The 288,358-nt window shown below is 38.1% G+C and overlaps 8 protein-coding genes across 11 annotated transcripts in view; 6 read left to right on the top strand and 2 right to left on the bottom strand.

Annotated features, from left to right (window-relative positions):
• Positions 1–6,087, top strand: part of LOC117995782 (probable cytochrome P450 305a1) — an 8,756-nt gene extending 2,669 nt beyond the window's left edge. The window contains exons 2-8 of the mRNA XM_034983777.2: positions 1–216; positions 347–565; positions 1,498–1,679; positions 3,010–3,106; positions 4,139–4,316; positions 4,609–4,868; positions 5,266–6,087. The exon at positions 1–216 is cut by the window's left edge and continues 39 nt beyond it. Coding sequence (XP_034839668.1) covers positions 1–216; positions 347–565; positions 1,498–1,679; positions 3,010–3,106; positions 4,139–4,316; positions 4,609–4,868; positions 5,266–5,441 — 1,328 coding nt within the window. The 3' untranslated portion in view covers positions 5,442–6,087. The remainder of the gene's footprint in view (positions 217–346; positions 566–1,497; positions 1,680–3,009; positions 3,107–4,138; positions 4,317–4,608; positions 4,869–5,265) is intronic.
• A 9,924-nt stretch (positions 6,088–16,011) lies between these two features.
• LOC117995472 (probable cytochrome P450 305a1) lies at positions 16,012–30,133 on the top strand. The gene is made up of 8 exons (XM_034983482.2): positions 16,012–16,186; positions 22,536–22,790; positions 23,146–23,364; positions 24,026–24,207; positions 24,931–25,030; positions 26,340–26,517; positions 27,990–28,249; positions 29,894–30,133. Exons 1-8 carry the CDS (start codon positions 16,099–16,101, stop codon positions 30,070–30,072), a joined length of 1,461 nt encoding a protein of 486 aa, XP_034839373.1. The 5' UTR covers positions 16,012–16,098; the 3' UTR covers positions 30,073–30,133.
• A 20,015-nt stretch (positions 30,134–50,148) lies between these two features.
• On the top strand, positions 50,149–82,807 carry LOC117995476 (sodium-dependent noradrenaline transporter-like). The gene is made up of 9 exons (XM_069508699.1): positions 50,149–50,257; positions 50,961–51,075; positions 51,745–51,870; positions 55,124–55,447; positions 58,997–59,116; positions 64,249–64,443; positions 80,478–80,621; positions 81,076–81,204; positions 82,166–82,807. Exons 1-9 carry the CDS (start codon positions 50,214–50,216, stop codon positions 82,328–82,330), a joined length of 1,362 nt encoding a protein of 453 aa, XP_069364800.1. The 5' UTR covers positions 50,149–50,213; the 3' UTR covers positions 82,331–82,807.
• Positions 82,808–92,550: 9,743 nt separating this feature from the next.
• LOC117995477 (gamma-aminobutyric acid receptor subunit beta-like) lies at positions 92,551–163,019 on the top strand. The gene is made up of 11 exons (XM_069508685.1): positions 92,551–92,681; positions 136,596–136,696; positions 139,816–139,883; positions 145,532–145,648; positions 147,078–147,187; positions 147,833–147,915; positions 149,863–150,000; positions 150,192–150,476; positions 150,793–150,980; positions 151,052–151,396; positions 151,577–163,019. Exons 1-11 carry the CDS (start codon positions 92,575–92,577, stop codon positions 151,739–151,741), a joined length of 1,707 nt encoding a protein of 568 aa, XP_069364786.1. The 5' UTR covers positions 92,551–92,574; the 3' UTR covers positions 151,742–163,019.
• Positions 163,020–169,437: 6,418 nt separating this feature from the next.
• Positions 169,438–189,725, bottom strand: Aplip1 (JNK-interacting protein Aplip1). The gene is made up of 8 exons (XM_034983433.2): positions 189,563–189,725; positions 188,564–188,787; positions 185,419–185,673; positions 182,150–182,350; positions 181,548–181,665; positions 180,396–180,558; positions 179,705–179,886; positions 169,438–178,905 (listed from the first exon to the last, which is right to left on the bottom strand). The coding sequence occupies exons 1-8, from the start codon at positions 189,643–189,645 to the stop codon at positions 178,833–178,835; spliced, it is 1,299 nt and encodes a 432-aa protein (XP_034839324.1). The 5' UTR covers positions 189,646–189,725; the 3' UTR covers positions 169,438–178,832.
• An 11,431-nt stretch (positions 189,726–201,156) lies between these two features.
• Positions 201,157–214,949, top strand: Trhn (tryptophan hydroxylase). Its single transcript, XM_034983899.2, has 10 exons — positions 201,157–201,520; positions 203,289–203,442; positions 203,833–203,998; positions 204,899–204,949; positions 207,103–207,220; positions 209,203–209,366; positions 210,140–210,266; positions 210,817–211,049; positions 211,645–211,861; positions 212,476–214,949. The coding sequence occupies exons 1-10, from the start codon at positions 201,254–201,256 to the stop codon at positions 212,563–212,565; spliced, it is 1,587 nt and encodes a 528-aa protein (XP_034839790.1). The 5' UTR covers positions 201,157–201,253; the 3' UTR covers positions 212,566–214,949.
• A 9,115-nt stretch (positions 214,950–224,064) lies between these two features.
• Positions 224,065–241,249, top strand: LOC117995884 (UDP-N-acetylglucosamine--peptide N-acetylglucosaminyltransferase 110 kDa subunit-like). The gene is made up of 8 exons (XM_069508639.1): positions 224,065–224,922; positions 232,509–232,903; positions 234,114–235,345; positions 235,424–235,715; positions 236,294–236,474; positions 237,430–237,534; positions 239,949–240,137; positions 241,080–241,249. Exons 1-7 carry the CDS (start codon positions 224,807–224,809, stop codon positions 240,100–240,102), a joined length of 2,475 nt encoding a protein of 824 aa, XP_069364740.1. The 5' UTR covers positions 224,065–224,806; the 3' UTR covers positions 240,103–240,137; positions 241,080–241,249.
• Positions 241,250–253,334: 12,085 nt separating this feature from the next.
• Rdl (Resistant to dieldrin) lies at positions 253,335–288,142 on the bottom strand. 4 transcript variants are annotated; one of them, XM_034983900.2, is made up of 10 exons: positions 287,984–288,142; positions 274,418–274,518; positions 270,129–270,196; positions 263,922–264,148; positions 262,506–262,588; positions 260,757–260,894; positions 260,108–260,392; positions 259,438–259,616; positions 258,876–259,007; positions 253,335–257,573 (listed from the first exon to the last, which is right to left on the bottom strand). In XM_034983900.2, the coding sequence occupies exons 1-10, from the start codon at positions 288,058–288,060 to the stop codon at positions 257,412–257,414; spliced, it is 1,452 nt and encodes a 483-aa protein (XP_034839791.2). In that variant the 5' UTR covers positions 288,061–288,142; the 3' UTR covers positions 253,335–257,411. The 4 variants fall into 4 exon arrangements, with proteins under 4 accessions (XP_034839791.2, XP_034839792.2, XP_069364791.1 ...); XM_034983901.2 differs by lacking the exon at positions 270,129–270,196 and adding an exon at positions 269,812–269,879; XM_069508690.1 differs by lacking the exon at positions 258,876–259,007.
• Between the last annotated feature and the right edge of the window lie 216 nt (positions 288,143–288,358).

The raw sequence follows: 288,358 nt of genomic DNA, 5'->3' as shown, positions 1-288,358 counted from the left end.
TAAATAGAAGGATGAAGCAACATGGCTCTCAATGGAAGGTGCTGTCAGATATGGCGAAGGAATTCTCTACGAATATCCTCGGCTTGAAACTTGGCAACCAATTGGTTGTAGTTGTCTACGGAGAGAAGAACATTCGTCAAGTAACAACCGATAAGGAGTTTGATGCTCGACCAGACAGCTTTTTTTTGAGGTTACGGACTTTTGGAAAACGTGCTGGTAAAAACTATTTAGATTAATCTTGGTTTCTTCAGACCTGTTCAATCCCTTGGATCCCAATGGTTATGTAACGTATAATCTCAAAAAATATTAGGTAGGTATACTATTGAAAATCTTCACGTTATTACAGGTATAACATTTGTGGATGGTCCGCTATGGCGAGAACATAGACCTTTCACAGTAAAGCACCTGCGGAACCAAGGATTTGGAAAACAGTTAATGGAGCAGCACATTCAGGCACAACTGAGCAATGTATTGGATGTTTTGGAAAAGAGCAATGGCGATTCCATCAGCATTAGAACGCCTATGTCAATTGCCCTGATCAACATCATATGGAAGTATGTAGCAGGTATAAAATAATGTCTGGCTGTCTGTCTGTTCGTTTTTAAAGCTTTCGCGAATTATTCATCCGACTGAGTTGAAACTTCTTGTACAACAACTTCTTGAACAACAGTACAGTGTTGTTGTGTTGTACGTAGGAGAACTAGAGTAACCGGCATAGCTTAACGGGTTGCGAAGCTGAAGTGGCAATGGGCAGGGCACATAGTTCGTACAACCGATAGACGTTGGGGTCCCAAGATGCTGCAATGGCGACCTCGCACCGGAAGACGCAGCGTTGGAAGACCCCCACTAGGTGGACGGACGACATCAGACGAGTCGCAGGGAGCCGCTGGATCCAGGCGGCGCAAGACCGTGGCGTGTGGATGTCCCTACAAGAGACCTATGTCCAGCAGTGGACGTCTATTGGTTGATGATGATGATGATGATGATGACTGTTGTTGTTGGACTTTCATTGGGACCATGCAGGGCGTGCCGAGCGAAACAAAATGTATACAAAATCAATAAATAAGAACAATATCTAGCAATCAGTCAAGTGGTGAATAGGCGTGAGTCGCATAACATCTGCCCATGATCTGCCAGCACTTCGTGATGAGCCCGCTTCCATCATTAGACTGCATCATCACTTATCACCAGGTGAGATTGCAGTCAAGGGCTAATTTGTATCTGAATAAAAAATAAATGAATATAAAACTACGCTTAGACCACGACCAGTGCAAAGAAGAAGATAATATAGGTAGATACAAGTCCCGCAAGTTGCTATCCCGCTGGAACCATGTCTCATGAACATCGAAATGACGTCATTTTGACGTCATTTGACGTATATTATAGTAACAATATACTATCAGCTCGAAACTTCAGTCTAGTGCTGACGTCACTAAAATGGCGGCCACGCGCATTAGCAATTTGCGGGACTTGTAGAAAGTTTTGTAATGTTTGCAGGTGAACACATAAAGGAAAATAAGTTGAGACAATTTCTGCGGTTCTCCAGTGCCAGGTCTAAAGCGTTCACTTTAGCAGGAGGTTACCTAGACCAATGGCCGTGGTTGAGGTACATCTTTCCAAATTGGACGGGCTATAACATTATAAAGACTATGAACAAGGAGATATTGGACATTATTCAGGTATCAATCAAACATTCAATCGTCCACGTTCATCGTATGCGTCCACTGCTGGACATAGGTATACCTTCCCGTCCTCCGCCTTCCTCATCCACCCACTTCTCACTATCTTCTTAAGGCCCTGGATGTCGTCCTACACTAACCGCTTGCCGGTACGCGTTCTCCACTCCAGTTTAGTATAACATTTTACATCTCACCAACGTTGCTAGAATTCGAGAGTCGAAACAAAATAACGTCAAAGTAAAATGGACCTAAAGAGCCTGGAATTGGAGTCAAAAATTGAATGCCACTGATTTTAATTTCGCAACGTTTCCGCTTTTCCGCGTTGGCTGTAGATGTGTAGACAAATTTGAGCTTTAAAACAAGGCACTTAAGATCCAGTTTACTATAACGCGGAAGTGTTTCGACACTCGAATACAATCAACGTTGGTGAGACATAAAATCGCGTACAGAACACGCCTTTCCCAGCGGCCATTGCTTTTGCGATAGATAAGGCCTGCCCACTGCCACTTTGGCGGGCTAATTTGTTAAAATATGTCTGTCACTTTGGTTCTACTACGGATTTCCGCTTTACAGATTTTTCCCTCAAAGAGACCAACATAGTCCGCTCCTACATGAAATAAGTAAAGTGTATCAATTTGAAACATTTCATGTATGTAGGAATTATAAAAAACATCACTGCTGTATTTATTTTCCAGAATTATTATTATTATTATAAAGGCTTAATAATAATAATAAGCCTTTATTATTATTTCCTTATCTTTAAATACAGGTTTTCTTATAAAGAACTACCTAGTTATTTATTCTACATTTTTTCTTACATTTACCTACTTGTATTTATGTTCAGTTAATACAAAATAAAATTATAAATAAAATTGTTAGTTTTATATTAGGATCTAGTAAAATTGTCTGTAAAATTGTTAGTTTACAAAAGCTTTAACCTAGTATATATTAATATATATTGCTTATTACATATTATAGGTACTCTATTTATTTATTTTAAGTTTTCACTGTTAGTCCAGATAAGGATCCTATTTGGGTATAAGGTCTCCCCCCGGTTATAATTTATGTATTTTTCATTAATTAAGTCTTGTAAAGTCCATTAGGTATATAAAGTAGGTAAATTCTTTTCACATTATTATTTTTTCTTTCTTGTTTACATAAATATCATAGCCTCTTAGGCAAGTATATTCCATATTGTTCAATCATGTACGTAAATAAATTCTGTTTTAAGGTCATACTCCTCCACGGTGACCGGCCGTCTTGGAGGAGGAATCCGTCTTCCAGAATTCTACTACTAATTCATTACTATTTTACTATACTTCCTATTTAGCATGCTATATGGAGACATCACAGCAACACCGTAGAAGGCAATGACTATATTTACTCATTCTTAAAAGAAATGTACGCCACTGAAGACACGTATACGGGTAAGTTTATATCTGTAATTAAGTATATAAAATTCAAAGTCCTGACTGACTGACTGACTGACACGCAGCCTAAACCGCTAATCTCAGAGACATAAAATGGGTGTGTTCTTTGTAAAGAGTAGGTATCCACTAAGAAAGGATTTTACAAAATTCTACCCCTGAGTGGGTTAAATGGGGGTTTGAAATTTATATAGTCCACGCGTCTAAGTCGCGAACATAAGCTATATTATAACACTGGACAGCAAATAAACCGGGCCACCCGCTACCTTGGAACTCTGATTCGATTTTCTCAATAAGTATAAAACTTACAACTATCAAAATTATACTTACAGAAAGTGCGTTTCATAATAATTCAAATGAATGGAAACTCTTTGGGATTAATCAATTAATTAAATGTTTATTAAGTTTTTACAAAGAAGAGTCGGTTTTCAGCCGTGAATAATCGTTAGTAATGATGACACGAAAAAAAAATTAGAGCCAGAAATAAAGAAAAATTAAAAAAAAAAACAATTTTTGACAGTATTCAGTATTGCCTCCCCTTGCTCGGATAAGTGCCAGAATCCTCGTAGTCATCGACCTCACGAGCATGACGATGAAATCTTGAGGAACTGCGTTCCACTCCTCTTCTATTGCAATTCGCAGCTCTGGAAACCTTGTTGAAGTATGCAGGTATCCGGGCTCGAACCCGACGTTTCAGCTCATCAGGGAGGGGCGAAGGGGGGGGGGACAGTGCTGTGCTTTCCTGTCTGGTGGTGGTGCTGCAATAAATGCCATTTATTGCAGCACCACCTTGGGATCCCCTTGTCTAGCAGTTCTTGTGAATGCGTCTCGCGCATTACCAATTTTCATCTACATAATCCGTTGAGGTATGTCGGTTACTCTGGTTATGCTACAGATCTTCTCATTTCTGAAATTCTCTCCATCACCTGCTGAGTAAACTTTCTTATGAGACCCATAGTTAAGGTTAGCTAGCGTTAGCTAAACGCCATCTGTGCATAGATCATATGACTATAAGTATGAATGTGATTTCAGAGGATCAACTAAAAGGCGTATGCATAGACATCCTGATCGCAGCGTCTAACACGGGGAGCAGTGCTTTGGACTTCGCTTTCATCTTACTCTTACGTCACCCAGACGTGCAAAATAAAGTTTATGAGGAGATTAATCGAGTTTTGGGCGTTGATAAACCAAGTTGGGCGGACAATGGAAGGTATACCTATTATTGTAGAGCCAACGAGAGATTTCGTTTTTGACGTATGTATACTAGTATAGTCTCTAAAAAATGACTCATCACGCGCCGTTTTAGCTCTATGGGTCAACTGTTATATCAAAAGTACGGTTCACCTTTGAACCATAATAGCTATCTGCATGCAAAACCGCCCGACACGGCCAGTAGTTTGAGTTGTGCGTTGATAGATCAGCCAGTCAGTCACCTTTTCCTTTCATATATTATCTTACTAGGCTGAATACAAAGCTAATCATCAATTAATGCAATGTTTTAGACTCATCTATACATCTGCCTTCCTCTCCGAAGTCCATAGACTCTGTACAATAGCACCCTTTCTTGGCGGAAGAAGGGCATTGACTGACTTTGAAATGGACGGGTACTTAATACCTAAAGGAACAACTATTCTTGTATCGTTGGCAGATTTGCATAAAGACGAGACTCTTTGGGACGAACCGCATACCTTCAAGCCTGAGAGATTTATTGACGAAAATGGAGCACTAAAGATTCCGGCGAATCTTTATCCATTTGGTATAGGTACCTATGTGAAACTTTTTTTTAAATATTTTTAGGGCTACGTACCTCAATAGGAAAAAGGAACCTTTATAGAATCACTCTGTTGTTGAGCTGTGCGTTGATAGATCAGTCAGTCAGTCAGTCACCTTTTTCTTTTATATATTTAGATTTTTTTTGCATATTTTTTTTAGATTTATCGTGTAAAATGTCAAAAAATAAGACTGTAGTTGTAGTACCAAACCATCGGTAAGCGAGTCCGATTGACCGACCTGACCGTTTTTTTTTTGAATAATTGCAGCTCCAGAAGAACTACAATGCGTTGCATTTGTTGTTTCGCCTCTTGAATCATCAAAAAAATCGTACCAAAATAGCGTCGAAATATTTTATGATATACCTTACTTATCTTAATGTTTTACAGGTCGCAGACGCTGCCCAGGCGAGCCTTTAGGCAGATCCTTCATATTTATAATGCTCGTGGGAATCCTCCAGAAATACAGGATCCAATGCAACGGGCCTCCACCGTCAGCGGAATCAGTCGTAGGCCTACTCGCAGAACCGGTGCAATTCACCGCACAATTTGTGAAGAGATTGTAAAAGGCAAGATGAGAGGCACCGCGCAAATGTCGCCAGATGTGTAGGGTGGCTACCCTACACATCTGGGGACAAGCTGTTTACATGATTTTTAACACGTTTTGTATGGCATGGCCACGCACGTGTACCGAGTGGCGTCCGATCGCGACTCTTGCATGGGCATAGTTAAGGACCCGGAGAATGACATCGACTACTGAAAAGTACCCTGAAAATCAAAAGTATCAAACTTCAAAACTTTAATCGGTTAATCTCAGAGACTATTAGTGCTAGAAATCTGTAATTTGGCATGGGTATAAACATTAATCACGCCGACAAAGTGTTGAAATAAAATTTTGGATAAATATTTTTTTTAGGGTAGCTCCCCTACATGTAAAGTGGGGATGATTTTTTTTCTCGTCTATCCCATAGTGTGGGGTATCGTTGAATAGGTCTTTTAAAACTACTGTGGGTGTGGAAACATCATTTTTCGATTTCTAGATTCGTTTGTAAAATATGATGTTTTGAAGTGCTAATTTTTATTAGAGTCAAGTATTTGTTAGGTACTCTATAGAGTAGAGTGACAAATACATTTGCCAGCCGTCCTCTGTAAATAAAATATTTGACTGCAAAAGTATTTTACTTTTATTTGTTTCGCGATCCGATTCCAGCACGGCAGTGTGCATTGAAAACTTTCTAATGGCCGATATTGTGACCGAATAAATACTGCGAAAAATACCAAGTTTACTTTTTAAAATAAAATTGGAACACCTTTTATACTATTTACCTACTATATCTTATAATAAATAAATAAGCAACTTATTTTCTCTTTTTTTTAAATGAAAATCTATAGTATAAAAATGAATCACTAAAATATGTGTTGGTCATCGCAAATCTCAAGAACAGCTGAACCGATTTCGCTAATTCTTTTTTTATAATATTCCCTGAAGTACCTACAACTACCTACCTGGGGGGGCAAATCAGATTTCTTATAAGCACCTTAGTCAAATAAATGAACATAAATTAAAATATAATTTATATAAATTATTTAATTACACAATGGGGCCGATTCTCTAGTACACAATCTCTAAACTAAACTAAATTAATAGGTCTAAATCTAGTGCTCTCCTTTTCCGCAAGCAACATTATGAAAGGGATAGCAATAGATTTAGACGTGCCATTTTAGTTTAGTTTAGAGATTGTGTACAACGGAATTAGCCACAATAGCTATTTTAAAAGTAACTTTCGAGGGTCTTCAGCAAAACGGTTTATGACGTGTTCCGTGAAAGAATCGCCTATAGCGTTAACAAATTTTCTATGTAGGTACACTGAGCAAACCAAGCCCATATTATTTTAATCTATCTTCAATTATACTTAGTCGATCTTAGCCAGGGCCGACTTAAGCCTATTCGGCGCCGGGGTGCGAAAGTTAGTCTGCGCCCCACCCCCCATTAAAAGTATCTAACAATTACCAGCACAATAGTACGCGACATGTCGAGCTGGCAGTTGGGTTATGTGGCGGGGGGACGCCCCGCACATCCGCACGTCACGGGCGCTATTCCGTACCGGGCTAGCGTGGGGGCTATGCGGGTATGCGCGGCGTCCCCACCCCGATTGCCATCTCGACCTGTCGCGTACAATACCTATAAGCGCGAGCGAAGCGAGCACGAAATTATTTACTATTTAAATAGAAAAATGACGGAAAATAACTAAAATCTAGGTATTCAAAACCTTAGAAAGCGCGAGCCAAGCGAGCGCGAAATTTTTCACGATATTGCCCATGGGAGGCATATATTTGTTTCCTTTTCGGCACCGCCCGAAATAAAATCTAGGCACTCATAAATCGATAAAGTGTGAGCGCAGCGAGTGCGAAATTTTTGATATATTTACAAACTTTGTAAAAATATTGTTTTACAAATGACAAAAAGTTCTTTTTCTTAACTTTTAGCGACAGAAGTAGATAGCTAGTAGGGACGTAAACAAAGTCCAGGGGGGGGGGCAGCTCCCCCCCCCCTGCCCCCCCGGGTACACCCATGCCCTAGTCTCTGGGAAACCAATGATCTAAGCAAAGTTTATGCTCCTTGGTTCCCCGAGACCCATGCATAGTGCCTAGTTTGGATGAATGGGACGAAAATGTGTACAGCTTGATGAGGCAGTCTGCAGTCCAATGCGTCGCTGGTTTTCAGGCATGACCCCTAGCGATATCACGGCCTGTATAGTGATAATACAGTGTTTAGAGCCTCAATAGCTCAACCGGTATAGGAGTGGACTGAAAACCGAAAGGTCGACGGTTCAAATCCCGCCCGTTGCACTATTGTCGTACCTACTCCTAGCACAAGCCTGACGCTTAATCGGAGAGGAAAGGGGAGTATTAGTCATTGATTATGGCTAATATTCTTTGAAAAAAAAAAAAAAAAAATTATAAATGCGAAACTTTGTCTGTCTGTCCGTCTGCCTGTCTGCTAGCCTTTCACGGCCCATCCGTTCAACCGATTTTGAAGAAATTTGGTAGAGCGCTATCTTGCATCATGGGGAAGGCCTTAGGCTACTTTTTATCCCGAAAAAACCTAAATCCACGCGGACAAAGTCGCGGGCGTCAGCTAGTAAATTATATAGCGGGCTAAACGTTGATTTGCATAGATCATGCTTCCCGCTTTTAAGTATGTTCCACCCGCGGATGGAATAAGTATACCCACCGAACGTAGTAGGGCCCTTGTAGGTATTTCCACACCCCGCGGTCTTGTGCCTCCTGAATGCCTTTTTGCAAATTTCATGTCGTCAGTCCACCTAGCCAACGCCTGCCAACGCCGCGCTTTCCGGTGCGAGGTCGCCATTTCAGCGCCTTGGGACCACAATTTAGATGACCTCCCTGGCGCAGTTGTAAGCGCTGTGGTCTTATTAGTGGGAGGTCCCGGGTTCGACTCCTGGCAGGGATTTGGAATTTTATAATTTCTAAATTTCTGGTCTGGTCTGGTGGGAGGCCTCGGCCGTTGCTAGTTACCACCCTACCGGCAAAGCCGTGCCGCCAAGCGATTTAGCGTTCCGGTATGATGCCGTGTAGAAAACAAAGGTGTATGGGTTTAATAAAAACTGCCATACTCCTTCCAGGTCAGCCCGCTCCCACTTTAGACTGCATCGTCACTTACCATCAGGTGAGATTGCAGTCAAGGGCTAACTTGTATCTGAATAAAAAAAAACAATGTCGACTGGTACTGCAAACTATGCGCTCCGCCCATTGCCGCTTCAATTTTGCAACATAATATCGCAAACCTTGTATGGAGAACGTAACCGAGAAGCGAAATCGCAATTTTTACACTTTATAATTTTACCCAAAAAACTTGATGACGCAAATGCTGTAGGTTTAGACTTTAATTTTCATGCATATATCAGATAAATTACGTCGATAATATAAATAGATAAGGAAAGTAATTACCGCCGTGACGGTGAGTAAGTTTTTTTTTCAAGACCAACGACCTTAAAAGTAAGACCAATACCAGCTTTATATAACTTTATATATTATGTCGAAGAATATAATGCATACGAACGTACGACGTCATAATGCCCATCAAAATGATTTGAATAGAACTTAAGAGTAGCCCTATTGTGACACTTACTGTTAGAGCGAGATAGCTAAATGCATTTAAGCTCTTGTTAGAACGTGACAAAATGATTATGTTTTGTCCTTATCACCGTGGCCACTTTTTTTTGTTTGTCAAAATGTATTTGTACGTGAGTATTTGGCAAACAACGTGAAGTGTAGAAGGAATGACATTTCACAAGTAAGAAAATCTGCTTGAGCGATAGGGAATGAGGGGGCCACGCTAGTTGCAAATCTGACATATATCTGTGTCCTCTGGACACATTCGTTGTAAAGAGGCTGACTGTATACTATCTCTATGGGGTCACATATGTACGCATTGACTGCTAAAAAAACAAGAAAAACGACATGGCAGACATTGGAAGTGTCCACGTAAAATTAAACAATTCTCTGATATATATTAACTTGCTACGAGTATATATCCAGGTCCAGCCGTTTTTTAAATGCAATGGCAATGTAAAACAATAAGCAGCCGAATGAGCAAACATGGTTCTCAATGGAAGGTGCTCTCGGAAATGGCAAAGGAATACTCAACAAAAGTCCTTGGCTTGAAACTTGGTAGCGAGCTGGTTGTAGTTGTGTACGGAGAGAAGAGAGTTATAACCACGGAGAAGGTATTTGACGCTCGACCAGACAGTTTCTTCTTGAGACTGAGGAGTTTTGGGAAGTGGACAGGTGAGCTGCAGCTACCTATCCTATAAATCTTTTACAGGGTCATGTGCCACTTTAGCGAATTTTATCACAAACTTTAGGACACGCAGTACGCTCGACTGAAGTTGCCGGCGCATGTGGGTTTACCTGTTTACTTTTCACCTGGCACTGTATGTGAAAGGTGCGAGGCACTATGATTTTCACCGAAATCAAGCGCACGAAAAGGGAAGTACAGTCGTTTGAGAAAAATCTACTAAATGTATGTTTGCAAAGTAAAGTTATTGTTTGTCTACCAATCCGCACATGGCCAGCGTGGTAGACTATGGCCAAACCCTTCTCACTCTGAGAGAAGACCCGCGCTCTGTAGTGAGCCGGGTTGATCATGATGATGAATGTTATTTATTTATACATAAATTTGTCATTTTAGTTTTAAAATAGAAATATTTTGAGACTCATAAATTTCTAATCAATATTAATTTTTTAATGATATCAACCTAGATTTTGACAAGACAAACCGATATAATACTTAGTTTCGAGCATGCAATATCAAATAATGTATTAATCACCCTCCTAAGTTTGTATGAAGACAGCACCGAGCAGGGCCCTCTTAAGGGAGTACATCTTCTATCAAATCAAGTATTCATATTAAGCAAGACCGTGGCGTGTGGACTGTGGAAGTCCCTACAAACCCCGGCTGGGAATCGACCTCCCACAAACAAGACCACTGCGCCAGGGAGGTCGTCAAGTGTCGTTTAGTTGTCGTCGCATGTTGGCGGCTGTCGTTGACGCACTGGCGGCTGACGTCGTCAGTACACTGTCGGCCTATCGGTGTCGGCTATTGTTGCGCCGTGCGCGGGTACGGCAGCACTTACAGTACTAGCTAGCACTTTTATAAGTTACGCTGATGTTTATGCAGAAACCTTGTTTTTGAATGGCGCGAAAATATCTCAGCATATCAAAACGTACAGGTAGTTAAATGACTGGTGGCGATCGACTAAGCCGCCTCGATTCATTTTACACAAAAAAATAATTGTTCCTAAGGTGCTAGGCGAGAAAATGGATCTACTGCTTATTGCATGGACTTTTGGGACTCCAACTCGTCATACAATGCCATATCGCGGGCTTGGTGTGAACTCTTTGAACCTCTCTGAACCAATTTTAGCGGAGCCAGAGCTTAATCTTTTTCAGGTGCATTGTCAGCACTGTGATGACCGCTGAAAGCTTTGCAAAGTAGTTCAATAGTTTTACCATAGATGGCGCTGTAAATAGGTTCTGTCCTAGTTCTTTTCTTTTACTGAAGATGGCATTCGTGATATTATATTTTAAACTTGAATGAGAATGAAAATATATATAAACATGATGAATGAAACTAGATTCTGCTCCCGGCTATCTAAGGCGAACCAGAATCTCATGAAATAGCAATTTGCGAGACTTTAATATTCTCTGATTTTGTAAATGTGATTCTCTGATTTTGTAAATGTACTTATTAAATTATATTATGTCTCAGATCATTATTACTTCAAATAAAAATCTTTTTTAAACCTTTCTTCCTCTTAATAATTGACATGGCAAATAAAGTTGACGTTGAAAACAAATGGACTAAGAGCCAGCGCATGCCGGACCTTCGCTATATTATAATTTGTAAAAGCTGATAATTTATCTACGTATTGTCCCCAACACAGGGAGGAACGATCAGCGACTATGAAATTTGGATTGTGGTGGATTTGGGAAATAACAGATAGTTAAAGGTGTAAAAAATCTTACGTCAAAGTACTATAAAATCTAAATTTTTATCGTTTTTTTCGGAATAGTATTTGAAATCACGTAATGCATTAGCAGACTCTTAATGTCGTGGAAACCCCCTGCCAGATGCCCGTAAAGTTTAACCCTCTAACAAATAAACCTGGAATAGCGGTGGAATAGTTATACTCTGTTTTGTCTTTTTCCTTCAAATTTCAAATTACTGATGACAGAGAAAGACAAAACAGAGTATAACTATTCCACCGCTATTCCAGGTTTATTTGTTAGAGGGTAAAAGTTTTTATAACAGGTAGGTATTATTCCGAAGATATGTATGTATGTATGTATGTATGTATGTATATACTTTATTGCACCACAGAAACACAAATGACAGGTTACAAAAAGAAATCTTAATAAGTAGGTACAAAAAGGCGGTCTTATCGCTAAATAGCGATCTCTTCCAGACAACCTTAACGCTAGGGAAAAAACGAACAAATGGACAATGGGAGGTGGTGTAAAATAAACCTAAATACCAATAGCTAAATAAACTAAACCATATAATAAGAATATAAAATACATATTGTTAATACACTAATACATACAAATAAAGTATAATAGACATACATAAGACTACATAGATATATATACACATATAGATTATATCAATAAAAATTATATATTATAAATAAATTAGACTTTATACTTTTCCATAAGATTTTTTCCATGATCCACACGTCATAGTGGCTGATCGTTCCTCTCTGTGTTAGTGACAATACGCAGAGTAGGTAACTTTCAGCTTTTATAAAATAACAAAGGTCTGGCACGCGCTGGCTTTCTCTCTAAAAGGAGAATTAACTTCATTCCATACCTTAGCTCTCTTCCTATCATATTTATTAAGCACTAGCTGACACGCCCCGGCTTCGCTCGGGTGGAGTTTAGAAAATTGAGGGGGGAGGTTGAATTAAATTTTTCTCTCCGTGAGAACCATCCTCGTACTTCAAGGAATATTATTATAAAAAGAATGAGCGAAATCGGTCCAGCGGTTCTCGAGATTTGCGATGAGCAACACATTCATTTTTATATTATGGACAAGCCTGACTTTATTATTTCAATTATGTACAATTTTATATTTTATATTATTATAGTTTAAGAGACGGAGGTTTTTTAACGCGAAATCTCGTTTTACTCATCATCATCAACTCATCACCGGCTCACTACTGAGCCCAGGTCTCTTGGCCATAGTCAACCACGCTGGCCAAGTGTGGATTGGCAGACTACATACCTACACATTTGAGAACATTATGGAGAACTCTCAGGCGAGCAAGTTTACTCACGTTGTTTCCTTTACCGTTAAAGTAATAGATACTTACTTAATTGCTTAAACCGCTCATAACTCCGAAAAGTTAGAGTAATGGTCTAGCGGATGTGGTATTTGCGGAAGTCCATGAGATACAAGGAACCAAAAGCTAAATTCGCCAAAATCCGCTGAAACAGACGAATCCATATGGCGCAACATGCAGCGTGCAATATGCATCGCCCGCCCCCCACTGCTAAACTTGCAGGAAAAGCTAGCCAACAAGTTGAATTCTCTGTGACCTTCAAACACTTGTTTCGGAAATCCAACCCAAGATCTCCCGCTTATAAGAGCATGGGCTCACTACTCCGCCTGAAGTCTTTAAACACTTGTTGGGCGAGTATGTTTGTCCACCGTCTCTTACACTATAAGCTTTCACCTCTGTAAACATAAAGGTCTCCCACCTTTCACTTGTAGTACAACTGAAGTAGTTGATATTGTTACAGTTTACTCATACATTCCACTAGCTTAAGTCCGCGACTTCGTCTGCGTGGACTACACAAATTTCAAACCCCCTATTTCACAGACAAATCTAATACCTACTAAGCGTACTGAAATATTTTTATCTTACGAAAAACCGGCCAAGTGCGAGTCAGACTCGCGCACTGAGGGTTCCATACTACAATCGTATTTTATCGACATTTTGCATGATAAATCAAAAGCTAAACTAAATTAAAAATAAACAAAAATCTGTTTTAGAATGTACAAGTAAAGCCCTTTCATATGATATCCCACTTGGTATAGTAATCTTACTTCGAAAGTTGAAAATAGCAATATTTGTTCATGAACACATTTTAATTTTTTTCTTGTGATGTAACCACAAATTCACGGTATTTAGATTTTCCCCGCATGTCTGCTATAAGACCTATCTTCCTGCGAAACATGATTCTAGGTCAACGGGAAGTACCCTGTAGGTTTCTTGACAGACAGAGAGACAGATAGACAACTAACTAATAAGGGGTTTCGTTTTTCCTTTCGAGGTACGAAACCCTAAAAATTATAATAATTTTAATGAAATTTCCTTCTTTGCCAGTTAATATAGGAGGATGCCTCTGAAGGCATGATAAAAATCTCTTACTTAATAAATAAGCTATTCCAATTTGCAAGAGAGATATTAAAAAATGCTTGGACTACTGAATTAAAAATTGAAGTAGGCTAATGCAATCTCACCCTGTTAGTAATGCAGTCTAAAAGGAAAGGTCTTAAAGGAAGCCAGTAGGAGAGGCCGAGGCGGGCGGGGCGCGGAGGTAGCGCCTAGCGAATCGTTATTCGTCATTCGTCACTCTCAGCAGAGATAATATATTATTATCTCTGCTCTCAGATAAATTATTTTCTGCTTATCTAAATTTAACTTTAGAATAAGCAATTCAAAAATTATTACAAAACGCATATATTTGGTTTATCTACTATAGAAATAAAATTGAAAATCTATAGATTATATTATGTTCGGTAAGGCCATAAACTATCACGCGCTCAAAATAGTATTTAGCGCCATCTACCTTTCAATTTTGTAGTCTACTATCTGTCTAAAATATGATATTATTTTATTTATTTATCTATACCAATATTATGAAGAGGTAATGTTTGAAGTTTCTTGTATAATCTCTGGAACTACTGAAACGATTTTGAAAATTCTTTGATTAATTTCTTAAAATAGTGTCTGGGGGCACGGCAGTGCCCCCGCCAAGACGAGCCAAAATAAAGGACGGGGCACTAACATACCTTTTCTCGAAGCGTTTCGTCGTATTTTCGAGCAGTCATAGCTTCGGTCTGGATGACGCTAGAAAGCTGAAATTTTCAGGATAAGGTGTCCTCAGCAAATTTATTAAAAATACTAAGTATCATTTATTTAACTTTTTATAGTTTCAGATTCATTGATACCTGAAATATGCTGTTTTCGTGACTCACTGATGATCATCATAATTCATAGTCAAAAATGTTAGGGTACTTCTAGAAGTCCTAGAAGGCTGAAATTTGGTATGTAGGATAAGAATTGCATATAACCAACAGGAAAACCTATGGGTAGGACTCCGTGTACCACTTTACTTTAGTCTCTGGCTGTGCTGCATTCTCTTGCCAAAGTTTGTCTGCCACATTTGATCAGATTAGCGGTAAAACTCAAAACAAATTAATCATTGTTTAGTTAACATTCTTTTCTCCTTTTTGAAAATCGCCTATGTCATCTGCCAAAAAGGGATAGCATTGCAATATTTAACTAAACGGGGACTAAGTAAATGCTTGGTGAAGTTCCATGATTTAAAGTTACGTTTAGACTTATGTACTGTAATATGACATTCATCATCATGATCAACCCATCGCCAGTCAGCGAGAAGGGTTTTGGCCATAGTCTACCACGCTGGCCATGGGCGGATTGGTAGGCTTCACACACCTTTGAGAACATTATGGAGAACTCTCAGGCATGCCGGTTTCCTCACGATGTTTTCCTTCACCGTTAAAGCAAGTGATATTTAATTACTTAAAACGCACATAACTCTGAAAAGTTAGAGGTGCGTGCCCGGGATCGAACCCCCGACCTCCGATTACAAGGCGGACGTCCAAACCACACCATTGACATTCATACCTAGTGTGATTTATATATAACTAGTTGATGCCCGCGGCTTCTTTCGCTTGGATATATATTTCTTAGGTAGGTAAGTTGCGGTAAGCCACAAAATTAGACTCATATCATTTTAAAATAACATATATGTAATTAGTTTCTAAATATAAATATGTTCTACACTATTCTATTCTACTCTCTTTACAACATCTCGCACTGCCAATCGGCACTGGTAGAGATCTCTCATTGAGATAAGTGTCTCCCTTTTCACTTTTACTCTCTTTTTCTCTTTACTGTAAATGTTTTTGGAACAAATAAAAATAATAATGCTAAAAAAATTTTTTTTACGGTAGTTAATGTTGTACTTATTTGTCAAACAGTACTACGGCAAAACATCTTTTCTACTTTTTAGAATGCTCTATTGAAATATTGGGGCTTTAGGGAACTTACTCTCATTTTATTGTTTTTAAACAATTGTAATGTTCAAATGGGTTCAAATTGCCTGAAACAAATGATTATTTATTTATTTATTTACATTCACTAAACAATGGAATGCTCTGTTTAGTGACCCCTACCGTCACAGAGCATTCCAGTGATGATTCCTTGAAATCAGAACAGTTGCCGGATCGCGTGACGACACATGTGACACCTTGTCCGATGGGCTTTACTTACGTATTGGGAACATAAAAAGAATGTGTGGTTAATACACCATCGACAGTGTCGTGCCGATCGTCGCGCTTACTGCATTGTGCGCACGATTCTTATATCACACCGCAACACGGTCATGTTCCCGATTATAATTGCCGTGATTGTGCTTCTTGTCACTGGCTGCATCATCCGATCCGTCACTAAGCCGAAGAACTTCCCACCAGGTATATTTCCTAGATCTCTTTTCAACTCATGCACTCCTACTACATTTATCTATTATTTACCAATTAATAATTTCTTATTGCATAACTTTTTGAAACGAGTTATTTAACTGTTTTACATCAACTATTTTGAATGGCACTGTGTCACTTAATGAGCGGTTTAGAGATGAGTACATTTATAAATAGTCGCATAATGTCTTATGTCCGCTTCTGTCAATGGATGCCAATTAGGTGTGTTATATGGATACTATTGAACGCTATATACTTGTTCAATTCCATGTAGGTAGACTATATGTTGCGCGCGATATTTCACGTGCTGAATGTAAGATGTGTTATCATGAAAACATACTTAACGTAGCTGGTGAAAGATATACTTAACAGATATACTTAAATCATATTAAAATCTTTTCAGTTGTTTAAAAGTTACTAGCTTATGCTCGCGACTTTGTCCGCGTGTACTATATAAATTTCAAACCCCTATTCCACCCTCTTAGGGGTAGAATTTTCTAAAATACTTTCTTAGCAGATGCCTACGTCATAATAGCTATCTGCATGACAAATTTCAGCCTGATCCGTCCAGTCGTTAGAGCTGTGCGTTGATTGATCAGTCAGTCAGTCAATCCTTTTATATATTTAAAGATAAGCAAACGTACGATAAACGCAGATTGCAATCGTCAAAAACAATGTAGAGAAGTCAGAAGACATACCTAGACAAGTATTGGATGAATTAGATTGTAAAATTGCCTCGCCACTATAGAGTTCTAAAAATCCTTTTGATTCTTGATAAGCTTCTGTCATAGGAAAACCTTATTTACTTAAGTTTTTTCTTATGTTTAAGTCAGCAACTTATAGTTTATGGTTTATGAGATATTTATTGAGTAGTTAAATTAACTTTCGACTCATATGCAAATTTTTAATTGCACCATGCGCGCAAAGTTTTAATTATGCAACTGGAATGGTGCAGCGGGTATGCCAGATTAGTTGCGAAGTTGTACAGTCAGTTTGACATTTGAAAATGTGAGTTGGTCGTTAGGTATTTAATGCAGGCATTGCTGTTTCCATTTGATTATTTTGGTGTGACTGGGTGTTACTACAGTACAGGGCGTGTTACGTCCTTTCAGCAAAGTGTAGTTACCGAATTGGGCTGTCGGTTTCATTTATTACAGGACTAGCTGATGCCCGCGACTTCGTCCGGGTGGAATTAGGTTTCTTTAAAAATCCCGTGGGAACTAACTCTTTGATTTTCCGGGATAAAAAGTAGCCTATATCACTCTCCAGGCTTTATCTATACCCATGCAAAAAATCACGTCAATCCGATGCACCGTTGCGACGTGATTGAAGGACTAACCAACAAACCAACAAACATACTTTCGTATTTATAATAAGGGTACTGATTATATAAGTTGTGTCGTATATCTTCGTCAAATATTATGTTTTGTTCTTGGCTTTTGAGTTTCAGTGTCTTTCTTCTTGACCTGTTATTGGGTTGTCTAAGTCGCCCAACGGAAAACTTTTTTCATAAATAAAAATCTATAAAAATGCAAAAGTGTCTGTTGTGCTATCCTTTCTTTCACGGCCCCTCCGTTCAAACGATTTTGACGTTTGGCATTGAGATCTGCTTGCAATCCGGGGAAGGACATAGGCTACTTTTGGTCCCGGAAAATCAGTTTACACAGTAAAATAATTTCTTGCGATATTGTTTGCACACAACTCATTTTCAAACCTAATTTCTCCGGGCAAATGTATTAAACGGTATCTTTTGACATCAACTGTGTTGTGTTCATAGAGCTTCTCAAAAGGAGATGCTGTGTGTGATCTTAGTCGCTCCACGGTTGCATACATACATCGCTCGCCTTTGTGTTCGACACCTCTCGTAACAACTTGTACATGATCGAGCTCTTTCGGAGAATGTATCCACTAGGGAACAGTGAGAAGCGCTACAGGTTTGCAAACGTAGAGCTACTTTTGTTGGCAAGCTCGTATTTAACCTTTTGGGTATAAAACTCTTTCAGTAGAGAAAGCCAGAGAGCGCTCAGAGCGAAATCAAAGCAGTAGTTCACACCAAAATGGATCCTCATCTTGTATCAAACTTGAGTTCGATCGTATGGCGAGTGATTATTGCAGCCATTTATGTGACGGTTTTATATAATAGCTCAACGGATAAAGCATAGCTCAACGGATTGCGAAGCTAAAGGGGCAATGGGTAGGGCATATAGTTCGTAAAACCGATAGACGTTGGGGTCTCAAGGTATACCTAGTTCGTAAAACCGATAGACGTTGGGGTCTCAAGGTGCTGGAATGGCAACCTTGCACCGGAAGACGCAGCGTTGGAAGACCCCCCACTAGGTGGACGGACGACATCAGACGAGTCGCATGGAGCCGCTGGATTCAGGCGGCGCAAGTGGCGACCGTGGCGTGTGGAAGTCCCTACAAGAGACCTATGTCCAGCTGTGGACCTCTATCGGTTGATGATGAAGTTGTTGAAGACGGCCCCTTTAATGATTGAGACTCTGAATTGCACCAGAAGTGCATATTACCGGTTTCATCTAGTTCGCCTATTTGTGAGATCGTTTCCAATTTCACGAGCAGCACCTGTATGCTTAGTATAAGATTTTACGTCTCACTAAACGTTGCTAGAACTCGAGAGTCGAAACACAACCTACCATCAATGTAAAAAAAAAGATTCCGATGAATTGAAAACCTCCTCCTTTTATGAAGTCGGTTAAAAAAGACCTAAAGAGCCTAGAATTGAAGTCAAAAATATGCCACTGATAATAATTTTGCAACGTTTCCGCTTGGAGCGCTGGCTGTAGATGTCTAGACAAACTTGAGCTTTAAAAAACGGTATTTAAGATCCAGTTTACTATAACGCGGAAGGTTTTTGCCACTCGAATACTATCAACGTTGGTGAGACATAAAATCTCGTACTAAGCGTGCTGAATGTGTACATTTTCCGACTATGGACAATGGACATCATTCAATTGCGGGCTCCACATTAATTGGATGCCCGGCTAGTGTTAGGTAACAATACAAATATTTCCTTTGTTGCCATGTTTGTTTCAAATTGAAAATATTATAGGAACAATATGTTTTTCAAGCGAAATACACAGAGAAAGAATAAAAATCATTGTTATGATAAACTATCTATGTATTTCAAATTGGGTTATACTAGCTTATCTCCTCGACTTCGTCCGCGTGGACTACACAAATTTCAGTACCCTATTTTGCCCCCTTAGTGGTTGAGTTTTCTAAAATATATTCTTAGCGGACGTCTATGTTTCCAGTGCGTGAGCCTGACTCGTACTTGGCCGGATTTTTATATTTTTAATGCCATTTCATTGTGTGTTTCGCACGGCGGCTTTATTTGTGCTCGTGCCTTTGAATTCCTCGCTGCGCTCAGGATTCAAATTTAATGTTACTTGCATTTGACGCTAGGTAGGCTATGAAATGACTAGGTTTCTTTGATTTCACGTCACCCCTAATCTAGGATATGCAATGATAAGTGCTAGTGCCTAGCAGGTTTTTTTATTTTATTCAGATACAAGTTAGCCCTTGACTGCAATCTCACCTGGTGGTAAGTGACGATGCAGTCTAAGGTGGGAGCGGGCTGACCTGGGAGGAGTATGGCATTTTTATTAAACCCATACACCTTTGGTTTCTACACGGCATCGTACCGGAACGCTAAATCGCCTGGCAGCACAGCTTTGCCGTTAGGGTGGTACTTCCTAATTCCACGAGGAAATAATAATACTATTTTGCCGCTAACCTAATATTTGACAAATGTTGATTCAGTATCAAACCGAGACTTTTGGTACTCTAGTTAACTGACAATAGTAAAATCCACAGATCTAATAGATTATTTATAGATATGCAACTAGCGTAGCCATCCTGTAGTCCCTCTCGCTCTAGCAGAGGTACTATTACTTATGAAACCCACCATTGCACAATAACTTCAAAAAGAAAAATTGTATCCAATTTAAAAAAAACGAAATATAGGTACCTACTTGAGTCAACATAACCTCACTTCACGTTGTTTGTCAAGATCTCGCGTACAAAATATGTACATCTTGAAAATCAAAAAATTGGGCACGGTGATAAGAACAAAAAACCGGCCAAGTGCGAATCAGACTCGCGCACGGAACCCCGTAGTATAATCGTATTTTATTGACATTTTGCACGATAAATCAAAAACTACTTACTAGATCTCGTTCAAACCAATTTTCGGTAGAAGTTTGCATGGTAATGTACATCATATTTATTTTTTGTTTTATCATTCTCTTATTTTCGAAGTTACAGGGGGGGGGGGACGACGACACACACATTTTACCACTTTGGAAGTGTCTCTCGCGCAAACTATTCTGTTTAGAAAAAATCAAATTAGAAACGTCAATATCATTTCTGAAGACCTAGCCATAGATACCCCACCCCACACGTATGGGTTTGATAAAAAAAAATTGAGATTCAGTTCTAAGTATGGGGAACCCCAAAATTTATTGTTTTTTTTCTATTTTTGTGTAAAAATCTTAAAGCGGTTCACAGAATACATCTACTTACCAAGTTTCAACAGTATAATAGATAGTTTCGCAAAAAAGTGGCTGTGACATACATCCAGACAGACAGACAGACATGACGAATCTATAAGGGTTCCGTTTTTTGCCTTTTGGCTACGGAACCCTAAAAAATGATCATTCGTCAAGTTCTAATAAAAACTTAAATGCTTTTAGCTATCTCGCTCTAACAGTAAGAGTCATAATAGGGCTACTTCTACAGGTATTTATTCTGAGGTAAAATCTAATAAACAAGTCTGACTCGACCTCTCGGGTTTCAGTCCTCTCTTTACGAACTGAATACCCATTGGAATCAAAGTCAAAACTACCTTAGAGTCTTGCACACAATGCTTTGGTCGAGATCTACATCAATGGTCGAAGTAGTATTGCTACTCTACTTGTATTGGTCCCGTCCACGTGCATGTCTACTCAGATTTTCTATCTCTATATATAAAACCGGTCAAGTGCGTGGCGGGCCACGCACAGTGTAGGGTTCCGTAGTCACAATCCTCGAAAAACAGATATACCTAACTCCTTAACCTGTGAACTTTACATAGCCCTGATAGTTTACCTTTAAAATTGATTATATATACTACGGCTGTGAATTTTTTCACGTTCCTATATACTACCATTTGGCTGATCGAAGGGAGGGGGGGGGGAGGGGCACTTGACTCTAATAAAAATTAGCACTTTAAAACATCATACAACGAACAATCAATCAAAATACAACAAACGAATCTAGAAATCGAAAAATGATGTTCCCACACCCACATTATTTTTAAAAGACCTATTCAACGATACCCCACACTATGGGATAGACGAGAAAAAAAATTCATCCCCACTTTACATGTAGGGGAGCTACCCTAAAAAAAATATGCATCAAAATTTTATTTCACCACTTTGCCGGCGTGATTAGTATTTATACCCATGTAAATTACAGATTTCTAGCACTAATAGTCTCTGGGCTTAACCGAGGACGGACGGATGGACAGACAGACAGACAGACGGACGGACATGGCGAAAATATAAGGGTTCCTTGTTTATCGCAATATTGTTGCTGATCGCAAATCTCGAGAACAGCTGAACCGATTTCGCTAATTCTTTTTTCATAATATTCCTTGAAGTACGAGGAAGGTTCTTACGGAAAGAAAAATTTAATTCAACCTCCCCCTCAATTTTCTAAACTCCACCCGAGCGAAGCCGGGGCAGGTCCGCTAGTTGATGATAAAATTTATTTTGAAGTGAAATTTCAGCCTACCTGACTGTTCTCCATAATGTTCTCAAAGGTTTTTTTATTCAGACACAAGTTAGCACTTGACTGCCATCTCACCTGGTAAGTGATGATGCAATCTAAGTTTTTAAGGGTCCTAATCACGAAATCCAATCCGCACATATGGCCAGCGTGATAGACCATGGCCAAAACCTTTCTCACTCTGAGAGAGAGGTGAGCCGGCGATGGCTTAATCATGATGAATCACGAAAACACTTTATTTCATTTTATTTATCCATTTACATTTACATACAACTTTATATATTCTATGCCACTGACGTTTAGGTAATATTTAAAAGGCGGTCACTGAAAATCAGCGTTGTGGCTTCTGGTACCTCAGATGTTTGCTCTTGAGGTTTGTGTCTGAGAGGCCCGACGTCTCAACACAAGCTGAGTGGCCTACCTGTTCGAGGTGTTGCACTGCTGTACAGAACGATATTGCCTACACCATGTACCACCTATATACCTCGAATAAACATTATTCTATTCTATTCTATTCTAAAAGGCAAATGACTGGTTTTTTTTATTGTTACAGGTCCAAAATGGTATCCTCTATTCGGATGCAGTACAATAGTACAGAAATATACAAAAGTATACGGATCTCAATGGAAGGGTCTATCGCAGTTGGCCAAGGAGTATTCCACACAAGTTCTTGGCATAAAGTTGGGTTTAGAGCCAATAGTGGTCGTTTTTGGACAGAACAATATAAGGAGAGTCTTCATGGAGAAGGAGTTTGAAGGAAGGCCGAACAGTTTTTTTATTCGGTTAAGATGTCTTGGCAAAAGAATGGGTAAGAATTTTTTTGATGACAAGATTGATCTTACTAATAGCCACCATCATCATGATCAACCCATCACTGACACATTACTGAGCACAGTATGTGTATACAGCTGAGTTATGTAACTCGAAAAGTTAGAGGTGCGTGCCCGGGATCTAATCACCGACCTCCGATTAGATTCGTACGCGTGGAATTAGATTTTTATAAATCCCGTGGGAACTTCTTGATTTTTCGGGATAAAAAGTAGCCTATGTCACTCTCCAGGTCTTTATCTATACCCATGCAAAAATCACGTCAATCCGTTGCATTGTTGCGCCGTGATTTCACACTTTCGCATTTGTAATAAGGGTATACTGATTGTTTCTAGGCATCACTTTTGCCGATGGGGAGCTATGGAAGGAACACAGGCAGTTCACAGTGAAACACTTAAAAAACGTGGGCTTCGGAAAAACGGCGATGGAAGTGGAAATAAAGAAAGAGTTGCGGAGCATACTGGATTACATAAACAGACATAAAAGCAAACCTATCAACCCCAAGACGATATTGGCTATGTCAGTTATGAATATACTATGGAAGTTTACCGCAGGTACGTATGGAATTTTGATTTTTAGGCTTCCGGCCGTACCCAAAGGGTTAAAAGGAGACCCTATTATTAAGACTCCGCTGTCTGTCTGTCCGTCTGTCACCAGGGTGTATCTCATGAACCGTGATAGTTAAGTAGTTGAAATTATTATAGATGATGTATCTATTTCTGCTGCCGCTATAACGACAAATACTAAAAAACCGGCCAATTGCCAAGGCAACGCGCATTGTAGGGTAATTCCGTAGTCGTGAGTGAACTGAGTCCCTATGAAAAAGGACCCCGGATGGGTTCGAAACTAGTCGGGCTAACGTTCGACTAAACACGTGAGTAAAGCCAGTGTGTGATATATGTACCTAAGACTATATGATGCCTGCAAGTTCGTCCGCGTGGATTTAGGTTTTTAAAAATCCCGTAGGAACTGTTTGATTTTTCAGGATAAAAAGTAGCCTAAGTCCTTCCCCGGGATGCAAACTATATCTGTACCAAATTTCGTCAAAATCGGTTGAACGGATGGGCCGTGAAAGGCTAGCAGACAGACAGACAGACACAATTTCGCATAATTGTATGTAATATTAGTATGGATTAGTATGGATTTTATGTGTGGCACAATTTAAGAAATAAACATCTTTCTTTCTTCTTACTAAATACGAATTATTTTTTACAGGCGAGCGAATAAAGGAGGACCGCTTGAACTTTCTCTTAGATCTACTGAGCGCGCGATCGAGAGCGTTCTCGATGGCCGGTGGCTGGCTGAACCAGTGGCCATGGATCAGATTCCTTCTGCCGGAACTAAGCGGGTTCACGCTAATAAAGGAAATGAATAAGCAAATATCCGATATTATTGAGGTAGCAAGCATGCCTCTCTTATCGAGAGTAACATTTTTGTTCCGTTTGCCGTGAAAACCCTGGCGCCATGGAGCCTTAGTGCTAAAAAAAATTTACGAGACATTTCACAGCGATTAATAGCTTCATTTGGTGATAGAAAGGCTGACTCATTGTTTGCGCAACGGATCAGTCTGGCTGTCCAGCGCGGAAGTGCAGCCAGTATTCTTGGCACCATTCCATGATTTGTATAGTACCCTACTCGTTTCTCGTTCATCGTCGGTGGTCGGACCACTGCCTATCCTGTGTACAATAGTGCACTGTGGTGAATATTGTGGTGAATATTGTGGTGAATTATTAATATTCACCACAGAGTATGTACATGGGATGTTCGCGGATCTAGTCTACCTATAGTAATTAGATAAGGCTAACTTTAAGTTTGATTGTAAACTAGCTTATGCTCGCGACTTCGTCCGCGTAGACTAGACAAATTTCAAACCCCTATTTTACCCCCTTAGGGATTGAATTTTCAGAAATCCTTTCTTAGCGAATGCCTACGTCATAATAGCTATCTGCATGCAAAATTTCAGCCCGATCCGTCCAGTAGTTTGAGCTGTGCTTTGATAGATCAGTCAGTCAGTCACCTTTTCCTTTTATATATTTAGATAAGATAAGATAAGATAAGATAAGATAAGATAAGATAAAAATATAATTATTCAGCAAAAAGTTTTATTGAAATGATTAAAGGAAACAATAGCGAGGCACAAAAGTAAAACAATAAACGGAGATGACTTCATGTACAGCTTTTTGGACGAGATGAATGGGAAAACCAAAGAGAGCTTTACGGGTATTTATTCATTTTATTTAAATATTTTTATTTCTTAACTAGCTGACCCGGCGAACTTCGTACCGCCTAACAGTCGATTCTTTATTTTTTTTAAAACTTACAATTTTTCAAATTTTTCTATCCATAAGAACCATCCTCGTACTTCAAGGAATATTATAAAAAAGAATTAGCGAAATAGCTGTTCTCGAGCGATTCATTTTTATATATAGAGATAATAATATGATAAAGAATAAAAAAATAAAGTACGTATGTTATCAAGTTTTTATAATTGTATTACTTTTTGATAAGTAGTGATACCGACTTCCCACGGTGCGTGGACGCGGACCAGCCCGCACCGAATCACCATAGGAGGAGTACCTATCATCCGTGGTAGAGCAGCCACGTCGTCATCGTCATCCAAGCCTTGTGTGCGGTATGGATGTCCGTGGCTGTCGACCGTGCGTGACGATCCGCAGAATCATGCACCGTGGGAAGCCAGTTTAATATTTTAATCCATGCGTCGCGCGTCGTCGTGTCAATAGGCACTGAGCATATTTTGCTAAGCAACCCCCGACACAAAATCTAACTAAGTGATTAGTTTACTTACTTTATGCCTTATTTAGTTTTTTAGTTTCATGCACTAATCTATCTAACATGGCCTATGACTAGCAGTGGTTTGATGATAGCGTACTAAATGATTTAGCTGTCTAAATCACGTTTTTTAACCCATATGCTATTTGTTTCATTACTTAGCGGTCCCCCGATATGATCCAAAGGGTGCCAACAAGGCCCTGTCACTAATCCTCCGATATCCGTCCGTGTATTGTATCTCGTGACCCGTAATAATAATCATCATGATCAACCCATCGCCGGTTCACTACAGAGCACGGGCGCCTCTCAGAGTGAGAAGGGTTTTGGCCATAGTCTACCACGCTGACCATGTGCGGATTGGTAGACTTCACACACCTTTGAAAACATAATGGAGAACTCTCAGGCATGCAGGTTTCCTCACGATGTTTTCCTTCACTGTTAAAGCAAGTGATATTTAAGTAATTAAAACGCACATAACTCTGAAAAGTTAGAGGTGCGTGCCCTGAATCGACACCCGACCTGTGATTAGAAGGCGGACGTTCTAACTACTTGGCTATCATAGCTTGCAGACCCATAATTATAGAGAGTTGAATTTTTAACAGAATGCGTATTTCTATTGCCGCTATAAAAATAAATAATAAAAAAATGACCGACATGAAAAATAAAAAAATTATTAAAAATTATTTCTTGTACGATGATACGGAACTCGACCGATTTTTGAACATTTTCCTTTTTGCAGAAGAACAGTTGAAGATCATCTGCCTTGATATCCTTATAGCTGGATCTCAAACAACTAGCAATGTTCTAGAATTTGCTATTTTAACAGTACTAAGAAATAAAGTTGTACAGGAAAAGATTTTCGAGGAAATAAGCAACGTGCTGGGACATGAACCACCTTCTTGGGCGGACAGTTCTAGGTAATAATTTAATTTTACTTTTAGGGTTCCTTAACAAAACAAGAAATCCATGATATGATGAAACTTCACCCAGTCCGTCTGTTTGTCACAGCAGTTCTATCTTGATTATGAATTCCAGTGTAAAAGTATAATATGAGGCGTATAGTCAAATTTTAGAGTCGCAGGCATAATCTAGTGTTTTAATAAAATAAAATAAACCGGCCAATTGCGAGTCAGGCTCGCGCACCGAAGGTTCCGTAGTACAGTCATACTTTATCGTCATTTTGTACGATAAATCAAAAACTATTATTCATAAAAATAAATAAAAATCTGTTTTAGAATGTACAGATAAAGCCCTTTCATAGGTATTATAATCCACTTGGTGTAGAAATATTACTTTGAAAGTTGAAAATAGCAATATTTGTTCATGAGCAAACACATTTAATTCTTTTTGTGTGATATACCTACAAATACACGGTTTTCTGATTTTCCCCTAATGTCTGCTCTAAGACCTACCTGATTGCCAAATTCCATGATTCTATGTCAACGGGAAGTACCCTGTCGGTTTCTTGACAGACAGACAACAAAGTGATCCTATAAGGGTGTCGTTTTTTGTTTTGGGGTACGGAACCCTAAAAAACAAATTTGCTACATAGTTATAGCACTTTAATACATTAATGAGCACTATAATTACCAACATTTACTAATATTTATTATTCAACGTTAAAACTCGTTCAGTTTTTATTAATTTTCGCCTATTTTATTAAAAACCGATTCCATTCGAAAGTCTATTCAAAAGTTTTAAATGGCCTTTTAGAATTCGCTCTATAAACGAATATTGAACGATATTGAATTGAAATATTAATAAAATCTATCAAAAAGAAACTCAGATTTTTCATAGAGTGGTAGGTATTGGTAGAATATTGATTTCGAATAAAACGCTATAAGTTGATAGTTTGTTTTCAAGCAAAAGCATTTGCTCTTCATATTTTTATACTAGACCGATGCCCGCTATTTTGTCTACGTTTATTTAGGTTTTTGAATATCCTATGTATCCGACCATGAAGAGTGAATAGAATGAAGTAAGAACAGACAGACCGGCACACATTTAAATTTATAATATTTCTTGTTGATGCGCCTGACTTCCCTTATTTAACTCCACTAGGGCTGAAATTTCCAAAAACCCTTTCTTAGTGATCCCCTACGTCAAGAAAGGAACCTAGACCTAGACATTAAATATCAGCGGCTTAGGCTGGGCGTTGATAATTCAGTCAGTCAGTCAAGAAAAGTATTAGAAGATGATGGAAGATGAGGACGTATCTTTGCATTAGCAGTCTAATCGCCGCACTGAGTCGTTAATCGTTACTTAAGATTGAGTTAAAACGAGACAGATTTATGTGAGAGACATAGCTCTGTCTCGTTTAACTCAATCTTAAGTAACGATTAAGCGACTCTGAGTACGACTATAAGTCTCAAACTTTTCTTATTTTAAGGTTAGTCTACACAATGGCGTTTCTTCTAGAAGTACAAAGGTACTTCACAATAGTACCCCTCGCTGGACCGAGAAGGGTCCTAGAAGATGTCAACATGGATGGCTATTTTATACCCAAAGACACAACCATCCTTAGTGCAGTCGGAGACTTGCATTTTGACCCGGATATTTGGGAGCACCCGGACAAGTTCATCCCGGAAAGGTTTATTGACGAACGGGGGAACATAAAGAATACTGAGCAAATGTATCCATTTGGAATAGGTGAGTTACTCATAAGTTAATACCCAAAGACACAACCATACTTAGTGCAGTCGGGGACTTGCATTTTGACCCGGATATTTGGGAGCACCCGGACAAGTTCATCCCGGAAAGGTTTATTGACGAACGGGGGAACATAAAGAATACTGAGCAAATGTATCCATTTGGAATAGGTGAGTTACTCATAAGTTAATACCCAAAGACACAACCATACTTAGTGCAGTCGGGGACTTGCATTTTGACCCGGATATTTGGGAGCACCCGGACAAGTTCATCCCGGAAAGATTTATTGACGAACGGGGGAACATAAAGAATACTGAGCATATGTATACATTTGGAATAGGTGAGTTACTCATAAGTTAATACCCAAAGACACAACCATACTTAGTGCAGTCGGAGACTTGCATTTTGACCCGGATATTTGGGAGCACCCGGACAAGTTCATCCCGGAAAGGTTTATTGACGAACGGGGGAACATAAAGAATACTGAGCAAATGTATCCATTTGGAATAGGTGAGTTACTCATAAGTTAATACCCAAAGACACAACCATCCTTAGTGCAGTCGGAGACTTGCATTTTGACCCGGATATTTGGGAGCACCCGGACAAGTTCATCCTGGAAAGGTTTATTGACGAACGGGGGAACATAAAGAATACTTAGCATACATAATATGCTATCCGTTTCGAATAGGTGAGTTACTAATAAGTCCCTACTCAACGGTGGGTACCTACTAAAAAAGTTTTCACATCAATAAAATATAGGTGCTTGTCTCAAATTTGGCTTAAATTTTGGTCTCGCCTGGACACCCGTCCAAAATTTAAGTTTGCGGTATCTAGCTATAAGTAGATATCTATAGAACGTACTTTGACTTTGCTCAGACTTACGATTGAATTAAAACAAGACAGATTTATGTGAGAGATATAGCTCTGTCTCGTTTTAACTCTGTCTTAAGTCTAAGCTAAGTCAGAGTGCGCTCTATACATTTCTATAGATCTCACCCCCCATGTCTCTGTTCTGTACAGAGTTATCTGTAAGAGTTAAGTTCGTTTTATTTAGCGCTACACATTGTGCTGTCCACCAAATCATAGGATTTGGGATGATTATCTGAGCTAATGCGATTAATATAAGTAATTTATTGTTATTATATTAGCGATAAGGTGCATAAGCGAATTACAATAAATATTTGAATGCATTGTGACTAGGTACCTACTGTAAATCATGTGACGAATATCTTAATCTATGTATTACAGAAGAAAAAACTAATTACAGACCGTAGATTTATAAACTTAGATTTTGTGTATATAATGCGTACAAAATGAGATCTCACTCGCCATTTTAACTTTATGTATCAACTGTCATGTCAAAAGTACGATTTTAATCCTTATTTTAAAGCTAAACCGTACTTTTGACATGACAGTTGACACAATAGAAGAGTTAAAATGGCGAATGAGTGTGAGCGTGGAAAGTCCCCTGTTAACAAGTTTTATTAAATTTTTTAACGCACACAACTCTGAAAAGTTAGAGGCCCAGAGTTGAACCTTGAACCCCGAAAATAGCAGGCCAACATCTTAGCCACTAGGCTATTACCCTCATCAAAAATAATAAAAAAAACCATAATAATTAGATATACTGAATTTTGTTTACAGGTCGCAGGCGATGCCCTGGCGACTCCCTAGCGAAGTCGTTTATATTCATAGTGTTTGTGGGGATTATGCAGTCGTATCGCATAGAGTGCAGCAATGGCGTGCTGCCCTCTGAGGAGCCTCTAATCGGCTTAATATCCAGCGCAAGGCCTTACAACGCTGAGTTTGTGGCTAGACAATAGCGCTGGTGCTCTTGTACTAGTTTCATTGTAGGCAAATAAATACAAATAAACAAATAGATAAGCGTTTTATTCATTATCATCATGACAAACCCCTCGCCAGCTTACTAGGTACAGGTCTCCTCCAGAGTGAGAAGGGTTTTGGCCATAGTCTACCACGCTGGCCATGTGCGGATTGGTAGACTTCACACACCTTTGAGAACATTATAGAGAACTCTTAGGCCTGCAGGTTTCCTCACGATGTTTTCCTTCACCGTTAGAGCAAGTGATATTTAATTTACTTAAAACACTCATAACTCCGAAAAGTTAGAAGAGCTTGCCCGGGATCGAACCTCCGACCTCCGATTAGGAGGCGAATGTTTTATCCACTAGGCGATCACAGCGGCACACACGCGGACGAAGTATCATCTAGTAAAATATTAAATACCTACCTAAATAAATTATGTGAATTGATACATCTGTGATAAAAACTAGTCTTCTCAGGTTTTCGCTAAAATCAGGTATTGCGGCCCCTTAAGGGGACGCAGTACGCTCGACTGAAATTGCCGGCGCACGTGGGTAACCGGTTTGCTTCTCACCTAAAATTGTATGAGAAAGGTGAGAGGCACGATTATTTTCACCGAAATCAAGCGCGCGAATAGGGTTTGGGAAAAGTGTTTTTGAGAAAAAACTGATTCAACTAATAAATAAATAAACTAAATGTTAAATTATTTCTGAATTTTCATATTCGTAATCTTTTTTATTTACGGCCAAAGTTGTCACAAATTTAGTGTTAATTTAGTGTAAATAGGCATATTTCGTAGCTTGTAACTTTAAAATCAGTTTTTTTCAATGTTTTTATAATATATCTATGAACCTAGATAATGACAAGACAAATCTATTTAAAATTTAGTTTTGAGCATGCAATATCAAAATAATGTAGTATAAGTCCCGCAAATTGCTATTGCGCTGGAACCATGTCTCATTAACATCGAAATGACGTCATTTTAGCGTCATTTTACGTATATTTAAGTAAAAGTATAATATCAGCTCGAAACTTTAGTCTAGTGATGACGTCACTACAATGGCGGCCACGCGCATTAGCAATTTGCTGGACTTATAATCACCTTCCTATACGTTTGTATGAACTAAGCACTGAGCAGTGCCCTCTTAAGGCCCCTTAAGGTCAGAGATACATTGCAGTCAATTTGCTAATGGCTTCACTTCACTACGGTAGGCTTTGCGCTAAACGGCTTTCTCTGAAACATTTTACAGGTATTAAGTGCTAGGTATTTCAATTTTATGCGTATTTATTTTCTTTTAGGCTGTTGCTGTGTTCATTGTGAACTTCTCAAATCAACGTGCGTTCGGAACCCACGTTGAAAAATTATTACCATGCAGGTTTCTTCACGTAGGATTTTCCTTCGTAGTCTTCTACTAGGTAGACTGGTTTAGTCTAAGCCTACTCATTTCTATTTTGAACTAGCTGATCCCCGTGGCTTCGCCCGCGTGGATTTAGGTTTTAAAAATCCCGTGGGATCTCCACGATTTAGGAATGCAATTCCTTACAGTATCAGTGCTGAAGAGTTGGGTCCTCGAGTCCTTAAAATCTTTACTTGGTAAGTACCTCCAACATCAATTTATAACCGACAGTTTCTAAATCCCATCAGTCTTGCTGGTCAGGTCCCCTGCATCATCAGGATTGAGGAGTTGGAATCTAATTTTTTTATAGGACAATGTCACAAAGTTACTCTATCGATTGAAAAAAAATTTACGCAAATCGGTTCAGAAATCTCCGAGATTTCAGTGTATATAAGTCTACCAATCCGCACTTGGCCAGCGTTGTAGATTATGACCAAATCCCTTCTCATTCTGATTGGAGACCCGTGCTCTGTAGTGAGCCGGCGATGGGTTGATCATGATGATGGTAGAAAAACACAACTCCTCCTTTTTGAAAGTCGGTTAAATAAGTAGCCTATGTTACTCCTTGGTTAATCGTTTACTTGTCTGTGAAAGTCCCGTCAAAATAGGTTCAGTCAAGTCATTCCGAAGATTAGCCCGTTTAAACAGACAGACAGACAGACAGACAATTTTTTTAAAAACATGTGATTCTGTCATGGTACAGTTTAAATAACCATATGAGCTTAATATGAGGTAGTTATGATGCTGAGTGGGAGACCTACATTTGGTCACACGTACTCGTATATATATATAGTATATTTTTTTTTTACTTATCAGTTTAATTATGTAGATTGACTTAATTAGCTTTTAAGGTTTATTGTAGTATTGTGATCAAATAAAAGTTTTCTTTCTTTCTTTATTTCTAAATTACAGACATACACGTCAATTTTATTTATTAGTAGGTATAGATATAGTTATAGAAGCGCCCAAGACGAATCTCATTAAAAACTCGGTGCTGGAAAAAGCATCAGGTGCGCGCTGACCTTTAACTAGAGATAACTTTGACTTCGTATGTAATTAAACTTCAACCCAACATCAGCTGTGGTTTAGCAAATGAGAATTTATAATAAGAGACTAGCTGATGCCCGCGACTTAGTCCGCGTGGAATTAGGTTTTTTAAAAATGCCGTGGGAACTCTTTGATTTTCCGGGATAAAAAGTAGCATATGTCACTCTCTATGGTCTTTATCTATACCCATGTAAAAAATATTGTTCTGAGTTAAAAATCATGTCAGTAGTATTGACATGGTATTGACAGCTTAATCTAGTGCTGATAGACTTGAACCATAGCTTGAACATTCACTTGTAATGAGCATTCGTGCGAATGTTACATCACAGACAAATATGAGAACAATTTAGCGAGCATTCTATCGAGCGTTCTGGCGAGCATTCTAGCGAGCAGATTTGCTTGGAGCATTTTGCCGAGCCTAGCTTCTGTCATCGTTCCGCGCCCCGCCGCTCTGCGTCGTCCCTCCCCGCACCCCTGTTGATCTCCAGTGTGACAGTGTAAAGTCATCTGACATCTTCATGAAGAATTAACGAGCATTCAATAGAGCGTTCGCTAGAATTCTCAAGATGTTCGTAGCAATATTTGGGTCTCGGCTCGTTGTTCAGTTGGACAATAAGCTCGGAACCATCTCGGAACAATGAGAGTCTTTCATAGTTCCGTGTGCTGAGCTAATGTTGAGAAAAAAATCCAGACATTCATAGATTTGTCAGACATTTATATAGACCGACAGGAGTAAATCTCGCGACCATTGCTGTCAAACGTCACATGTAACAGCGTCTAGAGAGATAGCAATAGCCACAAAGCGAAATAAAGAAGAAGAAGGGAGACAACAGATGAACTGTCGCATTGCTACTGCTGTCGCGTTGCTGTCGCTACTGCAACGTCTTACGTAATCAATCACCCCGCAGGTTGACCTGAGATTGGATTGACGTTAGTGCGTTAGTGATTATATACTCTTTGGTTGACGTTACACGTTGTCATATTATTATATACTCTTTGGTTGTCATCACCGCAATCAAAGTAAACTAATCCGAAAAAAAATTGAAATTCAATGGAAATTCATTAATAATCATAATTAAAATATTTGCATTGTATTATCAAGAAAAGTTTCGTGTTACATCGTTGATTATTGTCTAAATCTGTAAGTATTTAACTGTACATTTAAAATCTGAACTATAAAAGATCAACTCATCGACTTAGGTTCAAATTCAAACTATTTAGTCTGCAGAAATATTTAGGAGCTGGAGACGGTTATCTCGAGGGAATAATTAATTTAAAAAAACCCGGCCAAGTGCGAATCAGGCTCGCGCAACGAGGGTCCCGTACTACATTCGTATATTTTTGTCATTTATTTTGCACAATAAATCAAACATTATTATGCATAAAAATAAATAAAAATCAGTTTTAGAATGTACAGGTGAAAAACCCTTTCATATTATGATACTTGGTATAGAAATCTTACTATAAAAATTGAAAATAATAATTATTTGTTTTAAACACATTTAATTTTTTTTTGTGATGTGACCACAAATTCACGGTTTTCAGATTTTTCCCCCTAAAGTTGTCATAAGACCTACCTACCTGCCATATTTCATGATTCTAGGTCAACGGGAAGTACCATGTAGGTTTCTTGACAGACCGACAGACAGACAACAAAGTGAGGGTATAAGGGTTCCGTTTTTCCTTTTGAGGTATTACCTTACCTTAAAAAAGTAAAAATGGCCAAGTGTGAGTCGGACTCGCACACGAAAGGTTCCTTACCATCGCACAAGAAATAAAATTTTTATTTCATGGCGGCCATTTTAATTTTTCTGTTATTTATTGTTATAGCGGCAATACAAATACACATTCTGTGATAATTTCAACTCTATCTCGGTTCACAAGGCTTAGTAATAGGGTCCCGTTGGCACTCTTTGGGCACGGATCTCTAAAAACCTAAATCCACGTAGACGACGTCGCGGGCAGCGAGTTTTTAAGCTTATTATTCGTCCTCATCATGATCGCCAGTTCACTGCAGAGCACGGGTCTCCTCTCAGAGTGAGAAGGGTGGCCATGTGCGGATTGGTAGACTTCACACACTTTCGAGAACTTTATGGAGAAATCTCAGGCATGCAGGTTTCCTCACGATGTTTTCTTTCATCGTTAAAGCAAGTGATGTTTAAAACTCAAGCCCGGGATCGAACCCCCCCACCTGCGATTAGAAGGCGGACGTCCTAACCACTGGGCTATCACAGCTTATTATTACCTTTAAGCAATTGCTAATTTTATACTGCAATTTCAAAATTAATCAGAAGTTCCGGTTACCGAGGAAATCTCATTGGAGAATAAGACTTTAAAATCCGAAGGAAACTTGAAATACCTATCTGGAATCTAGGTGGAAAAACAGCACGATGAAAAGTTTGGTCCGATGGCTAAGCAATTTAATATATTATATTGAGTGTTTTTAATCAGACAGCAATGAAGTTCCAATTTCTATACCGTTTGTACGTACCTTAAATACATATTATCTAATTAGTGTGTAAACATAGTCTTAAATAGTTTTCACTAAAATGGCAACACGCACTGTTCAAAGACCAAAGTCTTATCCGATAGACGTCCACAGCTAGACATAGGTCTTTTGTAGGGACTTCCACATGCTACGCTCTTGCGCCGCCTGAATCCAGCGGTTCCCTGCGACTCTTCTGTGGTCGTCCGTCCACCTAGTGGGGTGTCGTCCAACACTGCGCCTTCCGGTGCGAGGTTCCAACACTATAATCATAACTATAATGTTATTATAGTGAAATATCACTGTCGTCTTTATCCAGTTCTATACTTTATAATTCTGAATTCTGCGATGGAAACCATTAAAATTCTGACTGTGAATTACAATATCTATTTTACTAAGAATACTTACCTTTTTTTTAGAATACACAAGTAAAATAAAAGAAATACAAAAATGAGGCATAGATTTATCGATTTTCCCGCAAGAAACACGTCTTCCTCTATTAGTGACAAAACGGTAAGTATGACATCAGAGTACAATAGAATAGAATACTAGAGGAGGATAAAGCAGAGTAAAGCAAGTTAGAGCAGGATAGAGTTGGGTAAAGCAGGGATAGGTAGAATACAGCAAGATAGAGTTGGGTAGAGCAGGGTAGAGAAGGATAGCAGGGTAAATCCGTGATGAGTAGAGCAGGATGACGGTGTATGGTAGGTGTATGGTATAGGTGCAGGGTAGACAGATTTTAACATAAATAATTTGAGTTGAGAGCAGGCTAAAGCAGTGTAGAACAGGATACAGGAGGCTAGATCACAGTAAAACAGAGTAGAGTAGTGTAAAGCAAGTTAGAGCAGGGTAAATCAGGGAAGTGTAAGATAGGGTAGGATACATCTATCAAAAGCTCATAAAAGCTTCCATACATCTTCTAAATATATAAAAGGATTGACTGATCTATCAACGCACAGCTCAAACTGCTGGACGGATCGGGCTGAAATTTAGCTATTATGACGTAGGCATCCGTTAAGAAAGGATTTTTGAAAATTCAACCCCTAAGGTGGTGAAATTTTGAAATTTGTGTAGTCCACGCGGACGAACGAAGTCGCGCATAAGCTCATATCAAGCCTCAATAGCTCAACCGGTAAAGGAGTGGACTGAAAACCGAAAGGTCGACGGTTCAAACCCCGCCAGTTGCACTATTGTTGTACCTACTCCTAGCACAAGCCTGACGCAGTTGGAGAGGAAAGGGGAATATTATAGTCATTTGACATGGCTAATATTATTTTAAAAAAAGCTAGTAAAAGATAAGAGAGGATCAATGATGAATTCACTTATTTTTCAGGAATCAAGCTTCGGAGATCACTTTAGATGGAAAAGTATAAAGCAATTCTTATACATATCTCACGCCTTCGCTTCCACGACTTTCAGTTTTGATTTGTTTTCCAAATTGCTGGTTGTTCATGGTAAGTATTACCTTTGAAGATCTCCCTGGTACAATGGTGTGCGCTGTGGTCGTTGTGACACTTCTCGGGTTCGATTCCTGATAAGGGCAATGAAGAAGTTTTAGGGCAACGTTCGATAAAATTTTCATAGATGGCGCTAAATAACCCCACCACTAATGATGAAAAATAATACCTGTATCTATAATATGATCTATGCTTTAATGTTTAGGTCATGTCAATCAATGACATAGATGAAGAGTGAGAGCTAGCGTGCACTGCAATTTTCCTTACGTTTTTTCCCCACAAAATGTGTGAACTATAATATAAATAATTAATTAATTTCGCATCCGATTGAAATTAAAAAAATTAAAGCATAGATCATAGATATATGTATTATTTTTCATCTTTAGTGATGGGGTTATTTAGCGCCATCAATGAAAATTTTAACGAACGTTGCCCTGAAACTTCCTCATTAGGGATTTACCTATAATTTTTACATTGTCTTTAGTATGTTTTCGGTAGAGGTTTCGGTTGTGCTGAATGAACCCTAGCTGTAAAGATCTGTGCCAATAGGCTTATAATCTTCTAGATGATGTACCTACGCGATTTCCGCGTGGATTTATGTTTGTTAAAAATCCCTTGGGTCGTAGGAACTCTGATTTTTCGGGCTAAAAAGTAGCCTCTTTCCATCTCCGGGTTTTTCATGTTATATTATATCCAGACTAGCGTATACGAGGCATGTGCAACTACGCTTAAAAATATCTTCGCGTTATTGCCTTTCTAATGAAACCGGTTTTGGGACACAACAACTAGATAGTATAGGTAGAAACATTTTTTGTTTTTATATCTGTATTAAATATTAATCTTTTTATATATTTAGATTAACTCCAGTATATTATTTCAGCTCACTTATTCGAGTATATAATGTACGCTACAGTCATAGGTGTAAGCTATATGTTCATGGACTTATTTATTAAACAATACACGCGTCGGTTGGATACATGCAAAGCATTGAACCCGCTGATGAAAGGGGTTTCGTTTGGGATCCTTTTACAGACTGCGGTATGGACTTTGCTGGTGAGTTTTTTTTTTAATATTTTTTACTTTAGCTCCGTTCTGTCGAATTTATCCTGTCATTCACAGATGTTTGTAAAGACTGTTAAGCTCGTGGACGTCACTCTTGTTGGTCCTGGCAGAATACCAGCGCTCAGGTTTTATTTATTTTTAAAACCTGCAGCATTTATGCTGAGCTGGGGCCATTTCATCCTGTGCCAAGTGGGTGCAAGAACTCATTTTAAATTAAATTAACTTAAAAAAATAACTACTAACTACTACCTACTAACCATTAATTTTAAGTTTGTTTGTACCTTAGGCCTAAGATGAATAAACTAGTTTTCTTTCTTTCTTTCAAAATCAGATACAAGTTAGCCCTTGACTGCCATCTCAACTGGTGGTAAGGCATGATGCAGATGCAAAACCTAAATCCACGCGAACGGAGTCGCGGGCATCATCTAGTTCGCGATAAAATTACAACGTCATCTAAATTACAACCTAATTGGTCTATTGAGTGTCTCCACTCCACCCCGCTCCACTTTAATAGAAACGCACTTTTATGTTTAAACTTTTAAAGAACTGATTTGGATGAAGTTTGATCCTATTCAGGATTTTAGACTATAATAATATGTAGGTATTATGCTAATAGCTACAACCCGTCGGAAATATCTGCGCACCTCGCTGGAATGCGCCTCTCCTCTTGCTTCCTCGCAACTCGCCCATTTTCGCCTATCCAGTACCATTGCCAACGCAAGCGCGTTGCAAGACGTCACTAAGCCAGGTTCTCAAATATTTCCAACGGGTTGTAAATCCTTCTCATTCTGGGAGGAGACCCGAGCTCGAAAGTGTGGTGAGTTGACGATGAGTTGATGATGATGATGAATTGATTGTGCAATGGAATACAACAATTAAAACAACGTCTCATCTTAGGCCCCGTCATCACTTTCCATCAGGTGTGATTATGGTCAAGCGTTTGCCTATAATGAATAAAAAAACCGACCAAGTGCGAGTCACGCTCGCGCACCGAGGATTCCGTGCTACAGTCGTATTTTTTCGACATTTTGCACGATAATTCAAAACTATGATACATAAAAATAAATAAAAATCTGTTTCAGAATGTACAGGTGAAGCCCTTTTACCCGCTTGATATAGTTATCTTACTTGGAAAATTGAAAATACTAATAATTATTAGTTCATGTCCATAATTTTTTTTTGTGTGATGTAACCCTAAATTCCCGGTTTTCAGATTTTTCCCCTTATGTCTGCTACAAGACCTATCTACCTGCCAAATTTCATGATTCGAGGTCAACGGGAAGTACCCTGTAGGTTTCTCGACAAACAGACAGACAACAAAGTGATCCTATAAGGTTTCCGTTTTTCCTTTTGAGGTACGGAACCCTAAAAAGAATAAATATAATCAAGAATGCGCAAAAATTAAAATTTTTAAATACCTTAATAAAGACTACTCCACGGAGATGACCTTTTAATTCTTTCAACAGTACATTTTGTATTCAAAGTGAAATGTTATAATTAACGGAATGAAATGAAAAATACTTTTTTGAATAAAATGAAATAACTTTTATCTCATTTACGACAGCTTGTGCCATACTACGTTAGGTCTCAGGAATCCACTTAAAGAAATAATTCGAGAGAGCGGCGGCCGAACGGCTCGGACCACGGCTTAGTTGAGTTAGGTTGATTGGACTTGATTATATAGTTCGTGATAAGTCAAGATGGCAATCGGGGTATGAGGCGGGGGGACATCGGCCGCTGGGTTAGCGCGGAGGCTGGGAGGGCTCGCGGGGCGTCCCCACCCCGGTTGCCATCTCAACATATCGCGTGTACTATACGCCCGGCCGGGCCCCAAGACCGTGGCGACTGGCGTCAGTCCACGTCCGAGTGACGTTAGAAATCGGGGAACTCGTCTTCGCCGGCGAAGACGCTGTGCACAGGTTATTGATATGTATGCCCTACAAGATAGAGTGGATTGTTGGTAATGATTTGATCTTCAGGGTCGTTAATGACGTGCTTAGGGCGTCTTTTATCTTTTATTTGGGATAGAGACAGTGCGATCATTGAGTACTCTTGAGTAGTTCATACGCTCCTGAGATATGGCGCGAGTCCACGTTTGAGGGGTGATAGAAGTCGGGGAGCTCGTCTTCGCCGGCGACGACGCTGTGTACAGGTTGATACCCTACAGGCCTACATGATAGAGTGCATTGTCAGTAATGATTTGATCTTTAGGGTCGTTAAGGACGTGCTTAGGGCGTCATTTTTTGGGGAAATAGACACAGTGCGATTACAGAGAAAGCTCTTGATTAGTTCATACGCTCTTGAGACTATGGCACGAGTCCACGTCTTGAGGGGTGGTAGAATTCGGGGACCTAGTCTTCGTCGGTGACGACGCTTTGTACAAGTCGTTAATGTGTATTGCCCCACAAGATAGGGTGCATTGTTGGTCATGATTTGATCGATGAGGTCGTTAAGAACGTGCTTAGGTTTTACTTAAATACTAGCTGATGCCCGCGACTGCGATGAAATTAGGTTTTTTAAAAATCCCGTGGGAACTCTTTGGTTTTCCGGGATAAAAAGTAGCCTATGTCACTCTCAAGCTCTTTATCCATACCCATGCAAAAAATGACGTCAATCCGGTGCACCGTTGCAACGTGTTTGAAAGACAAACCAACAAACCAATAAACCAACAAACAAACACACTTTCGCATTTATAATAAGGGTACTGACTAACGACCAACACGTATTGTGTCATCAATCCGCTCCCGCCGCCGCTCCCGCCGCCGCTCCCGCCGCCGCTCCCGCCGCCGCTATCATTAAGACCACGGTTTATTCAGGAACGTGGATCTGATATAAATTGCAATTTTCAAATGAGAATTTTTCAAACGGACCGTTGCAAAGCCCTTTGACGTCTGCGTTTGATGATGCAAAAAATGTGTAGAGCGAAAGATTTGTATCTAAAGAACTGGGCAGATACGAAGCGCAATGGTAAAGACGGGCGAGACATTAGGTGAGGCAGGACATCGCACAGAAATTCTGTGACGGAATACGTATAGTATATTATGTGGCCTATGTGGGGCTAGCACAAGCGATGTGATTTGCATCGTTGATAACATTACGACGATCGAAAATTGCTGTAATTGGCAATTTTTATAGTACTTTTTGACAGTGTATTTTAAATAATTTTTAAATATATTCTAATAGCTGCTACACTTACCGTCACTCGATGAGTTTCGCTAAATCTGCACTGGCTTTAAGGATCGCGTTGCTAACGCAAGTCGCTGCCGTTACGCGTCTTGTTTGTCCAAGCCTTGCCATTCGTTTGTAAAGCTTCAACCAAGGCCAAGTTCAGGTGCACGGGTTTTATCACAAGGAGATCATCCTTCATGATTCAACCTTAAGGCCTTTTCACACGTACACGATTTACGCACGGTTCACGGACGTCCAGCACCAGTGGTCGCAGTATTATCGAGGTGCTAGATTGAAGAAATCGTTGTTTATTATTAACTAGCTGATGCCCGCAACTACGTCTGCGTGGATTTAGGGTTTTATAAATCCCGTGGGAACTCTTTGATTTTCCGGGATACAAAGTAGCTTATGTTACTCTCCGTCCTTTCAACTATCTTTACGCCAAAAATCAAGTCGGTTAGTTGCTTAGTTAGGGCGTGAAAAAAGGGCAAACATACAAACAAACAAACACACTTTTGCATTTATAATATTAGTATAGATTATCATTTATCTCATAAAGTGGTAGGTCGCACATCTAAATACTAAGTGTCAAAATCAATAGGTACATCAACGTCAATTTCGTTAGACATTCTGCGGCATTCCTCGCGCTCGCCGTGATGTATCTGTATAGTCCATAAAAACCAACCAAGTGAGAGTCAGACTCGCGAGGGTTCCGTACTCAGGTATTATTTTCGGAATTTTGCACGATAAATCAAAAACTATCAATATAAAAATAAAAATAAATGAAAATCTGTTTAAGAATGTAGGTACAGGTCATACGATACCCCCCTTTTATAATATACTAGCTGATGCCCACGACTTCGCCTGCGTGGAATTAGGTTTTTCAAAAATCCCGTGGGAACTCTTTGATTTTCCGGGATAAAAAGTAGCCTATGTCCTTTTCCGAGATATAAGCTAACTCTGTACCAAATTTCATAAAAATCGGTTGAACGATTGGGATTTGAAAAGCTAGCAGACAGACACACTTTCGCATTTATAATATTAAGTATGGGATGATGGCCCACTAAGTATACTAGTTATCTTACTTTTTTACGCATTATAAAAATAGTTGCCGTGTCGAAATCATGTTTGTAAGGGATGAGGACGCGTGAATCGTGATACGCGACCACGGCACTTCCGCCTTGGCTTGGGAAACCTGTACCAATAGCTCCTACATTAGTTTACACGGTACGGTGACCGCGCCGTGATCGTGTGCATGTGAAAAGGGCCTTAGCTACAGGAGGTAAACCGAAAGGCTTCAATTTTATTTGGTTGGTCAAGTTCATTCGTTCGCTCTTCCATTTACTAAATTGACATTGACATTCAAATAGTATTCAGCGTACCTATTTTGAAACATGTAAAGCTTTGCCTCGTGCTTCCTACTTTTCTGTTCATAAAATCTTTTATTTTATTTTATTTTATTCGTTTATTTGCAATCAACAGCGATACATACAATATAATTTTACATAATAACAGACTGAAAATAAGGCCAAATAGGATTAAAATTTTGTATTACAGATTACTTAAGTAGTTATTAATTATAAATTTATAACAGTACGTTTGAAGAAACCAAATAATTTAAACAAGCTTTACAATATAATAATGAAAATATAAAAGCCAATTAACTAGTAAAAATATCTAGTAGGTGATTCACAACATATGCATGTGTGTGTGTATGTGTGAGTGTATTTTTGTCTGTGTGTGCGTGTGTGGGTGTATGTTTGTGTGTGGGAGAGAGAGAATACGTGAGAGAGTATGCGTGAGTGCAACTTACAACTGTAGTACGGAACCCTCAATGCGCGAGTCTGACTTGCACTTGTTTGCACTTAGTTATAGTATTTTTATTTGTTATTTAAGAGCTAGCGCGGACCACGGTAAATTTCCGAGACCCCTTAGGAGGTGGATTTCCAAAAATCCTTTTTATGCGAATGTCTACTTCACAATATAGCTATCTGAATGCCAAATTATAGCCCGATCCGTTCAGTAGTTTGAGCTGTGCGTTGATAGATCATTCAATCAGTCAGTCAGCTTTTCGTTTTATATAAAATATTTAGATTATCATGTCGCATTGTGATGCACTGGTGTGAAACGGCCCTAACAAATGTATCCAATTAGCTGGGTAAAGTTTGGCAGAACCACCAGATAACGGCTTTTCATACCGTGCTACCGCGCTGTAATCACTGGAAATGTTCTCCACAAACACATCCGTTACGATAATGGAAACGTGAAACGTTTTTTTAGAAAATACGTCACCACTCACCCACGCTCGCCCGCACTGGGTTAACGCGGGGGCTGTACGGGTGTGCGATGCGTCCCTACCCCGATTGACATCTCAGCCTGTCGCGTCTACTATACAATCACGTCAAAATAATTTTGAGCGGTAAAATGACATACGCATTGCATTTGACGATTTCAACCTCTGTGGCGAAATGGTAGACTCTGTGATCTTACACTTAGGGCCCGGGTTAGATTCTCGACAGGGGCAATTTGAGAAATTATACTTTGACGACCTCCCTGGCGCAGTGGTAAGCGCTGTGGTCTTATTAGTGGGAGGTCCCGGGTTCGATTCCTGGCAGAGACTTGGAATTTTATAATTTCTGAATTTCTGGTCTGGTCTGGTGGGAGGCTTCGGCCGTGGCTAGTTACCACCCTAGCAGCGAAGCAGTGCTGCCAAGCGGTTTAGCGTTCCGGTACGATGCCGTGTAGAAACCAAAGGGGCATGGGTTTATTAAAAACTGCCATACCCCTTCCAGGTTTGCTCGCTTTCTAGACTGCATCGTCACTTACCACCAGGCGAAAGAGCAGTCAAGGGCTTACTTATCGTCAAATAAATATTCTACCTACTTTTGACCAGTGACATTGGAAACACTCACTTTATGTAAGTATCTATCTACCTACTGGCCTAAGAGCCAGCACGTGTCTGAGCTTCCTTATTTTATAAAAGTTTCTGAGTTTCTCTGCATATTGGCCCCAACAGTGGGAGGAACGTTTGTTTGGATCATGGTGGCTTTGGGAGATAACAGGTAATAACGGTGTACAAAATCATACGTCAAAGTATAAAGTCTAATCAGTATACCCGTATTATAAAAGCGAAAGTGTGTTTGTTTGTTGGTTTATTGGTTTGTCCTTCAATCACGTCGCAACGGTGCAACGGATTGACGTGATTTTTTGCATGGGTATTGATAGAGACCTAGATAGTGACGTAGGCTACTTTTTATCCCGGAAATTCAAAGATTTCCCATGGGATTTTTAAAAAACCTAATTTCACGCGGACAAAGTCGCGGGAATCAGCTAGTTTTTTTTAATATTTTCTTCAGAATAGTATTAGAATTCACGTCATGCATTGCCAGACACTTAGTATATTGGCAACCCCCAGCCAGACACCTTTAAAGTTTAATAAATTATTAACGTTGGGTGTCTGGCGGGGGTTCCCACTACACTAAGTGTCTGGCAATGCGTGACGTGATTTCTAATCTCTACATAGTATAAAATAAAGTCGCTTCCCGCGTCTGTATGTATGTATGTATGAACGCGTAGATCTCTTGAACTACGCAACGGATTTTAATGCGGTTTTCACCAATAGATAGAGTGATTCAAGAGGAAGGTTTATAGGTAAAGTTTAATTCTTAGAGATCCCTAGGAAAATTGAAATAATGTGAAATAGGTCGGAAAAAATCCTCTCATTTGAGAGTTTCCGAGGCGTGCGCTGCATAAATGGTCAAAGTTACACGAAAACAATGTATGGTGAAATTGTTTCCTTATAAAGTTGTACATAAAAGTCCGCGATAGCATACATATATCTTTGAAGGGTGGCTCACAATACTCGATTTCATGATTTTCAAATGTGATCTGAAACAAAGCCTTACTTTCGAGGGTGTTTTTACTGACATACTATTAATTATTTTCAAAATAAAATAGTTAATCATTTGTAATATTCAATTTAGACCAAAATTGCCCTTTACATCATTTAATTTAGAATAATGTCTTACGAGATATCATAGAATCAAAATAATATGAAATATCGTAAGATTAAAACTAACGCGCAACAAAACGAGACGGAGGACGGTGCCGCGTTGCCTATAATCTCCTCACTGACACCACACGAGTAGATATCTGACATAACATTAGGATCTACGTTGCACCCCATGCAAAGTCGGGGCGGGTCGCTAGTACCTACTATTCCGAAGAAAATATATAAAATTAGACGTATATATATACGACTTTATACTTTGACGTAAGATTTTTTACACCTTTATTACCTGTTATCTCCCAAAGTCACCATGATCCAAACAAACATCCAAACAAACGTTCCTCCCAGTGTTCGGGAAAATACGCAGCGAAACTTTTAGCTTTTATAAAATAAGGAAGGCCTGGCACGCGCTGGCTCTCTCTCTATATGTGTGCTATCGGTCAAACGTTTCTATTCGATTGAATGTTACACGTGTTTTACATTTTAAAAGCCCTGGTACACATTGGTCCAAGGCACTCGACCAAAGCACTCGGCGAACGTGTACGGGGCAACTTGGTGTATACATTTATCACGTGCGGCTATCATTCCTAATTTGCATTCATGCACGTAATATGTGCGAAGGTATGAAAGTACCTACAGTAGAACATGACAGTTTGAGATGACAATGACGGGGGGTCGGGACGCCCCGCACACCCACATAGGCCCCGCACTAACCCGCAGCGGGATAGCGCAGGTGAGTTACAATCAAAATTCCAATCAAGAAACAGATAATTTTGTACCTTTAAATTAAGATTATAATTAGTGCAAAAAGTTGAGAATTAAAAACCAGCTATTGAAATAAACCAGTGTATTTATTCATCTATATTATAACGAGGCAAAGTTTGTAAGTTTGTTTGTAAGAAGTAATCTCTGGAACTATTAAACCGATTTTGAAAATTCTTTCACACAGTTCATGTTCTGACTGACATAGGCTATATGTTTTTTAATTAGTGATCCCTACGTAAGTTGCGGTTAGACGGGGCGCGGGCGCGTGGGTACGGCGGATGGGTCAAGTGGCATGGGCACCTTGCTGCGCGGTGGTGCGGGCCGTGGAGGCGCGGGCAGCGGCGGCGCGGGCGCCTTTCTGCGTGGCGGTGCGGGTGGTAGCGGCGCGGGTGGCTTGCTGCGCGGTGGTGCAGGCCGTGGAGGCGCGGGCGGCGGCGGCGCGGGTGCCTTTCTGCGTGGTGGCAGCGGCGTGGGTGGCAGAGGCGCGAGCGCCTTGCTGCGCGGCGGTGCGGGCCGTGGAGGCGCGGGCCGTGGAGGCGCGGGCGGCGGCGGCGCGGGCTTCTTACTGTGCGGGGCTGTAGGCAGCAGCGCGGGCACAGGCTGGGACGCGCGCGACGTCGGTGGTGGCGCGCTGCACAGTGACGACAGCACCAGGCTTCGCACCAACGCAGCGCGGCTCTTCGCTTCCGTGCGGTCCACGCCGTCCGCGACAGCCACGGCGCCCAGCACGCCGGCCAGCAGGAACTGCGAGTCTGCGGCTGCGGACTGATTGTGCGGCTGCCCCGTGGCACTCTTGGCGGTGGCGCGGTGGCGTGGCAGACGCTTCAGCCGCTGGTGCGCCGTGCTGGCCAGCTGTAGCTGCTGCAGCTGCACCTGCATTAGCTGCTGCAGCTGCACCTGCCGCAGCTGCAGTTGTGATGGCGTGCCGCGCCGCACGCCCTTTGGCTGCGGCAAATGCTCCGCGATGGGGTCCATCAATGCGTCGCGCGCCGACGGCGACCGCGATGAGATGTCGCCGCTCGTGCTGCACACACAAGCAACCCATATCCCATACACATCACATAACTTTCTTTCTATCAATAATCTACCAAAAGTAAAATATAATAAAAATGTATTAAATATTACGAAGAAGCTGGATTCAACACCCAATGGTATCACAGCCAAAAAAGATACATGCTAACAGGCACTCTTTTATAGATCTACGGACATTCAGTCTAGCTTTTTAACCGACTTCAAAAAAAGCAGGAGGTTCTCAATTCGTCGGAATCTTTTTTTATTTTATTTTTTTATGTTTTATGTATGTTCCCCGATTACTCGAAGACGCCTGGACCAATTTTGAAAATTCTTTTTTTGTTTGAAAGGGTATACTTCAAGGTTGGTCTCATTTAAATTTGGTGAAGATCTGATGAACATTTTCGAAGATAGATAATGGAACTCCTCAACGGATAAGAGTAAATTGCTCGCGACCATTGTAATAATAAACAGTAGATTTTTAACCAGGCATAGCATATTTTAATACCTGGGGCCACTAAAAATAATAAAAAATTTTTTTTTAGAAAATAAATAAAAACCGACTTTAATACCTAGCCACAAACACTAAAAATTAAAAAAATAATTTAATTTATTACCGATTTTATTATGTAACAAGAGTTAATATAGTTCCATGATAATAATTTTTGGGGTCGGTGCCAATGAGGTGCCATTGTGGAGTCTCATAAAAATATGAAGTCTAGACTAAACTCAAAGCAGCAAGACTCAGCTAAAGCCTATTGGCACCGGCACCAAGAAGTATTATCATGGAACTATATTATTATTATTATTTATTTATTATTTAATTAGAACGGCCATAAAGCCAATTACACTAATTAAACTACGAGTACAAACTAACATAAACATACTTACAAAAATTGTTAAAATTATAAATTTTAAAAAGCAAAATTATAAATTTTCACAAAAGTGCAAGATCTGACCCATGAGGTCAGCCCATTTGTCACTTACATTATTAACTCTTGCTACATAATAAATTCGGTAATAAATTAAATTCTTTTTTAATTTTTAGTGTTTGTGGCTAGGTATTGAAGTCGGTTTTGATTTTTCTTGTAAAAAAAATTAATTTATTAAAAGACTAGAAAAAATATACTTTAGTATTTTTAATTCGGTGGGGTGACTAATAGATTAAACTGTAACGCTACTTGCGTTACAGTTTAATCTATTTATCAGCCTAGTGTAGTTATTAAACTATACGAGCAACGATGAAATCGATAAACGCGGTCGATACGAACTCATGCATTACTAAAAATATGACAGCGTGGGTATGCGTGGGTATGTTATGCATGGCATAATATTGTATATCAAATATTTGAAAAGAGCAACCGCCGAGTTTCTTGCTGGTTCTTTTCGGTAGGAAAGGCATTGCGAACCAGTGGTAGATGCATCCGACGATTCGAAAGTACTTGTGAAAGTTTACTTGAATAAAAAATATTTATTATTAATTATTATTATGCAACTGCACGACTCCATGCCGGACTGTCCTGAACAATACGTAGAAATTATACGCCAAGTACTCCTGTATAAGTTAGCCGAGAAAATTGGCCAAGTGTGTTGGGCTAACGTGTACAAGGGCCATAACACGGTATAGCTATAGAACACCGCATTTGAAAACAGAAATCTTCGTACTAAGCCCGTGAAATTTCTGAAAAGCCGGCAACGCATTGGCGGTTTCTAGTGGAAATGAAAAGTTTTGCACTGTAGCCAGTTACAAAAAGGATGGATGTTACTGCGTTGAGCAATACACCTAGGAGTGCAGGTAGAGTATGGTCACGTATAGTACGCGAAAGGTCGAGATGGTAATCGGGGTAGGGACGCCCCGCACACCCCCCGCCCTAACCCAGTGCGGAATAGAGCTTGTGAAGTGCGGGTGTACGGGACGTCCTCCTGCCTCATACCTTGATTGCCACCTTGACCTGTCGCATACTATACGGCGATCAACAGTAATCTAGGCTACTTTCGCAGCGCAGAGTTGTTATTCCTTTTATCAATTTTTTTGTGATGTAACCACAAATTTACGGTTTTCGTATTTTTCCCTTAGACCATGCTATCAGACATACCTACTTACCTACCAAACATGATTCTAGATCAACGGAAAGTACCTACAGGTTTCTTGACAGACAGACAGACAGCCAAACAGACAGGTAGACAACGAAGTAGTCCTATAAGGTTTTCTTTTTTTCTTTTGAGGTACGTAACCCAAAAAATACACTAGATACAACATGGCGTTATTCAAGGCGCGGACCAACAAGGCCGGCAAAGCATCGGCAGTTCCTATGGTGCTGCAAATGTTCATGGGCGGCGGTAATCACTTAACATCAAGTGACCCGCCTGCTCGTTTGCTCGCTATCTCTATTTTTAAAAAAGACAATATTTTATTTGACCCATTGATCAAATCTAATTGAAGGGAAAGCTGCGTATAATGTCTCCCTTCGTGAATAGTTGAATTTTGTGATTGAGTGTAACTGCGAACATCTTTTTTGGGTTTTCTGTTTTGTCGGAAGTTTTACGAGACGCGGAATGCATTTATTTTTTGACGGATGTAGGTGCTGCAGTTATTCTTTCTCACAAACTATCTATACATAGTATATAAAAAAAAAGAAACGGCCCGAATCCATTTTACTTTCTTATAATCTATAATATAAAAACCGGCCGGTGCGAATCAGACCCGTGCACTGAGGGTTCCGTAGTACAATCGTATTTTATCGATATTTTGCACGATAAATCAAAAACTACTTACTAGATCTCGTTCAAACCAATTTTCGATGGAAGTTTGCATGGTAATGTACATCATATATTTTTTTAGTTTTATCATTACACACACACATTATACCACTTTGGAAGTGTCTCTCGCGCAAACTATTCTGTTTAGAAAAAAATGATATTAGAAACATCAATATCATTTTTGAAGATCTATCAATAAATACCCCACACATATGGGTTTGATAAAATTTTTTTTTGAGTTGCAGTTCTAAGTATGGGGATTGGGGAATCTCAAAATTTATTGTTTTTTTCTATTTTTGTGTAAAAATCTTAATGCGGTTTACAGAATACATCTACTTACCAAGTTTCAATAGTATAGCTCTTATAGTTTCGGAGAAAAGTGGCTGTGACATACGGACAGACAGACGGACAGACATGACGAATCTATAAGGGTTCCGTTTTTTGCCATTTGGCTACGGAACCCTAAAAATGAATCACTAAATGTGCTGGTCATCGCAAATCTCGAGAACAGCTGAACCGATTTCGCTAATTATTTTTTTATAATATTCCTTGAAGTACGAGGATGGTTCTTACGGAGAGAAAAATTTAAAAAATTTGAATCGACTGTTAGGCGGAACGAAGTTCGCCAGGGCAGCTAGTTACCAATAAAATATTTATTTAATAGCCTCAATAGCTGAACGGTTAAAGGTGCGGACTGAAATTCGAAAGGTCGCCGGTTGAAATCCCACCCGTTGCACTATTGTAGTACCTACTCCTAGCACAAGCTTCACGCTTAATTGGAGAGGAAAGGGGAATGTTAGTCAAGGGCCATGGCTAATATTCTTTAAAAAAACTGTTTCAGCATGCAAGTTATCTCGCAGATACGGTGAGATATTTCATGGCCAGCGTAAGCTGGTTCCCTGCTTGGACCAAGTGCTACAAGATCTCGAACGCGACGTGCGTGTCTTCAGAGGAATTGATATTGAATTGTCGCAATGCGATGGTGACTGATTTCAGCAGTACGTCGGCTCATCTCAGTTACATGTGAGTTTTTTAGATACAGTAGGTACAGTACACGGCAGAAAGTAATGTACATCGACCTTTAGAAGGAGATAGTAGATTTGTAGAGCACTGTCGTTGAGACCGACAAAACGTCATATAGGTATGAGTGACAGAGAAAACGCTCTACAAAGCCAGGCATATTCCACCTTAATACGTCCTAAATGCTTCAAACTAGCCAACTTTGCCATTCAATGATACTTTGTCCAAAAAGCAATTTATAAGCAAATTTTCTTTGTTTTTTTTTTTTTGATAAACTAACATTTGTTCATGTACAAATAAAGTATCAATCATTCAAATATCATGTAATTAATTAATTAAAGTAACAAGTAAACCAAAATTTGTTCGATTTTGATGGCGGGCAAAGTAATCCGGACTTGTAGCCAAAATTGCCCACATCGAAAAGAGAAATAATCGCTAGGTAAAATTGCCCACTCATTTTATCACTAAATACTACAATCAAAAGTTTGAAACCCAGGCCATGACAGCCTTAAATTATAGTCCTGGTATTTTCCACGTATTTTTAATACTAATAGTGATATTTGGATGAAAAATCGATGTGGGCAATGTTTTTGATTTATCGTGTAAAATGTTTAAAAAATACGAATGCAGTACGGAACACTCGGTGCGCGAGTCTGAATCGCACTTGGCCGGTTTTTATTTCTTAGTTCCGTTTCCTTTTTCGTAGGAAACAATTTTCCAGCTACGATAGAAACAGCCTGTCGATGAGGCTGTTCGTTACCGTGATCGTATGGATATGTAACTTCTTTGTCGCTACCATTACAGACACTGCGCTTTTAAAGGTTGGTGCCACAGACATCTGAGTAAATCATCATCATCATCATCAACCAATAGACGTCCACTGCTGGACATAGGTCTCTTGTAGGGACTGAGTATATAAAGTGATAGAAATGTAGAGGGTATTGCTGGACATCACCACCCATATTATAAACTAGTGGATGCCCACTGCTTCACCCGCCTGGATTTAGGTTTTTTAAAATCCCGATTTTCCAGGACAAAAAGTAGCCTATACATAGAAACCCGTCCGCGGAATGCAAGGTTGCAGTACCAAATTTCGTGAAAACGTTTAAACGCTTTGATTCTTTCATAACCCCGTTGGATCACCACGATTTAGGAATGCAATTCCTTACAGCATCAGGTCAGGGATGAGGAGTTGGATCCTTGAGTTCAAAAAGTCTTTACTTGGTAGGTACTTCCAATATCAATAATTTATAACCAACAGTTTCTAAATCCCATCAGTTTTGATGGTCAGGTCCTGCACAGCATCAGGATTGAGGAGTTGAAATCCAAATTTTTTATGGGATTATGTCGCAAATTTTCTCTATCGATAAAAAAAAAATTACGCAAATCGGTTCAGAAATCTCGGAGATTTCGGAGTATATAGGTAGAAAAATACAGCTCCTCCTTTTTTGAAAGTCTTATAAAGTCTATATGACTTTTATTTTTTACAGCTTTTCAAATTCTCATTTCTATTCGGATTGTTCTCAACCACATTCATATTAATATTTATAATGTTGTCAACAAAATACACCACAAAAGCTTTCTATGATATCATGAATATAAAGGATGGATTTAATGTGAGTATGTTTTTAACTAATTTAAAATTTACAAGGAACCACGAGTTTAATAATTCGCTATAATCCGCCAAAACAGACAAAATATCTGTACCTATGGCACAACGAGACATGGTCGCTAACTATGGGCCTCATAAAAAAGCTCAGAATAACTCAGCGGGCGATGGAAAGTTTCTCACGTGATCAAATAAGAAATGAGGAGATCCGTAGGAGAACTAAAGTAACCGACATAGCTCAACGTTTGCGAAGCTGAAGTGGAAATGGGCAGATAGACGTTGGGGTCCCAAGGTGCTGGAATGGCGACCTCATACCGGAAGACGCAGTGTTGGAAAACCTCCCACTAGGTAGACGGACGATATCAGAGGAGTCGCAGGAAGAATTCAGGCGACGCAAGACCGTGGCATTTATAATAAGGGTACTGATTTATAATAAGGGTTTACTAAGCATTTACTTACGCTCTAATAAACATTATTTTTTGCACCACCATTTATTTATTAAAAAAAAAAACGGAAATAAGTTGTATCTTTTTCCTTTTTGATCCATCACAAACATGCGAAGCTGTTTTATAAAATAAACCGCCATGAGCCGCGGCCTGTCATAAGTATTAACGGTAATGGAATTGAAAAGGGAAAACCAGGAAGTCCTATTCGTAGAGATCAAAGAGTAAGCACATGAGCGTCCTTGTAGAATAAGTGCACAGACATTGATATATTAAACGCAAGATATACACATTCACATGGAAAAGTATTTCAATAATATCAGTCGAGTGCTAGTTGGACTAGCGCACGAAGGGTTCTTGTACCATCGTTTAAGTCCCGCAAATTGCTAATGCGCGTGACCGCCATTTAAGTGACTCTGACTGAAGTTTCGAGCTGGTATATTTTTATTTCGGGTGACGTCATAATGACGTCATTTCGGTGCTAATGAGACATGGTTCCAGCGCAGTAGCAATTTGCGGGACTTACCTATACAAGAAATAAGACTTTTTTTAATTTACGTGGCAGCTTTTTTGAAATTTTTATTATTTGTTGTTATACATATTACATAGCAAGACACATTCTGTGAAATTTTCTATTCTCAACCTATTACGGTTCATGAGACACAGCCCGCTGACAGACAGACAGACGCATGGATGGACAGTGGAGGCTTAGTAAAACAATATAATATACACATTCACATTTCAATTCTCAACCTATTACGGTTCATGAGACACAGCCCGCTGACAGACAGATAGACGCATGGATAGACAGTGGAGGCTTAGTGACAAGGTCCCGTTGGCACCCTTTGGGTATGGAACCCTAAAACTGAAAATGTACTGAATATTATGCATGCTTTTACTGGAAGATAATACTTGCCGTGTTTAGCTAGTTTTAGTTTCGTAATCACAGCACTGGTTTTTCACACACTCAGATTTTTAAGTCATTGACAAATTGAAAAAAGTCAACTCTCAAAAAAGTGTGTCCGGTTATCACCCCAACTAAAAAATAATGCACAATCACTAGACCGCGACTTCGTCCGCGTGGATTTACGTTTTTAAAATCCCGTGGAAACATTTTGATTTTCCGGGATAAAAAGTAGCCTATATCCTTCCCCGGGATGCAATCTATCTCCGTAGCAAATTCGTCATAATCGGTTGAATGGATGGGCCGTGAAATACAGACAGACAGACACACTTTCGCATTTATAATATTAGTGTGGATTATTTTTGTAATATTTCTACAACATTTCCTCCGTTTCTTTGGTTTTCTATACCAATGTGAACAGTGCAGACTTTTCAAGATTTCTTGGAATTTTGCATTTTCTGATCTTTTCATAACCTAGGAAAAATTTTAATCACATTTTCTTCGTCTTTGAAGTAGTGCGGTGTTATGGCATCATAACAAGGTTGCTTTCAATTATTTGAATAAACTGAATTCACAAATGATGTTTTTTGTAAAACTAAAATTCTATAGTAGATAATTATTTTAAATTGAAAATGTTAGGTACTACTTATTGATACAGTAACATTGTAATTGTTAACTAATTACATTAGTATTATAAATATATAAATAGGTCTAATCTAAATCTATCTAATCTAAATCAGCCTGTGCTGTCCCACGTCTGAGCAAAGGCCTCCCTCCGATCCTTCCACAATTTTCTATTTCGTGCCTCTTCAGGCCACGTAACTGTAAATTTACAGTTATAAATAGGTATTAATTATAAATGTGAAAGTGTGTCTGTCCATCTGTCTGTCTGTCTGTCTGTCTGCCTGCCTGTCTGTCTGTCTGCTAGTTTTTCATGGCCCATCCATTCAACCGAGTTTGACGAAATTTGGTAGAGGGATAGCTTACATCCCGGGAAGGACATACTAGTAGACATAGGCTACTTTTTATACCGAAAAATCAGAGTTCCCACGGGATTCTTAAAAACTTCAATCCACGCGGGTGAAGCCGCGGGCATCATCTAGTATTTTAATATTTGAAACTAATATCATAAGGTCGCCTGGTAATTTTTTTCCGAGTATACCAACTACCTACTTGAAATTTTGAGTTGCATAACATTCTTAGGCCCACTTGCATGACCACATTATAAAAATACTAGCTGACGCCCGCGACTTCGTCTGCGTCGATTTAGGTATTTAACAATCCCGTGGGAACTCTTTGGTTTTCCAGGATAAAAAGCCTATGTCACTCTACAGGTCTTTGACTATACCCATGCAAAAAATCACGTCAATCCTTTGCTCCGTTGCGACGTGATTGAAGGACAAACCAACATACCAACAAACCAATAAACAAACACTTTCGCATTTATAATTTTGGGTAGGTGCTTCCGGGATAAAAAGTAGCCTATGTCACTCTCCAGGTCTTTGACTATACCCATGCAAAAAATCATCAAACTAACAAAACAACAAATCAATAAACCAACAAACAAACAAACAAACACACTTTCGCATTTATAATATGGGTACCTACTGATTGGAATCCCGTTTAGCCGAAGTAGTTTAACCGTAACCGTAACGCGTTACGATTGCAGTAAAACTACTGCTACTATCCCGCAAATTGCTATTGCGCTGGAACTTGGCTGGAACCATATCTCATTAACATCGAAATGACGTCATTTTGACGTCATTTGACGTATATTTAAGTAAAAATATACCATCAGCTCGAAACTTCAGTCTAGTGCTGACGTCACTAAAATGGCGGCCACGCGCATTAGCAATTTGCAGGACTTATACAAGTAAAGCTGGAGTGAGTTTAATGTATTTTCTCTTTTACAGTGTAAATCCGTCAATCTAGTAACAGATCCGTTTGGAGTGGGCCTGATAGGTGCTTACGACTTTGGAAACCTGTCTCCATATCTCATGGTGGACAATGCAGTTATAGTTTTCACCATAGTATTTATAGCAACTGCCTTCGCCCGATCGCTTATAGTACGAGCACTGTATATGAATATTAACAGCTGTGTGAACTTGAAGTTGATTGAGACGCCCCACTACCTTTTGTTCGCAATTTTGCCTTTAAGCACTGAATTCATGGACGCGCACAGACTATTTGCATTATATATTTATTTACACCTCATGTTTGGACTAGTTTCATGTCTCGTGAGTATTATGATTGTATTATTAACTAGCTGCCCTGGTGAACTACGTTCCGCCTAACAGTCGATTCAAATTTTTTAAATTTTTCTCTCCGTAAGAACCATCCTCGTACTTCAAGGAATATTATAAAAAAAGAATAAGCGAAATCGGTTGAGCTGTTCTCGAGATTTGCGATTACCAACATTAGTGATTTATTTTTATATTATAGAAGACTTTGGAAACCTTTCTCCATATCTCATGGTGGACAATGCAGTTATAGTTTTCACCATAGTATTTATAGCAACTGCCTTCGCCCGATCGCTTATAGTACGAGCACTGTATATGAATATTAATAGCTGTGTGAACTTGAAGTTGATTGCAAGACGCCCCACTACCTTTTATTCGCAATTTTGCCTTTAAGCACGGAATTCACGGACGCGCACAGACTATTTGCTTTATATATTTATGATTGTATTATTAATATATATAGCTGCTGGAGCTGATTCACTCACTCACTCATTGATCACATCTCCTGAAAGAATTTGTATGAAAAATCTTTTTTTCATCGATGATGGTTTCGTATAGAAAGGGGAATGCCCGGTGGCCATAGTAAATTTGGCCCTTAGGTGTCTACACATGAAACTATATGGAATCAACAGTACAGCAATAAATTGGTAAAAATATGGATTTTAAAAAAGAGAGGGTTTCAATGTTACAAATTATTTTTATTATTTTTCATAGGATCGATTTTCAAATTGTACAAACGCTTAGTAAGGTTTTGCCAATTGATAAATGGTTTTAAATACATATATCCTACATAAGTATCTTAAAAAATTTGAAAATAAATATTTTATCATTTTTTTACAATAAGAATAAATTATGCTGGGCACTTTTGGGTCAAATCTCGGCATTCGCTTTTATCTGTCTGCTTACTACCTTTTCACAGCCGATACGTTTAAGCGATTTTGACGAAATTTCGTAGATACTTACAGAGAAAGCTTGCATTCCAGAGACGAACATTGACTGTTTTTCATCCCGGAAAATCAAAGAATTTCTATGGGTTTTGCAAAGAACTTAAATCGACGCAAACCGAAATCGTGGGCATCACCTAGTTATAAAGAGAAATATAAATACAAAAGTTTATTTACTTACTGAAGTAGTTAGTACTATAAAAGTGCACTTGAATGTTGAATAGCCGGACCGTAACTAGTTTTTATACTAATATTATAAATGCAAAAGCGTGTCTATCTATCTATCGGTCTGTATGTCTATCTGCTAGCTTTTCACGGCTCAACAGTTTAACTGATTTTGATGTACGTACAGAGTTAGCTTACATCCCAGGGAAGAACATTGGCTACTTTTTATCCCGAAAAATTAAAGAGTTCCCACGGGATTTTCAAAACCTGAATCCAGGCAGACAAAGTCGCGGGCATCATCTAGTAGGTATATAATAAGGCTTATTTTGACTGACAGACTGTGATCTATCAACGCACTTTTAGGTAGGTAAGTTTCTTTTATAACGTAAGAAACCACCAAGAATGGATTTTCGAAAATGCTACGTATAAGGGGGTAAAATCGGGGATGGAAATCTGTATGAAATAGATGAAACTTGATATTTGAGCTTTCGGGCAAGAATGAAGTCTTTCAGGATTTTTGGAAATTCCGTTTTCAAAAACGCGAGCGAAGCCGGGTCGGATAGTAAATGCATAAATAAAGTAGTCTGAATTAAAGCTTTATACAGAAATTCTACGTCAGTATTCCACAAATAAACCATCAATAGATGCCTGCCATACTTGCCTGCATACAAGAGGGTTACTTAATAGCCCGAGAGTAAGCCGCTGTATTTATATAGAATTGAATAGAATAGAAATATTTTTATTCAAATAAACTTTTACAAGCTTCTGACGAACTCCCTGCCGTAGTGCTTTCAAATCAAATCAAATCATAAATTTTATTGCCTTTAAGTTGCTGAGTGCTGCCATAAATTATATGAGAAACACAGATAAATATTAATAATACAGATAAAGAACAAATAATAACAATTAAGTAGACCTAGGTCTAGGTCTAGGACTAGGCCTGACTTGTTAGTCATCACCTGACAAGACTTGCCTCATTTATTGTTAAATAAAGTTAATTAACTTACCAGCCCAGCCAGGAGATGCTTACCAGTCAGTGACATTTACATATACTTAGATGAACTTAGGTTTAAACATGAAAAAAGAAAATAATAATAATCTATAGGTAGTATATAATTATATAGACTTTGATTTTCAGCGCTGTGTGAAAACACAAACTTTTTTTCTACACTGCGCTCAGTGTTGAGCGCTGTGCTCTTATAAGAGGGAGGTTCCGAGTTCGATTCCCGGTAGGGACTATTTGGGAATTGATGTTTTCTAAATGGTCTCTAGTCTGATCTGGTGGAAAGCTACGGCCATGGCTAGTTACCACCTACCGGTAAAGTTGTGTCGCTAAGCAATTTAGCGTTCCGATACGATGCCGCGTAGTAGGTAACTGACCAGGGGTATGGGCTTTAATGAAACTGCCATATCCCTTCCAGTCCAGGTTAGCCCGCTATGGCTTCATCTTAGACTGCATCTTCACTTAGCATCAGGTGAGATTACAGTGAAGGAATTAAAACCAAACAAAACCCGGCCAAGTGCGAGTCAGACTCGCGCACCGCACGATTCCGTACAACAATCTGTTTTAGAGTGAACAGGTATAGCCCTTTCGTATGATACCTACCTCATTTGGTATATTAATCTTACTTTGAAAGTTGAAAATACTAATTATTTGTTCATGAACACATCTTTTTTTTGTGTTGTAACCACAAATTCACGGTTTTCAGATTTTTCCCCGAATGTCAGCTATAAGACCTACCTACCTGCCAAATTTCATGATTCTAGGTCAACGGGAAGTACCCTGTAGGTTTCTTGACAGACCGACAGACAGACAACAAAGTGATCCTATAAGGGTTCCGTTTTGCCTTTTGAGGTACGGAACCCTAAAAAGTAATACTTTATTTTTAATTTGCATGGTGGCCATCGGGAAATTTTTATTATTTGTCGTTATAGCGACAATAGAATACCTACATACTCTGTGAAAATTTCAACTCACTAAGTACCTAATTTAAACAGACAGAAAGATAATACAGACAGACGGACAAACGGCTGATGGAAGGACGGACAAGGAAGGTTTGGTAATATGGTAACGTGGCTAATATTCTTTTCAACATCATCATGATCAACCCATCGTTGGCTCACTACAGAGCACAGATCTCAGAGTGAAAAGGGTTTTGGCCATAGTCTACCACGCCAGCCATGTGCGGATTGGTAGACTTTACACAACTTTGAGAACATTATGGAGAACTTTCAGGCATGCAGGTTTCCTCAAGATGTTTTCCTTCAACGTTACAGCAAGTGATATTTAATTACATAAAACGCACATAACTCCTAAAAGTTAGAGGTGCGTGCCCGGGATCGAACTCCCGACCTCCCGAATAGGAGGCGGACGTCGTAGCCTAGGCTATCACAGCTAATATTCGTTAAGTTATATAATATTTAACATTTGTTCCAGGCCATGTTCACATCCAGCATCTCTAGATTACTACACAGTGAATTTCGTCGCGTGAAAAACATTTATATCGTCGGACTGCTGTGTTTCGTGGGATTCACTTTATCCCTACCTCTAAGCATCGTGAGTAAATGTATACACTATACATATATTTCGATAACTGCAAAAGTGTCGCTACGTGGCATAAACAGATGGCAAAATGGGGGTTCGTTCCCGGGCACGCACCTCTAACTTTTCGGAGCTATGTGCGTTTTAAGTAATTAAAATATCACTTGCTTTAATGGTGAAGGAAAACATCGTGAGGAAATCTGCAAGCCTGAGAGTTCTCCATAATGTTCTCAAAGGTGTGTGAAGTCTACCAATCTGCACATGGCCAGCGTGGTAGACTATGGCCAAAACCCTTCTCTTTGAGAGGAGACCCGTGCCCTGTAGTGAACCGGCGATGGGCTGATCATGATGAATTAAATAGTTATAGCGGTGTGTCTGTATGTATACAGGTTACGTTAGTATAGGGTTGAGAATGATCAGGAATGCGCCGTGCATGGAAAGAAAAGGTAACATAAACACCAGTATATAAATAAGGTAGTAGCCTGTACACGTATTTTCACGATTTTCTCTCGTCCGCGTGTTACACAAAGTTCGGCCTCGCCGCCCCGTACAAAGCGGAGAAATTTCCGCTGTCATCTGAATACTTTATATAGAGCATGCTGTCTTATTTATGCTCTTTTCCAAATGCTTTTTGCTTATATTTTAGGGTCCGTACTCGAATGGGAACTCGAAGTACTCGAGTCCGTACTCAAAGCTGTGGTAGCCTAGTGGTTTTTTAAAATTTATTAATAAAAATATGTATTAAAAATATAAAAATAAATAATTTTAGGACGTCCTCCGTCTAATCGGAGGTCTAGGGTTCGATCCTGGGCACGCACTTTAACGGTGAAGGAAAACATCGTGAGGAAACCTGCATGTTCTCCATAATGTTCTAACCTGCATGCCTAAGAGTTCTCCATTACGTTCTCAAAGGTGTGTGAAGTCTACAAATCTGCACATGGACAGGAATACTATGGCCAAAACCCTTCTCTCTTAGAGGAGACCCGTGCTTTGTAGAGAGCCGGCGATGGGTTGATTATGATGCTCCATCAAATCGAGGCATTCGCACGCGGCAGTAAATAGCAGCCTCGATTCATCATACGGCAATGTGAGTGCGCGCACGTGTGGTAATTTTGGCTTACAATTCTTGTTGATAAATCGAGACGGCTATTTGACCGTTGATGCGTTTCGATCCTAAAACTGGGCCGCCTGTGTAAGCCTCTCAACGACCTCTGCCAGAGTTCACAACAGTTAGGGAGCTTTTAACAAAACGTCGAGGCTTCACTTACACTGGCGCAGGTTGTGACAGGCGCGTCAATCTCGCGACCATTGCTGACAAACGTCCGGCTAGAAAAAGACAGCAATAGCCGCACAGCAAAATAAGAAGAAGAAGAAGAGAGACAGCAAATGAACTGTCGCATTGCTACTGCTCTCGCTACTGCAACGTTTTACGTAATCACCCCGCCGTGCTCTGTAGATAGCCAGCGATAGGTTGATAATGATGATGATGATGAATTGCCCGTGTAAGTGCACCTTAAATGAGGGCTAAACATTCTCGTGTAGTGGATATTTTGTTTGTTTTAACGGATGTAATATTTTATGAGTTTACGTTATGATTTTAATATACCAAAGCGAATGAATGTCGGTTTTACTGCAATAAATAAAATATTGGCCTGCATTTTGGTCAGTAGGTACATTTTAATCATGGAACTTTTGAATAATACCCAATGGAATTGAATCAATTAATACCGCTGTAATATGAAAGTTTTTATGGTTCCGTACCCGGACGGACGTACCGGAAACTTTTCAATGGAAATCGGTAGGATGGGAGGCGGTTTATTTTAGGTGATTCTTTGCTTATTTTTGCATCGAATATTTTAAACTAGCGACTTCGTCCGCGTGGAATAAGGTTTTTTAAAAACCCCGTGGGAACTCTTTTATTTTCCGGGATAAAAAGAAGCCTATGTCACTCTCCAGGTCTTTATCTAAACCCAAGCAAAAATCACGTCAATCCGTTGCATCGTTGCGACGTGACTGAAGGACAAACCAACAAACCACACTTTCGCATTTATAATAAGGGTACTGATTGAATTAGTCTTTATTTAACGGTTTTATTTAGTTCTAATCAATAAAACCTAATACAGACTACTACTAACATTTTATACATTTGTGCCGGACAGACAAACAAACAAAAGAGAGTTAATAAAAACGTGCTAAAATACCTAAATCGGTTAACAGTTATTAAGACGTGATGCGCTTATATAACGAACAGCATTTCATTTTCATTTACATATAGAAGACTACCCAAACGGGACCCTATTAGTAAGCCTACGCTGACTGTCTGTCCGCCCATTTGTCTGTCCCTCTGTGACCGGAACCGTAATAGGTAGATAGTTGAAATTTTAACACATAGATATACACAATATGTTGTTTGTACAATATAACAACAAATAACATAAATTTCAAAATGGCCGCCTTCATTAAAAACAAAAAAGTGTTAATTCTTGTACGATGGAAACGAAGCCCTTCGTGTGTGAGTCCGATTCGCACTTGACCGATTTTTCAACAATGAACTCAATGATGCTTTGTGAATTGTTACAACTTACAAGTCTCGAGTCGCTTACGTGAGCCATACTTACTTATAGACAGAGATCCAGCACGTGCCAGACCTTCGTTATTTTATAAAAGCTGAAAGTTTCTCTGCGTTTCGTCCCCAACACACCGAGGAACGATCAGCGACTATGCTTTTTAGTTCATGGCGGCTTTGGGAGATAACAGGTAACAAAGATGTATAAAATCTTACGTCAAAGTATAAAGTCTAATTTTTTATATTTTCTTCGGAATACTTGTATTACTTAGAAATTACTTCATCTCTATGATTGCAAGACGTGTCGTGATTGTCATTATAAGGGCAGGGGGTTGCCACGACACTATCTGGCATATAGCAATGCATGACGTAATTTCTAATACTATTCCGAGGAAAATATAATAAAATGCTAAAGACTTTATATTTTGACGTAAGAGTTTATACGTCATTGTTACATGTTATCTCCCAAAGCCACTATGATACTGACTTCATAGTTGCTGATTCTTCCACTCTATGTTGGGAACAAAACGCAAATAAACTTTCAGCTTTTATAAAATAACGAAGGTCTGGCCCTGGCTGGCTTTTAGTCCATTACAATCGAAGTTCTAGTTTCAAGGTCAGCTTTTGACCTACATCTAGATTTCACAAGCTTGCAGTGCTACAATATTTGTAGTTAGACTTATAAAAGACCACGTGTACCTACCTACTAGGCTATCATCATGATCAACTCATTACCGGCACACTACGAGCACGGCTCTTCTCTCAGAATGAGAAGGGCTATGACCATATAGTCTACCACGCTAGCTAATAGAAATAGAAATAGAAATAGTTTTATTTGCTAGAATGTGGTACAATTTGGTCTTAAATCTATTTTGAGCCCTTGACATTCAACCAATAACTAAGTGTGGATTGAAAGACTTCACACCCCTTTGAGAACATTATAAAGAACTCTCAGGCGTGCAAGTTTCCTCACGCTGTTTTCCTGAGCACTTACACTAAAAAGCTTACAAAATATATAAGTATTAAAAAAGCCGACTTCCAAAACCTCTACAAAGTAAAAAATAACTTTTGTTTCTACACGTGACCTATGTATGTATGAAGTCGGGCGAGCATAATAACAAAAACTAGAAATCAAAGCGTGAAGCTTCTGGACTTCAACATACATACACGTGTAGAAACAAAAGTTATTTTTTACTTTGTAGTGATTTTGGAAGTCGGTTTTTTTAATCCAATAGAATAGGTAACCTAGAAATAATGTAATTCCAGCATTGGACTGGAATAGACGGCGTCGTTCGTCTACATTATTCGAGTAACCTATTGGCCGTTGCTTGATTAGATTGCTCACTGGTTTCAGTGCACTGTATCTATTGGACAAAGAGCCAGCGCTTGACAGACTTTTGTTATTTAATAAAAACTAAAAGATTCTCCGAGTATTGTAACAATAACTAACTAAATACCTACTAGGTACTCATTTGATTATTAAAAACGGCAGCTTTGTTCAATAGTGGGCGAATGGAACTGTTCTTGTAAAGGTGAGCGTGCATGACGTTTTCCCTAGTCCATTTTTCTGTTAAGTTCTTACTATATTTCGATATACCTACGTCATAGAATTTTTATTATTAATTCGGAACAATGCTGCTAATTAATAAGATGCTGCTGCTAAAATTTATAATTTTTAAAGTTACCTAGACCATATCACTGAGCTCATAATAGCTATCTGTACGCCAAATTTCAGCCAGATCCGTTCAGTAGTTTGAGCTGTGCGTTAATAGATCAGTCAGTTAGTCAGTCAGTCAGTGAGTCAGTCACCTTTTCCTTTTATATATTTAGATAATGGACAGGGGTCACGAACCTCAGCAAAGAAAGAGGAAGAGAAGAGAACATTAATGATCTTTAAAAATATGCCTTAAATTTTTCTGTTAAAATATAATAAAAAACCGCAATGCACGTTCATCCTTGGAGTAAATAATATTTTTGTTTTTCAGTTGCACTAATTAATTGAGGTACTTTTACTACCATTAGTTTTTAAATTAAATCTACGAATTCTCGCGTGTAAAAGTAAAATATATTTTTTACAATATTTCCATAGGTTTACCTAACATCGTTGCCATCGGGGGTTCGATCCCGGGCACACACGTCTAACTTTTCGGAGTTATTCGCGTTTTAGGAAATTAAATATCACTTACTTTAACTATAAAAAAAACATCGTGTAGAAACCTGCATGCCTGAGAGTTCTTCATAATGATCTCAAAGGTGTGTGGAGTCTGCCAATCCACACTTGGCCAGCGTGGTGGACAATGGCCGAACCCTTCTCATGCTGAGAAGAGATTCATGCTCTGTATTTTTTTTTGTTTTTTTAAAAAGAATATTAGCCAATAATGACTAATATTCCCCTTTCCCCTCCAAATAAGCGTTAAGCTTGTGCTAGAAGTAGGTACGACAGTAGTGCAACGGGTGGGGTTTGAACCGGTGACCTTCAACCGGTGACTCGGATTTGAGTCCGGTACTGTAACCGTTGAGCTATTGAGGCTCTGTATTGAGCAAGCAATGATGATGATGATGATGATGAATTTGTTTGCAGTTCACAATAAAAAGAAGATCGGGAATTTTATATGGATTGAATGTGTGTACCCTGTATCTCGGAGGTTTCAAGGTAGCCATTGTGATGTGGATTTATGGAGTTCAGAGGTTCGCGACGGACATACAGTTCTGGCTTGGCTTCAAGCCCACAAAATTCTGGATGTTTCTTTGGGTGATGCTGCCGGTTTTTATTTTGGTAAGTAACTTTTATGACTTTTTATACATTACTAGATGATGCCCGCGACTTAGTCTTCGTGGATTTAGATTTTTTAAAAGTCCTGTGTGAACTCTTCAATTTTCCGGGATAAAAGTAGCCTATGTCCGTCCCCGGAATGTAATATAAGTCTGTACCAAATTTCATCAAAATTACTCACACTCCGCTCCACTTTGCTCCGCTCCGCTATATTATGAAGCAGTTCATTGCTTCACGTGTGGCGTTCGTGCACGGACACGGCACGGTGAAACATGAACTGCTTTATGTAAAATATTCGTGATGTTTTGAAACCATGCCTCGTCCGCGCCTCGTACGTGGCACGGCTCGTGCCCGCCACGCACTGACATAAAACATCTCTAAAACCTGTCCCTTATTCTCACAATATTACACTCGCAAAATATAAATGTCAATGCTACTTTATAATGTTGGCTGTTTATGCTTCATGGTTTAAAATCCAATCAAATTATTACAATTACACTTTTAATAAATTTTTACGGATACAAATTCTGTAATGTTTAACATTTCATGTGAAGAGTACACTTCGTTATTTCAAGTATTTTCAAAAACGAGTTCCATAAAAATAAAACGATGAATAGTTTTCAGAATGGCTTTGAAAAACATAATAATCCTTTTGTACTGGACTAAGAGCCAGCGCCTGCCGGACCTTCGTTATTTTATAAAAGCTGAAAGTTTCTCTGCGTATTGTCCACAACACAGGGAAGAACGATCAGCGACTATGAAGTTTGAATCATGGTAGCTTTGAGAGATACCAGGTAATAAAGGCGTAAAAATCTTACGTCAAAGTATAAAGTCAATTTTTTTTTAATTTTCTTCGGAAATCACGACACTCAATATCGTGGCAACCGCCTCCCAGACACCCTTAAAGTTAAATAAATTGTTTTTAAGGGCGTCTGGCAGGGGGTTGCCACTACACAAATTTCAAACCCCTATTTTACCTTAGGGGTTGAATTTTCAAAAACCCTTTCTTAGCGGATGCCTACGTCATAATAGTTATCTGCATACCAAATTCAGCCCGATCCGTCCCGTTTGAGCTGTGCGTTGATAGATCAGTCAGTCAGTCAATCCTTTTATGTAATTAGACGAAGGTCTGGCACGCGCTGGCTCTCTCTTTATACGAGATATTTTTTATTCGTACAAAGCCATTTCAAATGCTGTTATATTCAGTAAGTAGGTACTACAAATTTTTTATCCCGTGCATTCGAACCTCTACGGAAAAATTATTATGTTTTGCATTTCCTCATGACAATCGATGCATATTAAACTTGAACTTTATAATGAGAGGAGAATAGCCCTCCACCGAGTCTAGTATTTTGTTATGATGTAAATAGTAAGTGCCTTCAAAGGTCAAAACTCTTTAGAAGCTTGATAATTGAATTCGCTTGCACTGCATGGCACGGTTGTACGCATATCTGAGTGTTTGTGTGGCGTGTTTATAGATAAAGGTCACAAGTTTTTTTTTATTATAAAGTACTGACAACAGTACTTTACTATTATTACAGTCTAGCCTATGAGAGAGGCTAATAAGTTTATTGTCGAAGGTTGCCCGGAAGATATCGCTTTAGCGGTAAGGCCGCTTTTGCATGCTACAGCTATTAGATTAAGATCCTTGTATGTTTTTTCATTGTTTACTTTGTGTTGTGTGCAATAACGTATAAATAAATAAAAATAGAAATTATATTAACCTAAACTTATAATCTTACTTATACCTAAGAATTGGTCCATTGACTTATCTTACTCGTAGTTTATGGCTAAACAGTAATTATTGTAAGACACTTAGTTCTTGTGCTCTTTTAATTGCACTAGCACTATATGCTTTCACTTTGTTCTTGTGTTCTTTAAATGCACTAGCACTACACTTTTACAAGTGCGACTGATTTTTGATGCAATCATCATCATCATGATCAACCCATATTCGGCTCACTACAGAGCACAGGTTAAATCTCAAAGTGAGAAGGGTTTTGGCCATAGTCTACCACGCTGGCCATGTGCGGATTGGTAGACTTCACACATCTTTGGGAACATTATGGAGAACTCTCAGGTATGCAGGTTGCCTCACGATGTTTTCCTTCACCGTTAAAGCAAGTGATATATAATTATTGTTTAAAACGCAGCGTAGTCCACGCGGATTTTCAAATTGAATTAATATGGCGTGCTAAAGAACAGGTCTAAGGTCTATTTATCCACTGTAAGCAGCGTAATGTTCGCTCACAATCAGCGGCTGACAATACGTTGTGTGCGAACATAGCCTTAGTTCTGCAGTGGACTGCAATAACCTGCAGATGATGATAATGATAGAAAATTTAGCTGGGCGAGCTACGAAGCACTGCGTAGCAAGATGCTACGTGGGCGTAATGGCAGCGTAGGTAATAGCGATCTTTACTAGTTACGTCTTTAATGCACATTTAAATGAACATTTCAATGTCAAATGTAAGCATCATCATTATTTACAGCCCGTTACAATCCTTGTGGACTAAGAGCCAGTGCATGCCAGACCTTCGTTATTTTATAAAAGCTGAATGTTTATCTGCGTGTTCTCTCCAACACAAGGAGGAGCGGTCAATGACTATGAAGTTTACTAAGCTTTAGGAGATAACAAGTAATCTACTAATATTATAAATGTGAAAGTGTGGATGTTTGGATGTTTAGATGTTTGGATGTTTGTTACTCAATCACGCAAAAACGGCTGAACGGATTTGGATGAAATTTAGAATTGAGATAGATTATACCCTGGATTAAGACATAGGCTACTTTTTATCCCGGAAAATCAAAGAGTTCCCGCGGGATTTTTAAAAACCTAATTCCACGCGGACGAAGTCGCGGGCATCACCTAGGAAAGGAATAAAGGTGTAAAAATCTTACGTCACAGTATAACGTCTAATATTTTTATATTTCTTTGAAAGAGTATTAGAAATCACGTCGTGCATTGACAGACACTTAGTATCGTGGCAACCCTCTGTCAGATACCCTTACACCCCCTTAAGATTTTTTTTATAAAATAACGAAGGTCTGGCACGCGCTGGCTCTCTCCCTATAAGGCCTAATGCTTCTCCATTGGTACGCCATTTACATCTGTTCTCGGATAGTTACACATCCATTGATATCGGAACCAAGGGTTGCATCCGATCCATTACCGCTACCTCGTGTCGTGTTAGGTAGCCTTCTCGATATCCACGTGTCTTGAAGGTAGTCGGCCGACACTTTTACAAGAATCTTCCTATATCGACGTGCAATCGACTTGAACTGATCCGATAAAGCTTATTTACTGCTAATCTTTGGAGTTAACGCAGACGACATATTTTTTAAGAGTGATTTTTCACGACTGTTCTGAGACGGTGAAATGTGAGTTGACTGTTTTTCCCGAAAAAATAAAGAGTTCCCAAGGGATTTTTGAAAATCTTAATCTATGCGGATTAAGCCGTGAGGATCAGCTAGTATTGCAGCTACAGGGTGTAACCAGAACGCTAGCAAACTTAGCGTTATTACTATACCTACTACCTAAACACAATCTATTACCAATAACCATTTGCCTCATTTTGTTGTTTTAGTTTAGTGATTTAATATTGTTATTTTTCAAACCCGCAATGTATAGAGTGCAAAACTCGGGTCAATGCCCCACTTAGGGCGCAGCATTGACTCCGAGTGACTTACTAATGTAACGTTCGTTGACCTCTGGCGTCAGTCAGATGTTTTATTTGCAATTTTTCGTAAACTTTTACAAAATAATAGGATTTTTTTATTTATTTTTTCGCGATTTTTTTATCCTATCATAGCAGTAATCATCAGTCCTATCAATTGTCTTCTTTTTTGCCAGCGTTCTGGTTACACCCTATATATATTAAAAGACACGGCCCTTAAGCTCTTTTACAAGGTTCGTATCGTATTCCCTAGTGAGAGAAAGGCATCGAAGCAATAAAGGCGCGTTTCACGAAAATGGCTACAGAATATGCTTGCATCTCCCGTTACAATCGATGAAGATGAACTTGAACCTGGCTTAGTCACTGAGCAACACGTGCGAAAGAAGTAACAGTACGCGGCAGAAAATCGACCTTTAGAATGACATTTCGGCTTTGTAGAGCGTTGTCTCTGTCACTCGTACCTATGTGACGTTATGTCAATGTCAACAACAGTGCTCTACAAAACCGCTACCTTTTTTTAAAGGTCGATCTTATTTATTGTCATTGTCATAGACGTCCACTGCTTGACAAAGGTCTCTTATAGGGACTTTTACACACCCCCGTCTTATGCCTCTTATATTCATCAGCATCTTATAACTCTTAATGTCAACCGCTACATATTCGAGTGCTAGTGAGAGTAGGTACGAGGTTGCATTTAAGTCTCTTGGGCACTCAAAGTCTATCAGGCACTCTGGTGTCTTTGGTCACTGTGCAAGTCAAGTCTCTTATTTTTTGTCATTGTCATAGACGTCCACTGCTTGACAAAGGTCTTTTATAGGGACTTTTACACACCCCCGTCTTATGCCTCTTATATTCATCAGCATCTTATAACTCTTAATGTCAACCGCTACATATTCGAGTGCTAGTGAGAGTTGGTACGAGGTTGCATTTAAGTCTCTTGGGCACTCAAAGTCTATCAGGCACTCTGGTGTCTTTGGTCACTGTGCAAGTCAAGTCTCTTATTTTTTGTTATTGTCATAGACGTCCACTGCTTGACAAAGGTCTCTTATAGGGACTTATACGCACCCCGGTCTTATGCCTCTTATATCCAGCAGCATCTTATAACTCTTAATGTCAACCGCTACATACTCGAGTGCTAGTGAGAGTAGGTAGTAGGTACGAGTTTGCATTTAAGTCTCTTGGGCACTCAAAGTCTATCAGGCACTCTGGTGTCTTTGGTCACTGTGCAAGTCAAGTCTCTTATTTTTTGTCATTGTCATAGACGTCCACTGCTTGTCAAAGGTCTTTTATAGGGACTTTTACACACCCCCGTCTTATGCCTCTTATATTCATCAGCATCTTATAACTCTTAATGTCAACCGCTACATATTCGAGTGCTAGTGAGAGTAGGTACGAGGTTGCATTTAAGTCTCTTGGGCACTCAAAGTCTATCAGGCACTCTGGTGTCTTTGGTCACTGTGCAAGTCAAGTCTCTTATTTTTTGTCATTGTCATAGACGTCCACTGCTTGACAAAGGTCTTTTATAGGGACTTTTACACACCCCCGTCTTATGCCTCTTATATTCATCAGCATCTTATAACTCTTAATGTCAACCGCTACATATTCGAGTGCTAGTGAGAGTAGGTACGAGGTTGCATTTAAGTCTCTTGGGCAGTCAAAGTCTCTCTGGTGTCCTTGGTCACTGTGCAAGTCAAGTCTCTTATTTTTTGTCATTGTCATAGACGTCCACTGCTTGACAAAGGTCTCTTATAGGGACTTATACACATCCCGGTCTTATGCCTCTTATATCCAGCAGCATCTTATAACTCTTAATGTCAACCGCTACATATTCGAGTGCTAGTGAGAGTTGGTACGAGGTTGCATTTAAGTCTCTTGGGCACTCAAAGTCTATCAGGCACTCTGGTGTCTTTGGTCACTGTGCAAGTCAAGTCTCTTATTTTTTGTCATTGTCATAGACGTCCACTGCTTGACAAAGGTCTTTTATAGGGACTTTTACACACCCCCGTCTTATGCCTCTTATATTCATCAGCATCTTATAACTCTTAATGTCAACCGCTACATATTCGAGTGCTAGTGAGAGTAGGTACGAGGTTGCATTTAAGTCTCTTGGGCACTCAAAGTCTATCAGGCACTCTGGTGTCTTTGGTCACTGTGCAAGTCAAGTCTCTTATTTATTGTCATTGTCATAGACGTCCACTGCTCGACAAAGGTCTCTTATAGGGACTTTTACACACCCTAATCATAAGATCACAGAGGCACAAGCCTCTTATATCCAGCAGTATCTTATAACTCTTCGACCGCTACATATTCGAGTGCTATAGTGAGAGTAGGTACGAAATTTGCATTTAAGTCTCTTGGGCACTCAAAGTCTATCGGACACTCTGATTCTTTAGTGATTGAGGAACACGTACGAAAAGACTTTTCACGTATTTTTCATATGCTACCTTTGCAATTTCTAGATCGCTGTACGAAAGCAAAGCTGACGATTATGTATGACTAGCTGGTGCTCACGTCTTCGTCCGCGTGGATTATCTCTATGGACTATGAGAGATCTCTACCAGTGACCCTTGGCAGTGCGAGAGGTTATAGACTTTCCAGGTCTTTAAATATACCCATGCAACAAATCACGTCAATCCGTTGCTCCGTCGCCCCGAGACGTGATTTTTTTAAATTCAGATAAAAGTTAGCCCTTGACTGCAATCTCACCTGGTGGTAAGTGATGATGCAGTCTAAGATGATAGCGGGCTAACCTGGAAGGGGTATGGCAGTTTTTATTAAACCCATACCCCTTTGGTTTCTACACGGCATCGTACCGGAACGCTAAATCGCTTGGCGGCACGGTAGGGTGGTAACTAGCCACGGCCGAAGCCTCCAGACTAGACCAGAAATTTAGAAATTATTAAAATTCAAACCCCCGCCGGGAATCGAACCCGGGACCTCCCACTAATAAGACCACAGCGCTTACCACTGCGCCAGGGAGGTCGTCAAATATTGATTGAAGGGTAAACCAATAAACCAGCAAACACTTTCGCATTCATAATACGGGTATGTAGTGATTATGTTTCTAATAGACATGCCTGATTTCGTACCATTATCCGATCGATTGACTACCTACTAACAAGTTCAAGGAAAAGTTTACTCTGCATGATACATCTTATTACAACAAAGCTATTATGTATTCTGAAACTTAGGCATTAAGCTCCATTCCGCTCCATTAAGACCTTGACCGATTAACGACTACTGTTACCAATAATTATTGAGTAGATGGTAGAGTAATCATCATCATAAACTGATAGATGTCCACTGCTGAATATAGGTTTCTTGTACGGACTTTCACACGCCACGACCTTGCGACGCGCCGCCTGAATCCAGCGGTTCCCTGCGACTCGTCTGATGTTGTCCGTCCACCTAGTGCTGTCTTCCAATGCTGTGCTTTCCAGAACGAGGTTGCCATTCCAGTACCTTAGGACCCCAACTTCTATAGGTTTTCCGAACTATGTGATGTGATTACCACTTCAGCTTAGCAATCCCTTGAGCTATGTCGGTTACTCTAGTTCTTCTACAGATCTCCTCATTTCTGATTCTCAAAGCCACCATGACCCAAACAAACAAACGTTCATCCCAGTGTTGGGGACAATACGCAGAGAAACTTTCAGCTTTTATATAATAACTAGATTATGCTCGCGACTTCGTCCGCGTGGACTTCACAAATTTCAAACCCCTATTTCACCCCCTTAGGGGTTGAATTTTCAAAAATCCTTTCTTAGCGGATGCCTACGTCATAATAGCTATCTGCATGCCAAATTTCAGCCCGATACGTCCAGTAGTTGGAGCTGTACGTTGATAGATCAGTCAGTCAGTCAGTCAGTCAGTCACCTTTTCCTTTTATATATTTAGATGATGGTCTGGCCCGCGCTTGCTCTTAGTCCATTAACACTTCGCAGAATGTGTTACCTACGTATATAATACGCGACAGGTTGAGGTTGCAAGCAGGGTGGGGACGCCCCGCACACCCGCACAGCCCCCGCGCTAACCCAGTGCAGGGTAACGCGGGTGATTTTCGGGTGTGCGTGGCGTCCCACCGCCTCATACCCCGGTTGCCATCTAGACTGGTCGCGTACTATATTATATACTACTAGCAAGCTACTAGCTTACACCCTCGACTACGTCCGCGTGGACTACACAAACTTCAAACTCTTATTTGATCCTCTTAGGCGTTGAATTTTCAAAAATCCTTTCTTAGCGGATGCCTACGTCATAATAGCTATCTGCATGCCAAATTTTAGCCCGATCCGTCCAGTAGTTTGACCGTGCATTGATAGATTAGTCAGTCAGTCACCTTTTCCTTATTTAGATTAGACTAGATTACGCCCGCGACTTCGTCCGCGTGGACTACACAAATTTTGAACCCTTATTTCATCCCCTTAGGCATTGAATTTTCAAAAATCCTTTCTTAGTGGATGCCTACATCATAATAGTAGTTTGAGCTGTGCATTGATACATCAGTCAGTCACCTTGTCCTTTTATAGAATAGAATAGAATATGTTTTATTCAAGTAAACTTTTTACAAGCGCTTATGAGTCGTCAGGTAGTTTTAATTTACCACTGGTTGGGAATGCCGTTCCCACCGAGAAGAACCAGCAAGAAATTCGGCGGTTGCTCTGTTTAATTTTTCAATTTACAATGTTATTATACCATTGCAACCCCGTACATTGCTGGAGCGAGTCAAGGTCACAAGTAAAAGTAACACACTCGCTCTCGCCTGTCATGCTGTGAGGGGGAAAGGGAGCGAGCGCTAACCGCAATTCCATTTTCAACTTTCCCGTGTGTGAAGCTTGCACCCGTAGTTTCCAGGAATGTTCAATGTTTACAATTCCGATTTCCCAGAAATCACGGATATGCTTTACGTGCTCACAAAATCAAGTTCACGTACAGTAGGGATCGATGCAAACTACGAGCATACAAATAGATACCTATAGTACGCGACAGGTCGAGGTAGCAACTGACTGACTGACTGACTGATCTATCAACGCACAGCTCAATTTACTGGACGGATCGGGCTGAAATTTGGCATGCATATAGTTATTATGATGTAGGCAAAATAACTGTCACCTTTGTATGGCCTCTTCCAGCGTACTTATACAACGTTAATTTTAGTATAAGCAAAACCTGAAAGTAGTTTGTTCAGAATCAGTAACAGAATCGATTGCAATCATTTTTACAACGGGTTATATTTTTACCAAAAAGTACTTTAAAATCCTGCAAGTTTGGACACCTAGTTGAGCGACTGCATGCACCAGCTGATTCGAGCCGTGCAAGTTTCAAACGCTCTTTCGACGCTAGCCGTCCCGTTCCCTTACAGCCGCCCTCTTGGGGTGCCCATGTTTTGCGAGGACAATGACTCAACACAACAAGCTTATAACTTCGTAAATTTTCATTAAATATTTTTGAAATCTGTACCCTTATTATAAATGCGAAAGTGTGTTTGTTTGTTGGTTTGTTGGTTCCCACGGGATATTTAAAAAACCTAATCCCACGCGGACAAAGACGCGGGCATCAGCTAGTTTTGTGTATGTATTCTTTAGGTAAAAATAAACAACACGTGTTTCGGTTTTTGCTTATACTAAAACTAACGTTGTATAGTCAACGTCAGTAGTTGTGTTGTCAAGAAACAAGCTGCATATGACGCTTTGGATGGCTTTTATTATTACCTATCGGAAAAGCGCTGACCTGGATCGGTAGTAGGTATCAGGTAACGTTTGAAGGCATCAGGTCAAGCCGGGAGTTTTTACTGTAAATTAATCATCGGAAACCAGTGGAAACTTCGTTATGGGGGGAATTAAAATACAAACAAAAATTAGAAGGAGCGGGCTTATCGCTACGTAGATATGGCTTAACATACTTCGCGTAGAGTGAGGTGGGTCAGTATATTTATGTCCATAACATGATGCAGTCTAGACTAACTAGGTCAACCAGGTCAGTGTCACGGTGGATTTGATAGATATATGTTCAGCCCCAAGCTTCAAGGCATGGACGTGTACAAGTTCTGTCGTGAGGCTACGAAAAACGCCTTTCAGTATGGTTTATACGAAGTTTCGGCGCTCTATTCTCGCCAGCGCTGTTAGCCAACGCTGGCTTGGCTTGAAAAACCGGCCAAGTGCGAGTCAGGCTCGCGCAACGAGGGTTCCGTACTACAATCGTATTTTTTCGACATTTTGCACGATCATTCAAAAACTATGATGCATAAAAATAAATAAAAATCTGTTTTAGAATGCACAGATGAAGACCTTTCATATGATACCCCACTTGATATAGTTATCTTTCTTCGAAAATTGAAAATGCTAATTATTAGTTCATGACCACAATTTAATTTTTTTTGTGTGATTTAACCACATATTCACGGTTTTCAGATTTTTCCCCGAATGTCTGCTATAAGACCTACCTACCTGCCAAATTTCATGATTCTAGGTCAACGACAAGTACCCTGTGGGTTTCTTGACAGACCGACAGACAGACAGACAGACAACAAAGTGATCCTATAAGGGTTCCGTTTTTCCTTTTGAGGTACGGAACCCTAAAAAAACAGTGCGGTATCCAACAAATGTGTTTTTACCATTATACAGTCGAAAGTACGTACCAGGTTAGCATAGACGCTGAGAGGTTGAGAGACTAAATTAGAGCAGGAAACAGTTTTGTTCCCGTTGAATAAACCTTTCATACAAAATTATTCACTAGAGTGCTTGCTCTTAAAACTCTATTACAGAAAAATGCGTTTCAAGTTAAAACATTTATTTAAAGTAGTGTACTTAACTAATGATACCGTTACTTATTTATTTACCTGAATTATATTATAAATATTTGGACGTGCGCCCCTTCCACACCCTGATTGCCATCTCGACCTGACGCGTACCTACTATAGATAGGCCACGGGGTGATTCGCTGACTCCGTGATCTAAATATATAAAAGGAAAAGGTGACTGACTGACTGACTGACTGACTGACTGATCTATCAACGCACAGCTCAAACTACTGGACCGATTGGGCTGAAATTTGGCATGCAGATAGCTATTATGACGTAGGCATCCGCTAAGAAAGGATTTTTGCAAATTCAACCCCTAAGGGGGTGAAATAGGGGTTTAAAGTTTGTGTGGTCCACGCGTACGAAGTCGCGAGCATAAGCTAGTCATCACTAAAATGTTAAGCCATCAACTCATTTGACATTAGTTGGTTCTACGTTGGTGCTTCACTGAGCGATATGAAAGGTATTTCGTAGCAAACCTTCAATGGATTAAAGATAAAACGTCAAATGAGCTTGGAAGCTTTTACTCAATTATAATCACTAAGTGAGCAAATTACCCCAGTGGTAATACAACTCATCATCATCATCATCATCAACCGATAGACGTCCACACTCCACGGCTGGACATAAGTCTCTTGTAGGAACCTCCATACGCCACGGTCTTGCACCGCCTGAATCCAGCGGCTCCCTGCGACTCGTCTGATGTCGTCCGTCCACCTAGCTGGGGTCTTCCAACGCTGCGTCTTCCGGTGCAATGTCGCCATTCCAGCACCTTGATACCACAATGTCTATCGGTTTTCAGAACTATGCCCTTGCCCATTGCCACTTCAGCTTCGCAACTTGTTGCTATGTTACAACCATTGATGTTGAATTTGGAATTGAAGAGGCGGGTATTATATTATTCTAGGGTTACAACTCTCAACTATAATATTATTCAGAAACTATGTTGTATAAGCCTTTGCCGGTAAAGTGCTGACTACTTAACTATGGCCCACACACCATGTCAATAGAATAGAATAGAATAGAGAATAGAATGTTTTTTTATTCATGTAAACTTTTTAAAAGTGCTTATGAATAGTCAGGTTTAATTTACCACTGGTTCGGAATGCCGTTCCTACCGAGAAGAACCAGCAAGAAACTCGGCGGTTGCTCTTTTTAATTTTTCAATTTACAATGTTATTATACCGTACTATACAAGCCATTGCAGCCCCGTGCATTGCTGGAGCGAGTCAAATCCAAGCTTGTCAGAGGAATTATATTCCAAATCAAACAATTGAGAGAACGCTACACGAATCTATAGATATAAGATTCTTGCAAACTCGTGTAATGCCATTTGCATTTCCCGAGGAGAGATATGAATATTTATTTCACTTTGTCCTGCAGCCTAAGAGCCTCTACAGATTGCAGACTTATGTTCGGCTCATAGATTAATTGGTTACAAAGATGTATAATGGATTAGAATTTTGATGATCGGTGAGGGAGTGTGTCAGTGACAAAATTGAGGAACTGTGACTTAACATAGTTCTTAAGGTGACGCAGGACGCTCGACCGAAATTGGCAGCGCACGTGGGTAACATGTTTGCTTTTCATTTGACATTGTATGAGAAAGGTGAGAGGCACGATGATTTTCCCAGAAATCAAGCTTGCGAAAAGGGTTTAGGGAAAGTATTTTTGAGAAAAAACTACTGAATTTATGTTTGTAAAGTAAAGTTATTTCAACTAATGAATAAATAAACTATGTCTAATGATATTTTTTTTTTAGAATTTTCATATCCCTAATCTTATTTATTTACGCCCAAAGTTGTCATAAATTTAGTGTTAAAATAGGAATCTTTTGAGGCTCGTAACTTTTAAATCAATATTTTTTTCAATGTTTCATATATCAATAAACCTAGATAAAGACGAGATAAATCGATATAATTCTTAGTTTTGTGCGTACAATATCGAATATTGTTGTATTTTCCCTCCTACGTTTGTATGAAGAAAGCACTGAAGTGAGTTCCCTTAAACCACGGGTTCAAATTGAATAAAAAATAAATTTCAGTCTTTAATAATAATAAAATAACAAAGTTACAGGGGGTCGAAAACGCCCTGAATGGCTTCGAGAAAATGATGGTATGGTTGTGATAGACAGACAGACAGACTTATCAGTTAATAAATAAAAATGTGGGGTTAAATACATAAAATAGGAGCGGACTGAAAACCGAAAGGTCGACGGTTCAAACCCCGCCCGTTGCACTATTGTCGTACCGACTCTTAGCACAAGCTTTTCACTTAGTATGAGGGGAAAGGGGAATATTAGTCAAAAAAAACCGGCCAAGTGCGAGTCAAGCTCGCGCAATGAGGGTTCCGTACTACAGTTGTATTTTTTCGTCATTTTGCACGATAATTCAAAAACTATGATGCATAAAAATAAATAAAAATCTGTTTTAGAATGTACAAGTGAAGACCTTTCATATGATACCCCACTTGATATAGTCACTCACTTCGAAAGTTGAAAATACTAATTATTAGTTCATGACCACAACTTAATTTTTTTGTGTGATCTAACCCTAAATTCACGGTTTTCAGATTTTTCCCCAAATGTCAGCTATAAGATCTACCTACCTGCCAAATTTCATGATTCTAGGTCAACGGGAAGTACCCTGTAGGTTTCTTGACAGACAGACGGACAGACAGACAGACAGACAGACAGACAGACAACAAAGTGATTCTATAGGGGTTCCGCTTTCCCTTTTGAGGTACGGAACCTAAAAATCGACATGACTAGAGAGAGATCAGGCGCTAGTGTTGGTAAACCCAGTAATAGGTAGTTCAAGATCGAGTCACGAACATCCACACTCTCTCTGATAATATTGCAGAGTTTTGAGTGCATTCATATTGTTTTGGGTGAACATCCCATGTTATGAGTGCTCTCATATTAGCAAACAGTCGCACTCGTGTCGGCTGTTTACGGTAACAACTTGAAAATAAGTTGAGTGGAGTCTCATACGTTGTTAAAATATAATTTTTCTTCGTGGTATAATCAGAAGGGAAGAGATCCGTAGGAGAATCAGAGTAACCAAAATTATCAGACCTGGCCACGTTTGGTACCCTTCGTAGCTTTAGTTTTAGGTTTACAAAAAAAAATTCACATGATTGTAGGAGAGAGATCGCAGGCACTAGTGTCGATAGACCCAGTATACGTAGTTCAAGATCAATCCACGAGCGTCCACACTCTCTCGGGTAATATTGAAGAGTTTTGAGTGCACTCGTGGCCGTGAACATCCCATGTTATGAGTGCACTCATATTAGCAAACAGTCACACTCGTGTCGGCTGTTTGCGGTAATGGCTTGAAAATAAGTTGAGTGGATTCTCATACGTTCGTTCAATTTTATAATTGGTAAAATTTAATTTTTCTTCAGGATTAAATCAGAAAGGAAGAGATCTGTAGGAAAATCGCGTTTAGAACCCTTCGTAGCTTTAGTTTCAAGTTTGCGTTATTATACAATGAACCAATAGCTTAATTTGCTATAATCCGCTGAAACAGATCAAATCTGTATGGTGCAACATGCAGCATGCAGCATGCGACATGCACCGCCCGCCCTCCCACTGCTAAAACCAGCCATCAGGCAAGCAATACGCACCACCACCACGCAGCACCACACAAATCCCAAATCATACTCGACACAAATGTTCCGCCCCGATACCGGAGCATCCTCAGGAGATGTAGACCTTACAGTCCACAGACAACATTAGGCATAGAAACATAAGTTGACAACAGGGGAATTTGTTAAGGAACATAGAATTTGTAGATTGTAAGGGTATTTTTTTACAAATTCGGGATTTTTAAAAACCTTAATCCACGCGGGCGAAGTCGCGGGCAGTAGCTAGTGTTACAATAATTGTTGTTCGTGGATTATATTAGAATAGCCGATGCCCGCGACTGCGTTCGCGTGGATTTACATTTTTCAAAATCCCGCGCGAACTCTTTGATTTTCCGGGATAAAAAGTAGCCTTTGTGTTAATCCAGGGTATAATCTATCTTCATTTTAAATTTCATCCAAATCCGTTCAGCCGTTGTTGCGTGATTGAGTAACGAACATCGAAACATCCAAACATCTACACTTTCACATTTTTATAATATTATTAGGATTAGGATTAGGATATTAGGATTAGGTTTAGAGTCAAAATCTGTTAATATAACAAGAAAATTGAAGGAAACACGATTATTAGGACGTCGTAAAGCTGCCTGTAATAACCAGTGTTAAGTGTTTACACTACAAATAGCCGGGACTTATATTTATCTTTATAAACCAAGCGTAAATTAATTTAACGTACATAGGTGATGTCGTTTCAAACGATTTTGACTGTGTCTGTTTACCTATTTAATGATACTGTAAAGAAATAAAAATAAATGTAAACTTTGCTAATGTTATTTTCTTTGTCTATTTATTCCAAGAAAATAGTAAGTATGTACCCTGTCAATATCATAAGGGCCCCATTATCTTAATGTGTCTAGGACCTCCAAAAAATTAAAGACAGCCCTGACGACATCAAATGCGTCGCAGGTTGCCGCTGCATTTAGGCGGCGCAAGATCGAGGCGTGTGGAAGTCCCTACAAGAGACCTATGTCCAGCAGTAGACGTCTGTCAGTTGATAATGATGATGATGAATCCTTCTATATAATCGTATTAGATGATGCCCGCGACGCTTGGATTTAGTTTTTTTTAATCTTTTGATTTTCCGGGATAAAAAGTGGCCTGACCCAGGATGCCTCTGTAATCTGTACCAAATAGGTGACGCCCGCGTCTTCGCCTCGTGGATTTAGGTTTTTAATCATCCCATGGGAACTTCTTGATTATCCGGGACAAAAAGTAGCCTATGTCCCCGGGATGTAAGCAATGTATCGAATTTAGTCAAAATCGGTTAAACGCGGGACAGAAAAGGAGAAAAAGTCTGCCCTATTTATTCCAGTTATTGTCAATGGAAGTTATAGGATAATATTAAAAAATCGGTAGTTCCACAATTTTAACTTTTTCAATCAATTAGCCTGTTTGCGTCCACTGCTGGACATAGATCATCCCAAGAGCGCACCACCATACACGATTCTCCGCCTTCCTCATCCACCCACTTCCCACTAAGTCCAGTCAGTTCAGTCCAATGAGTTGGAAGCCGCCCTACACTGCGCTTGCTGATACGCAGTCTCATTTTCTTATTTAAAGTACATGGAATTAGTGGCATACACCCGCCGTTAAAACGTAGCAGATAGACAAACTCATGCATTTATAATATTAAGTACAGAATATGGATATAGATAAAAGTATTATAGTAGGTATGTAAAAAAGGTGTTAGTCTGCGGCTCAAGGGCGAGCGGGAGCGTCTTGTAGGACGGCTAGCGTGTAAAACAAACTCTTAATATTTAGAAGAAAATGAAAAAAAGACGCGCGGATGCGTCCTAATCGAGAGCGGGTGCCGAGCGGCATTGAGAGTATGGCGTCGCGCCCGCTGGCCGCCCCGCAGGACGCATCCGCTCCCAATTGGGCCGCAGACTAAAGGTATAAAATATTTATGTTTTCAGGTGGTGTTAATATACAAAGCTATAGAGATAACGTATACAGAGGACCCCAAGAACCAGATCACAGCTTTTGTGTGGACGCTCATTACAGTTTCAATTGTGTTAATTTTTCACGCTAAAATTATTGCTAAATTCATATTGCAAAATGTTAGTATTATTAGACTAAGTTCATACATCACTTTCATCCAAAATGGCTGCCAAACAGATCAGCCGTTTTGAAGCCGCCATCTTTTATTGAAATGCTACCTACCAAGTAGTTGGTGCTATAGAAAAAAGTTCTAAGTATATTTTACTGTCTACGATAAGAAAACTTTGCTGACTCTTAAAAAATAGGAATTCCGCGCATATTTATTTTTAATTCAACCGAGCGTACAGCGCAGGCCACATTGGGAGCGAAGCGAAACGAAACTAAGTTCGTTTCACTCGCTTACTAAGGAAAAATAGCTGGCTTAGTTTAGCTCTGTAGTTCGCGGTGGTAACAAAAGTGTGAAAAGACGTGGATATCGACATGAGCGAAGCGAAACGAACTTAGTCTCTTTTTGCTTCGCACCCAGTGTGGTGTGCGCTTCAGGGTTCCGCACTATTTTTTATGCTTTTTCAGAATTTAGCTGGAGTATTTAAGAGTGATCCCAAATATGGTCCTCCGGATTTGGATGATCGCAAGATGAGAAGAAATTTCAATGAATTATATCATAGTAGGCAGTGTAAACACGAATGTCTGATCTTAGATGTGAGTACCATTATTATGAAATTTTTGTGAGCGCAACGTGACGCGGTGGGTCAAATACAGGTAATATAAGTGTACATATAGAAGCTGTGACGTCGGGGGGTTCGATCCCGGGCACAAACCTCTAGCTTTCGGAGTTATGTGCGTTTTAAGTAATTAAATATCAATTTCTTTAACGGTGAACGGTGAAGAAAAACATCGTGGGGAAACCTGCATGCCTGAGACTTATCGATAATGTTCTCAAAGATGTGTGAAGTTTACCAATCCGCACATGGCCGCACGGGCGTAATGTCATACATTCCATTATGGAATGTATGACATCACGCCCGCATCTCGGCACGAGAGCGGGTGCCAAGTGGTATGGAATTTCCATACCATTCGGCACCCGCTCTCGATTAGGACACGTCCACGCGTCTTCCTTACAATTTCTTGTACTTGAAAGTTTGTTCTACACGCCGCCGCTGGCCGCTCCGCAAGACGCACCCGCTCGCACCTGGGCCGGAGGCGAGTGGCTATTATTTAAAGGTCCTTGCGAAATAATCTTTCTGTACCTGGAAGGTAGTATTAGGTATTCTGTGGTTGTTATCACAGAATACTAGGTATTCAAGTAGAATAGATTCAACCAGGCGGTGCGTACGACAATTCGTTTGCATAGCTAAGTTAAACGACCTGTGAAATGTGTGACATAAAGTGACATTAAAGTAGGTCAATGCATTACACTGCTACTCGTTTTTATATAAACCGACATGGGGCCTTCCCCATACACATAAACTTTAAATAAATAAGTTAGATTTCTTATTTGGGATATAAGTCCCACAAATTGCTATTGCGCTGGAACCATGTCTCATTAACATCGAAATGACGTCATTTTGACGTCAAAGTCCAAAACCATCAAATTGGTTAACTATATTAGATGTAGATACCTACTTACTTATAGTAGGTGTACCTACTTTTTATGTTCCAGAGCAGCTACGATTGTAACCACTTGCCTCTAGTATTAATTAAGGATAAAGATCATTTGGCACCCGAACTCTCTTCACCTTCTTCGTTGACTAATATATACGATGCGGGCCCGTCGAAGAAACGAACTTCTAGTGTCATAGATGCATCCATTTTACACATGAATTAAGCTCAATGCACACTTGCAGAATGGAGTAGATCCGAGACGCAACGTTTTTAGGGGTCCACACATCGATATAAATGACAAGATATGCCCAAGAGAATAAAAAATTTCACGTTTTTGGAGCCAAATAAATCAGCGCCACCTCTTAGGTACTAATGAACGACCCGTTTGAAATCCAGACGTCACAGTGGTACTTTAGCATTGGTGCTAAAGTACCACTGAATTAGTGCCATTTTGTTTGTTCAATAGCCCTGTCCATACGGAGTAATATATAAGTCAATGGTTCCACGAGTCCAACGTGTTTGTTGTGAGCTTATTGGGTGTGAAACTACTGAGCCTTCATTTGAGTCACCCCGTGTTTTGTTTTCACTATAAAAATATTAGTAAACATTGCTGAGTTTAAGTTTTTATACAAAAAAACACACTGTGGAACTGAGAACTTTCTCCATTTTTAAAGTCATTTAAAAATACATAGTTCCCGTACCTCAGGTCTACTCTACTCCGTATGTATGCGTTGCATCTTAGATTATGTTATGTTTGGTTTTCATTCAACTACAATAAACCGTTTTTTAAGTTTTTGGTTTATTTTATTTGTTGGCTGTAACACACGAGTAGATATATAGACCAGAGGGGAAGCTTCATACTAGCGGCTGGCTGTAGGTTCACTCACTCATAGCGCAGCTCACGCACACCACGACGTGTCACGGACGCTCCGTTTGCCGCCGTTTGCCATCGAACTGGGCGCAAACGGAGCGTCCGTGCCACGTCGTGGTGTGCGTGAGCTAGTGTGAAGCTTCCCCTCTGGTATATAATATCTACTCGTGTGGCTGTAAGTACACAAAGACTACGGACTAAGAGCTAATATCATTTATAGAGTCTTGGACTGTAGTGATAAAATTATGTGATTTTTAGTATGGTGGTAGTTTATGGGGCTACAATTCATTATTAAAGAGAATAATTTTTAAAAAATCATGTTTTTTATTTATTTTTAACATATATAAAAACATGATTTTTTAATATATGTTTTTATAATGGTGCCTCAGTTTAAGCGATGATACCCTAGCGGTAAAACCTCGGTCTTTTATTCGACCGGTCGTGGATTCGATTCCAGGCATGCATCTTTATCTAACTTTTCTCAGTTATATGCTTGTTAAGGAACTAATTAATAAATATCATGCAGAAACATGCATGAAAGTTCTCCATAATGTTCTCAAAGTTATGCGAAATCTGCCAATCTACATATTTTGTTAAGTGTGGTGGACTATGGCATAAACCCTTTTCATTCTGAGAGGAGGACCTGTGCTCAGTAGTGGGCTGGTGATAGTTTGAGATTACGATTACATGAAATGACTACCGCTTGGGGATCGAACCCGGTACCTCCCATTTGTAAGACACTTGGGCTCACCACTGCGCCAGGGATGTGTACAAAAACTCGTAATTACTTTGTTTATCTAATTATAAATCCAGTTTCTTGCATGCGGGCCATCCATTATTAGGACCGTGGGGACTGAGTAATCTAAATATATAAAAGGAAAAGGTGACTGACTGACCTATCAACGTACAGCTCAAACTACTGGACGGATCGGGCTAAAATTTGGCATGCAGATAGCTATTATGACGTAGGCATCTGCTAAGAAAAGATTTTTGAAAATTCAATCCCTAAGGGTGTTCACCCGCAAAAGTCCCACAAATTGCTAATGCAATTCTAGTGACGTCAGCACTAGACTGAAGTTTCGAGCTGATGGTAATAAAAATACACATTCTGTGAAAATTACAAGTCTCTACCTATTAGGGTTCACGAGATACAGTCCACTGACATACAAACGGACGGACGAAAGAACATGAAATTTTCACAGAATGTGTATTTTTATGGCTGCTATAACAATAAATACTAAAAATTACAAAATGACCGCCATGAAAATTAAAAAATAAATAAAAAGTGTTATTTCTTGTACGATGGTACGGAACCCTTCGTGTGCAAGCCCGACTCGCACTTGACTGATTTTATATTGCCTTTTGACCTCATTGAAAAATAATCTTCAACGATTTTGCATTAAACTCGTTTTTACATTGATTCCGATTTAATTCTTTGGCAATAGCATTCGTTAGAATTTTCTACCTTGTCTCTTTGTTGTGTAATTTTTTCTTGATTTTATGATTTTTTCTGTAATTTTTTTATACCAATAGATAGCTAACAAAACGTAGAAGTTTTTAAAATAATCCGCAGGATAAGTGTCATAGTAATTTTTACAGAAAATATGCAAGTTATTCAAAGAATTAAATTTAAAAATCGAAAACTTGTACAGTTTTTGGGCTGTAATTTTAAAATGCTTGAAGATTTTTCTTGTTTTATAACTGTTTATTATTAACAAGGATATGTACAACCAAGAAATTAAAAAAAAAATCTGATGAAATACATTGTTCCTTTTTTTTATTAATTTTTAAAGTGGCAAACACCCAAGAAAAAAAAAAATTTTTTTTTACAAAAAAAATAAAAACCGACTGCAATACACAAACACTAAAAATTGAAAAATAATTTAATTTATTACCGAATATATTATGTATACAAGAGTTGATATAGTTCCATAATAATATTTTTTGGTGCCGGTGTCAATTAGCTTCGGCTGCGCGAATCGTCTAGACTTCGAATTATTATGAGACTCCACAATGGCACCTCATTGGCACCGACCCCAAAAAATATTATTATGGAACTATATCAACTCTTGTATACATAATATATTCGGTAATAAATTAAATTATTTTTCAATTTTTAGTGTTTGTGTATCGAAGTCGGTTTTTATTTTTTTTGTAAAAACAATTTATTTCACAATTTTTAGTGGCCCCATGGTATAAAAATATGCTTTGCCTGGTTAAAAATCTACTGTTTACTAAGCTATTACACTGATCGCGAGCAATTTACTCTTATCCGTTGAGGAGTTCCATTATCAATCTTCGAAGATGTTCATCAGATCTTCACCAAATTTAAATGGGACCAACTTTGAAGTATACCCTTTCAAACAAAAAAGAATTTTCAAAATCGGTCCAGGCGTCTTCGAGTAATCGGGGAACATACATAAAAAATAAAAAAAATAAAAAAAGATTCCGACGAATTGAGAACCTCCTCCTTTTTTTGAAGTCGGTTAAAAAATGAATAACTCGAAAACGATACCTACACTTTTGCATAAGCACTTTAGGGGTCGTTTGATAGCTAATGTCCTGTACTATAACCCCTTAACGGGATCGTGTCCTATTTTCCTGTAACCCTGTATAAGTTAATGCTGCAGCCCTACGTTCCACGAGGCAATAAAACGACTCTATCATCCTTTAAAGGCAGCTAACCTTAACCTTTTAAGTTAAGAGGCTATTTAAACTACGTTTGTAGGATTCCGTACCTCAAAAGCAAAAAAACCCTTAAAGGATCACTTCGTTGTCTCTCTGTCCGCCTGTTCGTCTGTCCAACCGTTGTGTCTAACAAGAAAACCTAATCGGTACTTCCCGTTGACTTAGAATCATGAAATTTGTCAGGTAGATAGGTCTTACAGCACAAATAAAGGAAAAAATCCCAAAATCGTAAATTTGTGCTTACATCACAAAAAAAAGTGTTCACGCAAAGGCATCGCCAAGGTCTGCACCCGTACGTAGTTGAAATTCCCCGGATACGTACGAAGCGATATGCCTCCTCATTTCTAATTCGATCCGCTTAGATTTAGAACACCCTTCCAGCATCAGTTTTACCCTACAATTAGAATATGGGTACCTTCAAGTCAAGAGTGAATAGGCACCTTCTAGGCAAGTGCGCTCCATCTTAGGGTGCATCATCACTTGCCACCAGGTCTGATTGCAGCCAAGTGCTACTGTATAAATTTCTCGGGATGCAAGCTATCTCTATACCAAATTTCGTCAAAACCTGTTGAACGAATGGACCGTGAAAGGCTAGCAGATAGGCAGACACACTTTCACATAATATTAGTATGGATATAGATAGTATGGATGATGGCAGGGAACCCTTCGTGTGCGAGTCCGACTCGCACTTTTGACTGATTAAAAAATTAAGACAAGTCTGTAAGGGAATTAATAGGTAAAGTAAAGGTAGGAATATGGTCTTGACAAGCTTTGTGGTAGAAAATGCAAGCGTTGTACTTGAACTTGAGTAATTTTTTAATAGGAGAATAAAGCGCTTAGGAGCATAAAGAAATCAATTATCTTGTCTTACCTTTGTGAATAAAGTAACTATCTTTTTTACGACCTTCCTAACCTATATATATTGTTGTTATATTTTTATAACTCTATAAAAATATACATATATTTTTATAGTGTTTTACCTACACTTAAAGGCAACTTCTAAATACATATCAGAAATTGCAGACTGGCAGGAAATGAACCCGCGTCGCAACGGTGCAACGGATTATTTGCATGGGTATAGATAAAGACCTGGAGAGTGATATAGACTACTTTTTATCCCGGAAAATCAAAGAGTTCCCACGGGATTTTTAAAAAACCTTATTCCACGTGGACAATGACATCAGCTGGTATTATAATAATGCTATGATATCCTACCCATCGTTGAGTAAATAAGTGCGCATCAGGCTTAATGCGTGTTCCTTTATGCTTTATGTCATGTATTGTTTCCTTCTTGAATGCACTAAAGTATCACGTATATAGATTGCTAGGGCATGGTATACTCCAATGGAAAATCACGGTGTATTATGTACGCTACTAAACCTAAAAGTTTCTTTTCTTTTGCAGTATTTTTTCACCCCATAATACTTTGCAGTACACGTGTTGGGAATCTAATATCGCTAGATGGTATTTTTTTTAAAGAATATTAGCCACATGTCAAAATGACTAATATTCCCCTTTCCTCTCAAACTAAGCGTCAAGCTTGTGCTAGAAGTAGGTACGACAATAGTGCAACGGGCGGGGTTTGAACCGTCGACCTTTCGGTTTTCAGTCCACTCCTTTACCGGTTGAGCTATTAAGGGTCAAATTTTTGATAGTGTATACACGACGCAGTGGTCTTATTAGTGGGAGGTCCGGGGTTCGATTCCCGGCAGGGGTTTGAAATTTTTTTATTTCTAAACTTCTTGTCTTGTCTGGTGGGACGCTTCGGCCGTGGCTAGTTACCACCCTACTGGCAAAGCTATGCCGCCGTGATTTAGCGTCCCGGTATGATACCGTGTAGAAACCAAAGGCTTACTAAAAAACTTTCATACCGCTTCCAGGTTATTATTATTATTATTATATTATCCAAAACCACCTTATTAACCATTGAAAGAGCGCAGCGCGCTGTACTTAAAGTAATGACTTTCAAAAAATATAGTTACCCAACACACTTATTATATTCTGAACTAGAGGTGCTTACAGTACGTAAATTATTTATCAAACATGCGATTATTACACAACACCATTCAACCAGTTTCTAGAACAAAACGTAGAATAGATATAGTATACAAAATCCCTCAACTTAAAACAATCTTTGCTCAGAAATTCATAAATTATCTCGGTCCTAAACTAAGTATACAATGCAATATTTTTTTTTTTTTTTTTTTCCTACCATAAAGCACCATTATAAAATGGCAGCTTTATTACTACTACCATCTAGCCTATGGGCTAATAAGTATTATTATTCTAGCTTAAACTTCTACTTATGATTAATTTTTAAATCTAATTTACAGTCCAATAACTGTCCTTAGTTTATTCTAACACGTACTTACAGTTCACTATGTTCTTGTGACCTAGAAAACAATGCAATATGCAGAAAGATAATGCTAAAAGATTTTACAAGTAATAAACTTAAAACGCAATTAATAAAATATCTCAATGCTCTAAATTATAACGAAACTGAGGATCTTCTGATTAAAATAATATGATTGAAACAAACTAGCTAATATAAACAACAAATAATACACATACACACACACACACACACGCACCGCACAAACACACACACATACACACCTTAACACACGCACACACGCACTCGCATACATGCAAACCACTATCACTTGTAATAGACACCGGTATAACATGTCCAACCTTAGCGCACAAAATTAGAAGTTAAATTAAGTTTTTAGAAATGGAGAAGGCAACCCACTGTAATACAGTGTTTACTAGTGCAGGGGTTGCCCATTCATACGTCTACTAGACCTAGGTCTACTTAATTATTACTTGTTTTTTTTATATCTGTATTTTATATGTAATTTAATATGTAATAATATGTAATAGATTGAATAATAATAAATTGAATTAAATTATTATCAGAGTAGCCCTTCGCGATGGCATTGAATAAAGGCTCCGATACCAGGGTGGAACATTAACCACCTGAATGACGCAATGCGGTAAGCGGCACACAAACAAGCGACAAAAGATATCAGTACCTCAGTACCCTTATTATAAATGCGAAAGTTTGTTTGTTTGTTGGTTTATTGGTTTTTTGGTTTGTCCTTCAATGACGGCGCAACGGTGCAACGGATTGACGTGATTTTTTGCATGGGTATAGAATAGATAAAGACCTGGAGAGTGACATATGCTACTTTTTATTCCGGAAAATCAAAGAGTTCCCACGGGATTTTTGACAAATCTAATTCCACGCGAACGAAGTCGCGGGCATCAGTTAGTTATTGTTATAGTATATTAATAATCTCGTTAGTTACCCTCCTATCAATAGCTTCCTCCAATTTAGGAGTACGTGGAGCATTGCGTCCGTATAGACTCTCAAACTTGGTCTCTTGAGGTTTAATCGACTTGATACTTAGCTGTTGCGCTCTGACCGGTCCAGCACGCCGAACTTTAGACGCAAACACAAGGTACTTTAATGAATTAATGAATGAATTACTAATAATACACTTTAATGAATGTAATTTTTTTTTGAATTTTTTTTTATTAAAAAGAATTTTAGCCATGTTATCCATACTTCCATACTAATATTATAAATGCGAAAGTATGTCTGTCTGTCTGTCCGTCTGTCTGTCTGCTAGCCTTTCACGGCCCATCCGTTTAACCGATTTTGACGAAATTTGGTACAGAGGTAGCTTGCATCCCGGAAGGAAAGGACGGAAGGATATAGGCTACTTTTTATCCCGGAAAATCAATGAGTTCCTCTATAATGGTTGGATTGGGTATAAAATTATTATTTTACATTTGATGTATAATTTGATTTAAACTCGAACTCAAATTACTTATTCAGAATAGGTAAAATGTTACGCTTACTGATGGTTGAAATTATTAATTTGTGTGATGACATAGTGGTGATAATTAATACGTACTTCAGACTAAAGCTACGAGGGTTCCAAATGTGCCCAGGTCTGAGGCCCACAGCAAACTAAGCCGGATATTCTTTTTATTATCACCAATTTACAAAATCACTTAAACTTATTAGAACTAACACAAAGCTGTTAAGCAACTTATTCTAAAGCTTTCTTATCATTCAAATAATCCTTTACATTGTAATAGGATTTTTCGATAAGTTTACGTTTTATGAAAACTTTGAACCTGTTGAGAGACATCGCCAATATGTCTTCTGGAAGCTTATTATAACAACGTATAGAATGAATTTAGCCTAGAGCCGGGCATTACAAGTTTATTTTTATTTCTTGATACCTAAAAGCCAATAATTGGGAATTGAATTGAATTGAACATTGTGACAGTCACTTCTTTTTTATATTTGTTTTTATGGACAACAATCAATTTTCAAAAATATATCGATTATGCACTGTCCTAATTTTGATTAAAAACAGATGAGGGTATGTTAATAACACTTACTTAGCTGTTTCTACCTGGCAACGCGTAGAGGGGAAAATAGGCAACCCTTATTTTTCAACTCCTTAGGGTATATTCCCTCAGCCTCGACTCGAAGCTCGACTTTCATAAATAACTAATCAGGAAAATTGATCGAAAACATTTTTTTTATTGTTTAATATTATCCGCACGTGATTTAGCTAGGCAACCTATTCATCATCATCATCATCACTAACCCATAGACGTCCACTGCTGTAGGTCTCCTGTAGGGACTTCCACACGCCACGGTCTTGCGCCGCCTGAATCCAGAGGCTCTCAGCAACTCGTCTGATGTCGTCCGTCCACCTAGTGGGGGGGGGGGTCTTCCAACACTTCGTCTTCCGGTGCGAGGTCGCCATTCCAGCACCCATATTCAGCCTATTCGCGATATATCAATCTATACATTAACCTACCAATAGCTGATGCCCGCGACTTTATCCACGTGAAACTGTGTTTTTGGGAAATCCCGTGGGAACTCTTTGGTTTTCCGGGATAAAAAGTAGCCTATGTCACTCTCCAGGTCTTTATCTATACCCATGCAAAATATCACGTAAATCCGTTGCATCGTTGCGGCGTGATTGAAGGACAAACCAATAAACCAACAAACAAACACCCTTTTGAGTCAATAATAAGGCTACTGATATATTTTCTATCGAGATTAAATAACAGATGAGGGTAGATATTCCTGTGTGCAATAAAGTTTTCTATCTATCTATCTAATTTCGCGACGCTTACGTATATCGACCGGTGAAGATCAGGCACATTATCGGGCTCCATTATGCATTACAAGTAGGGGCCGCGGGCTACAGGAGCGGTACCAGGAACGCCCATCACAACCGAATAATTAATGCTACAGCGGCATCAGCCTGCAATTTGAATGACTTCGCCTAAACTCCGTACACTTGTTTTTGTGTTTGTGTGGCCTGACCACTGACCCTCTATCTTCTCTAGATGCCTATTTTTTGGGTTCCGTACCTCAAAAGACTGGTCCGGGACGTCGAGCGGATTTTTTTCGGGGGTTGCCTGAAAAACAGAGCTCAGGTAGTGTACCCACATACACTACTACAGCATTACGCTGAGGCAATTCCCCTTTTTTGGGACAGTTTTGCGCCACAGACACGCATTCGTGTTTATGCCAGACAAGATTAGTTTTTACTGTGTTATTAATTTATGTGTTTTGTTTAACTGTAAACTGTGCGCTATGGTCCCAAATAAAAGATTATTATTATTATTATTATTATTATTAAAAGGAAAAAAAGGAATCCTTATATACTGTTTCGTTGTCGGGTCGTGACACCGGCTCTGTCTGAAATCCTCCCTGTGTTGGAGACAATACGCAGATAAACTTTCAGCTTTATAAGATAACGAAGATCTGGCTCTCGCTGGTTCTCTCTTTGTAGTAGAGTAGCGGGTTTTTTTACATATTAGCGGTTTTAACGATCCATGGAGTCTCGACGCAAGGTATCATTCTGCAAATCTCGTGAGTTACGGTAATGTATTTTGTATGAATGACATGTCAACTGCTGTGGCGAAATCTTTGAACTCGTTCAAAGCGTAGAAACTAAGCTTCAAGCTTATTTCACACTACGGGATATAATTGTGTGAATATACGGGGTGTATTCACGCAATAACTACTAAATTGATTTGGCTGAAAATTTTAAATGGACATCGTCATCATCATCAACTATAGAAGTCCACTGCTGGACTCTTTGTGAATTTTGATTCCATTTTTTCTTAGTGTAAAAAGTAAAAATGACTTCTCACTCGCTGTTTTAACTTTTTTAGTCAAGTTTCATGTCAAAAGTACCATTTTAGTCATTATTTTAAAGGTGAACAGTATTTTTGACATGACAGTTAACCCATAGAGTTAAAATGGCACGTGAGAAGTCATATTGTACGGACTAATTACCCCACTAACGGCGCTGTCACCTAACAGCTAAGTTGGTGGCATTGTAACTACACCACATTAAAGCAAGAGTGAGGAAACTCTCGGTTTTGTTCCTGAATCTTCATCTGTCAAATATTAGGCTAGGAGTGACGTAGAATTAAGGATGTAGGAAGTAATAATTATTTCGGTATTAGTACTTATTATTTCTGTTCGTGAAATCAAAGAGACCTAGTTAGTCGTTTCATAGCCTACCTAGCGTCACATGGAGGTAACATTTGACGCCTGCCAGGCAGGTGAAGCCCCGACGCTTTGTTACAAGTTTCCTAACTGTCGTGAACTGTGACCAGAACCCCTCGTATGGTATCGGTGTTAATAAAACATGAGCGGTGGCGAAAAGTCGCAGTGAAGATGAAGAGTTTAGTGTTTGTCGCTCGATAAGAGTTGAGAATCTGAGCGTCAGCGGAGGAAGGAATGGCCGGGCTGCGGTCGATAGGTTCAGACGCAAGCGCGAGTTTCATGCTGATACCGACGGCTTTGAGAATACGTTAGTCTCGCAAGCGGCTCAATCGCGGCCGCCTGCGTCCGCATGGGCGCCGCTCGCAACATGCACGTCAAGCGTCCGCGCGCGGTCCGTAACGTAGCGCTCGTGATCGCGCTCGCTTTGGCCTGGTTGCCTCACGCTGACCACGCTGCGTGAGTACTATTACAATAATATCTCTTAAAATGCCTTGTTTTTAAGTCAAAACTGTACTTTTTTACGCGCTGTTTCAACTTGGAAACGGAGTTTAAAACTTTTTAAACTTCGATAATCGTGCGACCGCATGGGAGTCATGACGTGGGACGAGTGTTATATTGTATTGTATAACTGATGTACAGTGTTGCGGGAATTTTTAATCGCTAATCGGTATTTCTAAACTCGTACTAGGAGGTTTCGTGATTTCTTTCGCGTAAAAAAATTGCTGTTTAAGTATTAAAAAGTTTACATTGAGGTTGTTAGCTTCATATCATTTAAAAAATAATTGTTATTATTGTAAAAAAAAACTTAAATATTTAGTAAGTATATTTACGAAATTTAATACTCAGCTATTTCATACAATATTTATTTCTTTTTCAAAATGGATTTTCGACGGATGACGGATGAACAAATGCAGGCAAAAACGGGTAAACTAGTGTGTTATTCTTATTATGCGTTTATAGTATTTTTCTCCCTTGAAGAGCATATTGTAATGATTTAAAAAAAAATCTCATCCCATTTTTGGGCTATGACGTACGATTCTACTGTTCTTAAAAACGTTAAGAATAGATCAATGATCCCCGAATATGGCAGCGCCATCGCTACGGCGAACGAAAATGTAATATTTTAAACGCTTCAGCTTTTGTTTTGTATGTGGTTTCATAATTTTATTTAAACTGGAGTGCAAAGTTTAAAATATCATTGACTTGATAATAGGATTATTTTCGTTCACCGTGAAAATATGTTTCGCCATTTCGTTCGCATAATTTTCCAGGAAGCCATACGTGGCATACCGTAGTTTTCACAGATGAGAATTCTCTAATATGTGGTAGTTTTCGTAGTGTCTAAAATAATTCACAACCGCTTGTACAGATTTCGGAGGTAAAATTAATTTATTTCAATGGAATTATACGATCTCAATGTAAATGCCAATTTGGTATGAGGCCCAGTATGTGAAGAGGTCATAATAATAATAATAAGATATTATTTTTTGTTGTTTGTTTTTTTTATTTTTTTTTTCTGTAAATATTGAAATGAGATATTTGAATAAGATTTATAAATAAGATATACGAGTAAGAGCATCTAATAAGAGTTATTAGATGCCTCGCTGCGGTGGTCTCGATGAGGTTTAAGATTAATTAATTTAATTTATTTTAGTTTTAATTTAATGTTGTTTTTTTAGACTTAAGTTTATTTAATAGAATAATTATTGTAAAAAATGTGTTCATGATATTAAATAATTAATTCAGTAATAAGATATCGAAGTAAAAAACAGTGTTAAATTTTTTTTAAATTCTAGTGGAATCACCGATTCTAAGAAAGATCCATACTCATATAGCCCGTACAAAATGACTCCTCACGCGCTATTTTTACTCTGTGGGTCAACTGCGTCAAAAGTACGCTTCACCTTTATAATAAAGACTAAAATCGTACTTTTGACATGAAATTTGACACAAAAACTTAAAATGGCACATGAGGAGTGTACGCGTATTTTACGCGTTGTATTTGAATACTAGTATATAATATTAGGTAGTATAGATACATTTTCTAAGTTACACACTGAAATCACAATATAATATTATGATGAGGAAATAATACTCGCTGAGAGATTAAATCTGACAGTTGGTATGGTAGGTAGTTGTTCTGTCTGGAGGCATAATAAACCGGAATTGAATTGCTCGTAGCCATCTCGTAGCACAGATGATGTTATCACATTGCTATGATGCTCATCCATTCTAATATTATAAATGCGAAAGTGTTCTGTCTGTCTCCTAGCTTTTCACATAAAGTCTGACTGATTTTAACAAAATTTGGTACAGAGTTAGCTTACATCCCGGAGAAGGACATAGGCCTCTTTTTGTCGGGATTACGGGATTTAAAAAATCTCATCATCTAGTATCATAATATTTCGAACATAGGTACTTTTTCTGGCCTTTTCCCGAGTAACTTTAAACATGCCTGCTGCCTTTAGTTCAATAAGGTTTGTATGTCAATAACGATAAATAGTCTTTGTTAAACCAAACATTAATCTTTTCCATATTTCCCTGCCGGGAATCGAACTCGCAATCTCCCGCTGATAAGACCACAGCCGCTCACCACTGCGCCAGGGAGGTCGTCAAAAACCACTACCCATATTAAAATGCGAAAGTGTGTTTGTTTGTTGGTTTGTTAGTTTATTGGTTTGTTGGTTTGTTTGTTTGTTTGTTGGTTTGTTGTCCTTCAATCACGTCGCAACGGATCGACGTGATTTTTGGCATAGCTATAGTTTAAGACCAGGATAGTGACATGGGCTACTTTTTATCCCGGAAAATCAAAGAGTTGCCACGGGATTTTTAAAAAACCTAATTACACGCGGATGAAGTTGCGGGCATCAACTAGTAATATATATTTATTTAGACACAAGTTAGAGCCTCTAGAGTTAAAATAGAGCATCGATAGCTCAACGGTTAAAGAAGCGGACTGAAAACCGAAAGGTCGCCGGTTCAAATCCCACCCGTTGCACTATTGTCGTACCTACTCCTAGCACAAGCTTTACGCTTAATTGGAGGGGAAAGGGGAATATTAGTCAGCAATTAACTTGGCTAATATTCTTTAAAAAAAAGTTAGCCCTTGACTGCAATCTCACCTGGTAAGTGGTGATAGTCTTAAGATGGAAGCGGGCTCATTCGGAAGGGGTATGGCAGTTTTTATTAAACCCATACCCCTCTGGTTTCTACACGGCATCGTACCGGAACGTTAAACGCTTGGCGGCACGGCTTTCCCGGTAGGGTGACGGCCAAAACCTTCTATCAGACCAGACCAAAGCAAATTTTAGTAATTCATCATCATCATCATCATCATCATCATCATCAGCCTGTGGACGTCCACTGTTGGACATAGGCCTTCCCTAAAGAGCGCCACCACAACCGGTCCGCAGCCTTCCTTTTAGAAATTATAAATTCCAAACTTTCCCTGCCGGGAATCGAACTCACGACCTCCCACTGATAAGACCACAGCGCTCACCACTGTGCCAGGGAGGTCGTCAAAAACCACTACCTACCCACGTTTTCGTTGGCACGACACATTGTAGACATTGTGGCTAATTCCGTTGTACACAATCTCTAAACTGAACTAAAATGATACGTCTAAATCTATTGCTATCCCTTTCATAATATTGCTTGCAGAAAAGGATAGCACTAGATGTAGACCTGTTAATTTAGTTTAGGTTTAGAGATTGTGTGAAAGCGAATCGGCCCCACTGTTTGTTGGATTAGCTTTTAAGGAATGTTTTTTTTGTAAATGTTTGTGTTTATCGTGCGTTGGATCAACCAATAAATGATTTTCTATTCTATTCTATATTGAAAATGCGAAAGTGTGTTTGTTTGTTGGTTTGTTTGTTTGTTGGTTTGTCCTTCAATCGCCTCGCAACGGAGCTACGGATCGACTTGAATTTTTGCATAGCTGTAGTTTAAGACCAGGAAAGTAACATGGGCTACTTTTTATTCCGGAAAATCGAAGAACTCCCACGGGATTTTTAAAAACCTAAATCCGTATTCGTACGCGTACGAAGTCGCGGGCATTAGTTAGTAAATATATACAATCAACATACCAGAAACCTTCAAAGCTAGTAAAAGCGTCATAATTATCTTCTGCTTGCGGTATACAGAAATCCTTTGTTGGTTTGAGTTGCGCTACTCTTTTATGACATGGCTCGTTGGGCTCGTTGCTCCCGAAAGAGTTCTCAAATTTGCCATTGCATGAATATAAAATTATAAAAAACCAGCCAAGTGCGAGTCAGGCTCGCGCAACGAGGGTTCCGTACTACAGTCTTATTTTTTAGACATTTTGCACGATAGTTCAAAAACTATGATGCATAAAAATAAATAAAAATCCGTTTTAAAATGCACAGGTGTGGACTTTTTATACGATACCCACTTGATATAGTTATCTTACTTCGAAATTTGAAAATACTAATTATTAGTTCATGACCAGTTTTTTTTTTGTGTGATGTAACCACAAATTCACGTTTTTCAGATTTTTCCCCAAATGTCTGCTACAAGACCTACCTACCTTCCTAATTTCTAGGTCATTGATTCTAGGTCAACGGGAAGTACCCTGTAGGGTTCTTGACAGACCGACAGACAGACAGACAGACAGACAACAAAGTGATCCTATAAGGGTTCCGTTTTTTCTTTTGACGTACGGATCCCTAAAAATGTATAGTCTATAAAAAAATACTCCTCACGTGCCATTGACATGACAGTGTTGGGAAGGTGGAGAACAGATGGGTTAGATGTGGGGGGATCTGGGGGTAGATGAGTAGGGAGGTGGTAGGAGATGGTGGAAGGTAGGGGCAGAGTTGGGGTAGATGTGGGGGGAGAAGGGGGGATGGGGCAGATGAGAGAGAGGACGGGGGGAATGAGGAGAGGTAAGGGAAGTGGGGGAGGTGGGGGAGATGGGGTAGACAAGAGGGGAGGTGGGGGAGATGGGGTTAGGGAGAGTGGGGAGATGGGGATAGGGAGGTGGGGGAGATGGGATAGGGAGGTGGGTAGAGATGGTAGATATAGGGGAATAGTGGAAAAATACCACAAAATCTTTGTTTTAATTATGTTAAGTATGTTACGCAATAGGACATAAGTAAGGCACATTAATATATTTTATGCTCTACCATAACCTGACTATAGATTTTGGAAAACATAGTACGTATTTATTACATGTACCAAAAGTAAGGCGCCATTACCAATAATAACCAGTAAACTTCATACTTCCACTACATCCACCCTATCTCCCTCATTTGCCGTCTACCTTCAGCTAACTCCCTCCACCTCCTTATCTCCCCCCCGCCACCTCATATCTCTCCGCCTCCCCCCTCCTCTACCTTTACCTCCCTCTCGTCTACCCCAACTCCCCCACCTCCACTGACCTCTCCCGAACGAAAAATCTACCTCTCTAATTAAAAATTACCACCTTTAAGGGGATATTTTCCAAACTATCTTACACAGGTTTTTATTGTTTAAAACATTAACATAGTGGTAGGTATAATATTATCTTGTATGATGGTGCGGAACCATTCATGTGCGAGTACGACTCGCACTTGAACGGATTTTATTCAGCGATATTTGAATACGGATAAGGTATTTTGAAATCCACTCTATAGTCACTCATCATTTATTCAGGAATACTCATCGGAATATCGTAGTATCAATTCGTAGTATCGCTATTGATACACAGATACATACACATCGTTGTTGTATGACTGTTATTCAAGCGGATGTTCGCATATAAATAAGGAATTATGAAATCCACTTAATAATCTAAATATAATAGGAAAAGGCGACTGACTGACTGACTGGCTGCCTGACTGATCTATCAACGCACAGCTCAAACTACTGGACGGACCGGACTGAAATTTGGCATACAGATAGCTATTATTATGTAGATCCACTAAGAAAGGATTTTTGAAAATTCAACCCCTAAGGGGGTGAAATAAGGGTTTAGTCCATGCGGATTAAGTCGCGAGCATTATGCTAGTCACTGTTTATAAATTCAACCGGACAACATTCGAAGGACGAGGCGAAGTCGAGTACTCAGAAAGTGATTTTAAAAGAACGTGGTGCTAGCCGAGTCCTTTTAAACTAAACAAGACTGTTAATTGCTACGAGTATTTCGGCGAAGACTTTTTGTCTCACTTGTGAGGAAACAATTTAATTCGAGAAAATAGTTATAGTACCCGACAGGTCGAGATGTCCATCGGAGAGGGAACGCCCCGCACACCCGCACATCCCCCGCGCTAAACCGGTGCGGGTGAGCACGGGTGACATGAAGGTGTGCGGATTGTCCCCCCACCTCATTCCCCGATTGCCATCTTGATCTGTCGCGAACTATACATTATTGTACAAGCCGGAAATAAAGTACTTTACAAACGAGTTATATTCGCAGGACGAGGCGACCCTAAGTACTTGGAAAGTGATTTTAAAAGAACGAGGTGCCAGCCGAGTCCTTTTAAATTAAACAAGGCTGTTAATTGCTACGAGTATTTCGGCTGAGACTTTTTCTCTAACTTGCGAGGAAACAATTGAATTCAAGAAAATAGAAAGAAAAAAAATACAGGCCATTGATCATAATGAATCTTTTGAAACACGCGCAACTTTTTGAAATGAACACTTTTGTCGAGTTGATGGGTAACTTTATTGGCGTGGCAGCTTCTTTGGTTTTCCGCGATAAAAACCTACTAGGCTTTTCACTATAGGTACCTACTCATGCAAAAAATAAATGGTTCCATCCACGTTGGTAACCAATATTTCGTAAAAAGCTACGAAATAAGATTTATACTTCGTATTTTTGGAACTGGTTAATAATCAACAATATTATATTAAGGTTCGTAACGGAATAAAGATTAAAATAACGTCGTTTCGTAGTAACCAGTTACAAAAGTCATTAATCTTATTTTCTGTTACAAACCCGCATAAAATAATATGTAACAGGTAAGGTACCCAGATGAAATTTTCTAAGCAGAAGAATAATATGACCAGTTACGAAAAGACGAAGTATACATCTTATTTCGTAGCTGGTTACGAAACATTGGTTACAAACGTGGACGGAACCGTGCGTCAACCCGTAGCTCTGTCGCAGCGTGATACTAACAAACCTACAATATAACAAATCATCATCATCATCATCAACCAATAGACGTCCACTGCTGGACATAGGACTTCCAGATGATCCAGCGGCTCCCTGCGACTCGTCTGATGTCGTCCGTCCACCTAGTGGGGGGTCTTCCAACGCTGCGTCTTCCGGTGCGAGGTCGCCATTCCAGCACCTTAGGACCCCAACGTCTATATAAGTAATACACCTGCATTTATAATAATATAGGTAGCGATGTACTGAAGTGATTCAACCGGAAAGAATCTCGTAATAAAAATAGCTACTTTTATTTATTCAGTTACACACTAAGGAAATATTCTATGAATGTAGCATTTAAATCATAATATTGTAGTGGGAAGCGGGTGAATGTTGGGGGTGTAGATAGGGGGTTGACAAACCTTGCAGTCAAGCATTTCGAGGCGATCTAGACTTCAAGTTGGAATCCCGAACTTTAGTCATATTTCGCCAGTTTGGTTTCGAGTGGGAGATAACATAAATATGCGGATTTAATTTGGCAACATTGAAATATAGGTACAGAAACAGTTCCGAATCAATGACGACTACATCATGGGCTTTCCCACTCAAGCCAGTAATGAGAAAACAGACAAAAATGACAATAAACATTAAATAATAATTCTATTATATTGTACTAGCTTATGCCCGCGACTTCGTCCGCGTGGACTACACAAATTTTAACTATGAGAATTTAACATATGAGTTTAATAAATTATGTTATACTGCTAATTGCAAAAATATTAACTACAAAACTTCTTTATAGACACTTCAAAACTGACAGAGTTTCATACAAACTTCAAACCCCTATTTTACCCCTTTAGGGGTTGAATTTTGAAAAATCCTTTCTTAGCGGACGCCTACGTTATAATAGCTATCTGCATGCCGAATTTCAGCCTGATCCGTCCAGTAGTTTGAGCTGTGCGTTGATAGATCAGTCAGTCAGTCAGTCAGTCAGTCACCTTTTTCTTTTATATATATAGATTATTATAAAAAATGAATTGTACCTATGTGTTATTACGAGGTTTATACGGGAGTTAGCGCACACGTGTCACAAGAGCGTTTGCTACAAAAAAGTATTGTACTACAGTGAAGCAGCAATGTAGGACCAACCAATGTCGAATGAGCTCGGTGGCTATCATTCAGTGTTATACACTGAGTTAGCAAATTACCTCGCTGATCAGAGTAATTTAGACATATTACCGAATTACCAAATTACTTACTTGGCATCTAACCCACGACCACGGAGAAAAGATTTCTCTAGTCCGTGCCCACGACCAAGTACATATATTTAAGGCAGTATAAGTACCATTGACTAAGTAAACTTAACAATGAATTTATTGGCAATTGTGTACGTTTTTATATTAAGATCCCTGAAGACACTGAGGATGTCTCGCAAATACTTAGTTCAAAGTTTTTATGAAACGTTAACTTATTGGAAAATCCTATTATACTTAATATAAAGGCAGAGGTAAAGAACTACTTAAATGACAAGAAAGCTGGGGAACAAGTTGTTCAGCTTGGATGGTTCTTGGAAGTTTTAAGTGATATTGTGAAAAGGTGACATTAAAAAGTATTATCTGACTGACTTTTGTCGGTTTCTTCCCACTATACCAGGATGCGTTTAAAATACACTGAGATATGTTTTTGTTGACATTATTGTTATTATCTATATACATATATAAAATTCAAAGTCCTGACTGACTGACATATATATCAACGCATAGCCTAAACCGCTGGTCCTAAAGACATGAAATTTGGAGGGTATATTCTTTGTAAAGAGTAGGTATCCACTAAGAAAGGATTTTTCGAAATTCCACCCCTAAGTGGGTTAAATGGGGGATGGAAATCGTATGAAAGTCCGTCATTTTTCAAGTTATTTGAATGAAAATTGGTATTTGGGTTTTCGGTTACAAATGAAGAAATACGTGTTTCAGGATTTTTGGATTCGCCCATAAGGGTGTTGTCATTAATTATTGATATTATTAACTTGAAATTTGGAAAGTAGGTTTTTTCTTGAGGTGTCAGCTAAGAAAAAAAACGCCATTTGTTTCCTGTAGGCCACGCGGGCGAAGCCGCGAGCAGAAACTAGTCACTTATAAAAGGGTAATTATTTTGTCGGCGCAGCGACTACTAACATCTCCCCTCTCACCCTGTCCCTTGTCAGCAGGTCTGATTGCTGCCCAGCGCTAGTCTATAAATTAAAAAAAAAACTTTACACGGCACGTCACCGTGCCGTGACCGTATCCATGTGAAAAGGGCCTAAGGGTTATATTATGCTCGATGTCTACCGTATAATATAAAGGCCGTGCATCGTACAAAACATTTTACATCTATGTGTGATTATATAAGCCGTGACCTTGCGTCAGCTCCCGTGATAAATGACGGTATGACGTCACTGGTATCCGAAGGTATAGAATAGCTCATCAGAACAAAATGGAAACACGCGGGCTGACTGGAGAGTACGAGAGAAAATGTTAATTTTATTTATTTAATCTGCTAGTGTGAACGAGACAGAGCGTTAGTCTACTCACACAGCATGGCTGCCTAGTACATAGGTACTTCGAAAAAAAGTACTTGACCAAAAAAAGGTCGGCTAAGTGCAAGTCGGACTCGCGCACTAAGGGTTCCGTACCATCTAAATATATAAAAGGAAAAGGTGACTGACTGACTGACTGGCTGATCTATCAACACACAGCTCAAACTTCTGGACGGATCGGGCTGAAATTTGGTATGCAGATAACTGTTATGACGTAGGCATCCGCTAAGAAAAAAATAAATAAAAAATAATAATCTTAGAATAACACCACAATAGTTAAGGTCATATCAATATCAATGAGTCAGTCATATCAATCATAAATTATTAAATATAAACATTTTATCCGCCTCTTTAAAATTAAAAAAAGTCACTTAATGGGTGTTGTTATTATCACAACTTACTCCGTTATTCCATTTCTATTTCAAAGAGCATCACGGGGGATTTAATCGCATGCCATTTAAACCGTACGAGTGTTGAGTCTCATGTCACGCTGTGTTTAGTGATTAGTCTTCAGTCGAGCGACTCTATTCAGAGGTGCGAGGAAGCGGGTCGATACTGGTACTGATTCTGAGCACATCCAAATTTTAGAGTATTCGCATCCTCTTCTTACTTATGTAATATGAAAAGGACAGACGCAGTTTGACAATTTAATTTTTAGATGGTACAACCCGTGATTTTAGCGCACAGTCACGAGCCTATACTGTTTAAATTTGTAGCGTGCACTAAAATTTAGAGTCTTTAAATGTAAAGTTCATGTTCTGTTCCTTTTTAGCATTGTTAAAAAGAAAAGGATGCAGATACTCTAAATTTAGTTTCGAGAAAGACAACGGAATCGGTGTCAATGTTAGCGCCCGCCTGCTGCAGACCTAAATGCGGGGATCATACGTCGTTACCATGCAGTCAGTAAGTACCCTTATTATAAATGTGAAAATGTGTATGTTTGTTGGTTTGCTGGTTTGTTGGTTTGTCCTTCAATCCCGTCGCAACGGTGCATTTTGGCATTGGCATTTGAACGTGAACAAGAACTGTACTCTACCGCATAGTAGAGCAAGATCTCTTGATGTAAGATCTCTTGGAAGTACCACCAGACCTTACTTATTTTCTAAGAAACAATATAATCTCTATTTAGAGATAAGCATTTCCAATGTAACTTACAACCGTAGCAGAGTCGCTTAATCGTTACTTAAGTTTAGTTAAAACGAGACAGAGCCATCTATATCTCTCACATAAATCTGTCTCGATTTAACTCAATCTTAAGTAACGATTAGCGCGACTCTGAGTACGGCTGTTAATTCATTACTACTATGTATTTACAATTTTGGTACATGAAAAATAAAAATAAATAAATGAAACGCACGTTTAAATGCCAATATAACAAAAAACCGGCCAAGGGCGAGTCAGACTCGCTCACTGAGGGTTCCGTACTACAATCGTATTTTATTGACGTTTTACACGATATATCAAAAACTGTTATGCCTAAAATTAGATAAAAATCTGTTTTAGAATGTACAAGTAAAGGCCTTTCATTATAATACCCCACTTGGTATAGTAATCTTACTTTGAAAGTTGAAAATAGCAATATTTGTTCATTTTATTTATTTTTATTTATTTTTATTTTGTTTATTTGAAAGTAATCAACAGCGTAAATACATAATTATTATTTAAATTTAAATCTAGGTATAACAGAAGGCCAAAAGAGATTACTTAAAATTATAATTAAACTATTTTAACAGAATAGAGTTAGAATAAATGTAGGTATATACAATAATAAAATAAAATTACAACAGTGTGTGTATGATTGTATGTGTGTGTGTATGCGTGTGTGAGTGTGTGCTTATGAGTATGTGTGAGCGTGTGTGCATGTGTGTGTGTGTGTAAATGGGAGTGTATGATTGCATGCATATTTAGATGTTAGCTACTTTTTTTTTTTGTTTTACGATGATAGTTTCTTAATTCCTTTTTAAATTTATTGTTTGATAGGTAAAATAAGTCAAACTCAGCGAACTGATTGTTATAAGTACGTACCAAGCGTGGAATTATAGAATTTCGCGCATAATTTGAGTTAGATTTGGGAACATTTAGAAGGCGCGTGTGACGCGTTCTTAAAGGTTGAGCATTAAATGAAAAGGCTGAGAGTAAGCTAGGACAATCGATTGAGCCGGTTAAAATTGCTTGCAGTAACAACATATCACATTGTTCCCTTCTATGTTCCAGTGAGCCGATACCGTAGTGAGTACACATGAACACATTTTAATTTTTTTCTTGTGATGTAACCACAAATTCAGGGCTTTTAGATTTTTTCCCTCGTGTCTGCTATAAGACCTACCTTCCTGCCAAATTTCATGATTCTAGGTCAACAGGAAGTACCCTGTCGGTTTCTTGACAGACAGAAAACAAAGTGATCCTATAAAGGGTTCCGTTTTTCCTTTTGAGGAACGGAAGTCTAAAAATACAGTACAGTAGATATTAAGCTCTTTCAGATACCTACACAGGTTTTATACCACTTTTGCACTAACCTCGGCTTTTAAGTTGACCACAGTGAAAAATGTGAAAACCTTTTCCGATTACACTGAGCGAAATATTGCTGGTGCGAGCAATATCGTACCGTTAAAATTCAAATTTTTTAGTTATGCATACTCGGAAATGTTTTTCCTCGATTTACACCAATTTAGCCTGTTAACTGATATCGACTGGATTCGGTGTAGTAGCTTTTTTAAGGTGCCATATTTGAAACTATTCTTTTTGTGTACGCTGTGTATTCTAAAACAGATTTTTAATCATTTTTATGCATCATACTTTTTTAATTATCGTGCAAAATGTCGAAAAAATACGACTGTAGTACGGAACCCTCGTTGCGCGAGCCTGACTCGCACTTGGCCGGTTTGCTGCGTGATTTGAAGGATCAACAAATAAACACACTTTTGCATTTATATTATTAGTAGGGATGGATAAAAATATACCAAACTAACACAGCCTTTAATCGAACCCGGAATCTCTCATTATAGGACAAGTGTTGTCCACCATGCAATGGTCGCAAAAAATTGAATTTAAAAAAATATTTTTCATTTTAGAACACTATCTCGGGAATATTTTTCGGATAAATTTTGCAAACTGCCGTATAAAGGGGCATCAACTATCTTTTACAACGACGGGCAAAAAGGCGATACTTTTGGCTAGTGGTATTAAAGCTATTTTTTAATCAAAAGCACATAACCGAGCCATGTATGGGACCCGCTGAGAGAAAAGTAGTCCACGCTCAACGACTTTTTTAGGGTTCGCTGCCTCAAAAGGAGAAAAGGAACCCTTATAGGATCACTTTGTTGTTTGACACACTGTCTGTCCGTCGTGTCTGTCAAAAAAAACCAGCTAGATCCAGGATAGCCCGCTTTCATCTTTGACTGTATAATCACTTACCGCTGAGATTGCAGTAAAGGACTAATTGTACAAGAATTAAAAAAATATATAAAAAAAACGGCCAAGTGCGAGTCAGGCTCGCGCAATGAGGGTTCCGTACTACAGTCATATTTTTTCGACATTTTGCACGATAATTCAAAAACTATGATGCATAAAAATAAATTAAAATCTGTTTTAGAATGTACAGGTGAAGACCTTTCATACGATACCCCACTTGATATAGTCACTCACTTCGAAAGTTGAAAATACTAATTATTAGTTCATGACCACAATTTTTTTTTATGTGATCTAACCCTAAATTCACGGTTTTCAGATTTTTACCCAAATGTCAGCTATAAGATCTACCTACCTGCCAAATTTTATGATTCTAGGTCAAAGGGAAGTACCCTGTAGGTTTCTTGACAGACAGACAGACAGACAGACACACAGACAACAAAGTGATCCTATAAGGGTTCCGTTTTTCCTTTTGAGGTACGGAACCCTAAAAACATGAGAAACGTGGCGACCTCATGATAGATGATCAAGTCCCAGGAAGCTCTTAAAGGAAGAAAAAAAGAAAGAAAAATATTTATTTCTTACTAGCGACCCGCCCCGGCTTCGCATGGGTGCAATGTAGATATTCCGTCATTTTGTTTAAATATCGTCAAATTTCATCAAATTAACATAAACCAATAATTAAACTATACCTATAAACCTTCTTCTTGAATCACTCTTTCTATTGGTGAAAATTGCATTAAAATCCGTTGCGTACTTTAAAAGATCTACGCGTTCATACATACATACAGCGGGAAGCGACTTTGTAGAGAAGTTGTGCCACACATCACATCCTATATCTAAGAGTTGGATTATGTACATTATGGAAGAGAAGCTGATATATTAATGCATAAATAATCAAGTGACTCTATCGATTATTCATTATAATCCAACTCAGTGAGTGTATCAGATTCGCGCATCGAGGATCCCGTTTCTTAGACGGATTCGTTAATTATGTATTAATTATTACTTGTTAATTTGTAGCGCTATCTAGATCACTTTATTTTTTAGTTTTGTGGTCGAATATTTATATACCTGTGAAAAAAGCTGTGATAGCCTAGTCCGCCTTCTAAGCGCAGGTCGGGGGTTCGAACCCGGGCACGCACCTCTAACTTTTCGGAGTTATGTGCGTTTTAATTATCTATTTCTATTTTATTATCACTTGCTTTAACGGTAAAGGAAAACATCGTGAGGAAACCTGCATACCTGAGAGTTCTCCATAATTTTCTCAAAGGTGTGTGAAGTCTACCAATCCGCTCATGGCCAGCGTTGTAGACTATGGCCAAACCCCTTCTTACTCTGAGAGGCGTCCCGTGCTCTGTAGTAAGCCGGCGATGGAATGGTCATGATGATGATGATGATTTATATACCAATATTTTTAATACTTCGTCAGCGTGGACCACACAAATTTCACCCGTTTTTATCCTTTCCTAGCGGATGTACCTACACTTCATAATAACTATCAGCTTTTAGGAATGAGCAAGTAGGCATCTTCTGGGTAAACGCGTCCCATCTTAGGCCTCATCATCACTTTCCATCAGGTGTGATTGTGGTCAAGTGTTTGCCTATAATTAAAAAAAAATCGCCTCATTCACTCCTATAGGCATCAAAAAGGCTTCATGAAAGCGAATAAATGAAATGAAATATCCCCCGCCGAGCCAATGCACCATCGCTGCTTTGATTTCACCTTTTTGCATTGATTCCATCCCTCTTTCATCCCAACATTTCAATAAAATATTTTACGTTCAATGTCAAAGTCAAAATATTTTATCCAAAATCGTAAACAATAGTACACGTTTTGAATGTCAATATTGTATGTGTATTGGCATTTTTTATATTAACTACTGGCTGCACCGGCGAACTTCGAACCGCCTAACAGTCGATTCTTTTTCAGGATTTTTTTAAATTTTTCTCTCTGTAAGAACCATCCCCGTACTTCAAGGAATATTATGAAAAAAGAATTAGCGAAATCGGTTCTGCTGTTCTCGAGATTTGCGATCAGCGACACATTCAGCGATTCATTTTTATATATAGAGATAATATAGAAGTCAGGTTTTTCATCCTTTTCAATGTCATAGTCAGCTCCATTGTACCAAAAAATACGCACAAAACAATGATAATATGTAAAGTTTTTTATTTATTAAGATACAAGTTAGCCCTTGAACGACAAAGAAGTGAGATACGCTCGCTGGGGCGGGCCAGCACGGGTGACTTGCGGGTGTGCGGGGCGACCCCCGCCTCATACCCCGATTGCCATCTCAACCTATCACGGACTATAAATAGTGATAATAATTATTTATGCCAACTTAAAACTAAAGCTACAAGAGAAATCAGTTTCATTGTTTGCTGATAGTGAAAGGAACTCGCAAAACGAAACTCATAATTGCTTTAATAAAAAGCTCTACTGCTAGCAATAGATACACGCGGTGGTCACATGGCGGGCCAGGTCACGAGGTTTTTGCGCATGCGAGAAAGCTCTCCAAAACCCTCCTCAGGGCTTACCTCGACTCGCTACGTAAGCGGCCCGACGCAGTCTAACACGCTAGGCCGTCTCCCTTTGCACAAACGCTCCGATTATATCAATACAATTAGCTGAGTTAATGGCTTAGTTAATGGTATTAACACACAATTAAGTTAAACAGCACTAACCCGGGTACTCGTTCTACTATTACTATATAGTCCGTGACAGGTCAAGATGGCAATCGGGGAATGGGGTGGGGGGATGCTCCGCACACCTGCACGTCATCCTCGCACGCCCGCACCGAGTTAGCGCGGGGGCTGTGTGGATGTGGGGGGCATTCCCTCCCTGATTGCCATCTCGACCTGGTGCGTACCATATTAGTTTTAAGTTTAGTTTTAACTATGTAGCTTTTAACATCTTCTGTATATTTTTTCTTTGTATTCTGTGTCTATAAAAATATCAAATAAAAATATTTGTTATGGGGCATTTGTGATATTGATTATGTGATATAAAATGTAGCCTATTTCACCGGGCCATAATAATGAATCGATTGAGACCACATTCAACAAGATCGGCTCAGAGTGTGCAGTTCAAAGAGTTTTGTCGCTGGGCTGTAAGCGAGTGTGCGAGTGAAGTATGTGATACGTTGCTACGACATTCGTAGCATGCGTGCAGCCTAAGTAGATCTGCGTAGCAGTCAGCACCTATAGGTGATTGCGATCGTCACAATGTAGCTATCATACTACATCCTACGTAACAAAGTACCCCCAACGTGACGTAGCTACGTAGCCGTACGTAGTATCGAGCACCAAATTATGATTATAGGTAATTGCGATCGTCACACTGCAGCTATTGTACCACAAGCTACGTAACAACGAACCCCCTACGCATCGTAGATACGTAGCCCTACGTAGCACCATGCGCCAATTATCAGGTGATTGCAATAGTCACACTGCAGCTGTTATACTACGACCTACGTAACAACGTAGCCCAACCCGACGTAGCTACGTAGTGCTAAAAATACTAGGGCGCGACAACGTCCGCGTGAACTACACAAATTTCAAACCCCTATTTCACCCCTTTAGGGGTTGAATTTTCAAAAATCCCGTCTTAGCGGATACCTACCTCATAATAGCTATCTGCATGCCAAATTTCAGCCCAATCCATCCAGTAGTTTCAGCTGTGCGTCGATAGATCAGTCAGTCAGTCAGTCACCTTTTCCTTCTATATATTTAGACTAGCTTCTGCTCGCAACTTCGTCCGCGTGAATTACACAAATTTCAAACCCTTTTTTCACCCCTTTAGGGGTTGCATTTTCAAAAATCCCGTCTTAGCGGATGTCTACGTCATAATAGCTATCTGCATGCCAAAAGAGATTGCCCATTTTCTTAGGAGCTTTGGGCCCCCCTAATATAATTGTTGTGTCACCATGGTTTTAATTTTATTTTGTAGACAAATAATTAACTCTTTATATTCTGCAAACGATTTCTATTTATTCACCCTGGTTATAAAGAAATCTTATTTTTTATATTGCTGATATTGAGGTTATATTTAATTAATACTTCTTCAAAATAAATGCATGTTTACGATTCTAACTGTAATTGTGTATATTTTCAATAATAGAGTGAAAAAAAGTCGTTATAAAACATAATCGTAAAAAAATAACACATTAAAAAAAAAATTAAGTTTTGACACGACGCCACAAAAGAGGGCCCGTTCACGGGCGATCTCCTTTCAGCCCAATTCATCCAGCAATTTCAGCTGTACGTCGATAGATCAGTCAGTCAGTCAGTCACCTTTTCCTTTTATATCTATTTAGATTTTGGGCTATTTAGCTGCACAAACTTGTGGACATAACTAGTTTAATCCCAAGCATGATCACGGCACTGCAAGGCCCATTCGTGGTGTAATGGTGTTAATTAAATCAGGCCCGATACCTAGCTATAATAAAATTATGATAGTAGGTACAAGTGAGCTCTACATGATTTAACACAAAGCACGTATACTGAACGCAATTAATAGTGATGTAGTTATTCTATTCAAGGGAACACAATGGTCTATTAAACTGGAGGGGTGTCCGTGACGTGTATAAGTAGGTAGGTACCTATTGTAAATGCTGAACCATCATTATACTATGGGTTGGATAACGCTCAGCGCAGACCGAGTGCGCCAAGTGGCGGAGAGTGGAGTCGAGGTGCAACTATACTTTGTTTACTGAATCGAGCTAGCATAGGACGTTTTCTCTTGCACAATTTTCTGGAAGTGAAAAGGACGCACTATGATTGTGATTAGTCAGTGGGTGTGACCATTGCAAAATTATGTATGGATGCATTACAAATGCACCCTTGTATTTTTAGGCTCACCATTTCAGTAATCCATTATTTTTATGCTTACAAAACAGTTTAAAGATTGCTAGTTTTTACCCGTGCCTGCAGAGGTCAGAGCCTCAATTGAAGCAGACTTCCGAAAAGTCAGCGTTGTACCTACTATTGTCGTACCTACTCTTAGCACAAGCTTTTCGCTTAGTTGGAGGGGAAAGGGGAATTCTAGTCATAATTAACATAGCTAAATATCCTTTAAAAATGCACAAAGACCAACTCGCTGCCCGCACGGCACGCTGCGACCCATGTTCATAATAATTTCAACTGTAAGTAAATAAGCTTAGTTTAAGTTCATTAAAAAAAGATCCGTGCCTCGGCGCCACTCCCGCGGTCTGTGGACGTTGCGCTTAAAATAACTCAGTTACTCACACTCGGATTATCTCCACGTGATCAAATGAACATATTAAACTACGAGTATGTCGATGAACCAGAGTAACTGACATCCAACTCCTAGTGCACTGAATCGTGAAGTTGCAGTTGTGATGGACCCATAGTTTGAAGAACCAATAAAATTAGTGTATAATATCTGTAATCACTGTAGGATTTTTTATCACCAGGCGAGTTTCCACCCCTATGTCGTCAACATTCCATCTTCGCGTACGAAACGCTTTGCGTCATCATTCCTTTTACGCATGGCTAGGGTCTGGAATACTCTTCCTAGATCAGTGTTTCCTGTCAATTATAATCCGGGTATCTTTAAAACAAGAGTGAATAGGCACCTTCTAGGCAAACGCGTCCCATCTTAGGCCACATTATCACTTCCCATCAGGTGTGATCGTTGTCAAGCGTGCGCCTATAACGAATAAAAAAAAAGGATAATAACAACAAAAATATTTATTCTAAAATAAAACTTTGCAGCTAAGCAATAAGTCTGATAATTTGAAATAAGCTTTTTGGTTGATATTTTTCGGGCCGTATTTGAAGCACTTATTTCTTTTCTTGAGCATTTTATTTCAACGATCTAAGTAGATTCCGTAGAAAATTATTGCATTGCGCACGAATTCAGTTCGCGATTTCCTAGGCCGCATCGCTACGCGTTATCATCTGCAATTTTTTTACCTAACGTGCCAAATAATAAAATATCTGTCTGTAAATCTATTGATAGGTTTTTTAGCAATTTCAAAAAAGACCACACACTTTTTCACAATTTAACAAGGTTGCTAAGTAGCTTATCGGCAGATTACAGAGAGATTGAGTATTTATTAATTTCGGCCGTTAGACAGCACAGGAAAGATAAATTATAGTATGCTCGTGACTTCGTCCGCGTGGGCTACATAAATTTCAACCCCCTATTTTACTCCCTTAGGGGTTGAATTTGCAAATATCCCTTCTTAGCGGATGCCTACGTCATAATAGCTATCTCAGATAGATTAGTCAGTCAGTCAGTCACATTTTCCTTTTATATATATAAATTTTTTTTTTTTTTTTTTTTTTAATACAATAAAACTTAAAGCTAGCCTTATCTAATTACTATATAAATCATGACCGCGTGGAATGGTGCCAAGAATACTGGCTGCATTTCCGCGCTGGACAGCCAGGCTGATCCGCTGCGCAAAAAATGAGCCAGCCCTTCTGTCACCAGTTGAGGCTATTAATCGCGGTGAAATGTCTCGTAAAAAAATTTTAGCACTAAGACTCCATGGCCCCAGGGTCTCCACGGCAAACGGCACAAAAATGTAACTCTCTATAAGAGAGGCATACTTGCGCCGCTTGCCGTTTTCAGCTGTTTCTGCTGCGGCTCCCGGTCTTGATGCTGTCTTCCTGATATGACACGGGGCCAATGTGTCAACGCAAGTTGCGTCCCACATTAGCGCCCGTCCCCGTTCCCAGGGAACCAGCGTCAATCCATCAGGTCTCTTGCCATCATCCCGACTAATCCCTGCCGGCTCAATGAGCGCAGGAATATTTATGGTGGCAAGAGCTCTTTTAATTGTATCGTTAAGAGAGCCATGCCTAAACAGCCTACCGGAGCTCCTTTGGCAAGAGAGTCCGTGGATTCCAAATTTATCAACCTCTTTTCCACACGGACATCTGTGCTGATGGCACAGTGGTGTTCCCAATCTGAGACCTAGAGCCACACGAAAACTTTCGTTATCTAAAAGTGTGCCGAGATTTTTTGATGGCAAGGCATGCAGCCAATACCCAGATTCCTTTTCGGATAATGCTAGAAGCCTGGCACGATCTCTGTCACTTGTAAGATTTTGAACCAAATTCGTATGTGTCAGTTGAACCAATGGCAAATCCCAAAGTTTTTGTGTAGTACGTTCCTTCGGGATGTCGACATTGGGACATCTGACCTTCCAACTCTCTAGGGCCTCTGTGGCATAGGTCAATGATGAATTGGATTTGAGAATTTGAGAGCTAAGCTCTTTTATACTATGCACAGAGGACAGAAAAGCCGGAAGAGCTACACTGGAAATTTTCCTCACGCCGATGCCACCGTACTTGACCGGTAAAGTTGCTTGGTTCCAGGAGTGCTCATCAAAAGTTAAATTTAGAATTCGTTCTAGTGTACTTTTAAGGGTGGCATCCATGTTATCGAGTAGTCCATGAAATTTCCAAATTGGGCTCGCGCGGAGAATGTAAATTAATTTAGGTACAAAAAGGCAATATTTTAGGATCGAAAATGCAATGTGAGAATTTAGAGTGCCCAATTTGTCGGTATTAGCCGAAAATGTTCTGAATAAATTATGGTACCCCTGTGATATACTTAGACGATATCCGTCGCCCAAAGTTTCCGGAAACGGCCGACGTGGTCCGAACGGATACGATAAGACACGACGCCTGCGCGGTAGCCACAGAAAAGGACAATGGACTGTATCGGTGCCAACTACTGACGTGATAACTCTACTCGAAACTCATAATAACGCTCTGTGAGCTTTTAAACCAGGGCTGCCACAAATCACCGTTGATACAAAAAAAACAGAACAGTGTTTGTAAGCTACATTACCTTTGCTCAGTATTTGATTTTAAAAAACCGGCCAAGTGCGAGCCAGGCTCGCGCAATGAGGGTTCCGTACTACAGTCGTATTTTTTCGACATTTTGCACGATAATTCAAAAACTATGATGCATAAAAATAAATAAAAATCTGTTTTAGACGACCTTTCATATGATACCCCACTTGATATAGTCACTCACTTCGAAAGTTGAAAATACTAATTATTAGTTCATGACCACAATTTAATTTTTTTTGTGTGATCTAACCCTTAAATTCACGGTTTTCAGATTTTTCCCCAAATGTATAAGATCTACCTACCTGCCAAATTTCATGATTCTAGGTCAACGGGAAGTACCCTATAGGTTTCTTGACAGACAGAGAGACAGACAACAAAGTGATCCTATAAGGGTTCCGTTTTTCATTTTGAGGTACGGAACCCTAAAAAGATGATTGCTTTGGAATAGTCAAATTATGTGAAGCCATGTGATTATGTTATGACATTCGGGGAAAAATCTGAAAACCGTGAATTTGTGGTTACATCACACAAAAAAAATTAAATTGTGGTCATAAGCTAATAATTAGTGTATTCAATTTTCGATGAACGATAACTAGGTATATCAAGTGGGATATCATACGAAAGGTCTTCGCCTGTACATTCTAAAACAGATTTTTATTAATTTTTATGCATCATAGTTTTTGAATTATCGTGCAAAATGTCGATAAAATACGACTGTAGTAAGTATCCGTATACGTTACGTACGTAACCCTCGTTGCGCAAGCCTGACTCGCACTTGGCCGGTTTTTCAAGTTATGATTATTATTATACTACGCAGGCTCAAAAAGTTCCACACAAATCTTTGTGTGGGGACTGTAACTTTGAAATAACACATTTTACTGAAATGTGGCAAACCGCAGACAAAGATATTTGTTTCTAAAACGTGTCTACAAAATTCCTTTGAGTTTGATTGTTTAATATTCAAATGAGAACCAAACTACGTTTGTGTGGCAAACAGCAATAATTACTACGTGAAGTACCAAATGTATCATCATCATCATGATCAACCCATTCGCCGGCTCTCTCAGAGTTGGAAGGGTTTTGGCCATAGTCTACCACGCTGGCCATGTGCGGATTGGTAAACTTCACACACTTTTGAGAACATAATCAAGAACTCTCAGGCAAGCAGGTTTCCTCACGGTGTTTTTCCTTTACCGTTAAAGCAAGTGATTTAATTATTCGAAACGCACATAACTCCGAAAAGTTAGAGGTGCGTGCCCGGGATCAAACCCCCGACCTCGTCCGAAGGCGGACGTCCTAACTACTAGGTTATCACAGCTTTGTACCAAATGTATAACGTCAATAAATTCATGGAAGACTATATGCATAATATTGTATTGTAAAGCTAGTACCTACTGTTATAAATAAATTTTTAATTAATAATTATTTAAGTAATCTGTTAAACAAAATTGTAATCCTATTTGGCCTTATTTTCAGTCTGATATTATGTAAAATTATATTGTCTGTATCGCTGTTGATTACTAATAAACGAATAAAAAATAAATAAATAAAATATCTTGGGTTCTGTATATCAGTGGGTTCGTACGGCGCGTAAAACTGTTACCATTGTTATCGTAGACAATGGCTCAAATATAAAACAGGGTTTTATGGGATTCCATTGCAAAACTCTCAACTACTGTAAAAGCCTGGTCAGATTTGATGCGTTAAGGCAGCGGTAGATAAAGGGTTTTGAAGATTTTGGACTACTTAATAGTCGACCATTTTCTTTTTTTCAAAATAGCAGCCACACATAAAACCTGTATTAATCAATAGCTTGCATCAATACAAACAAGTATTGTATGAGATAAAATTTTCCAGTGTCACGTTTCCGAGATAAGCAATCAAAGCTGAATCAAAGTTATACTGGTGGCATTATCACTACAACATCTAACCATTAGTAGGTACAACTTTGATAGCTTATATCTCGGTAACTTGAGACTTATATTCGAATCTCTATGTATAAAAATGAATCGCTAAATGTGTTGCTGATCGCAAATCTCGAGAACAGTTGAACCGATTTTGCTAATTATTTTTTTATTATATTCCCTGAAGTTCGAGGATGGTTCTTACGGAGAGAAAAATTTAAAAAAAAAACCTGAAAAAGAATCGACTGTTAGGCGTTACGAAGTTCGCCGGGGCAGCTAGTTACTCAATAAAATATAATATTCACCTAAATCGTATCTTAAAACACTTTTTTAAAGCACTATTATACCATTCTTACCTAATTCTTAGCTCTCCTGATTTAACGTAAAGTTTTTTGTCTAGAATCTTGGATTTTCAGTTTCATTAAAAGGTAGCAGTATACCTACTTAATAATAAATGAATGGAGAAGTTTCAAAACCCAGTACTTAGAAAGACATTTATATTAATTTTCACGTGAAAGGGAACCTGTGACGTAACACTTCTCAGTTTCAGTTCACGAGAGTTATGAAACTTTTAACGAAACGTCGATGCTTCACTAGCTAGTGCTGGTGTCAAATGTATTACCTACTAGCAGTGGCGTGCAGGTCATAGAGGCATAAATGCACTGCTTACCCCAGTTGTAATAGCTCAATGCATATTTTTCATTATGACCTGCATGTAAACAGGTTCCTACCTAACTAATGCCTACCCTGGCTTCGAACACTGTGCACGCCACTGCCTACTAGCCGATGCCCGCGACTTCGTACGCGTGGATGTAGGTTTTTAAAATCGCGCGGGAACTCTTTGGTATCCCGAGATAAAAAGTGGCCTATGTCAGGTTCTCCAGGTCTTTAACTATACCGTATACGTTGCTCCGTTGCGACGTAATTGAAGGACAAATCAACACACAAACACAATTTCGCATTTATAATAAGAGTAGTGATAGGTAGGCTAGGTAGACTATGAAATGACTAGGTTTTGTACGCGACAGGTCGCGATGGCAATCGAGTTATAAGACGGAGACACATCCGCACTTCACCCGTGCTAACCCGCACTGGGTTAACACGGGGGCTGTGCGGGTGTGCGTGGCATCCCCACCCCGATTGCCGTCTTGACTTGTCGCGTACTATATATTTGATTTCATGTCACCAATAGTCTAATATTTGACAGATGTCGATTCAGGATCAACCGATAATTTTCTCTAGTTCACTTTATCTCAACTCCTTTGTTGATAAATCTCTATATATGTAAAAATTAATCGCTAAAAGTGTTGCTGATCGCAAATTTCGAGAAAAGCTGAACCGAGTTCGCTAATTCTTTTTTTATAATATTCCTTGAAGTACGAGGATGGTTCTTACGGAGAGAAAAATTAAAAGTATTAAAAAAACCGGCCAAGTGCGAGTCAGGCTCGCGCAATGAGGGTTCCGTACTACAGTCGTATTTTTTCGACATTTTGCACGATAATTCAAAAACTATGATGCATAAAAATAAATAAAAATCTGTTTTAGAATGCACAGGTGATATGATATAGTTATAGTTATACCCACTTAATATAGTTATCTCACTTCGAAAGTTGAAAATACTAATTATTAGTTCATAGCCACAATTTTTTTTGTGTGATCTAACCCTAAATTCACGGATTTCAGATTTTTCCCCAAATGTCAGCTATAAGATCTACCTACCTGCCAAATTTCATGATGCTAGGTCAACGGGAAGTACCCTGTAGGTTTCTTGACTGACAGACAGACAGACAACAAAGTGATCCTATAAGGGTTCCGTTTTTCCTTTTGCGGTACGGAACCCTAAAAATTAAAGAATCGACTGCTAGGCGGTACGAAGTTCGCCGGGTCAGCTAGTAGGTGATATAACAAAGTTGGAATTTGCATTTGTCTATATTTAACCATCAAGTAGACTCCATACTCCATACTAATATTCTAAATGCGAAAGTGTGTTTGTCTGTCTATTTATCTGCTAGCTTTTTACGGCTCAACACTTTAACCGATTTTGATGAGATTTGGTACAGAATTAGCTTACATCCTGGGGAAGGTAAAGGGCTACTTTTTAACCCAGAAAATCAAAGGGCTGCCACGGGGTTTTAAAAACCTAAATCCATTATAAATAATATTAAACGCTAAAATAACCTAAATCCACGTGGGTGAAGTTGTGGGCATCATATATGTAAGGTGCCCACGAAGGAAAAATAACTCGAAGACGATTTCACGAGTTTATTTGTCGGTTTTCATTACAGAACTACCTGCCTATTAGGCCACACGGCTTTTTATATCGTTTATCCATGAATGAACTCAGATTTTAATCGAAATGACGTGAAGTCACCTTCGTTCATTCCTTAAGATTCGTTTTCAAAGTATCTTAATTAAAGTCATTATTACGTTAAGCAACAAATATATGTAATACTACTTTGATAAATAATTTTAGTAATTTTAACGATTAGCAAGCTTAGTAAGTAAGTTACTTTAAATAGATATGCAATTTAGGGATGTGTATTGTCAACAACATTTGATTGAATGAATCACATAAGGTTTAGGTTGCAATATTCCTCATTCAATCAAATGTTTCCTTCATATCATATTTAATGCGTTCTATTAATTATGGCCATAGTATTTAACTCATTACAAATTTTAATATTTATAACATGATTTCTAACATACATAATACTAGTATTATTATAACTGTACTAACAGCCAAGTTAATTTATCGTTCGCATTTGATTCTACATTATAAATACGCCTCACAGAACATTATTTAAGCCTACATAAATTTCTCTCTCTGTAAACTGTGTTATATAATGGACTAAGAGCCGGCGAGGGCCAGAACTACGTTATTTTACAAAAGCTGAAAGTCTACAATACAGAGAGGAACGATCCGCGACTGTGAAGTTTGGATCATGGTGGCTTTGGCCGATAACATGTAAAAAGGTGTAAAAAATCTAACGTTTTGAAGAATAAAGTGTATTTTATTATTTAGAATAGTATTAAAAATCAATTCACGCATTGCCAGACACTTACTGTCGTGGCAACCCCTACCAGACACCCTTAAAGTTTAATAAATTTTTAAAGTTAAGTATGTCTGGCTGAGGGTAGCACGCTACTGAGTGTCTGGCAATGCATGACATGATTTTTAATACTATTCCACAGAAAATATAAAAAATTACACTGTATATACTTTGGCGTTATATTTTTTACCCCTTTGTTACCCGTTATCTGCCAAAGCCACCATGTTCCGAACTTCATAGTCGCGAATCTTTCCTCCCTGTGTTGTGGACAATACGCAGAGAAACTTTCAGCTTTTATAAAATATCGAAGCTCTGGCTTTTGCGGGTTCTCTCTCTATAATAGATTGCGCCAGGTGTCACGCCATATTAGGCTACGAGTCAGTGAACGTTTTATACAGTATTTTAATCAACTTTTTAATGGGATGCAGAGTTTAAAAATTCAACTATCAGTAGGTACGTATCTTTTTTATGATCCAGCATAATCCATAACGATACTAATATTGAATTTGTGAAAGTATATCTGTCTGTCTGTTATCTTTTCACGGGACTCGTATACGAAGGGTTGAGTACCAACATAATATCGTATAAGAATTTAAGATTGATTAGCACTTTTACGCAGCAAACTACAAGATAATAACGGACTGCGCCATCTACAAGTGATTTAGTAAATTAAATTTTTCGTGAACACAGTAATTTTAATTTTTTTTTGTGATGGTTACCTACTACAAATTCACGGTTCTCGGTTTTTTTCCTTTACTTGTGTTATAAGACCTATCTACCTGTTAAACTGCATGATTCTAGGTCAGGGAAAGGAAAAACTCTATAGGTTTTCTTAGCAGGACCGACAGACAACCAAGTCAACTTATAATGATTCGTTTTCTCCTTTCGAAGCACGGAACCCTAAAAAGAACCTTCGACCCATTGGGTGGATCCAGACTGCTAAAATATATTTGTTAAAGGGTGGATCGATGCAAAACCGGCTTATTTAGCTATCAAGGGAACCGCATACAACAGAATGTCTGCACCACTGACAATACCATAGACCATAGATATATTCTCGTAGCGATAGACAATCGTCTCGGTTAATGCCTGTTATTGTTTTGGGCTGACGATATTGAACTTGACATAATATCTATATCATAAGTAGTTCCATTGACGTGTTATACAGTCTATACCTTCAGTATTGGTTAAATATTAAGCATGCTCGTGTGCATACACAATGAACCAAGATACAGTACGCGGCCGAAAGTAATGTACATCGACCTTTAGAAGGAGATAGCAGATTTGTAGAGCGTTTTATCTGTCGTTGAGAACGACAAAACGTATATAGGTATGAGTGACAGAGACAACGCTCTACAAAACCGAAATGTCTTTCTAAAGGCCGATGTTACATTACTTTCTGCAGCTTACTGTACCTAATAATTAATCATTTATATGCAACGCTAACATTCAATACCGACCTTGCCCCATTGCTCATTTCCTTTGACATATTATCCTAATTATAAAGTCTACACAGAATATTATGTATTAAGAGCCTCAATAGCTCAACCGGTAAAGGAGTGGACTGAAAACCGAAAGGTCGACTACGGTTCAAACCCCGCCCGTTGCACTATTGTCGTACCTACTCCTAGCACAAGCTTTGACGCTTAGTTGGAGAGGAAAGGGGAATATTAGTCATTTAACATGGCTAATATTCGTTTAAAAAAAAAAAACTTGGACGAATCCAAGTTATTACGTAAATTGCATATAAGTCTCGCAAATTGCTAATACGCGTAGCCGCCATTATATAGACGTCAACACTAGACTGAAGTTTCGAGCTGATTTAAGTAAAAATATATTACTTAAATGTACGTGAAATGACGTCAAAATGACAACATTTTAATGTTAATGAGACATGGTTTCAGCGCCATAGCAATTTGCGGTACTTATAATAGTATTTCTTATGCCTACCTACCTACATCAGTACCCGTAGTACAAGATTTTACGACTCACCAAACCAAACCAAATTCGAGAGTCGAAATACTTCCGCGTTACAGTAAACTGGATCTTAATCGCCTTGTTTTAGAGCTCAAGTTTGTTTACACTTCTACAGCCAGCGCTCCAAGCGGAAACATTGCGAAATTAAAATCAGTGGCATTGAATATTTGACTTCAATTCAAGGCTGTTTAGGTCCATTTTACTGTAACGCGGAAGTATTTCGACTCTCGAATTTGGTTTCGTTTGGTGAGACGTAAAATCTTGTGCTACGGGCACACGAGTAGATATTTTACAGAGAAGAAGCTTCATACAACCGGCTGGCTGTTGGTACACTCACTCATAGCGCTGCTCACGCACACCACAACGTGTCACGGACGCTCCTGTGAGCCCAGTTGGATGGCGAACGGCATGGCTGTGGGTCGTGCGCATTGATATTTGATACTAAGCGAGAATACTTATATATTACTTCCGAATTAGTTACGTGTAAATTGTACAAAAAATTAGACTTAGTGATATATTTTGTAGTAACTATATTATAAAACATAAATAAATAATTTAATAATTACTTGAAGATGGAAACAAATAAACTATTAATAAACTTAAATCTAAAAAAAAAAAGTAACTATATTAAATTAATTCATTTTACTAAAGTAAGTTAGTACCTAGGCACTGTCAGGCTGTCAGTCAGTCGGTTAGTCTGTTAGTCTGTCAGTCTGTCTGTCTGTCTATCAGACTGTATGTCTATCTGTCTGTCATTCTGTCATTCTGTTGTCAGTCTGTCAGTCTGTCATTCTATCAGTCTGTCAGTCTGTCTGTCAGTCTGTCAGTCAGTCTGTTAGTCTGTCTCTGTCTGTCTGTCTGTCTGTCTGTCTGTCTGTCTGTCTGTCAGTCTGTCAGTCTGTCTGTCTATCTGTCTGTCCTGTCAGTCTGTCTGTCTGTCATGTCATTAGCAATTTGCGGGACTTATATTTAGTATTTTTTTCTTTTAATTTTTCACTTGCAACAGGTGACAACCCTATAAGAATAGGTATAAAAGTTTGAACAGTATAGGAAGCTTCCCCTCTGTAGGGATATCTACTCGTGTGCTACGGGTACAGACTTGCGACGGTAAAGTATTTAACGCGGATTCTCTGCGGATTCTAGATGTTATCATATAAGGAAATGTAGATAACGATGATTAAATTAATCCCAATTTTTCCAAACGTTGTTTGTAGAATGAAACTTTGTTATTGTCATTTTATTGTTTGTGAATTGATCGGTCACCCACGTGGTCATGTTTGCACATCGGCAACATCGTGGAACTTTATTTGAAGTTGATAAAATATAATATCATAATTTTTTTTTACAAAAAAAAAAAAAAAAACCGACTTCGATACACAAACACTAAAAATTAAAAAAACATTTGATTTATTACCGAATAAATTATGTATACAAGAGTTGATATAGTTCCACAATAATATTTTTTCGTGCCGGTGCCAATTAGCTTCAGCTGCACGAATCGTCTAGACTTCGAATTTTTATGAGACTCCACAATGGCACCTCATTGGCACCGACCCCAAAAAATATTATTATGGAACTATGTCAACTCTTGTATACATAATATATTCGGTAATAAATAAAATTATTTTTCAAATTTAGTGTTTGTGTATCGAAGTCGGTTTTTATTTTTTTGTAAAAAAAAAATTATTTCACAATTTTTAGTGGCCCCCTGGTATTAAAATATGCTATGCCTGGTTAAAAATCTACTGTTTACTAAGCTATTACACTGATCGCGAGCAATTTACTCTTATCCGTGGAGGAGTTCCATTATCTATCTTCGAAGATGTTCATCAGATCTTCACCAAATTTAAATGGGACCAACTTTGAAGTATAAACAAAAAAAGAATTTTTAAAATCGGTACAGGTGTCTTCGAGTAATGGGGGAACATACATAAAAAAAAAAAAAGATTCCGACGAATTGAGAACCTCCTCCTTTTTTTTGAAGTTGGTTAAAAATCGTGCTATGTTTTGTTATACGACCCAAAAAACATCGTTGTATAGAAGCAGGCGTTACTTTGCGGAAGTCCATGATATACAATAAACCAAAAGCTTAATTTGCTGTAATCCGCTGAAACAGCGTTTGCTATAATCCGCTTTTTGGTTCATTGTATACCAAAAAACATCATCATCATGATCAACCCATAGCCGGCTCACTACAGAGCACGGGTCTCCTCTCAGAGTGAGAAGGGTTTAGTCCATAGTCTACCACGCTGGCCATGTGCGGATTGGTAGACTTCACACACCTTTGAGAACATTATAGAGAACTCTCAGGCATGCAGGTTTCCTCACGATGTTTTCCTTCACCGTTAAAGCAAGTGATATTTAATTATTTAAAGCGTTTGCATAACTCCGAAAAGTTAGAGGGGCTTTCCCGGGATCAAACCCCGGACCTCCGATTCGAAGGTGGACGTCCTAACCACTAAGCTATCACAGCTTGAAAAAAAACATAGATTATTGAAAAAAATCTAAAACAATAATACTATCATTATTGAAGTAGCTGTGTTAAGGTATGATTCCGAATCACGCTGCATGCAGCAGTGCTGCCGCAAAAGTGCTGTCGCCAGCTGTCACAGTCCTGTTGCGGCACTAGGCCCCAATACAATCTCTGTTAGCTTATATGACATTACATTCCGAGCTAGGCAGCAATGTCGCGGCAGCAATGTAGAGGAACATTGCTGCCTAGCTCGGAATGTAATGTCATATAAGCTTATAGAGATTCAATGAGTTGCGAGCCCACTGCGGAGGATAGTGTTTGTTATAGACTCGTTGGACGTCCAATTCTGACGGTGCGAACAGATTGATGCACTCATGTTCGGCTCGCCAAGAGCAGACCAAGCAGCAAGGTTAACTATCTCTGTCACAGTAATGGCCTCCAAGGTTTTATCTCTTTTTATCTTAATGCCGGCTTCAGACAGTCGGCCAACACTCCAACCATTCGGTTCCTTGTATTTATTACATACTAAATGATGCCCGCGAATTCGTCCGCGTGGACTTAGGTTTTTTGAAATCCCGACGGAGCGTATATCCCTCCTCGGGATATAAGCTAACTCTGTACCAAATTTCACCAAAATTGGTTGAACGGTTGGGCCGTGAAAAGCTAGCAGACAGACAGACAGACGCACTTTCGCATTTATAATATTAGTATGGATAGTATGGATTGAACACGCATAGACGCGCAAGCTGTATGAAGTGATGCCATGCGGTTGCCCGTTAGTTAACTTCAGTGCTCTGTTCAGTGAATGGGATCACATTCAATCGAGATATCAAGTAAGCTGACATACAATTCTACCGACCTTGACATCACTGATTTCCTTTTCATCTACATATCCAAATCAATATGGTATGTAGGTAATATATAGCTATACCTAGTTGCAGCGTGTTAACTAATTCATATAACTGACAACATGAGGTATAGTGCCAAATGGTTAGTGCTATAGATTATTTTTGTTTGTCTTCTTCCTCAACTTAGCGTTTTTCTATCTAGGTGGAACTTTGTCTCTGCTATAGTTTCCTACAGTTAAATAGTCGCGTCTGGACATATGAAGCGAGTGCGAGCTCGCGCAGTTATTGTTCCACGCGCTCGTGTACTGTGTATGGATGTAGCACTCACACTTATGCAGATGGCAAACGTGGGGTGCGGGGGAAGCTCGCATTCTAAGCGTGTTATGAGGTTTGATAAAAAGATACTGATTTGACCAGTTGTCTAACTAAACACCGGACTTACCACCAGGTGAGATTGCAGTCAAGGGCTAACTTATATCTGAATAAAATAAAATATAACCGGCCAAGTGCGAGTCAGGCTTGCGCACCGAGGGTTCCGTACTACAATCGTATTTCAACATTTTGCACGATAAATCAAAACTATGATGCATAAAAATTAAAAATAAACTATTTTAGAACGCACAGGTAAAGTCCTTTCATATGATACCCCGCGTGATATAAATATCTTACTTTGAAAATTGAAAATGCTAATTATTAGTTCATGACCACAATTAAATTTTTTTGTGTGATGTAACCAAAAAATTCACGGTTTTTAGACTTTTCTCCTAATATCTGCTATAAGACCTACCTACCTGCCAAATTTCATGATTCTAGGTCAACTGGAAGTACCCTGTAGGTTTCTTGACAGACAGACAGACAGACAAATATTAAAGTTAAATAATATTATCAAAGCTCCTTTCTGCACGTACGTCTGACCTTGAAAGGAAACAGCAATCTAATTAGAAACATCCTTTTAAAGTTAACCTAACATAACAAATTGCGTTCTCAGCTATACACATAAATCTCTATAAAGTTATTTAAGTTTGCCAAGCTAAACGCAAGTTATAACACAATATTATCGTTTCTTGGCTTACACGTGTTTTAGCTTTGTATGCTATGTAGTTGAAATAGTTGCAAAAGACAGGATATAGGTATAAAAAATCCGACAAAGTGCGAGTCACGCTCGCGCACCGAGGGTTCCGTAGTAAAGTCGTATTTTTTCGACATTTTACACGATAAATCAAAAACTATGATGCATAAAAATAAATAAAAATCTTTTTTACAATGCACAAATGAAGCCCTTTCATATGATACCCCATTTGATATAGTTATCTAACTGTGAAAATTGAAAACAGTTATTATTAGTTCATGACTACAATTTAATTTTTTGTGTGATTTAACCACAAATTCCCGGTTTTCAGATTTTTCCCCTTATGTCTGCTGTAAGACCTACCTACCTGCCAAGTTTCATGATTCTAAGTCAACGGGAAGTACCCTGTAGGTTTCTTGACAGACAGGACAACAAAGTGATCCTATAAGGGTTCCGTTATTCCGTATAACAAAGAGTTCCCACTGGATTTTTATTTAATACTAGCGTATGCTTGCGACTTCGTCCGCGTGGACTACACAAACTTCAAACCCCTATTTCACCCCCTTAGGGGTTGAATGTTCACAAATCCTTTCTTAGCGGATGTCTACGTCATAATAGCTATCTGCATGCCAAATTTCAGCCCGATCCGTCCAGTAGTTTGAGCTGTGCGTTGATAGAGCAGTCAGTCCGTCAGTCACCTTTTCCTTTTATATATTTATAAGATAAGATAAGATATAAGAAGGTTACTTTTATACTATCTGTTACCTAAGTCTCGCAATAGGCCAAACTAGCTATTGTGAAAAGTGTTTAAGCAATTTCGAAGTAAAAAATGATAGCTAAGACGTCGGCCTCCTATTTGGGAAGTCGGGGGTTCAATCCCGGGTAAGCACATCTAACTTTTTGGAGCTATGTACGTTTTAAGATATTCATATCACTACTTGCCTTAAAGATGAAGAAAAATATCGTGAGTAAACCTGCGTGCCTCAGAGTTCTCCATAATGTTCTCAAAGTTCTCTGAAGCCTGCCAATCCGCTGGGTCCGCGAGGTGGCCTACGGCCTAAGCCCATTTCATTCTGAGAGGAGACCCGTACTCAGTAGTGGACCGGCGATGGGTTAATCACTCTTACAAATATAAATTCAAAGTGTGTATAACTTTAATGTCTCGTCACGACAAAATAAACTTCCCTCTGCACTTAAAACCTCTTAAAATGGCAGAAGGTAATTAACAACATTTAGAGCACTTTCCTTGCGGCGTAACTTGCTTACTTGTCTACCCGGCGTCTAGACTGAGTTCTAGAGAAAAATCGATGGCTCATATTAGGCGTAGCTTATAATATTAATCCTAACCAATGTGTGCCTAAACTAATATTTCTATCATTTTGACTTTTTACCCGACAGCGGTGAAGTTCAAAAGGAGGTTGGTGTGTTTGACTTGTAAGTATGTATGTATGTTCCTATGTCCACTCGTAGTTATTCAACGACTCAACTAATTCTGATACATCCTTGAATTCGTCTTGACGGCGCGAGTATTACTGGGTATTTAAATAAAATTCTTAAAATACGGAATAATATTAGAAGTCATGAATATAATGTACTTATACCAATGTAACTTATAATGATGTATCAATCTTCACATTATCTACCATAATATATTCTCTATCACAATTAAATAACAGATGAGGGTTGATATTACTAATACTGGATCTCTACCTAAGAGGCTGGGTGTGGGGCGGGCGGGCGGCGGCGCCCCAATGTACTAATCGCGAAAGTGCATCGTACCGCGTAAGTGAGACACCGGTAGAACAAACTTATCAATTTAACTAGCAAGTTGGTGGCAGTAATTGATAATTAATGATTTCATCATAGCTATCTATGATTAAATCAAAGAAGAATAACAACAATTGTTAAATATTAAAATCATATCTATAATATAACTGTAACTGGACAATTTCTTTACATTAAATATATTTTGAAAATTTTAATCGGGGAAAACATTATTATCGATATCGACCCCAAAACAATTTTTTTTTTTTGGAATTGATGATGGAATTGGATTGATGGAAATCTGTTTGTCTGTGCCTGCATCACGCAAAAAACACTAAACGGATTTTGATGAAATTTGGTACAGTGGTAGCTAATAGTCCGGGGTTAACATATAGGGTAGTTATAATCCCAAAAAAAATTAGGGATTCTTCGGGATACGATTTTACTTCATAACTCCGTTATATTTGAACCGATTTTCACAATTCTTTTTTTTATACAAAGGTTATACTATTATGTTGGTGCCATGTAAGTTTGGTGCAGATTTAACGAACAGTTTCGGAAATAGAAGACGGAACTCCTCAACGGGTAGCAGCAAATCGATCGCGATCGGTATAATAGCTTAGTAAAAAGTAGGCTCTTAACTATAAACTTAACGATGAGTCATCATCATCATGATCAACCCATCGCCGGCTCACTACAGAGCACGGGTCTCCTCTCAGAGTGAGAAGGGTTTTGGCCATAGTCTATCTCGCTGGCCAAGTGCGGATTGGCATACTTCACACACTTTTGAGAACATTATGGAGAACTCTCAGGCATACAGGTTTCCTCACGATGTTTTCCTTCACCGTTAAAGCAAGTGATATTTTAATTACTTAAAAACGCACATAACTTGACGACCTCCCTGGCGCAGTGATGAGCGCTGTGGTCTTAATAGTGGGAGGTCCCGGGTTCGATTCCTGGCAGGGGTTTGGAATTTTATAATTTCTAAATTTCTGGTCTGGTCTGGTGGGAGGCTTCGGCCGTGGCTAGTTACCACCCTACCGGCAAAGCCGTGCCGCCAAGCGATTTAGCGTTCCGGTACGCTGCTGTGTAGAAACCAAAGGGGTATGGGTTTAATAAAAACTGCCATACCCCTTCCAGGTTAGCCCGCTATCATCTTAGACTGCATCATCACTTACCACCAGGTGAGATTGCAGTCAAGGGCTAACTTGTATCTGAATAAAAAAAAAAAAAAAAAAAACTCCGAAAAGTTAGAGGTGAGTGCCCGGGATCGAACCCCCGACCTCCGATTGGAAGGCGGACGTCCTAAACCTAGGCTACCACAGCAATGATGAGTACAAATTAATTGTTAATTAAAATAAAATCGGCTCTACTCCACTACTATATAAAGGGCCAACAAAGTTGGCAAATAAGGGCCAACGCATACAGACGCGTTGGCCCTTATTTGCCATATAAGTATTCGCCAATATAAGTGTTCATATTTATAAGATTATTATATATTCCGGCCATTATTATTGTGATGCTCAATAAAATTGCAAATGCTTTGCGAAACGGCTGAACCGAACGGCTTATATCTACGACTCGTATTATAAGCCGTTTGGCCGCTCTTAGACTACGAGGTCAAAGTCGCGGGCAAAAGTGAGTCAACAAAATATATAAACAGAGCGTTGTTGTCTAAATTTTAAATAACATGCTTCACAACTTTCGAAAGCTGTTAACAGTCTGCCACTGATCTATTTCTGTCGCTCTCAAACTTTAAAGGCTCTTTTACGCCGGGAGCTACGACATGCGACAATGCGGCATAAATTGCTTCAAATAGAAATATTAATGCTGCGGTTAAACGATGCGAAAACTTTCGTGTGGCCACCGCGTGGTTGTAAACTCAATAAGGCCGCCTTTGTGTACAATTCCAAAAATGATACAAGTTTTTAGTTTCCTCGTTTTGTGCGCAATATAAACTTTCTATCTATCTATATACCTTGCATGTATGGTAAAATTGTTTCTCTTAAAAAGTTCTAGAAAAAAGTGTGCGATAGCATATAATATGTATCTTTTAAGGTTGGCTCACAATAATCGATTTTATGATTTTCAAAAGTGATCTGAAACAAAGTCTTACTTTCGAAGGTTTTTTTACTGGCATACTATTGATTCTTATCAAAATAAAATAGTTGATCATCTGAAATATTCAAATAAGACCAAAATTGCGCTTTACATCATTTAATTTAGAATAATATCTTAACTATCCAAAAAATAAAATAATATGAAATATCGTAAAATTAAAACAAACGCGCAACGAAATGAGACGGAGGCGGTGCGGGCCGGTGGTCGCATTTAATATTAGTATGGAAGTATGGATTATTTATTAATCATTCCTCACTGACACCACATTATTATCTACATTGCACCAATGCGAAGCCGGGGCGGGTCGCTAGTAAAAGATAAAAGACAGAAAAAAATTGCCTTTAAATTTTATAATGAAGCCTTAATGGGCTGTGTAGTTGAAATACTTGGGTTGGCCATAAACACTTCACTCGACTTAACCCTAGCACTGGACTTAGCACTGTTCGAAGATACCGATTTTGCCGCAACGGGTCCAGGAGAACCCTAAAGTTCATACGTCTTTATATTTTTTACTAGCTGATGCCCGCGACTTCGTATGCGTGGATTTAGGATTATAAAAATCCCGTGGGAACTCTTTGATTTTCCGGGATCAAAAGTAGCATATGTCCTTCCCCGGGATGTAAGCTACCTCTGTACTAAATTTTATCGAAATCGGTTAAACGGATGACCGTAAAAAGCTAGCAGACAGACAGACAGACAGACTGACTGGCTGACTGACAGACACACTTTCGTATTTATAATATTATAGTATGAATATTGTGGAGAAGGGACATATGAGTCAATTAGCGCATGACCGCGACGTCCTCCTCGTGGACTACACAAATTTCAAACCCCTATTGTACCCCCTTAGGCGTTGAGTTTTCGAAAATCCTTTCTTAGCGGATGTCTACGTCATAATAGCTATCTGCATGCCAAGTTTCAGCCTAATCCGTCCAGTAGTTTGAGCTGTCCGTTGATAGACCAGTCAGTGAGAGTCAGCTAAGTCAAAAATTGCATGGGTGACCGAATTTGTAGGTCCAAACTCGGCTTTTTCGTTTTCTCCGTACTTCGGACATCACAGGTGACGCAGGACGCTCGACCGAAATTGGCAGCGCACGTGGGTAACATGTTTGCTTTTCACTTGACATTGTATCTGAAAGTTGAGAGGCACGATGATTTTCACCGAAATCAAGCGCGCGAAAAGGGTTCAGGAAAAGTATTTTTGAGAAAAAACTGCTGAATTTATGTTTGCAAAGTAAAGTTATTTCAACTAATGAATAAATAAACTACGTCTAATGATAAATTGTTTTAGAATTTTCATATCCCTAATCTTATTTATTTACGCCCAAAGTTGTCATTAATTTAGTGTTAAAATAGGAATCTTTTGAGCCTCGTAACTTTTAAATCAATATTTTTTTCAATGTTTTATATATCAATAAACCTAGATAATGACGAGATAAATCGATATAATTCTTAGTTTTGTGTGTACAATATCGAATATTGTTGTAATTTCCCTCCTACGTTTGTATGAAGAAAGCACCGAACTGAGTCCCCTTATGCTGTCAGTCCCGGTCAATTTTTTAATGTACTTTTTAAAGTAATTTGGATATTATTATCACATATTAAATTACATATAAAATACAGATAAAAAACAAGTAATAATTAAGTAGACCTAGGTCTAGTAGACGTATGAATTGGCAACCCCTGCACTAGTAAACACTGTATTACAGTGGGTTGCCCTCTCCATTTCAAAAAACTTAATTTAACTTCTAATTTTGTGCGCTAAGGTTGGACATGTTATACCGGTGTCTATTACAAGTGATAGTGGTGTGCATGTATGCGAGTGCGTGTGTGCGTGTGTTAAGGTGTGTATGTGTGTGTGTTTGTGTGGGTGCGTGTGTGTGTATGTGTGTATGTGTATTATTTGTTGTTTATATTAGCTAGTTTGTTTCAATCATATTATTTTAATCAGAAGATCCTCAGTTTCGTTATAATTTAGAGCATTGAGATATTTTATTAATTGCGTTTTCAGTTTATTACTTGTAAAATCTTTTAGCATTATCTTTCTGCATATTGCATTGTATAGTTTAGGACCGAGATAATTTATGAATTTCTGAGCAAAGTAATGTAATGTACTTATTCACCAATTCACGGTTTTCGGATTTTTACTTTTACTTGTGCTATAAGACATTGCTACTTGTTAAATTTTATGATTCTAGGTCAACATGAAGTACCCTATCTATAGATTTCGATTCCCGAATCTTGACAGACAGGACAGACAGACAAACAACGAAGTGATCCTTTAAGGAACCAACCCTATTCGTTTTTATCTTTGGAGATACGGAACCCTTAAAATGATCCTTTTATAATAATGTGCCAGATCCTTTTTTCCACTACTTTCGGCGGTGTTCCTAATATATTACAACATGGGGTTATTCAAGGGGCGGACCAACAAATTTCTGAAAGGCCGGCAAGGCAATGGTGGTTCCTCTGGTACTGCAAATATTCATGGTCGGCGATAATCACTAAACATCGGGTGACCCGCCTGCTCGTTTGCTCGCCATTTTTATTTAAAAACCGGTCAAGTGTGAATCAGGCTCGGACAACGAGGGTTCCGTACTACAGTCGTATTTTTTCGACATTTTGCAGGATAATTCAAAAACTATGATACATAAAAATAAATAAAAATCTGATTTAGAATGTACAGTTGAAAACTTTTCATATGATACCCAACTTGATATAGTTATCTTACTTCGAAAATTGAAAATACTAATTATTAGTTTATGACCACAAATTAATTTTTTTTGTGTAATGTAACCACAAATTCACGGTTTTCAGATTTTTCCCATAATGACTATAAGACCTACCTACCTGCCAAATTTCATGATTCTAGATCAACAGGAAGTACCCTGTAGGTTTCTTGACAGACCGACAGACAGACAGACAGACATACAACAAAGTGATCCTATAAGGGTTATGTTTTTCCTTTTGAGGTACGAAACCCTAAAAAATGGAGAAAATTAAAGTCTTAACGCTGTGGGGTAATTCAGTACCCCTAGTAGGGTTGTAGGGTTAAGAATCTGTCAGGCAAATGAAGTCAATGAGTGCAAAGTGTCTTGGCTCGCGAGTGCTCCTGACACGAGAGGCCCTCCAAGCCCTTGGCTTTTGATTAACCTCTTTTTACTTTGAAAGCGAGATCACTTTATTGATGAGTATCGATGATCTTCTGAAGTACATCAATACTTACTCGCGAAGATCAGCGATATTTATGAAATAAATACAGGGTGTTACCAGAACGCTGGTAAAAACGAAGACAGGTACTGATATGACACAAAACAAAACGCGAATTATAAGATTTAAAAAATACTATAATTTTGTAAAAGTTTACGATATATTGCAAATAAAAGATCTGGCTGACGCAAGTGGTCAACGAACTTTGCGTAAGTAAGCCGCTCGTAGAGTTAGTGCCGCGTCGTAGGCGGGCATTGACCCGAGTTTTGCACGCTATACATTGCGGGTTTGAAATATATTACTAAGTCACTAAAACTACAAAATGAGGCAAATGGTTATTGGTATTGGAGTGTGTTTAGGTTGTATAACATTAACGTTAAGTTTTTGCTAGCGTTATGGCTACACCCTGTATTTTTCATTTTCATTTAGTAAATCTATATAAATAGTAAATTAAAATGAAAAATATTTATTAAAGCCAAATCCATAAATTAATTATTATTGGTTTCGCTGTATGGCAAAATCTATTGAATAGCGTTGACAAGATGAACGCATTTTATGTTGCTATGTCAATATAAAAAAACCGGCCAAGTGCGAGTCAGGCTCGCGCAACGAGGGTTCCGTGCAAAAGTCCTATTTTTTCGACATTTTGCACGATAATTCAAAAACTATGATGCTTAAATATAAATAAAAATCTGTTTTAGAATCCACAGGTAAAGCCCTTTCATATGATACCCCATTTGGTATAGTTACCTTACTTCAAATATTGAAAAACCAAATTATTAGTTCATGATTACAATTTTTTTTTGTGTCATCTAACCCTAAATTCACGGTTTTCAGATTTTTCCCCAAATGTCAGCTATAAGATCTACCTACCTGCCAAATTTCATGAGTCTTGGTCAACGGGAAGTACCCTGTAGGTTTCTTGACAGACAGACAGACAGACACCAAAGTGATCCTATAAGGGTTCCGTTTTTTCTTTTGAGGTACGGAACCCTAAAAAACCGATCAAGTGCGAGTTGGACTTGCACATGAAGATTTCCGTACCAACGCGTCGTACGTACTAGATATAACACTATCCATTTTTTTTTAGTTAGCATTGTGACCATTTTAATTGTTGATAGCGGCAATAAAAATACACACTGCAAATTTCAGTTTTCTTGCTGTTACGGTTTATGAGATACAGACAGACGGACAGACTGACAGAGGGTTGGACAGCGGAGGCTAAGTAATAGGGTCCCGATGGCACCCTTTGGGCGCGGAACCCTAAAATCATTACAGTATCCCGTGGGCAGCTAAACGCAAAACCTTGCAACTTTATTTTGAAAAAATTCGTCAAATTTTTTATTTGAATAATTTAAAGAGCTTTGAATCACTCAGTGGGAACTGCAGAGAGCTATGGTCGGAGTTTCTTTATGTGATCAAATCAGTAATCAAGAGTTCTAACTTCTAGAGCTAGTGCAACCGAGTTGCAAAGCTGAAGTTATAATGGGCGAGGCGACGTTGAAGTCCTTGATTGCTAAATGAAGATCTCAATTCTCATCCCAGAAAGCGCAGAGTTTGCAGCCTCTCCCACAAAGCACGATAGGGCTATAAAGAGTCGTCGGTAGCCTGTTTTTTATTTTTTTATTTTTTTAGGGTTCCGTATCTCAAAAGGTCTGTCTGCCTATTTGTTTGTCTGTCTGTCTGTCTGTATGTCTGTGTGTATGTCTGTCTGTGTGTCTGTCTGTCTTCTGTCTGTCTGTCTGTCTGTCTGTCTTTCTGTCGTGTCTGTTAAGAAACCTGCTTTCATTCCTGCTTCAATTCTTTCACTTCACATAATTTGACTATTCCAAAGCAATCATCTTTTTAGGGTTCCGTACCTCAAAAGGAAAAACGGAACCCTTATAGGATCACTTTGTTGTCTGTCTGTCTGTCTGTCTGTCTGTCTGTCTGTCAAGAAACCTACAGGGTACCTACTTCCCGTTGACCTAGAATCATGAAACATTGCAGGTAGGCAGGTCTTATAGCAGACATTCGGTGAAAAATCTGAAAACCGAGAATTTGTGGTTACATTACAAAAAAAATGTGGTCATGAACTTATAATTAGTATTTTCAATTTTCGAAGTAAGATAACTACTTATATCAAGTGGGGTATCATATGAAAGGTCTTCACCTGTGCATTCTAAAACGAATTAGCAATAATTACGTGCCTTTCGCTTACATAATTTAGGTAAGTTGCACCTATATTATTTTACTAGCTTATGCTCGCGACTTTGTTCGTGTGGACTACACAAATTTCAAACCCGTATTTCACCCCTTAGGGGTTAAATTTTCAAAAATCTTTTCTTAGCGGATGCCTACGTCATAATAGCTATCTGCATGCCAAATTTCAGCCCGATCCGTCCAACAGTTTGAGCTGTGCGTTGATAGATCAGTCAGTCAGTCACCTTTTCCTTTTATATTTTTAGATTTAAAAGGTTTTTAAAAATCACGTAGAGATACGATAATATTATAAAGATGATTAAATAAAATACTTAATCGTATACATCATCCATCCATCCATCCATCCATCCATCAGCCTGTTTGCGTCCACTGCTGGACATAGGCCTTTCCAAGAGCGTGCCACCAAACACGGTCCTCCGCCTTCCTCATCCAACCGCTCCCTACCACCTTCTTCAGGTCATCGTATACATATTAAGAGGTAAAGCAAGAAAGTTCCTTGAAAATTCCTATATTTCACAACCTTAAGTTTTAAAAGGCCCAGCGGTCGTTAGAGAGAATTGATGTTTTAATTAAAACAAAATACAAACTGTATCCAAAACTTCGGACCTGTATTTTCTCCGGGAAAACTTCTATGCTACACTTTCCCGCCTCGGAAATTACTATTCTAATTATCGTTACCTTAGACCTCTTAACTTGCTTAACCCCCTTGTGGAGTGGCAGAGTGAACTAGAGTGAGTGAGATCTCGGTTTGATCCTGCATGATGAATCGACATTAATTGTTAAATATTAAGTACTTCAACACTAGGGACCATATCTATTCATGACTGTGCTGTTAAGCTTCCGGAAAGCTTCCCAGGTAACCCCCTTTTTGAGCACCAAATGACTGTAGTATTAGGTGTGACGTGAAATCAAAGATTTTAAAATATGATGATTTTAATATGCTGTGGTTTTGTTAATGGGAGGTCCCGGGTTCGATTCCCAGCAAGCCGTACCGCCAAGCGATTTAGCATTCCAGTACGATGCCGTGTAGAAACCAAAGGGGCATGGGCTTAATAAAAACTACCATACGCCTTCCAGGTTAACCCGCTTCCATCTTAGACTGAATCATCACATCACCACGTGAGATTGCAGTCAAGGGCTAATTAAAAAAACCGGCCAAGTGCGAGTCAGGCTCGCGCAATGAGAGTTCCGTACTACATCACTAAAGCAAGTGATATTTAATTACTTAAAACGCACATAACTCTGAAAAGTTAGAGGTGCATGTCCAGGATCAAGCCCCTGACCTCCGATCAGGAGGCGGACGTCCTAACCACTAGGCTATCACAGCTTTCACCAGAAGTAAGTAGTATTAATTACTAAATTCAAAAGGTTGTAATGCAACTTTTTTTAAAGTTTAATTCTACCTTAAAGATTTCTTTCTTCTATCGAAAAATGCCTCCAATTTCCGTCGAGCGCGATTCGGAAATTAGCCTACTCAAGCACAGCTTCGAGCTCGGTAATACATCGTATGGATTGGGTAAATATTGGGTGGGGGAACAAAACGCGTCCCCTTTTGAGATATTGAGGCGTGTATGAATATGAACCGTATCGATTCACCAATCAACACACACGGCAGTGTGTTTGACACACTGCCAAGTTAGAATAAGAAAAACTTTCTAACAAGAACGGTGATGCACTGACATTACACGAACCATTTCGAGCTACTATCGATCCCCCCTATACTAACTATTAGACTTACACAAACCATTTTGAGCTACTTTCGACCCCCCTATACTAACTATTAGACTTACACAAACCATTTTGAGCTACTTTCGACCCCCCAATTCTAACTATTAAACTTACACAAACCATTTTGAGCTACTTTCGACCCCCCTATTCTAACTATTAAACTTACACAAACCATTTTGAGCTACTTTCGACCCCCCTATTCTAACTATTAGACTTACACACTTACACAAACTATTTCGAGCTACTTTCGACCCCTTTATACTAACTATAAGAATTACACACACGAACCATTTCGAGATAAATATTGAACTTATGATCAAACTTAAAGCTAGCCTTATCTAATCATGCCCGCCTGGATTGGTGCCAAGAAGGCTGCATATCCGCGCTGGACAGCCAGGCTGATCCGTTGCGCAAAAAATGAGCCAGCTCTTCTGTCACCCGACTAATCTCTGGTGGCACATTGAGCGCAGGAATGTCAAGAACTTACAATGTTTTTACGTTTTTAGGGTTCCGTACCTCAAAAGGAACCCTTATAAGATCACTTTGTTGTCTGTCTGTCGGTCTGTCAAGAAACCTACAGGGTACTTCCCGTTGACTTAGAATCATGAAATTTGGCAAGTAGGTAGGTCTTATAGCAGACTTAAGGGGGAAAAATTTGAAAACCGTAAGGTTACGATTACATCACACAAAAAAAATTATATTGTGGTGGTTATATGGTGGCTAATAATTAGTATTTTCAATTTTCCAAGCAAGATAACTATACCAAGTGGGGTATCATATGAAAAGGCTTTACTTGTACATTCAAAAACAGCTTTTCATTAATTTTTAGGCATAATAGTTTTGGATTTCTCGTGCAAAATGTCGATAAAATACGATTGTAGTACGGGATCCTCGGTGCGCGAGCCTGACTCGCACTTAGACGGTTTTTTCATTTTAGCTAATAGCACATTTTTTCGGTATGTCGCAAAACTGCTAATAGCGTGGGAGTGTCAAGTAATCAGGTGTGATTGCAATTAACAGTAGTTCACTCTGACACAGCAGCTATCATTTTATCACAATCGGCCTACTGGTTTCATCAGCAATATCTATATGTTCATTTTTCTTTACAGGGGAGCCGGAAGGGGTGGCATGTTCGGTGATGTCAACATTTCCGCCATATTAGATTCACTGAGTGTAAGCTATGACAAGCGGGTCAGGCCGAATTATGGCGGTAAGTTTAAAGTTCCTTGTAAATATATATACCTTTTTAGAAAATACTTGCTATATTTGCTCTTGTCAACTGTCATGTTAAAAGTACGGCGGAGTGATTACGTATCTCACGACAGGCTTGCCACAGGCGTAATCTGCCTGCTATAAGACCTACCTACCTACCAAATTTCATGATTCTTGGTCAACGGGAAGTACCCTGTAAAAAGAATCTATTGACTAGAAACTTGAGATTTTTCATGTAGATTTCTTTACAAAGTAGATCAGCAGGATTTTCAGAAATTCAACTCTGACAAAGACTGGGTTGATCAGCTAGTATCACAATATTTATTGACGTACAGTACGCGGCAGAAAGTAATGTACATCGACCTTTAGGTGGAGATAGCGGCTTTGTAGAGCATTGTCTCTGTCGTTGAGACCACTAAAACGTCACAGGTATAGAGTGACAGAGGCGCAGACGCGCGAACGCTCTACAAAGCCGAAATGTCATTCTAAAGGCCGATTTACATTACTTTCTGCCGTGTACTGTACCTATGTACTTTGTTTTATACGTAATGTTACTACATATAAGTCCCGCGAATAGCTAATGCGCGTGGCCGCCATTTTAGTGACCTCAGCGCAGACTGAAGTTTGGAGCTGATGGTATATTTTATTTCAGCTGGCGGCAAAATGACGTCATTTCGATGTTAATGAGTGTAGATGCGTGGATGACAATTTAAAGATTTTTCTTGCAGTTGTAAAATGATGTATTGCGCGCAGACCGTTGGTTAGTTTTTTAACAAATAAGAACAAAGGAATTTATGAAAACGTCAATCGATACAAAAATATATAGAAAATTGCGGGTGATTATAAAAATATTATGTTGCATGAACTGACATTTGGAAAAGATAATAAATGTGTGATTTTAGATTATTAATGTTTGATTCCAAAATATTAAACATGAGTTGTAAAAGTGACTAATTTATCTATATGCAATAACAAAATACTATGAAGAAACAATTAAATAATTAAGTGAACGTTAAAATTAAGAGTCGACGAATTAGTGCGCATTTGCTGCGAAAATGTTGTAGGCGCTTCAACAATGAGACATGGTTCCAGCGCAAACGCAATTTGTGGGACTTATACCTACTGCTTGCACGTTAAAAATACTAGTCACATATTATGAAATTTAACTTTATTCATAGCTATAAAATTCCCATAAGCTGGCTAAAGTTCAAAGTTTGAAAATTTATAGCGAAATTCCGTTAAATTTTTAATCAACGAAGGAAGTTACCTTGTTCATTAAGAATTTACGGTACCAAGATTTATTAAAGATTGTTTTTGACTTCCTGTAGGTACAATATGCAGTTATTTTGTACTCTGTACACGTTTTTACAAGCTTTTATTTAACTTGCAATGTATGTAAGTACTTATGTAACTATGTTGGTTCGGGTGAAATCTTGCAACTCAATTTTGAAGCAGATATCTTCAACCGATTGAGCTGAAATTTTGTATACACGTTTAGTTTGGAAGAAATGTATGGCTAGGCTATGTGTCGTTATTCTAAACCCAACATGGCGAAACACCCAAGATGGTGGACTAGTTATTTTTAATGCATTCATGATTCCTACAATATGGGTATCAAATGAAAGGGGCTTGCTGCCCCTTCATTGCGTTGTTCTCAGGAACAACTCGAAATATATAGTGACGTCACTTTAAATCAAATATGTTAGCGAACTTAAATAAAAGCTTGTTTTAAAAATGTTTTTACTTTTATTTTGTAATTAATTTTCATTAGTCGATTGGTACATAGCATGCGGGAATTCCCCACAGGTGGGCTAGTGCTTAGTGGCCGATGATACAAGATAAAGTTGAAAACTAAAATCCGACTACGGTCGTCTTAATGAACGCTCAAAATGTTTTACTAAATTTTAGTAAATAAGTTTTTTGTTTTAGTAAATTGTTTACCAAATTATACTAAAATTGTTTTACTATCGCTTGGTATGTAGTTTAATGTTGTATATTTTTGAACTTAGAATTTTCTCCTCTTTCATATTTTGATAACCTACTCGATAGAATAGCAAAAAAAAAATTTTTTTGAGCCTCATACCCGGATTGCTATCTCGACCTGTCGCGAACTACATATATGTGAGTTTGAGATAATGAAGAAAATATCAAACATCGGTTCCCAAAAATGTGTGTGAAGTCTACCAAACTGCACTTGACCAGCGCAGCGTGGTAGATCTTCTCGTCTGAGAACAGACCCATGCTCAGTAGTAGGCCGGTCATGGGTAGATGATGATGATGATAGTTGGGCAAAAAAAGCTTTTTTTTTTCATAAAAAAAATAAACTTCGCGATAAAGTATGCAATGTTTAGTCGATATGTTATAGTCCAAACCCGTTTGCTTAAAAAAAAAAACACCCTGAATACCTGCACTCTTAGCATTTGTAAATTTGGCCCACGTTATATGAATGCTTTTTCTATTGACTAAAATGAGCTTCAAGTTAATTATATTAAAAAAAAAAAAATCCACATTAGGTACTTAAATTATAAAATCGAATTTATTAATTAGATTTTTGTCTATTTGTTTTGTGTCTAGAATGAGAAAATATATAGATAAGGAATAGTTAATTTCGTTAAGTAGCATAAAATTCTCCGATAGTCCTGAGCCAAGACGGTGGTATGGCTCTCAAGGCTGAGCGTCCTTACCGGGTACACTTTGCAAGCACATCCTTAGCATATCCTTTTAGGGTTTCGTACCCGAAGGGTGCGTATTACTAAGCCTCCGCTGTCCGTCTGTCCACCCGTCCGTCTGTCTATCAGCGGGCTGTATCTCGTGAACGGGAATAGGCAGAGAGTTGAAGATTTTGCCGCTATAACAACAGATAATAAAAATTTTAGCATGGCTGCCATGACAAAATTAAGGAAATTATTTCTTGTACGATGGTATGGAACCCTTGAACCCTTCGTGTGCGAGTCCGGGCCACACTTGACCGATTTTATATTTGACGTACCGTCTTGGCTTACGGCCTTACAGTCGTGGTCTTTAGTCCTATCCAGGTTTCCCGTGCTAGAAAGTAGAATCGTGTAAAGGCGGTAGTTTTGAAAAGAGCCGCTAGATGTAACCCATGTAACATTTCAGGACCCCCAGTGGACGTCGGTGTCACCATGTACGTGCTGTCCATCAGCTCGTTATCTGAAGTGAAAATGGTATATTTTAAGAGAGTTATAGTTATGTAGAAGCTCATTTAGAGAGGATATAGGATCGCCTTCGGTCGAACCACCCCTCTCTAGCACTGAACTTTTGACTATCTTTCGTCATCATAGTAGTTATCGTAATAAACTTTTATTTATTTATTTTATTTAGGTATTTATGGGAATAGTGTCTTTCTTACAGATTCAAATAAAAATAACTCTGATTTTGAATTCGTACAATGGGTAATTGTAATTTGTTGAAAGAAAGAAAGAAAAACGTTTATTTCCAAATTTTTTCCTAATTGTACATCCATCTCATCTTATAACAGAAGAGTTGGTTATCCCGGCGCTTCCTCCATTTGAGCACTAAAGCCAACATGCCTCTGGGGAAGGACATAGGTGACTTTTGAACCCGAAAAATTAAAGAGTTCCCACGGGATTAAAAAAAAACCTAAATCCACGCGGACGAAGTCGTGGGCATCATGTAGTACCAAATAATACGCAGATTCATCGTCACCGTCATCAACATGGACTGTTGCTGTTCAGAGGGCTTTTTAACATGCACCACGTCGTTGTTCAGATAGAGGACATATTATTTTGTTGTTTTATGTTCAGATGACATATTTTTACGTGACACCAACGGTCCTCTTGCTGCAACTTTGTATTTTAACCAATAATGAAACAGTGTTAGCCAGTTGTGATTGATTGTGGCTGATAAAGTTCAGTGGTAGACTCCCAGTGGGTGGTTCGATCGAGGGGGATCAGACGTCACATCCCGTCACGTCCTCTGGTTTGGTTTTCACGGCGCGAGGCGCGCGCGCGACTCACGATTGGGCTTGATTGCAGGTCCGCCAGTGGAGGTGGGCGTCACCATGTATGTGCTCTCTATCAGCTCCGTCTCCGAAGTGCTCATGGTACTCGCAACTGTCAGCTCACGCTTGACTCGGTCGCTCCGGCCGCGGCAGCGACCGCCGCGACCGAGCAGCCCCAGACACGAGGCTGCGAGCATGCCGGCGTATTGGAGCCGACAGTTCGGCAGGCGATACACCACTCTCTTTTACCATCTTACAAAATTTTTACGTTGGAAAACGGAACGTCGGAAATGACGAAAAGGATAATGCCGAAAAATGGGCTATAATGCGCCACTCACTCTTAATACTACTTCAATGTAAAAATACTTATTTGTGCTACAAGGGATCAAAATGAAACTTTGTCCCGCAACTCGCAAGGGTGTTATTTTGAATTTAGATTGAAGCGAAAGACTCTAAAGTAGGCCTGAGCGTAGCGATAATCACCCATGCTTAATACTACTTCCATGTAAAAATGGTTGTTTGTGTTACAAGGGGCCAAAGTGATGTTTTGTTCTTCGAGGGCGTTATTTTGAATTTAGTGATAAGTGAAGGATTCTAAAGTTGAATCCTGAGCGTAGGAAAGAATTCCATATACGCCATCCAAGAACAAAATAGTTTAGCCCTGAGTGACACACACTATTTTTCCCATAGCCCAAGCCCATATTAAAGCACGAACGAAGACCAATCAGACGAGAGAAAGATCAAACTCCCATGGAAAACAAAATTTAATTTTGTTTCCACTATCCCCTAATGGTAATTTTTGTTTTACAAACATATCTGTTGAAAATTCTTTTTTTAATTACAATCTACGTCTTTACCTTTATAACCTTTATATATTTATTACCTTTATATAAATGCTAAAGTGTGTTTGTTTGTTGGTTTGTTGGTTAGTCCTTCAATCACGTCGCAACGGAGCAACGGACTGACGTTATTTTTTGCATGGGTTCATTCAAAGACCTGGAGAGGCTACTTTCTATCCCGCAAAACCTAAGAGTTCCCACGGGATTGTTAAAAACCTAAGTTGATGAACCTAATGAAATTTAAAGCTAGCCTTATCCAATTACTAAACAAATCATGCCCACGTGGTATAGTGCTAAAAATGATCTAGCCTTTACATGAATATTTGTACTAAATTTACAGATAAATTAAAAGTAACACTTTAAACAAAACAATATGTGTTTTGCTGAAACAGAACTAGTAAGTAAACATTGACCGTGCTTTTATCACTGAAAATTAAGCTTATTTGGATAACCTTCACACTGTTTACTCTAACTGTAAATTCCGTTACGTTTTCCAACGCCAACTATTGTATTGTTTTTGAGAAATGTACATAAATAATAATCAATTGGCATACAGTGGTGTACCTTTCCGAGTGTGTCTCTATCATAAAGACATACAAAATTGTACTTGCTACAAAGCATTCCACAATGCAGACCACTGTCGATTTGGCTCCATTGTTGTTCTTTTTGTTTTAAGCTTTTTATGTTTTTGAGTAGGTATCTGTTGTGACTGTGGGTTTCTTACTATTGTCTCCCAGATTGGCGTTTAAACTTTTTCATTGTCGCCACTCGCAGTTTCCTTGATTGTTCGTACGGCTGCGGCGTGCTATCTGTATGTTCAGTTTACGCATTACCGCGCAGCTTACCGCGTGCTTCTCTTAAAATTAGGGTGGTTTTAGACTGTCGTTTTTCTGTGTGTTTTACAATGGCATATTCAGTTACACGTGCACACAGTTAGTACCTACTTCAATTCAAAGTGTTCGCTTCGACCATTGAGTCAATCAGTAGCAAGACGGATTGGCATTTTTCTATGACTTTACAAGTGCATCTACGTTAATACTAGATGCCCATAAAAGCGTGTGAATAAAATCGAATTATACGCACAAATAAAACACTAATCTGAAATCGCTCTTACAGCCGCACTCAGAGTCGCTAATCGTTACTTATGATTGAGTTAAAATGAGACAGATTTATGTGAGGGATATAGCTCTGTCTCGTTTTAACTAAACTTAAGTAACGATTAAGCGACTCTGAGTACGGCTGTTAGTGTTTCTGAATGGCTCGATAAATGGTATAATTCCATGACATGCTATGACAGTCAGAATATTGTGCTCATTTAAATATAGGCACTCGGTAAGCTCTCGGTCTTGCGTATACCGAGCATACAGATATCACGCTTTTTCTGCACTGACTAATCAGGTAACGGCCTTAGTAGTCTTGCTATGAATGTATTTTAATGTATGTACCGTTGTCCAGTGAGTTCCGATTGGACGAGGGAACTTTATGATTATTTACTTACTCCATATTATTGTTTAATTTTACTTTAATTGTTCACAAAAATATGATTTACATTTTTAGTTTCAACAGTTAATAAAGATTGAAAAAAAAGCAAATTAAAGCTCGTTCGTTCGATCGAACATGGTCAGGCAAATTAATTGTTCGAATCAAAGCAAACCAATACGATATCATGTTTAATTTTATGAGAGAAAAGCCGAAATACCCTTGATAACGGTTCCAAAGAACAATGTGTGATGTATTTAGACCAGGGTGTATGACCCCTAGTGGAAACCAAATCAAGGGGACTGTAAAAGTCACTTTATGACGTGACCGCAATATTATATGTGTTTTTCATTATATGTGTATGTCATTATATGTGGTATATACTTTCACAAAAAAAGTACACGCAAAAGTTACACACAAAATTACTTTCTTTCGTATCATTAATGATTCGCAATAAAGTAATATAATTAATTTAACTACCTTTGCCAATCTTAATTAATTTTTATTTTCTTAAAACTATGCTTTCTTAGTGTTAATATTAATTATTCCGTGTACTTTTAAACTGATGTGCAAATGTTGTCATTCATATCTAGTGATAGTGATGTTGCCTATCTGAATAATACAGATAGTAAAAATTATGAAATAGTGGATCTTCTAAAATACATAATCTACGTTCTCTGTTTGTTATAAATGTAATAACCATTTTTTTTTATTGAAAATATTACAATAAAACTTACAGCTAGCCTTATCTAATTACTATACAAATCATGCCCGCGTGGAATGGTGCCAAGAATACTGGCTGCATTTACGCGCTGGATAGCCAGGCTGATCCGTTGCGCAAAAAATGAGCCAGCCCTTCTGTCACCAGATGAGGCTATCTCGTAAAAATCTTTTAGCACTAAGACTCCATGGCCCCAGGGTCTTCACGGCAAACGGAACAAAAATGTAACTCTCGATAAGAGAGGCATACTTGCGCCGCTTGCCGTTTTCAGCTGTTTCTGCTGCGGCTCTCGGTCTTGATGCTGTCTCCCTGATATGACACGGGGCCAATGTGTCAACGCAAATAACCATTATTAATTTATATAAAATAAAATCTTGTCAAATGTTTGTACAAGTCCGCGTACTAAGTGCGTATTTTGCCATTTAATAATTAATAAAGAGTTGCTGATTTAATAGTTGGCAACATCACTATTATTAAATAATAATTATATTGACACATGGCAGACAAAAACTTTTACAGAAAACTTTACAATGGAATAATTTCATCTTATTCATAATTTAATATTTTAAAATTACCTTTTGTCATTTTAATGTTATCACTCCTTGGTCTTGGATGTAAATAATTAAATGTCGTTGCGAACTCGAGTATACAAGTAACTATGAAAAAAAGGCTATTGCTGAATTCACGGCTACTAGCCTATTTGATATTTCAGTGGATATTCCGTAGTGTACGACTAAAGGAGAATGACAGATCCTGACCCACCAATTTAGACACAATATAAGTTAATGATAATTATCCTAGTATTAAATAACCACTTAAAAGTTAAAAATTGGGATTTTAAACTTGCGGATGTTTTTATTAGTTTCCATATAGTTTCACAATATTATAGGTAAATTGCATATTATAACCTAGAATCATTGTGACTTAAACTTAGATTTAATGAAAAACCGCAAGTTCTAGAGGTGTTAAATCCTATGTTTAGTTATCAGTGATGAAACAGCAACAAAATGCTCCATAAAGCATACGTGTAAACGACTTTTATATAATAAAAATGGGTCACGGTGCTCGAGTTACAGCTGTTACTTACTTGTCATCCCATCGATCTCTTTGAACAAGATTCAGTGCTTATGAGTTATGACGTCATTAAGTTAAACTTTAACTTACCCAATACAAAAATGGCATTTGTCAGTTATTTTGTCATTCACTTTCCGTAGTACATTTCTGAATTATATTGGCACTGTAAAAGTTCCCGTAGTGTCTTTGGGGTATCTTAGAGTCAAGTAGTGTCTTGGTTTTCCTACTCAGGGAAACTTGAAACTAATCTTACATAGCCTTTACTTATAGCTCGCTGAGTTAATTATAACTTGTGGATCAGAGCCCATAGTGTATCTTTTCAAATTGACGTCATAAATCCAGGCAATTAAATCGCAATGAATTTGCAGGCAATGACCTATCCAAATGTTCCCGATATCTATGAAATTCGCGCAAGACCTTTGACTGTCATGCTGTCAAGTCAATCAGTTTCAAAATTTCACTTTGAAAATAAAAAATAATCATACTTATAATTTTTATACGTCCCGCAAATTGCTAATGAGCGTGACCGCCATTTTGTGACGTCAGCACTAGACTGAAGTTTCGAGCTAATGGTATATTTTTACTTAAATATACGTCAAATGACGTCATTTCGATGTAGTAGTAGCGTAGTAGCAATTTGCGGGACTTATAATACAAACAAGATAATAAGACATGCATTGTGTGTAGGTATGTGGATGTTCAGAACAGAACGCTTTATACATGTTACCCGTATTACAGGACTTCACTTTGGATTTCTACTTTAGACAATTCTGGACGGATCCTAGACTTGCCTACAATAAGAGGCCTGGTGTCGAGACTCTCTCAGTGGGTTCCGAGTTCATACGGAATATTTGGGTAATTGTTTCTTTAACAGTACCTACTATTATTATTTTATTTTATTTAATAAGGTATCACTTAAATTGCGACTTTACCTGTATTAAGTGACGATGAAGTCGGATGGTAGCGTATTTTGACCAAATTATTGATATTTTTTATAGGACATTTTTTTTAAACAGATTTATTTAAACTGCATAAACGTGTTAACTATCTAATAGGCTAGTTGACACTTTTTTTAAGTAGGTCTTAAATGGTTAATATTTGTCCTATTAGATCAAAAAAATTAACACTATATTTTTTTGCGCCCTAAAAACCGTAAAACTTTAATTTAAAAATATATTTTTCTTAGACAGGTGAAAACACTGTCGGCCATGTTTGGCCGATAGATTATCTGTGCTCTGACGTCATGCATTTGTAAACAACAGCATAACCTCTCAAAGTTTAATAAACATGACTTCTATACTAGTTTACATGAAAAATATAGTAATTATCGTTATTGTATCATCCGAGAATGTAAAAACGCATCGATAAAGACCACAGGAAAGTTGTGGATTAGAGTGCCCAGTGAAATAAATATGCGTAACACGCGAAGACTTGCTTAAAGGGATCCTATATGACTAACGACTGCAACCCAAATTTATTTTTGCAAAGATCACTTTGTTGTAAGTCTTACTTAATAACTTATTCAATTTATAAAGAGAAAACGATAATTTTTTACGTTTACTAGGAGTTTTTAGAAATATATAAAAACTAGCTTATGCTCGTGACTTTGCCCGCGTGGACATCATAAATTTCAAACCCCCATTTAACCCACTCAGGGGTGGAATTTCAAAAAATCCTTTCCTAGTGGATACCTTTTCTTTACCTACAAAGAACACACCCACCAAATTTCATGTATCTAGGACTAGCTGTTTAGATGTTTAGGCTGTGCGTTGATATATAAGTTAGTCAGGACTTTAAATTTTATATATATGGATACTACGTTAGTCCACGCGTGACATAGGGATGACATTTCTTTGTTTACATATTTAATGACGTCACATCATGGCTGACAGCGTTTTCTGCGTTTCAAATAAAAATAAAAACTGTATTTTTTAAAATTGGATTTATATATCCATCCTGCGTTTTTAATAATTGTTATTAATATATTTCGTTGTCTTAAACAAAATACTATAATAAATTATCATTTATTGGACGAAATTAGATATGAGTCAAGTAGCCTATTCTGATCAAGCAGATTTTGTATGGTAATTAAAAATTAGTGGTGTATATTAATTTATTTTCATAAAATATACTCGTACACCACCTGCAGTTCAATCTCCTTAACTTTTCTAATCCTAAAGTTGCGTATTTTGTATTCGATTTCCTTCTTCTTGGTATGTTCTTTATGTCTATATTCTTTGCTTTGTTTGCTGTTTGTGGTTATAACATGGACCAATATTCGCAGGTGCCCGATACGTTCTTTGTGAACGAGAAACAGTCTTATTTCCACATTGCCACGACGAGCAATGAGTTTATACGCATTCATCATTCTGGCTCTATCACTCGCAGCATAAGGTAATTTGATATTCGATGATAAGCACAGAATTCTAAGATAAACACAACTGAATTATGCAACGTTAGTTTTAGTTGACGCAAAAACCGGAACGCGTGTCAAAAAGAATATATTATATACAAAATTTCAAAAATATTTATGAAAATTTACGAAGTTATAAGCTTGTTGTGTTGAATCGTTGTCCTCGCAAAACATGGTCACCCCAAGAGCGTGAGCGAACGGGACGGCTAGATCGTGCGCGGTCCCGCTCGCACGGCTCGAATCAGCTGGTGCATGGGGTCATTCAACTCGGTGTTCAAACTTGTAGGATTTTAAAGTATTTTTGGTCAAAATATAATCCGTATCTACTAAAAATGATTGCAATCGATTTTGTAACTGATTTTGAACAAACTACTTTTAGGTTTTGCGTCTACCAAAACTAACGTGTATGAAAGGAAAGCTGGCTAACTATCTATCTATCAACGCTACTGGTTGGATTGGGCTAAAATTGGCCATGCATATAGTTATTACAACGAAGATATCCGATAAGAAAAAGTTTTCAAAAATTCTACCCCTAAGGGGGTAAAATAAAGGTTTTAAATTTGTGTAGTCCACGCGGTTGAAGTCGCGGGCTGGAAGTATTAAATAAGGAATAATGTTTGTTATAGATTAACTATCACCGCATCTTGCCCAATGGACTTGCAGTATTTTCCAATGGATCGACAACTATGCAACATCGAAATTGAAAGCTGTAAGTAGACGTGCACATAAAATATATTATATTATATAGTCCGTAAAAAAATTTGCTCCTCACGCGCCATTTTAACTCTATGGGTCAACTGCCATGTCAAAAGTACGGGTTAACCTTTAAAATAAGGACTAAAATCGTACTTTTGACATGAAATTAGACACAAAAAGTGTTAAAATGGCGCATAGGAAGACAAATTTTACGCGTTATATAACTTAAGTTTTGCTTCTATTGGTTTTTAAGATTAAAATTTTGTTATTTGTACTTTGCTTCGGAAAAAACTGCGCAAGGTCACACGGAAAAGAAGTTCCAACAAAAAAAGGATCACAGTACTCATCGTTATTTAAGCAATTTTAATTACAGGACCAACCCTTAAATCGCGAAAAAGAAATCTTCATAATCGTAGAACAGTGTCTGTTTTGCAAAAACTCTAAAATTACTTTTTACATTATATCTGGCTACCGCAACATGAAAATATCAATCTAGCATCTTTTTTATCAGATCTTTTTTTAAATATAGGATAATGGCTAGGAGCATTAGAAAGTATATAAATAAATTAGATACAAACATTGATATAAGCAGCACTGCGCTCTTCAATCAAATATCGTAAGCGGGGCATTGACCTGAGTTTTGTACGCTATAAAGGTTCGTACGCACCTGAGCGGCGCGGCGCGGCGCTTCAGTCCGACTGCAGAACGCGTCACCTCAGGCCGCTCGACGGTGCCTACCGCACTACAACTTCAGTACGCGGCACCTCGCGTCACTTGCGCGTCACTTTTATACCCGTTCGCGTACGAGCGCGAAGCGCCGTGCCGCGCCGCTGGGTATGTCGCACTAGCGTCACTGCACTGCGCGTCGCTTCGCTGCGCTTCAAAATATTCTCTCCAGCCGTGCCGCGCGGCAACGCGCGGTGAAGCGCTGTGCAGCGCCGCTCTAGTGCGATATGCGCCATACAAAATGATAGAAATGATATTTTGACGCTCTGTGCCGCGTTGTGCAGCTCGCTGAAGCGCCGCGCCGCGCCGCTCAGGTGCGTACGAACCTTTAATTGCGGGTTTGAAAAATACTAAATCACTAAAACCACAAAATGAGGCTATGGTCATTGGTATTGGATTGTGTTTAGGTAGTATAACAATAACGCTCAATTTTTGCTAGCGTTCTGGTTACACCCTGTATGTATACACATATAGATTTTAAAAACATGGGGACGTAAATACCTTTTTTGCGGGACGTGGTATTTATATCAATCGACCACGAGTAGAGAAGGGGAAAACTTCTTGAATAGTGTTAATATAATAAAATAAAATATAATATAATATAATATAATATAATATAATATAATATAATATAATATAATATAATATAATATAATAACATTGGTATGTTTCGACAAAATGTCTAAAGATTATTTTCGCAATTTTTCGCTTGATCCTATTGTTTTTAATGGGAAGTACAATGATCCTCTTTCAGGTAAAAAATAAAAATCCCCTTTCCAACTAACCTTGTATAAAATAGTACGATATACAGTACACACGTATGCAGTCCGTATGAAATGAGAACTTACTCGCCATTTTAGCTCTATTATGTCAACTGTTATGTCAGTTACATTATAATTTTGGGATGACAGTTACACCAAAGTTAAAGTGGCGAGTGAAAACTTAATGCATTATACACCGTACCTTTTACACGGATACCGTAAAAAGTGGACAAAGCACTGTCCGTGTGCAAATTCATGGGGCTTTTATTTTGTAGATAAACTAAACCTTGTAATAAAGCAAATTAAGGCTTTAAACTTTTTCGTTGTACGACGCTACTCGTCCTTACGTCGTAACTCACTAGCTTTGGTAGACTCAGCCATCCAATATATACGTTCAATACAATATTAGTATTGAAAAAAAACCCAGTGCGATGGGCGTTTATTTTATCGTTCCATATCTCTGCATGGTACAGTCGGCTACACCATGCGGGACATCCGATACAAATGGAACGAGGGGCCCAACTCTGTCGGAGTGTCGAGCGAGGTGTCGCTCCCGCAGTTCAAGGTGCTCGGACATCGCCAGCGAGCCATGGAGATCTCCCTCACGACAGGTATGAAGCACACTTGCAAATTTTGACCTTCCATTTCCCTCTGCACGTCTACAGCTTGACCGCGATCATTTTGATCTACTTAAACATCAGCTCAGATGCTGCGTCATTCTGGGTTCATTATTTTCATTTCTTTATGCGTAAATAAATCCTACAGTTAAATGACTAGTTACTGAAACTCCTTTTTTTTGCAGGAAACTATTCGCGACTGGCATGTGAAATTCAGTTCGTACGCTCGATGGGCTACTATCTCATTCAGATTTACATTCCGTCTGGCCTGATTGTGATCATATCTTGGGTCTCCTTCTGGTTGAACCGGAACGCTACGCCCGCCAGGGTATCGCTCGGTGTCACCACCGTGTTGACCATGACCACGCTAATGTCATCGACCAACGCTGCTCTCCCGAAAATCTCGTATGTGAAGTCGATAGATGTCTATCTGGGCACCTGCTTCGTTATGGTCTTCGCTAGTCTTTTAGGTAACAAAAGATATCGAATTTAATTTAAATATTCTAAAAGTTGCATATTACCTAATTATAAAATTTTCCATTACTTTTCCATGATTTAATGTGTTTTAATTAATTATAATTCAAAGTAGTAGTGTTAAATTTTGTAATACTTAGAGATTGCCATTTTTCATTCGACTTAATGTACTGTGATATTTTATTGTTGTCTCAGTATGCGATGCGTTTTGTTGGATGAGATTATGCAACGTACGAGCACTATTGAAATTGATAATTTTAGCTATGCGTTGTAGACTGGGGATTATTTTCTAAACATTGGTCTTCTTTGCAGAGTACGCGACCGTGGGCTACATGGCAAAAAGGATTCAGATGCGCAAACAACGGTTCACTGCTGTTCAAAAAATGGCCGCCGAGAAAAAAATGAATGTTGATGGCGTTCCAGTTCCTGCAGTTCCTGAGCCTCTGCCGCCACCTCGCACCAGCACCCTGACCAGGCCTGCACCACCGAGTCGATCATCGGTGAGTTCAATGTTAGCTCTAAGTTTCATATTTAATGTTTCTTTGAACAATTGATTCTACGTATAATTAAGTCTTACAATCCTCACACACAGGAAGTGCGATTCAAGGTCCACGACCAGAAAGTGTACTCAAAGGGCGGCCCTCTGGACAACAGTATCAATGGACGTGGTGGACCTTCGGCCTCTATGCAATCCCTTTCTCACTCGATCCACTCGGCCCATCCAGCTCACCCGGCTCTGCCTACTCACGGAGTGCTCCCAGCCCACGTTAGCCTCCCAGCTCACGCGACTCTCCCAGCTCATACAGCGATCCCGGCGCATACAGTACTACCGACCCAAGCAGCACCTCCGGCCCCCCCAGCCCCGCTGCCCGAAGGTGAAGAAGCCATAGCCCCACACCTAATCCAAGCATCAAAGGTTGGTATACGTTCTTTCAGTTGTTTCTTTGCGATTGTATCTTTTTCGGTATTATGTGTGCATTGCGAAACTCCAGCATTGCGAAAGTCTCGGCGAAAATTCTAAGCGAATGGGTTGTCGTATGATCCAAATTTTGTTGCATTCATTTAATTGTAAACGTCAAGTCCGAAAATTTTGCAGGGCATCACCAAAATCCTGGGGACGACACCATCGGACATCGACAAGTATTCTCGTATCGTATTCCCGGTATGCTTCGTCTGTTTCAATCTGATGTACTGGATCATATACCTGCACGTGTCGGACGTGGTTGCAGACGACCTGGTGTTACTCGGCGAAGAAAACTAAATTCGGTTCTGATTCGTTGCGTGCATTGATGACACCTATAAGGGTACCTAAGCATCGAACCGCCACTGAGTATTCACTCGAGTGCTTTTTATAAATGTATTTAAATCTTGCTGTTTGCAAATAATCCCTAGCACAAGGAATTAGGGAATTAAAAAACATTAAAAAAAAATGTCACGAACGAGGTTCGTCACACTATATTTTAAAGGGTTCAAATATAAGTCAATCTATGTTATTGTAGATATTAGTATTAAATCTACAGTTGTACAGTCCTGAAACTACGATATCAAATTTTCTCATGTAAATTGAGTAAGTTTCTAGTTACGCACGAGCAGCTATGATTTCCTAATAATGTTATATAGTAGTTCATTGAATAATTGTATATTGTGTTTTTTGTAATTCTATTAAAGCAAAGACTTAACTAGAATAAACTTTATACTTAAGTCATACTTTACTGTAGGTAGCTGACTGTGGGAGTATTACGTAGACCTTAGGTGTTAACCAGATATATTAAAATACGGAAGTGGGTCACTTTCGTTCTACCCTTTAGGGGTTTGGCTATTAGGTTCTCGTTCATTCCAGCTGCTCAAAAGAGCTGTAAAAGTTAGATGTTATTTAAAGTGGCATTATGAATAATGCCCGGCAAATTTGAATGATGACAAGTCTAATCATATATAATATGATTAATCATAATACTGTCGTTATTCATCAGTGTTTAGGCCTATAACTAAAAATTAATTGAAAAATTTACTATACTACGTTGCTTGGTCACTATTTATGATATAGTTGTGCGCCAATTTCGAGCATTATTCAAAATGTCCTAAAAATCACTTTGCCTAGAACAGGTAAATTGAAATTAAGTTTTGTAAACTAAAATCCATTTCATAAAATTAGTGCCTCTTTTTATCAAGTGGTCCATAGAAATATAATGAGTAGGTCTTATAAATCGTGCCAATAGGGTCCTGATAAATGATGATTCTATCTCTAGTATCTATGTGATTTACCTGTTAACTTTAGTAAGGTGTAGAGACTTTGCTAGTCTTATTAAAAAAGATTCCGACGAATTGAGAACCTCCTCCTTTTTTTGAAGTCGGTTAAAAAAGAGAAACATTATGATATCTTAAGAGTCCATTTCCACTAAAGTTGAGACGAGCGAAGTAGACTTGAAGCATGCATCCAAACAGATTATCGAGATTTTTCATGAACACTCCACTCCACTCAACTCAAACTGAAATGCACCATGATTCACGTATAGGTAGATAAATCAGGTCCCTGATGAGATAATACTTGTACAAAAACTATGGGTACATATAACTAGATAATAATTGTCGTCATATATTTATTAGATGGTTAGGACGTCCGCCTTCTAATCAAAGGTCGGGGGTTCGTTCCTGGGCGCGCACCTCTAACTTTTCGGAGTTATGTGTGTTTTAAGTAATTAAATATCGCTTGCTTTAACGGTGAAGGAAAACATCGTGAGGAAACCTGCATGCCTGAGAGTTCTCCATAATGTTCTCAAAGGTGTGTGAAGTCTACCAATCCACACATGGCTGGCGTGGTAGACTATGGCCAAAACTCTTCTCACTCTGAGAGGAGATCCGTGCTCTGTAGTGATCGGTCGACGATGGGTTGATCATGATGATTTTAGCGGTTGGTTTGCTGCTAGTGAAAGCAGGACGATTTGTGTATGTACTTTTTTCAGTTTTTTCCTGGTCACAGATCACCGTGTTCCATGTTGATCACTACAACTGCTAATTATTACGTCTTGCTGTTATGAGAAGTAACCCAAAAGTGTGCTCCCTAGAACTTTCCATACTAACGGAGTTTGATATGAAGTTCAAATGAGAACCAAATTAGGTTTGTATGGAAAGCGCTGGGTAGCGCACTAGAGTTACTTATCTTCAGTACCTACCTACTAAAAAAATAATTTCTAGCTTTATTGATCATTCCATTGAGATAAGAAATGAGTTCAACGACGGAATATGAATGTAAAAATAACGTAAAGACCATGGGTATTATTAACGAGATGAACTGTAAATATTGATATATCTAGTATGGATATAAGATATAATACAATATTCATACACGTTTGAGACCTAGTTTTGTAAAATAATAAATTAACTATCAGTTCAATTTAGTGCTTATATCAAATAAGTGTGAACACCGGTACATATTCAATACTCAATACACGTCAAGTTTTTAGTAAGTATTTTCCTTTAAGAAATTACTTCACATTCGATTTACACCGTATTTCTCTTGCTCGTCATATTACAATATATGGAATTGACGCAACAATCGTACAATCGTAACAATCGTAGGTAAGTAACGTGTTATTTTCAACCTTACTTTATATAGCACAAAACACTTTTGCTTACCCAAGCTGCACCCACACGGTTTCACTCATAAGAATAATTTTAATATTGTCCATTTAATCACTTCACCCACAAAAACGTTGATTAACTTTTTTTAAACCATCTCTCTATGCCTACTGATATTATAAATCATAAGTGTATCTGTATGTTTGTTCAACCGATTTTAATAAAACGCTCTAAAAGGACGAAGGATGCATAATCTCGGAAAAAAGGGTTACGCGGGTTTTTTTAAAAAGTCGCTGGCGAAAGTTGTTTAGAATACCTAACTGTTTTGGTCCCTTTCAGGGACGATATGATGTAGCTATTTACACCCAAAACACAATTTGTCCACTGAGATACACAATAATCCTTCTGATCTATTATATAAGTAACCTTTCAACGGTCAAAAGAATTTATCTGCCGGAACTTCTGTAAAATAAATAGTGTTGGGACACAAAAAGATTTATAATCACTGACAGAGTGAACTAGAATGAGGAAACTCTCGGTTTGATCCTGAATCGACGATATTATGTCTAATATTAGGCTATGGGACGTAAAATCAAAGAAAAATAGGACTACTGTATGGTTACCTGCGTCAAATGTACTAACATTTGACACCTACCAGTGACGTCGAGCCTCGACGTTTTGTTAGAAATTTCCTAACTGTCATGATCTGTATTACAGACTCAGTATCATGATTGTGCTATGTTATGTTTAGTACTTAAATTAAAATTGCGTCTCACGCTTTAGCGTTGATGAAATTTTTAAATTATTATTTCATAAGCAATAGTAGATTGTACAACAAGGGCATAAAATAAGCCATTTTATTTGAATCATACCTACACTCTGCTTTTCACTTCGATTGCGAGGAAATGAAACAATAATATTATTATAAGTACATGTCTAAAGTGAAATTCGAGCAATTTTGTAATGAGGTTATATAGGTCTCCCGACTTATACAACCTCATCAAAATCATGAAGTGCAAAATGTTATTGGCATTATAGAAATTATATATTGACAATTTTCTTTGTGTCATCCATAATATGTTATTCAGACCATATCAGACAGATTCTTGTTTACCTATAAACATTTTATTCACGAGAGCATGAAAAGCAGTTTTAGTCCACTTACAGCCAGCATAAAGTAGAACTTTACGACCATGAGAAGTAAAAAAATATATCTTTCTTTTCTTATTTTTTTAAATCGTTCTGATACGGGTAAAGAATCATTAAAAGTTTACGCTGTATGTCTTTCCTCAGAAGTTAACCAATAAGTCGTGAAAAGATAATAAACAGACAGACACACTTTTGAATTTGTAATAATGATACATGTATATAATATAATAGTATGGATTATGGCGAAATATATTTATCTGTTTAATTCTTTATAATAATAATTAACTATCTTAGTACTTACACAATGAGTGTTTAATATATCGTAGCTATAAAAGTGTACCTAAATAAAAAAAACTTAGCGCTGTGAAGAAAATATGTAAGTTATACCTATAATAAAAAATATTATGTGTAATGTTAAGGAAAATTAAATGATCTAGTTCTAGTAAATTTAGTTTCCAGGTTACAATTGAAGTGTTTGTAAAATTTATATTTATTTATATTACTTTTAAATTATTTTAATTTTAATTTTTTTCAATTTCATAACGTAAATCTAATATTATGAATTTGAAAAAAAAAACTTTTATTTATGATGAATTGTTTTAGAATTCGTCCTTAGTTGATAGGTACAAGTTTTTGTATAAGATATTGCAAGTTGCAAGTAGGAATTAAGGTAGGGCACGTAATATTACGTTTTGGAAATTATTTTATTTTTTCTATTTTTGGACGGTTATGATCAATTATAAATTTGGTTTTAACTCTTTAATATGACGAATATAACTTTGCAGAGAGATCTCTTTTTATAAATCGTAAAATTGAAATTACTTGCCTAAGTTTATTTGAAGAATTTACAAGAAATATTTTTTCCAAACTATAATAGTTTAATTAAAGAATGTATTTAACCGAATTGCTCAATATATAAACTTCAATAACTTTTTATTTTATTCAAATGAATAAATGAATGTTTTGTTATGTAATTTTATATCAAAATTTGAAGAAAAGTTTCATTTTGTTATTAATATTACAACAAATATAAACCTTAATTACTTAATTATTTGAGACTGATGTTTTATCTAAATAACTCTGTCTTGTTAAAGTAATTTATTTAATAGGGCACGATAATTTCTAGAAAAGCATATTATCTATTCGGTAGAAAACCTGATAACAGTATTCTGTTCAGTTGATTCCAATTAGTGTTATAATATTTACCATTCGCAAAATCTATTATGCTAAAAGTACCTGATACCAGAATAGTTAACAATTCAAAAAATAATTGAATACAGTTTACGTATATCATATATTTCAGATGTTAAACACGATATATTATAAAAGATGTTTAATGGTACATAATAATTATTTGCTGACATATTTGTATTTTTATTGTTAAGTTTGTGTCGATAGCAAAATAAATATATAATATGTTATCGAGTTAGAAAATCAAGCAGTAAAGAATATAATAAATCTAATTTACGGTGACTATGATTGTTTTGCAGATGAAATTTTTGATTAATAAAATATGTAAATTAAGAAACTAAACATTATTATTGCACCTAGTATGTAAGTAGATAGTGTAGCTCTGCATAAGAGGGACCGGAGGACATACGTCAACACACAGTTTCCGATAGTTTCATTCACTGGTTACTAAAATAGCGGTCATATCAATAATAATTATTTTTGATCGAACAATCATCAAATTTTTTTAAAAGACTTTTTAAGTTGAATACTTCAACGATTATATTTTGCTGATTTATTGATCATACGAGTAAGTAGCGTTTCGGAAAACGGGTGTAATATAATCTTGTAATAAAATTAAAGTAAAGGACACAAATATTCTGAACATGAAACTGAATAATTGGGTTATCACAGGAGAGTTAAATTGTATAATTTTAAACAATGATCACAACTTTTAATCGCAGCTAGCTATAAATGTCTACAAAAACTTGAAAACCAGTTTATAGATACAGGGTGAATTGGAAAGTTTTAAATATATTTTTTTGTAAAAAAAATTAAAAAGTTGTGTAGGTGCCTCAGTATTCTTTTTATTTTAATTGTTATGTTTTTATTAAATGTAACAATGGCTATTTGATACCTATTTGACTGATTTAACTTTAAGAAATAAATTCTGTGGTGACCTACTATAGGAAAGACACTGGCGTATGCCGTCCGGAAACCTCGATGGCGCAACCAAATTCTAAATCACATTTAATAAATCTAGAATATTAAAAGTCTATACTAAAACTTAAGTCTAGCAATCAAAAAACTATAAATAATTATTTACTATTTAGATATTATCTAATCGGATACAATGAATGTATTTTATCGTGTTGCAAAATTATTAAAGCTCGTCCGCATAGAAAATTCCAAGTTTTTAATCCTCAACAAAAGGTACTCACTGTCGTATCACAAATAATATAAATATATTATGTACTGTTGTAGTTACATATGTATGCTATGTATAGTTTTGCTTTTTATGCAATAGCGATGATGACTACTAGTCAAAACAGCGACTTATATCAAACATCATAACGCTCGCATGTATGTAATAAATACATGTGACACATAAACGTTTGACGTGATTTGACGCATATTTTGATAGTAAGTATTCTACTCAGTGATCAGAATCATGAGCCTTTTACTCAATTTCAGTACAGTATAAGGCCCAATGCTTGAAATTGAGCTCAGGTTTGTATTCAGTGAGCCTAAAACGTGCGGATTAAAAAAAAATTGTTAAAATGTAATCATTCCGTCTTGTTCGCTAGTTCCAAAATTATATATAACTTTATAAGCGAATACGCAGACAAACAACTATCGTTAAAATAGTTTTAAAAGTTGGAAATTTTTATGCGAATAGAGCAAAGAGTGATTCCTGACTTTGTACACTTGAACGTAGAAACACTTAAGTTATATCAATGATCAATGAGAAATTTTGAAAGGAGCCAATGCATTGCAGCTTGTATGTTGCTGTTATTATATTTAGTAAGAGCAACATATTATTATTGTATCTAAAAAGGTTTGATTTGATAACCGCGAAGCAAAAGGATCTCGTAAGACGCTGTCCTATTTCCCAAACTTGCGATAGATAATAATATAACTTGAGAAATGGCGGACTTTCATACAATTTTTCATCCCCTGTTTAATCCTTTTAAAGGTGGAAATTCCATAAATCCTTTCTTACTGAGCGCGAACGTCATGATAGTAACCTTCTATCATAATTTAAAGTTTCTCCCTCAGTTTTACTCTTAAAAATTGATATTGTTGGAAACGCCAACATTGGTCGGACTATAGTCCGTAGTAAGTATTAGTAATATAATTTGTTGTTGTTTGAAGTTCAAAAATAGAGTAAGTAAACTCTGCGAGAAAATATTTTTATGTTAAAAAAATTAAAAATATTTGTCCTTTACGCCTTGTGACGTTAATCATCGCTTTCCGTAAAGCGTGACGTTAATAATAATTAATTATGTTAAAAATAAATAAAAATTGTGTTTTTTTTAAATTATGCTCTTAAATAATGAGTTCTAGCCGCATAAACTATCCCTGTACAAAAATCACACAATTTTTTACTACAGTTCAAGACTTCTTTATGTGAAAAATGCTCTTTTTGGTGTAACTGAACTTCTGAAGCATTAAGAGGCTGACGTTCCTTCTGCTTTTCTCCTTCCTGGTTTGTTTTCCAAATATAACTTTTCTCCCTATTTCTGTAAGAATTTAGCAGTTTTCCGATTTGGTAGGTAATCGCTAAAAGAGACGATTTTGTAAGGAGAAAATCAGAAGGAAATTTCTCTCTTTAACTTGCCAGTTTCCTTTAAAATAAATAAAACTAATGCAAACATTGCTTCGTGACTATCAAATCAATCTAATGGAATTAATAGAACAAGAACATAACTAAAAAGTGAAAAAAATCATAATGAATTTAAATCATTTTCAAGCAACATCGACCGCAACGAACTGAATTAGTCATTTACAATAATTTATAAATAAATAATAATATTTGAAATGGTGAGCCCACAAAAAGCGCATTAAAATTTATCCTTTTAGCTTACGTTTAAATTTTTCAATTAAAATTTTAAGTATTTACCTAAATTGAAATCAAACTTAAACGTATAATATTATAGTTTTTGCATTTCACGAAGACGTGTGGTTCATGCTTGTGTTTAAGTCGTATCGGTATAAGTAAGATATAATAAATGTGTGCGTTTGCGAGCGCCTTGCTCGCGACTGATTGGTCCGACATGCACGCACAGTGCACACTTACGCAATGCCCATGTAAACGACGTAACCACAAGTAAAGTTCATTCGTCTTAGTGAATTGCTGGAACTGTACTGTATCAATCAAGCCCGCGTCGAATGGCGCCAAGAATATGGATTGTATTTCTTCGCTGAACAGCCAGGCTGAATCTTTGCGCAAAAAATGAGCTGCCTATCTGTCACCAGATAAGGCAATAAACGTCTTCTAAGAATTTTCTAGCACTACATTTTTACCTACCACGGTTTTTATGGCAAAACCGGAATGGAACCGATATAAATTATATTTATTTAATTTTTACTATCAGTTCATTGCCGTGCTACGCTGCCAATATTATGGTTTTAGTTACTTTAAACAATTCGAATTATGTGCTGTTCTAAAAATCATGTCATGCTATCAACCATCTATCAACTATGCAATGGTTAGAGACCAACTTTCTAAATAGTTCCGTCGAAATACGAGCAATATGCATTGTCGCTTCCTGCCAGTAAAGTGTCCCGTAAACGGTCAAACATGTTTGTAAAACATGCCGTCAATCAAATTTGCCAAACACGTAGTTTGTTTGACAAACGCAGCCGTACACCTTCAAGCATATTTGACAAACAAATTTGCCAAACACGTAGTTTGTTTGACAAACGCATCAAACACGACCGCAGACGTTCAAATAAATTTGACAAACACGTAATATTTGACAAACATATTTGACTATTTACGAGGCACACTACGCATGGTCGACTAGTTGCCCGGCAACTCGGGCGCCGACGATCGTTAGAATCTGTGATTCATATGGAAGTTGCAGAGTCTATATACGCATGGAGTTGCCGTAACCCCGTCGCGTGCGTATAGACTAGGCAACTTCCATATAAATTACAGATTCTTGAGTTGCCCGTTGACTGAGTTGCAGGGCAACTATAGTCGACCGTGCTCTTACTCAAAATTCTTCCAAACGTTAAAGTTCATTTTAGCAAAGTAACATTTTAATTCTAAACTGTTTTTTTTGTCATGGAGCAAATAGACGGTTCTTAAAATATGAATCACATTTTGGTAAGATACCGTGAATAATAAACAGCTACTAATTTTTTTTTTAATATGGACGCCTCATTGATGATGAATCATCGATGCTGTGTCGAAGTTGTAAGCTGTTTATAATCGTCTAATTTCGCCACTATGCTAAGCTCTACAATTTTCTAAGATAGCAAGTCATTCGGATTGCTGTCCCATCTGCTGGTGGACGGACGACATCATACGAGTGGCAGGGAGCCGCTGGATTCAGGCGGCGCAAGACCGTGGAGTGTGGAAGTCCCTACAAGAGACCTATGTCCAGAAGTAGACGTCTATTGGTTGATGATGATGATGATGATGATGCTGTCTCATCGCACCAGGTACGCACACGTTTGCGCACATACAATATATATTACGCGACAGGTCGAGATGCCAATCGGGGTGAGGACGTCCTGCACAGACACACTGCCCCTGCGCTAAGCCGGTGCGGGAGAGCGCGGGTGATGTGCGGGTGTGCTGGGCGTCCCCCCGCCTCATACCCTGAATGATATCTCCACCTGTCGCGCAAATACTAGGTTATGGTGACGTGAAATCATAGTATAAAATATATAGTCCAGCTAGGCAACTGCAACTACCGGGAAATGCAACTAATCTAATTATCTTACATATATTTATGTGCGTGCTGTCTGTAAACATTTGTGTCTTGTGAAGAGTTCTTCTTCTTTATTAAAGAGAAAAAGGGAACTTTAAAAGAAGTTAAATCTTCACAAAAATATTATGAATAAATAATTCTTATATATAATCATCCTCTTATTGTAAGTTGCAATTTGTAACTAACACTCCGCAGACTATTGTTTGAAACACCATTTTCGTTTGAATAAACCTTTTTGATTTTGATTTCTGTTTTTTTTTTTTTTATTATTTGGAAGACAAATAAGACTCGACTATTTAACGATAGGGAAATTTGATTTAAAATATTATATTTTTATTAAAATACATTTTCTATGGCTATTTTTACTACCTAATGTCACGTAAACGTCATTTGAATTCAAATAAAAAGATAAACATTTAAAAACTTCTGATTATATCAGTTTTTTAACATGTCCCGCTTTCGACTAAAGAATCTCACTTTTTTCACTCAAAAAGTTCCAAAATCCCGAATTGGCAAAAACAAAATCTGGCAACGCTGCTCGCTGGACTATAATATTATTATTTCCTACATCCATGGAAATCATACAAAAATAGGGCTACCTTACACTTTGCGCTTTTGCATTGCTATCTCAGAGCTTTGGAGCTTAGGTTTAAGACTGTTTTTTTAATAATGATTATAAATGATGTACTTATTTATGTTTAATATTCTATTGTTGTATTGCATTAATATTATGATTGTGACGTTAAATTATTCATATAAGTATATTATGTAATGTTATTAATGTCTAACATCTCTGAAACTTCCTTGTGGCAATCTAAATTAATATTATAGAATGCGATCAAAGTAAGAATAAGGAAGTCAATGATCTTGAAAGACCTCTTTTTGGAAAGGAAAATTTGCAAGGAAAATAATTTGCGTACATAGGTATAGTACGCGACAGGTCGAAATGGCAATCGGGGTATAAGACGGGAGGACGCCCCGCACACCACCTGCGCTATCCCACATTGGGTTAATGCGGGAGCTGTGCTGTTGTGCGGAGCGTCTCCCCGCCTCATACCCCGATTACTATCTTGACCTGTCACGCACTATACCTACTTGTTTTTAGGGTTCCGTACCTCAAAAGGAAAAACGGAACCCTTATAGGATCACTTTGTTGTCTGTCTGTCTGTCGGTCTGTCAAGAAACCTACAGGGTACTTCCCGTTGACGTAGAATCATGAAATTTGGCAGGTAGGTAGGTCTTATAGCAGACATGAGGGAAAAAATCTAAAAACCGTGAATTTGAAGTGACACAAGAAAAAAATTATAATGTGTTCATGAACAAATATTGCTATTTTCAACTTTCAAAGTAAGATTAATATACCAAGTGGGGTATCATATTAAAGGGCTTTACTTGTACATTCTAAAACAAATTTTTATTTATTTTTAGGCATAATAGTTTCTGATTAATCGTGCCAAATGTCGATAAAATACGATTGTAATACGAAACCCTCATTGCGCGAGTCTGACTCGCACTTGGCCGGTTTTTAATTTTTATAATTAAAATATTTTGCCAGCTAAGACGTAACACTGTGACTAAATTAGACTTCATACTTGACGTAAGATTGTTTTATACCTTTGTTAACTGTTATCTCCCAAAGCCACGATGATCAAAACTTCATAGTCGCTGATCGTTCCTCCCTGTGTTGGGGACAATAAACAGGCAGAGAAACTTTCAGCTTTTATAAAATAACGAAGCTCTGGCACTCGCGGGCTCTCTACTATGTCAGAAAGTCATCCCTATTGTTAATTTGATCGCATAGTGAACTATATTATTGGGGTGGTTATTGATGTTGCTCAAACTGATTAACTTTAAATCATGTATGTATGTAGTACCTAAACATTGTACGAAATTTAGTTCTGTGATCCAATAAAATTATATGGTCAACTAAATGTTTTATTTGGAATTCCATGAGACCCAAGAAATCAAAAGCTTGAAAAGGGTGAATGACTAACTGACTGACTGACTGACTGATCTATCAACGCACAGCTCAAACTACTGGACGGATCGGGCTGAATTTTTTTATGACGTAGGTAGGCATCCGCTAAGAGAGCATTTTTGAAAATTCAAACCCTAAGGGGGTGAAATAGGGGTTTGAAATTTGTGAAGTCCACGCGGACAAAGTCGCGAGCATAAGCTAGTCTCGCTTCACTACTCGGTAGGTGTAATCAGCCCATAACGGTGTGTTGAACTCATAACCTAGTGCCATTGACTATAGTATCATAACTCTATGGCCTTCGAGGATGGTTTGCCGCGCATGTGATTTGAACTATAGTCTGATTTTTAATTCCGTGGAATTCTGACGATTCTTAATGTTACCAGAGATAAAACAATTCCCACAAAGAAGAAAACTTCTAATATAGTACATAGGTAAATTTAAGTACATAAATCAATTGCCGCATGTATGTAAGATCATCACTTGAGAACAAATCAACCGATTTGGCCGATTTTTTGTTGTTTTCCTAAAGAACAAGGTTTTTATGAACGAATTTCTTAAAAAATCCTGAGTCATAATCTAAGCGTGTACTTTTAGGCACATCAAGATGTTTAAAATTAAAAGGAACTAAAAACAAACTTAAAAATGTTCAACATTAAGTCAAGATTACATCCTCAAATCAACCGATCCCATTGCTGCCAGTTTTCACTTTCCACTGTTAAAGATTGCACCCTATTTTAGTGCGAAGTTATGTCTTAGGGCTTTTTATATTGATAGGGATTTGATGTAATTTGGGGTAAAATCGAACTTCAGGTGGTGGTCACAATGTTTTTCATACAAATAACTCCCCTGATGTATAAAAATGACAACGTCAGAATTCCACCGAATTAAAAATCAAAGTATAAGGTCATCGTTGGGATATGCAAAGTGTCAACAAAAGACCATTTAAAGGGTCAATTTGAATTCCCGACCTAGGTTGCAATTGGTAAGAAAATCAGATAATCAAATAGCGGAAGACTAGAATAGGTATTACAATTCTGAATGTCTAAGAGTTCTCTATAATGTTCTCAAAGGTGTGTGAATTCTGCCAATCCTCACTTGGCCACGTGGTGAACTAAGGTCAAACCTTTCTCATTATGAAAGGAGACCCATGCTCAGGAGTGAGTCGGCGATCGGTTGATCATGATGATGATGACGACGGTGAGACATGAGTATGAGGAATGTTGAAACAAAGCGTTTCGTGTTTCTAGCATCCTAGGTACAGTACGCGGTATAAAATAATGTATATAGACCTTTAGAAAGAGATAGCGGATTTGTAGAGCATTGTCTCTATCGTTGAAACCGACAAACATCATATAGGTATGAGTGACAGAGACAACTCTCTACAAAGCCGAAATGTCATTCTAAAGACCGTTGTACATTATATTTTGCCGCATACTGTAGGTGTAAAGTGATTTATAACAATTATCACAGAAATCACTCATTTCAAGAGAACAATAGAAGTCATAGCAAATCAGTTAATGCAGAATCGGGCGTACTTATGACGTCACGTCAAATTTACCCTCAGCTTGGATTTTTCCCTCCACATCGCTGGAATATAGTCTTTAAGTATAGAGATATAAGAGTGGTAAGTGAGCGAAAGGTCTGCTTCAGACAAAATCAATGTTCATGTCGTTGTGGTAACGGGTCCTGGCAATTGTTCAAGTTTCAACGTTTGCCAAATATTGTACAGATACCTTTCCGAATTTCGGCCAATCTTTGCTCTCGCACTATTCTGTAGAGAGTATAGTAATTATTAGCCTTACTAGATGATGCCCGCGACTTCATCCGCGTGGATTTAGGTTTCTAAAAATCCTGTGGGAACTCTTAGATTTTCCGGGATAAAATGTGGGAATGTGTTCCCCGGGATGTAAGCTATCTCTGTACCAAATTTCGTCGAAATCGGTTGAACGGTTGGGCCATGCAAGGCTAGCAGACAGACAGACACACAGACAGACAGATAGACAGACAGACACACTTTCGCATTTATAATATTAGTATGGATTAGTTAATAGCTGATGCCCACGACTTCGTCCGCGTGGGTTTACATTTTTCAAAATCCCTCGGGAACTCTTTGATTTTCCGGGATAAAAAGTAGCCTATGTGTTAATCCAGGGTATAATCTATCTCTATTCCAAATTTCAACCAAATCCGTTCAGCCGTTTTTGCATGATTGAGTAACAAACATCCAAACATCCACACTTTCACACGGACTAGGATTAGCCTTATTACCTATCTCTATCACTATCCATAATATTAAAGTGACGAAGTTAAGTAATATAAAAGTGATTTTATTTGATGGTTGGTCCTTCAATCACACCGCAATGGAGCCTCGACTCGATTTAACTTTTTGCATGGGCATAGTTAAATTTTAAAGATGTGGAAAGTGCGGTAAAAAGTAGTCTATGTCACTGTCAATATCTTCCTATCCCGGAAATCACAGAGGTGACAAAGTGTCAGATAATATCACTACCCAGTATTATACCTAGTTCGCACATTTGTAATAACCCAACTACAATAGGATTTGAAGAAGACACTCATTGACTGACGATGTAGACTGTACCTTACATACAGCTCAAACCACTGAGTCTAGAAACTTCAGGTTTTGCATGTAAGTTTTTTCTGTAATGTAAACTGTAGACCTCCATGAAAGCATTTTTAGGAATCTAATGGAAAGAACTCAAGACAAATGAAACTTTAATTCTAATGTCCAAACAAAATCATGTTACAGCTTAGGTAGGTATATGTAATAATATATGTATAAAAATATTTTTTATCTGTCTACCTGTTTGTACCCATGACTTTGCACGTCGTCGTTCATCCGATTCATTTCAAACTTTGCACGGTTGATGTTGAAACTTCCGATATGGTTTATGATTTAGTATCTACCTATGGTAGTTGGTAGTAGGTAAGATATACCTATGGTCATCAAATTGCAATGTAATGCATTCCGAGCTTTAGTCTTTAAAAAACCTAGAAAACCTAGAGCTCTCAAAGTCTTATCTCTCAAAAGTTTAGTTAAACTTTTCAAACGAGAATCCTTACAAGCTCTAACTTTTATTGTGTTTAAAAGAAGCAGTGACATCTATTGGACTTTTTACTAATCAAATTGAACAGCGCTTCGTTTGACCTAGGTCAAGACGGGGACGCGGGCTTGCAGGCATGAACAGCGCCATCTTTGAACGCTAGTAGTTTCTATGTATTTTTTTTATAGATGGCGTCACAAGGAACGATTTTCATAGGAGGATATCCATTATCCAAATGTTTCACAAAACAAAAAATAGCAGTTGGTACTGCCGACAGAAGTGAAAATTTTATAGTGGTTTTTTTTTAGATTTTTAAATTAATTCTAAGATAAAATATTCAAATTTCATAATTTGTAATTTAAAACCATAAACATACAGTTTAGTTTTTGCATTATAATATATATCGGCACTACAAGTACTTTTAGCATTGGTATGTCGACGACACAAGCCTCCGACACATCCCAAAATCACCCAACGCTCTTGAAGCAATTTTTACTTTAAAAAATGTTGTTATCAACGCCATCTTTGAGGAGAAACAAGTCAACAAACCTAGAAATACAACTCCATCTATCGGCACACTGTGAAGTATTTTAAAGTTAAGAGTAGGACAATAGATGGCGCATAAAAATACAACCCACACCGTGAACTGTCTTCGTTTAAGACTATGTTAATAGATGGCGCATAGAAATAAAACGCCATCTATCGACACACCGTGAGGTATCAAACCGTATGGCCGTAGAATATGGCCCTATTTTATTATTCTAACACAAGTAAATAATTTATTATAAAAAAACTAAACTCTTATAATTTTATACTTGTATATCCCATCGGCAATATCTGTGACCGCTGCTTACCTTTAGTTTTTTCTAACTCAGGTACATTCCCAACGCATTTCGCGATGCCAGTTTAAGTGTTTTCCTAGCAAATTTTTTTACAAATTAACCACTAGGTAGGTACTACGTTGGTTTCTATTTATAGGGTTCCGTACCTCAAAAGGAAAAAAGAAATCTTTATAGGATCACTTTGTTGTCTGTCCATCGTGTCTGCCAAGAAACCTATAGGGTACTTCCCGTCGACCTAGAATCAGGTAGGTAAGTCTTAAAGCACAAGTAAAGGTATAAATTCGAGAACCGTGAATTTGTAGTTAAATTAAAATGTGTTCATGAACAAATATTAGTATTATCAATTTTCAATTTTCAAAGTTAGATACCAAGTGGAGGCAATATGAAAAAACTTTACTTGTACATTCTAAAACAGATTTTTATCTATTTTTATGCATAATAGTTTTTGATTTATCGTGCAAAACGTCGAATAAATACGACTGTAAAACCCTCAGTGCACGAGTCAGATTCACACTTGGCCGGATTTTGTACAATTAAAGGTACCACAATCAACAACGAACGTGTGACCTATACTAGTTGAGACCATATAATCATATTTACGATTGCTAAGCAACTTACTTATTGGACCCGAAGTCGTTAAGTCTACAATGAGGAATACGACTTTGAAGAAGATAATCAAACTAATTCATGAATAGAATAGCCATTCATAAATCCTTTTTTAAGGACCTAGGTTCCATCACGGAATCCACGGGCTGGCATTTATCTCGTTCAGCATATTATTATTATTCAACGAGGTAACACGGCTAGCGTTCAGTTTCTAACACTGAATGATAGCCACCGAGCTCATTTGACATTGGTTGGTTCTACATTGCTGCTTCATTGAGCGATATTAAAATATTTTTTCGTAGAAAGCCTTCAATGCTCGGTGGCTGTCAGTGTTGGACACTGAGTTAGCGAATCAGCCTGCTGGGCACCTTGCCTCGTTTGTGGTTTAGTTCATATTTTTGCTTTGTAATTTTTTATATTAATTTATTTTAAAACTTAGTGTTTTTTATTTTTAGTTTAAAACACTTGGATTATAAATAACTATTATGGATCTATATTTTTATATTTTTTATTAATTTGTACTTCTATCGCATGTACCTTGTACCAACGTCACTATGAGAGGTCATAAGTGCACAGATATTTCCGATTAGGTAATGACAGCTGTTTACTTACATCTTTATCACGTGCCCGCCGCTTGTTTCTTTCTTCTTATTTTTCTATAGACAAAGCAACATTTTGTTTGTGCCGCATGCAACACAACATTAATGGACTAAGAGCCAGGGCGTGCCAGAACTTCATTATTTTATAAAAGCTGAGAGTTTAGCTCTCTATAAGTCAAGTCCAGAAGGAAGGAAAGGAAATAAATAGGCATACTTTGCTTATCCTAATATAATATGGTCTCCAAATATTACCAAGATCTGCTTCCAGTGTATCTAAATATATAAAAGGAAAGGGTGACTGACTGACTGACTGACTTACTGACTGATCTATCAACGCACAGCTCAAACTACTGGACGGATCGGGCTGAAATTTGGTATGCAGATAGCTGTTATGACGTAGGCATCCGCTAAGAAAGAACTTTTGCAAATTCAACCCCTAAGGGAGTGAAATAGGTGTTTGAACTTTGTGTAGTCCATGCGGACGAAGTCGCGAGTATAAGCTAGTTCTAATACAAAATTAGGAGTGTCTTTACAGAAAGATATACAGTCTACAAGTTATGTTATTTTTGAGGAAATGGAAAAAACCGATAGTTAGTAGAAAAAACCGGACTCCCACACCAAGGGCTCCGTACAAGGTTCCGTAATATCGTATAAGAAATAACACTATTTTTTGTCTTTAACTTTTTAAATTTTCATGGCGGCCATTATGATTTTTTTACTATTTGTTGTTATAGTGGTAATATAAATACACATTCAAAATTTCAACTCTCTACCTATTACAGTTCACGAGATATAGCCCGCTGACAGACAGACGGACGGACGGTCGGACATCTTAGTAATAGGGTCCCGTTGGTACCCATCGGGTACGGAACACTAAAAACGAGCCATGATATTATGCAAAAATTTGAAGAGATCAACCAGATAAACTAACTAAATTGCATGTAAAATATTCTCTTTTTAAGGTTTCGTACCTAAAGGGTGTCAACGGGACAGCCTCGGTCTCGGCCGTCCATCTAGTAGGCTTAGTACGAGATTTTGTCTCACCAACGTTGATAGTATTCGAGTGTCGAAACTGTTCCGCGTTATAGTAAACTGAATCTTAACAACCTTGTTTTAAAGCTCAAGTTTAAGTTAGAATAGATTTAGGATAGTAATCACATGATGCTGCAGAGGTTAGGTACATTAGAAGAACTTACACCAGCTATATCTAATCTACTTTTCTATGCATAAAATAAATAAAACACATAGCCATCAGTCCCACATAATACAATTTAATGACTTGCAACATTACCTATGTCAAGTATTTTACAGTAATGGAAAAATAAATAACTTTTTGTTCGTTCCAAGTCACAGCAAATATTAGCTTTGTTGGCCATAAACTCTCTGATCGAAATAATACTATCCTGCCGTTTATATAGACTTTATGTACAAGAAGCCAGGTTACATTTTTGATGCATCTCGGGTAAACGAATAAATAAAAACATCAAAACACACAAAGTTTCACACATAAGAGGGGTCTTTTCGTCACGGCTCCATACAAACTTAGTTTGAATATTAACCATTTATATGAAAACTGGAAATTATGACTCTGGCACACCACAGACAGAGAGAGCTAGAGTGAGGAAATACTCGGTTTTGAGGCTGGATTTGACGTGAAATTAAAGATATCTAGTCGTAAAAGTAGGTAAAATTTGATGCCTGCCAGTGTAGGAGAAGCCTCGTTTTGTTACAAGTTTCCCAAATGTCGTGAACTGTGCCACAGGCATAGATGTTTCCAAAACGTGACTACAAAATTACATCGAGTTTGATTGGTTTTATATTCAAATTAGAACGAAACTACGTTTGTGTGGAGCCAGTGACGGAGAGACCGTCGTCAAGATAGGAAGGATTAAGCTGAGTTCACACTAGGAGCGGCAGTCTCGCAAGGCTTCGTTTTGACCAGCAATGCATCTGTTGTAATAAATTTACTAAAACAAGCATAATGCTAAATCCAAAATTTTTATAAACAAGGTTTTCTTAAATGAGTATTTTAAATTTAAAGATGTTCTTAAATTTTAAGGATCCATACATTAAAAATTTAAGACACCCTTATTATATTATATAGTTTATTCTAGTTTATACACTTTAGTTTTTTTAAGTATCATAGCGATTCGGCACTACGCGTGAATTGCATTATACTTTGGCATTCTGCAAAACGTTTCACATCTTTTGGTATTTTCGGATGCTGTACATCTAAATTCTAAACATTGGGGCCGATTCTCTAGTACACAATCTCTAAACTAAACTAAATTTACAGGTCTAAGTCTAGTGCTCTCCTTTTCCGCAAGCAACATTATGAAAGGGATAGCAATAGATTTAGACGTGATATTTTAGTTTAGTTTAGAGATTGTGTACAAAGGAATTAGCCACAGTAACTCGTTAAAGTCGCGTTTACACACGCCCTAGGCCCCGCAAAATCTTGCTAGGCTGCCGCGCCGAATGCACACTGAGGCGCCGTCCTATTGTCATCGCTCGTGCGATGATGCGTGCGTTCAAACAAACTGTGTTCTACTGAACGATCATGCGATGCATTCATATTGTATTACATCGCACGATGCACGAAATCGCATCACATCAATAGGGCGATAATTAATATTAATATTAACAATAAATACATACATTTTTTTTATAAAATGCACAAAACTTCTCGTTATGTTTAAAGTTCTATGAGACGGATCGCGTCTCCTGGTAAGGTATATACTGCCGGAATAATAGACTGCACAAGCAAGCCACGAGGCAAATTGCCTTATCGATTCGCTGCACACTGCGACTGCGTACAGGTTACAGGTGTCCCGGTGCAAAGCTATAAATAAACTGCACCCGGAAGCTGCATACCAGCTCGATTGATTATATCTTTGTGCTCAGGCTACGAGCAAACCTCATACGTCACGCGTTAATATACATAGCTCCCTCACCTTCTATTCATTTCGAGCAACCCTTGTAACGTACGACCTACAATCATGAAATTTGGCAGGTACGTAGATCTTATAGCACACGCAAGGGGAAAAATCTGAAAACCGTGAATTTGTAGTTACATTAAAATGGCTTCATGAAGAAATAATTAGTAAGTATTTTCAAATTTCAAAGCAAGATTAATATAGGTAAAATGTACGATTATACTACGGAACCCTCGGTCCGCGAGTCTTACTCGCACTTGGCCAGTTTTTTAGGGTTCCGTACTTCAAAAGGAAAAACGGAACCCTTATAGGATCACTTTTTGTCTGTCTGTCTGTCTGTCTGTCTGTCAAGAAACCTACAGGGTACTTCCCGTTGCCCTAGAATCATGAAATTTGGCAGGTAGGTAGATCTTATAGCTGACATTTGGGGAAAAATCTGAAAACCGTGAACACTTGGCCTGTTTTTTTTGACATAGTACGCTCACTATATTAACTCCATAGCGTCAGCAAGTGAGGCGATTCGCTTGCGGTCGGGTGCTATAAGTCCCGCAAATCGCTATTGCACTGGAACCATGTCTCATTAAATCAAAATGACGTCATTTTCATGTCATTTTGACGTCATGTCATATGACATATATTTAAGTAGAAATATATCATCAGCTAGAAACTTCAGTCTAGTGACGACGTCACTAAAATGGCGGCCACACGCGTTAGTTTTTTGCGGTTTATAGTTGGCTTTAATGAGCTATGACTAAATATCACTTTGATTGAGTCAGCCAATCAGTGTGAAACTTTTGATGGGTTCATGTTGCAAAGGTGTCGTGAGTTTGGGCTCCTATATTCGCAATAATGTAAGATTTAAACACGCCTTCTATTGTTCAATGAAATTAGGCTCCTAAAATAACCATATTTAATTGATCGAGAGCATCATAAACGTAAACCTAGACAGATTCTATTTATATTTACAAATTCTAATTACTATCTATCATAAGATTAGATCGTTTCAGAAAGTGGCGTAGTTAGCTAAACAGTGAAACAGTAAAAAAAACTTTTTAACTTATATTTCTGATAGTTTTCTACGACATAAATTTTACGGTGCAGATAAATCAATGGTATATTCAAATATTTACTAAATAATAAAACCAATTAACATATCAATACCAATAATAATTATAGTACATTACTTAACCAGCTATAAAAAGTAATTTTTAGTAAATCTTTAAAGATTTAATATTTTATCAGATTCACGTAATATTATTATTGGGGCCGATTTTCTTGTACACAATCTCTAAACTAAACTAAATTAACAGGTCTTAATTTAGTTTTATCCTTTTCCGCAAGCAACATTATGAAAGGGATAGCAATAGATTTAGACGTAGCATTTTAGTTTTGTTTAGAGATTGTGTACAACGGAATTAGCCACATTATTTATTTAATTATAACACTAGCGATGTGACTAATCTATTGAAAATGATAATAATAAAAATCGAATAGGTTCTGAAATATTGATTGAAGTATTATAAGCAACAAAAGCGATCACGCACTCATCCGATCCGATTCGGATATAAAAATATCTACGTCATATTATGTAGATAGTTCTGTGACTACTTTGGAACATAATATTTTCACGGATTCGGATCGGAAGAGTGCGTAACCGCCCTAAGAATAATATTGTATCCGCTGTAAACAAAAACAAGATTCTCAAAAAAGTATTATTTCAAAATAATTGATTTCTAAGACATTAATATAAAAAAATCTATTTAGGTTTACAGTCCCCGGACTTTAATAATAATAAATAATAATTTCAATATGTTACAAAAATCATAATATTATGACATATTATAAAGTATATTTAAATAATAAAAAACATTTTAATTTTATAAGAATTACACAAAAGAATAATTTATATTATTTGTTAATTTTAATTATAACTAACATTTAATTTTACAACTGATTTAGGTTCTTCTATTAAACATTGACGTGACAAAGGAATAAAAGGTATTTTTATTTACTATTATAAATTATAAATATGTTTTGTTACAATTTAAAAACTATACTTATTTAAAAATTAATTGTATACTTAGGTAAGTGTACTATGAAGTATCATTCAAGGATAATAATATTTTCCTTATTGGTCCCCGAGAGGGACCTAGTACCTCAGTAGACACCGCTGCCGTGTGCGGACAATATACTGTATCTCGAAAACAAACATTTTTCAGAAATCGCGATTTTCTGGCATTTTTTTGGAAATTAGCCATAAAATCTACCTATATAAATAAAAGGAAAAACCGACTGATCTATCAACGCACAGCTCAAACTACTGCACAGATTGGGCGTGCAAATAGCTATTATGACGTAGACATCCACCAAGAAAGAATATTTGAAAATACAACCTCTAAGTGGGTAAAACAAGGGATTGAAATTTGTCACGGATGCCGTCCTCACACGACAGACCGATGGGTTAGTACTGCCAGGCTAAGGCTGATCTGTTAGTCAGCTACCAGGTGAAATAAACTGCGCACCCCCAGGGTTGCGGTACCACCACGGATATCCCCAAGAAAAAAAGGTCCACAAGAATAAAAAATTGTGTTCATCTTACCAATCAAAAAATAATAACTATCTATATGTCATTAAACGCAAACTATAAATACTTTGAATAAATGTTCGTTACATTACTACATAATATTATGTTTACATTCATACAATAGCTAGTTCAGCGACCAACAGACTGTTTTTATATCACAGTACTCGAAATTCAAATGGAAATAAATATACGTGACTACATGAATAGTTACTTTGAGTTTTGCAAACCTTTACTCGCTGGTCGCTAGCGTCTGCGCCGTTGCATTTTTTTTATTAACTAATAATTTCTAACATCATCAACAACGCCAACGATGTTATCATCAATCTATTAATTTTATGCACGCCTTTTAGATATATAATCTTAATTTCTTCTTCAATTTCTGTGTTATCAATGTTTTTCTCCGGCAACGTAAAGTATCTACATAAATATCTTATAAATCTCATATACCTATCTATAATTAATAATGATAACGAATATAATTTTTTTCTGTAATTAAAATTAAATTTTAGCGGTAGATTATGGATAAAGTACATAATACGACCCAAACGCTACCATCTGTTATCAGTCACTATCAAAAATAACGGGTACCATCTCCTTCAGATACAAAATTGTAGGCAAGAATGGATAAGTCATTCTATTGTTTAGGCTTCGTTGACGCATTTGATAATTTTTTTAAACCTTCAATAGTAAGTAGATTGGGCATATTGAAACAAGGGGAAGTAAAAAGATATTAGAAAGACAACTTACAGACAAATTTTTGTAGTCAAAATACTTCTCGCAGACGCAACCGAGTTGTTTGCAAAACTTACAAGAAGGTAGCACTAAGTTAAGAGAAAATACTATCTGTACAGTACTATTTATACTGTACAGCATCAATTTCAATCAATATTGGCACCGATTTCTTTGTCTTTCTCTAAACTAAATTTAGAGTATCTGCATCCTTTTATTTTTAACAATGCTAAAAAATTTGACAACCTCCCTGGCGCAGTGGTAAGCGCTGTGGTCTTATTAGAGGGAGGTCCCGGGTTCGATTCCTGGTAGGGATTTGGAATTTTATAATTTCTAAATTTCTGGTCTGGTCTGGTGGGAGGCCTCGGCCGTGGCTAGTTACCACCCTACCGGCAAAGCCGTGCCGCCAAGCGATTTAGCGTTCCGGTACGATGCCGTGTAGAAACCAAAGGTGTATGGGTTTAATAAAAACTGCCATACTCCTTCCAGGTTAGCCCGCTCCCACCTTAGACATGCTCGTCACTTACCATCAGGTGAGATTGCAGTCAAGGGCTAACTTGTATCTGAATAAAAAAAATAAAAAAAAGAAAAAGGAACGGAACATGACTTTCACATTTAGAGACTCTAAATTTTAGTGCACAATACAAATTTAAACAGTAGGTTTGAGACTGCGCGCTAAAATCACGGGTTTTAACATCTAAAAATTAAATTTAAAACTGTCAAACTGTGTCTGTTCTTTTCATATTACATTAGTAAGAAGAGCATGTGAATACTCTAAAATTAGGTTGTACTCAGAATCGGTGCCAGTGTCTATAATTTTAAATACTGGTAGTACCTAAGTGAAACCATTTTCTGCATCCTATTATAGCTCTTGTCAAAAGCAATAAAATGTAGGTAAATATTATTTTAACTACATAATTATAATATAAATCTCATGAGCAAGGCGCAAGGAAAGGCTTGTGTGTAAAATATACATAATATTATTTTAAAAAGTCTCATATTGTTTAATGTTAGAGTTAAAAATAAATACTACTTATTTGGGATAAAAGCCTAGTCAATAATATTGTCATTTAATAATTAACATCATTATTTTGGTATACTTAAAACAGTTACAAACGGTAAGTTATTGAGATAATGTTGAGTAATGGGCACAGTTTCATTCACAAGTGGCAAGATAAAATTCATGTAAGATTTTTTTGTGCCTAGGGTTTTATCTTATCATAAGAATAATATTTATTCCTAATTTCTATATATATATAATATCAAAATATGACGTAGATAGTCCCATGCATTGTGTTGATTGATACAGATTGGGAACAAGATGTTCTGCAGAAATTCTAATGTAATATTCAAAGGTTCGTTACAAATTATTCTGGCCTGATTTTGTCTACAAACGCGTCCAAATAAAACTTAATAATATTATACAGCGTAAATTTTTTAACACATAAGTATTTTCTAATTTTACATTTACATTGTAATTTTTAATCTCGTAATTATGGTATTATATTATGTTGTCATAAAATAGAATTACCTTTGTGATTGTTGCTGCTTCTGACAATATATTAGCTGTCAAGAATCATGTAAAATATAAAACAAGATATCGAAAAATGTATAGAATTTATTAACTCTTCGATATTATTTTGTTAATTTATCGACAAAAATAAGTTAATATCCTTTTTAGTATAGTACAAAACTGATATGACTCAAATGGGTATTGATTAACCAACAACGTGATTATAAAGCATCATCCAAACCTGCGCGACAAAAGTGACTACAAAATGGAAACGTCAGCCGTGCGGCGTCGCGCGTCGCCTCTGACGATATTTGGTAAGAGTCGAACCATAGTTACATTTTTTCCAAAATAAATATTTTGACATTAAGACGCAATAAAAGACACGATTCTTCCGTGCCACCCTGATTCAAGTGCTATATTTTAGTGCTTACATTTTTTTTTTAGAAATCCCAACTTATCACTATTATTATGCTATTATAATAACATGTCCAGATGTGTTAGATTTTCTCAACATATTAAAAATTCGCTAGGATCACTATGGTTCTACCATCACCATTTTAATGGTGCCATTTACACCTACGCATTCTTACATCTGCACGTATAAATTGGCATTATGAACTATCCCACGTCGCGTCCTGCATCCTTTGTTAATGACGCGCAGGTGTGGCCGTAGCTTTAATAAAACTTATCCAAAACTAATGTTCTCTACAGTCACCAAATTTTATAAAATATTAATATATTTATAAGTAATACTTTATTATTATATATAAGGAATTCTAATATTAAAATTAATATTTACATCACTAGTAATTTTAAATAATTCCGCGTTACAATGCAGCAATAAATAATACACTTAATATTTTGAGTTGAACTTAATGTATTAAAGCTAAAGTTTTTAATTGAGAATATTAATTAACAGAGGAGGACCCGTCACTCTCACCACACAAACGCAGTTTCATTCTCATTTAAATATAAAGCAACCAAAGTCAATGAAACTTTGTAGAAACTAATGTCTGTGTTTGTGGTTTACCGGATTTCTGTAAAAATAACTAGTTTAAAAATACATGGCTTTAAAAATTTGTTAGTAAGTCCTTGAGCCCATGTAACTTAAAAAGATATTTTAAGGAAATCTAGAAATCCACAGACACCGATATTAGTTCCTAGGACCTATCTAAAATTCATTGATTACATTCATAGGACTAATCAAAAAAATCTTCATTGAGTTTGTATTCATAATATGAGAACCAAACTAAGTTTGGCACGCACTAGGAATAACCCCCTTAAAATAAAGAATGATAAAACAATAACATTATGAAGTAATTCTCAATATTCAAAATAATCGTAAGACAAATATTGGAATAAGGAATGAACAGGAATCGAAAAATAAATTAAAAAAATAGTAAAAAATATTTAACAAACAAAAAATCGACCAAATGCGAGTCGGACCCGCGCACCGAGGGTTCCGTACTACAATCGTGTTTTTTTTTCGACATTTTGTACAACTATTTAGCATAAAAATAAATAAAAATCTGTTTTAGAACGTACAGGTAAAATGTTAATAATATCAACAATTATTGCAGCATTGTTTTTTGAAAATATTGAATTTTCTGCAGATGTTCCCCAAAGTCTAAATCGAAATTTCAATCACTTAGCGCCATTTCTATGTGTTAATATTATAGACCGTATAAAGAAAAGTCCATGGAAGTAAAAAAAACATAGGCCTAACATTTAGTATAGTTTAAAGACTAAAATGTCTAAATAGTTCTAAAAGATTTGAAGAGGGCAAAATATAATCACTGAGTTTATTTCAGATACATAATTTACAATGATTATTTAACATTAACAAAGTACTGTGTATATATAAGTAATTTTTTTAGTCATTAGTGCTGATTTGGATGCGCCTAATTTAAAAGTTTTTGCATCTTATTCTTATCAATGAATAAGAAAAGGACAGGCGAACCTGTACGGGATGTAAACCAGAACTCTAGCAAAAGTGTTATACTAAACACAATCCAATACCAATAACCATTTGCCTCATTTTGTAGTTTTAGTGATTTAGTGCACAATGTATAGGTGGCGTCACCCGGTTCAGGGTACCAGCTGAAAATCAGCGCTGTATGTTCTTGTGCAACAAGGCATACAGCATAATGCTGAGCTGGGACCCTTTTTCGGGTTGTGCCACACAATATGACAGTTTGTTCCGGCGCTTCTTTTGCTTGTTCTCAGGTGGAAGAAGCGCCGGAATAACCAGCTCTTAGCTTTAAATTGTGATGTGTGGCACAATTGTATAAATAAACGTCTTTTCTTTCTTTCTTTCTTTCTAGCGTGCAAAATTCGAATCAATGCGCCGCCTACGATGCGGCATTAACTCCAACACTTACGCAACGTTCGTTGACCTCTAGCGTCAGTCAGACGTTTTATTTGCAATATATCGTAAACTTTTACAAAATTATATTTTTTTTGTGGTATCATATCAGTAATCAATAGTACTATATCACCTGTCTTCGTTTTTGCCAGCGTTCTGGTATATTTAACAGTATTAAAAAGTTAAGATGCAAGTACACAAAATTAAGTTATGAGAAAGACATCAGTGGCATTAGCGCGGTTGTTTGACAGCTACAATGTCACGATCGCAATCATCTCTGATTGGTTAATGCCCGCTCACTATTGGCCACAATGCATTGTTGCAACAAGAATCGCACAAATTCAGCCAATCAGAACAATTTAGATTGTAATAATGATTGATGCAGGTTTTAGACAATCGCCCTACTGAATCAAAGTATAGTTCTTGCATGATTTCATGCTAGGAGTCAGTGTAAAGTAAAATATAAAAGCATACTTATTATTTATTTTGATATAGGTAGGTAATAGCTATTGCTTAACTTTATTCTATGTAGATGTCCTCAATGGGATATGCAGTTTCGATAAATTTTTGATAGAACCTCTGGAACGCTCTCCTGAAAGAAATTAAACAAAACAGTGTTACAGCCGCACTCAGAGACGCTTAATCGTTACTTAAGTTTTGTTAAAACGAGACGAGCTATATCTCTCACATAAATCTGTCGCGTTTAACTCGATCTATAGTAACGATTAGCGACTCTGAGTGCGACTTTTAAGTACCTAAGTAAGGCTTTTTATTTTATACTTTCATGTACCTACTGTAGAAGAAGAATTTATTGATATGAGGAAACATAACAATCCTTATAGTACGCGACAGGTCGAAATGGCAATCGGGGTATGAGAAGTTAGCGCGGGGGCTATGTGGATTATTCAACTAATCAGAATAAATGTATAGTACGGAGCGTTCCCTCGTACTATACATTTATTCTGATTAGATGAATAAATCAAATTAAGTATGATTAAATATTTCTCTGCGTATTGTCCCCAACACAAGGAGTAACGATCAGCGACTATGAAAATTGGATCATGGTGGCATTGGAAGATAACAGGTAATAAATGTGTAAAAAATCTTACGTCAAAGTATAAAGTCTAATTAAAAAAAAAAACTGATACTTTGACGTAAGATTTTTTTATACCCTTATTACCTGTTATCTCCCAAAGTCACCACGACCTAAACGTCATATTCGCTAATTGTTCTTCCCTGTATTGGGGACAATACGCAGAAAAACTTTCTGATTTTATAAAATAACGAAGGTCTAGCACGCTCTGGCTCTTAGTCCATTACCCCTCCCGCACTACTGCAGGAACCTCATAAATTATGTGCTATACCTTTAGTATTGCTAAAAAAGTGCTTACCCTACAGCTTCAGCGACTGGCCTCGTAGATTCCTGACCTCTAAAGACATGACAAGCGAATCTCTGTAGCGTGGGATGTTTCGTGATGAATCCCAAGTATCGGTGGTCGCGCGGATGGAACGCGCAAAATGACACGTTTTTCAGTGAGTAAAAGTAGTCGATGCAAGGTCCACTGCGACTTCTCTGTTGGGAAAAACGATTTTTTTCTTTATTTAATTAGGGACTTTAGGAAAAATTGGTGAAATGCGAGTTGGCTTCGCATAAGGGTTCTGTCTTCCGTACCATCATACAAGATATTATACCATTTTTTTTATTTTTTATTTTTATGGTGACAACCAAATATTATCTGTAGCGTGGTATGTTTTGTGATGAATCCCAAGTATCGGTGGTCGCGCGGATGGAAATCGCAGAATGACACGTTTTTCAGTGAGTAAAAGTAGTCGATGCAAGGTCTACTGCGACTTTTTTGTTGGGAAAAAGGTTTTTTTTTTCTTTATTTAACTAGGGGCTTTCGGAAAAATTGGTCGAGTGCGAGTTGGATTCGCACATGAAGGATTCTGTTATCTGTACCATCTTACAAGAAATAATACTTTTCAACTTTTTATTTTTCATGGCTGTAATTTTGAAATTGAGTAGCAGAAACACTTCGAGTTGATTGGTCGAGAAAGTTTATTCGTAGGAAGACTACTTACGTCGGGTTTCGATCGATCAACCATTCGTAGACCCTGATCTGATACTTCTAAAATACATGGTTGCGTTCCAGGTTCTCCACTGCATTCCCCTACGATTTTCTTCACTGCTTGACAAACTACTCCTGTACCCTTATGTGCTAGTGTTTCTACTGAGCCCATGTACCTAGTGGAAACATTAAAATTTCAAAATCAAAAAAAAATATGTGTGCCAACTTGTGGCTCTAACCGTGAGTATGTACTGTCTAAACATTTATATCATCATCATCATGATCAACCCATCACCGGCTCACTACAGAGCACGGGCCTCCTCTCAGAGTGAGAAGGGTTTTTGGCCATAGTCTACCACGCTGGCCATGTGTGGATTGGTATACTTCACACACCTTTGAGAACATTATGGAGAACTCTCAGGCAGGTTTCCTCACGATGTTTTCCTTCATCGTTAAAGCAAGTGATATTTAATTAATTGAAACGCACATAGCTCCGAAAAGTTAGTACGTACCCGGGATCGAACCCCCGACCTCCGATTAGAAGGCGGACGCGCGCTGTTGATTTTAAGCTATTTTAATGTAGATAACGGGTGCATAACACGATTAATTTGATGTTCTTTTTACGATCTATATCACGACGGGACTGCAGTGCTGCGAGATATGAAGTTTGAGCTATCATGGGCACAGCGAACAAACTACCCTCCTACCCTCAGACCTCTGAATTTTTGAAATGGTGTGCTTTTTATGAAATTGAATAACCCAGGCTTGCACTAACAATGAATGAAAACATCGTGAGGAAACCTGCATGCCTAAGAGTTCTCCATAATTTTCTCAAAAGGTGTGGGAAGTCTGCCAATCTGCAGTCGGACAGCGTGGTGGACTTTGACCTAAACCAGTTTCATTATGAGAGGAGACCTGAGCTTAGTATTGGACTGGCGATGGGTTGTTATCCATACTGATATCATTAATGTGTCTGTCTGTCTGTCTGCTAGCCTTTCACGGCTAATCCGTTCAACCGATTTTGACGAAATTTGTTACAGCGATAGCTTGCATCCTGGGAAAGGATATGGCCGGGCTACTTTTTTCCCCGGAAAATCAAAAACCTAAACCCACGCGGAAAAAGTCGCGGGCATCATCTAGTAAATAATAAGAAAAAAAATCTTACCCTAATAAGTATCGTTCTCGCTTAACTTTGGCATTAGCGGGGTCAAAATCATTGTAGTCCATGTCGACCGCATAGGCCGAAGGAAATATACCTTGTTGTCCAGTTCGTAAGTTTACACCTGAAATAAAATGACACGTTTAACTGCATATTATCAGATAAGCTGTGATAGCCTAGTGGTTAGGACGTCTGCCTTCTAATCGGAGGTCGAGGGTTCGATCCCGGGCACGCACCTCTAACTTTTCGGAGTTAGGTGCGTTTTAATTAATTAAATATCACTTGCTTTAACGGTGAAGGAAAACATCGTGAGGAAACCTGCACGCCTGAGAGTTCTCCAGGGTGTGGGAAGTCAATACCAATCCGCACATGGCCAGCGTGGTAGACTATATGGCCATGTGCAGATGTGCCCCTTCTCACTCGAGACCCGTGCTCTGTAGTGAGCCGGTGAAGGGTTGATCATGATGATGATGATATTATCAGAAACTAGCTGTTGCCTTCAACTTCGTTCGCGTCCCGCGGGAACTGTCTTTTCCCGTGGATTTTCCAAAAAAATCCTTCATGCAAACCTTGTCCTAAAACTTACGTCCTAAATAAAGCGAGCCTACCTTCACACCATAAATCATCAGCCTCCTTTTGCACATAAATAGGATCCCCGATTTCAACTTCTATTTCATCGTGGTGTCTGGGATTGAACTTGTGTAGACCTCTATGTGTTGCTTCTAACATTTCCAATTGGCTGTGGGGTACCGTGGTCATGTTCCCGGAGAAGTTGATGCCGCTAATGCTGCAGCTGGATGATGGCGACACTGAAATTAAATGCATCATCATCATCATCTTAACCTATTGCCGTCACATACACACTTTTTAGGGTTCCGTACCTCAAAAGGAAAAACGGAAACTTAGGTATAGGATCACTTTGTTGTCTGTCTGTCGGTCTGTCAAGAAACCTACAGGGTACTTCCCGTTGACCTAGAATCATGAAATTTGGTAGGTAGGTAGGTCTTATAGCAGACATTAGGGGAAAAATCTGAAAACCGGGAATTTGTGGTTACATCACACAACAAAAAATTAAATTGTGGTCATGAACTAATAATTAGTATTTTCAATTTTCGAAGTAAGATAACTATATCAAGTGGGGTATCATATGAAAGGGCTTCACCTGTGCATTCTAAAACAGATTTGTATAAATTTTTATGCATCATAGTTTTTGAATTATCGTGCAAAATGTTGAAAAAATACGACTGTATTTTTTCAACCTTTCTATAACATCAACCTATATACAGCCCACTATTGGGCACGGGTCTCCTCTCAGGATGGGATGGGTTTAGGCTACAGTCCACCAAAACTTGCCAAGTGGCCAATTATTCATAACGCGAAAGTTTCGACGCTAAATAGAGCCTTTACTAGAATCACTATGAAGCGGAACCAAAACGAATAAGTTTTAGGCATGTTTTAGGGTACCGTATCTCCATAAAAAAGCAACCCTTAAATAGGATCACTTCGTTGTCCGTCAGTCTTTCTGTCGTGTTTGTCAAGACCCGTCAAGGGAATTAAAACCTATAGGGTTCTTCCCGTATACAATATGGCAGGTAGCAATTGTCTTATAGCACTAGTAAATAATAAGTCCGAAAACCATGAATTTGTGGTTACATCACAAAAAAAATTAAAAGTTCTATTTCTTGTACGATGGTACGGAACCCTTTGTGTGCGAGTCCGACTCGCACTTGACCGGTTTTTTATCAAGTGGATAGGTTAATATCCAAGAAAGTGGGTACCTATGTACATTCCTTGTCTTTTTTTTTATTCAGATACAAGTTAGCCCTTGACTGCAATCTCACCTGATGGTAAGTGACGATGCAGTCTAAGGTGGGAGCGGGCTAACCTGGAAGGAGTATGGCAGTTTTTACTAAACCCATACACCTTTGGTTTCTACACGGCATCGTACCGGAACGCTAAATCGCTTGGCGGCACGGCTTTGCCGGTAGGGTGGTAACTAGCCACGGCCGATGCCTCCCACCAGACCAGACCAGAAATTTAGAAATTATAAAATTCCAAATCCGTGCCAGGAATCGAACCCGGGACCTCCCACTAATAAGACCACAGCGCTTACCACTGTGCCAGGGAGGTCGTCGTCTTTTTTATGCATATTAATGTTTATCGCATTGGATAATTTCAGTTAATATAAAGAAACACTGCATTATTCAAGAACTATAAAATATAAACGTCAACACCAAAATGCAAGTCCTTTCTCTTATGAAAACTGTTTGAAACTGAGATCCGGACCATGATATTGATTTGTCTATAAATAGAGTCGCAGCGCAAATCAAAGCTTCCTGCATCAATTAATGTACAAGTGTATGGCAGGACGGCAAACTAAGCTATCTATAATATTATAAAAATGAATCACTAAATGTGTTGCTCATCGCAAATCTCGAGAACAGCGGAACCGATTTCGCTAATTCTTTTTTTATAATATTCCTTGAAGTACGAGGATGGTTCTTACGGAGAGAAAAATTTAATTCAACCTCCCCCTCAATTTTCTAAACTCCACCCGAGCGAAGCCGGGGCGTGTCAGCTAGTCTATAATATAAAAATTAATCACTAAATATGTTGCTCATCGCAAATCTCGAGAACAGCTGAACCGATTTCACTAATTCTTTTTTTATATTCCTTGAAGTACGAGGATGGTTCTTACGGAGAGAAAAATTTAAAAAATTTGAATCGACTGTTAGGCGGAACGAAGTTCGCCGGGCAGCTAGTTGTAAATAAATACAATTCGCGGCCGAAAGTGATGAACATCGGCCTTTAGAATAACATTTCAGGTTCGTAGAGCGTTGTCTCTGTCACTCATACCCATAATTGACGTTTTGTCGGGCTCAACGACCGAGACAGTGCTCTACAAATCTGCTATCTCCTTCTAAAGATCGATGTTCATCACTTTTGGCCGCGTGCTGTAGGTACCTAAATAAAAATAAAAGTATTTTTTATTCGGTTTGTTTACGCAATAAATACTCAAAGTACATTAAAAAAACCGGTCAAGTGCAAGTCAGGCTCGCGCAACGAGAGTTCCGTACTACAGCCGTATTTTATGACATTTTGCTGGATAATTCAAAAACTGTGATACATAAAAATAAATAAAAATTTGTTTTAGATTGCACAGGTGAAGACCTTTCATATTATGATGCCCCACTTGATATAGTTATCTTTCTTAGAAAATTGAAAATACTAATTATTAGTTCATGACCACAATTTAATTTTTTGTGTGATGTAACCACAAATTCACGGTTTTCAGATTTTTCCCCTAATGTCTGCTATAAGACCTACCTACCTTCCAAATTTCATGATTCTAGGTCAACGGGAAGTACCCTGTAGGTTTCTTGACAGACTGACAGACAGACAGCAAAGTGATCCTATAGGTTCCGTTTTTTCTTTTGTGGTACGGAACCCTAAAAAGGTCTGTGTGGCCCCGTAAAAGTTGGCAACACTGACGTTGTGCTTAAACCCAATCATTGTTTGACATGTGTAACAAAATGCCTGACTAGCTTCAAAACCTTGTTTGTAGTGTTTCTAATATCATTATTATTAGTTGTGTAGCTTTGTTTTTCTTTATTACACTCCAAAGTACCTACTTTGACTTTTGTATTCTTTAGTTAAAACCCAATTACAATTAAACTTTTACAAGTACTGGTTTGAAATGCCTTCCTACCGAGAAGAACCAGCAAGAAACTCGGCGCTTACTCTTTTCTAAGAATTGATATACAATATTGTGCCACGTACAGTACGCGACAGAAAACAGGGATTTGAAATTGATGTAGTCCACGCGGACGAAGTCGCGAGCATAAGCTAGCGGTTAATAAAGAAAAAGGGAACTCACCAATTTGCTGCAAAGGTGTCGGGGATAAACTTTTAGGACCAGTGTCAATAGGAGAGTGTGCAGTACTATGGCCACTGTCAACATCTCCCAAGCTCTGTAGCCTTTCCGAGTCCGGACTAGAGTCTTCGTCCAGGAGGTACCCGCACTTCAGTACCAGCAGTGGCCGTCCCTGACACCCTGGTCGGACAAGGACACCAGTTAATGCGCCTAACTCATCGGCCAGTGACACGGGCTGCCCAGAGGTGATAATTGTCGCTGAAAATAGTAAATTCCAATTCAAATACCTATCTTTATTTCATGTCACTTTATCAGTTTATATAACAAGTCATGATTTTACTTAAATCGGTTCCGAAAAACCTACATCAATAGTTATTACAATCGCAATTGTTGTGATTGGCTGAATTTATGCTAGTCTTGTTGCAATAGTGAGCGAATGTCAACTAATCAGAGGTGATTGCAATCGTGACACTGTAGCTGTCATTCTACCGCAATCCTATAATCGAGCAATTGCGGTAGAATATTTAATTACTTAAAACGCACATAACTCTGAAAAGTTAGAGGTGCGTGCCTAGGATCGAACCCCTGACCTCCGATCAAGAGGCGGACGTTCCAAACCACTAGGCTATCACAGCTTCTACGAACAAATTACAAATGTTAGTTTAAAACTATATTGATTTTGTTATTTTGTTGGTTTCTTGTGTCTTTCAATCACGTCACAACAGAGATACGATTTGATTTTTTGTTTACATAAAGTTAAAGATCAGAGTGACATAAGCATACGTTACTCTACCCGGGAAAACAAACGGTTACTGTGGATGGTGTGTATTACTGTATACAGTGGATTTTTCCTTCAATCACGCAGCATCAGATCAATGGATTTTTCGCACGGATATAGTTAAAGACCTATACAGGTTGTAACCAGAACGCTGACAAAAACGAAGACACGTGACAGTACCTATTGATGATTACTGATACGATGAAAAAATAAAAAAAAATCATATAATTTTGATAAAATTTACGATATATTGCAAATAAAATATCTGACTGACGCTAGAGATCAACGAACGATGCGTAAGTAGGCCACTTGGAGTCGAGTTTTGCATACTATACATTGCGGGTTTGAAAAATACTAGATCACTAAAATTACAAAATGAGACAAATGGTTACTGGTATTGGATTGTGTTTAGGTAGTAGAACAATAACGCTAAGGTTTTTTCAAGCGTTCTGGTTACACCCTGTATGGTGATATAGACTACAGTAGCCGGCAGAAAACATTGTACATCAACCTTTAGAAAGAGATTTCGGGTTCGTGGAGCGTTGTCTCTGTCACTCGTACCTATGTGACGTTTTGTCGATCTCAACGACAGAGATAACGCTCCACGAAACCACTATCTCTTTCTAAAGGTCGAAGTCAAAGTCAAATGATTTATTCAAAATAGGTAATAAATTACTCTTTTTGATGATCAGATGTTGGATTTGTAAGATATAGTGGTGATAATTATTACGCAAACTTAAAACTAAAGCTACGACGGTTCCAAGCGCGCCCAGGTCTGAGAAGAGCCCACAACAAACTCAGTCGATTTACAATATTTCCTATCGGTACTGTACTTTATATTGCCGAAAAACAAAGAGTTCTTATGGGACTATCCTGAAGTTAGATAGGTAAATGATATTAATAGAATGATTGCGAAGCCCCTTAGATAGTGACGTTGTAGGTGTATACACGAATGATACTACACCGTCTAGACGCCTACTCGAAAGATACCTGGAGGGTTCCTAGAACTTATACCTATGTGAGGAGATAGTTGGAAAATATATAGTACGCGACAGGTCGAGCGGCCTGATGTGCGGGTATGCGGGTGTTCCCCCGACTCATACCTCGATTGCCATTTCCACCTGTCGCATACTATGAGTACCTATGGTCCATACAAAATGAGAACTCACTCGCCATTTTAAGTTAATATGTCAACTGTCATGTCAAAAGCACGGTTCAGCTTTAAAAATAAGGAAGTCAATTCAAATTCAAAAGTCGATCTAGCTAAGATTTATGGTTCGAAGACACAGCTAAAAAACTGCATTTTTTACATTAGAAGAAGCTGCCCTTGACTTCGTCTGTATGTTAAATAAGTCTCAAAATTTCTCGTGAAATTTTATGTTATGAATTTTAGAACATTCTTACAATTAAATGTTCATTCATCAGTTTCTGATTTAAATGACGCTTGATATATTTTTTCTGACAACACACACACATATACACAAAATGTTCTCAAACTCGCAAAAGCTATGAGTAAAAGAGCAGGACACAAATAGATCAATCGCGGAGCGCATTCGCCTTACTTGAAATAGACAAGCTTTCGCTAGGGTTAGATTACATTTTTAGACTTTTCTATTGACCTTAAACGAAAGAATAATATAGCCTTGAATATCAAGGCAGAGTTTTCAATCGCCAAATACTATTGAACTTGAAATTTTAACAGCTTTTGTATTGAAAATCTATCAAAATGTCAAACTTATTTATTGGTACTATATATCTTGGCATTTGCAAAATTTAGCCCTTGTTGGATTAGGCCTAAATTTTCAATTGCCAAGTAATGTTTAATTAAGGAATGAATTTGTCCATAACAATAGTCATGATAGTATAGTAGTCAAAACTAAAATTGTTAATCATCGATTCAAAATGATGAAATTTTTTCGATTGAATTTAGCGATTGAAAAAACAGTACTTATAGAAAGAAAGAAAAGACATAAATTTTAATACGGTTTTTTTGTAATTGTGCCACACGTTATACTAATCCATAAATTGTACATTATAGGTACTCCATGGGCATTAAAACTTATGGTCAATTATAATAGAACCAACGAGAGATTGCGCTTTTGACATCAGTCAGTTAGTTACATACAAAATAATATTGTATGCCCACACGCACGCATAACTTTGATCTGACAACAAAACGTCAAAAACGCAACCTCTCGTTGCGTTGGCTCTACAATAATAGTAAATTAATAAAATGCCACACCATTTTGTGTGGCACAATCTTTTGTTCTAGCTCAATATACTCTCTGGCATCAACTGTATGCCAGAGAACTGTACGCAATAAAAATAAGACGCATAGAATTAGTTAGATTACATAAAAAAGGGCCTTACATTTTCTAGATTTCGGGATTTCCGGGAGTTTCCTCCGTCGCCTTTCCCCGCTCGCGAACGATTGGTGGAGCGGGCTCCTTTGTGCGTCCGTAGCGTCTGTTTGTCCAGGAGAGTCATCAGTATGTCCAGGATTTCCCGTGTCGGCTTCCCCAGGGTCCTCATCCGGCGTGCCCTCACTCTTTGACGACGGCGAATCATCCTCCAAGCCCACATTTGGCACTAATCTAAACATAATAAAAAGAAATGGCTGACTGACTGATCTATCAACGCATATCTCAAACTACTCCTTGTTCTGAGACTGGACGGATTGGGCTGAAGTTTGGCATGCAGATAGCTATGACGTACATATATTAAGAAAAGCCTTTTAAAAATTCAACCCAAAAATAGGGGTTTGAAATTTGTGTAGTCCACGCGAAAGAAGTCGCGGACATAAGCTAGTCTTTATTAGAAATTAATACAAAATTTTCTTATATTTAAATAGCTGATTTGCCCTGCTTTACTTTGGTGAAATTTAACATATACCTATCATATACATATACAGGAATAATGTACCTTTTAAATTACAAAAGAAAGAGATTGAAAAGAAAATTTGCTCTCTTTCTTTATTTATAAATAGGTATTAGTAAGTATAGATTACTTAATGTTATCATTTTAACTAAAAAAAATAACTAAAATATTTATTTCCCGTTGCCAACTTATTCGCCCTAATGATATTAGGTCAACTCTACCAAATTGGTTTGGCAAGTAGGCTCTACTGAGATATATTTGCAAGAAACTCAGCAATTAATATTTCCAATAGAAGTTTTGAAATTGTGGTCTTTCTCAGCTCGAAGAGCATTCTCAACCTGTTTCACTTGGCAATAATTCATTAAGCACTTTGTCAAACACTTGAATAAAAAAACGTAAGGTGACGAGAAAGTAATGATTTTTTTCCGTCATTAGTTGACATTATTTTGCAGGTGTAATTTAAGGCTTTTATGGTATTATGAATAGACTTACGAGTAGAAAGGTGTAGGTGCTTTAATATGCTGCGGTAGTTTGTCGAAGACCCGGCGGAATTCTTCGAACTCGCTGTCGGCCATGGCGATTCACCTGGTGCAGGGAGTACATGCGACACTCTTCAATAGGAAGCTTATCGACCGGAGTTCAGAATTGTTATGAATAGTTCGAGTTTTGCGCATGCGCGTAGTGGGTGCGTGCGCACCCTCAACCCCCACGGCTATGCGCGGTAACGTTGTGCCCCATTGTGCCTCACAGTACGCTTAGTACGAGATTTTATGTCGCACCAACGTTGGTAGTATTCGAGTATCGAAACACTTCCGCATTACAGTCAACTGGATCTTAACTGCCTTGTTTTAAAGCTCAAGTTTGTTTACACAACTACAGCCAGCGCTCCAAGCGGAAACGATGCGAAATTAAAATCAGTGGCATTGAATATTTGACTTTGATTCAAGGCGCTTTAGGTCCATTTTACTTTGACGGTATTGTGTTTCGACTCTCGAATTCTAGCAACGTTTGGTACCGTAACGTAAAATCTTATACTAAGCGTACAGATCTTTATGACCCTAGTATACGTTAACCTAACACGCTCGGCGATATTTATAGAGTCCACTATTATACTATTTATAGTTACGCTATCAGGAATATTTTTTGTTAGATTACAAGCCAGCTTTAGTGTTGGTAGGCGATATTTTTTTTGTGTTTTTGTTTCATTTTTAGGGTTCCGTAGCCAAATGGCAAAAAATCGGAATCCTTATAGATTTGTCATGTCTGTCTGTCTGTCGCAGCCACTTTTTTCTGAAACTATAAGAACTATTACTGTTGACACTTGGTAAGTAGATGTATTCTGTGAACACAAAAATAGAAAAAAAAATTTTTGGGGGTCCCCAAACTAAACTAAACTAAGTATTTCGTTCTGAAATAAATAAAAAAATCTCATCAAATCCATACGTGTGGTGGGGTATCTATAGATAGGTCTTTAAAAATGATAATCAGGTTTTTAATATAATATTTTTTCTAAACTGAATAGTTTGCGCGAGAGACTTCCAAAGTGGAAAAATGTGTCCCCCTCCCCTGTACCTTCTAAAATAAGAGAATGATAAAACTAAAGTAAATATATGATGTACCATGCAAACTTCCACCGAAAATTGGTTTGAACGAGATCTAGTAAGTAGTTTTTGATCTATCGTGCAAAATGTCGATAATATACGATTGTAGTACGGAACCCTCAGTGCACGAGCCTGATTCGCACTTGGCCGGTTTTTGATTTAATTTAATCAGTTTGATTGAATACCCCGCACCACCTGAGTTTAACACCCTAGGAGTTCAGCTCTTAAAATAATTTATTTTTATTTTTATTTTTGAGAGCCTGAGAAACTGGAACAATGATGAGGTCTAGGTTGAAACTCGCTTGCTTGCGCATTAAGATGCAGTTTAATTATGTTAAAAATAACAAAAAATCGTAATTCTTTTTTATTTAAATATTAATAATGAATTTTAGACCCATAAACTACTGCTATACAAAACATCACATAATTTTATTGCTACAGACCCTACCCTATTCACAAACAGTGTTTTTAGCCCGCCAAACGCATTGGGCTAACGTGATCAGGAGGCATTAAAGTTTCGCAATTAAGTTAGTAAATTCTGATTCAGCGGGAAACCCTCGAGAAGTTAAGTTATGGTACTTCAAATAAATGAGTTTCTTTTCCATTTTCTTTACATATTTGAACTAGCTTATGCCCGCGACTTCGTCCGCGTGGACTACACACAAACCCCTATTTTACCCCCTTACGGGTTGAATTTTCAAAAATCCTTTCTTAGCGGATGCCTACGTCATAATAGCTATCTGCATGCCAAATTTCAGCCCGATTCGTCCAGTAGTTTGAGCTGTGCGTTGATAGATCAGTCAGTCAGTCAGTCACCTTTTCCTTTTATATATAAAATGTTCTATATTTATTTTATTAAAAAAGAATATTAGACAGGTTAATCCATTGACTTATAATGGGTTAATCATAATTTCCCTTTCGCTTTAAATTTTTCTACTAAAGAGTAAGCTTTCGAGAAGGTCCCATAAAAAATCTGGATTCAACTTCTTAATCCTGATGCTGCAGGGTTACTGCCCGCCTAAGTTATGGGGATTCAGGAACTGTAGGTGGTGAATTGATGTTGTAGGTACCTAGCTACGACTTTGCGATTGAACTCCGAGTTCCAACTCCTAGAATAGAAACTAACGTTCGTTGACGTTTCTATAACTAGAATACTAGAATGCTAGAATAGAAATTTTAGGTATAGAAACGTCATGTGTACTTAGGTGATAGGTCCTTATAGAAAGATAGCCAGCGAGTGCCAGATCTTCGTTATTTTATAAAAGCTGAAAGTTTGTCTGCGTATAACTGAATCCAATAAAGGGAGGAACGATCAGCGAATATGAAGTTTGGCTCATGATGGCTTTGGGAGATATCAGGTAGGTAACAAAGGTGTGAAAAATCTTACATCAGAGAATCAGTCCAATTTTTAATATTTCCTTCGGAATAGTATTAAAAACCCCGTCATGCATTGCCAGCCCCCTGCCATGATCAAAACTTCATAGTCGCTGATCGTTCCTCCCTGTGTTTGGGACAATACGCAGATGTAACTTTGAGCTTTTATAAAATAACGAAGGTCTGGCACTCGCTGGCTCTTAGTCCATTAGAAGGAGAAGCAGTTTATCTCAAGTGTGTCCGGAGACGCATTGACTGCGGCTCGCGGGATTAAAGTGTTTACATTACTCTTTAAAGATGGCCGCCAACCAGAAACGATTTTCAGTAAGATACTGAATAGGTATTTACAGAATAAGCCATCATAGCCTAGTATTTGAAGGTCTGGGGTTCATACCTTTAACTTTTAAAACAGGATCACTACCTCACTACCTATATTATAAATGTGAAAGTGTGTTTGTTTGTTGGTTTCTTGGTTTGTCCTTCAATCACGTCGCAACCGAGCAACAGATCAACGTGATTTTTTGCATGGTTATAGTTTAAAGTGGGCTCAGTTCGGTGCTTTCTTCATACAAACGTAGCAGGGTAATTACTACATTATTTGATATTGTAGGTATGCTCAAAACTTAGTATTATATCGGTTTGTCTTGCCATTATCTAGGTTTATTGATATATAAAACATTGAAAAAATATTGATTTTAAAGTTACGAGCCTCAAAAATTCCTATTTCAACACTAAATTTATGACAACTTTGGGCGTAAATAAATAAGATTAGGGGTATGGAAATTCTAAAACAATTTAACATTAGACATAGTTTATTTATTAATTAGTTGAAATATCTTTATTTTGCAAACATACATTTAGTATTTTTTTCTCAAAAATACTTTTCCTAAACCCTTGATTTCAGTGAAAATCATCGTGCCTCTCTCACCTTTCTCATACAATGTCAAGTGAAAAGCAAACAGGTTAGGTCGAGCATACTGCGTCACCTTAAGACCTGGAGAGTGACATGGGCTACTTTTTATCCCGAAAAATCAAAGAATTCCCAAGAGATATTTAAAACATTAATACTTGCCTACAAAAACGCAGGCATCAGCTAGTAGAATAGAAAAATGTTTATTCGAGTTATCAAACATAGTGTAGGCAATATCGTCTTGTACAGCAGTCTAACACTCAACAGGTAGGCCACTCAGCTTGTGTTGAGACGTCGGGCCCCTCAGACACAAACTTCTATGGTGAATATCTGAGGTACCAGCAGTGGCGTGCAGGTCATAAAGGCATAAATGCACTGCTTACCCCAGTTGTAATGGCTAAATGCATATTTTTCATTATGACTAGCCAGTAAACAGGTTCTCAACTAACTAATGCCTACCCTGGCTTCAAACCCTGTGCACGCTGTTGGGATATTTTGATTTTATAGGAAAAATATCAGTAAAAAGAAAAACTTGGACGTCCTGTTTGAGATATATATTTGAAGTGAGTGAGTCTTCTATTTACCCCTAGAGCTTCGTGCTGATAACGTGTTGGGATATTTAGAATTTATAGGAAAAATATCAGTAAAAAGAAAAACTTGGACGTCCTGTTTTTCTTTTTACTGATATTTTTCCTATAAATTTTAAATATCCCAACACACGCCACTGCTGGTACCACACACCAGACACCCCAACGCTGATTTTCAGTGGCCACCTTTTGACACAAATGTCCCTGGCATAGAATCTAAATATATAAATGGAAAAGTTGACTGACTGACTGATCTGTCAACGCACAGCTCACTACTGAACTATGGGACGGATCAGGCTGTTTGGCATGAGATAGCTATTATGACGTAGGCATCCGCTAAAAAGGATTTTTGAAAACTCAACCCCAAGAGGGTGAAATAGGGGTTTGAAAGTGTAATCAACGCGGATAAAGTCGCGGGCATAAGGTAGTATAAGTATAAAAGACCACTATACTTACCCATATTATGAATTCGAAAGTATGTTTGTTTGTTGGTTTCTTGCTCCGAAACAGGTTCATTTAGTCCAATAAAATACTTATCAATATTGTGTCAATGGACAGTAAGTAATTAGACAAAGAAAGTAAGATCAATAGAAAATTCTACAGATTTTCATTTAATTAAGAGCAGGTTTACATTGAGAGCGGAGACGGGGACAGAGCGGGTCAATCTATTTTAAATCATTAATTCTAACGCTTGACTATACTTGAAATGTAAAACATAATCACTTTTAGGGTTCCGTACCCGAAGGGTGCGAACCGGATACTATTGCCGTCCATCCGTCCGTCTGTCTGTCAGCGTGACAGGCAGTTTCGTGGGCTGCCACGAAAATTAATAAGTAAGTTATTGTATGATGGCACGAAACATTGTATGATGGCTAACTTGTAATGAAATAAAATAAAAAACTCTGATTACTGAAGGAGTTTTACTGGATCCTATATAAACTGGGCTTGAGCTTCAAAGCGCCAAGTGTAATGGGAAGAGGACTAAGAGCCAGCGCGTGACAGATCTTCATTGTTTTATAAAAGCTGAAAGATTCTCTGCGTATTGTCCCCAACACTGGGAGCCCCTTTGAAAGTTTAAGGGTGTCTTGCAACCCCCGGCCAGACACCCTTTAAGTTTTTAAAACTTTATGGCCATCTGGCAGGGGGTTGCCACGACACTAAGTGTCTGGCAATGCATGACGTAATTTCTAATACTATTCCAAAGAAAATATAAAAAACACGGTCAAGTGCGAGTCAGGCTCGCGCAATGAGGGTTCCGTACTACAGTCGTATTTTTTCGACATTTTGCAGGATAATTCAAAAACTATGATACATAAAAATAAAAAATAAATCTGTTTTAGAATGCACAGGTGAAGATCTTACATATGATACCCCATTTGATGTAGTTATCTTACTTAGAAAATTGAAAATACTAACTATTAGTTCATGACCACAATTAATTTTTTTTTGTGTGATGTAACCACAAATTCACGGTTTTCAGATTTTTCCCTAAATGTCAGCTATAAGATCTACTTACCTGCCAAATTTCATGAGTCTAGGTCAATGGGAAGTACCCTGTAGGTTTCATGACAGACCGATAGACAGACAGACAGACAGACAGACAACAAAGTGATCCTATAAGGGTTCCGTTTTTCCTTTTGAGGTACGGAACCATAAAAAATTAGACCATATACTTTGACGTAAAACTTTTTACACCTTTATCTCCCAAATCCACCATGATCCAAACTTTATAGTCGCTGATCGTTCCTCATTGTGTTGAGAAAAATACGCAGAGCAGAGAGAGAGAGAGAGAGCCTCAATAGCTCAACGGTTAAAGGTGCGGACTGAAATACGAAAGGTCGCCGGTTCAAACCCCACCCGTTGCACTATTGTCATACCTACTCCTAGCACAAGCTTCATGCTTAATGAGGAAGTTTCAGGGACAGCTTCAATAAAATTTTCATAGATGTCTCTTGAATATTTCGCATAGGTCGCCACGAAAGAGGAAAAATAATACCTATATCTATATGCTTTAATGTTTAGATCGTGTCAATCAATGACATAGATGAAGGGTAAGACCTTGCGTGCACTGCAATTTTCCTTACGTTTCTTCCCCACAAAATCAGTGAACTATAATAGAAGTAATTAATTAATTTCGCATCCGAATTATTTAAAAATTTAAAGCATATATGATATAGATATAGGTATTATTTTTCGTCTTTAGTTGTGGTAATATATTCAGCGCCATCTATGAAAATTTTCTCGAACGTTGCCTGGAAACAACGGGGATTGGAGGGGAAAGGGGATTGTTAGTTAAGGGCCATGGCTAATATTCTTTAAAAAAAGCTTTCAGCCTTTATAAAATAACGAAGGTCTGGCACGCGCTGGCTCTCTCTATAGACTCGGAGAGTAGAGATAAATAAACGTTGATTGACAACCCGCCGTCTCGGAGGAAATTAGCTTAAAACCTCCTTTCAATGGCGACGTAACTGCTTTTCTGTGTTATAAATCAGTGAGATCTATCTCTGCGTCGTATTCCTCATTGCCAGAGTGAACTAGAGTGAGGCAAGTCTTAGTTTGATCTTGAATCGACATTATCTACATATACTATCCATATACTAATATTATAAATGCCAAAGCAGGTCTGGCTGCCTGTCTGTCTGCTAGCTTTTCACGGCTCATCCGTTAAACCGATTCATATGAAATTTGGTACAGAGGTAGCTTGCATCCCGGAAATTTAAATAGGCATTTTTTTATCCCAGCCAGACCAGACCACAAATTTAGAAATTATAAAATTCCAAACCCTTGCCGGGAATTGAACCCGGGACCTCCCATTAATAAGACCACAGCGCTTACCACTGCGCCAGGAAGGTCGTCGAGACTCAAAAAATCAAAGAGTTCCCATGGGATTAAAAAACCGAAATCCACACGGACGAAGTGTTATAAAATTTAAAGTCCTGACTGACTGACTTATATATCAACGGACAGCCTAAACCGCTGGTCCTAGAGTCCTAGAGACATGTAAATTTGGAGGGTGTGTTATTTGTAAAGGGTAGGTATCCACTAAGAAAGAATTTTTCGAAATTCCACCCCTTGGTTTGAAAATAGCGGAGCGGCAACCCAATACTCAAATCCACAGCGGTGTAGTGTCAAAAACACACAGGAAACGCATCGTGTGGCTTCTGTCTTTAGGGTTAAGGTGGCGTCTAGATTATGCAAAACTTTATAATTATAGTGATATTATGTATTCCTAATAGCCTGTGCTGATCTATGTGAAGCTCGATCCTGGGCACGCACCTCTAACTTTTCGGAGTTATGTGTGTTTAAAGTAATTAAATATCACTTGCTTTAATGGTGAAGGAAAACATCTTGAGTAAACCTGCATGCCTGAGAGTTCTCCATAATGTTCTCTAAGGTGTGTGAAGTCTGCCAATCCGCACTATGCTAGCGTTGTGAACTGTGGCCAAATCCTTCTCACACTGAGAGAGAACTCGTGCTCTGTATTGAGCCAGCGATGGCTTGATCATGATAATGATGATGGTACCTAATAGGTCCCCTACCTTAATATGGAACCATGAGACATTTGTCATAAACCATGTTTTATAACATGTTTTGTTATACGGTCTGGACGTACCTTTAAATACAAGTTAACGAGGCATGAACCAACCATGACAGTATGACGTCAGACGTAGTTTAGGCTTTTGTGGACCTCGTATCAAGGGCGGATGTAATCCGGCTTTGTTTAAAAGAAAGTTAATCATCATCATCATGATCAACCCATAGCTGATTAACTACAGAGCACGGGTCTCCTCTCAGAATTAGAAGAGTTTAGCCACCACGCTTGCCAAGTGTGAATTGGCAGACTTCAAACACCTTTGAGCACATTATGGAGAAGTGTCAGGCATGCAGGTGCCTCACAATGTTTTCCTTCACCGTTAAAGCGAGTGATATTTAATTTCTTAAAACGCACATAACTCCGAAAAGTTAGAAGTGCCTGCCCGGGATCGAACCCCCGACCATCCACGTAGTAGACTTCACACACCTTTGAGCACATTATGGAGAACTATCAGGCATGCAGGTTCCTCACGACGTTTTTCTTTCCTTTCGTTAAAGCAAGTGATATTTTAATTTCTTAAAACGCACATAACTTCGAAAAGTTAGAGGTGCGTGCCCGGCATCGAACCCCCGACCAGCCACGTAGTAGCTATTTTACGGCCATACTTAGTACTTAAAAACACTTCTGTAAAATATGGTGGCTTTAAGACAGCTGTACTGTTTGGCGACCATTTCAAATACAAACGAAAGTAACATGAACGTCGAAAAAAGATCTGATTCACTCAAATCGCGCCTGAAAATGTTTTATTTTAAAAACAATAAAAAAAACAAAAAAAAAAAACTTTTAATAACGTCGTGTCCCAAAAGCTGATCCACGCGTCTGGTGACCCAAGAGCTAGAGCTTATTTCGCTCAACGGTTGAGCCTTGCACTTCAGCGAGGTAATAGCGCCAGTGTATTGGGCACAATGCCCATAAATTACCATTTAGACAGCGTATATTTGTTGTAAATATAAAAATTTTTGTGATTTTTTTTTTCTACAAAATACTATAATCCATACTAATATTATAAATACGAAACTGTGTCTGTCTGTCCGTCTGTCTGTCTCTCTGTTAGCTTTTCACGGCCCATGTGTTTAACCGATTTCAATGAGGTACAGAGATAGCTTGCATCCCGGGGAAGGATTTAGTCTACTTTTGATCCCAGAAAATTAAAGAGTTCCCATAGGATGTCTAAAATCTAAATCCACGCGAACGTAGTCGCGGGCATCATCTAGTTTAAATAATAAAATATCAGTAGGTAAGTATTAAAAACAAATAAATAAAAGAATTATCGTTTACTCGTTTATGGAGCACTTAATGTTAAGAATATCTGTTAGCAAAAGTGCCGGGTGTAGTTGAGTTGATAACGAATGATAGGGGATGCCCTTTTCGGTAAACAATGGTAATAAATACAGCGAGCGGCGCGCTTAGCGCCGTCTCTCCACGCGATGGGTGGCAACTACATAGGTACGCGTACACGATGCAATCAGCCCTAGCACATATGGAGGCATCGGAAAAATACATTAAACTTCTACGGTCCGCTGTGCCAAATCCTTCTTTCCACGCACATGCAAACTGTGGAACCAAACTCCCATCGGCGGTGTTCCCACTAGATTACAACATGGGTTTATTCAAGGGGCGGACCAACAAATTCCTAAAAGGCCGGCAACGCATCGGCGGTTCCTCTGGTGCTGCAAATGTTCATGGGCCGCGATAATCACTTAACATCAGGTGACCCACCTGCTCGTTTGCTCGCTATCTCTATTAAAAAATAACTCAGAAATTACAAAAATAATGTTTATTCGTACAGAATACCTAACCGTCCTAGGAGTCAGCTAGCAAAAGGGTGAAATTTAAAAAAAAAAACGAAAAATTTATGTGTGTGCCTGTCAGACTAATCAGTGGTGACCAGTCGCTTGACCAATCAAGAGCTCAAAAATGTGAAAGATATTTTTAATCAAAATAAGTATACCACTGTACACTCTTCGATTGTTAATTATTGAATTTGTGAGATAATAATTGATGTGATAATTAATTACGTAAACCTGAAACTAAAGCTAAGAGGGTTTGAAACGCGCTCTGGTCTGAGAAGAAGTCCACAATACACACAGCCAGGTATTCTTTTTTCCCGACTACGGCTAAGCCAAACGGAAGGGTTATGATTTTAGCAGTCTATGCTTGTAACTATGACGTGTGTTCCACCGTAGCGTCTAAGCTACTGGGCCGATTTTGATGAGTGAAGTGTCAATTGATTCATTGTTACGGTCCAGGTGACATTACATAGGAAAACGATCTGACGGATGTTACATCAAAAAAAGGGGGGGTCTCCAAAAAATTTTTTACTCTTACCGTTTCACAATAACACTTAAAATTTATTAGCTTAAAAAATATTATATTATATAAAATTCATGAACTAAAGTTAAATTTACTCGTAGCAACAAATGTAGCTTTTGTGTTCTGAGGTTATAAGGCGTCTTAAAAGCGTAAGGTTAAAATTTAGGAAACCGTTCAACCGCTGTGTGGCTTTTCGCTTGGTTAAAAGAAAATTGTTTGAAATACATTTCAGTAAATTATGGCCCCCAGTCCCCGGCAGCCCTACTATTCAAATCCACGGTAGCGAATATAAAGAGGCTGGCGGGAAGTGGCTGGATGAGGAAGGCTGAGGACCGGGTATGGTGGCGCTCTTTAGGGAAGGCCTATGTCCAACAGTGGACGTCCACAGGCTGATGATGGTGATGATGATGAAATAATTGTTAAGTATATTATAATATTTACTAGCTGATGCCTGCGACTTCGTACGCGTGGAATTAGGTTTTTTAAAAATCCCGTGTTAACTAAACTAAAGTATATAAACTAATATGAAAATGTACCTATAGCCAAATGCTCCATGCTATTCAATCATTGAGAAATTCTTGAATTCTTAACTATTTAATCTATTAGAAGATAATTAATTATCCTAATCTTATATAGGTGCCTATATAAAAGGAAAAGCTGACTGATTGACTGACTGAACTATCAGCGCACAGCTCAAACCACGGGACGGATTAGGCTGAAATTTGGCATGCAGATAGCTATTATGACGTAGAAAGGATTTTTGAAAATTCAACCCTTAAGGGGGTAAAATAGGGGTTTGCAATTTGTGTAGTCCACACGCAGATGAAGTAGCGGGCATAAGCTAACACTCGTATAAATAAGTACTACTAATAATACTAACCTATAGGTAAATGATAAAACCAGAGATTCCCGGAAGTGAAGCTACCTAAGTTAATAAACAAAACCAAAAATCAATTTAAACTTACTTTTTCGGAAAAGAAATATTTTATTGTAAGAGTAGGTCCATTTATTCCTGCTTATAGTATAACTAGCTTATGCTCGCGACTTCGTCCGCGTGGAGTACACAAACTTCAAACCCCTATTTCACCCCCTTAGGGTTGAATTTTCAAAAAACCTTTCTTAGCGGATGCCTACGTCATAATAGCTATCTGCATGCCAAATTTCAGCCCGATCCGTCCAGTAGTTTGAGCTTTGCGTTGATAGATCAGTCACTCAGTCAGTCAGTCACCTTTTCCTTTTATATATTTAGATGTCGCACATTATAAATTAAGTGTAAAATCTAAAACTAACTCACACATAATTAAGCATAAGTATATTTCTATAGCTAATTTTCTTTTCTACTTACTACTTGACTAGTTAGTCATGGAAGATTTGCCACATACTAAGTTAGAAACATAAAAATGATACTCCAAAACAAATTGAAGATAAAAAAATCTCAGTCATCAAGGCACAAATCAAATATTTATCTTAGCTATACAAATGCCTTGAAATATTCCATAAAATATTATGAAAGTTTTAAATCGAAAGCTAACGGTTAAAGTGTGTCCGTGACTTAAGCGAATGAAAGATTTTCCAAGTTACACTGAACACTTGATTCAGCCAATCAAATATACCCACCCTCCAGCGAGGCCTCCACGCCTCGTCTCTTTATATAGCGAGGTACGGAGAGGGCTGCCACAGTGTGTCTTAGGCAGTGCAACGTTCCCGAACCCTCCAATCAGACCTAATTGGAACTCTATACAAATTCACTCAGCGCTTATCAATCATTATCAAAGTCATATAATTCTTCTTGCACACCCAAAAATGAGTGGATCCGGTAAAGGCCTTCTAGGCTTATGGCTGTATAGGAATGGGTCTGATTGGGAAGTAAAGAACGAGGCACCTCATCATCCAAAGTTAGCAGACATACAAGCTGCATCACAGCAAATCCATGATGGCGAGAGGATCTCCGTTATATTTAGCGTAAAGAACCAAGTCGGTGGTCTAGTTCGGGTTCTCGGCGTGTTTCAAGATCTTGGTATCAACGTTCTTCATATAGAGTCGAGGAAGTCTGCCATGGAAGTGACTGCTGTAAGTTCTTCCTCTCTTTACCCTGCTTCTTCTTTACTTATGGCACATTTTCCTGATTTCTTTTTTAATTTGATTTTATATGTTGATGTCCCGGTATTTCGATGGCATGATGTAGATTTTTGAAAATCCCGAGGAAACTTAATTTAATTTAATCAAAAAAAAAGTCGATCCGTTGCTCTGATGCGTTGCAGCATGATTGAAGGACAAACCAACAAACTTTCGCAAATATAATATAAATTAGGATTTAAGTGATAAAATGTTCCTAATTAAAAAAACCTTAACAAGACATTTCATCGCGATTAATAGCTTCATCTGGTGACAGAAGGGCTGACTCATTTTGTGTGCGTAACGGATCAGCCTGGCTGTCCAGCGCGGAAGTGCAGCCGGTATTATTTGCATCATTCCACGCGGGCATGAATTGTATAGTAATTAGATAAGGCTAGCTTTAAGTTTTATTGAAATACTAGCTGATGCCCGCGACTTCGTCCGCGTGGAATCAGGTTTTTCAAAAATCCCGTGGGAACTCTTTGATTTTCCGGGATAAAAAGTAGCCGTCACTCTTGAGGTTCCATGCAAAAAAATCACGTCAATCCGTTACACCGTTGCGACGTGATTGAAGGACAAACCAACAAACAAACACACTTTCGCATTTATAATAAGGGTACTGATTTTCCCCGATTTTTAGATAAGTACTTTGCATATTATTTTTATTTCTAATCAATTTACTGATTCCCGCGATTATTCCGCGTGAATCTAGATTTTGTAAGGATTTTGTTGGAAATTCTCGAAGTCTTTCCTTCGTAGGTGTTAATGTTACAGATAAAACCTACCTACAGGAAAATTTCAAGTTTCTAGATCCAACAGTTTAGGTAGTGTGCTGTCTATGTATATGCCAATTTATAGAATGGTTATATTTTTTCGAACAATTAGTATACTTTCCTTTATTTTATTAATTTATTTCACAAGCGAATAATACCTTTTATATTATTGACTTATTATAGTAGTAGTATATCATATATCACTGTTTTATACACGCTGACATTCTCGCGGCAGAACGATGACCTCAGTAATGCTATCGAAATTTGCAAAATAAAAATGTTTTTGTTTTGAAATAATTTAAAAAAAATCCCCAACTCGGAAGTGCGAGAAACAATAGTAATTTACTAGATGTAACGTGAATAGTAGGTAGTGTACGTCCACTTGAACCGCGTTGCCAATAAAGAGAAAAAGTTTAGAGCAAAATAAGCTCTCGCGCGTAGTAATACGGCATAAACTAGCCTGCACGCACGCGGTACTACTATTGGTTCGAAGTCTCATTCGCGTACTGTTTTTCTCGATTGTAAATTTGCAATTTTTGACGCTAATAATTTTTTATATTTATAAATCGATTGTAATACCATGACAAGATCACTTCGCTTCGGGAAAACAACCATTAAAATTTCAGCGTGCATATCACAGCTCCCCATACATTGTTCGACTTTTAAATTGAATAACTTGAGTTGATAATCCATACAGATGTTATAAATACTAATGTATCCATACTAATATAATAAATGCGAAAGTGTGTCTGTCTGTCTGCTAGCTTTTCACGGCCCATCCGTTCAACCGATTTTATTGAAATTTTGTACAGAGATAGCTTGCTTCCCGGAGAAGGATATAGGCATTTTATCCCGGAAAATCGACGAGTTCTCGCGGGATTTTTAAAAACCTAAATCCACGCGGACAAAGTTTCATCAACCAGTAAATAACATGTACGTAAATATTTTAGTCCGATATCCTGGTGGATGTGGAGTGCGACCCCCGCAGGATGGAACAGATGAAGCGGATGTTGAAACGCGAGGTGCAGGACTTCGAGGTGGTGCCCTCCCAAGCCGGAGAGAACTTCCCTCCTCCCACACCCTTGTCTGCTGCTGCGAGTTTTGGTAAGTTAACTGTATCACCACCCATATTACATCTGATGTACGTGTAGATTTGGAGTGCAACCCCCACAGAACGGAACAGAGGAAGCGGATGATGAACGTGAGGTGCAGGATTTTGAAGTAGTGTTCTCCTAAGCCGGAGCCATTACAGATCTAATAAAATAAAAAGGTGACTGACTGACTGTCTGACTGATCTATCAACGCACAGCTTGAACTACTGGTCTGATCGGGCTGAAATGTGTCATGCAGATTGCTCTTAGACGTAGACATCCGCTAAGAAATGATTTTTGAAAATTCAATCTCTAAAGCCGTAAAATAGGGGTTTGAAATTTGTGTAGTCCATGCGTACATGGAATAAGCTGGTATAAAATATAACAAAAACTTTATATTTAGACTTCGGTGAAATGCACTGGTTCCCTCGGAAGATAGCGGACCTGGACCTAGCGCAGAACGTGCTGATGTATGGCTCCGAGCTGGATGCTGACCACCCTGGCTTTAAGGACCCCATCTACCGCAAGCGAAGGGAGCAGTTCGCCGCAATAGCCAATAATTACAAATAGTAAGTCTTTTTAGGGCTCCGTACGTCAAAATGAAAAAATACAAAAGTACCAAGTGTCAACTCTTTAATCCTGATGCTGCAAGGTATTGAACTCTTTAGCCGTGTGGATTTGCAAAGTTTTGCTGATGAATTGATATTTTATGTACCAAGCAATGACTACTTACACTAAAAAGCTTAAAAAGCGACTTCCAAAAACACTATACAATGTAAAAAATTACTTTAGTTTCTACACGTGTATATATGTTGAAGTCGGGCGAGCTTCACGCTTCGATTTCCAGTTTATGGAATGCTGCTGCTTCGCATGGGTTTCAATGTAGATACTTATGTAGTGACACTTCCATACTAATATTATAAATGCACCACCCGCGCCGCCTCCGTCTCAAAGCATAACAAGGAACGCCTCAGCCCACTGTAAAGGAAAAGGGCTGATATATAGTCCAGGTAGCCAAGCTCCTGTGGGATACGCCCGGGCAAAGAGGGCCGGCCTTGAAGCCCGTACACCGACAGACTTCAGCCTATCGAGAACACACCGCCACAACAACAAAATTAGTTCATCATTATCATCATCATCAACCCATCGCCGGCTCACTACAGAGCGCCGGTCTCCTCTCAGAATCAGAAGGGTTTTGGCCATACTCTATCACGCTGGCCATGTGCGGATTGGTAGACTTCACACACCTTTGAGAACATTATGGAGAACTGCAGATTTCCTCACAAAGTTTACCTTCACGGTAAAAGCAAATGAGATTTAATTACTTAAAACGCACATAACTACGTAAAGTTAGACGTGCATGCCCGGGATCGAACCCCTGACCTCCGATTAGAAGGCCTGGTTTTGGTTGCTTTGGTTTCATTTTTTGAAATTAGTTCATAGGTACTAACTTTTGTTTTTATCAACAGTGGGCATCCCATCCCGAAGGTGCAATATACGGAAATCGAAATCAAGACCTGGTTAGTATAATTGACTGAGCGAAGCGAGGTCTTTAAATCCCATCATCATCATCATCATCATCATCAACAACAACAACCGATAAACGCCCACTGCTGGACACAGATCTCTTGTATTGACTTCCACACGCCACGGTCTTGCGCCGCCTGAATCCAGCGGCTCCCTGCGACTCGTCTGATGTCGTCCGTCCACCTAGTGGGGGGTCTTCGAACGCTGCGTCTTCCGGTGCGAGGTCGCCATTCCAGCTCATTGGGACCCCAAAGTCTATCGGTTGTACGGACTATGTGCCCTGGCCCATTGCCACTTCAGCTTCGCAACCCCTGCGTCTACTTGAGTGAAATTTCACTGGCCCGTCCGCCCGTCCGTTTATGGTTATAAGCCTTACAAGTATAATTAGCTTATGCTCGCGACTTCGTCCGCTTGGACTACACAAATTTCAAACCCCTGTATCACCTAACTAACCTAACCTAACCTAAGGGGTTGAAGTTTCAAAAATCCTTTCTTAGCGGATGCCTACATAGGCTATCTGAATGAAAAATTCTGCCCGATCCGTCCAGTAGTTTGCTGTGCGTTGATAGATCAGTCAGTCAGTCAGTCAGTCACCTTTTCCTTTTATATATTTAGACTTCTGAATTACTGAACGCAATTACTTAATCTGATGGCTTTCAGCCGAAGACATGAGGAGGAAAATCTGAAAACCGTGAATTTAGCGTTACATCACACAAAAAAAATTAAATTGTGGTCATCAGTACCCTTATTATAAATGCGAAAGTGTGTTTGTTTGTTGGTTTGTTGGTTTGTCCTTCAATCACGTCGCAACGGTGCAACGGATTGACGCGATTTTTTGCATGGGTATAGATAAAGACCTGGAGTGACATAGGCTACTTTTTATTCCGGAAAATCAAAGAGTTCTCATAGTTTATGAATTATCGTGCAAAATGTCGAAAAAATCTGTCAGTCAGGCAGTCATCTGTCAGTCAGGCAGTCAGTCAGTTACCTTATCCTCTAATATTATATTTAGATTTGTGTACACTGCGTGTCGTTACATTTCGCATGCGCTACAGATAAATAAGTTTTAACTTGCCCATCTAAGTTTAGCCTAAAATGTGCTAACTTAAATTGCGCTCACAACACTTTAGTAGGACAAGTACTAAAGACAGTCCAATAACTTAGATAGGTAAGATTATTATCGGGTTTAATAAAACTTTCATTCCAAGTTTTCCAAGCCCGCTTTCATTTTAGAGTGCATCATAACTTACCATCAGGTGAGATCGCAGTCAAGGGCTAACTTTTTAGAATTATGTGCAATTTAAGAAATTAAATATCACTCGGCTTTAACGGTGAAGGAAAACACCGTGAGGAAACCTGCATGCCTGAGAGTTCTCTATAATGTTCTCAAAGGTGTGTGAAATCTGGCAATCCGCAATTGGCCAGCGTGGTGAACTATCATTTATTTATTTATTTAAAAACAAAGATACATTAAGAATATTAAATTACTGACAAATACGGTGTATCACAAAAACCTGATCAGGTTTGTCCGTACTCATGGCCAAGCCCTTCTCATATTGAGAGGAGACTCGTGTTCTGTAGTGTGCCGGCTATAGGTTGATCATGATGACGAAAAGTTTTTGTTTCTCCGGGACTAAAAGTAGACTATGTCCTTCCCCGAGAAAGTCACGCAATGAAATATTGCAGTACAGGCCTTCCCGGCTAATAATAATAACCTTTAGAAAACTACTATACAGGAAAACTACTATACGGCAGGAAGTATTGCACATCAACCTTTAGAAAGAGATAGCGGTCTCGTAGAGCGTTGTCTCTGTCGTACCAACAACGGGCACATAGGTAGGTATGAGTGACAGAGACAACGCTCTACGAAGCCGACATCTCGTTCTAAAGGTTGGGTACCATATTTCCTGCCGGCTATACTGTACCTAGTTTAACTATGTACATACAGTACGTGGCCGAAAGTAATGTAACATCGGCCTTTAGAATGACATTGCGGCTTTGTAGAGCGTTGTCTCTGTCACTCATACCTATATGACGTTTTGTCGGTCTCAATGACAGGGACAACGCTCTATAAATCTGCTATCTCCTTCTAAATGTTGATGTACATTACTTTCTGGAGCGTACTGTGAGTACTTGTTTTTTCTAGGGGCATCGTTTTCCGTGAGCTTTTCAAGCTGTACCAGAAACACGCTTGTGAAGAATATTTGGAGAACTGGCCACAGCTCGTCAAGTATTGTGGTTACAGAGAAGACAACCTGCCTCAGGTACCGATAACTCATTAGTTATAATAATATATTCATCTCCACTTTTTAGGGTTCCGTATCAACAAGTTACCCCTATAGTTTCGCCATGTCCATCATCTGTCCGTCCATCTGTCCGTCTGTCTGTTCATCCGTCCGCAGTTTAGCTCAGAAACTCTAATACTCGAAAACTGTAATTTATCGTGATTAGGTACATACTTACCTATAAATAGGTAAATACCTATTATATTAGTCACACCGACAAAGTGGTAAAATAAAATAATTGAGGTACTTACCTCATTTATACAGAATGACCAGAACATTAGCAAAAACTTAGCGTTATTGTTACACTACTTACCTAAACACAATTCAATACCAATAACCATATGCCTCATTTTGTAGTTTTAGTGATTTCATATTTTTCAAACCCGCAAATAATAGCGTGTAAAATTCGGGTCAATGCCCCACCTACGACGCAGCATTGACTCCGAGTGGCCTACTGACGCAAGGTTCGTTGACCTCCTTTTCCTTGACCTTTTTTTTCGTGGTATCAGATCATTCATCATCAGTACTATCCCCTGTCTCCCTTTTTGCCAGCGTTCTGGTTATTCCCTGTATATTCGTTTTCCACGATACAAGTAAAGAATACACTATGACGCTGTATCTGTGGGTACCTACTTACCTATAACCATTCGTAGATAGATAGGTCTACGACTTGCTACGGACATATTATTATTTTCTGTGCTACGGATACGGAGCTACGGGCGGATGCAGTTACCGAATCTGCTCAAGGGCTTATTTATGGGCCTCAAATACCTACTCAGCCAGTCAAAACTTAATAAGACTTAGGTACTTCAAGTATTTTTGTATAATTTTGGAGAATATCTTTTACCTACCTACTCACATAATATTTTCGTAAGTAGGTAGTGTTAAAGCGGAAAAATCCATGAGCTTTTTGAAAAGTTACAAACTGTGTTAGTGGTAGACTTAAAAAGATTAATTTTTCAATTCTTTTTAAATAATTACTATGCTAATATTTATAACAGCTTATTTTATGATTTTTACTAGGAATTATGTTTTTAAAAGTTAACATTCGGTACAGCACCATCTAGCGTTGTTTATTTGAAGCACGTAGTGATAGACGGCACTGCTCCGTCGTGCAATTAGTAAGTTTAAGAAGATAGTTTATGCATATTCCAAAAGATGACGCTAGTAGTTTATTATTATTTTCTTCAATCTACAAACTATTATTATAAATACATAGTAATTTGGATGTAGGAGGTTATTATTTTATGGAACTAATGATCCGATTCTGACATTTTTCACTGATATATTGTTATAGTACCTATAGTACGCGACAGCTTGAGATGGCAATCGGGATATGAAGCGGGGGGACGCGTTCATAACCCGCACATCACCCGCAGTAGGTTAGCGCGGGGGCTGTGCGGATGTGCGGGGCGTCCCCACCCCGGTTGCCATCTCATCCAGTCGCGAACTATACCTACTTAGCTATATTATCCTCGAGGGCTAGAAATTGTATGACACCAAGACACGAAGTCATGGGAAAAAGCTAGTCACTGTATAAACTTTTAACTCACGACTTTTGTAATTTTTCTAAAGATACCTATAGTTAATATAGTATAGGTACCTACCAATCGGGGATAAGGCGGGGGGGACGCCCCGCACACCCGCACTTCACCCGCGCCCGTCCGCACCAGGATAGCTCGGGGGCTGTGTGGGCGTCCCCACACCAACTGCCATCTCGACCTGTCGCGTTTTATAGATACCTACTAAACATTTTTATAATTTCTACAGCAGAACCGATTTCGCTAATTATTTTTTTATAATATTCCTTGAAGTACGGGGATGGTTCTTACGGAGAGAAAATTTTTAAAAATTTGAATCGACTGTTAGGCGGTAACGAAGTTCGCCAGGGCATCGAGATTTGCGATGACCAACACATTTAGTAATTCATATAGTAAAAGCAGAAAATTGTAATTTTTCAGCTCGAAGACGTCAATGTCTTCCTGAAGCGTAAAACCGGTTTCCAACTGCGCCCCGTGGCTGGCTACCTGTCTCCAAGGGACTTTCTCTCCGGCCTGGCGTTCAGGGTGTTCCACTGCACTCAATACATCCGTCACTCGTCCGATCCCTTCTATACCCCTGAACCGTAAGTTTAACTTCATTATCTCAAATCAAATCAAATCAAATATTTTATTCAAAATCTTCCATACTAATATTTATAATTGGGTATTTGACTACATCAAAAATAAATTATTTCTCAGTGATTAGTAAATAGAGGGTCTTCTAAAATACGTAAAATCCACGTCCTTTGTAGGTTTTAGGTGTAATAACCATTTTAAATTATCGATTAAACTAAAAAAAGCACATCAAATGATTGTGACGGCCCAACGGCTGAACGGATTTGGATAAAATTTGGAATGAAGATAGATTATACCCTGGATTAACACAAGGGCTACTTTTTATCCCGGAAAAACAAAGAGTTCCCACGGGGTTTTTAAAAAACCTATGGCGCCGCGCCGTCGTATTATCATCGCTCGTGCGATGACGCGTGCGTCCGACGAAATTTCGAAAATGATGGAGCGTCCCGTGCGTTCAAACAAACTGTGTTCTACTGAATGTCCTATTGATGATCGCGCGATCATGCGATGCGTTCATATTGTATTTGACATCGCACGACCGATGACAATTAAATAGGGCGGCGCGGCGCCTGAATCCACGCGGTCAAAGTCGCGGGCATCATCTATTCCGCGACAGGTTGAGATGGCAATCTGGGTATGAGGCGGGGGGACGCCCCGCACACCCGCATGTCACCCGCGCTCGTCCGCACCGGGTTATCACGGGTGCTGCGCGAGTGTGCGGGGCGTTTCCTCCCCGTTTGCCATCTCGACCTGTTACAATAGGTATACTCCTCCATTCCAGCGACTGTTGCCACGAGCTGCTCGGCCACATGCCACTGCTGGCAAACCCCAGCTTCGCCCAATTCTCCCAGGAACTCGGGCTGGCATCGCTCGGTGCTGCCGATGATGATATTGACAAGTTGGCAACGGTGAGTAATTCACGGTGCGCCCCAACTATTCATATCCGTCTCCTATTTTTAACCTTTTTATTTTTAGCCTATTTTTAGGGTTTCGTATCCAAAGGGTAAAAACGGAGCCCTATTTATGTCACTCTGCTGTCTGTCTGTTGTCAGTCTGTCCGCGTGTCGCAGGTTCTAAGCTCGTTGACGAAGTTAGTTATAAACCTTTTGGTATTTGACCCGAAATCAAATATTGAATTAGAAATTCAATCAAATTATTTTTTAATTTTTATGCATTATGGTTTTTGATTTATCGTGTAAAATGTTGAAAAAAAATACCCGAACTTACGGAACCCTCGGTGCGCGAATCTGACTTGCACTTGGCCAGTTTCAAATCAAATCAAATGGTTTATTCAAAATAGGTAATAAATTGCTCTTTTTGAAAGTCCATTGTTGCATTTGGTGGCGATATATAGTGGTGATAATTTTTTACGCGAACTTAAAACTAAAGCTAAGAGGTCACAACAAACTCAGTTTTTCTTTCTTTCTTCGTTTGTTCCTTTCATGATTTATTTTCCAGCTATACTTCTTCACCGTGGAGTTCGGTCTGTGCCGCCAAGATGACGGCTCGTACCGCGTGTACGGTGCTGGTCTATTGTCATCCGTAGCAGAGCTACAGCATGCGCTCTCAACCCCGGCGAAGATCAAACGCTTCGACCCTGACGTCACCGTCAACGAAGAGTGCATCATAACCTCTTACCAAAACGCTTACTATTACACGGACTCTTTCGAAGAAGCAAAGGAGAAAATGAGGTAGGCTGTTCAGTGCCTTGTCACATCATCACCATCATGATTTTTTTTTTCATTAAAGAATATTAGCCATGTTAAATGACAATTCCCCTTTCCTCTGCAACTAAGCGTCAAGCTTGTGCTAGGAGTAGGTACGACAATAGTGCAACGGGCGGGGTTTGAACCGATGACCTTTCGGTTTACAGTCCACTCCTTTACCGGTTGAGCTATTGAGGCTCTAACCCATGATTAACCCATCATTATGATTAACCCATCACTTGCCCACTGCTTAGCACGGGTCTCCGCTCAAAGTTTATGTCCACCACGCTGACCTAGTGTGAATTGGCAGACTTCACATATCTTCGAGAACATTATGGGGAACTCTCAGGCTTGCAAGTTTCCTCATCGTATTTTTCTTTCTCCTTTAAAGCAAATGATATTTGATTGCTTAAAAGGCGCATAACTACGAAAAGTTAGAGGTGCGAAAACGGGATCGAGCCCCCGACCTCATATTAGAAGGCGGACGTCCTAACCACTAGGCTATCACAGCTCTAGTACCTAGTAATTTTTTTTAGTTAGAAAAGTATAACATCTTTGAATTTATTTCAATTGATTCCAGGGCTTTCGCTGATAGTATCCAGCGTCCGTTCGGCGTCCGCTACAACCCATACACGCAGAGTGTGGAAGTACTGAGCAACGCGCAGAAGATTACAGCCTTGGTGCGCGAGCTGCGAGGCGATATCTGCATCGTGTCGTCAGCTATAAAGAAGATCTCTGCCCAAGATTCCACCATCGACGTGGAAACTATCGCGAATATGCTGCATACTGGGCTGCAGGTGTGTGAACTGTGAACCCCTATCCCCTATTATTACCCCTAGCTAGGGCTTATTTACCCTAGTTCAGACTAACAAACAAGTTGTCATATAGTCCGTACGAAATGAGTTCTCACGCTCATTTTAACTCTAGGGGTCAACTGTAATGCCAAGAGTACGTACGAACACCTTTAAAATAAGGTTTAAAATCGAACTTTTGACGTGACAATTGACTCATTAAAATGGCGTGTGAGAATTCATTTTGTACGCATTTGTACCTTTTATCTTTCAGCCAGAGTTTAGAACTTGAGACGAACAAACAAGTTGTCATATTTTCTATCTTCTATATCTGAAAATTTCAACTCTAAGTACCTGTTACGGTTCACGAGATGCAGCCCGCTGACAGACAGACGGACGGACTGATGGACAGTGGATGCTTAGTAATAGGGTCTGGTTAGCACCCTTTGGGTACGGAATCCTAAAAAGATGCGTATACGATGGTACAATTCGGAGCAACGCAATAGACAGCAGCAACAATGCTAAAATGTATGCCCTAAAACGAAATCAACTAAAAAATATAAATTAAGATGCTATTTAGATGTTACTCACGATAGGTTAAACAAAAAATATGTTTGCAGGTAAACGAGAGAAGCCCGCAAAGCACTTCGGGGGGCAGTTCCCCCAACTCAGAACGTGGGCTATCACCTCGACCAGAAACCTCAAAATAATTTGAACGTTAAATAAGCCGCATTTACACATTCCCATGACGTCTCGTCTTATCTGTTAGTATGAGGTTTTATCTCTACGACACCAGTACTACGTAGCCAGTTACGTGCAAAGAATTCTTTTTCTTATTACGAAACCTACTACAAAGTTACGCATGAATAATTACATTGACTCTTTGCACGATTAAATCCAGTATCTCACAAAGAATATTTTACACCGCCAATGTTGATTTTAGCATCGAAATACAATAACGTCAGAGAAAAATGGCTCTAAAAGTCCTTTTTTAAAATCCAAAATTCAGAATCACCGAATTTGATTTAGCAACGTTTCTGCTTGGAGCTATGACTGTAGGTTTATGGACGAACTTTAGCTTTAAAACAAGGCTTTTAAGGTCCAGTTTGCTTTGGCGCTAAAATATCTCAATAGTCAAATTCTATCAACTTTGATGTTAAATGTAAAATCTTATAATTTATGTATTCTTTCAAATCTAGAGTAAATAATATTACGATGTCTAATAGCAATAGCGAATGTGTGGATGCAATTCACGAGAAACGAGGCAGAATGACGAATATGTAAATGCGGTGTAAGATGGTAGAATATGATATAATAATATATAGATTATTATTAATAGTCTGAGAACCCGTTGGTAATTTTAAAATGGATAAATAAATAAATAAATGTTTATTCAGCTCACAAAACAAGAAAAGACAAAAAGCAAAACATATACTTAAACCAAATGTTAAAAATTAAAAAATTAAAACTAGGTAAACTTAAAACTACGAGCTCGACAGTACTAAAAACAAAAATGATGTCTTGTTTGAGGATATTACCAATCGATTATTACGTAGGTACTACTTTTTTTGAAAATGTTACAATAAAACTTGAAGCTGGCCTTGATTATATACCTCCTATCTCATTAATGTACAAATCAAGCCTGCTTGTAATGGTGCCAAGAATAATGCCTGCATTTTCGTGCTGGACAGCCAGGCTGATGCTTTACGCAAAAAATGACTCAGACCTTCTGTCACCAAATCGTACGTATCCATCCGTATTTTTATGTTGGTGTTATATTTTAATATTCGTATCTAATAAGAATAACTATCTACCTAATATTAAATACAGGACATACTACTGGGTCTTGAGATTTTGCTTGGAGTTTTCACTTATCAAGAAGACCTGATGAATCCTAGTTATAAAAATGTTTTATACTTTCAGCCCAAAAGATTGAAGTAAGATTGTATAAATATCGTCATATTTGCGTTTCTATTTAAATAAAATACGTCTTCTACCATTTTCCGAAATTAAATTTGAATACTCCTGCTACCTTCAGGTCGCAGTAAAATTGCCTGACGAACTAATTTTATAAGATACACAATATTATGTGAAATTCAGGTTTTGTTAATTAACTTTAAAAAAATCTCAAGTCCCAAGTGCACCGAGTGATAGGCCTTGTTTTTGTAAGTACTTAGGTAACCTAGACATTTCAAACTTTCTTGTTTTTAAGAAGCATCTCCTCAAAACTTCCTGCGGGTTCTCGGGCTACATACATACAATATTTTTATCTTATCTTGACTGTATACCAAAATATATAAAAATGCTTGCTAATAAAATAAGTAGGTACAAAAGTTATTGCTGTGTCAATGAATACATTTTATAAGATCCAAATTATATTAGTACAGTAGTTTAATACATTATGAATAGATCCGTAGGAGAACTAGAGTAACCGACATAAGCTTAACGGGTTGCGAAGCTGAAGGGGCAATGGGCTGGCACATAGTTCGTAAAGCCGATAAATGTTGGGGTCCCAAGGCGCTGGAATGGCGACCTCGCACCGGAATACGCAGTGTTAGAAGACCCCTCACTAGGTGGACGGAAGACATCAATCGAGTCGCAGGGAGACGCTGGATTCAGGCGGATTCATGGCATGGAACACGCATTATTATCATATTAAACCCCAAGTCACAACTCCTCAAACATGATGCTACTCTTAAGCTGTAAGAAAATAAGGCACCAAAAACACTAAAATAAAACTTCAAAAAAAAGTGAACTGACTTCAAAAATAGCACTAAAAAGTAAAAACTAATTCACTATAAACCGGTAAATAAAATTAAAACTTGTATTGTAAGTCGGTAGTTATTGAAGTCGGCGGCGAACCAAAAAGGGGGGAAAATACTAGTAAATAACCATTTGTTTTTTAAGTTTTATTTGTAGATTTAAGTTAATAGACATTATTATGAATCATAGTTTGGTTTGATTGTATTTTCAACATAATATTGTCATTTAAAAAATATGTATAAAATAACTACGATATATTCCAGTTTACAATGTTACTTGATCTGAAATTATATTATATTAAGTAGATATTTATGTATTCTAAGGATTCAATAAAAATAAATTATCTTAAATCACTCGACTTTAAATTGTAAGAACCTTGAAAATTGAAAAAAATAGCCACATAGGGTTGTCCTTTTTTAAACATCTTCAGCTTCGCCGTGACCCCGTCACCCCCGCAGGTGACGCCGAACCCGTTGAGCTATGTTGGTTACTCTAGTCTCCTACGGATCTCCTCATTTCTGATTAGATCACGTAGAGAAACTCCAAGCATAGCTCTCTCCATCGCCCACTGAGTGACTCTGAGTTTTCTTATGAAAGTTAAAAAAAAAAGAAAATTGCCTAAAAAATTTCAGTCCAGTTAATATTTAAAAAAATTTTTTTTAATCATTTCACAAATTCCACACCAATCGAAAGTATGAAGCCCATGGTTGCAAGCATATGGTTGCTGGACCATAATTATTTAAATAACAAAAATTGTCTGTCAGTGGGCCTGGGAACTGGCAAAGAACTATGAAGTAACAGTGGTATTTATTTTAGATTTTTAATGGATGGATTACAAATTCATTATGATATATCTATAGTACGCGACAGGTCGAGATAGCGATCGGGGTGGGGATGCCCCACCCGCAAAACCCAGCGTTAACCCAGTGCGGGTGGCGTGCGGGTATGCGGGGCGTCCCCCCGCCTCACACCGCGATTGTCATCTCGACATATCGTGTACTACAGTAAGTTCACGACAAGTCGAGATGGCACTTTTTTATATAGATATAACAAGCCTGCAACCCGAATATGAACCTACCCAGAAAAACCTGAAAATATCAAAGACTTCTCCAAGATATGATTTAATAATTATATACTTAGATGCAAGAGATATTTCACTAAACCAAAATATTATATAAGTACTTATTACTTAGACGTAACGAAAAAAGAGCGTAAGGTTTATAAAACAAATTAATTTAACAAAAGGATGACATAGTTTGACGTCATGACATTGAGGTGCTAACAGCGATATGAAAACTTTATTAATTCTGAACATGAGCACCTGAAATTGGTTTAGGCTACGTGCCAAAATATAGACGCTATTAATTTTTGTTAAAACTGATATGATAGTTGAAACGGGGTCACAAGGAATGACATTTTATGTTATTAATACTCGTGTTAAGGCGAAATGGGATCACAAAGGCGAAATGTATGGAAAAGTCTGGGCCGCCCGAGCGCAAATTTGTTGCACGCTTTTTATAAATATTTATATTTAAAATTCTATATGCTCTGTTACCATAAAATAATACCGTTATCCGTTAGTGTATTAAAATGTTGAACGTAAATGCGAAATTTTATTGAAATTGAAGTCAGTGCGTGAGTCTGACTCGCACTTGCCCGGTTGTTTTCTTAATTTTTATTGCCTTTTTGATATGGGTACATTTTGCTTGAAATAAAGAACATTTATCATTACTAGCTGATGCCCGCGGCTTTTATGGGGCCAGAATTTATTATTAAAGAGGACAATTATTAAGAAAAGACATGATTTTTATTTATTTTTACCATAATTAATTATTAACGTATCGCCTGTACGGAAAGCGATTGATGACGTCACAAGGCGTGAACGATAAATATTTTTCAATTTTTTAACATAATTTTTATTTTCCGCGGAAATTACTCAATTTTTAATTTGCTTAGAATTGAGTAATTTAATTGTACGTGTAAGCGCACCTTAAACTCAGTCCTTGGCAGTGTTTCTTCGTTTGGACTATCTATACATTTAGACGCGACAGGTTGAGATGACAATCGGTGTATGAGGCGGGGAGACGCCCCGTACACCCGCAATTCACCCACGCTATTCCGCACCGGGTTAGGGCGGGGGCTGTGCGAGTTTGCGGGACGTCCCTACGCCGATTGCCATCTTGACTTGTCGCGTACTATACACGTGGACTTATGTCAAAATTTTAATTATGAGCACCTAGGCTTGGAGAGGGTTATTTAATTAATCCATGTTAATATTATTCATGCGAAAGTGTGTCTACCTGACTGTCTACTAGCTTTTCACGACCCACCTGTTTTTCTTTTTCGTTTCTGTTTCTAACTTTTTTCTCGTTTTTGACGAAACTCGGCAAATACAAAGATACCTTGCATCACAGGGAAGGTCAACTTTTTGAGTTCACAAGAATTCCTAAAAAAAAACTTGAATCCACGTGGACGAAGTCACGATCATCACCTATTTGGCACATCCTGGAGATGGGAATATAGGCTACTTTTATCCCGGAAAATCAAGGAGTTTCCACGGGATTTAAAAGGAACTGATTCCACGCGGATGGAGTCTCGGGCGTCATCTAGTTTCAACTAATTATGAAACAATTACCTGTACGATAGTACAGAACCCTTTGTGTGCGAGTTCAACTCGCACTTGACTGGGTTTTTTAAAGCACATAAACCAACATGCCCCAAATGGATTGCTTAATAAAATCAGTCCAAGTATTATCTACCCCATCATCATCATCATGATCAACCCATCGCTGGCTCACTACAGAGCACGTGTCTTTTATCAGAATGAGAACGGGTTGGAAGTTGGTGGATATTAGTATAGGTATAAAAACTTGAATAAATTGGATAAATATAATATTACAAAATATAATATTCTCATAGATAAAGGTTTGTAGTGGATTGTATATTGCTGTTTCACTCGATTTTGTATAATATGTATATTATATTATACCAATTTTTTCTATATGTATATACCATATATAGTTTTCTTTTGTATTTAACTTGTGATATTAAATTATTAAATCGAAAATATAATAATATAAAATATAATAATCAGTACCCTTATTATAAATGCGAAAGTGTGTTTGTTTGTTGGTTTATTGGTTTGTTGGTTTGTTGGTTTGTCCTTCAATCACGTCGCAACGGATTGACGTGATTGTTTGCATGAGCAGGTATAGATAAAGACCTGCAGAGTGACATAGGCTACTTTTTATCCCGGAAAATAAAAGAGTTACCACGGGATTTTTAAAAAACCTAATTCCACGCAGACGAAGTCGCGGGCATCAGCTAGTATTACATAATATCTATTATGTTCTTTTCATGAATGCTTTCTATCTTCTTTGTTGTACCTATTCTACTCCCTCTACAACCTCTCGCACTGCCATGGGTCACTGGTAGAGATCTCTCATAGAGATAAGTGCTTCCCTGTCCACTTTTACTCTCTTTTTCTCTTTATTGCAAATGTTTTTGGTACAAAAAAAAATAAGTCAAGAAGTTTATGTACTAAAGGAAATCAAGCAACCATCTCTCAGTCTATTTGGCAAATGAACTACAGAACCGACTGTGCTTTAAAATTAGACTATAACATTGAAATTTCACGTATGTCACGCTTTGGTCATTGTTTTGACGCCACCGCCGACTTTTGCTAAAAATAACAGTTTGAGACGATATTATAATAATGTAGTGAAAAGGTACAGCCATGGAATTAGGAATTAGATTAGCTTATTAGTAGGTAAAACTATTAATTCTACAAAAAATGTGACCACGGAAGTTTGTCTCTAGTTTAATTTATAACATAACCATTTTCATCGCTAAGCTGTGATAGCCTAGAGGTTAGGACGTCCGCCTTCCAATCGGATTTCGGAGGTTCGATCCCGGGCACGCACCTCTAACTTTTCGGAGTTATGTGCGTTTTAAATAATTAAATATCACTTGCTTTAACGGTGAAGGAAAACATCGTGAGGAAACCAGCATGCCTGAGAGTTCTCCATAATGTTCTCAAAGGTGTGCCAAGTCTACCAATCCGCACATGGCCAGCGTGATAAACTATGGCCAAAACCCTTCTCACTCTGAAAGGAGACCCGTGCTCTTTAGTTAGCCGGCTATGGGTTGATCATGATGATGATGATGATGATTTTCATCGTAAAATGAGTCGGAAAGAAGTTGTCATGTAAAAACTGTTTATGGGTGCCATTTTTCCAAGATGGCGGCGCGAGCGGCAAAGGAAACTCACGGCAACCGACCTATTCTCAGACCGTCAATATGGGTTTCCGAAAATTCGGAAAGAGCCCGTCGAAATTTATAAAATCACTAATGAAGAGGTTTCCAGGCAACGTTCGAGAAAATTTTCGTAGATGGCGCTGAATTTTACAACCACTAAAGACGAAAAATAATACCTAATATAATCTATATTGTGATCTGTGCTTTAATGTTTAGGTCGTGTCAATCAATGACATAGATGAAGAGTAAGAGCTAGCGTGCACTGCAATTTTCCTTACGTTTCTTCCCCACAAAATCTGTGAACTATAATAGAAGTAATTATATAATTTCGCATCCGATTTATATTTAAAAATTTAAAGCATAGACGATATAGATATAGGTATTATTTTTCATCTTTAGTGGTGGAAGTTTTCAGCGCCATATATGAAAATTTTCTCGAACGTTGGCTGGAAACCTCCTCATTTTCATTACTCCCGGAAAACTTTCCAGGTAACCCCCTTTTTGAGCACCAAATGACTGTACTCATACTACTTCACGGATCTTGCAGTTCAATTTTCAAAAATCCTTTCTTAGCGGATGTCTACGTCATATTGAAAGCTATCTGCATGCCAAATTTCAGCCCTATCCGTCCAGTAGTTTGAGCTGTACGTTGATAAATCTGTCAGTCAGTCAGTCAGTTAGTCATCTTTTCCTTTTATATATACATAAAGAAACGTGTAGATGATCATAAAATAAATGGTAGCAATCATTTTATTCATAAGATCGCCATTATTATTTGGCACAGCCCACAGAATAAGAGAAAAATGTGAGTCTTGACGCTGATTAATGACCTCTCGGTCAGGGATGCCAAAAAATATTAGAGACATTAGTCCAGAGGCTACAGAACATAAAAGGATAGCTACCAAAGGATATTAAAAGGCGACGTGAATCCGCAGGTATAAGCCTACTAACTAGAGAAAAAGTCTAAAGTCATCTCACGAGAGTCGATTGCGTAGATATTACCCCTGAGTGATTGGAGCCGACGCAGTCCCTTTCTTGATAACAACTCAAATTATGCTTTAATTTCTTGGCATTGTGGCAGCAACACCTTGGCACCCATGATTCTCCCGTTCTCCCGTCTTATGTTTTCAGTAACTCTTCTATCTTTCTCTCAACTAAACCTATCGCTTGTCCGCCACTGAACATCGGTGTTCTCTCAGAATTATAGAATAGAATATTTTTTAATTTAATTAAACTTTTACAAGTGCTTTTGAAAATTTGAATTGTCTACTAGTTTAAATTCGGAATGCCGTTCATATAAGAAGGCAAACTTCCCACACATTTGAGAACATTAACAGTAACATTTGAAAAATATCATCTCACCACTGCACCAGGTGAATTGCTAACTCAGTGTCTAACACTGAATGATAGCCACCGAGTTTATTTGATGTTGGTTGGTTCTTTATTGCTGCTTCATTGAGTGAAACTTAAATTAAAATATTATTTCATAGAAATCTTCAATGGAATAATAGTAAATATCAAACGAGCTCGGTGGCTAACATTCAGGGCACTGAGTTAGCGAATCAGCTGTCAAATATGGTACGCGACAGGTTGAAATGACAATCGGGGAGGGAACGCCTCCAAACACCCGCACAGCCCCCGTGATAACTCAGTGCGGGTGTGCGGGGCGTCACCCATCCTTGCCCCGATTGCCATCTGAACCTGTCGCGGAATACAGGCAGGACTCAGCAGGAGGTCATTAAATGACGTGCCGAGTCGTCGAGCGTGAACGAACCGAAAACGACATGGCAATGCAATAAACCTGTTAACGGAACGCACTTATTAACCCAAATTCGATCTCACACGGTGCGCGTCAGTCTGACGTGGACTAATAATGGTCTAAGATCCCGATATTAGACGACCTTCACCGAGCTGGTTGGTGGATGAAACGTATTTTATATTCAATTTAATATGTCAATAAATATATTGCATATGGGTTGCCTAAAAAATTTCAGTCCAGTATATTAATTAATAATTTAAAAAAAAAAATAGTAATCATTTCACCGGTTTGTTTAATTGACAAATTCCATACCAATCGAATGTATGAACCCCATAGAATATGCAAACGTTATTTTTTTCCCCGAGAAGGCAGGTATAAACAGGTAAATCCATTTACTGGTAACTTGCACCACGTTAATGAATAAAAGTTAAATGAAAATTTAACTTTTCTGAATTTTCATAGCTGCGTATTGTACGCAACACTGGGAGGAACAATCAGTGACTATGAAGTTTGGATCATGGTGGCTTTGGGAGATAACAGGTAATAAACGTGTAGAAAATCTTACGACCTCCCTAATGTTCCCAAGGGTTTCTCTGCCAATCCGCACTGGGCTAGCAAGGCGGACTATGGTTCTGAGAAGACATCCGTACATAGTAGTGAGCCGGCGATGGGTTGATCATGGTGATGATTGAAAATTTAAGTAAAGTGAAAATTCAAAAAAGTTTGAAGTGGCAATGAACAGACGTTCTAGCACCTTGTGACGTTGGGGTCACAAGGTGCTAGAACGGCAACCTCGCACCGGAAAGCGCAGCGTTGAGAGACCCTCCAATATATGGACTGACGACATCAAACGAGTTGCAGGGTGCCGCTGGATAAATGCGACGTGCGGCACGAGACTGTGACGTGTGACAAAGTCACGTGTTCACAAATTCCAAACCGCTATTTCACTACCTTAGGGGTTGAATTGTCAAAAATCCTTTCTTAGCGGACGCTTACGTCATAAGAGCTATCTGCATGGCAAATTTCAGTCCGATCCGTCCAATAGATTGAGTTGTGCGTTGATAGATCAGTCACCTTATCCTTTTATATATTTAGACGAGGGTCTGACACCCGCTGGCTCTTAGTCCATTACATACCACAGGCTCAACGAAGCTGTCTCAGCCAGAGCAATCGTGCGGTAACCGGTAACGAGCGACCCGGGATCTCCATTGGAATACCGGGACATTTACCACGAGATCAAAGGCGTTGAACTACTGTGTCTCCTTATACTGTGACTTCAGCACAGCTTTGGGCGGGAAAGCCCATCAACGCCGCAGTCGTGGCAAACGGTTGCCGCGCTACGACGCGCGCCGCTCCGCCCGAATCGATATTATGGTACTGTACCGTCACAGAATTCACAATAGGCGTAGAAGTGGTAACAGACCCGCCGCCGCCCACATCAGTGCACTTTGAAAAAACAACAAGTTTAAACTTAAAAAGTTTTCCGAAAAAAAAAACAACTCTTGTGCGGCCGTTTTAGGTATGAGTTTTGAAAATCTGTCGGTTACATACAAAATATTGTTATGCGCAAAATATTATGTGACTGACACATGTCAAAAATGTATACTCAAAACAGCTGCTCTGTACGATTTGCACTGCATCTTTTTCTGCGCACATAAATGCACATAAAATCCAATATTATGATTTTTTTAAATTATACTTATGTACTTAGTGACACTCACGTCATCAAGACAAATCTAATGACATATCATTTATCAAAATTATTGAGCTTTTGAGTAGTTACAGGCGAACATAGAGACGGACTTACATACAGGTCAAAACATAACTGTTCTTTTGGGCTTCTCTGCAGTCGGGTAAAATCAGACTATGATTTTAGACATATTTCGTGGTTTAACGAAATATTACTTATAATGTAAATAACGGGTATACATAGTACATACCACGACTGACGATATTATGATGGTTTCGAACTATTGGCGTTTCGACTCAGTTGCGTGAGTCGTAACCACGACTCATGCAACTAGGTCCAATATCGCTAATTCAAATTCAAAATAATAATCATGGTATAAGTGTGTGCCTACTCATTATTTACATCATAAAAATAAGACGTATTTGCATATTTGCGTGATATCGACCGTTGTCTAAGGGAAAGAGGTTGTGATCCGTGCTCTGGGGCCTACGGTCCAAAGGTTGTCCATCGCCATTTAGCGTGGCAATAGTGCCAGCTTAATGGGCACCTTTGGCCCAGGGGCAACCAGGGGCGGACTTTTTGACGACGGTTAATTTTAAGTTGGTAAGTCTTATTTAAGTTTGTATGTTTTATTTAAATATTTTTAAGTAATTTAAAAAAAAAAGTAAAAAGTTTATTTAATAGAATTGTATGTTATTATTATCCTAGTTTTTTATCTCTAAAAATTTATATCAAGAAGATTGTTAATTTGCGGAGTAAACTGTTATCAGATTAGATTTGCATATCTTTACAGTTCAAACTGCTGAATTTCTTGCCGGTGTTTTGGTAGGAACCGCAATAATGTCGATAAAATACGATTGTACTACAATCGTAACTTAATACAAACAATACAAACTTATTAGAACTATCACAAAGCCGCTAAGCAAGTCATTCCCAAGCTTTCTTATCATTTAAATAAGTATTTTTATTTTTCAATAAGTTTACGTTTTATGAACACTTTGAACTCGTTGAGAGATATCTCCAACACGCTATTCTGAACACTTCTATTACATTATTTACGATTCTGTGCGTACCGTAAATGCCCATTTTTATTAGACGTAAAACACTTTACGACAGTTTCAAAACTTTTACTACAGGAACATTATTGTAATAAGCTAGGTGATGGCGTAAACGCGTTCGATTGAACGAGTAATAAATAGCTGGTATTTCATTAAACTCATCTAACAGCTGGTTTTCCAATGCCTCGTGTGAAATAGTTTTATATTTGTCGGATCTATTTTTAAAAGTTTGTGTTTTAAATAAAAATGTCGGACTGATTAAAAGGCGGGTGTCGTGGTAAATAGATTTTGTCGTAAAATAGTCTCGCGGTTTGTATCATAAGCGTGAGATTACATTAGCGAAATGCAATAAATGTAATGGTGTCAATCCTGATGTTTCTCTAAGCTAAATTTTCGACCAACCAGAACCACGTGAGTACAGCCAGGATCAGCTATATATTTTAATATTACTTAAAATGCACATAATTCCAATAAGTTAGAAATGCGTGCCCCAAAATGTGTGACCCCAAAATGCCTGGGGGGTGCATGGTTTCGAACCCTCTTAATAGAAAACTCACACACAACAAATTGCATCATATGGAAGAAAAGGTGATAACAATTTACCATAGTATCTAGGTACACCATAAATATTATTTAAATAAGTTAGTTTAGTACTCGTACGCGTACTCATCAAAAAACCGGCCAAGTGCGAGTCAGACTTGCACACCGGGGATTCCTTACTACAATCGTATTTTTTCGACATTTTGCACGATAAATCTAAAACATTCATGAATAACATTTAGAAAAATAAATTAAAATCTGTTTTAGAATTTACAGGTCACGCCTTTTCATATGATGCCCCATTTGGTATATTAATCTTACTTTGAAAGTAGAAAATACTAGTTATTTGTTCATGAACCCATTTTTATTTATTTTTTGTGATGTAACCACAAATTCACGGTTTTCGGATTTTTTCTCTTACGTATGCTACAAGACTTACCTACCTACCAAATTTGATGATTATAGGTCAAAGGGAAGTACTCTATAGGTTTCTTGAGAGACAGACAGACAACAAAGTGATCCTATAAGGGTTCCGTTTCTCCTTTTGAGGTATGCGGGACGTAGGAGCCCGCGGGCCAAGGTGATGTGGTGTGCGAGTTTTCCGCCCAAGCGGGATTACGGGTCTATTAGTCTTGGCTTCCTTATCCGGGTTGAGCGCAGGGCAACTTTGTACCCTAGTGATGATCTTTAAGTCGGAGTTCCACCGGCTAGGGCCCGCCATCTATCTCGGTAGCCAAGTTCATTTACAGGTGGCATAATATGAGTAACTAGCCTTACGGCGGGCTCGGACGAAGGTCGCGGCTTGCGTCGTCGGCGGCGCGGGCGCGTCGGGTCGCCCTCGGAGTTTCAGTACCGTCGCGCGTCTCTCCGGACATGTTCGTAATATGGAATACCAATGTGTGGTCGTGTACACTGTCATCAACATCGCGCCGCCGCGGCCCGCGCAGTCTGCTGACGTCTCCAGCGGCTGCGTTGACTGGATTAAAAATAAAATCAAAAGGTCAGTTTTTCAAGGCAAAATTTTTATTTTTTGCTCTCATCATCATCACCATCAACCCATCGCCAGCTCACTACTGACCACGGATTTTCTCTCAGAATGAAGAGAGGCTTGGCCATAGTCCACCACGCTGGCCAAGTGTGAATTGGCAAACTTCACATGCCTTTGTAAACATTATGGCGAACTCTCAGGCATGCTAGTTTCCTCACGATGTTTTACTTCACCGTTAAAGCAAGTGATATTATTTACCTAACTCCAAAAAGTGAAAGGTGTGGGCCCAGGATCAAACCCCCGACACTACATTTCACCGATTACCTACCTATGCCAATATTCTTTTATCAAACAAAAGTTTTTCTATGTTTTTTAAAGTATTGAATTAATTAATTAATATTATTAATTGAAGTAATAAAATATGTATAGATCATGTATATTCCGTAGAATTCACGAGATAATCTGGAATCGGTTGATGTTAAACTAAGGCGGAATCTGCCGCCCGCCCTACAGACACGAGGGGCTACGAATTAATTAAAATGACTGCTAGCAAATATTTGCAGCAATTCTCGGTTTAAAAACTTGATTCATTTTAATATCTACAAATATTTGCAGGAATTAGATTTCTTGGTTTAAAAACATGATTCACAAAAATTTAAGGAAAAGTAAAGTAAAAGTACGGTGCGGATTTGCAGACGCGTTCTGATTTTATTTTATTTAGAGGTACGGAACCCTAAAAATAACTTTGGTACCTACTTGCTTTTCCTTAATTTTTGATTCAGTGATTTCAGGCATTCCCCTGAAACGGACGTGTGACCTCATTCCGTCAATAACGTTCCAGTTCACGAAGTTCGACATAATAAGTAACATAACCTTTCTATTGACGTGAGCGATTATCGAATACTGTTTACTATGGAGCATTAATAATGTACCTAACAAATACTGGGAAAAAGCCGGCAAAAGCTTTCTACAAGCCATATAAGCATTATGAATTACAAGATGATGCCCGCGACTTCGTCCACGTGGAGTTAGATTTCTTAAAAATCCCGTGGGAACTCTTTGATATTCTGGGATAAAAAGCCTGTCACTCTCCAGGTCTTTATCTATCCCCATTTAAAAAATCACGTCAATCCGTTGCACCGTTGCGACGATTGAAGGACAAACCAACAAACCAACAAACAAACACACTTTCGCATTTATAATAAGGGTAGGTACTTAACTACTTATGATGGAGTATAGCTTTTAAAGTTGATAAATAAATCTTTAAATAAAAAAACATACAGTCGAGTTGATAACCTCCTCCTTTTTTTGAAGTCGGTTAAAATAATATGAATCGACAAAATATATATACGAGCATAAGGCAGTGGTCCGACCGCCGCCGGCGAGAAAACGACTAACTATCGGCGATATTCCGTGTAAACGAAAGAGATGCATATATCAAAAGTTGCTCTCAGACTGTTCACGCTGCCGGCGAGGACTCGCTTTAATAGTTTTGTCGATGAGCGACGAGCTTTCAGAAATAAACTCGCTCAGCGATAGTCGTTCAGCGACGCTCGCTCGCTTGAACACGTGTAACGCGCGCGCAGGTTTGCACAGGACTGAGCGACCGAGGGCGAATGGCGCGAGTAATCGTTCGTCGCACTTGCACATTCTCTCATAGCCCGGCGACAAAACTATCGAAACATCATACTCGCTTCCCGCTGATCGCCAACTCGTTTAAGTTTCTAGTTCTACTCGTTTCTCGTTCATCGTCGGCGCGGCGGTCGGACCACTGCCTGAGATATCGCTTCCGAAAAACTGCACCAAATTGGATAATTCTTTTTTTGTTGTGTTTGTAATTGTCAGGACAAGGTTTGTATAAAAGAACAAACAGGGTTATAAGGGTTTCTTTTTTTATTTGAGGTACGGAACCCTAAAAAGTATTCAGCCGTGGCTGTGCCACTAAGCGATTAAGCGTTTCGGTACGATGCCGTATAGAAACCGAAGGGGCTTGGGTTTAATAAAAACTGCCATACCCCTTCCAGATTAGCCCGCTTTCGTCTTAGACAGCATCACTTACCATCACGTATGATTGCAATTAAGGGCTAAGTAACTTGTATCTGAATAAAAAAAATAAAAAAATATATTAGAGCTGTAAAGTTGCTAAGCACAGATAGGTATATAAACTTGTAACCGCTACGTATTATACTCAGATTTTGAACTTTCGAAAACAAAAATCATATATATGTTTATGTACTACACTGATTTTGTTTTCGAAAGTGGAGGTATGCCTCCACAAAATTAAAAGTGAGACTCAAAAAAAAACGTTGGCATACCCTCTTAAGGATGCCTGTCCACTGCTGCGGAGCTAGGTAGTGAAGCGCAGCGAAAAATTGTTGCGGAGTGGAGTTGCGGACTGTACCTGTCCATAGACGCGAAACTAGGAAGCGGACCGGAGCCACAAAGTAATGCGGTGTAGAGTTGCGGACTGTGTTTTATGTTTTTCGATATGCGGAGCCTAGCTCCACTCCGCTTCTCTGCTCTGCTTCCCTGTTCCGTTTATCCACTCCGCGTTAAAATATATGATTTTTAAAACTAGTCCGCAAATCCTTGTCCACTGAAGCAGAGCGTGAGTTTTATGGAATTCTATTGGTTAATATTTGCACAGCTCCTCTCTACTGCGACTAGTGGACAGGCAGCTTAACTGGGACCTTTTCAGTTTTACGAGTTGAATGTCCCACTTCTTTACTGCTCAATTTCTATATTTACTGATAATATTGTTTTAGAGTACGACCACAGGATTTGACTCTATGATTTAATTATTAATGCGCTGGAACCATGTCTCATTAACATCTAAATGACGTCATTTTGATGTCAGCTGAAATAAAAATATACCATCAGCTGGAAACTTCAGTCTAGTACTGACGTAACTAAAATGGCGGCCACGCGCATTATCAATTTGCGGTACTTATACTCTAATATTTAGTTGCAACCTAAAAATCAGTCATTCACCTAGTTATTGACTTGGGTCAACGTTGATTACTCAGCACAATCGATGCGCAACTAGGTCACACTGTTTCACGATTCGGTTATGCAACACGAAGAAAAGAGATAGAAATTAGATATCTCAGTATAATCATTCCGAACCAGCTGGTAGAACTCTGACATAATATCATAAGTGGCACAAGTTGTCCTACATGATATGAATATAATATTTCTTTTTATAGGTAATATAATGTGTTTCAGTATGTTTATACTACTAGTCTAAATATATAAAAGGATTGACTGACTGACTGATCTATCAACGCACAGCTTAAACTACTGGACGGATCGGGCTGAAATTTGGCATCAGATAGCTATTATGACGAAGGCATCCGCTAAGGATATATCGCTAAGGCTAATATGCTATCTCTCTGAACGAAAGAAATGAATTTCTGTGGAAAATTAGTAAATACTAAAAATTAAACTTTGAGATAAATCTATATTTTACTAGCTTATGCTCGCGACTTCGCGTCCGCGTGGACTACACAAATTTCAAACCACTATTTCACCCCCTTAGGGGTTGAATTTTTAAAAATCCTTTCTTAGCGGATGCCTACGTCATAATAGCTATCTTCATGCCAAATTTCAGCCCGATCCGTCCAGTAGTTTGAGCTCTGCGTTGATAGATCAGTCAGTCAGTCGGTCAGTCAATCAGTCACCTTTTCCTTTTATATATTTTCATTTCATTCCATTCCATTTAGTTTCATTTCATTGATAAGAAACCTTTTGAACTGGCCATTCACTTTGTGAACTTATAGATCGGAAACTTCAATGAACCTTTTGATTGATTCTATTTGAAGCATTATTTACACTTACAATATTGGTTTCGATTGGAAAAGGAAACCTTGTGTACATTACTTAAATAAATAAGTACAAGTTTATTGAATCTGATTGAAGTTTCCATTCCAATCTTATTGAACAATTTTATTTATTTATAAACCTACCATCAGTAACCATCATAATATTATACCTAAGTCGTTTGTATAAAATCATAGATAGTTAATTAATAGTTAGAAGGAGATATTATCTGTGTTATATATACAAGAAAAAGCCGATTGACTGACTGACTGACTGATCAATCAACGCACAGCTAAAACTACTGGACACACCGGGCTGAAATTTGGCATTTTGGCATTGAAAACAGGGGTTTGAAATTTGTGTAGTCCACGGGGACGAAGTCGCGGGAATAAGCTAGTTTCATGCAAAAAGTTACTACAGAGATACGATGAAAGCCCAAAATCCGCTTAACGACTTTTGTTTAACTTTATATTTTTCGAAGCTTTTTGTAGTTTTTCCTTATTTTATAAAAGCTGAAACTTTCTCCGCGCATTATCCTAACACATCGAGGAACGATCAGCGACTATGAAGCTTGGATGTGACTTTGGCAGAAACAGACAAAGGTGTATAAAACTTTTCGTCAAAGTATAAAGTGCGTGACGTTATTTCTAACTAGCTGATGCCCGCGTGGAATTAGGACTTTTAAAATCCCGTGGGAACTCTTTGATTTTCCGGGATAAAAAGCCCACTCACTCACAAGTCACTCACTCACAAGTCACTCACTCACAAGTCACTCTCCAGGTCTTTATCTATACCCATATAAAAAATCACGTCAATCCATTGCACTGTTGCGACGTGATACACCTTTGTTACCTGTTATCTGCCCCGATCATCCTTACTTCATAGTCGCTGTCATAGTCATTCCTACCTATGTAGGGGACAATACGAATAGAAACTTGCAGCTTTTATAAAATAATGAACGCATGGCTCTCACGGGCTCTTACTCCAATATCATTATTCACATTATCAGATTTATATTCATATATTCATACACTCAAGTGTCATTAAAATTCGCTTTATAGTCAAAGTACAAAGTGGAATGTAATTTTTTATAATGATAATATCTGAGTGGCTCCTCGTTCTGTCAAAGCAATTTTTTCGGGTTCCGGACCTCAAAAGGAAAAGCGGAACCCTTATAGTATCACTTTGTTGTCTGTCTGCCTGTCTATAAACCTACAGGGTACCTACTTCCCGTTGATCTAGAAGAAATTTAGCAGGTAGGTATAGGTATTATAGCAGACATAAGGGGAAAATCTGAAAACCGTGAATTTGTGGTTTCATCACACAAAAAAATATTGTGGTCATGAACTAATTATTAGTATTTTCAATTATCAAAGTAAGATATCAAGTGGGGTATCATATGAAAGGGCTTCGCCTGTGGATTCTAAAACACATTTTTATTTATTTTTATAAATGACAGTTTTTTATTTATCGTGCAAAATGTCGAAAAAATACTACTGTACTAGTAAAACCTCGGTGCGCGAGCCTGACTCGCACGGGTTTTTTTATTACAGAAAAATAATTACCAAAAGCTTCTTTATATTGTTGATTCTGTATAAAAGTTTTCTTACAAAGTGTTTGAAGCCTTTGTAAGTATTAATAAGGGTCAGTCGCCTCTTGATGACCTGTTGGGTGCAGTGATGAGCATTGTGGTTATGAGTTTGATTCCCGGCAGAGGCGATTTGGAAAATTAATTTATATTTCTCTGTATTATTTAATTATTCTATTCTATTGTTAATCTCCATAATAATCTATACAAATTTATGCTTATAAATAAAAATGAAGTGTCTGTCTGTAATTTCGAAATAACTACCGCATAATATTATCGTTTTTAAAATTACCTACACGTTTTAAATTTTTTGTCTGTCTCTCTGTTTGAACGGGCTGATCTTCGGGACAGCTGAACCTATTGTGACGGGACTTTCACAGACAAATAGAGGATTAACCAAGGAGTAACATTGGCAAATTTTTTATATACTTTCAAAAAGGAGGAGTTGTGTTTGTCTACGTAATTAGAATTTGAGTATTTTTTTAATTGATAGAGAAAATTTGTGACATTGCACCATAAAAAATTTGGATTTCAACTACTCAATCCTGATGCTGTACGCGACCTGGCCACAAAAATTTATGGGATTTAGCAACTGTCGGTTATAATTGATGTTGGAGGTACCTACTTAGTGGTAAATACTAGACTTAAGCCGAACCGATCTCTATAATCTCTATAATATAAAAATGAATCACTAAATGTGTTGGTCATCGCAAATCTCGAGAACAGCTGAACCGATTTCGCTAATTCTTTTTTTATAATATTCTTTGAAGTACGAGGATGGTTCTTACGGAGAGAAAAATTTAAAAAATTGCCTGAAAAAGAATCGACTGTTAGACGGTACAAAGTTCGCCGGGGCAGCTAGTAAACTATAAAAACAAAATATAAAACTAAATATAAGTAATGAAGCTCCAGTAAATATTTTCATAATGTAGTAAAAACTGTATCAAACAAGAAACATACGGCTATTTTACTGCCAGGAAATATTTATTTTATTAGGTACATAGTTATGGCGCTCTTGGTACTCGTTTCTTAAAATGAAATAAACAGAATTGTAAACGAACTATTACAGTGAGATACAGTGAACTATTTCAAACAATATGATGATGGATATATCATAACATGCTACATCACCGAAAGCTTTGTTAGGGTGTCTCCACACATATTCGGATCGACAGATCGAAGTTTGCGTAATAATTATTATCACCACTATATCTTACAAATCCAACAACCGACAATCGAAAAGAGTAATTTATTACCACAGATATTATGTCCAGATATGCAACTAGCGTGGCCCCCTCAGTCCCTTTCGCTCAAGCAGAGGTACTTACTTGTGAAATGTTATTCTGTCTATTTTACGTTCGCTTCGCTTATTGTAGCCTAGTATACTGCAACCCACCATTGAACAATAACTTCAAAAACAAAAAAACAACAAAACAAATTAATTATTTCTTTAAAATACTTGAGTCAACATAACCTCACTTCACGTTGTTTGCGAAAGTCTCGCGTACAAATACATTTTGGCAAACAAAAAAAGTGGCCACGGTGATAAGGACAAAACATAATCATTTTGTCACGTTCTAATAAGGGCTTAAATGCATTTAGCTATCTTGTCGCTTTAAGTGTCACAATAGGGCTACTTCTAATAGTCCTTGTTCTGAGTTTATTACCTATTTTAAACAAAGAACTTCCATGTACGTTTTTGAATAAATCATTTGACTTTGACTTTGACATTTTTTAGCGCACCCAGCTTGAATTTTACGTGATTTGAATGTACAATCTGTGCTAAACATGACTCAAGTATTAAGTATGATTTATTTCATAACTAGATGATGCCAGTGACCGCTTACATCCCGGAGACGCTTATGCTCGCGACTTCGTCCGCGTGGACAACACTTTGAAACCCCTATTTCACCCCTTAGGGGTTGAATTTTCAAAAATTCTTTCTTAGCGGATGTTTACGTCATAATAACTAACTGCCTGCCAAATTTCAGCCCGATCCGTCCAGTAGTTTGAGCTGTGCGTTGATACATCAGTCAGTCAGTCAGTCACCTTTTCCTTTTATATATTAAGATTTAGAAGAAGTAAATCGCACTAATTAAACTAGTACATCTGAGCGACCACTATGGCTAGTTAATGTATAAAATGTGTACGACAAAGTGTGTAGATGCCATAATGTTGTTTATTTTTGCAGAGCGGTAGCAGTGTATCTGCAATCACTGAAGCTGACGCCGAGCAGCGGTGTCGTGCGCGGGAACTTGGCATGCCTCTACTACAAGCAAGGTTTCATCGACCTCGCCATTGACACCTACAGACAAGCTATCGAACTCCAACCCAATTTCCCGGACGCGTACTGCAATCTTGCCAACGCTCTCAAAGAAAAAGGCCGCGTGAATGAAGCCGAGGAATGCTACAACAAGGCCCTGCACTTGTGCCCGGCTCATGTCGATACGCTTAATAATCTTGGAAACGTCAAAAGAGAACAAGGAAAAATTGAAGAGGCTACTCGATTGTACTTAAAGGCTTTGGAGGTGTTTCCCAACTTTGCCGCGACTCATAGCAACTTAGCGTCACTTTTGCAACAGCAGGGTAAGGTTTTTTTTTTGAAATTCAAAACATACAAGTTAGCTCTTGCAATCTCACCTGGTGGTAATTGGTATGGCAGTTTTTATTAAAACCATGCCCCCTTTCTACACGGTATCGTACCGGAACGCTAAATCGCTTGGCGGCACGGCTTTGCCTGTAGGATTAACTATAATGTAGGTAGGATATGATAGGATAATGGATTGCTTCATTAAATCAGGTTAGCTGTAATAAAATTAAAGGTAAAACGTTGCTTAATTGAAAATAATTGAGGAGATTACACAAAATAATGGCTATGCCAATCAGCGAAAACCTACGACTTATTTATTGATAGTTAATAAAATACTTGCGTTGGTTTGTAATAATTAATTAAATTAAAGCTTAGTTAAGTAGGTAATCCTTGAAAAAGCCGTATAAATAATACAGATTAACTGCTGAAAGGTCTGTTGGTTGCTAACTGACGCATACGCTTAGTGCTTCCTGCGGTTGCTATAATTAGCTGCGAACGTGCTCTGTGGTTTTCAGAGTTCCGTACGAGGTGCGTAATGAAAAAAAAAAGATTTCTATAGGGTAACTTATGGCTGCGTTTTCATCCGCGTGGACTACACATTCTTCATAGCTTTTCTTTTTCTCAGGGGTTGAATTTTAAAAAATCCTTTCTTGGCAGATGTCTATGTCTTGATCTGCACGCCGAACTTATACGTTCAAACACAATGATCCAGACAAAAATCCTTCAAGGTTCCTCCCAGTGTTGGGGAAAATACGCAGAGAATCTTTCAGCTTTTATAAAATAACGAAGGTATGGCACGCACTGGCTCTCTCTCTATACTAATAATAATGCTCGTAAAGATTAGCGCCATGTGGAGTGTTGACTCAGCGATTATTATTGTACCGATGAGTGTATCTGTTCACGGTCTTATTGCGAGTATAGTACGCGACAGGTCAAGATGGCATACGGGGAGGGAACGCCTCCCACACCCGCACTGCGCCCGCGCTAGCCCGGTGCGGGTGGGGCTCGGACTATAGTTTTAACTAGCTTATTCCCGCGACTTCGTTCATGTGGCCAATACAAATTTCAAACCCCTATTTTACCCCCTTCGACAGATAAATAATGAAGACGTGATCCAATAAGGGTTCCTTTTTCCTTTTGGGGTACGGTGCCCTAAAAAGAGTATAAATCATAACATGCTGGAAATGATTGTTGTTTTTGTTACAGGCAAACTTGAAGAAGCTTTGTTCCACTACAAGCAAGCCATAAGCATACAACCGAAATTCGCTGACGCGTACAGTAACATGGGAAACACTCTGAGAGAAATGCAAGATACGAATGGAGCTCTTTTGTGTTTCAAAAAGGCTATAGAAATAAATCCGCTATTTGCAGACGCTCACTGTAATCTAGCTAGTATTTATAAAGATCTAGGTAACATATGCGATGCTATTCAGTCATACAAAATGGCGTTGCATATAAAACCAGATTTCCCTGACGCCTATTGCAATTTAGCACATTGTTTACAAATAGTGTGTAACTGGGATAACTATGAGGAGCGAATGTACAACATCATTTCTATAGTTGAAGACCAGTTGTCGAATAGTGATAAGTTGTGTTCTGTACATCCCCATCATTCCATCCTTTATCCATTGTCAAACAGAGCAAGAAGAGAAATCGCTGCACGTCATGCTCATTTGTACCTAGAAAAGGCTATAATGTGCAATAATACTATATTTAGACATTCGAATAAGCTGAAAGGACGTTTGCGAATTGGCTACGTTAGCAGTGACTTTGGTAATCATCCGACTTCTCACCTAATGCAGTCGATTCCGGGAATGCATCGTCGAGAGAATGTTGAAGTTTTCTGTTATTCTCTAAACCCAGACGATGGAACCACATTCCGTAGTAAAATAGAAAAGGAATCAGAACATTTTGTTGATTTATCTCATGTAAAGTGTTACGTTAAAGCCGCCAAAATAATAAATAGTGATAATATTAATATTTTAATTAACATGAATGGGTATACAAAGGGTGCAAGAAACGAAATATTTGCTATGAAACCTGCACCGATACAAGTGATGTGGCTTGGCTATCCAGGCACAAGTGGTGCTGAATATATTGACTATTTTATAACAGACGAGACATCAAGTTCGAAATCGACATCAGCGAATTTCAGTGAAAAGTTTGCGTTCATGCCACACACTTACTTTATTGGTGATCATAAACAAATGTTCCCACATTTGGAACAACGATATAATGTAAAAGACGAAAAAAACCTCAGTGAAAATATAGCTGTGGTCAACGCAGCAAAGAATGTTGATATGAATGCTCTTTTTGGGGTGAAATATTATAATCATGTTATATCTTATGAAAACTTGGAACCAATTAATGTAGTTGTAAGCGAAATAGACATTCCTAGATATGTTTTTGAAGTGACAATAAAGTATGAGCAGAAACAGGTAAATAATATTAAAATCTAATAGATTACACAGTAGCACATCACGTACTTAACTTTAATTGTGTTTTTCATATTACAGGTATATATAAATAATATATTAGTCGATAATGGCGTGTGTCTAAATCATCGAAACAAAAAGATATCTTCAGGGGAAGAAGTTTACGATAATATTATATTTACTTCAAGAAGACAGTATGGTCTCCCAGAAGATGCTATAGTTTTTTGTAATTTTAACCAATTATACAAAATGGATCCAGTAATGATGGCGGTATGGGTAAATATTTTGAAAAAGGTGCCAAATAGTGTTCTTTGGCTCTTAACATTTCCAAGTGCAGGAGAACCAAATCTACAAAAATATATCCGCAATTTAGGTAATTCACTTATCTTTGCTTTTAAACTAGTAGAGAGACGCAAGTCCACCCACACATGGACTACTGCTCACACCTTTGGGCCGGAGTACCCCAGTACCAACTCCTTCCATTTGATTGGATCCAAAGGCGGGCTATTTGACTTGTGGACGATCCCAAACTAAACGGCTCGTTGGAAAGCCTGGAGCACCGCAGAGACGAAAGTTCTATGTGTGTTCTATCGCCTTTATAATGGGAAGTGCTTTGACCTCATTCCACCCTCCTTTTTCTACAACCGCACCACGCGCACCGTAAGCAATTTTACCCTCACCACCTGGGTGTCTGGTGCACTTCGACCCCCCTTTGGGCCAGACCATTTTTTCCACGTACTTGTACAGTGTGGAATCAACTACTGGGATTATTCAAGGGGCGGACCAACAAATTCCTGAAAGGCCGGCAGTGCATCGGCAGTTCCTCTGGTGCTGCAAATGTTCATGGGCGGCGGTAATTACTTAACATTAGGTGACTTCGCCTGCTCGTTTGCTCGCTATCTCTATTTAAAAAAAGATAGAAAAACTAATAATAAGCTGAATATGTTTTAGGTCTACCTGATAGTCGAATTGTATTTTCAAGAATTGCCTGCAAAGAGGAACATGTACGGAGAGGGCAACTTGCTGATATTTGCTTGGATACGCCTCTATGTAATGGACACACAACTACTATGGATATTTTGTGGACCGGCACACCCGTAGTTACCTTACCTGGGGAAACACTAGCCTCTAGGTCATTAATGATTTGATAATATCTTTTTAGAGTTCCGTAAAAGGAAAAAAGGAACCCTTATAGGATCACTTTATTGTCTCTCTGTCCGTCACATCTGTCAAGAAAACCTATAATAATGAAATTTGGTAGGTCTTATAGCACAAGTAAAGGAATAAATCCGAAAACTGTGAATTTGTGGTTACATCACAAAAAATTATTAAAATGTGCTCACGAACAAATAATTAGTATTTTTTAATGTTCAAAGTAAGATAACTATGCCAAGTGGGATATCTTATGAAAGGGCTTTACTTTTACATACTGAAACAGATTTTTATTTATTTTTATGCATAACAGTTTTTGATTTATTGTGCAAAATGTCGAAAAAATACGACTGTAGTACGGAACCCTCAGTGCGCGAGTCTGACACGCATTTGACCGGTTTTTTTTTATATTCTATTACAAGCTACCCCTGTACTGTGATCTCATCTGATAGTAAGTGATGATGCAATCTAAAATGGTAGCGGGCTAACTTGATAACGATGTGCTAGTTTCTCTTAAATGCAACTATTAATCTGACTGACTGATGTATCAACGCACAACTCAAACTATTGGATGGATTGGGCTGAAATTTGGCATGCAAATAGCTATTATGACGTAGACATACTCTAAGAAATGATTTTTTTAAATTCAATCCCCAAGAGGGTGAAATGCTGTTTGAAATTTTTGTAGTCCACGCGGAGAAAGTCACGAGTTAATTTATATTACATACATAACATTAGGTAGAATAGAATAGAATAGAATGGTTTTTTTATTCATGTAAACTTTTTACAAGTGCTTATGAATAGTCAGGTAGTTTTAATTTACCACTGGTTCGGAATGCCGTTCCTACCGCGAAGAACCAGCAAGAAACTCGGCGGTTGCTCTTTTTAATTTTTTACAAAACGAGGGGAATAATTTTGTATCCTTGTTTGATCAGGGTCGCCGCATCGCAACTCAGAACACTGAACTGTTCTGAGCTCATAGCAAACAATATGAAGGATTACGAAGAAATTGCGGTGAAATTGGGAACGGACTGCCAATAGTAAGAACACTTCAATAGTATGAATATATTGTATTGAATACCAATCATTTCAAGAAAACGAGTGCCAAAGTATAAGATATTTATTGAAGGGAACGAATACGTAATAAGGGAATATACAAATAGTTATATCTTAGCAAATGGTACATATCTTACCTCAAATACTAGCAGAGCGAAAAAAATATATATAATATTATAATGCCGCTATATTTTACTAATATTATTTTAAAAAGCACTGAAATCTAAATATATAAAAAGAAAAGGTGACTGACTGACTGATCTATCAACGTACAGCTCTAACTACTGGACGGATCGCGCTGAAATTTGGCATGTAGATAACTATTATGACGTAGGCATCCGCATAGAAAGGATTTTTGAAAATTCATCCCCTTAGGGGGCGAAATAGGGGCTTGAAATTTGTGTAGTCCACGCGGACGAAGTCGCGAGTATAAGCTAGTACGGTATACGTTTTAACGCAATCCGAAACAGTCTAATGAGCTAAATATAATTTTATGTGTTTCCATGGTGTTGTTTCATAATTACCATTTTTAAATTGTACATTATTGCCCTTTATTTTTTTGTTTTAATTTTGACCTATAATTTTCATAATGTATATTGTTTTAATAGTCTGTCTGTCTGTCTGTTAGCTTTTCACGGCCCAACAGTTTACACAATTTTGATGAAATTTGTTACAAAGATAGCTCCAAAGTTACATCCCGGGGAAGGATATAGGCTACTTTTTATGCTGGAAAACTAAAGAGTTCCCACGGGATTTTAAAAAACCTAAATCCACGCGGATGAAGTCGCGGGCATCATCTAGTACTTAATATGCTTTCACGCATCTTCGCGTCATCATCATCATGATAAACCCACTACCACCAAACGAGAAGGGCCATATAGTCTGCCACGCTGGCCCAATGCGGATTGGCAGACTTCACACACCTTTGAGAACATGGAGGCATGCGGGTTTCCTCACGATGTTTTCCTTCACCGTTAAAGCAAGTGTTCTTTAATTGTTTTAAAAACGCACATAACTCTGAAAAGTTAGTAGTCCGGTCCGGGATCAAACCCCCGACCTCCCGAAAAGAAAGACGCCTTAGCCACTAGGCTATCACCTATGTCTCTCGCGTAATATTTTATTGAGAATTCTATTTTGAAAATCTCGATTAGGTACGTAGGTCGTACGTAGAGTTGTACGTACCTACTACGTACATCAAAGAGAATATATTAATCAGTAGTACATTGCGCGTTCATAACAAAAAGCAGCTGTTGCGAATTCGTTACCTAGTACCTGTCATGCCAGCTACACACGTTGGCCCTGGCACTGGTCTGACTGCGCCGCGCCGGCGAGAAAACTAACTGTCGGCGATTTTCTCTCTCAAGAAACGCACAATAATTGTACATTCCGTGTAAACGAAAGAGATGCATATATCAAAAGTTGCTCTCTGACTGTTCACACTGCCGGCGACGACTCGCTTTACTAGTTTTGTCACTGAGCGACGAGCTTTCAAAAAAAAACTCGCTCAGCGATACTCGTTCAGCGATATTCGCTCGCTTGAACACGTGTAACGCGTGCGCTAGTTTGCACAGGGCGACCGCGGGCGAGCGAATGGCGCGAGTAATCGCTCGTCGCACTTGCACACTCGCTTATAGTCCGGCAACAAAACTATAGAAACTTCACATTCGCTTTCCGCTGATCGCCAACTCGTTTAAGTTTCTAGTTCTACTCGTTTCTCGTTCATCGTCGGCGGTCGAACCACTGCCTTACGCTGGCCCAAACACGGTTCGCACAACGTGTGGATCGGGAAATTAGCTTTGCCAACGTTGGGGCCAATGCTTCATGAGCCAAGGTCATTCTTGATTCACAATTTTACATTTTGTTATTTTGATAAATTAGTACATTACTGCACGAGACCGGGAAGTAAGCTTTTTCTGGTCGAGTGTGAGTTAGACGGCCGAGCCTTGGCGAGGACGTCTATGAGACGAGGCCAGATAAGCACTCCCTGTCGAGGCATGTATAATGCTTTTCTAAAAAATGAAACAAGTCATTTTTTGCTAATTCGGCCTCTGCCTTCAAATTAGAGGGGTAAGGGAGTGCACTAACATCTTAGCACCCCAAATGTCAACCTCACCTGCACGCGGTGCCCCCTGCGAATCAGCGAACGAGGATATGACGACCAAAGAATGGCGGGATAATCATTCCAAATGGCAGACCAGAGACGGGCAGCAGCGTCACTGGTGCGAAATGGCCTACAGCCCTGCGCTGACCAACCCGCCTGCCCAGCGTGGTCAGTATGGGCATTACTTCTAATGAGCAGTGCAGCAGACGTAAAATCTTAAACTATGCGTACTGGATGAAACTAAAGAGTCCCTTGGTTTACTACGGAACCTGTACTGGATTATTGCTTTTCTTTCAGTCGGAAATATATTAGAGCCAAAGTATCCCGAGCCCGTTTGACCAGCACTCTATTCGACTGTGATTTCTACGCCAATGAGTTGGAAAAGCTCTATGTAAAAATGTGGGATCTTTATGCCAATGGAAAAGCCCCGGATCATATACAGGCTTTATAATGAACAAAGGTCGCAGAATTGTTAACGTTTTAAAGGTATATTTTCATCCATTGAATACATTCATTTCATCATCATCATGGTCAACCCATCCCCGAGTCACTACAGAGCACGGGTCTCCTCTCAGAGTAAGAAGGGTTTTAGCCATAGTCTAACACGCTGGCTATGTGCGGATTGGTAGACTTCACACACCTTTGAGAACATTTTGGAGAAATCTCAGGGATACAGGTTTCTTCGCGATGTTTTTCTTCACCGTTAAAGCAAGTGATATTTAATTACTTAAAACGCACATAACTCCAAAAAGTTAGAGGTGCGTACCCGGGATCGAACCTCCGACCTCCGATTAGAAGACGGACGTCCTAACCGCTAGGCTATCACAGCTCTATTCACAGATACATTCATTTATTTGTATGTTTTGAAATGACAAAATAATGTTCCAGCTCGTGCTCGTGCCATGTAAAAAAAGGGGCATGGGTTTATTAAAAACTGCCATACCCCTTCCAGGTTATCCCGCTTACATGACTGCATTATCATTTACCACCAGGTGGGATTGCAGTCAAGGGCTAACTTGTATTTAAATAATAATAAAAAATATATAGTGTGATCAATAAGTAATTTTTCCTTTTGAAATCTTTATTTTTGAAAGTCTACCAAAGAAAGTCCATTTTTGATTATGTTGTTCAAAATAAATGGATTTTCGATGTTTCCAAGGGTGTTTTACGATTAATAAACCTAAATCCACGCCGATGAAGTCGCGGGAGTCAACTACTACAAAACATTTAACATATAGTCCGTACAAAATGACTTCTCACGCGCCATTTTAACTCTATGGGTCAACAGTCATGTCAAAGGTACGGGCTTCCTTTAAAATAAGGACTAAAATCGTGTTTTTGACATGAAATTTAACACAAAAAGTTAAAAGGGTGCGTGAGGAGTTAAATTTAGTGCGTTATACTACCTACACTTAAATCTCTTTACAGGTAACGAAACATTTTAGTCAAACAAGAGAATTTAAATAGTTTCTCCGTCCAGAGAAATGGCCAATTGAATACGAGCGTCCAGTGAAGAAACCTGTAATTGTTGTTTTTTTCTTTAAAATGTGTGTTTATGATGTTATACGAGAAATAAAAGTTGTAATTTTGTCTAGTTATTTAATACCTCTTCTTATATACACTAAAGTCTAAAATAATTTTCACTTCTCATGCTCGTAAAGTTCTGCTTTATGCTGGCTGTAAGTAGACTAAAACTGGTTTTCATGCTCTAGAGTCTAGTCACTAGTGCACAAAGTGTTTATAGGTAAACAGTATAGGCAGTTTCTTAAATACTTAGCTTTTAAAGACTTTAAAAAATTTAATAGTTATGAGGAAGCGTGTACTCACTACGGTATCGGCTCACTGGAGCATAGAAGGGAACAATGTGATATGTTGTTACTGCAAGCAATTTTAACCGGCTCAATCGATTGTCCTAGCTTACTCTCAGCCTTTTCATTTAATGCTCAACCTTTAAGAACGCGTCACACGCGCCTTCTAAATGTTCCCAAATCTAAATCAAATTATGCGCGAAATTCTATAATTCCACGCTTGGTACGTACTTATAACAATCAGTTCGCTGAGTTTGACTTATTTTACCTATCAAACAATAAATTTAAAAAGGAATTAAGAAACTATCATCGTAAAAAAAAAAAAAAAGTAGCTAACATCTAAATATGCATGCAATCATACACTCCCATTTACACACACACACACATGCACACACGCTCACACATACTCATAAGCCCACACTCACACACGCATACACACACACATACAATCATACACACACTGTTGTAATTTTATTTTATTATTGTATATACCTACATTTATTCTAACTCTATTCTGTTAAAATAGTTTAATTATAATTTTAAGTAATCTCTTTTGGCCTTCTGTTATACCTAGATTTAAATTTAAATAATAATTATGTATTTACGCTGTTGATTACTTTCAAATAAACAAAAAAAAAAAAAAAAAAAAAAAAAAAAAAAAAAAAAAAAAAAAAAAAAAAAAAAAAAAAAAACTAGCTGACCCGGCGAACTTCGTACCGCCTAACAGTAGTGTTGTTTTAAGACTTTTGCCTTCCCGGAATCCTCCACTAACACTTAAACTTAATGGTATGGTGTTAAAAGACATACAAATTATCAAATTGACTTTTAAGTATTATTACGAATCTTTTGTATGGGAATATAGAAAACTGTTGTTTTTAGATTTTTTCCCAAGTTAGCCCGCTTCCATCATAGACTGCATCGTCACTTATCACCATGTGTACTTGAATAAATAAATACATAAAGTCAGTTATCTACTTATTAAAATAAAAATAAAAACAACTGCTTGAAAAATGAGTTTATTTTTATTCTTTAATATTTTACATATTAAAATTATTAATAAGTAGTTACAAGGTAGGTACATAGAGTTGCTAATTAAGATAAAATATTTTAAGAACTATACCTTTTTTGATAAAACTACTGATATAAGTCTAAACTTCATTTTCAAAATCATCGATTGCCAATGAAATGATAGCTCGAATGAAGTTTCATGGAAATACACAATTAGTAGCAGGAAGGTTAGTACAAGTTTACACAACTCGTCAACGTGGATAGATTTCGAACATCGAAATACTATATTATAGTCAGAGTAAAACCAATAGTAAAACAGACTTAAAGGTATTTTTTTTTAAGTTTAATATTCTTTATTGTACACCAAAAAGAAAAGACACAAAAAGAAACATGTAAAAGAAGAACATACAATCAGCGGCCTTATCGCTGTGAAGCGATCTCTACCAGGCAACTAGGTTGAAGAGGATTTAAAGGCTAGTGAAACTGGGTTTAAGGTGTACGTAAGTTGTTAGGGAACATAAAGATAATAATTATAATATAAGTAATATGTATATTAATAGGCACAGAAATGCCTTAATAATAATATATAGATAAAGATATACACAGGTACATATATAATACATAATATATATACATATATTAATATATAATATAATGATAGATGAATAATAAATATACAACAATAATATTATGAGTAATATTGATGTTTTAAGTGTAGGATAATATATTTAATGATAATATAATAATGTGTCATTACATAGAAGGGTTCTGACATTTTAGATAGTGTTTATATACACGACTCTTGAAAACGTTAAGAGACGGAGCTTGTCGTACCTGCTGAGGAAGGGCGTTCCATAGCCTGATTGCTGTAACAGTGAAGGAATCTGAATATAGGATAATTATTAATTATCATTTTTTGCGCAGCGGATCAGCCTGGCTGTCCAGCGCGGAAATGCAGCCAGTATTCTTGGCACCATTCCACGCGGTCATGATTTATATAGTAATTAGATAAGGCTAGCTTTAAGTTTTATTGTATAAAAAAAAAAAAAAAAAATTATTAATATTCTGTTAACATCTTAAGTACAATATTTCTTGTGAGTAAATAATTACATTTCATTTTATTTCAATCTGCTGTCGTTAAGTTGGGATTTCGACCATCAAAACACTTTAATAAACTCAGAGTAAAATAGACATAAAAGGAAAATTAGTTAATTTGGTACTACTTGCGATGCACTAGCAATAAAAATATAACATGTAGGAACTGGGACAAAGGTTTAAGGCATGGACTAATAAAAAGAAGGCGGACAGATGGTCGCTGGACAGCACCACGAAGCACTTAAATAAGCCAGCCTCGCGTGTTTATTAGCATGATTGAAGGCCATTTTACTCTACTGTTCCGTCCGTACCAGTCATTCTGATCCGAATTTGAAAACTACCAACGTTGCTAAGATGTGGTAAATCGTACTAGGGGTACAGAATACGAGTAAGTATGCATTCGTATGTTAACTCGTAACTACAAAAATTCTCTGGCTTTCAGAAGATTTTATTCTTCAAATTAATTATATAAAAGCTTTTTACAGAGCAGTGTCTGTGTATTAAGATTTCTGCCGGCCGAATTTCGGACACTCTACGGAGAATTAGCCAACAACGCAGGATATATATATATAAGCACACAGGTGTGTGCGCAAATACTGGTGCACTCTTTAGTCTTTATTGCCGGATGTCTTTGTCCTATGGGATGATGAAGAGAGAGTTCAAACGCAGGACCAACGGCTTTACTGACTTCTGCGCCACGGGAGTGTAGCACCACCAATTTTCCAACTCTGAGAATTGCTTGACAGAAAATACCGATAACTTTTTTGGCCCGAGCCAGGAGTTGAATCTGAGAACTCAAAATCTGCAATCTATGCCTAGCTAGACCATCGAGGCAGTTATTATCTAGACCAATTAATCACCTAACAAAAAACTTTTTTGTAAAGTTTTGCTGTAATAACTGTACTAAGTACGCACGATCGACGCCAGCAATCTCGTTCGCTCACAGCCACTCACTTGGGGTGACCATGTTTTTGCGAGAACAATGGCCTAACTAAACAAACTTATAACTTCGTAAACCATTTACCCTCTAACAAATAAACCTGGAATAGCGGTGGAATAGTTATACTCTGTTTTGTCTTTTTCCTTCAAATGTCAAATTACTGATGACAGAGAAAGACAAAACAGAGTATAACAGCTATCCCACCGATATTCCAGGTTAATTTGTTAGAGGGTAAGTATATATTTTTAAATTTTTATATAATAATATATTCTTTATGTAATCATATTCACACGTAACGTGTTGCTAGCATTTACTAATTAATAATTGGTATTTTCCACTAATAATAATTAATTAATATAATATTAGCACTGAACAATATTAATTTAATATAACAACATCTAAATGAGTTGCAGTAACTATTTTGTAGGTAATATAATTTATTTTTATATGAACCAGTATACATAAATAATATGGTAATATTACCAAATAGGTACAGACTTCTAATTTTTGTAGTATTCATTTGAGCTATTAGTTTTTAATTTTCTTAAATTATGTATGGTCAGCGCATATTTAGATACTATTAAGAGTTTATTAGGTAATATAACATTACTGTATTATTATAAAACTATAGTTCTTACAACAATTGAAATTTCTTACGTTTGGTTCACTATTATCATAATATTATTTTACTTGGTGTTATCTAAATATATAAAAGGAAAAGGTGGCTGACTGACTGACTAACTGACTGACTGACTGATCTATCAACGCACAGCTCAAACTACTGGACGGATCGAGATGAAATTTGGCATGCAAAATGCAGACAGCTATTATGACGTAGCCATCCGCTAAGAAAGAATTTTTGAAAATTCAACCCCTAAGGGTGTAAAATAGGGGTTTGAAATTTATGTAGTTCACTCGAACGAAGTCGCGGGCATAAGCTAGTTAATTATAATCACGGAAGATTTTATAAAGGCGTCTTTATATGTATTGGATTAATCAACTATTAGGCATTAACATAATTATTGTGATGTGTTGCACAACTTAAAAAAAAGTTTTCTTTTTTTCTTCTTTCTTTCCATGAGTTGGTAAATAAATATTATAAACAAAGGCAGTGTGTTTCAGAGGCACTTATTTTGTTCTTTTTTATTTTGTACATTCTCTTTGTCACAGTAAGGAAGTACTCGGATGTGTTCTTGTTCTTGCATTACAATAATATCAATCTAGACTATTGTTTTACTTTTGTATCTCACTAATTATATTTTTATGGTAGAGCAACAATACGCGACAATGCGGCGTGCTATAAAATGGAAATATTACCCAATTGTGTGGCATATTATGCTAGTTTACTTTATACCAAAACTACAGTGTGTTGTAGAGTTGTAATATTACGTTAAGATGGCCTGATTTCCTCATGATGTTTACCTTCACCGCTAAAGCAAGTGATATTTAATTTCTTAAAACGCACATAACTCTGAAAAGGTAGAGGTGCGTGCCCGGGATCGAGCCCCCGACCTCCGATTAGGTGGTGGACGTCCGAACCACTAGGCTATCACAGCTTTTAAGTACTAATACTTCTGTAATATTAATAGATCATAATAATTTCAATGTGTTAATTTATTTATTATGTTTATACCTACCATTAAGAGTGTTTCAAAAAGTAAGACTTATTTTTTACTGCGAACCATTTTGATTGAACCTCCATCAGTATACGAGCTATTAAAGTAGCTGTGATAATATTTTATTTATTTATTAATTACTAGCGACCCGCCCCGGCTTCGCATGGGTGCAAAGTAGATACTAATGTGGTGTCATTGAGGTGTCATTGCATCGGAAACTCTCAAATGAGAGGATTTTTTTCCGACCTAATTCACATTATTTCAATTTCTCTAGGGATATCTATTTTTTTGAGAATTAAACTATAGCTATAAACCTTTCTCTTGAATCACTCTATCTATTGGTGAAAAACGCATTAAAATCCGTTGCGTAGTTTAAAAGATCTACGCGTTCATACATACAAACAGCGGGAAGCGACTTTATTTTATACTATGTAAAGATATAGACAAACGGTTACCCACATTTCACTCAGGATTCTAGATGCAACATCCTTCCTACGCTCGGGAATTTAGGCTAAAATTCCTCTATACGCATGGAATTAATACTGCCACCCGTAACGCATTCCATTACTCTCATGTTGAATAATAAACCATCAATAGTAACCAAATTACAAATATCGAGAAACACATATTTCGTAAGAATTTAACAAGGGAGAAGTAGGTATAAGGGATAAAAACGCAACGCGATTTGTGCGTTTAGATGGAATATCGATTCCACTTGAACTTGTTTTCATTATTGTGTTCAATTCCATATTTTTCCATATTTGTACTGTAATTATATCTTATTTAAAGCGTTTTCTATATATTAGTATATGCTTGTCGTTTCTAATTTTTAAAAGTCGTGCTTATAAAAATGTAATATGAAACTGTACCTACGCTGCTCAACTACATATTATGTAAACAAATTATAGCTATATTTAAGGCATAATAAAATATAATTATATTTAAGGCATAATTACATAGTGAACTTGTGAGCATGGTGAAATGTTCAACAGTGAACCAGTGATACACTGAACCACCGATCATATTGTAAAAAGGCTATGTTACCAGATAGAAACACGACGAACACGAAAATACCTTCTTGATTTTACCCCAGTTCATCGAGATCCATTTATTGGACACATTGAATTATTTCCCATCTTTAAAAAAAACTAAAATAAACTCTTTTGTGTTAACAAACTTTAGTAGCTTTAGTTTTTAGACCTAAAGGTCTAAAAAAATGAGATAAAAATACAATAAATCCTTTACTCATAAAACACTTTATTATCGGTATTCGAAAAAGTTTAGTTTTGACTGTTTATCTCTTTTTTTGAACACCTCTCTCTATATTTTATTACGTTGGAATTGGTGAATTTGTATACAGTCCGTTCACCATAACTTTTCCCCTGCCGTCATGTTGGCACCATTGCTTTGTTTGCTTTGTTCCTTAGAGCTTAGGGTTTGTTATTGTGTGATTTGCAATGGTGCCAAATATAACATCAGGGGAAAAGTTATAGTGAAAGGACTGTAGTATTATAATATCATAAATTTGACATCTACGCTATGGAAATAATCGAACTATTAGGAAAATTTACATAACTACTGTCTAATTACTAGGTATATTCTGGATATATCACTATTATCAATATTATGATCACTTTGAGCATATTGAGGCATTGAGGACATAACTTTAGTGAACTTTACTACCTCTTCGTTATTAGCAATAAGTAAATAGACAGTTATATTTTATATAGATTGATGAATGTGCGTTGTATAATATCCTTGTTTTTACTCACAAATTTCTCGAAAAACGTTGTATGATACAGGTGCGCCTTGAAAATTAAAAAATGAAAATTAAATTCTCGACACTGATTGATTAATATTTCAGAGAATTTAAATACTTATCAATATTTGCGCCTTGACAGTGATTTTATTCCGTACCGTATATCATAAATTACTATGACATTTCATGAGAATCATAATAAATATATTATGTTATAATATGATTTGTACTTTTTACTCTATTATTGCTATTATTATATTGGAAGTTTGGTGTTATTTTTATTAATAACATAATATTATCTATAATATTTTATATAAGGAATGATGTCATCGTCCAGATAAGACAAGTGTTTTTATAATATAACTCCGATGCTACATAGAAACGCCTACTTATTAATGTTATATATTTTAAAGCCGTAATGACTTCGACCCCGTGGTGGACCTACCCCTTAGAAAGGTAACGTATTATATAACGTATTATATGTAAATGATTTTGCTGATATAAATTTAACGCTTTGATACTTAAAATCTACTACTTACATATAAGCATCCCTCTCTATACAATCTACTAACTAGATATAATATATTTTAGAATTTCGTTTCAGAGAGAGCTGAATATCTGCACTCAAACATCTGACCACATATAATCATCTATATAACCTAAATAAATTATAAGTACACCTAATATTAAAAAATATAACGATTTGCAATTGAACAAAAGTGTTGAAGAAGAGTACTAAGTGCCTTTACATCTGAGTGCACTAATATTCAATGAGGGTATAAAATATCTAGAATGAATGTTGAATTATAACATTGATAAATGGTATTTTAGTATAATTATCATATATACTTATACAATTATCATAAACAAGGCTTATGTTGCAGCGTCTGTTATGTGTATATGAATTTTTTTACCTTCAGACACTATCTAACAGCTGAAATTAACAACCTATCTGTAATCTGAGGTAACTTAAGAGGACAGAGCCAAGCCAAAAATGGAAACCTGGAAATTACAATATATTTATTTAAAATAAACTATGATAATAAACAAAAACAAAATTTTTTATCTTCAGGTATTGTAATTTTTAATACATAACATTAAAAAACTACTTACCAAAAATACCGTTTCTGATTAAAACTGAAAAATTTAAAGACCTACTTGTACCTACACTTGTTTCCAATTCTTTGTGCCTTTAACAACGTTAACTAAAGTACAGTCAAAAATGTACTGGTTTTTTTTATTCAAAATTACTAACTTTAGTAACTTATCGACAGAACGAGATAGCTTGGTTATTAATTTCAGCCATAGACGCTTTAATATCTCCTTCCTATAAATATAGGAAGATGTTTCCCAACTCACTGCTGTTAGGGCGGTTTCAGACTAGCGTATTTTTTGCGCGTATACGGTCATTTCAGCATACGCGCTTACACGCGCGCTACATAACGCGCTTCAAAAAACCGGACTCACGTATACGGGCATATTTCGGCGTGTGCGCTCGAACCGGTGGTGTTGCGGGGAGGTGTCTCTCGCAGCTCGCGGTTATACGAGCTTAAAAGCGCGTTAACGCTCGTACGAGTTGAGTGTGTGCCAAAAGGCGCGCCTATACGCGCCTACATGCGCTTCCAAAAACGAGCTCATACGCGCGTATACAACGCTTGTCTGAAACCGCCCTTAGTATGTAGTACGTAGTACTTAGTATGTAGTATGGGCATATTATTATTAAATATCGATCTAGAAAACGCCAGTACACTTTAAAATAATATAATAATTAAATAAAAAACGTACCTATGTAAGTAGTAATATAATGTGTATACTCATACGTAATTAAAATGTTATGAATATGTAGGCTCGCCGCCATTTAATTGTAAACACTTTGCTCATTAAACATCGCGTCATCGTCCCCACCGTCATTGTGGGATTATAAAATGAGATGCGCAGTGTGTCACGAGACATTATTCGTGTGGCTCTTGCCGAGGGCACTTATCAGTGGATACTATGTGTATCGTACTGTAGGTTTTATTATTATCATTGTTGTTGTGACCTAATGTGGTTTCAGTTGTTAAAGGTTCAGTACTAGGTTGTGGAAAGTGACGTGATTGTGTGAATGATGGTATAGTGTGTGTTGAATAGCTGTTTATCTGGTAAGTCCTTCTTGTATCGTTCCAATTTGTATTAGACAAACGTGATTGTTGTAGTTGAAGTTAATTGAACTAAGTGTGGTGTGCTAGGTTAGCTGGTTGGTCTGGGGCCGGTATGGGGATGGTTGGAGCCGGTCGCTAGGTAGGGACTTAGCTAGTGTTAGTTAGCGATGTCTAGTCTCATAAGAGACGTTGTTATCATGACTCGTTATTGACGGTAGGTTAATAGTTGAGGGTAGTCTGTGATATCTCTCGTAGTGTGCAAGAATGATGTTAGTATGCCCACGAAGGCTCGGTTAATCTAAAGGTTGTAATCCTGACGTATCCGGTTAACCATTACCTAAGGTTACTTTTGGTGGTTTAGTCTTCAATCTCGATCATAATAACATACTTCTGGTGCTGACGAGCCTAAATCAGAACTGGGATTACCCACACTAAGCCCACATGAGATTACCCACACTAAGCCCACATGGGATTACCCGCAGTTGCGTTAAATTTAATTTAAAGTTAAATTTAGCTCCCGTTTTTTTAATTAATGCATCCTGTAAAAAGGTTGATCATTTTCGTAACCAAACCGATGGCATAACCATGAGCTTGTTTTGTATATTGGAAATTGTATAAAAGGCTTTGTTATGATCGACGAATCATACTTTACTGATAAGACTTTAGATCAATTTTAAAACGGAATTTATTCCGTTGTGCCCACGAAAGGTTGATATTGAGGTTATGAACACATCTATGTAAAACACGCTTAACCATCCACTAGTCATGAAGTTTCTCACCAAGATACCTGCAATTTAAATTCGCAGGTTAAGACTATAAAAAGTAGTCTTAGTCATAGTACTTTCCAATCACGCTGTTTACTGTGTGAAAAATTATGATCACAAACAGCTGTACCTACTGTACAAAAAGTTAAAACTTATCGAAAATCTAGTACAGTAATTTTCAGACTACCCGCAAATCTCAGCCAGTTGTTATAAAAACAAATTTTGATGCAGTTCAGTGTTCTTTTTGTAAAAGAGTAACCGTAATGTAGGTAGATGAGTTTTTGCTGAACAATTATTTTTGCCACGAGAGATAACAAATTGAGTTTCCCGACATAAGATTAGAAATCAATCTTCATGTGGTGTTAGATCGTTGTATGAATAGGTAGACCTGTCGTAATAAGGACAGATGTTATGTTATAGTAAGTTCATGAGTCTATCCTGGTAAGGAAGTGTCCTTCCAGATGTTATGAGTCTATCCTGGTAAGGAAGTGTCCTTCCAGATGTTATGGAGTTTATCCTGGTGGGAGTGTCGTCCGGGCCAGACTCGTAAGAGTTGGTTGAGGGGACACACTTCTTCCAGATGGTGTGAGTTTATCCTGGTAAGAGTGTCGTCCGGGCCAGACTCGTAAGAGTTGGTTGAGGGGACACACTTCTTCCAGATGGTGTGAGTTTATCCTGGTAAGAGTGTCGTCCGGGCCAGACTCGTAAGAGTTGGTTGAGGGGACACACTTCTTCCAGATGGTGTGAGTTTATCCTGGTAAGAGTGTCGTCCGGGCCACACTCGTAAGAGTTGGTTGAGGGGACACACTGCTTCCAGATGTTATGAGTCTAGCCTGGTTGAGGGGTGTCGTCCGGGCCACGCTCAAAAGAGCTGGTTGGAGGGACACACTTGCTCAGTCCAGATGATAGTTGATCCTGGTCGAATGGATACCTTGTTTCTTTTTGTCTAAACTGCGGCTTGTAGTACCTACTTGATGATTGGAAATTGTGCGCGCTTGATCATACTAGCGCCCGAGGACGGTCGCGTGTCAGAATGGCCGTGATGGCGCTAGTCTTAGACTCCGTAGTCGTGTTAGATGATGGTATAAGATCATGGACCCAAACATACAACCAACAAAAAAAAAACTTTTTGTTTGTAAAGTTTAGTTAGATGACATCGAGTTTCTTGCTGGTTCTTCTCGCTAGGTCGTGGCGTTCAGAACCAGTGGTAGATTTGATTTAGAAGTTCAAATAAAAAAAAATTGTTTAGATAGTTAATTGATTTTGAAGTTGCAATAGCAATTGCGCTCTAATCAAATGAAGTGTAATTTAAAATTGGTTTAATTATTTAGTCTTTGGCAGTCTTCCGCGTGGTAACGCGTCAGTTAATAGTTTCTTACGTGTACGTTTTAGTTCATCTAAACTCAGAGTTAATACTCGCTTAGTTTGTTGCAGTTTGTTATTGCCTTTAGACAAACGATCAGTTGAAAGTGATTTCTTAACCAAGTTAGGTTGTTCCACCTTTATAATAATTGTTGAAAGATTCTTTGGCTTAGAAATAGCCGTGATAGTCAGAATCATAACCAACATCATTATGTGACAATTCTTTAAAAGAAATGTAAAGAGTTTGGGTAGCAAGGGATGTCTGGTCCACACTCCGCTGGGGAATAGTTGTAGTACTAGAGTCATTATGTTCGCTTCATTTATTGTTGTATAATGATTTGAATGTGAAAAGTGTTCAATGACGGTTAGTAGTTAGTCAGGATGGACGAGCGGTAAAATGATTTTGTGGTTATGGTTTTGGTCCTCACATACGTTGTTATACTTGGCGTACGAGGACGTACGCATGTCAGAATGGCCGTGTAGGCTCGCCGCCATTTAATTGTAAACACTTTGCTCATTAAACATCGCGTCATCGTCCCCACCGTCATTGTGGGATTATAAAATGAGATGCGCAGTGTGTCACGAGACATTATTCGTGTGGCTCTTGCCGAGGGCACTTATCAGTGGATACTATGTGTATCGTACTGTAGGTTTTATTATTATCATTGTTGTTGTGACCTAATGTGGTTTCAGTTGTTAAAGGTTCAGTACTAGGTTGTGGAAAGTGACGTGATTGTGTGAATGATGGTATAGTGTGTGTTGAATAGCTGTTTATCTGGTAAGTCCTTCTTGTATCGTTCCAATTTGTATTAGACAAACGTGATTGTTGTAGTTGAAGTTAATTGAACTAAGTGTGGTGTGCTAGGTTAGCTGGTTGGTCTGGGGCCGGTATGGGGATGGTTGGAGCCGGTCGCTAGGTAGGGACTTAGCTAGTGTTAGTTAGCGATGTCTAGTCTCATAAGAGACGTTGTTATCATGACTCGTTATTGACGGTAGGTTAATAGTTGAGGGTAGTCTGTGATATCTCTCGTAGTGTGCAAGAATGATGTTAGTATGCCCACGAAGGCTCGGTTAATCTAAAGGTTGTAATCCTGACGTATCCGGTTAACCATTACCTAAGGTTACTTTTGGTGGTTTAGTCTTCAATCTCGATCATAATAACATACTTCTGGTGCTGACGAGCCTATAAATACATACTACATATATTATTTGTGTAAAAAAGAAGTCAATCAGTCATTTAAAAATGTTAATTTCTTCTAATTTCTACCTTCATTGTAAATTGATAATATGAACAACATTGTGAAAATCTATAGAAAGTATTTATTCACTACAGATAATTCTATATTTTTCTAAGTACTTACGACATTAAAATTTTTAAATGACTGCTTTTCCGTCCTTCATGGTTTCCTTAAGGCAATTCACATTTATTCGTGTATCGAGGAGACATTTTGAACATCGAATTAAAGGCATAATTTTGGTGTTTATTCGGCAGTGAAATTGAACCTAAACTATAACTAGCGAGCTGCGTATTTTATCTTAAACTATTAATCCATCTATCACCCGGAATAATATAATCCAGTGTCACCGCCGAAGCTGACGACAGGAGCTCTGCTTGTCAGACCATCGAGGGCCAGCATGCTAGTATAAGATGTAAACATCTCACTTGCGTCAAAATGCTTTACCGTTTACTTAAAATGGATGTTATATACCATCTTTTAAGGTTCCAGTTTGTCCATATTATATCTACAGCCAGCGCTTCAAGTGGAATCATTCCGAAATTAAAATCAGCAGCACTTTTACTATTTTTTGGCTATAAATCAAGATCCTTTAGATCCATTTTACTTTACGTTATTTTGTTTCGACTGTCGAGTTGTATAATTAACGTTAGTGAGATGTGAAATCTCATACTAAGCACACAGTTGTCGAAACAGGGAGTGCTATTCATTGTTCTCAAATGTGAAATAGAAGTTATCACAAAGCTAAACAATACCTACTCAACTTTCCTGACCGTTATATTTGAAGGTCATATAAACTCGTCCTTGATTGTAATGTCTATCAGCCGTACTCAGAATCGCTCTGTCTCATTTAACTCAATCTTAAGTAACGATTAAGCGACTCTGTGTACGGCCAGCCAGTCGCTTGTGACATAAAGCAAATAGCAAGCGTGTGGACGTGTGATCGCGTAGGCTTGCCAGCCTTTTGGAGCTTTCCGATTGACTGGCAAGCCGTCTGTGGTGTTTGCCGATGCTTGCTGTTTGTTGTTTGCCACAAGTGTGAAGCGCCGGCATAAAATGTCCAGACTTTTGTTGGCACATACTCGATAGCAAACACGAGTTTGGATTTCAGCATTTCTGAATGCGACATCCAAAATATATCAGACTTATTTCCAATAATACGACAGCTGGAACTGTGCCAAGAAGTTAAGTTGTATTCTGCAGCATTCTGTGATAACCTTTTTATGAATTAGGCTCCCCGTGTCAACAACAATTTTTCTAATGCTCAAACAGAGGATATACTAGAGCATTGGTAGGATAAACCAACGGGCAAAGTAAGCTTTTTTTTCTATTTAAAACTAATTTGGTAAGCCTTGCATGAACTACTGAACTGTGCGGCACTAGTGTATTATATAAAAGGATAAACTGGCTGACTGAGAAATCAACCGCTGTATCTAGATATTATATGAGATTTGTATGTATTTTTGATGAACTCTCTAAGAAAGAACTTTCAGATGTCTTGATATGAAGTAGGAAGTCATAATGTTTAGATGCCCCACCCGAACTGATCCCGGGTGGTCAGCAAATGGCTTCAACAGATGTTTGGCTAATGCGCATATTTTTCAAGGTTATTTTTATAATAAGAGTTTTTATCTTAGGTATATATTTATATTATCTAATTTTAGAGGTATTTTTACTTAATATTATCTTTTGTAAAGCAAACTAATTATAAGTCTAGCAAATTGCTATTGCGCTGGAACCATGTCTCATTAACATCGAAATGACGTCATTTTGACGTTATTTGACGTATATTTAAGTAAAAATATAACCATCAGCTCGAAACTTCAGTCTAGTGCTGACGTCATGAAAATGGCGGCCACGCTCATTAGCAATTTGCGTGACTTATACTGGACTACGTGAGCATGGAAAGAACTGAATAGTGTACATTCACTATCAAACTGTGGGGTTTTTACTAAGGAAGTAAATATTGTGGATCTTTTTAGGGTTCCGTACCTGAAATGTGCCTATGGGACCAGCTTTTACTCAGTCACCACTGGCCGTTCGTCTGTCTGTCAGCGGGTTGTATCTCATGAACCGTAATAAATATAGTGTTCACAGAGTGTGTATTTCTATTGCCGGTATAACAACAAACAATAAAAAACCAAGAAAAAAAAAAAGAAGACGAATTTCAAAATGACTGCTATGTAAATTAAAAAGTATATAGGTTGTTATCTCGCCCGATTGTACGGAACCCTTCGTCCGTTTCGCACTTGACTGGTTTCTTTAAATTCTGAAAGCAGAGTAGTACCTATTTTAAGTGTTAGAATAGTTTATTTTTTACAAGATGAAATAGTTTGTTTATTTATAGTATTGTGAAGAATTGCTACAAGTTTCTTTTTTCTAGTGAGCTCTAGATATTAAATGCGGTGTAAATATTATGTTTTAATGGTAGGCATATAATATTAGTATATTTTGTGGCATTGAGAAGTAACGGAAATGCTACTGGAAAAGATAATCATAAATTATAAAATTATGATTTTGTGATTCTCTTATGGGGAGTTGTAATTTTTTTACTGGCTTTAACTAAATGCGACGATAGTGCCATAAATATAGTAAAATAGATGAAATAATTGTTACTAGTTTTATATAAACACCCACGATTACTGTAGTAATTGCCTGTGTAAACACTAACCTAAATAAAATAGTATCAATTATTGTTTTTGGAAGTAATTGTAGTAGGTACTTGTTTAAGGTTATTGACGGCAAATAATGTTGTTTTAACTAAATAAGGAATTTCAGTTGAAGTTTTGATATTATATAAATGCTATGAATACCAATATTTATAGTGATTAGGTGGATAAATATGAATAGGTTAACCTCGACACTATTTAGACTAATATGTACAGAGGCGAAGAGTTTAGGTTAATAATAAAAGTAACATGCATATTATTTCCAATGAGAAGCAAAGTAGATGCTTTAACAAAGATATTTTTCAAATCATTCAAATAATTATATTAAAACATAAAGCTACGAGAGTAAAACGGAACATCCCAATAATATAAAATATGTAGGTATCTGAAATGGTTTGCAACTACAATTAAAATAAAATACCTAATGACAATAACAGTAATATAAAATTTGCAAATGATAAACAATGTTCTAAACTTGTAACAAATTAAAGTTAAACTCTACTAACTTATTAAATATTTAAGCAGAAAAGGTTGAGCATCAGACTTATAGTATTAAAATTTTAGTAACACTCCACTTATTTTATCACATAAATAATAATTTGAAACTAGGTCTGATATAAAAATAACATATCATAATAATATATTTAACTGTGTAACTGAACTGATTAATTGATTAAAGCGTATTTTTACAAATGGCATCAAAACAAGTAGATAGATGTATATTCAATTATGTTAACCGCTCAAATTATTATTGAAGCGAATAAAAATTTTTGAAAGTCCTGAAACAGAACAGACAATAAACTTATTTATTTCTGACATAACAGAATTTCAAAAATAAACTAGCAATTCATACAAAATAATGAAAGATTTTTAAATCTAACAGGCGTACTCAGAGTCACTTAATCGTTACTTAAGTTTAATTAAAACGAGACAGAGCCTATCTCTCACATAAATCTGTCTCGTTTTAACTCAATCTTAAGTAACGTTTAGCGACTCTGAGTACGGATGTAAGCCTGTAAAAAAGAATCTAAATTTCGAAATTCAGTCTATTGTTTTCTACATTAGACACGAAGAAAACTTTAAATTTTCTTATTATTATATCATAGACACCTACAATTTTTCGTATCTTTCAAGTCTTTTATTCATATTATAAATTAAGTTTATTTGAGTATCTAGTGAATGCTAGCTGCTAACACTACCACGGATTCAACTTGTATTTTTTAATGGAAGAAAATCTAGAATCTATTTATTAAATTTCCATTCGAGCGTAGCGTCGCGAGCGAGCTTTACAAGTCGAGCGTTTCAAATTATTACTAAATTCCAGAGTGTGGAAAAATAAGTGGATGTTAATAAACGCCCTCCATTAATCCTCTTCCAGAAGAACCAGATCATCAGCCACGACGTCAGAGACGTGAAGGTAAATGATCCAATACATAAGATTAAAGCACACGAAGCAGACTGGAAACACGATGCGGGAGTACTTATCGATGTCTGACGGCGTCATTCCCAGGAGCTTGCTTATGTCCTGGAAAATTAATAAGTTCAAATTAATTTGACAATTATTTTAAAATGGGTGGTACTTATCGCTGCCTGCAAGGGAAAACATCGTATCTCATTTTTCGTAAATTGCAGGAGATTGCGTCAAAGATTTAAAAAAATCTTATTAACTTCTGTTAAGCCTGAACGCTATCCAACTTTGAAAATGTTTGTCAACAAGAAAAAATTATTCGTGTACTTTTGTATGTTATTGTTATTAGTAACAATTTTATGATTTTTATGAGTATAATTACTTTCCACCATGTCTAAGTATATAAAAGGAAAAGGTGACTGACTGAATGACTGACTGACTGTCTGATCTATCAACGCCCAGCTCAAACTGCTGGATGGGTCGGGTGGAAATTTTGACATGCAGCTAGCTAATATGGCTCAGGCATCCGCTAAGAAAGGATTTTTGAAAATTCAACCCTTAAGGGGGTGAAATAGGGGTTTGAAATTTGTGTAGTACACGCGGACGAAGTCGCGTGCATAAGCTAGTATAAAAATAAAATTTACAAAAAACATTGTGACTTAGACATACAATTTAGTGTTGTGTGTTAATATTTACAAAAATATTGTAACTCGGAGATACAATGCCTTGGGGTAAGGCGTACGGCAATTCAATTCAAAATAATTCTTGCCGAGATCAAGAGGGTATCTTACATTGAGTACAATTTAAGTTACGTAATATTATTGATGGCAGTCATAGGTAAGTATGTGTAACTAAATATACCTTTTCAGCATCCTCGGTGGCTGCTGACATACAATGTTTTTCCACTGACTAAGAAGAGCCTTTTTGCTTTACTAAGAATATGAATGTTATTCAAAATCGCTAAAAAGTGAGTTACGATGTTTTTCTTTGCAGGAGTCGTTATACAGACCTTTGCGATAGTATAAATTATAACGTCAAAATAGCCCGTTTTAAACACGAACCAATAATTACGAAAGTAACCTTCAACATGCAATCAAACTAAGTATTATAAATTGTGTTCAAGTAACTTTAAGTCTGTTTTGCGTGAAGGTTTTAATATACTTACAGCCGTACCCAGAGCCACTTAATCGTTACTTAAGTTTAGTTAAAACGAGACAGAGCTATATCTCTCGCATAAATCTGTCTCGTTTTAACTCAATCTCAAGTAACGATTAGCGACTCTGAGTACGGCTGTTAGGATTACAAGTAATATCGCATACAACACGCTATGTATTCGCAAAGCACAACACAAACGCCAGCAAAGTTTTTATCGCAGAGCAATTTTATGGTACATACAAATTTATTTTTTTAGGAAGTTACCTTTCCAGGATGCAGGATATGTGGTGGTGGGCCAGGGTTGTCTTCCTCCGCACCTCGGCCACCATTAATTGTATTTTCTAACGTTCCACCCTTTGAATGCGCTTTTGGATCGTGCACTTTGAAACGGACTTCCTGAAATTGTTAATTAAGTTAATTTTAGTGTTCTTTTGTTATTTCATTTACTATTAACTAAATGATGTCACGTAGTTTTTTCCATATTCCCAGTGGCGCCAGACATAAAATCAGTACCCTTATTATAAATGCGAAAGTGTGTTTGTTTGTTGGTTTGTCCTTCAATTACGTCGCAACGGTCAAACGGATTGACGTGATTTTTCGCATGGGTATAGATAAAGACCTGGAGAGTGACATAGGATTTTTATCCCAGAAAATCAAAGAGTTCCCACGGGATTTTTAAAAAACCTAACTATCAGGCATCAGCTAGTTTATAATAGATAGAAAAATTGGCATTGTGGGATGAATAACACTTTTTTGACTTTATTTATCATTTCCACTGTCTTTGAACAATAGAGAATGAAATTGCAGCTGTCATAATGGAACTTACTGATGGTCTGCCTGGAGGACATCTCCCTAAAGTGCTCATTTTGGACAGCGTGCAGTGAGTGTCATTGACAGGGGGGCAATCCATAGGCATCTTTTTTTCGGAAGCTATTTTCTGTATGGCTACGAATCTTTGTTTTCTCATTTGTATTCTCTTAGCCATATAGCCGACCGTCGCGTATTCTGCAAAGACAGAGAACTTCGTCCATATCAAAAGTAGTAAGGATCCCTTTTTGATCATTCGCATCCTGTACGCTTAGTACGAGATTTTATGTCTCGCCAACGTTGATAGTATTCGAGTGTCGAAACACTTCAGCTAGTAAACTGGATCTTAACTGCCTTGTTTTAATGCTCAAGTTTGTCTACATATGTACAGCCAGCGCTCCAAGCGATCCGTTGATTTTTTAACTTCAATTCAAGGCTCTTTAGGTCCATTTTACTTTGACGTTATTGTGTTTCGACTCTCCAATTCTAGCAAAGTTGGTGAGACGTAAAATCTTATACCTACTAAGCGTACTGCTGAACAAATTGTATTACATTCGCTTTGCACATTATTTATATATATATATTTAGTACTAAAATTGAACACAAAATAAGTGTGGGAAATAACGTTGTGAATTAGCTTGTGTAAAAAAGATATCGCTATGCAAAAAAAAAATTAAAAAAAAAATTACCCAATAAACTGGCGAAGACCATCACGAAGCAAGTCCCCAGGTAGACGTCAATAGATTTTACGTAAGAAATTTTTGGTAAAGCAGCGTTCGTTGATGACATCAGAGTTGTCATAGTCAATACAGTGGTCACCCCCAGCGCTACTCGGGCGGGAGTGGCGTTCCGGTTTAACCAAAAAGATACCCACGATATAATCACAATCAAACCAGACGGAATATAAATTTGAATGAGATAGTAACCCATGGACCGGACAAACTGTATTTCACAAGCCAGTCTTGAGTAATTTCCTGAAAAAAGTTTTAGATATCGATTAGAACATTCCAGCGGATTAGTTTTGAACCAAAAAATTCAACTTTCGCTTCGATTGGTAGATGTTAATTCTAAAACTTCAAAATGATTCAACTGTAATTTAAATTAATAAAACCTTTGACAGAAATGTTAATTGATTAATTGTAATAATAATTGGAGAAAAAATCACTTAAAAAATAAATTGAAGTTTCTAGATCACTCAACTCGGTGTCGTTAGTGCAGAAATACGAAAGCAGGACGTGAAAAGAATCGTGACAGTTTACTGTTTATGTTCAGTGTTTCACGTTACGTATGATCGATTTCGAGTTTCCGTCATCTACTCATCGGTTCCCGCGTTAGTACCTGTCGTGAGGGAGATCTCCATGGCTCGCTGGCGATGTCCGAGCACCTTGAACTGCGGGAGCGACACCTCGCTCGACACTCCGACGGAGTTGGGCCCCTCGTTCCATTTGTATCGGATGTCCCGCATGGTGTAGCCGACTGTGCGCAGCGGATACATAAATGAAACACCCCAGGCCCATCGCAGTGGGTTTTAAACTTCGAGTCGCTATTCGGTCGGGGCGAGAGCGGGGAGTCGCGAGCTCGGTCGCGCGTCTCGTCGTGCGGTTGTCGTGTCGGTTAGCGAGTGTGCTGTGTCGCGGTACGTTCGTTCGCACACGGGCGGAGGGAGGCGGGGTCGGATGCGGAGCGTGGATGGACAATGCTCGGGCGGCGGAACGACTGAACGGTACCTGTGGTGAGCGTCACGACGGTGGCGCGCTGTCGGTGTCCGAGCACGCGGAACTGAGGCAGCTGCACCTCGTTGCTCATGCCGACGCTCATGAGCCCGTCCTTCCAGTGGTACCGAATGTCTCGCATAGTGTACCCGACTCCGGAGACATGCCAAACACACAAAACGCTATCACTTACGCTGCGAAGCATCGCGATTCCCTCGCGCGGCCGGTGTCGGTGCGACTCGCGGGCGGAGCGAGACCTACCGAGCCGGCTCGAGGCGCCTCGTGACGCTCGCGCTCGACTCGGCTCGGTGAGAATGATGATAGAAAAATATAAATCTACTGTTCTACCTATTGGGTGAATACATACAAACAAAATCTAATAACAAAAATGTAGATGTTCGATAAAAAAAAATTAATATCGTACTAAGTTTAAAAGCGTATAATTAAAATATGTACTGTGAATCATGCATCTCGATTAGCAGGTGCTAGAAGCGTTCGAACAGCGATGGAGTGGAACGGTGCGCGGCACGCGGCACGTTGGGGTGTGGGAGTGCGGATACCGCTCGGGTGCGGGTGCGGATGCAGCTCGGGTGCGGGTGCGGATGGGAGGGTCGGGCGTGCGGGCCGCGCGTGCGGCGCAGCCGGCGGAGACAGCGCCGCGGCCGCCGTACCCCGCCTCCTTCGGCCCGCTCAGCTTTCGCAGCGTCGATGTCTCAGTATCATTTCTTTCGCTTAATGCTCGTGAGGACAAAGGCTTACTATTTTACGAGTCTGCCTTCTGCGGGTGCTGTATGCGAGAAGGAGACGTCCGATTTATGAGAACACGAAGGTAATCACAGCACGTGTCGACGGTTAAGTTGTACGCTTGTGCTCACAGGGTAGCCCTGAGTAGCATCTGTGATACAAGAAAGTGGTCACAACACAATCGTTAAGCCTAGTGATAAATTTGCATTGTGGTAAGAATCAAATCAATGATTGCTTTGGGTGAACACACATAACTCTTAAATGCGATTAATTATTATTTTTCTATCATCGTAGAATTATTGAGGCTCGCATATTGAACGAGTGTTTAAGTATTGAAAGGGTTGAATCAAATATTCATCTAATCGAAACTCAGTTACTCAGCGTGTAAAATAAATGTTACACATTTGCACGATACATATTATATGAAGCGTGCGCATTAATAAACTTAAGTATAACACTTTCTGTAATGTGACTGCATAAAAATAATATATATACTATCACGTTGGTATAATATAACAAAATAGTTGATTTTCATTTTTAAATGTACACTCTACATAAAAATATCGTTTTCAGTTCTCATATAGGTTAGTACACTTAATAATACTTATAGTAGTATTGTCTAGATACTTACAACTCTCGATTTCTATGTGGCACAGTTGGCGATCCATGGGGAAGTACTGAAGATTCATGGGGCATGATGCGGTTATAGTTAATCTGAAAAATAAGTCGGTAATAACCTTTAGCAATCCATGGAATAAACAGTAAGGATCAGCCCGCACTGCGCAATTTCACCGTGCGATATTTATTATATTTATATTACTCATGTTGTCGTTCGCCCATACTTTTTTCACGAGTGACTGTGGCTTCACACAGTTTCCAAGTTGCAGGATTCCGCGAAAAAAATCGCGCGATGAAATTTCTACGGGTTATCTTACATAAAAAACGTAAAATGAGGAATATATTAATGCTATGTGGAAGAACTTAATTAGTACCTACCTCATAGTTTATTTTTTTAGGGTTCCGTACCTCAAAAAAGAAAAACGGAACCCTTGTAGGATCACTTCGTTGTCTATCTGTCTGTCTGTCAAGAAACCTACAAGCTATTTACCGTTGACCTAGAATCATGAAATTTAGCAGGTAGGTAGGTCTTATAGCAGACATAAGGGGGAAAACCGTGAATTTATGGTTACATCACACAAAAAAATGTGGTCATGAACAAATAATTAGTGTTTTGAATTTTCAAAGTAAGATAACTTTATCAAGTGCGGTATCATATCACTTGTGCATTCTTAAACAATTTTTTTTTCAACATGTCGAAAAAATACGACTAAGTAGTACGGAACCCTCGGTGCGCGTGCCTGACTCGCACTCGGCCGGTTTTTTTTGTGATGTGACTACAAATTCACGGTTTTCAGATTTCCCATTTTTGTGCTATAAGATATTCCTACCTGCCAAATTTCATGATTCTAGGTCAACAGGAAGTACCCTATAATAGTTTTGAATCCCTTGACGTGTCTTAACAGACAGACAGATAACGAGGTGATCCTTTAAGGGTTCTTTTTTTCTCTAGAGATCCTAAAATTGGCATATTTCAATTTCAATTTTTTTTTCGTTAATTTTATAGACCCAGCCGCGAAAATTCAAATTTTAGTTAGTTTTTCGAAAATAGTAGACTAATCATACATCGAAGGCTTATGGTAATGAGTTGTACGCGCATAACATTTATGCATCTACATGTTTTTCCATAAAACTTTGGTCAAAAATACTCATTTACTTCATATTTGTGCAAATCTGGGAAAATTCAGAAAAAATATTTTTCAGGAACAAATATGAAGTAAATGAGTAGTTTTGACCAAAGTTTTATAGAAAAACATGTAGATGCATTAATGTTATGCGCGCAAAACTCATTACCATAAGCCTTTGATGTATGATAAGTCTACTATTTTCGAAAAATTAACTAAAATTTGAATTTTCGCGGCTGGGTCTATCAAATCACCTTAAATATTTTCGCGATATACGAATGAAATTTAGGAATTTGGAAGTATACCTGATACTCCTAGTGATAGAGCCTGAATAGTGAATACGTATAAATTCGTTGCTAGTAGTTGCTATGTGGAAGTACGATTGCTTTTCGTTTACAAAAAATGTATCAGGAACCCAAATGTTTTTGACAAAATCGCTCCCTACTGACAGCGTCTCAACGCCTGGCCTTTTTTTGTAACCCAGCCGCGGGTCTGTCCAGAACTGTCTGAAGTAGAAGTCCAGCGTGAAGTCCTGATGAAAAAAAAACCAAATGTAGAAAAAAATATTTTACTGCAGGAGTCAAAATGTTCCAAAATAATTGACCGAACACGTGTATAGCACGCCATTCAACCCAACGCTGCTCCAATGCCGTTCGACTAATCAAATCGTATTTAGGTACCTCAGAACAAGGACTAATAGAAGTAGCCCTATTGTGATACATACTGTTAGAGCAGTGGCGTGCAGGTCATAGAGGCATAAATGCACTGCTTACCCCAGTTGTAATGGCTCAATGCATATTTTCATTATGACCTGCCAGTAAATAGGTTCCTACCTAACTAATGCTTACCCTGGCTTCAAACACTGTGCACGCCACTGTGTTAGAGCGAGATAGCTAAATGCATTTAAGCTCTTATTAGAACGTGACAAAATGATTATGTTTTGTCCTTATCACCGTGGCCACTTTTTTTGTTTGCCAAAATGTATTTGTACGTGAGTATTTGGCAAACAACGTGAAGTGTAGAAGGAATGACATTTCACAAGTATGAAAATCTGCTTCAGCGAGAGGGACTGAGGGGGCCACGCTAGTTGCAAATCTGGACATATCTGTGGTATGTACAGTAGTTACCCGTCAGAAAAGATTATACATGACACTTTAGAAAAAGATAATAAAATCGGCAGATTTTGTTTTGAAGAGCATTGTCTGTGTCATTGCTACTGAAAAGTAAGCGACAAAACGTCCCATAGGTGTAAAAGATAGAGACAATGCTCTACGAAGTCGAATATGCCAATTATCTCTTTCTAAAGTTCAATGTGTAATTTTTACACTGGGTATTGTAAATATTATGTTGAAGAGAAGCAGCCATAAGATTGAGAAAGAACAAAAGGCTTGTTTTACTATAATTGACTCAATTAGATATTTTTTAATGTATTAATGTGCAGTATGAGCTATGCACCACCCGCCCTTCCACTACTACACATGCTGGAAAAGCAAACAATACTCACCACCGCCATGCAACAAAAATATTTTAAAACACACTCCACATGAGTGTGTTTTACAAGATGTGCTGTATGCTTATTTTTCCTGCAAGTGTATTAACGTGAGGGTGGGTGGTCTTCTTCTTCTCGAGTCGACGATCACCTCAACCATGGGCAGCCCAAAAAGTCACAACCGCGATAGCTCGATCTTAAAGGTAGTCGTGGTGAAAAGATTAGTCAGCCTACTGATTTTGTTTGTGTAGTAAGCTACTTGATTTGTGCTTGTGCACTAATGTATTTATTTACTTCTTAGATAACCGAGGGAGAGGGCTGGCTATCCTTAACACAGATCTAAAAATCTAGCTAGGATAGCCAGTTTTTGATCTTGTAACATTCTTAATTTTGTATATGCTTATTCCAACAAGCACGCAAATTGTTCAAGATCAAACCCATGTATGTGTGTAACTAGATGATTGAAAAATAAACGTTTTATTTATTTATTTATTTACTTCCAGGGGCACCGTGTGCTTGTGATCGGTATAAAATTAAGCACCACGCGGGGAGGTTCTTTTCATGTCAAATTTTTCTAGTCCAACGATTTGATACTCAAGGGTAGACGTAACGGTTCCTTTTGCTTCCCTTGGTAGGCAAAGAACTCAAGACACGGGTCGCGTCGGGTTGAATGACATATTATTTATTATATTCACTAATACAGCTTTCAAAACATAAATATCACCTATTAGGTAGGGCTTGTTTTTAAAAGAAGCGGGCGTTATTTTTCAAAATTCTAAGTTATGGAGGGAATAAAAAGAATACGTTATTATTATTTTGTCAGACAGTTATTTTTTAGATTAATTTTATTGTCATCATCATCACGATCAACCCATCGCCAGCTCACTACAGAGCACGGGTCTCTCCTCTCAGAGTGAGAAGGGGTTTGGCCATAGTCTACCACGCTGGCCATGTGCGGATTGGTAGACTTCACACAACTTTGAGAGCATTTTTGAGAACTCTCAGATATGCAGGTTTCCTCACGATGTTCCTCAAAACTAGTTGATTTGATTTGTCGTTAAATGCCGTATTCCCTGCACCGTCAATAATAATCCATACTAATATTATAAATGCGAAAGTGTGTCTGTCTGTCTGTCTGCTAGCTTTTCACGGGCCAACAGTTTAACCGATTTTGATGAAATTCGGTATAGAGTTAGCTTACATCCCGGGGAAGGAAAGAGTTCCCGCGGGATTTTTAAAAAACCTAAATCCACGCAGACGAAGTCGCGGGCATCATCTAGTCATTTATAACTTTGGATTGAAGGATGACTGGTGCAGAACTTATGGATTGAAAATATGAGATCCTGATATTTTATGGGCTCTTCTCAGACCTGTTTGCGTTGGGAACCTTTTTGCTTTAGTTTCCGTTTTTAATTATCACATATTTGACAACTAGTCAAATCAGTAACTTTTTATCAAACTTCAAAACGCGCACTGAGTATGCGATATTCTATGAAATTATACTGGAATGTCACGTAACATCATAATGACGTACTTTTTTAGTTTAATCGATAATTTAAAGTGGTTATTACACTTAAAATTAACAAGGACGTGGATTTTACGTATTTTGGAAGGCCCACTATTTAATTATCATTGAGGAATAATTTATTTTTGATGTAATCAAATACCGAATTACACCATTATCTTACAAATCCATCTTATTGACAATCAAAAAGTGTACAATGTTATTGACCTATTTTGAATAAATTATTTGCATTATTTGAATTGGAATGACGTAGAGGGACTCTAGCTGCCCCGGCGAACTTCGTACCGCCTAACAGTCGATTATTTTTCAGGTTTTTTTTAAATTTTTGTCTCCGTAAGAACCATCCTCGTACTTCAAGGAATATTACGAAAAAAGAATTAGCGAAATCGGTTCAGCTGTTCTCGAGATTTGCGATCAGCAACACATTCAGCGATTCATTTTTATATATAGAGAAGATTGGTAGGAACAGAATGAAACGTGCGTAGAGTCTGAGTCTTTGAGGAGCATGAGGTGTATGGTGGGAACCCAAAAAAAAATCGGTTGACTACAGATTAGCGAAAAATCTCAATGTGATTTAGTAGATAAGTAGGTATGAATAAATGCATTTATTTTTTGAAAAATAACGCCCAAAACCAGATAACTCTGCGAGAACTTTGCAATCTTTGATTTAACTAACACATTGTTGATTGAAGTAGGTATAAAAAACAAGCTATGATAAAAAAACATTCAACAGTTGCATGCGTCGATCAGGTAGCTATTAATTAGTGAGATAGTGAATTATGCAATGGTGGGTGTGATTAAGGGGGTGGGTGGGTATATTAAATGTAACAAAAATCTGAAATTAACGGTATAACTGAAGAAGGGTAAATAATATTAATAGTATGATATATAATATGATAGAATTAAGTTTATTTCAAACTTCGGGATATAAATTATATTAAAGTCCGGTCAATATTGGCGTTCAAAAAATGTTTGAGTAAAATTGTTACGAATGTCGGGAACGCCAATATTAACCGGACTACAATATAATTTATATCGTACTAGCGACCCGCCCCGGCTTCGCATGGGTGCAATGTAGTTACTAATGTGGTGTCATTGAGGTGTCATTGCCTCGGAAACTCTCAAATGAGAGGATGTTTTTCCGACCTAATTCACATTACCTATTTCAATTTCTCTAGGGATCTCTAATTTTTGGAGAATTAAACTATAGCTATAAACCTTCCTCTTGAATCACTCTATCTATTGGTGAAAACCTCATTAAAATCCGTTGCGTAGTTTAAAAGATCTACGCGTTCATACATACATACAGACGCGGGAAGCGACTTTATTTTATACTATGTAGAGATTTATATTGGCGCTTGCGTTTGAGACTCTAGGCCCATGGTCATCGGACACGAAAGCTTTTATAAACGTCGTGTCCCAAAAGCTGATCCACGCGTCTGGTGACGCAAGAGCTTATGGTTATTTCGCTCAACGGTTGAGCCTTGCCGTTCAGCGAGGTAATAGCGCCAGTGTTTTGGGCACAATGCCCATAAATTACAATTTGGACGGCGTATATTTTTTGTAAATATAATTTTTTTAGTGATAAGTTTTTTCTATATGTATGTATATATATAGTTTTCTTTTGTATTTAAGTAGTGATAATAAATTATATATAGAGAATAAAAAAAATTATATCCCGTAGTTTGAAATAAGCTTTAGGAAGGTGTATAACATTACAGGAATGAAATTAGCGAAGCTAGACACAGTGTAACATAAAGTGCAGTGCAGTATACCGACTAGATACACGAGTACAATACAGGGGTGACTAACAATGAGATATGGGTGCTGAGTGTCGGGAGGGCGAAGTGAGTGGGCGGTGACGCAGGTTGGCACCCACGGCTCGATAAAGGCAGTCTCTCAACAGAAGCTAACAAGCCGACAAGTATTTATACAAATTGCCACGCGTGTCTGTTGAAACTCTGAAGAACAAGGCGTTCATCATAGATCTCGGGTCGCTCGAGATCCGAAGGTGAAATAGACAATCTCTCCACGGCCATGGGTCACGTCTTACTGTGACCTTCCCAACTTTGATTTGGTTTCCACTTCGGGGTCTTAGCCCAACGCCTAGCAGCTCGTTCAGTTTGGAAGACCGGATAAGTTTCTATGGTTTTACGAGTCTTTATGTTTACGTTTATAAATTAATAGGGGATAAAATATCAAAATAATCGAAGCTATTAGAAAAGAAACCGGTTAAGCGCGAGTTGGACTCGAACACGAAGGGTTCCGTACCACCGTACAAGAAATAATATTTTTTTTTGTGATGTAACAACTTTACGGTTTTCGGATTTTTCCTCTTACTTGTGCTATAAGACATTGCTACCTGCCAAAATTCATGATTCTAAGTCAACTGGAAGTACCTCATAGGTGTTAACTCCCTTCACGAGTCTTGATAGACACGACAGACACGCAGACAGACAGACAACAAAGTGACCTTTTTTCTCTGAGGATACGGAACCCTAAAAAGTAGAGCTCTATAACCCGGTGTTCCAAGTGACTGGAGAGCGTGGAAGATAACGATTATAAAGGCAATTCCAGATACACAAATACGTACATACACATCAAACTACGAAATTAGTGACGAAAAAAGACAGTCGTCGCAAATCCATAGAATTTATTTGATTCAACGCCTATGGTTTAATGGAATCTTTAAATCGCGCTTAAAAAGAGAACGGGCTTAAAACGAAGTGTTGATGTGAGCTCAAACGAGACGTGCATATTTACATTCGCGGTTCCCTGAAATACATTAAGGATTATCTTATTGATCGAACAATTTCGTTTTATTTAATGCGGGAGTTGGACGAGGCAGTCGCGAGGCGCCGCGTGAACTACTGACATCACCACTTCGCGACAAGACTACTTCATCTGTGGAGTTACGAGAACTGCTGGACACACAACCTGATACGTGTAAAGTTATATCGGATTGCTTTTCTTATTATGACGTCACTAAACAAATTTTCTCAACACATACGTTAAGGGATCACGGGACACATAATAAGAAAGCAAGATTTGCGGACAAAGGGCGTTCTGCTCCACGAATCGCGGGCATGCTCGCAGCCTCGTGTCTGGGGCTGCTCGGTCGCGGCGGTCGCTGCCGCGGCCGGAGCGACCGAGTCAAGCGTGAGCTGACAGTTGCGAGTACCATGAGCACTTCGGAGACGGAGCTGATAGAGAGCACATACATGGTGACGCCCACCTCCACTGGCGGACCTGCAATCAAGCCCAATCGTGAGTCGCGCGCGCGCCTCGCGCCGTGAAAACCAAACCAGAGGACGTGAGCCCATCGCCGGGGCGGGCCGCGGAGGGCACGGGGGCGGGGGCGGCGGGGGAGGCGGTCGCGCCTAGCATCGAACCGTGGACACAGGTGCTACGATGAACGGTAATGCTGGTGATCGTACTAAAGGACAAATCTTGCTATGTATGCGCTGTGTCTTTAACATTGCTTTGTAAATAAGATACCATTTTGACTTCAGACAGTGAGCTGATGGAGAGCACGTACATGGTAACCCCCACTTCCACGGGTGGCCCTGAAAACGACATAACACATCACATGACAAGTGGCACTGCGTCTTACCACTAGTACACAACTGATTCCATTAGATATTAGAGTTTTGTGGGGAAAAGGAGAAATTCAGGCTCGACTAACAATAATTTTCGAGTAGGTACCTACCTAGGTAGTATTGTAGTTCATATTGTAGTATAATAATTGTTTATTGTAAATGTTTCTGGTACAGATAAATTTAAAAAAAATTGAGCGAAGTAAATCTCCTCTATCTTTCTTTTGTTAGAACTGAATCTCAAAAAATATTTTCTCTTCAAACTAGGTATAGGTAGTTAATCACACTCGTAGATATCTGAAGCAACTTACTTTTTAACCGACTTCAAAAAAAGGAGGAGGTTCTCAATTCGTCGGAATCTTTTTTTTTTATTTTTTTTTTTATGTATGTTCCCCGATTACTCGAAGACGCCTGGACCGATTTTGAAAATTCTTTTTTTGTTTGAAAGGGTATACTTCAAAGTTGGTCCCATTTAAATTTGGTGAAGATCTGATGAACATCTTCGAAGATAGATACTGGAACTCCTCAACGGATAAGAGTAAATTGCTCGCGATCAGTGTAATAGCTTAGTAAACAGTAGATTTTTAACCAGTCATAGCATAATTCCATGGGACCACTGAAAATTGTGAAATAAATATTTTTTACAAAAAAAATAAAAACCGACTTCGATACACAAACACTAAAAATTGTAAAATAATTTAATTTATTACCGAATATATTATGTATACAAGAGTTAATATAGTTCCATAATTTTTTTTTTTTTGGGGTCGGTGCCAATGAGGTGCCACTGTGGAGTCTTATAAAAATAATATGAAGTCTAGACGATTCGCGCAGTTAAAGCTAATTGGCACCGGCACCAAAAAGTATTATTATGGAACTATATTAACTCTTGTATACATAATATATTCGGTAATAAATTAAATTATTTTTCAATTTTTAGTGTTTGTGTATCGAAGTCGGTTTTTTTTTTTTTACTTTCAAATAAATTAAGATCCCGTTAAAAGTTTACAGCAGTTATATACCTACAGCTATATTGACGACCTCCCTGGCGCAGTGGTGAGCGCTGTGGTCGTAATAGTGGGAGGTCCCGGGTTCGATTCCTGGCAGGGGTTTGGAATTTCATAATTTCAAAATTTCTAGTCTGGTCTGGTGGGAGGCTTCGGCCGTGGCTAGTTACCACTATACCGGCAAAGCCGTGCCACCAAGCGATTTAGCGTTCCGGTACGATGCCGTGTAGAAACCATAGGGGTATGGGTTTACTAAAAACTGCCATACCCCTTCCAGGTTAGCCCGCTATCATCTTAGACTGCATCATCACTTACTTACCACCAGGTGAGATTGCAGTCAAGGGCTAACTTGTATCTGAATAATAAAAAAAAGCTATACCTATAACCTATAAAAACTTAAACATAATATAAGTACGTACTTGACAGAATATTAAATAAATAATAATTAACTAGATGGATGTAGTATTGATAATGTATTTTGTCATAAAATAAACATGTAATATCAATGGACTAAGAGCCAGCACGTGCCAGATCTTCGTTATTTTATAAAAGCTGAAAGTTTATAGAGCAATTCACCCTGCTCCGCCTTCCTTCCAAAACCTGCCAGACAAGGGCTTTCTCGACTTTTGTTTACGTCAACTTTTGTTTAATAAACCGCTAAAAATCCCTAGATGCGAATTCATCCCAGTAAAATGAAAAAATCGATCAAATGCGAGTCGGACTCGCACAGGAATGGTTCCGTACCATCATACAAGCAAAACTAGAAAACAAGAAGAACTATTTTTTTTATTTTCGTCGCGACCAATTTGAAAAAATTATTATGTAATTTTATAATTTAAATACACATTCTGTGAAAATTTCCACTCTCTACCTATTACGAGACCCAGCCCAGCTGACAGACAGATGGATGGATGGAAAGCGGAGGCTTATTAATACGGTCCCGTTGGCACCATTCGTGTAAGGAACCTTTAAAACAAGAAATTCCATCGATGGCTTTGAATACAAAAATTGCAAGGCTATTAATAGCTTCATTGATGAATATATAGACTAGCCATTTACCTGTTCCGTACGGTATATAGGTAGTGGCATGTACTAGTTACATATTTTGTACATAGCCATAGCGCATGTGCAAAAAGAAGCATATTGCGCATGACGTGCAAACAAGTTGAGATAGAGAGAGAGAGAGATAAGGGCGGGGGACAAGTTTTTAACCACGTGGTCGTAGCTGTAGTATCGATAGATGTCACTGGATGACTTAGGAAACTTTGCCTTTTTTGGGCCCGACACGACAAGTACCGTAGCCATCGTAGCTCATCGTAGCTCGTCGTAGCGAGCCTGCGTAGCTCTATTAAATAATAATAATATTATTATGTAAGAGTGGGATGTAAAGTGATATTTTGTATAGAGTAAGCTTCTACGAGTTTCGTAGAACTTACTAACGTAACGTTTTCGTAACTTTCTAACGTTTGCTAATGATGCTAGACAGCTGAAAAAGCTGTACAATTTACAAATAATATTGTGTTATATCCTTCATAACTGTTCTATTGAAGACACAATTGCAAATAAATGTAACATGTTAAAGACAATTTCCCTCGAAAATGAGAGAAAAGTAGATACAAATCTCGGCCGAAATAGCAATTAACGGCCCCGTTTAGTTTAAAAGAAATCCGGGATATCGCTTCGGAAATACTCGGCTTCGCCTCATCCTTCCAATATTACTCGGCCGTCAATTTCTTGATTTCCGGCCTGGAGAGTAACGTACTATTAGTCCAGCAGCCGCCGAGGGATTTTTTTTCTGATTAATAATAACAGGCTGCATTTTCGTGAGTAGTTTCCGTTTCAAGAGTCGCCCAAGTTTTGCTGTGTGAAAATTCTGGATAAAGGTAGCTATTGTACTGCGCAGGTGATTAACTTGTCGATTTGGTGGGTTGTTGAAATCGTCTGAATAACAGTAAGTATTTTTTTAAATATTGAGATACTAGGATAATAAACTCAGAAAAACAATTGCCCTACAAAATAGATGGTATGACCCTAATTCTATGTAATTACACATTATTAAATATAATATCTTACAATTAAAACATCAATATTACTCATATTATTGTAGTATATTGATTATTCATCTATCATTATATTATATATAAATATATGTATATATATATTATGTATTATATATGTACCTGTATATATCTTTGTCTATATATTATTATTTAGGCATTTCTGTGCCTATTAATATACATATTACTTATATTATAATTATTATCTTTATGTTCCCTAACAACTTACGTACACCTTAAACCCAGTCTCACTAGCCTTTAAGTCCTCTTAAACCTAGTTGCCTGGTAGAGATCGCTTCACAGCGATAAGGCCGCTGATTGTATGTTCTTCTTTTACATGTTTCTTTTTTGCATCTTTTCTTTTTGGTGTACAATAAAGAATATATTAAACTAAACTAAACTATGACTGGAAAGTCCTCCACTCCAAATATGTCCACGAGGTAATAATGAATAACCAGCTGATTTTTTGTATGCAGTTTAGTAAATATTTGTACAATAAAATGGCCACATATATAGTCCTACTTTGGTGGCACATTTTCCCAGTCCTACACTTAGAAGTTGTCTAGTGTATGATAAGACAGATTGTCTACAGTTATTTTTATCAAAGTCACAAAAATGTAACTGCGACTTCCATGCTCTCACGTGGCCGAATAGTAGTTTCCATGGAAAAGTACATATTATACAAGGTGTAACCAGAACAAAAACTTAGCGTTGTTGTTATACTATGTAAGCACAATCAAATACCAATAACCATTTGCCACATTTTGTAGTTTAAGTGATTTAGTATTTTTCAAACCCACGTTCAAAACAGGTTTCAATGCCCAACCTACAACGTGGCTTTGACTCCGAATGGCTTACTTACGCAACGTTTGTTGACCGCTAGTATCAATCGGATGTTTTATTTGTTTTATTTTTATTTATGTTATATATCGTGAACTTTTACAAAATATAGGTTTTTTGTGGTATCATATCAGTTATCATCAGTACTATCACTTGTCTTTGTTTTTGCTAGCATTCTGGTTACATTCGGTATAGCATGTGTATGCATTCGATACTTTTGGTATAAACCGTGTCTTGTTTTGGCGAGTTTGTTTGTTTGTATGGTCGTTTCTACTAGTGGTACTAACCTCCATAGTTTGGCCTTACTCTTTTGTCGTAACTTATGCTAAAGGAGTCCAGTATAGCGGAGATGTTGACGTCACCGAACATCCCCCCACCTCCTCCGCCCCTGCAACAATAGTAGATTAATCAACATGGGGGTAATGTAATGTCTTACGTCACGGGCCGGGATAAATTCCAAGTGTAACGAGGGAACCTAGAGTAACAACCGAGCGTAGCGAGGGTGTTGCATCTAGAGTGTTGAGAGAAGCGCGGGGTTTAGGGGTGTCCAAGTATATAATCAGTCAGTGGGTGTCCAAACATTACCCCCGCGTTCAATACTGTAATTTTCATACCTCGTGAGACAATAAAATATAATATGACTACAATAAAACCATAACTTCCGAACGACTGCACCAAATTAGATATTTCTTTTTGTTGTGTTTATAGCAGGTCGCGAGCAACAGCTAGTTTATAAATAAAGTACAGATAAGAACCACCTGTAGTACTATCCTTATGCCGGAAAGCATACCGACGACCTCCCTGGCGCAGTGGTGAGCGCTGTGGTCTTATTAGTGGGAAGTCTCGGGTTCGATTCCTGGCAGGGGTTTGGAATTTTATAATTTCTAAATTTCTGGTCTGGTCTGGTGGGAGGCTTCGGCCGTGGTTAGTTACCACCCTACCGGCAAAGCCGTGCCGCCAAGCGATTTAGCGTTCCGGTACGATGCCGTGTAGAAACCAAAGGGGTATGGGTTTAATAAAAACTGCCATACCCCTTCCAGGTTAGCCCGCTATCATCTTAGACTGCATCATCACTTACCATCAGGTGAGATTGCAGTCAAGGGCTAACTTGTATCTGAATAAAAAATAATAAAAAAAAATCATTTTTCACCTTTTAATAAACAGAAAAACAGAAAAACTGTGCTAACGAGCTCTGTATTTAATCAGATCCAGCAGGCGAGGCACATTGTGCATTTTAACTTTTATTGGTATTTTTTACTTTGAACTGTAAATATAGCGTATCGAGAAATGGGTGGGTCTCACTATTCCCGTTTGTTTACGGTTAAAGAACTTTATTCTCACTAAGAATTAAATTCACTTACATGAGAAATTTAACAAATACACAAAAGTAGGTATCTTATCCACAAATCAACTGCGACTTTATACAAAACAAAGTGGGTAGGAATTAAATTATCGCAAAGTAAGCGAGACGGTCGAGTGCTTGGCACAGGCAAAACATGGATTACTAGAGACTAGAAACGACTAGTTTACCATTACTTAAAAGTAAATAGAATTGAAACGTATACTTAAGTAAACAAATTTCTTATTACTATCTCCTCAAATATCAGGAGCTACCCGGGCGCACCAGCTTCTCCCACTAGTGGGTGGAAGGGGAATTCGTATTTCCCCGTACACTCACTGCGTTAGGGTAGGAATAAATTTAAAAATATGTCGATGTACATCGTATTATTTGATTAAATTATTTATTTTAAAGAGAATATATAAATAAACATTATGTGCATATTTCAAGCGTTTACCTGTTGCCGTTATCAATATAGAGCAAAAACGAGCAAAAAAAAATCACGTTTGTTGTATGGGAGCCCCCTAAAAATATTTATGTTATATGCTGTTTTTTAATATTTGTTATTATAGCTGCAACAGAAACAGAGACAGACAATTTCAACTGTCTAACTGTCACGGATTGTGAGATACAGCCTGGTGACAGACGGACAGACCGACAGATGGACAGCTGAGTCTTAGTAATAAGGTGCCGTTTTACCCTTTGGGCACCGAACCCTAGAAACTCGGTTCCTAGGTAGTAACTAGTACCTATTAGGTTTCCGTACCCTTGACTAAGACTCTCGGGCTGTATCTCGTGAACCATAATAGGTAGAGATTTGAAATTATTACACATCGTGTATTTCTCTTGCCGCTATAACAAGAAATAGTAAGCATTTCAAAATTTCCGCCACGAAAAAAAATAATGCTATTTCTTTTACGATGGTGCGGAACCCTTCCTGTACGAGTCCGACTCTCACTTGACCAATTTTTTTTGCAGCGGAAACTTGCACAATAAAGTTCAACCCCGATCCTTATAAAAATAAAAGATATAAGACCGCGGGGAAGCTTTGACACTTTTTCCTGTAAAAATACGAAGTTCTTTTGTACGGAAATAAAAATCTCCTCAGCTTTACCCGCTCAAAAGGTAGAGAAGCTACTTACCACTAGCGCGGATTTTATTTTATTTTGTGAAGTTTTGTTGGAAGAGCTTACGTATCTTTTATTGGTGGCTACTTTCATTTTTAGAGTCAGTCAAGTTTTAAAGTCAGTCCTTTCCTTTAAATACGGGTGTAAAACGTAAAAAACAACTAACACCTGAATTCATAGTCAAGATAGGGGCTTCTTTAGGGGACGATTCAGACGGTAAGTATGTGTCATACACAACCTTAATGCATTGCATAACAGTTGAATATGACACATGTCGTTTGAATCGTCCCCTAAAGAAGCCCCTCACTTGAGTATGAGTTCCAGAATCAACAGTATTCAGGTTTTATAAACCATACAAGTTTTCGACTGTACTGACGTGGTTAGTCGACGTAAGCCCGACTAGTTTCGAACCTATCCGGGTTCCTTTTTCACAGGTACTCACCTTGCGACGCCGCGTGGTGGATACTGCGTGCTGCTCAGGCGGCCGCCCACGCGGACCGGATAGTAATAAAAATTGTTCAATTTCGTTATTGTAAGTCACTCAATCAGAAGTGTTCATAATAGTCGTAGTGTTTTTTAATGAAAATATTACAATAAAACTAAAGCTAGCCTTATCTAATTACTATACAAATTATGCCCGCGTGGAATTTGGCCAAGAATACTGGCTGCATATCCACGCTGGACAGCCAGGCTGATCCGTTGCGCAAAAAATGAGCCAGCCCTTCTGTCACCAGATGAGGCTAATGTTTAAATATATCAAATATAATATTATTTTCTGTTTTCTAATTGTATTCTTTTATTTCGATGATGATCTGTTGGTTTAATTAAAGTTTAAATAATAACAATCCATTTAACACCGAAGTCAACAAAATGGAAAAAATATTTTTTATACGAAACGAAACAATGGAATTGCCGATTCGCTTTGTTTCGATGATGACTGACAGTTATTCAATTTAATCCAAAGTGTAATTGTTTTTTGTTTCCAATAGTATTTTTGAATGAATTTTAAAAGCTCAATATTTTATGCATTGAATAATGAAGAGGTGCCAGCTTAAACCTGCGACTTACATTCATATTTTGCGGAAAGCTATCTCTATATATAAAAATGAATCGCTGAATGTGTTGCTGATCGCAAATCTCGAGAACAGATGAACCGATTTCGCTAATTCTTTTTTTGTAATATTCCTTGAAGTACGAGGACGGTTCCTACGGAGAGAAAAATTTAAAAAATTGCCTGAAAAATAATCAACTGTAAGGCGGTTCGAAGTTCGCCGGGTCAGCTAGTAATAATATAAAAAGAGGTATAGTGCACACAATTTGAGAAAGGACTCATCATAAAGGGTGTAACCAGAACGCTAGCAAAAACTTAGCGCTATTGTTATACTACCTAAACCCAATCCAATACCAATAACCATTTGCCTCATTTTTTAGTTTTAGTGATTTAGTATTTTTCAAACCTGCAATGTATAGCGTGCAACACTGGGGACAATGCCCCACGCGGCATTGACTCCAAATGACCTTTCTACGAAACATTCGTCGATCTCTAGCGTCAGTCAGATGTTATATTTGCAATATAATAAACGTGAACTTTTAAAATATAAAGGATATTTTTTTGTATTTTTTCGCGTTTTTTTTTTTGTGGTTTCATATCAGTAATTGCACCGTAATTTATTTCAGATGCCAATAAATAATTCTTGATGCCAGATATAATTTAAAAGATACCCGCAATCATATTTACAGGTTCCTATGTTTACATTTTTTAGTCGCTGAGCGTTATACGCCAATCTAATTTATGTTTTATAGAAGCAGGCGTTACTTTGCGGAAGTCCATGGATATGCAATTAACCAAAAACTTAATTTGCTTGTTTAATCCGCTGAAACAGGTCAAATCTGTATGATGCAACATGCAGCATGCGAAATGCACCGCCCGCCCTCCCACTGCTTTTTTGGTTCATTGCATAACCTAATTTATGTTTGGAACTTGGAAGCCGTAGTTAATATTTCAAGCACCCGAATCACTAAGCATTTGCCGCAGCGTTAAATACGACCCGCTATGGTTGTTCATTACCTGTGTAACCGACAGTTTAACCAGCTCAAAGGTCGCTTCTGTTAGGCAATTTCACGAGTGGCGGACATTCAATGGCCATTGATTCCGACAATCTCGCACTATCGACAATTGTGGTGAGCAAATCAATAAGGCTACGTTCACACTGCGGCTAATTCGATAAATTTTTTTCACGTGTACAGCTTAACCGTATACGAGACAGTCGTTCACATGACGACGTCGTGTACGACACAAGCACGGGTGCACACGTGCGCTGCGAGTCTTAAATACGAGAGACAAGTTGTGATGATAATCATGAACAAAAGTGCTACGGCGTGTGGTATTCAATAAAATCGTTTCGAAAAATATTCATCGAACACGGAGATTTCCCGCATAGACTCCGTGTGAACAATTTAATATATAAGTATGAGATTCTGTTATTTAATCGTGATAGACATTTGTCTGGGTAATAAATAGATTGGATATATTGCGAATAGTTTGCCTAGCTAAATCACCGAATAAAATAAAATGTTTTCGATGAACTTCCCTGATTCTCCGGGACCGAGACCTCAAGGAGTTAAAAAAATAAAGGTTATCCCCTTTGTGCAACTATGGGGTTGCCAGCTATAAACAGATAAGTAAGCCTTATTGATATATCCTCATCTGTTATTTAATCGAATTTTATATCAAACTAGCATATACTCGCGACTTCGTCCGCGTGAACTACATAAATTTCAAACCTCTGTTTTACCCTAAAGGGGTAAAACAGAGGTTAGAAATCTGATTGAATTTTCAAAAATCCTCTCTTAACGGATGTCTACGTCCTAATAGCTATTTGTATGCTAAATTTCAACCCGATCAGTCCAGTAGTTTGAGCTGTGCGTTGATAGATCAGTCAGTCAGTCAGCTTTTCCTTTTATATATACAGAAATACAGACTATCTTATCCTCGCGACTTCGTCCGCGTGGACTACACTAATTTCACCACCTGCAGTCTAATTTTCCTTATACTTTCCAATCTTTAAGGTTGCCTGGTAGAGATCGCTAATTAGCGATAAGGCCGCCTTTTGTATCTTCCTTCTGTCTGTGTTTTTTATTCTTTAATGTAATCCTTCTTATGGTTGTGCAAATAAAGTGTATTTATTATTATTATTAATTTCAAACCCCTGTTTTACCCCTTTAGGGATTGAATTTTCAAAAATCCTCTCAGCGGATGTCGACGTCCTAATAGCTATATGAATGCTAAATTTCAGCCCGATCAGTCTAGTAGTTTGAGCAGTGCGTTGATAGATCAGTCAGTCAGTCAGTCAGTCACCTTTTCCTTTTACATAGCTAGATTCAAAATTCAAATAATAATATACAGATGAAAGATTATTTTATTCCCAATACTACCAGTAACATTTCCGTGTGAACGTAGCCTAAGCGAAAATAATTGGCACTCAATCGACACCGTATTTTCCCATTTTCAGAGGCAGAACCGACGCTTTTGCGTGCTCCTCTTACCACTCAATCAACAAAGGCGGCGCGGCACCACAAAGCGAATCAGAGTTTCGGTACGATGCCGCGAAACCAATTATAGAGAGAGAGCCAGCGCGTGCCAGAGCTTCGTTATTTTATAAAAGTTGAAAGTTTCTCTTCGTATTGCCCCCAGCACAGGGGGCAATACGAAGAGAGACTATGAAGTTTGGATCATGGTTGCTTTGAGAGACAACAGTTAATAAAGGTGTAAAAAATCTTATGTCAAAGTATAAAGTCTATTTTTTTTATATTTACTTCGGAATAGTATTAGAAATTAGGTCATACATTGCCAGACACTTAGTGTCGTGGCAACCATCTGCAAGATACCCTTAAAGTTTTAAACTTAATGGTGTCAGGCAGGGATTACCACGACACAAAGTGTCTGGCAAATGGCAATGCATGATATTGTGATTTCTAATACTATCCCGAAGTAAATATTATAAAAATTAGACTTTATACTTTGACGTAAGGTTTTTTACATTTTTATTACCTGTTATCTCCCAAAGCAGATCGTTCCTTTTCCTCCTCCTCCTCCTCCTCCTCCTCTATCTTTTAGAATGTTAATACGACAGTAATCTTCGTCCACGAAAAAATAAACTTTTCGTGGTCCCACATCATCGCACTGTTGCTAGATCTATGTCACCTATACCCCGTTCATTAGCATCATTCAACGCGCTTTTGGACAATAATGCTCAATGGGACCCATTTAATGATGGGTCTATAATACTGGTTCGGGAGTTACTGAAGTACGCTGAGAGCATTGCATGAATATGTCATTCAATGTTCTCAGCGTACATATTCAAAATCCTTTGATTTTTTATCGTTTTGTATTTTATGTCTTTTTTCTTGTACCTTTATTTGTATTTAAATTTATTATTAATTATCTAGTTAGTGTAAGTGGCACTGCCGTTCTAATAAGATGTAAAAAAATAAAATAAAATAAAAAATAAAATAAAATTACAAAGTTACAAAATTTGTAATATGTTAGTCATACAATACTATGGGAATTTCTTTATATCTGAATAATTCCCCACTCCCCACGCTTACGATGGTCTAAAAATAGATTCCCCGGTATACAGGTCCTCTGGAGCCTACCGCACAAGGTCGTCCTGAAAAAGCATTTCAAGGTAATTTCGTATTTCTATCTGGGCAATAAAGTCTCTTATCCCGCTAACTTGAAACGGTTCCCCATTCCCCTCTAACATTCAGTAGAACGCGTTGGTGAAGTGGGATGGAAGATGCGTAATTTTATGAAAGATTTCGGTTTTGTCGAGCAACATTTCAAAGGGTTGAGTAATTTCGTGGTGAAAAGATATATAAAAAACTTGCTCTGGGGGCGCCACTTTAGTTTATGGTCTATAAATTACTAGGTATATTTTTTGTATATATTAGTTCAGCAATATGGCGAGGCATTTTCTGGTCAGGCTATGCGTAGGTACCTACCTACAATGTATACGACTTTCTTTAAAATAGATAGAATCTACTAATATTTTGATGATATTAATATTTTAAATGCGAATAGGTAGGTATTTGTCTGTCTGTCTGCTAGCTTTTCACGGCCTATCCATTTAATCCATTTCAACAAAAAAAACGTACAGAGATAGCTAGCATTCCGGTAACGGACATAGACTACTTTAAAAAAATGGACAAGTGCGTGGCGGGCCACGCGCAGTGTAGGGTTCCATAGTCACAATTGACCTCGAAAAACAGATATAACTCCTTAACCTGTGAATCCTATTTAGCTATGATAGTTTTCCTTTAAAACTGATTATATATACGACTGCTGTGAATTTTTTCACGTTCCTCTATACTACCATTTGGCTGATACAGGGGGGAACACTTGACTCTAATAAAAATTAGCACTTTAAAACATCATATTTTACAAACGGATTTAGAAATCAAAAAATGATGTTCCCACACCCACAGTATTTTTAAAAGACCTATTTAACGATACCCCACACTATGGGGTAGACGAGAAAAAAAACTTCATCCCCACTTTACATGTAGGGGAGCTACCCTAAAAAAATAGATTTATCACAATTTTATTAAAGCACTTTGTCGGCGTGATTAATATTTATACCCATGCCAAATTACAGATTTCCAGCACTAATAGTCTCTGAGATTAACCGAGGACGGACGGACGGACGGATAGACGGGCGGACATGGTGAAACTATAAGGGTTCCTTGTTTACGGAACCCTAAAAAAGAACAGGTTTTTCTCGGAAGTGTAAATTAAAACACTTTTACGTCTATATTTTCATTCATCATACAACAGGGAAGAAAACTTAATCCAATTAGAACGTTAATAGGGCTGAGTGCAATATACTTCATAACGGTGGAAAAGCTGGAGGAGAGAATTTTCATTAATAAATGCAATGTAATTCAACCGGTACGATGCTGGAATGGAATTTTTTTAAACAATATTCGAAAAATTTGATTCAGTATTACACTGATATAGCATCATGATCAATCGCCGGCTCACTACTGAACACGGGTCTCTTCCCAGTGACTTTGCAAACCTTTGAAACTTTATGGAGCACTCTCAAACATGCAGGTTTCCTCTCGATGTTTTCCTTCACCGATAAAACAAGTGATATTTACGCCCGCACGTAATCTGCACTCACCCGCACCGGGATAGCGCGGGGGCTGTGTGGGTGTGTGCGATGTTTCCTCCCCAATTTCCATATAGTACGCGACGCGTCGCGTACTAAGTAGGTATACGTAAGTAATGATATCCAACATTAGAGCAAATGCATGTAGTACAAATTTTAGTTAGACGCAACATCCATACTAATATCATAAATGCAAAAGTGTGTCTGTCTGTCTGCTAGCCTTTTACGGCCCATCCGTTCAACCGATTTTGACGAAATTTGGTACAGAGATAGCTTGGATCCGGGGAAGGCTACTTTTTATCCCGGACAATCAAAGAGTTCCCATGGGATTTTAGAAACCTAAATCCACGCGGATGAAGTCACGAGAATCATCTAGTACACATGTAAAAAGTTTAGCGATTCATTTTTATATATAGAAAGATGTGGTTAAAACCTGCATAATGGTCACTTACTTCATAATCGCGTGCTCTTTCGGTCTCAACTCTATTATATACCTAGATGTATAATTTATGTAAATAATAAATATAATATGATATGATATGATATAATATAACATGAGACCTTCAGTGGAGCAAAAAATAACCAATATACGAGCAGGGCCGATCAAATTGCATGCAATGGGAAAATGTTTGATTTATTCTCCACTTATTTCCACTGTATGCACGCAATCCTAACATTTTAAAAGTGGGGAAATAGGTCAAAAGTCAAACAGAAACAAATTTTTAAAAGTTTTTAAAACTCTGTTTTAAATTAAACTAGCGACCCGTCCTGGATTCGCACGGGTGCAATGTAGATACTAATGTGGTCTACTTTTTTCTTGATGGAGTCTGGAGGCTTGATTTCTTCCGACATTTTGTTTAAATATCGTCATATTTCAAAAAATTAACATAAATCAATAATTAAACTATACCTATACCTAGAAAAGCGCATTAAAATTCGTTGCGTAGTTTAAAAGATCTACGCGTTCATGCATACAGACAGCGGGAAGAGATTTTATTTTATACTAAGTATGTATAAATAAGTCTGTGCCCTTCTTAGTTGGAACACATAGTATGTTAGGTATATTGTTTAGATTGTCATCGTACTCTGGAGTCGCAAAGTAATTGGAGTGCTGCAGTGTTCTTTAGTAGCTGTTGTCATCCACAGTACAATAAGTTCTTGGACTGTAGTACCTAATAAATGACGTAATTTTTTTGTATAGCGGTAGTTTATGAGAATAATTTAAAAAGTCATGATTTTTGTTAATTTTTAAAAGAATTAATTACCTTTTAGCGTCACGCTGTATGGAAAGCTATTAAAGACGTCACAAGGCGTATACTATTTTATAGAGCGAGACCCAGCGCGTGCCAGACCTTTGTTATTTTATAAAATTAATGCTGAAAGTTTCTTTGCGTATTGTCCGCAACAAAACAACAACAAATAGAGTAATTTCTGCGGGAAAATATTTTTCCTGTTATAAAATGGAAAAATATTTGTCGTTTACGCCTTGTGACGTCATTAATTGCTTTCCGTACAGGCGTGACGTTAATAATTAATTAGGTATGTTAAAAATAAATAACAACCATGTTTTTTTTATTCTATTCAATAATGAATTCAAGCCCCATAAACTAATGCTATACTAAAAATCACATCATTTTATTACCACAGTCCAAGACCCTATTCAGACAAAAGATACAGCAAAGGGAGTGTAATAGGTACTTATCGTTTCACGTTACTTTCACTTTCAAATCTTGAAAACATGAATGAAATATTGTAGTGTTAGATAAGGAACGCTTTTATAATATTCCGTCTCGAATTTCATTTCCACGAGTCTGGCGTGCCGTGTCTGATCCGCAAGTTTACAACTGAAAAGGAAAGTGAAAATACTCGTACGTTTAAAATAGACACAACAATTTTAAGCCTTCATCTGGCATCTACACGTGATCTGCATTATGAATACTGGTCAAAATATAGTGAGAGTGAAAGTTGCAACAAGTTTTCATAACTGAGGTAGTTATGAAAACCTATAAGCATAAACCTTACTTTTGACATGGTTGACCCATAGAGTTAAATTGGCGCATGAGGAGTTATTTTGTACGGACTATAAGTAAACTTTAGAACTCGTCTATAAAGTGGAGTTAGGTTCAAGTAGAATCTATTGATATTCGATCAGAGTTTCAATGGCCCTCATGCATTAAGTAATTACAGTATCAAGCCATCAACTCTCAAGTGTGCAACTTCTGAACAAGATTAGCGAACCCAGAGCTCTTGAGGCTCTTCTTGAATAATAGATATATGTTGGTTAGTTTACTCGTGACTTAAAGGGGCCTTTTTAAAGCAGGTATTATTTTTCCGTACCCAAAGGGTAAAAACGGAGCCTTATTACTCACTCTGCTGTCTGTCTGTCTGTCTGTCCGCGTGTCACAGCTAGTCTTTAACTCATATAAGTCATAGACAAAATAGGTTACAAACCTAAAATTTTGGTATTTAGTGTAGAACGTTGACGTTGATATAATAATAAATTTTCTATTATTTAAATAGAAAATTTTCTCGGAAAATAAGTAAAATCTAGGCACTCAAAAGTTAGGAAGCGCGAACGAAGCGAGCGCGAATTTTTTAAAATATCACTCAATGGAGGTGTACATTTGTGTCCTGTTGGAAAGTCAAATTTAGGCACTCAGAAATAGATAAAGCGCGAGTAAAGCGAGCGAGAAGTTTTTCACAATATTGCCTATGTGAGGAAAATATTTGTTTCCTTTTCGGCACCGCCTAAAATCAAATCTAGGTAGGTATTTGCAATTTGATATAACGATCACGAATTTTTCTTTCAGCTCCCGGCCCTCGAGGGCTCTGGGGTTCCTTGGTCCGTGGGCCCGTGGCATTTTGCCCGACTTGCCACCCTTTTGCTACGCCTCTGGCTGTGCCCGCGGTTCCACTCGTGTGGTCTCAGTGTAGTAGGTACCTATCGAAAATGTGCGGTCGGCTTGCGTGCCCTAGGGTTCTGCACCCGGTTGCACCGCACCCCTTGAACACCCGCTAGCTTCAAAACATAGGTCTTTCATATAATCTTCCAACCCCATTTCACCCCCTTATTTTTCGTAAGATCCTTTCTTATGTTACAGTTGCCCCCTAGAAATAAATTACGTTTCAAATGTCAGGCCAAAATAAAAATAATTAAAACTTTCCTAAACTAACTTTGAAATATAAATAGTTTTTATTTGCCCCCTATTCCACCAACCTTAAGGGAGGATTTTCCAAAATAACTGATACAGATTTTTATTGTTTAAAGCTAATAACCTAAATATCTATTTTCAAGTTTCTAAATTCAAAAATATAGGACTTTTATACAACTTTCAACCCCCTTTCACCCCCTAACGGGGGAATTTTCTTAAAACCGTTTCTTAGCTGAAGCCGAGTTTGTAGGTTTTACATTTCATGAGATTTCGTGATTAGTCAGTGAGTGAATGATTTTCGCTTTTATATATTTAGATTAACATAATAAAATATCGTACATCTCAGCGTTAGTCTCAAAAACATAGTGAACTCTAAGTAAGTACAATATTTATAATTAGAATAGACTAAGAATAGTTATTGGACTGTAAATAAGCAGGCATAGGAATTAATCTTTGTAGAAGTTTAAGCTAACGTTACGACGTATCAGCTTATAGGCTAGATAGTATTTGGAATAAAGTTGCCCTAGTAAAAATGGTGTTTTATGGTATACAAAAAATCCAAAATAATAAAGTGCATTCATAGTGCACTACACTTTTTCATCAAATTACTTACGTTATAAGTGTTTATAATAGTTTTATAATTACTTATAATGAAAAAGTGAAGCCCAACCCTCGTAGCACCGTAGCACCGCGTAGTACTAACCGTAGCCGTAGACTGAATTGGTAAATATAAAATATAAGTGTAGTATTTATTTACTACCCATAGAATAGAATAGAATAGAATAGATTGTTTTTTATTCATGTAAACTTTTTACAAGTGCTTATGAATAGTCAGGTAGTTTTAATTTACCACTGGTTCGGAATGCCGTTCCTACCGAACCATACCATATTATACCATATTATAAATGCGAAAGTATGTTTGTTGTATATTTTGTTTGTTGTTGGTTTATTGGTTTGTCCTTCAATCACGTCGCAACGGAGCATCGGATTGACGTGATTTCTTGCAAGGGTATAATTAAAGACCTGGAGAGTGACAAAGAATACTTACTTTTTATCCCAGATAATCAAACTATTCCCACGGGATTTTAAAAACTAAATCCACACTGACGAAGTCGCGGGCGTCAGCTAGTATTATAATAATTGTATTTTACTGTGTTAGACATCTCTTCTTAGTTTTTTTTAAATACATAAAAAATAACTACCTACTTTATAGTTTTTCAGGCACAATACTAATTTTCTTGTTTTTATTAGTTATTGATGATAAAGTAAGTAATACCTATATTTTATCTGCTGTTTGGCATTTCATTTTATAATTCAGGTGAGTTTAATCCAATTTCTTGTTATTAGTAATTCGAAATTGATGAAGTTTAGATAAAATAAACAGCTTGATTTTAAAATAATATCTTCATAAGTATAATAAAATAAATAAATATATTTATTTATTTATTTATTTATGGTGTCCGCCCAATTCTTTCGGAAATCAATAATGTTGGGCACCACCAGTTAAGGTACCTACCTACTTGCACCTCTTCATAGGCACCTAAAAACTAAATAACCCCGTTTGCTATTCGTATGCGAGGTTTATTTAATATGTAATAAAGTTTATTTCCATAAGCCCTGAAATACCTACGAAGGGTATTTCGCTTAATATTCTCGTAGTAAAGTTCTCACTGCGTACTGCGCATGTGATCTTTTAAGCTCGTAGCGTAACGTGCCGCATTCTTTAAGTAGAAACTTTATTGAAATTTTATCAACAATTTTCCCTTTCATTCGGTCCAAATTGAATGTTACGGCAAATTTACATTCTGTCCTATTAGTACTAGTACTGTAACTGCTTTATACTGAAATTTTGAGCGGCAAACGTGTTGATGAAATGAATTGTTTAGAACCGATTTTTGGGGCAATAAAGATACTTTTTAGGGTCGATTTTTATTCTTGTGCGTATTTACATCGAAGTTATGTGCGGTCTATGTCATAAATAGTAAAAAAATCGTAAAAATGTGATTTTTGTGTCCGCCATCTTGGCGCGAATTTTGAAGTTTTTTGGAGTGCAAATACTCACGCCACATATTTTGCCAGGGGTAGAAAGCCAGCCGCTAGGGCTAAAAGCAGCGGCACGCTGCGCGAGCGGCCGGTCATTGTGCGCGCGATAGATGCATGGAGCCGGAGCGGGTACGCGGATGCTATCGCCGCCGAAGTCTTTCGGCGGACTAGCGAAAATTGCGACTCGACGCGCGCCGTACCAGCTTCAAAGCCCCCTATTGATCCGCGACCCCGACGCCGCCTGTCGCGGTATCGACCACCGCGCCGCCGCACGACACGTCTTGCACTACCTTTCCTTAATTATGACGGGGGACGGGGCGGATCGCACTCCTATGAAATATTTCATCGCCAAATCTGCAATCACTAACGCTGGAAGTCATGACATGCATTGCAT

The sequence above is a fragment of the Maniola hyperantus genome, chromosome Z, assembly GCF_902806685.2.
Source record: "Maniola hyperantus chromosome Z, iAphHyp1.2, whole genome shotgun sequence".
In the NCBI taxonomy this organism is placed as follows: domain Eukaryota; kingdom Metazoa; phylum Arthropoda; class Insecta; order Lepidoptera; family Nymphalidae; genus Maniola; species Maniola hyperantus.
The sequence above is the reverse complement of the archived record's forward strand: the minus strand, read 5'-3'. Positions and strand labels throughout refer to the sequence as shown.

What these genes read in the sequence shown, in the direction of transcription:
- LOC117995472 (XM_034983482.2), top strand. Translation starts at nt 16,099, where the DNA reads ATGTTCCCGATTATAATTGCCGTGATTGTGCTTCTTGTCACTGGCTGC. An exon ending in ATGTCTTGGCAAAAGAATGG is followed by an intron (nt 22,791 to 23,145) that starts GTAAGAATTTTT and finishes GATTGTTTCTAG; the next exon opens with GCATCACTTTTGCCGATGGG. An exon ending in ACTATGGAAGTTTACCGCAG is followed by an intron (nt 23,365 to 24,025) that starts GTACGTATGGAA and finishes TATTTTTTACAG; the next exon opens with GCGAGCGAATAAAGGAGGAC.
- LOC117995476 (XM_069508699.1), top strand. Translation starts at nt 50,214, where the DNA reads ATGGTGACTGATTTCAGCAGTACGTCGGCTCATCTCAGTTACAT. An exon ending in TTGGACTAGTTTCATGTCTC is followed by an intron (nt 55,448 to 58,996) that starts GTGAGTATTATG and finishes CATTTGTTCCAG; the next exon opens with GCCATGTTCACATCCAGCAT. An exon ending in ACGAATGTCTGATCTTAGAT is followed by an intron (nt 81,205 to 82,165) that starts GTGAGTACCATT and finishes TTTATGTTCCAG; the next exon opens with AGCAGCTACGATTGTAACCA.
- LOC117995477 (XM_069508685.1), top strand. Translation starts at nt 92,575, where the DNA reads ATGGGCGCCGCTCGCAACATGCACGTCAAGCGTCCGCGCGCGGTCCGT. An exon ending in TCTATCACTCGCAGCATAAG is followed by an intron (nt 147,188 to 147,832) that starts GTAATTTGATAT and finishes TGTTTGTTATAG; the next exon opens with ATTAACTATCACCGCATCTT. An exon ending in GGAGATCTCCCTCACGACAG is followed by an intron (nt 150,001 to 150,191) that starts GTATGAAGCACA and finishes TTTTTTTTGCAG; the next exon opens with GAAACTATTCGCGACTGGCA.
- Aplip1 (XM_034983433.2), bottom strand. Translation starts at nt 189,645, where the DNA reads ATGGCCGACAGCGAGTTCGAAGAATTCCGCCGGGTCTTCGACAAACTA. An exon ending in TGATGATTTATGGTGTGAAG is followed by an intron (nt 181,666 to 182,149) that starts GTAGGCTCGCTT and finishes ATTTTATTTCAG; the next exon opens with GTGTAAACTTACGAACTGGA. An exon ending in CGAGAACGATACTTATTAGG is followed by an intron (nt 180,559 to 181,547) that starts GTAAGATTTTTT and finishes TGTTTCCACTAG; the next exon opens with GTACATGGGCTCAGTAGAAA.
- Trhn (XM_034983899.2), top strand. Translation starts at nt 201,254, where the DNA reads ATGAGTGGATCCGGTAAAGGCCTTCTAGGCTTATGGCTGTATAGGAAT. An exon ending in GAGAAGACAACCTGCCTCAG is followed by an intron (nt 207,221 to 209,202) that starts GTACCGATAACT and finishes GTAATTTTTCAG; the next exon opens with CTCGAAGACGTCAATGTCTT. An exon ending in ATATTGACAAGTTGGCAACG is followed by an intron (nt 210,267 to 210,816) that starts GTGAGTAATTCA and finishes TTTATTTTCCAG; the next exon opens with CTATACTTCTTCACCGTGGA.
- LOC117995884 (XM_069508639.1), top strand. Translation starts at nt 224,807, where the DNA reads ATGGAATACCAATGTGTGGTCGTGTACACTGTCATCAACATCGCGCCG. An exon ending in ATTAAAAATAAAATCAAAAG is followed by an intron (nt 224,923 to 232,508) that starts GTCAGTTTTTCA and finishes TTATTTTTGCAG; the next exon opens with AGCGGTAGCAGTGTATCTGC. An exon ending in GTCACTTTTGCAACAGCAGG is followed by an intron (nt 232,904 to 234,113) that starts GTAAGGTTTTTT and finishes TTTTTGTTACAG; the next exon opens with GCAAACTTGAAGAAGCTTTG.
- Rdl (XM_034983900.2), bottom strand. Translation starts at nt 288,060, where the DNA reads ATGACCGGCCGCTCGCGCAGCGTGCCGCTGCTTTTAGCCCTAGCGGCT. An exon ending in CCCCTGGCAAAATATGTGGC is followed by an intron (nt 274,519 to 287,983) that starts GTGAGTATTTGC and finishes CTATTGTTGCAG; the next exon opens with GGGCGGAGGAGGTGGGGGGA. An exon ending in GTCCTCCAGGCAGACCATCA is followed by an intron (nt 259,008 to 259,437) that starts GTAAGTTCCATT and finishes TAACAATTTCAG; the next exon opens with GAAGTCCGTTTCAAAGTGCA.